The 268,155-nt window shown below is 38.8% G+C and overlaps 4 protein-coding genes across 11 annotated transcripts; 2 read left to right on the top strand and 2 right to left on the bottom strand.

Annotated features, from left to right (window-relative positions):
- Window positions 1–30,354: 30,354 nt before the first annotated feature.
- On the top strand, window positions 30,355–59,094 carry PCF11 (PCF11 cleavage and polyadenylation factor subunit). Its single transcript, XM_027848106.1, has 16 exons — window positions 30,355–30,691; window positions 34,602–34,727; window positions 36,951–37,139; window positions 37,842–38,036; window positions 42,780–43,900; window positions 44,532–44,721; window positions 44,840–45,323; window positions 45,536–47,103; window positions 48,983–49,082; window positions 51,376–51,495; window positions 51,982–52,090; window positions 53,824–54,007; window positions 55,866–56,021; window positions 56,369–56,461; window positions 56,726–56,761; window positions 58,551–59,094. Exons 1-16 carry the CDS (start codon window positions 30,500–30,502, stop codon window positions 58,764–58,766), a joined length of 5,079 nt encoding a protein of 1,692 aa, XP_027703907.1. The 5' UTR covers window positions 30,355–30,499; the 3' UTR covers window positions 58,767–59,094.
- Window positions 59,095–65,131: 6,037 nt separating this feature from the next.
- ANKRD42 (ankyrin repeat domain 42) lies at window positions 65,132–151,425 on the top strand. 5 transcript variants are annotated; one of them, XM_027848345.1, is made up of 13 exons: window positions 65,132–65,334; window positions 70,740–70,854; window positions 72,308–72,471; window positions 81,189–81,296; window positions 100,617–100,736; window positions 106,899–107,034; window positions 112,316–112,516; window positions 116,087–116,212; window positions 125,214–125,319; window positions 130,883–131,058; window positions 133,242–133,368; window positions 143,307–143,451; window positions 151,062–151,425. In XM_027848345.1, the coding sequence occupies exons 2-13, from the start codon at window positions 70,818–70,820 to the stop codon at window positions 151,149–151,151; spliced, it is 1,536 nt and encodes a 511-aa protein (XP_027704146.1). In that variant the 5' UTR covers window positions 65,132–65,334; window positions 70,740–70,817; the 3' UTR covers window positions 151,152–151,425. The 5 variants fall into 5 exon arrangements, with proteins under 5 accessions (XP_027704146.1, XP_027704147.1, XP_027704148.1 ...); XM_027848346.1 differs by lacking the exon at window positions 70,740–70,854; XM_027848347.1 differs by lacking the exon at window positions 112,316–112,516.
- Window positions 151,426–164,170: 12,745 nt separating this feature from the next.
- On the bottom strand, window positions 164,171–189,499 carry LOC114032810 (coiled-coil domain-containing protein 90B, mitochondrial-like). Of its 2 annotated transcripts, XM_027848276.1 has the most exons (9): window positions 189,379–189,499; window positions 176,121–176,240; window positions 175,810–175,931; window positions 171,315–171,416; window positions 170,351–170,392; window positions 170,181–170,252; window positions 170,040–170,093; window positions 166,924–167,038; window positions 164,171–164,226 (listed from the first exon to the last, which is right to left on the bottom strand). In XM_027848276.1, the coding sequence occupies exons 1-9, from the start codon at window positions 189,497–189,499 to the stop codon at window positions 164,171–164,173; spliced, it is 804 nt and encodes a 267-aa protein (XP_027704077.1). The 2 variants fall into 2 exon arrangements, with proteins under 2 accessions (XP_027704077.1, XP_027704079.1); XM_027848278.1 differs by lacking the exons at window positions 175,810–175,931; window positions 189,379–189,499 and having other exon boundaries at window positions 176,121–176,144.
- Window positions 189,500–209,595: 20,096 nt separating this feature from the next.
- On the bottom strand, window positions 209,596–231,487 carry LOC114032656 (coiled-coil domain-containing protein 90B, mitochondrial-like). 3 transcript variants are annotated; one of them, XM_027848029.1, is made up of 10 exons: window positions 231,306–231,486; window positions 225,585–225,704; window positions 225,278–225,381; window positions 221,380–221,481; window positions 220,651–220,692; window positions 220,481–220,552; window positions 219,226–219,279; window positions 214,305–214,419; window positions 213,750–213,822; window positions 209,596–210,122 (listed from the first exon to the last, which is right to left on the bottom strand). In XM_027848029.1, the coding sequence occupies exons 1-10, from the start codon at window positions 231,424–231,426 to the stop codon at window positions 209,990–209,992; spliced, it is 936 nt and encodes a 311-aa protein (XP_027703830.1). In that variant the 5' UTR covers window positions 231,427–231,486; the 3' UTR covers window positions 209,596–209,989. The 3 variants fall into 3 exon arrangements, with proteins under 3 accessions (XP_027703830.1, XP_027703831.1, XP_027703832.1); XM_027848030.1 differs by lacking the exon at window positions 220,651–220,692 and having other exon boundaries at window positions 231,306–231,487; XM_027848031.1 differs by lacking the exon at window positions 213,750–213,822 and having other exon boundaries at window positions 209,977–210,122; window positions 231,306–231,485.
- Window positions 231,488–268,155: the final 36,668 nt, after the last annotated feature.

Genomic DNA, 268,155 nt, shown 5'->3' with positions numbered 1-268,155 from the left:
TTTCTTTCTTTCTTTCTTTCTTTCTTTCTTTCTTTCTTTCTTTCTTTCTTTCTTTCTTTCTTTCTTTCTTTCAGAGACAAGATCTCCTTATCTCATCTAGGCTGAAAATGCACCAGCACTCATAAGTCCAATCCCAATTCTGATCAGCGAGAAGCTTTGACTTGCTTTGTTTTGACCTGCTTTGTTTTTGCAGTCTGGATTTGTCTGACTCCTTAGGCAACCTAGTGGCCTTCTGCCTCTTAGGGGTTCACCATATTGGTGCTACTTAGTGCAGACACCAGACCAGCTTTAGCCCTACTAAAGATCAGAACTCTAGAGTTTAAGCAACCCACCAGCTTCTGCCTCCTCTAGAAGCAAGGATTACAAGTGTACACTACCATGCCTAGCTCCTGGATGTTTCTTCTGCTTTCTGTCCCCAGTTCCTACCTATTCTGATCCTTCATATGTACTATTGAAAGAATGGCCTTTCTTAAACATTTTTTCCCCTCTAAACCAGTCAACATACAAAAAAATGTTTGCTCCACATTTTTCAGGGCCACCCAAAATCCTTTGGCATGCTGCAAGTGGTCCAAGGACCTTAAGTGACCCGATGGCCACAGGTTGTGCAGACCTGTTCTAGAGGAATAGATGATCTCCAAGCTCTCTTCTCAGTCAAAATTCTATAATTCCATGAATAGTAACTGGTTATTTCCTGTCCTATAGTATAATCCTTAGACTCAACAGCCTTTCAAGGCTTTCCAACAACAGACCTCCTGCTCCAATCTAAGTTCTTATGATTGCCTGCCTTACAAAGACCATCTGATTCAGTCAAGAGAATCTATTTGCCTCCCTCCACAAAACAGCTTGCTCTGTTCCTGCCTCTGTGTATTGACATAGGCCATTAATTCTGGACACATCTATCCCCTCTCCGCTCTGCCAGTCCTTTGCCTACTTCAAAAAGCCAATTCAAAACTCATTGCACTCAACAAGGCTGTCTATGGTTCTGTTCACTCCTCTATTAACTCTTTCCCATGCAATTACACTAAATCAGTTAACAAATTATTAAGCACCTACTATGTGTTAATATACTGTGCTGAGTATTGAGGATACAAAGAAAGGCAAAAACTAGTCCCTGTTCTCAAGGAGCTCATAGCCAATGGGGAGACAACATGCAAACAACTTTGTACAAATAAGGTAAATTGGAGATAATATCAGAAGAAACACACTCTTTTACTTAATTAATATAGGACAATGAGCAAGTGACTTCATCCTGAGGAACCTTAATTTCCTCAGTGATAAATTGGAGCTAATAATACTTGTACTGTGGCAAAGCATCCTTGCATAATGGATGGATGCTACTCAGAGTCAGGGAGACCTCAGCTCAAATGCTGACACATTGACTATGTGACCCCTGGGTCTCAGGGAGCCAGGCCATGCTCTAACACTGTGAAACAGCTGCCTATCTGCATTGTTAGGAGTTTTCTCACCAGGAATTGCCTACAATGAATTAAATTACAATAACAGACCAAAAAACAAAACAATTGTGTATCTGCTATTCAATTGTTGGGAGGAAAACACTTAGAGCGAACCTTAAAGCTTTGTGTAGCTGTGAGTTATTATTAGTGTATATTGCACATAAATTACTCTTTCACATATTGCTTTGTAAAAAGTGTACTTTGGTTGCTTCTTAAAAAGTTTTTGGTCATTTCAAAAAGATTGTGAGTTCTTTGAAGCTAGGAACCACATTTGCAGGATTTTAGCAGAAGAAATCATAGAAATGATCTAGTCCAATCTCTTCATTTGACAGAGCAGCAAACAGGCCCAGAGAACTGCAGTAGCTTCCACAGAGCAGCTGAATATCAGAGCAGAGACATAAACAAAAATCTCCTGTTTCTGAATCCAAGGCCCTTTCTACCACTCCTGTTGTAAGTGTCTTTATTAAATAAATATTTATTAAGTACCTACTGTGTTAATAATAACAGCTACATTTATATAACATTTTATTATTTGAAAAAAATTTTACAAATAAATATTAACTCATTTAATCTTCACAACAACTCTGGGAGATAGGTGCTATTACTATCCCCATTTTACAGATGAGGAAATTGAGGCAGGGTGACTTGCCCACAGACACAAAGCTGATAAGTTTCTGGGACTGGATTTGAACTCTACTCTTCTGACTCCAAGTCCAGAGATCTATCTGAGAGCATACCAAGAAGCAAACTAAATAGTGACTATCCTCAAGGGTCTTGTATTCTACTTTAGGGATGGGAAAATATAACATGTACATAAAAAGGCCAGTACAAAATAATATGAAGCATTGTCCAGAGAGAGAGTGCTACTAATGGAAGGGATGAGGAAAGGCCTCGTGTAGAAGGTGGCTCCTACTTTGTGCGTTAGGAGAAGTCAAGGCTTCTGGGAGGAGGAGGGAGGTGAAGATAAGGTGGGAGTACATTCCATTAAAGGCAACGGCTTATTCAAGGCAGGGACATGGGAGTGGAGCTTTGTGTGCAGAAGAATAGCCAGCCAGTAGGTTTGACCTGAAGGCAGAGTAAGTGAAAGGGGGGTATATGGAATGAGATATGAGATGGGAAAGGGAGGTAGGAGCCATAACATGAAGGGCTTTCAATACTTGGCAGAGCAAGTATTTTATATTTTATCCTAGAGGTAATAAGTTAACACTGGCTACTTGGAACCACTGCTTCATTACTGTGACCATTGTGTTGACTTCATTGCATTTATGCTTGTCTTTAAAAGTTCCCTTAGGGTCTTTCACCACCTGACCCCAACCTATTTTGGTCCTATTCCTCCCATTCATTTTATCCCAACACACCTTGTCTTTCTATATTTCAAAATATACCATTTGCCTGTAGCAACTTCATTTGCTCCCTCTGGGAAAACTTGGTCTAAATCTCACATCCTCAAATCAGTTATTTTATCATCCTTACCTGAAGTATTGGAAAAGTAGATGGGGCTTGAAGGTGACCAGTGAAGGATATAATTCCCAGATGTATTTGACTCCAAAATCCACCTCCAGGAATACTCTGATTGGCTCCAGCTGATTCTATTTGCCCAGGTATATTTCTTCTGGTTTGTGTCTGTCACCTTCTTCTATTCCTATGAGCAGGTACCATTTAATTTGAGGTTTCATATGGTGCTTCCTGCATCTTTTGGAGTCATCAGCCTTGTAACTAAGGCTAAGAAATTTATTAGTCAGCAGAATGGTCCTCAGCCTTCTCTCATTGGATATACACATATACATATTATATATATATATATATATGTATTGTGTATATATATAAAATATATAACATAAATATCTACACACATATGGATATATAAAACATGCTGTATATATTGTGGGTATAGATACAGGTACACCTCAGAGATATTGGGGGTTCAGTTCCAGACCACTGTAATAAAGGGAATATCACAATAAAGAGAGTCACATGAATTTGTTTCCCAGTGCATATAAAAATTATGTTTACGCTATGCTGTAGTGGCCTATTAAGTGTGCCGTAATATTATATCTAAAAAACCAATGTACATACCTTAATTTAAAAGTACCTTATTGCTAAAAATGCTAACCATCATCTGAGCCTTCAGGGTGTCATAATCTTTTTGCTTGTGGATAGTCTTGCCTCAATGTTGATGGCTGCTAACTGATCAGGGTGGTGATTGCTGAAGGTTGGGGTGACTGTGACAATTTCTTAAAATAAGAAAACAGAAGTTTACCACATCAATTGACTCTTCACTTGAGCACTTAGAGGCCATTGTAAGGTTATTAATTGGCCTAATTTCAATATTGTTATATTTCAGGAAATAGGGATACCCAAGGAGGAGGATGGAAACAGGGGAATGGCTGGTTGGTGGAAATGTCACAACACACACATTTATAGATTAAGTTCACTGTCTTACATGGGCACAATTTGTGGAACCCTGAAACAATTACAATACTAACACAAAAAAATCACTGAACACAGATCACCATAACAGATACAGCACTAATGAATAAGTTTGAAATATTGTGAGAATTACCAAAATGTGACACAGAGACATGATGTGAGCACATGCTGTTGGAAAAATGGAGCTGGGGCAGCTAGGTGGTGCAGTGGATAGAGCAACGGCCCTGAAGTCAGGAGGACCTGAGTTCAAATTCAGCCTCACCCAAACACTTGACACTTACTAGCTGTGTAACCATGGGCAACTCACTTAACCCCAACTGCTTGAAAAAAAAAAAAGAAAAAAAATGGCACCGATAGACTGGATTGACACAGGTTACACAAATCTTAAGTTTGTAAAAAACCTCAGCATCTGCAAAGCAGAATAAAGTAAAGAGCGATAATATAAGGTATTCCTGTACACATATACACACATATATCTGTGTGTGTATACATATACCATATGGAGATATATCTATACACACATATATTTGTGGTATGCATATATATGTAAATACATGGTATATGTGATCTGCGATATATACCATGTAATACATATATATCACATATACACACTATAAATATACACATATATACACACCACATATATATGTATTTTTTATTTGCACACATACATATCATGAGGAAGTTCCTACTTCCCTGTTTTTGCTCAAGCTGTTCTTCATGCCTTGAATGCCTTTCCCTGAATTGAATTTCTACTCAGTCTTTTGAAACACAAGTGAAATATACCACCTAATCCCTGCTCAGATCTCTCCCATCCTTTCCCCAGTAAGATGTGACCATCCCCTTAGACCTCAAATAGTACTTTGTATGTCTCTAACATACTTATTACAGAGTTCTGGATGTAATGGGTATCAGTATTGGTGAATCTTATCAGCTGCTAGGATGTTAGCTTTATGAAGATAGGAATAGTATCTTACCTAAACCCCTATTTCCCCATTTGCTTGGTACAGAGTTTTGTATACAGTAAGTACTTAATAAATGTTTGTCAAAGGAAGGAGCAAATGCTAATAAAATAAATAAAACCTACACCCATTTCTACTTATTGAGCATAAATTTGGATTTGTTTTTGAAAACTTTCCAAGGTTAGCTCCTAATATTAATACTATTTTTAAAAAATGCATCAACTTAAACATATGCTAGAAGGTTTATAGAAATTTAGAGGAAGAACATTAATAATGTGCAGTCTTTTATGTATGATCATTCTGATACTCACATTTTTATTCACATCCATTCATTCAATAAAAAAACAAAAGATGTAATTCAGTTGTTTCAGAAGAAACACTTAGCTGAATAGAATCAGTTGGAGTCAATCAGGAGATTCCTGGAGGTGAATTTTGAAGTAAAAGACAATAGAGTAGAAGAGGAATCTGGGAGTTATATATCCATCATTGGTCACCTTCAGGCCCAGTCTAGATACGTATAATAATAGCCAACATTTAAACAGGCCTTTAAGATTTACAATATGTATAAATGTTTCATTTGATCCTCATAACAACCCTAAGGGACAGTTGCTATTATGATCCCATTTTACAGATGAGGAAATGGAGGCTCAAAGAGGATGAATGACTTGCCCAGGGTCACAAAGCTAGGAAGCATGTGTGGCAAGTGTTCAAACTGAGGTCTCCTAGCACTCCATTCTCTATGCTGCCTAGCTGCCATGTAAATTAAATTCACAATAGAAACATTAAAATCAATCTACAGAGATATAATGAATACTAACTGCTAATATTTGCATAGTGCTTTGTGGTTTGCAAAGTATTTTATATACATTCTCACTTAATCCTCCCAACAAACTTCTTGGGTCATAACACAACTATTATCTTTATTTTACAAATAAAAAGCCTGAGATAGAAAGGTTCATAGGGTTATATATTAAAGCTGTAAAGGACCTTAGAGTTTTTGTCTCTTTTTTTGTTCGTTCGTTTGTTTGTTTTTTTGTGAGGCAATTGGGGTTAAGTGACTTGCCCAGCATCACACAGCTAGTAAGTGTTATATGTCTGAGCTGCATTTGAACTCAGTGCTCTATCCACTGTGCCACCCAGTTGCCCCCTTAGAGTTCTTGTCAACCCTTTCATTTTAGAGATGAGGAAACAGATTCCCACAGAGGTTAAGTTACTTGCCCAAAGTCACAAAGTGAGTGAGTGACAGAGAAACAATTTGAACCTGTCATTCCAGATCCAGTCCTCTTTCCACCATACATCATTGCTTCTTAAGAGAGCCTAGCTTAAGTCTAAGACAGGATTCAAACCTAAATTTTTCTTAATTCCAAGGCTTATACTCTTTTCACTATACTATATAGCCCATTTAACAGGGATCAAGATAAAGCCCCATACTTACTGTTAAAAAAAAATCCAGTCTAGCCTCAACTTACCTTTTCAGGCCAATCTCACTTCATTCTCATATTCTTATGCTATCGCTTCAACTACTTGCTGCCCCCCAAACACATCCCATACTTTCCCACTTCTTACTTTTGTTCACATTTGTTTCCTATCCCTGTACTGCCTTTTCAACACACCCACCTCCATTTATCCATTATTTAAAGCTGAGCTGAAATATTGAGAATGTTTCCCTGATCTCCCTTGAAGTAAAATTTTCCTTTATCTGATCACATAATGCTTCATTTTCTTATAGACTTGTCACATTCTAATGTGTATTTGGATCTTTTTTTTTTGTTCATATCTTATCTTCTCCTGGATTATGAATTTCTTGAGGATAGAAACTATATTTTGTTGGTTCTTGTATCTGCCCAGTATTTTGCATAGAGCATTGTATATAACAAGTGCTTTGTTATACAAATAGATAAATCTACCTCTTCCCCTCCCGTACACCCTACCTCATCTTGTTATTTCAATAGAAGTGTATTAGTGAAACTGTGGTAGTTGAAACTATCTTTAAGAACAGAAAATCCTCCTCTTTAACACAGCTTAGCAGAGCTATCTTACATGTTGTCAGAGCCAAGGCTGTTATTGTGAACCTGAGTGTACTTTCCGTAGGATGAACTCTTCTTAAATCATATTTGGAAGTACTGTCTGTTCTCCAATCAATGCTGGAAGGGTAACTCAGGAACAAACATCTTCTCCTAAAAGAACATTTAGATGAAGCTTCCAGTACCCAAAGAAGGCAGTATCTCTGATGTGAAGCATGATAAAGATCAGAGCAGAACTGTTTGTGTGAGGCTCCATCCATCTAAATATTGATAACAAAATACCTTTAAGATCCAAAGTGCTATGTAAAGGCTGACTATAAAAAGCCGTCATTATTATTCTTTACTGTTGACACATTAATCTGCTAGGAGACTTTGAAGTGAGTGCCTTTTTAAGATGAAGATGTTGGGAATACAGCTGACTCTCCTGGTTTTGATATCTTTTTTCTTTTTTTTTCTTTTTGGTGAGGCAATCAGGGTTAAGTGACTTGCCCAGGGTCACACAGCTAGTAAGTGTCGAGTGTCTGAGGTTGGATTTGAACTCAGGTCCTCCTGACTCCAAGGCCAGAGCTCTATCTGCTGCACCACCTCACTGCCCCAGTTTTGATACTTCTTAACTAAGCAGCTTGGAGACAGAAAAATGACAGGAAAAAATATAAACTCTAGAAAGCCTGTAGGTTGGTTTTCTCTTCTGTTCTGAGAATGGACTTTGAAGTGAGAATATCACACTGTATTGAAAACATTTGGGAACTTGATGGAGGTGGGGCTGGACTTACAGGAAACTCTAGGTGAGGAAACTTCTTCAACCAAGGAAGACTGACAGTTGTTCTGTAATTTATAGTCATAGAGGATTGCCTGAAACCCTGGAAGGTTAAGTGCCTTGCCCAGAGGCAAGTGTCAGAGGCAGGTGTCAGAGGCAGGAAGGAACTCAGGTCTTCCTGACTTGAAGGTCTGTGTTGTAACCACTCTGTCACATAAATGAAGAAAAAAGACCTTTTTTTCTTTTTGGTAAAAATATTATCCCTCTGGTTCAAGGGTGAAAATAAAAATGCTGAGGTTTTCAGTAGATCCCCTATATCCTCAGTGTGGGGACAGTTCAAAGCCCATGAAAGTCCCTTCAGCTATAAATTTTCTGTAGATGATACACCTAACTTACTGGAGGCCTTTCTCTGGTTCTTTCAATATTAAACAGAAAAATCTTAGCCTAAAAATACAGAGAAATTGGGCTTTGAAAACTCAGGACCTAATCACCAAAAAGTGAGGATAAAGAATTGTTAAACTTAACTATAAAAACACAGTCCACCTTGATGGTTCTTTAAAGAGATGCGACAAGTTGCTGGAGTATATTAGAAAGAGAGTAACTTCTAGCTAAATAATGATAGACCAAAGCCCAGATGACCCTTAAAAAACACTGGAACAGTTCAAAGATCAGTTGAATAAATATAGGTGGAAGCCAGACTCCGAGAGACACCCTGTTTCCAATGAGGTACTCAGAAGACACAGAGAACTGGATAAGAAGAGAACCTGAGAAAACTCTGTGGGAGAAGGAAAGTAAAAACATCAGGTAGGCTAAATAGTGGCCAGGATTTCAGGAGCAGGTTTGTATAGACTTAAAAATAAGCAAAAGGAATGTCCCGATAAATGTAATGTTGCTGAACTTCCCTAACCTATATTAGATGCCCTCGTGGAAGCCTGAGCCTTTTCTTCTGGGTACAGGAAAAATCTATTTACCTTTTTTTTTGTTTGTTTTAAACTTTTACTCTTTGTTTTAAACATTTACCACAGGCATTTGCTAGTTTGGGATTGAAGCAGAGAGTTGAAAATGGACAGGGGAAGCATCCCAAAGAAGATAGGGAGATAAACAGAACACTGCCTTTGGCTGGGGGCTCAGAGATAAAAGATGGAGAGACATATAACCTTTTGTTAAAACTTTCCAGAACTGAGAGAAACTATCTATACTAGGAAACCCATCTAGGCAATGAGTCAATAATAGAGTGGGGATAAGGGCAGCTAGATTGTACAGTGGATAGAGCCACAGGCCCTAGAGTCAGGAAGACCTGAGCTCAAGTCTGGCCTCAGACACTTGACACTTAGTAGCTGTGTGATCCTGGGCAAGTCACTTCATCCCATTGCCTGGCTAAAAAAAAAAATAATAGGGTGGGATGAATGAGCTTGAGTCAATGTCAGAATAAAAGATGAACTTCTTAATAAGCCCCAGTGGTTCCATATTACATTCAGGATCAAATACAAATGTTTTGTAAATGCCTCTGTTTGACATTGATAGCCTTTTACAACCTGGCCCTGGACTACCTCTCTGATCTTATTACACATTATAATATTATTATACATACAATGATACTATTACATATATTATGTTATTACATATTACCATATTATTACACATGTAGTAATATATTCTTGTGTATTACTCCCCTTTACATACTCTACAATCCAGGGACAGCTAGGTGGCATGGTAGATAGAACTTCCTGGAGTGAGAAAGACCTGAGTTCAAATACAGCCTCAGACACTAACTGTGTGACCCTGGGCACTTAACCTGTTTGCCTCAGTTTCCTCATCTGTAAAATGAGCTAAAGAAGGAACTGGCAAACCACTCCAGTATCTTGCCAGGAAAACCCCAAATGGGGTCATGAAGAGTCAGATGCAACTGAAAATAATCTAGCCAAACTCACTTTCTTGCAGTTCTTCCCATATGAGGTTCCAGCTCCTATCTCTATGCTTTTGCATAAAATTATTCCTTAAATTTAGAATTTATTTCTTTCCTATAGCACAATCTTGGAATCCCTGGTTTCCTTTAAGGCTCAGCTCAATTGCCACCTTCTTTAAGAGGCTTTTCCTGATTCTTCCCTTCTTTAACCCCTAAATTCCCTTCATTTGGTTTGGAGTCAAAAAGACCTGTGTTCAAATCCTGACTGACACATATTGGCTATGTAACCCCTGGGCAAGTCATTTAAATTCTCAGTACTCTATGCAACTTTACAAAATGATAAATTGAAGAGAAGGGGTTAACTTGCATTTAGAATTAGGAGGGACCTTACAGAACATCAAGTTCAAACCCCTCATTTTACAGAGAAATGAGGTAACTTGCCCAAGGCCAGGATTGGGACCCAGATCCTCTGACTCTAGGAGCTGGGATATATTTCTGTTTCTTCCACTTACTAGTATGACTTTGAGCAAGTCACATGAGCTCTAAGTTTTACAATCTACTCTCTCACAAAAATCCTTTGAAGTCATGTCTAGAGATGAGGAAACTGACTTATCCAGGATATATAGAGCTAGTAAGTATTAGCTTTCAGAACTTAAACCCAGTAATTCAGCCAGTGCACTTGGCATGACACAATGCTGTCTAGTACATGATGTAAAGAGTCTTGAATATGGAGTCAGAGAATTTTGGTTCAAATCCTGGCTATCACATTATCTGTTTCTCCTCAGGTGAGTCATGCCATTTCTCTGGGTCTTGGTTTTTTCACCTATAAAATTAGAGTATTGTACTAAATGACTTCCAAGGTCTCTTCAAGCTCTAGATCAACTGCTCCCTACTAAAGCTCATAGATTTAACAAACCTTCGTATACCAGGGTGTCTCTTTACCAAGACAGGTTTCCTTTGATAAGTTCCAAAAAAGGATAACAGTATAATCACTGACAGGAATTGTCAAAGTCGTCTCATTCATTCTCCTGCCTCAGGCAAGACCATTCTTAAACTGAGACGAGGATCTTAGATGTTAAAAGACCTCCAGAGAAGAATATTCTACAATTTCCCTTCCTAACTAAGCCATTCTAGTACTTGATAACTCCAAACCTTGGAAAAGTCTTCCCCATACTTAACTAAAGTTACAGTGCTATGGTTTTATTCAGTCTAATTGCTTATTAACTGAGTGCCTACCACAAACAAGACAATGTGCTAGGCACTTTGGGAGATGAAAGGTAAGTAGATATGGTCTCTTCCCTCAAGGAGTTTGCTACAATCATAAAAATATCTAGCCTTTATAGAACACTTTAAGTTTTTTGCAAAGAATTTCACATTTGTTATCTTCCTTCATATTCACAATAACTCTGAGGCAGGTGGTATTGTTATATCTTTATTTTACAGATGAGGAAACTGATAATATAGGTTAAGTGATTTGGCTAGTATCACACAGTTAATAAGTGTTTGAAGCAGGAGTCAGTCTCAGATCTTCTTGAATCCAAATCCCACACTCCTGCCCTAAGTCTGGCAGGATAACTGGTATATGTATAAAAACATTCATAGTACCAAACAGAATATTTGAAATACCATTAGAATGAATTAAAGTGTCATGAGAGCTCAGGAGATAGAGATCACTTCCATCTGAGGAGGATCAGGGAAAGCATGGAATAGGGGGCATTTAGGTGAGTCTTGAAGAAAAGGAAGGATATCACCAGCAAGACTTGGGAAAGAGCACTCTAGGCAAAGTGAATGTTTAATCAATCTATATTAAGTATCTACTATATGCCAGGCACTGTGCTAAATGCTGGGGATAGTTCTTGTTGTTCTGTCTTGTCAGACTCTTCATGACTCCAGATGGGGTTTTCTTGGCAAAGATACTGGAGTGGTTTGGCATTTCCTTCTCTAGATCATTTTACAGATGAAGAGACTGAGGCAAACAGGGTTAAGTAACTTGCCCAGGGTCACATAGCAAGTGTCAGAAGCCACATTTAATTCAGGTCCTTCTGACTCTATCCACTGTACCACCTAGCTGCCCTACAAAAAGAGGTAAAAGATAGTCCCCGCCTTCAAGGAGCTTTAAATCTAATGGGGAGACAACATGCAAACAAATATATACAAAGCAAGCTATATACAGGATAAATAGAAAATAATAGTGGGAAGACACTAGAATTAAGAGAGGTTGGGGAAGGTTTGGGGTAGGATTTTAGTTGGGACTTAAAGGAAGCCAGGGAGTTAATGAGAGTGAAGGAGGGAAAGAATTCCAGGCATGCAGAACTGCCAGACAGAATGCCAGGAGCCAAAAGATAGAATGTCTTGTTCATGGATAGAGCCAGGAGGCCAATGTTATCGAATCAAAGGGTATCTGTTAGAGGAATAAGGTGTAAAAAGACTGGAAAGGCAGGAGGGGTCTAGGTTATGAAGGGCCTTGAATGCAAAATAGAGCATTTTGTATTTGTTCCTGGAGGCAACAGGAAGTCATTCAGATTTATTGAGTGGGGGTGGGTGTACGACATGATCAAACCAGCATTTTAGGAAAATCACTTTAGTGGCTTAATGGGAGATATATTGGAGTGGAGAGTCTTGAGACAGGCAGACCCACCAGCAGACTATTGCAATAATCCAAGTGTGAGGTGATGGAAACTTGCCCTAGAGTAGTGGCAATGTCAGGAGAAAATGGGGGTGTATTGGAGAGATATTGCAAAGGTGAAATTGATAGGCCTTGGCACAACTTTGATATGGGGAATGAGAGGTAATGAAGAATCCAGGATGACTCCTAGGTTGGGAGCCTGACGGATTGGGAAGATAACATTGCCCTCTATAGTAATAAGGAAGGTAGGAAGTGGGGAGGCTTTAGGGGGAAAGGTAATGATTTCCATTTTAGACATATTGAGTTTAAGAAGTCTACTGGACATCCAGTTTGAGATGTTTGAAAGGTAGTTGGAGATGTGAGATTGGAGCTCAGCCGACATTGGGGCAGGATAGATAGATTTGACAATCATTAGTATAGAGGTAATAATTAAATCCATGGGAGCTAATGAGATCATCAAGTGAAATAGTACAGAGGGAGAAGAGGGCTCTGGACAGAACCCTGAGGTGCACCTATGATTAGAGGGCCTGATCTGGATGAGGATTAACAAAGGAGACAGAGGAGTGGTCAGATAGGTTGAAGAAGAACCAGGAGAGAGTGCAGAGAAGATAGTATCAAGGAGGAAAGAATGACCAACAGTGTCAAAGGCTGCAGAAAGATCAAGGAGAATGAGGATTGAGAAAAGGCCATTGGATTTGGCAACTAAGAGATCATTAATAACTTTGGATGAAGTGTAAGGAGATAAGGTGGAGAAACAGGTAGTTCAGTTTAGATACAGTAGAGAATACAAAGAAGCTCAGTAGACACTGAGTGGATACTGATTTCCCGCCCCCCTCCCGCCTTGTTTCCACCTTTTGGAAAAATAAACAACTGTATGAAGATATGTATAATGATTGATGGGGCTGCTAAGTGGTAGGAATGGGGGAAGAAAAGGAAGGGCCAATCTTCCAATAAGGTGGCAGCTGGAGAGAGGAGAACTCTGGAAATGTTGCCTTCATTCTGTACTGGGAGATGACACAGATAGATTGAAGAAGCTTGGGACTTGTTCTTCCTGGACCTGAAAAACTGGTAGGTAGACATGATATTGAGATGGGTAAAGTGGGAGTCCCAACAGAAATGTCATGGAGAGAGAAGGAAAAGAGACAAGAGAGAAAGATTCCACTATCCCCTAATTTTAGGACTGTCAATCAGAGAATGTATATACATTAGGATTGTTTCAAGAATCACATTCTTGAATTTCCTTGAATTTTCCTTTTAATCAATTTCCCTCTATAATATTTTGAATATTATATACTTGCAATGGGGAGTATTAAATATGCCCAGGGAGCATTCTGCATATATTTCCTCAGGTTTCCTGGCTAGCAGTTACAAGTAAGAAATGTACCTGAATTCCCCAAAATGTACCTGAGTCCCCCCCACCCCCTATCCTGCCCTGGCCAAGTGCATCAGCACAGGAAGGGGAACCAGTAAACACCAGCTTGGAAAACCACCATGCGCACCAGCATTTTCCAACAGCCAAACCTCTCAGTGCTTCAGCATAACTCCAAGCTGACAGACATCCTCCAGCAGTCAAACATTTAGATGCTTTAAAGAAGCCTCAGTGAGCAGGCATCCCCCAGGGGCCAGACTCCCTACCCCTACTCCAAGAGCTCTAGTGATGCTGACTCCAGCTTAGCACCAGGTAAACTGCCAGACACCTACAACCTCCAGCTGCCAGCACCTGAGGCTCAAGCACACAAAGCTGGTGACCAGGTCCTAGGCTCCCAGTACAGGATGCTTGGGTCAGTGCCCCCTGCACTCCAGCAGGAGAACTCAACTTTAAAAGCCAGGAAATAGGCAAACACCATGAGCAGAAAGCAGAAACAGACAATGACCATAGATTCTTACCATGGGAATAGGGAAGATCAAGGCACAAATTCAGAAGAGGACAACATTGTCAATATGCTCACACCTGAAACCTCAAAAGGGAATATGAACTGGTCTCAAGCCCAAAAAGCCTTCTTGGAAGAGCTCCATAAGGATTTTAAAAGTCAAATAAGAAAGGTAGAAGAAAAATTGGGAAAGGAAATGAGAGGTATGTAAGAGAGAGTCAATAGCTTGGAAAAAGGACGAAAACTGATTGTAGAAAACAAATCCTTAAAAATACAATTGACCAAATGGAAAGCAAAACTCTAGTGAAGAGGGAGAGGGAGAAAGGAGAGAGAAAAGCATAAACAGGGAGGAAAATAGGATGGAGAGAAAGACAGATGGTTATCGTAACTGTGAATGTGAATGGGATGAACTCTCCCATAAAATGGAAGATGATAGCAGAGTGGATTAAGAACCATAATCCTACAATATGTTGTTTAAAAACCTGGAAAGACTTATATGAACTGATGCTGAGTGAAATGAGCAGAACCAGGAGAACATTGTACACAGTAACAGCCACATTATGAGATGACTTTGATAGACTTAGCTCTTCTCAGCAATGCAAGGATCTTAGACAACTCCAAAAGACTCACAATGGAAAATACTATCCACATCTAGAGAAAGAACTTTGGAGTCTGAATACAGATGGAGGCACACTATTTGCTCTCCTTTTCTTTTGTTGTTTTGTTTTGTTTCTTCTTATGGTTCCTCCCATTAGCCCTAATTCTTCTTTACAACATGACTAATGTGAAAATGTTTAATATGAATGCATAAGTAGAGCCTATATCAAATTGCATGCTGTCTTGGGGAGGGGGGAAAAGAAAAGGGGGGATTTAAAACTCAAAAACTTATGGAAGTGAATGTTGAAAACTAAAAATAAATTAATAGTTTAAAAAAAAGAAAAGAAAAAGAATGTTAAAAAAAAATCTATAACACCTAGAGATATCACAGAAGCAAGGCTGTAAAGGCAGGTTGGGGCCAGATCACAGAGGGTCTGAAATGTCAAAGATTTTTTTTCCTCTTTTCTTTCAACAAACATTTATGGAGTATCTAGAGTGTGCCAAGTACAGTGCTATGTACTGGGAAAGATACATTTACATAAGGTCTTAGTACTAATCCTCTTTTAGCTTACAGTTTGTAAAGGGAATAAGACACACAGGTTAAGTATAGTACCCAATCTGATTTGTCTTAGAGTGTAGCAGAAAGAGAATTAACCCTGGAGTCAGACATCCTGGTTGGAATTCCTGGCTCTTTTACTCACTTGTTTCACCAATATGGGCCTCAGTTTTATCATCTGGAAAATCAGAGTGTTGAACTAGATGATTTTAGGTCCTTTGCAGCTCTAACTCTCTATGAAATCCCAAAGAAATCAAAGAAAGAGTTAAAGACTTATATGTACAAAAATATATCAGCTATTTTCATAGTAGCAAAGAACTAGGAAGCAAGAGGTATACTCTTCACTTGGAGAATGGCTAAATATGAAGAATAAGCCATAATCAGTAAGCACTCAGATCCCTTCTTAAATGAAAAGCCAATATGGTGTAAGAAATAAGGCAGTGTAGTACTGTGTAGGAATTCCTGGCTGTCACTGTCTGTGTGACTCAGAGCAAGTCATTTAAACTTTCTGGGCTTATTTCCTCATCTGAAAAATGAGAGGGTAGAAATGACCTCTGAGGTCCTTCCAGTTCTAAATCTATGATCCTATTATGCTATGTACTCAGTATTTAGCAGAGGTTACACAAGCAGAGGTATGCTGGTGTCAGTCAGACCAAACCAATCTCTAAGCTGTGGATGGATGGTCAGAGCTGAACAGAGTAGGCTAGAGACAGGAGAGTCAGGAATCAAACAGAAGTTTAATTTCAAAGTTTAAAGTTAATTTAAAAGGAAATGGCTTGCAAATAAGAAAGGGATCTAGACTTATATGCTAGGACCCTGTACCTAGTGGAGGGACCTGAGGCAGTGTGGGGAGATCTCAATATTTATACCAATGACTATGCAGTGAACTGTAGCACTGACAATAAGGGATAACAGCAATGAGAGAAGTTTGATTCATAGCAGAGCTTTATGACCAGAACTTGTCCAAGCTTGTCTGGTGCTTATCAGAGGTCAGAGAACACATGACGTTGGTCAAAGCAATGCCATAATTATATGATTTTGCCAGAGGGTGAGATCATCCAGAGGGAGAGCCCAAAGGATTGTTGTTATGCCAAGCTCAGGGCACAGCTTGCTTTGTGGGCCTTGGCTCTGGAAAACAGGGTGTCTCCTAATATCTTGACACTGGTAAATGTTTAACAACCAGCTCTCTGAAAAACATGACATACTTCTAAGTTTAATTTTTATTATTAACATTTTCTCCATCACTTTCTTAAGTCTAGACTCTAGACTTAAGTGAATAGAAAACTGACCCTAGAATCATAAAGACCTGAGATCAAATCTAGTCTCAGACACTAGTTAGGTAAGTGACCCTAGGAAAGTGACTCAATCTCTGCCTTAGTTTCCTCAACTGTAAATTGGGAATAATAACAGTACTTATCTCCCACAGTTGCTATATGAGATATTAGTAAAAAGCACTTAGGACATTTCCTGGTACATAGTAGGTGCTATATAAATGCTTATTCCCTCCCTTCCCCATTTAGACAATCAAAACAATAAATCAAGCCTGGATTTGTAGCATTTGCTAATTTCTGAGGTGTAAATGCTTACACTGAAAATTTAACGATCAGGCTCTGCCATAGATATAAGTTGGTTCCAGCATATCCCTCAAAGACTGGGGGAACACAGACATGCACATGGGATTTTAGTCTTCACTAGTATTAAAGCCAGAGCCACATACAGTAACACTGAAAGAGATGGCAGGAAAAAGCTGTACCATCATGACACCTGAGCCATTAAAGGTTGTGTTTTCTATTCCCTCAGTCTTTTTTTCAATATATTCTTCCTTTCCCCACTCCAAAAAAATGTGACTCTCATTAAAAAACAAAACAAAACAAAACAGTTTGGTCTGATAAGGGCACACCAGCATTATGGACAGTGTAAGCTCAATTCTTGCTTTTCCCCTTTATCAAATACAGATAGAACTTTTCACACATCTTTGCTTCATGGTCTCTACCATGCTTCCTTGTCCCTGTACCTACTTCTAATCAAGAAGGAGAAGAAGGAGAGTCTCAGCCCAGGAGAAAATATGAGGAAAGCTAGGGAGTTAGGGAAATGCAGGGAAATTTCCATGGAATATTCCAGTTTGGCTGACATGACTATATGAAGGGAAGTTGTATGAAGTAAAGCTAGAAAGCTGAGTGGTACCAGATTTTCACAGTTATAGGATAATAGATTTACAGTTGGAAGGGACTTTGAAGGACATTGACATCAATCCTCCAATTTTAAAATGAGGAAACTGAGGTAAGGCTGAAAGAGGTTAAGTGACTTGCTCAAGGTTTTAGAGCTAGTATGTGTCTGAGGAAGACTTTGAATGCTTTTCAACTCCAAGCCCTGCAATCTACCCATTGTTCTATTTTGAAAGACTTTGAATTTCTGATAATGAAATTTGAACTTTACTCCATGGGTAGTAGGGAACCACTGAAGATTTCCTAGTAGAGAGAATTGATGTGATAAGATTTAAGTCTACACTTTAACTCTATTCCTCTTATTCTCAGTAGAGAAAGATATACCTCGCCATAAACTTTTGCCCCCCCTTGCATTTTTTTCAACTTGAAGAACATTAAGTCCCACCTAAGCTTTCTCCTTCGGACTAAAACAAAGTCTCAGTTCCTTTAATAGTTTTACAGCATGGTAAGTTTTCAAGGTTGCTAGAAGTATGTCGAACATACTCAGCGTGGTGTGAAGATAGAACTTTAACACAAAGGACAGCCTTGATAAAGCTGACTTCCAAGTGGTTGCCCTCAGCACTCAAGGTTCTTTTCTTTTTGGTCAACTTCATCTAGGGGTCATAGTTAACACCAAATGCAAAGACTGTGTCATTAAATCTAGGAATGCAATTAGTCTAGCAATGCTGAAACCATGCTTATTACTCCAACCCATTTTCAAAGGGCTAGATACCTTCAGATACTCATGTTGCCCATAGGGAATCTTGTGCCCTGTCAAAGATTTCTTCTGCTATTGGTGCTATTATAGTGAAAGTGATTATGGCTCTATAAGTAGCCTATTCAGCTAGCCAGTCAGTCAGCCAGTAGTGCATTGTGCTGCCACTGAGATAACAAATAAATAAGGGCTTTGCCTTCAATCTAGTTGAAAATGCACACACAAATTATGATTAAAAACTCACATTTTAAGAGCATAAATGCTTTCCTCACAGCAACCTGGTGAGGCAGTAGAATATCATTAATACTTTTTCAGAGATGAGAAAACAGGTTTAGTGACTTACTTAGAGTGACAAAGTTAGTATCAGAGCTGGGCGATAGGAAACAGGCACTATTTAAAACACTGGTGCACTGTTGGTGGAGCTGTGAATTGGTCCAGCCATTCTGGAAAGCAGTTTGGAACTCTGACCCCAAAAGTAATTAAATACTGCACTTGACCTTTGACTCAGTAATAATATTATTATGCTGATGTCCAAAGAGATCTAAGAAAGAGAAAAAGGATTCATATGTACCAAAATATTTATAGCAGCTCTTTTCATAGTAGCTCAAAACTAGAAACTAAGGGAGTATCCTCCTACAGGGGAATGGCTAAATAAATTAGAGTTTATGAATGTAAAGGAGTAGTATTGTGCCTTAAGAAAAGATGAAAATGATAGTTTCAGAAGAAACTGCAAAGACTTTAATGAACTTATGTAAAATAAAGTGAACAAAACTAGGAAAACAATTTATATAATGACATTTTTTCTTATTTGGATGACCAGACCAAACTTTAAAAAAAATTTTTTTGATCAATACAAATGTGCCTTCTTTCCCTACCTTGCCCTCATCCCAATGAGAAAGAAAAACAAACCCCATGCTACAAATATGTATAGTCAAGCAAAACAAATTCCTACAGTGGTCATGTTCCCCATTCACTCTCCCTCAAATAAAAATAATCTCAATCTATATTTTCCTTTCAAGTGTGGGCGGAAAGTTTTATCACAAGTCCTCTGGAATTGTGGTTGGTCAGTTTGCTGTTAAGAGTTCCTAAGTCTTTTAAAGTTTTTTTGTCTTTGCAATCTAGCTGTTATTGTATAACTTGTTCTCTTGGTTCTACCCACTTCAATCTGCATCCTGGTTTCCCTGAAACCAACCCCTTCATCATTTTTTACAGTATTATTCTATCACATTCATATGCCATAACTTGTTCAACAATTCTCCAACTGATGAGCACCTTCTCAGTTTCTAATTCTTTGGCACTACAAAAAGTGCTACTAAAATAATTTTTTGTACATCCATAATTAGAGTTTTGGTTATGACTACTCCCTCACTTAATCTATCATCCCTTTTATTCCTCTATCCCTCCACCCCTCTCCCCCCTGCTTTGCTTCTTCTCTTTACCTCTTATTTCCTGGAATGAAAAGTATTTCTGTACCTCCCTCCCCATTTATCTTGTACCTCCAACTGTGTGTATGTGTATATTCTTCCCTCCTTTGACCAGTTCAGAGGTGAGGTTCAAATGCAATGATAACAACATTGAGAAAAACAACTTTGAAAGACTTTAGATCAGTGTAATGATAAACCATGAATCAGAGGATTCAGTATGAAACATGCTACCCACCTCATGCCAGAGAGGTGATGGAATGAGATGGAGAATAAGACATAAATTTCTGGAAATGGTAAATGTGGAAATATGTTTTGCTGGACTATGGATATTTGTTCTGAAGGTTTTCTATTTTTCTCCTTTTTTTAGTGTTCAGTTAGAAGAAGGTAGTGTGGGGATACTAAATACCTATAAAAATAAATGAAAAATTTTAAAAAGCTGGTTTAAAAACTGTGAGATTCTTAGAATTCTCTGCCACCTTTTCCATTACTATGCCACCAGTGCTGCAGAAACAGATGGGGTGCAAATACGTCTGATGAACATTTTGCATTTTTCTTTGTTTCATGTGTTGTCATGGCTAAGGGATTAATCATTAAGTAGTCAGTGAATTAGTAATTAACGTTTCTGAATTTAGCTAGGATTGTCCTTGGCAAGTAGATAGGGTCTGTTGTCAAGACCATATTCAAAAGCCTTTCCAGCTTGGTAGAATGTAGATGCATTTCACTGCATAGCCTTTGAGAACCCAGAGTCACAGCTATGCCAACATGAAGCAGGGGAACAGGACGTTATGGAAATAACCACCCCACAAATACAATATTAGATACAAACATAACAATGACCAACTTGGAGCTGCTGCATCATCCCAAGGCATAGCATATTATTTATATTATGCCATGATGCCTCCAATTCCACTGGAGATATGGTATAATGGATAAGGCACTGGACTTGCATTTAGGGCAGTCTGAAACTGCCAAATCCTATACTCTGTCTCTTAGTTTTCTCATCTGTAAAATGAGGGGGGTTAGACTTGCAGGCCTTTAGCATCTCTTTCAGCTTTAAATCTATGATCCATGTGCTAGCGTGGGAAAGATCTAATATGCTGGAATGGGCTTTCTCCACTAGAGCTGGAGATGTGCTCTATCTCATTTTTATGAGACATATACATTGGCCTTTTACTGAAAGACATACATTGTAACTTAGGATGACATAAAAATCTTATTGGTGGACGTTCCCCTTTAATTTTCAAATTCTAGTTATAGAAAAAGCATTAATAATACAAAATTGAAACTAGAAACACAGTAGAATGTAAGTTCCTTGAAGGCAGCAGATATTTTTCATTTTGTCTTTTTATCCACAGCTTCTAAAACTGCCTTGCATTATCTAATAAATGCTTGTTAGATTGGATTGGGAAATGTTACTTGCCTAAATTATTCAAGTATTATACAAGTTCCTTCTGAAAATGTGAGGAATATTTAGTATATACTAATTTTAAAGGACTTATTTTAACTATAATGTAGGAAGATATGATTCTATCTTCCTTCAGCTTACATAGTTTTAATATATTAACAAGTAGAACATCCTGTGATCCCTTTGTGAGGTGCTAACACCTCTGTGAGTCAAAAAAGGAACAATAACTTAACTAGTTAACAAATTAGCCATACTGCTGAAGGCTTTAAATAACTAAATCCTGCATGAATTCCCACCCCCTCCAGTATAAATATGTATGTATTTATGAAAGGGGAGCTATTGGATCAATAGGAGACACCGTGATTAGCCTGGAGCAAAGACACATACTCTGGAAAGACATGGATACTGACAGACAGTCCCTTGAGAAAGCAGCTGCAAGGAGAATAACCCCTGGAAGCAAAGAAAAGACTCGAGAGATAACCAACCTTAGAAGATGAGAGTTCAGGAAAATTGGAACACTAATGCATTGTTGATGGAGTTGTGAACTGATCTAACCATTCTGGAGAGCAATTTGGAACTATGCCCAAAGGTTTATAAAACTGTGTATACATACCCTTTGACCCAGCAATACCACTTCTAGGTCTGTATCTCAAAGAGATCATACAAATGGGAAAAGGACCTACATGTACAAAAATATTTATAACAGCTCTTTTTGTGGTGGCAAAGAATTAGAAATTGAGGGGATGCCCATCATTTGAGGAATGGCTGAACAAGTTGTGGTATATGAATGTAATAGAATACTATTGCGCTATAAGAAATGATAAGCAGGCAGACTTCAGAAAAACCTGGAAAGACTTGCATGAACTGATGCTGAGTGAAGTGAGCAGAACCAGGAGTACACAGTACACAGTACACAGTAACAGCCACAATGTGCGATGACTAACATTGATAGACTCATCTCTTCTTAGCAGTGCAAGGATCCAAGACAACTCCAAAGGATTCATGATGGAAAATGCTGTCCACATCCAGAAAAAGAACTATGGAGTCTGAATGCAAATCGAAGCATATTACTTGCTCTCTCTTTTTTTTCTTATTCCTTTTTTTGTTTGCTTCTTCTTTCTCGTGGCTTCTCCCATTGGTTCTAATTCTTCTTTACAACATGACTAATGTGAAAATGTTCAATATGAATGTATATGTAGAGCCTATATCAAATTGCACACCCTCTTGGGGTGGGAGAAGGGGAGAGATGGGAGAAAATTTGGAACTCAAAATCTTATGGAAGTGAATGTTGAGAACTAAAAGTAAATAAATAAATAATTTTTTAAAAAAAGAAGTTGAGAATTCAGCTATAGAGAAATTGGCACTTCAGCTGAGCAACCTGCCCAGTAGAGATATTGCACACAACAGTAATGGCATGAAGATTCTATAAAAAGAAGAAGGAATTCCAGGCCTTGAACAACTGGAAGTTGAGTTGTCTTTGCCGTATATATTTATCTTATACACAGCTTACTACCATTGGTTTCTAAGTTTGGACATTGTACGTATGTGTGGGAGAGCAATTCCCAAATTTATGGAAGGGATGTTTTATAGCAACTTTTCTTACTATTCTACATTAATAAATGCCTTTGTAAGAGCTAATTGTGTATCACAGTTGATTATCAATGGGAAGCATACTTGTGGGGGCTTGTGAGTCAAAGTTTGACCATAGACTACAGGGTTTCCCCTAGAACCTGAGGTAGTTGCTCCTTGGTAATCCAACTTGCAAACCTATGAGTAGGAATTGGGGAGCAGCCCAAAGGAAATACTACACAATACTTTGTAAAACTGAAAAAGGACAGGAGCTCAGTCACTAAAGCCATGATAGTAAAGAAGGCAAAGTTCTGCTAATTCTAATGTCAATTCTGCCTACCTAATTCCGACCCCTCTACTGCTATAGCCACCAAGTTTTCCACTAGTGTCATACGGTGGAAAAGCCCCTGTACTGGTATCTGGAGTCAGATGATCTAATGTAAACTTTGGGCTCTACTGATTACTACCTGTGTGACCTAAGGCAAGTCACTTGCCTTCTTTGGGCCTTAGCATCCTCACAATTTGGGGAAGAAGGGGTTGGACTAAGATTACCTTCCAATTCTATATCTATGTTTCTAGATTACTACTTAAAATAACATAACATATACAACTCTAAAATTGGCTTAACAAGTTATGAAATGCAGACTAAAGGTAGGTATGGCAGTTTTTCTTTTGTCATAATACAGGTGGAGTATAGTTGGGGGACAGAAAGTTATTTATGAATAGAAATTCTGGTGAATTAGGGCCAATAGCTGAAAACATGAGTGAAGACAATTTTGGAGTTAGAGCAGTTGAGATGCTATGTTGACAATGTCTAGAAGCTGGCTGGGAAGATGAAGTAGAGGCCATAGGGTAATCATAAGTATGATTTTCTCATAAATATTATTTAAATGTATTATCTGTATTACACATTTTTATTGCAGGTTGAACAGTGCTCATTTTTTTGGTCAGGGGTCCTCTAAAAGTAACATGCTACAAACCTTAAAGTATTATATAAATTCTAGCTATTATTATCATTATTATTACTATTAATCTACCATGCCATGTTAGCTGTACATCTTTTATGTTAAGTGGACCCAATAACATGAATGTATTTGCAAAAATGGGTCATAAATTAATAGTTTTAAAGGTGAAATATAAGGGATCTCTGAGATGTATAAAATTATACATATATGAAAAAATAAGGTATCCATATCTATATGAAAGCCCTTTTGCAAACTGTAAAATGCTATACAAAAATATCACTACAAATTATTATGGGATGGTTTATTCACTTGGTAATTGCCATTGTGGCTGTCAATGGCATGCAAAGTATAGAAATAAATACATGTTCTAATATATAATTATACTATGCAAATCAACTCATGTTCCTGCTAAGCCACAGTGATTCCCAAGAGGCAAATGTACATAGTTACAAAGAGGAAATGTTGCATACTAGTTAAAGGGATGATTTGTGAGTTCAAGAGTCATGGGTTCTACTCTTGCTTCTGATTCAGATTGACTACCTGGCGACTGGGTAAATATCACTTAGTGAATGAATGAATAACAGAGCATTTATTAAATCACTTACTTTGTGCCAGACACTATACTTAACAATGGAGATATGAAAGCAACACAGTATCTACCCTTAAGGAGCTTACATTCTAATGGAAGACAACATATGAAGAGAAGTGGTAATGACCCCACAAAACTCTCCAATATATATTGGTAGAGGGAATTTCCCCACTAGGAGTTCCATACACAAATAAAATTACAGGAAATAACATCCTGTTGGTATAAATCACTTGGGCCTGGTCTGTGGCTAATCCTACCCAATCTCTTAGGCTCACCACCTAGGAGTCACCCCTAGATTCCTCACTGTCTCTTAACTCTGCCTCCATAACCAATTTATTGCAAAGGCCTATAGATTTCACTTTTGCAACATCTCTCGAATATAATCTCTCTTATCCTCTGACCCTGCCACCATTCTAGGGCAGGCCCTTATCACTTTATACCCAGATTATTGCAATAGCCTACAAATGGGTCTACTTGCCTGAATTCTCTTCCCACTCTAATCCATGCTCCATTTAGTCACTAACGGGATTTTCCTAAAACGTTAGTCTGATCCTGTCCCCCCCACCCTCTGTAGTAAACTACAGTGGTTTCTTATTGCCTTGCAGAGTAAATACAAAATGTTCCACTTGCTATTCAAAGCCCTTCCTAATTTAGCCCCCTCCTACCTTTCTAGCTTTTTTATACTTGACTCTCCAACAGATACTCTTTGATATAGTGACCATGGCTTCTTGGCTGTCTCTCAGCTTGGGGCATTGTCTTTGACCCCCAAACTTGGAATGCTCTCCCTCCTCTGCTCTACTAATCTCCTCAGCTTCCTTTAATTTCCAACTAAAATCCACTTTCTACTGAAAGTCTTATCCAACCCCTCTTAATCCTAGTGCTTTTACTCTATTAATTATTTCCTATATATCCTATATATAGCTTGCTTTATAAATATTCATTTGCATGTAGAATCTCTCATTAGATTGTAAGCTCTTTGAAGGCAGGGACTGTCTTTTGCCTCTTTGTATATCGAACACTTAGCACTATGCCTGGAACATAATAGGCACTTAATATTTATTGATTGATTGATATTAAATATATTTACTGACAAATTATAAATGAGTATTTTAAGAGCAACTGAGTATTGGTGCAACATCAACTGATTATGTTTTTTTTTTTACTTGTAAAGTGAGCCTTTTAAAAATAAATAGGTGGGGCAGCTAGGTGGCCCAGTGGATAGAACACCAGCCCTGAAGTCAGGAGGACCTGAGTTCAAATCCAACCTCAGATGAAACACTTGACACTTACTAGCTGTGTGACCCTGGGCAAGTCACTTAATCCCATTGCCTAGCCAGAAAAAAAAAAAAAGGAAAATAAATAGGCAATTATGTAGTCTTGTTAAATAAAAAACAATCACATTTTATGGAGGTAAAATTCACAGATTTATATGTCAAGTACAGATGGTATCAATATTCTTTTTTTTTTTCCTGACCAGCCAGAATCTCAGAAAAATTGGCTAGGTTCTTTTCAAAGAAGGCCCAGAGTGGGTGTAAATAAATATTTCAACTGAGAGGTTTTTTTTGATGATGATTTATATATGTTGGTTCCTTTGGCAAAAGGACAAAAAGAGTAGCATTACCATTGCAAAGATGGATATATATATATATATATATATGTATATATATACATACACACACCATCTCTTACTTCAATGCAGTAACTCTTTACTAAACACTTACTGCCAAATTTAGCTCCACAATTCAATCTCTGCCTTCTGGGAGCTTATAGTCATACTTCTAAGGCAAGTGTATATTTAAACAATTAGAGATAATACTAGGAAGAATTTAATAAAATAACCAGAAATCAATGTATTTTATACAGAAAGTGAATGACAGTGTAAAGATATACCCCTTTCAAACTTTGGCAAAACTTCAGGATGTAACAGGTGGGGAACACAGACAATGAGATGTAAGAGTGTGTCTCATTCAAACTACATTTGTACCTGTGGGTAAGGGAGTACCATTTATTTTTCAGTGGATCATTTTGTAATTTGGTAGAGGATGAAAAACTTTGAGTAAGTTCATTGCATCTTGTAAACTTGGACTAGGTTTTAAGTAGTTCTTTTGCACATAAAAAGGCCAACAATGATAATGAACCTGACCCAAAGGGTATGGATTGATTTGGTACTTTATCCCTATATACTCATTTGCATGGAACAAGTGGATGGATTTAAGAACTTTTTTTTTCTTAAATGGGGACTCCTACACCCCAGAGCTTATTGGGCATGTGACTTAAAAAAGGCAAAATAAACATTCCTTGAATACAAAATGACGGGATTAGACTACAGGGCTATTGAGATCCCTTCTTGATTTGTATCTATGATCATAATTATGATTGACACTGTGAACCATCTACTACTTTATATTGTTTCTTCCCTTGTTTTCCATGATGTTGAAGCCTCATGATTCTCTCTCTGAACTTTTCTGTCTCTAATGCTGCTTTTTCAAACTCCTTTTACTCCATTAAATTTTGCTGTTCCTTAAAAGGTTTGTCCTAGGCCTTTTTCCTTTATTTCTCTCAGTTCCGTAATACTTGGATGCCATCTATTATCACCATTACGAAGATGACTCCCAAATCTATGTGTCTATATTTCAATTTCCAGAGCTCTGGTTCCATATTCCAACTTCCTCTTGGATATATCCACTTGGATGTCATACTGGTTACTCAAAAATTCAATGTGTCTAAAACTGACGTTATCATCTCCTCCAACTTGTTTCTCCACCTAAGAGTAATAGTTCCCACATATAGTACTTTAAGGTTTATAAAGTCTTTTACATTTAACCCACTTTTGAAATGTAACAACATACCTGTAAGGTAGATGTTATTATTATTACAGATGGAGAAAGTGAAGCTCAGAGGAGAGGGGTTAAGTGACTTAATTTTATATAGCTAACAGTAAGTGTTTGGGGGAGGGGGTAAGAAACAAACTAAGGTTTTTCCTGAGTCTAGTACTTTTTTAGGAATGGAGGAAGTGAAGTGGGTAGAAGCTCTGGATTTAGAGTCAGGAAGACCTTGGATTTGAAGTTGTAGAACTGGGGCTTCTATAGTGATTCTACTGCTTAGAATTGGTGAGCTCCTTGAAGTTGGGGCCTGGTTTGTTTTTTTTTTTTTGTTTCTCTAATGTTTAGTAAGTGAATGTTTGTTGACTTGATTTGACTGATCAGACATAGCCCGTGTAATTCTGGGCTAGACAATGAACCTCTCAGTGACCTTAGTTTCTTCATCTATAAAATGAAAAGTTTGGGTTGGTTAAGATCCCTTTTACCTGTGACATTGTATGATACAGTTACCAAGTGAATTCACAAACAACATTGTTTGGGAGACATAGGAAAACATTTTCAAAAAGAAATATTTACATAAAAGATTTTTTAGATACATTAAACATATTAAGGAAACATTGTTACTGAATTGCCTCTAGGGACACGGTATAAGTTTCATGGGGGGGAGGCGGAAATGTGGCTACACACCAAAACAGCAGTTGGTTTGACCTACAGACCCCTAAACTAAAAGTTTGCTTTGTAAAATACCTGGGTGTTTGGATCAGGTCATCTTTACACAGAACCCATTTCCCAGATTTTCTGAATTGTTAGAATTTTTGGGAATCAACATAATGGATTCTACTTTCCTCTGGCCTTTATAATGATGCCTTTTTTGTTTCTCTGAGCTCCCTTAAACACCCAACTTAACTTTAGTAGAGCCCTGTACCAGGAAGTGACTTAGGAGAAAAGAGTTTATTAATGTGTCAGTGAGTTAAAGTGAGTTTAAGGGAAGTGAATACAGGTAGCAATGTATATGGAAAACAAAAAGATAATCTATAGCTATTCTTAAAAAAAATTTACTTTATCAAAGCTCTTTTCACAAGATGAAAATTAGTAATCCATATTATTTAATGAGTTGAATATATGTAACTATATGAAATTACCTTAAAGTTAAATATATTGAAATAATTATATGAAATGAAATTGTGATTTCTTTGTTTAAATGCAATGATTAACATACATTATGTTGAATCTTGTCAAGAAATGATTTTCATTCTCCCCACCCCCAGCAGGAATTCCAACAATTCCAACTCATTCCAACAATAGGCCTGCAAGGCAGTATAAGCTAGTAGGATCTAGGCTGTACTTAATAATTTAAGGATTTTAAGTCATCTTTACACACCTAAACATAAAGTAGTTTGCTAGGTGCTGGAGATAACAAAGACAAAACAACTCTCACACATTAATAGTTTTTACACTTAAGGAGTTTACATTCTACTTAGACTTCCTGGGGTGGGGGGAAAGGTTATTGTGCTGCTAACTGGTGGAAGCCCTTCTGGTCCTTAGTAGATCCTCTAGAGTTTCTGTAGCTTAAAATAAAACAATACAACCAAACCCATCTCTTGCTGGGTGGCCAATTTTCTAGAGATAACACTCATAGGCCTTTGAAAACTTTGTCTTTTTAGACGTTTGCTTTGCACTTACATGTTTATAAAGGACCACAAAGGATAAACTACAGATGTCAAAATTAAGAAAACATATTCACCTGAAGAATAAGGAGGTGGAATGTAAAGAAACTCTACAGTGGAAATCTGGAATTTCGGTAGACAATTAACTCTGGCCGTACGTTCTGATACTCCAGCAATCTTGACCCAACAACTACAGAGATCAGAGCTTCATTGACTATCCAATCGTATTTTTACCTTCAGTGAGTGACAAGTCGGCTTTCCCTCCCTTTTTCATCCTTTGGTTTCAGTTTCCTATTTCCGAGCCATTATGACAAGGAATGGGGAAATAAAAATGTAGGAAACGCGTATGATAGTGATGAAATGCTTCACTCGCCCTTCTAGAGCTGTTCCCTTTGGGAAACAACAAAGTAACTTTTACTACGCAGAACTGTAGCTTAAGAAGGGAAACAATGAAGCGTGCTGCAGGCAAGTAACCCTGGAGAGGGAATTAACAACGGGAGGGAGACTTTTCCTCCTCGACCAAACTCTGGGTAACATCTCTGTCAAGGAGAAAAAAAAAGATGTTTCCTGGGTTTCCTGTTAGGCAGCATTCCAGGGGCTTGCAAGTTTGGAGGGCTCTGTTCGACTTTCTGTAGCCGACACCCAACAATTAAAGAATCGTAGAGAGGTGGAAACTTGGCCTAGGAGCCACCAAGGTCCGGACACGCGTGAACCAATAAATGAACATTAATTCCCTCCCCCTCCCCCGTACTTTCTACTCTGAGCAGATAGAGAGCCCTTGTGACTCCTCTCCACGCGGGGTAAACTGTGACGAAGCCGTTGGCCCGGGGGCTCGATGCCAACCGCAAGGGGGCCACTGGGCTGCCCTTAGAACTAGACAGACGTCCACCCAGGTTAAGTGGTGCTCTTCCGCTGCCGACCGGCCTCCTAGGACTCAGCAGCGCAGGCCACGTTAGGCGGGTTCTATGCTTTTTTTTTACCCCCCTCTTTTCGGTGGGAGACTACAGGGGAGCGAGAACGGCCTCCAACCGGAGGTGATCCCAGGAGGGCGCGGGGGCGGCACTGCTGCAATGGCTGCAGCCGTCGTTGCAACCTGTTCCTGCGGCCTCCGTGCACCTGAGACGTGAGGCGCGTGGACTGAACCAGCTGCCTGGGCCGAGAAGACACCCGCCTCCTTCCCCCACCCCCCCAACAAGATGTGGCTTTTCCTGAGCTGAAGCGGAGGGTTGGTGGATGAGTCAACTGTTAGTGCCACAGCGGGCTGTGGGAAGGGGAGGGAAAGGGGGCCGGGATTTGGCCACGCAGCTCCTCAAACTGGTTAGGTGAGGCTGCTGGGCTGGCCCCTCGAGGGGCTTAATGGGCCTCTCTGAATGGGTTGTTATGGTAACAAATGACCGAACAGGCTTGTACAAACCGACCAATGAGAAGAGACTTCTCTTACACTCCAACTCGATGGTCGGAGTTGCGAAAGCCCCTGCTAGAGGCTGGAAGCATCGAGGAAGAAGGCGGTGCGACGACGTCTTGCGGGGGGAGGGGCACTTTCTGTCGTTCACGAGGCAGATCCAATCAGAACTAGGCATCCTGCTGGAGCCCGCCCCCTTTCTGAGCGTCTCCCCTCCCCCTCACTCATTTCGCACGACGCAGCGGTTGGGAACAGAGACATTTTCGGAGCTGGAGCCGCCACAGTGGCCGCCATTTTGTGTCTGTGGAGAAAGGAGCAGCGGGCGGCGAGTGAATTAGGCAGGAACCTCCTCCCCCACCCCGTGCGACGGCGGCGGTTGCCACCCGAGGCTCCCTCCCGGTGTCGTCTCCAACCCCCCCCTCCGTGGTCAGCATGTGGTAAAGCCGGAGTCGCGAGTGACTCGTCGAGAGGAGGAAGAGGAGTCGCGAGGGAGGCGGGGTAGCGGGCGGCGGCGGCGACAGCTGCGGCGGATCTCGGAGGGGGGCCGCAGCGCGATGTCGGAGCCGGCGCCGGCCGAGGCCGGTACCGCGGGGGCCCGGGAGGACGCCTGTCGGGATTATCAGTCGTCCCTGGAAGACCTGACCTTCAACAGTAAACCGCACATCAATATGCTGACCATTCTGGCTGAGGAGAACCTGCCTTTCGCCAAGGAGATCGTCTCCCTCATCGAGGCCCAAACCGCCAAGGTTTTTATACACCCCGCAGCCTCCTATTCTTCTAATACCCTAATACTAGTGTCTGCCTCATCCCAGGTCCCACTCTGATCCAAGGGGGACATTCTCTTCCCCTTCCCCCCCACCTCCGCTCAGGCTCATACACGCAGCATGGCGGGGCCTGTCCCTGGGGAAGGGAGGAGGGCGGCGGGAGGGGGAGGGTGGAGCCCCACTTCCGCTTACCAGCACCCCATTCAGACCTCTCCTATTCTATACATCTATCTCTCGGATGGACCTTGGTCGGGGTGGGGTGGGGGGGGGGCAAGTCCACTTCACGCTGGGAAGCTAAGAGCTAAAATGCTACATTTAGCCTTATGCGGTGGTAGTGGGTTCATCTCCCATCCCGCCACACGATCCCCCCCCTTTCTGGTAATGGTGTTTTGGGACCTGGGAGGAGGTGCAAAGGGACTTGGGAGTGAGCTGGTGGGGGAATGGGGGGGTCGTAGGGCAATTGGCCCCGGAGTGGAGCAGCCGCTTGTAAGAGCCCAACATGGCGCCTGAAAGGCACATGATGCGAAGGGGAAGAGAGGAGGATCCACTCCCTGCCAGCCAGGCAGCTGCTCACACCCGTCAACCCCATATTGGGGTGGGGGTGGCTAGAGTATACCTTTTGGCACTCATCTCTCCTATTGGAGAGTTTAAGGTATCCACAGAGTATGAGAAATGAGAAAACAATCTTTCCCCAATTTTTTTGGGATCCTAATTGTAGGGGGGAGGGGAAAGAACAGAACTTAATAGATGCCTTGTTATGTAGTGTTCCTAAAAAAGTGTAGTTCCTGATTCTTTTTCCTCTTCCTTAACTGAAGGTTTACATTTTATTCACCTCTCTATGAAGGTGATTCTTTGTGCCACTTTATATGGCTATAATCTTCCTATTCTGTGGACCTTATTGGTGGGAGTGGGAAGAGTCTGAGCGATGTCATTTAAGTAGTTAACTGTTAAACTTAGATATTACAAAAGTGAGTGATAACATAGCCTCCCAGTGTGAGTTTTAAAAGTAATTTTAAACCCTGTATTTATGGTTTAGTTTTTCCTAGTTAATGTTAGTGAGTACCGTTATACAGGATGAGCTCTCCTCAGTAGAGAGAACTCCTTTAAAAGGCCACTTTAACAACAACCACCAAAATATTGTCTAGAGACGGTTTCTGTCTAGTGTAAATTGAGTGGTCTGACTTTTTTTAAATAAATGGTTTTGAAATGTGTGACTGGTATTATAAAATTTGTGAATAAAACATATAAAATATGTATTTGTCTTTTTTATTTACCATTGTAAGGTGTAGAATCTGTTTTCAAGACTTATTTTTAAATATGTGGTTGTGTGTTTAAAACAAAGTTCTTTAAATTCCGTGACTTGGGGTTCATTCTTCCTTTAGGTTCCAATCTTTACAGCAACTAAGTGTTTGGTGCTACACTTTTTCAGATGGCCCTTTTCAGCCCTTAATTTAGAGGGGACAAGAAAGCAGGGAGCATTTAAAGAAAAAAAAAAAAGCCCCAACATGCTAACAATTTGACAGCTAAATACAAGTATTTCAGAGTCTGATACTTTGTTTTCATGTGGATAGCCTTTGCGCAACAACTTTTTTTTGGCCTTTTTAAAGCACATAATTAAAACAGGAAGGTTTGAAAATACAAAAACATTACAGATAGGTTAAAATTCCCTTAGTTAATGGAATTCCTTTCTTTATCTCTATATCACAGACACCATGGGACTTGAAGACTAAAATATCTTAGCCTTGTTGAAGGCCTAGCTCTTAACTCGAATTTGAATGCTGTTTTTAATTACTGAAACCTTAGCTTGCTTTGTGTTTTTTTTTAAGTGATCTGTCAATTTTACTTTCCAAATAGCCTGATTTTGTAGCTCAAGTTGACACTTAAAGAATTGTTTCGATGGATCCAGAAGACCTTGAAGAACTGGAAAATTAATCCCCCCAAATAGTAACCACATTAAAAACATCTAGTTTGTGGACAAATACACAGTGGTAAAATAGATGAACAGAGAGCTCTTGGGGCTGTGTGCTGATATTGGGAGCCGTGAGTTTGCTACATTTTCCCCAATTAAAGCCAGTTTGAGGAAAAGATATAAGGTCTTCATTCTGCCACAGTTTTGGAATCCATCTTAATGAGGGTTGGGACTGGTGAGGGGAGGGATGGGTGATGTTTCATTTTAGAATCAAAGTGGCTTGGTTTTGCCCTCGGAGTTTTGTATCCTTATTTTGTAGAATCACAGAACTTCAAAATTTGAAATTCAGTTTTCACATATACTTTGACCCCTACCTTGAGACAGCCTTAACTTCAAATGACTGACTGTGTTTTACATAAAGACTCCACCTACTTTATTTATATACTACTTACATACACAACAATAGAAGTAGCATTCTGGACGGATTTTGGTTTTAAAAAGATGCCTCTCCACCACTTTATGAAAACAAGAATTAAAATGGTATAGCAATATCTTTTAAGGGGAAAAGATATCCATAAAGTATTTGACATGTTTGATATTTGGCAATGGTTTACCAAAGTAGTGGCCTTGTGGACCTTAAAAAAAATCCAGTTAGAACTGTAAGTAAACATTCCATGCAAGGTTATTCAGTTTCTTTAGCCAAATTCAGTTGTACAGGCATTAAATATATTTATTATATATATAAAAAAGCAAGAGCACTTCCACACACTTGTATGGGCAGTTGGTTTTGTGAAAGAAAGTGGCATTGTGTTCAAGAGTTGTGACCTCTACCCTAGCTATGCTTAGCTGGGGGAAAGTTGCTGGGGGTTTGAGAAAACTTGGACACTTTGGAGGTGTGGGGTAAGGAGGTGGTGAATGGGAATGACTTAAGGTTTTTAACCATGGGGGAATCCTATGGAAGTGAGGAGTATAATCAACACACAATTTGTACGGTTTGCCTTCCTCTAATGCTCCTCAACAAGTCTGTGTACCTGCTGATGCTTTCTGGAAGTTTGCTGTGCCTTCTGCTACTAAAAAGCCAATGAATGAATGGGTAGGCATTGCAATTGAACTTGGGCAACAGCAATTCTTTTGCATTGGAAGCCTTAACAGTATCAACATCACCACACTGACTGCACAAATTTAGATTCAGTGGTTTGTGCATGTCAAAGAAAAAAAAACAGCTCGACGGAATGTCCATCCCATGAAGAGCATCTTCGGTGCAAATCAAATCGTGGTTGCCAGTGTCAAGTTCAACCTGACTTACATGACTCAACCTGCTGCTTGATCCAGTTTTTCTTGTATCAGTAACAAACCCCCAACTTGCTGCATGTTTCACATGCAGTTTAAAAAGTGGTTTGTCATTATCCTCAGATGTGAAACCTTCCTGAGTCTCCTTGTTCATTAGGACTGTAAAATATTTTTAGTCCTTTCACAGTGTGACTTAATAGAAAACAGGCTACATAGAATTCAACATATAACAAATGTCTACTGAAATTACCTTGGGCTTTCTGCCAGAAATCTGAACTCTGTTATTTCATGAAGCCTAGGCACACTGTTTTGAGTCTGTGTGGGTCATGAAACAACACTTTTGGGTTCCAGCAGAAGAGAATGGTTTTTTTTTTTTGCCACCCTCAACCTCATTTTCTCCCACTTTTAAAACAGTTTACTACCACATGAATACAAAACAACATTGTGTCCAGTACATTACGACTGCACTTATTTCCTTTCCCAGTAATTGAGCTTGTTTTGCTTGCTCCACAAGTGTTAGTGTAAGAGAAGTTAATTGAACATTTGAGCTTCATATAGATTAATGTCAACCCAATGATACTTAGTATCAACCATAAATGGGTCTGTGTTTGTGGGTTTGGAAATACATTTGCAAGCAATTTTAAAATGATATTTCCTTATACTAAACTTCTCAGTTTCTTTTTATTACTTCAGGCTCCTTCTACAGAGAAGCTCCCTGTTATGTATCTTATGGATTCCATTGTGAAGAACGTTGGAAGAGAGTATCTTACTGCCTTTACTAAAAACCTAGTTGCAACATTTATTTGTGTGTTTGAAAAGGTATATATGCATTTAGAAACATTCTGAATTTTTATAAAAAACTGTTCCAGATTAAATAAATACTTGTTTTTGTGTTGGGTTTTCTTGGGTGGATAAATGTTTGGTTCTTTAAAACATTTTTCTTTTATCATTTACTGTTAAAAAGAAAGTGGTTTTGTTAGCTAATTTCTAGGAGTTAACATTGAAGACTGTTTGATCTCAGAATTATTTTCAAGTCCTTATTTTTTATTGATCACTTCATTAATTTCAAATCTGTTGTTTTGTCACTTAGAATATTCACAGGAATGATTTGAAAGAGACTAAAATAAGTTAAATCATATTTGTTAGTGGTGGTGCTGGTAGTTTGTTGAATACCCCTATCCAATGTAAATGTTGGTCCAGAATTTTTCTGAGGCTTTTTTTGATGGTGGTCGGAAATGATTTGTTCATTACTAAGTAGAGGTATCCCAGCTGAGTTATGCTTGAGTTTGAAATGTTAGTTTACCCAACTATAGTATACAGTCCTTTTATCTTAATACTTGAGATAAAGTTTTTGGGGGTGTAGGTTCTTGTGTACTGTGGATATGTAGTCATCTGAAATACTTACTATTTTGTATAAAGTATAGTTTATACAGTATTTAAAATGTTGAGGAAGAATGAGAAAAAGTTTGAATTTGCTTAGGTAATACCCTGACTTTCAAATGAGTCTGTATATCTCACGATTTTGGGAATATTTGAATTTTGGACATACTCTGTGTTTCTTGCAAAGGGAACATTAATTACTTTTTTTTTTATAGGAGTGGTTTTTATCTGGAGAAATACTAATTTGGGATTGGGTTGTAGAATAAAATGGTTTTGAAAAAAAAGTCTTCAGTGTTAGATTTTACATGCATATTATCAGTTAATAACGCTTAAGTGTTAATAGAAAATGTATCTTAGAGACTTAGAGGAAAGAAGTACCAATTGCAGTATGTACTGAAATTGCACTGAAAATGAATATTTTGGACTATAAGTAGCATTTCTGATCATTATTAGTAGTGGCATTTCAGACTCTTGTCAAAGGGACTCATTTCTGGGAGGCTCTGATGAAGGGAAGAGAGACAACTTTGAGTGCTTGGAAGGTCTACATTACTTTTTAGATAATAAGACTCTTTGTTTATCTCTGTTTTCATGTGACATCAACCCTCAGTTTAAATTCGTTTATATTTTAGGCTAAATTCACATGTGTTTTTTATAGTTGATTGTAGTAAGTAGGTTGTCAAATACACTTTTAAATAAATACTGTAATAATATTTGATGTCAGAAGACTCAAGTTACCACTGACTTTTTGACTATTCAGAGGCTGATAATCTGGGTTGTGGAAACGCCAGGATCCATGATGCCTCTTCTAGCTGCTAGATAGTTTTGGCTTTTAACTACTTGCTAGCATTTCCAGAGAGAGGGCAAGTAAAATAAAATGTGAAAGTTAAAGCTAATTAATTTGGCTGTTGGTTAGCACAGTTTTAGAAATTGACTTTTGGAAGGTTTTAGGTTTATATTACAGATTTTCTTTATTCATCATGCTAACTTTTTTATACAAGTAATGGAGAATTTGTTGAGATAATTATTGTCTTAACTTTTATCTCACCATCCTTTTCTAAGAAACCTTATGATAGGAACTGTTCTCTTTGAAAGAAAAAATCAAATTCACACTTGTAAATGCTTACTACTATGTTCAAGGTACTCTATGCTAGGGGTTGGAGTAGTCTAATTCTAACCCATGTCCTCACCATTTAAAAGTTTAAAAAGTGCATTTTGATACACCTCATTCTGATACACCTTTGTCTTGTGACTTTGGACTGCTCTGATTGAAAAACAGTCATTTGAGAACCACAGTAAATTGCTTTCAGAGTATTACATCTAATATGTGGGAAACTTTGTTGTACTGTGAATGAGAAACTTTTATAGTTGCCATTTTGACTTGCAGAGTTATAAAAACAAATTGGTTTTCTAGAATGAGAGCCAGTAGTAGTAACAGCTTCTGCTTTGCCAGTTTGCTTTTCTTAGAGGAGAAAAAACTAATTTTTTAAAACTCAAAGTAAATTAAATATTAATGATGATTCTGTATATTCATAGAAAAAAGGCATAGCTCCATACATAAGATGAAGAAGAGGTAGTTTAGCAATTTAAAAGGATTAACTGCATTTTATGTATAAAACTTTTTATAGTAACTTAACACGCAATAGAATTGTTCTGTTGTTCTAGGTGGATGAAAATACTAGGAAAAGTTTATTTAAATTACGCTCCACATGGGATGACATTTTCCCTTTGAAGAAACTGTATGCCTTGGATGTCAGAGTTAATTCATTAGATCCTGCTTGGCCAATTAAGCCTCTACCCCCCAATGTGAATACTTCTAGCATCCATGTGAATCCTAAATTTTTAAATAAATCGGTAAGTTTTCATGTGAATGCTACATAGTTAACATATTCTTGTCACTGGTTTCATTTTTCTGCTGTAAAGTTACTGAAATAAAACCAGAGTATGGTGCTCTAAATCTATTCATTTGAAAAGGAAATCACTTCATAGTTTTAAGTTGGCATAATAACATTTTTCTTTTTTTTAATTTTATTTTATTTTCACTAAGATTTTTCCCTTCTACTTTCTTCCTTCTCATCATCACCCATCAAGAAAGCAAAAAAACCCAAAACCTATAAACATGTATAGTAAAGGAAAACAAATTGCCACATTGCCTATGTACAAAAAACTCTTGTTCACCTGAGACTTACCACCTCTCATCAGGGGAAGGGAGCATGTTTAATAATAAATTCTTTGGAATTGTGGTTGGTAATGAATAGAGTTTATAAGTCTTGACCTTGTTTCTCTTTACAATGTTGTTAGTGTATAAATTATAACATTTTTTATCTTTCAGTTTTGACAATTCCAATTTGATATGGTTAGAGGTTTATAACATACTTGAAAATATTGTAGGTGTTAAATTTTCTTAAGTGAGATATCGTTTTAAAACTGACAGCTAGCCATTCAATTCAGTTCAAAAGGTGTTGTATGAGAATTTTGATTTAGCATATTTTCGAGCCACCTTTTAAATTCCAGTGTAGCTATAATATATTTTTTTCTTTTCACCCTATTTTATAGCCTGAAGAGCCTCCTACACCTAGCACGGTGGTTAGTTCCCCTGGAATCTCCACTCCTCCAATTGTCCCTGATATCCAAAAGAATTTGACCCAGGAGCAACTGATAAGGCAACAGCTGCTGGCAAAGCAAAAACAGTTGTTAGAACTTCAGCAGAAAAAATTAGAACTGGAGCTGGAACAAACTAAGGCACAACTGGTAAGTGGGACAGGTGTCATATATGCCACAAAGTGTTTTATTCTAAATCTAATCCTTTCTCAAAGGGGAATCCCTTTTGTGTGTGGTGGTGGTGGTGGTGGTTTTTAATCATATACCCTAATTATTTGCATATGGTTTCAGAATGGTTTTTTTGTCTTAAAATAATGGTTTGCAAATTGAATTTTAATGTACATCGTTTAGTTTTCTTCCCTCAAAGAGACAGTTATACTTAATTCCTGTAAGAGCATGCCTAATTATTATTATCTGCTTAATAATTATATTTACAGAATATCTGCTTCCAAAGTGAATTCTGTTATACTTTCAGTATTCTTCCTATTGTTAAGCTAAAACTCAGAAGTGAGCTTAAATGTCAACTTATTCTAACATCATATTGGGAAAAATCCTGCTTTTTTTATAATGATGATAATACCACCTAACATTTATGTAGCACTTATTTTGTACCAGGCACTGTGCTAAGCACTTTGCAGATATCTCATTTGATCTTCACAAACCTGGAAGTTGCTATTATCCCCATTTTGCAGTTGAGGAAATTGAGGCAAACAAGTTAAGTGACTTGGTCAGGGCCATACAGCTAGTTAGTATCTGAGGCTGGAATTGAACCCAGGTCTTCCTGACTCCAGACTTGACTCTCACTCCGACTCCATCCACTGTGCTACCTAGCTGTCTCCTTTAATAACTTAATAAAGCATTTGAGAGAGATCTTTAAAAATGGTTGCTTTGGTAGTGCTGACCTTTAAATAGAATAAGTTTTGATACCCTAGAAGATATGTAAATCACAATTTCCTTGTATATTGTAGAAAATGTTGGCATAGTCTATTGTTTTATAAGCCTAAATATGTTTTTAAGAAATTAGGTCTTATAAACTCTTTACAAAGGAAGCTCTTAACAAGTTTAGAGGAACAAGGAGAATATCTCAGACAAGTTATTTAACCTCTCTTGGCCTTTTACTTTATCAGTAAAAGTGTGAGGGTTGGACCTCTATAGGACCTCTAAGGGCCTTTCTGGTGCTAAATCTATGTTCCTATTCACCTGTGCAAGAAATAGTTTTTTGCTGCTATGTGATATTTTCAGGGATGAAGACTTAAGGATAGGGCCAGCAGTGTGGGGCCATGTACATGTGGGTAATTATTCGTGTGCCTTATTTAGTGTTAGCTTGTTTGAGCATTGAATTTTAGAACCTAGAAACTAGTCACAGAAAACATTCTTGGTGTATAGTCAGGTTAAAAAATGTTGGACTAGTAGAGGAATCATTTTCTCTGCTTTCCATGTCTGGTTATTTGGTGAGGCAGTGGGACTAAAAGGGAAAATTGGGCATAATAATGGTAGCTATGTCCTAGCATAGTATATAGAACTGATTTTGGAATCAGGATAATCTTGGTTTAATTTCCCTTTCTGACACATTTGACTGAGTAACCATGAGCAAGTCTCCTAACTTCTTACTGCCCTGGGCAAATTTCTAAGACTAAAAATTGCTAACAGTTGTTGACTTGTTGATGGAGGATGTTTCACAGAATTCTAGAAACTGACAGTTGGAAGGAAACATAGTGGCTCTCTAGTCCCATACACAAAATGAACCTTTGCTATGTTATACTTGACAAGGGTTGTCCAGCTTCTGCTTGCAGACCTCCAGGGAGGGGAAATCCATCACTTTATCAGTTCTTTGGGCATCCTTCAGCTTTTGGACCTCTCTAATTGTTAGGAAGATTTTTCCAGACATCAAACCTAAACTGTCTTTTTTGCAGCTTGTACCCATTGTTCCTAGTTCCACCTCTCCAGGGCCACACAGAACAAGTATAATCCTTCCTTTATGTGATAGCTCTTCAAATACTTGAAGACAGCTGTCATGTCCCTGAATTATATAGGATTGGGTTCCTTCAATCATTTCTTAAAAGACAGGTACTCAAGGCTCTTTATCACCCTCATTGCTATCTTCTAAATATTCTCTACCTTATCAATAGCCTCCTTCAAGCACAATGATCAGAACTGAAGGTAATACTCCAGATGAAATCTATCAATGAAAGAGTATAGTGGGACCTTCCTATTGTTAAGAGCTATACCTGCCTCTGTGCTCTACCCATGGTTGTATTCACCATTTTGGTTGTCACATCATGTGCCTCATACTGAGTTTGCAGCTCACTGAAACCCCCCTCTTTTTCAGAATTCCATTCCATGTCTTTCTTATTATTGTGAAGTTGGTTTTTTTTTAACCCAGTTCCAAGAGTTTACATATATTCCACTTGAATTCCTTTATGAGATTCAGCCCAATGTTCTACCAGTCTAAATCTTGTTGGATCCTGCCATACAGTATGTTTGCTCTTCTTCCCAGCTTTATGTCATTTACATTTGATGAGCATATCTCTATACCTTTATCCAAGCTGTTGGTAAAAATGCTAAATAGCACAAGACTAGAAATCCCTTAAGATTACTTCTGGAGACTAACATTGTTATTGAGCCATTAACAACTGTTCTTTGAATATTCAACCAGTTTGATTCAACTGATTGTTATTATCTACTCTACCTCTCTTCAATTTGTCCACAAAATAGTATGAGAGACTTTATCAAAAACTTTGCTAAAATTTAGGTACACTATAGCTAAAATATTTTCTTTTTAGTATTATAATCCTGTAAAAAAAAAAAAAGAGGAAATGAGATTAGCAATACTTTTTTGATGAAGACATGTTGGCTTTTTGTCACAGCTTCCCTTTCCTAGTCATTTCTTTAATCTCAGTTTTCCTATGAATGGAAATAAAGCTTATTGGTCTCTGGTTTACAGACCATTCTCTTTTTCTTTCTTTTTTTTCTTTTTTTTAAAAATCAGGACATTTGCCTTTCAAAAAATGAGAATCTCCTTTCTCTGTCACTTAATTACATCCTGGGCACTCCAGGCAAAGGTTCTATCCCTTTGATCCTCCTTTTTCTTCCAGAATAGCTTAAAACAACAACAAAATCCTTTTTGTTGTTGTCCTTTGCTTCCCTCACCAGCCTTTGTTTATTCTGAGCTTTAGCCATCCTGATAATATTTTTATGGAATGATGCCACTGTCTTATATTCATCTTTTGTTAGCTTGTCTTACTTCCATTTTCAGCACATTTTTATTGAATAAATTCCTTGTTTGTCCACATTGGTTACTTCAGACAAATCATATTTTTCGTCACTGGAATTGTTCACCTGTATTATCTTCAGATTTTTTTTTTTTGGACAAGATTATAAAACAAGTAACGGAGATCTGATCATATCAAACCCCTGTTCTCCCAAAATAATAAATTTGAGTGGCTCCTTATTATATCTCCTGAAACAAAAGTAAAATCCTGTTTTGCTTTTTCAAGAGCTTTATAACTTGGTTTCTTCCTGTCTTTCCAGTCTTATTATACTTTATTCTCCTACACGTACTCTGCACTCCAGCAATATTGTCCTTCTTAGTGCTCTTTACATAAGACACTCTTGTCTCATTACTGTTGAGTGTTTTCACTGGCTATCTCCTCCATTCCTATAACTTTCTCTCTTTTTATTTCAGCCACCTGGCTTCCTCAAGTCTTAGCTTAAAGTTATACTTCTTGCAAGAATCCTTTCATGGTCCTTTGTAATATTAGCGCCTTTCTTCTGAGATTTTTGCCAATTTATCCCGTATTTATATTGTTTGCAGGTTGTCTCCTTCATTAGACTGTGAGCTTCTTAAGAGCAAGGACTGTTTTTTTGCCTTCCTTTGTATCCCCAAGTACTTTAAACAGTGCCTGATACATAGTAGATGCTTAATAAATTTTTGTTGACTGGAAGGGAATGTTGCGAATGTAGTTTGCCTAGATTTTAGCAAAGTTTTTTCTAAGGTATCTCATATTGTTTTTGTGGAGAAGATAGAGAGATTATTAAGCATCTCCCATCCTTCCTGGGCTGACTTCCCCCACATCATTTGTCCACATGGGATCCGACCTATTTATTCTGTGAACCCTTTGAAATCTGCTTTTCCACAATGTAGGGTGCATATCAAGTTATTCTTGAATTTCACCTCCTCTCTCACAAACCCTGGAGTGGAGTAGACTTCCCTCTACTGTCCCTATCACTTCCACCCTAGCAAACATTTCTTCCCTGTTTGTGAGAATCAGATCTAGAATAGAATTTCCCCTTGTTGGTTCCTCTTCCTATCTTTTTTTGGGGGGGGGAGGGGTGAGGCAATTGGGGTTAAGTGACTTGCCCAGAGTCACAGAGCTAGTGAGTGTTATGTATCTGAGGTCAGATTTGAACTTAGGTTCTCCTGATTCCAGGGCCAATGCTCTATCTCTTTTCCCATCTTTTGAAGGATTTGATTATCATTGAGGCAAGTCAAGAAGTTATTACCTACTCTGCTTTTGGCAGAGAACTCTACAGCAGATGTTTGGGAAAATCTACATCATGCCTTTGCCAGGCTTGTGATGTTTCCCAAAATTCTCATCTTTCTCCTCTTTCTGTCCGGGTGGTCTGTAGTGTATTCAGTGAAAAATAATTCACAGGGACCTCTCTACATTGAGGAAATCAAGATGGTTCAAAAAATAGGTTGTAAAACACTACTTTCTTTGCATCTTGCTTAACATAATGTTATATGGCATTAGGTGTTCAGTGATTATTGAGTGGATGAATAATTGGACTGGGCTTATTATGGAATATTTATTTTCTCTAGTTTCAGATTTTTTGACAGCTGATTTGCAATTTTACAGTGTTTTTATGGTAAAATTTATTTGTTTTTTTCAGGCGGTTTCTCTTAGTGTTCAGCAAGGGGTATCTAACATAGTTCCTGCATCAGTACCTTCCAAATTACTTGTTTCACAAAATCCACCTATGGCAGTTAAAGCTTCTCATCAGGTACAGCCTGAAAAGAGTCGTACCTCTTCTTCCTCATCTTCACAGCTCCAGGATATGAAAGTAACAAACAGAGATCCTCGTCTTAATCGGATTAGCCAGCATTCTTCTCATAGTAAAGAGCAAAGTCACAGGAAAGACTTTCTAGTAAGTACAATGAATCAATCTGATATCAAGGCAAATAAATCTATACCTACTGATAAACAAAACTCATCAAAGCAAGAAAAAAGTAAATCAAGTGAAAAAATCACAAAGAAAGAACTTGACCAGATAGATACCAAATCCAAATCTAAATCTCCTTCACCTTTGAAAAACAAATTTTCTCATACAAAAGATACAAAAAATCAGGAATCTGAAAGTGGTCGAGGTGTCCCTGAAATGAGCAAAAGAGATCCCCGATTAAAAAAACACCTCCAGGATAAACCTGATGGCAAAGATGATGACTCAAAAGAGAAGAGAAAATCTTCAGAAAAAAAAGATAAAGAAGAGCACGTGAAGTCATCAGAACATAGACTCACTGGAGGTCGAAATAAAATTATAAATGGCATTGTTCAAAAACAGGATGCTGGTACTGAAGAATCAGAAAAACAAGGGACAAAAACAGGAAGATCCAGTACTAGAAAACGATCTCGATCACGATCTCCTAAGTCTCGATCACCAATCACGCATTCTCCAAAAAGGAGAGATAGGCGCTCACCTAAACGAAGGCAAAGGAGCATTTCTCCTTCTACTTCTACACCTAAAACTGGAAAGCTACGCCAATCAGGAGTTAAGCAGTCACATGTAGAAGAATTTACACAAGCTTCTCGTGATGAAAGAAATTCTAATAAGAGAAGTGCTAAGCAGGACACTCGAGATCCTAGACGAGTGAAAAAGACTCCAGAAGAGAGACCACAAGAAACTGTAAATCAGCATTCTACAAAATCAGGATCTGAACCAAAGGAGAATGTAGAAAATTGGCAAAGCTCTAAGTCTACAAAAAGATGGAAATCTGGTTGGGAGGAAAATAAAAGGTAAGTTGTTATATTTTGATTAGAAATATACTAATGTATATGTTTTTAGACTGATAATGTTTTTACTTTTATATACTTTTACTCAATCAACAGGCATTTCTTAATGTGTTCTAGGCACTGGTACCATGTGTTGGGGATGCAGAGATGAAAGTGTAGTCTTTGCCTTTGAAGAGGTTATATTCTAGCCAAAGGAAACATCATGTACATATATAGGCATATATAAAATAGTTTTAAGATAATTTTGGCAGTAAGACTTTGTGGGGAGGGAAGAAGGTCTAGGAAAGACCTCTCTTGCAGAGAAGATATTTGAGCCAAGTCTTGAAGGAAGTCATAAAAGGTGGGAGGGAAGAGTTGAAGAGGGAACTCATGCATTCCAGGAATAGAAGATAGCTAATGCAAAGGTATGGGAAAGGGAGATGGGAGAGTACCGTGCATGATGAACAAGAGTAAGGAGAACTGTTTGGCTCATAGTATGTGTATAATGAGACTGGGCAGGTAGGATGGGGCCAGGTTATGAAAGGCTTTTAAATGTCAAAAAGAAGAGCTTATTTTTATACTTAGATCAAAGGATCTTTAAACATAGGATTTTACTTATTTAAATTTGAGTATTAACATACTGTATTTGTTTCAGCTTACAACAGAGTGAAGAGCATCAAGGACTTGGTAAATCACCTCATCTAAGGCATAGAGAGAGTTGGGGCAGTGCTAAAGGAATTTTATCATCCCGGACCCCCAAACAACAACATCGATTAAGTGTAGATGCCAATCTTCAGATTCCTAAGGAATTAACTTCTGCAAGCAAAAGAGAATTACTTAAAAAGGTAACTATGGTGATTCATTCCATAGTTATTACTCTTATCTTTTGTTTTGAATTTTGTAAATATTTTTCATTGAAACTACTTAATTTCTCCCCCCCTTTTTTTTTTTAATTTTGTGCAGGCAAATGATAGTTTAACATCTGGTGAAATTACACAGGATGAATTCCTTGTTGTTGTTCATCAGATTCGTCAGCTCTTCCAGTATCAAGAAGGAAAACATAGATGCAATGTGTGGGATAGTCCTACAGAAGAAAATAAAGGTGGATTAAAAAAGAAACCTCTTTTATCAGATGCGGAATTAACATATTATGAGCATAAAGCTAAACTCAAAAGGACACAGGTTCAGCATTCATTTCCGAGACTTGATCTCTTAGATCCTGATATTTTTGATTACCATTTGACTGATGCTTTGTTGTCTGGAATAGAATGTGAACCATCCAAAAGTAAACATGGAGGTAGGAGTAGCGGAGCACAGTTTGACAGAAAAGAACAGTTTAGTGAAAGATCAAGGCGTCTTTCTCCAATATCTGGAAGCCGTACTTATGCGGAGAATCTTTCCCCCCATGATGGCCGAAGAAGACATGAAGAGCAAGTCTCTGCTAAAGGTACAAAGTGTAAAATAAATTATGACTTTGAAATTGCTTAGGTGATGATGGATTTTAGTGAAAGAGAAATAATAGTTTGAACATTAATAAATTGAGGCTTTTATTGTTGATAAATATTTACTTAATTTTAGTGTCAACTATAAAGGGGTTTTTCAGGTGATTTGATATGTATGCACATTTGAGGAAATTTAAATTTTCTTTTCTCTCTGAAGGTGTCCGAGAGGAGCAAAGGTCTTCATTCAGTGAGCGTTTTGCACTCAAGAGGCCTAGATATGAAGATTCAGATAAAACATTTGCAGATAGCCCAGCATCGAGATATTCAAGCCTCGATACAACAAATCAGAGACTTACAGCATTAGCTGAAGACAGACCATTATTTGATGGACCTTCTAGGCCATCTGTAGCAAGGGGAGATGGCCCAGCTAAAATGATTTTTGAAGGACCTAATAAGCCAAACCCTAGAATTGATGGACCTCCAACACCAGCTTCTCTTCGGTTTGAAGGGTCACCAGGACAAATAGGGGGAGGGGGACCTATGAGGTTTGAAGGACCACAAGGTCAGCTAGGAGGTGGGTGTCCTTTGAGATTTGAAGGACCTCAGGGACCAGGAGGGACTCCTTTGAGGTTTGAAGGGCCACTTGGACAGCCAGGAGGAGGTGGCTTAAGGTTTGAAGGAGCTGCTGGTTTGCGGTTTGAGGGTCCAGGTAGTTTGAGGTTTGAGGGCCCAGCTAGCCAGTCCGTGGGTGGTCTTAGGTATGAAGGTCCCCGTGGTCAACCTGTGGGTAGTCTTAGGTTTGAGGGACCTCATGGTCAGCCTGTAGGTGCTCTAAGGTTTGAGAATCCCCGAGGTCAACCTGTAGGTGGACTCAGATTTGAGGGGAGCCATGGTGCATCAGGAAGTGGAATTAGATTTGAGGGACCCCATCAGCCAGGTGGTGGAGTCAGATTTGAAGGCCCTTTGCTTCAGCAGGGTGGTGGTATGAGATTTGAGGGTCCCCATGGCCAGTCAGTGGCAGGTCTGAGATTTGAAGGACAACATAATCAGCTTGGTGGAAGCCTTCGATTTGAAGGACCACATGGTCAGCCAGGGGTTGGGGTCAGATTTGAAGGACCCTTAATTCAGCAGGGAAGTGGAATGAGATTTGAGGGTCCTTCTGTACCAGGAGGTAGTATGAGATTTGAAGGACCTCTAAGCCAGGGTGGTCAAAGATTTGAGGGGTGTCATGCTTCAAGATTTGATGGTCAACCAGGTCAACCATCTCTCTTGCCAAGATTTGATGGCTTGCATAGCCAGCCTGGTCCTAGGTTTGAAAGAACTCCTGGTCAACAGGGCCCACAAAGATTTGATGGGCCACCTGGTCAGCAGGTACAACCAAGATTTGATACGGGGCCTCAAAGATTTGATGGTCCACAACACCAGCAAGCATCGAGATTTGATATTCCTCTTGGTCTTCAAGGTGCAAGATTTGACAATCATCCTTCACAGAGACTTGATGCAGTGTCTTTTAGTCAGACTGGCCCATATAATGACCCTCCTAACAGTGCATTTAATGCACCATCACAAGGAATACAGTTCCAAAGACATGAGCAAATGTTTGATACACCTCAGGGACCAAATTTTAATGGACCACATGGTCCTGGACAACAAAGTTTCTCAAATCCACTTAACAGAGCTTCTGGACATTATTTTGATGAAAAGAATCTTCAGGGTCCTCAGTTTGGAAACTTTAGTAACCTGCCCACGCCAGTTGCAGTAGGGAATATTCAGCCGTCTCAACAAGTAAGTGTATTTAATATTGTTTTTCAGTTATGTGGCATACAAGTGAGTTAAAAACATTTATACTTCCTCACAAAATACTAGGAAAGATGAAGGAAGACACCAAGGTAAAAGAAAAATAACCTGAAACTTTGGTGTTGGCTTGAATTTATGGATCCCAAATTAAGGCTATGGTTTGAGGAAACTTTCTTGAGACTAAGTTCATTGTGGTTGCGGCTATTTTAATCTTGATTTTGAACTCCCTTAGTTGAAATCCCTTAAGAAGGGAAGGTTTGTGGGGTAGTAAAGTGGGATTAGTGTTTTTTGAGATTGATAACTTCTGCTTTGACCTGAAGATAAGCTGTTGCTTTTGCATTACCAGAAACTAGGAAACTGGTACTCCTATTTCATTGGTGTTCCGATAAAGTTCCTTACTATTTTGTGGGAACTTTAAATAGACCTCCTAACAAAACAAATTCTGACAAACAGGTATCTTTGGGGCTGATTTCTTAGAATCTTTTATTTTCCAAGGAACTTGTTAATCTGTTAATTTTTAAAAATTGGGACATTAATAATTTTCAGTACTCTTATCTTTCTTCTTGTTAATCCTAACAATCCATTCTAGATAAAGTTAACCCATCAAATTTCTGTTTCTACCCACGGCAATATTGTTTAATCACCCCCAATTTTCCATTGGTTATCTCCTACATCAGTGATACTCCAGAGTATGTACTGAGGGATTTCAGTCTAATTAGTTGAAATAATTCCTTTTAAACTCAGCAGAATTTGTCATTTTGTCAAAATTCTCTAAATAATGAGAACTCCTTATTACGTGGCCTATTATTCATCAGTGATAATTCTGCTATATTTTGGTTAATAATTTGTAAAAAACCCTGTCAGCTAAAAATCCACCTTCTACAAGAAGTCTTTCCCAAGGCTAGTGTTTTCTCTCTTTTGATTATTTACAATTTTTCATGTATATTTTCTATTTAAACATAGTTGTTTTCATGTTCTCTTCCTCTTTTTAGTCTCTGGGCTTGAAAGCAGGGGCACATTTTAGTTTTTCTTTTCTCCCCAGCCCTTACCACAGTGCCTGGCTCATAGAAGGTGCTTAATAATTCTTGTTGATGACTTGAGAGAAGTGAAGTTGTCCTGACAGCTTAAGCCATGTTTAAATTATTTTGAAATAATTTTGAAGGCTGCTTTGCTATTTTTGGCTCCTTATAAAAGAGAAAGATCTTTTCATTTTAATAGGTTTTAATTCTCAGAAGTGATGTCCGTGCCACTTTTCAGTTATTGTTCAGATAAAATGTTACCTAAAATCTAAAATTTTCTTGTATCTTTCTATGTAACGTTTTACATGCCTTAACTTTGAATGTTGGACTGTATATATGATTACGTCCAGTGTAATATACTTTGGTGTTGATTTTACTTATATACTTAGAAACTTAACTATATTCACGTCCAGAGGTCAGACCTATAGAGATTGGTTTAGTGGTAGTCCTACTAGGAAATCCTTTGATTTGAAAAGAAAATTACTGTCAGTCTTAAACTTTTCTTTGGATGGTCTCCAAAATGGATTGTCTTAATACTGAATTATTTTCTGTAGTGAGATACTTTATAATTAGATTTCTGCATAAGAGTAGAAAAAGAATTAAATATTGTTTCATTTGCATTTTATTTCATGGTTATATGCCTTCACTTGCCCCCCAAAGTAAGTCGAGAAGTATTAAAATGAAATTGTCATACTTTATCATTAGAAAAAAACTTTAATAAAAGTTTAGCATGTAACATCTGTGCAAGTTTATAGCAAGCATATTTTTAAAATTTATTGGAATTAAATATTGAAGTTTTTACATAAATATAGAAATGGTACACGTTTACAAAATGTATTCTTTTAAAGGTTCTCTCTGGCGTTACTCAGCCTGTAGCTTTTGGACAAGGACAACAGTTTTTACCAGTTCATCCACAAAATCCTGGTAGTTTTGTTCAGAATCCAGCAGGTATGTTCTTCTAAAAATTGAGTCCTAGTTGCAAATTATAGTATTTGCCTTGCTGATTAGTAAACTTTTTTCGATTTCAGAAAATGGTGGTATTTTTGAGGGAGCATATTTTGTTTTAGGGAATTCTTATTTAATACGTATCCAAGTCATATAAAAGTTTGCTTTTTTGGTTCACACACTCAGCTTGCCCTGTTCATGGCCATTCACACTTTATAGGCAGAAGTGATTAGCAAATAATTGTAATAATCAATCAGTGAACATTTATTAAACACTTACTATGTTCCAGGCACTTTACTAAGTATTAGGATACAACAAGAGGCAAAGGACAATTCCTGCCCTCATGAGTTCACAATCTAATGGGGACAACAAGCAAACAAATAATGTATAAACAAGCCATAGGTTGTATGTATAGCTTATAATAGATATATTGGTTATATTTGCATAGCTATAGTTTAAGATAGCTTGTAGCAGATACATTGTTTTAACAGCCATAAAATAAAGTTCCTAATTTGAGTGCCTTTTGAACTAGGTGCTAAATAGAATATATAAGTGGTATCCCTATCTAGTTGATCTAATAATACATTTATGCTAATTGATCCATAGCTTATCTTATAATTGAATGAAGTTTCCTATAATTTTAAATCTTGATATATAATGAAAGGGAACAAATACAAATTTCCAGAACTAAGAATCAGGCCAACATAGCCAGTTAGTTAGCAAAGCAGTTGTTTTGGTTCTTTGTCATCCATAAAAGAACATCTTCACAAGTATAACATCACACTGTGGTAAGATATTTGAGTTAATTACAAATTATGGGAATGGCTAAACTCTCTGAAGTGACTGAGCATCCTAGCCAAATTCCATTTTGTGCTTCTGGTTCATTTAATGTACTCTCTGAAGCAGTTATTGAAGATACGTAAAATTCAAAAGCATTTTGCCATTTCCACAAATTATCTCACAACAACTTGGTGGGATAGGCTGGGGCATTACTATTACCCTTTTACAGATGAGGAAATTGGAGCTCAGAGGTTAGATGACTTGCCCAAGGTTACACAGTATAAATATCACAGGTCTTCTGGCTTTTAGTTCCATGTTTATAATACATAGAATTGAGTTCTGAGCATTTGATCAGATACAGTATAAACAGGAAGAATAGTTATCCGTGTTGAATGTTTCCTCTTGAAGTTTTAGGAATGAAGAGAACTGTCTTATTGATGAATTTTCTTGGCAAAGGGGTAATGGTGGTGAGATGGGCATGGAGGCTGTAGCTACTGTCAAAAAACCCCAGAAGAACATGGGGTTCTCAACCATTTACAATTAGGTTTTTCATTTTTAAGGGTAACACCAGGTTTTCTCTCTCTCTAGTTCATTTCTGGCAAAGGAGTACAATGTGGCACTCAAGCATTTTTTTAAATTAATTTATTTTGAACTATCAACAATAAGCTTTTGAGTTTTAAGTTTTTCTTCCCCTCTTTCCCATCCTCCCTCCCCAAGACAGCACGCGATCTGATATAGGCTATATATATACACATTCCTGTTAAACATTTTCATATTAGTGATGTTGTAAGTAAGTAAGGCGGAACCACCAGAAAGAGGAAACAAAACACAACAGAAGAAAAAAAAAAGGCAAATAGTATGCTTTGATCTGCATTCAAACTCCATAGTTCTTTCTTTGGATGTGGATAGCATTTTCCATCACGAGGCCGTTGGAGATGTCTTAGATCTTTGTATTGTTTAGAAGGGTTAAGTCTATCAATATTAGTCATTGTACAACGTGGCTTTTATTGTGTAGGACGTTTTCCTGGTTCTGCTCACTTCACTCAGCATCAGACCATACAAGTCTTTCCAGGTTTTTCTGAAGTCAGTCTGTTGTTCATTTCTTAGAGCACAATAGCATTCCATCACATTCATATACCACAACTTGTTCAGTCATTCCCCAATTGATGGCACTCAGGCATTTTTATAGAAGAATAGATTGTAAATCTAGCTTCGTTGTTTTTGGCATTTAGGTCAGTAGTTGGAAGCATGTTTCTTTTGGAGGGGGAAGTAGATCTTTTCTTGTGGATTGTTGGGCAGTATGTCTCACTGATTCATTAACTTCCCACTTCATTGTTCATTGTTAGGAACAGGAGTGGAAAGGCTGAGATGCTGATTGATAGTGGTACTGATATACCCCCTTGGAGAAAAAGTGGGCTGCCCATTCTGCTCATTGTTGGGTATCTTACCAAAAAGAAAGCATTTTAATTTTACCTTTGGAAATTACTTTAAAGTACCCTTTTTTTTTAATTTAAAGGTGCTCTTCCAAGAGCATATCCTGATAATCATCTCAGCCAGGTTGATGTGAATGAACTCTTCTCTAAACTGTTAAAAACAGGAATACTTAAATTATCCCAACCTGATTCCGCAACAACTCGTAAGTACATTTTGGTATTCTGACAACATAAAGCTTCTTTAAATTGTGAATTAAAAGATTTATGTCTCTTGGTTCTTAGATAAATCTTAGCATTTAGGAGCCAAAGTGGATATTAAATTCCATGTGTAATTTTTCATGTTATATGAATTTATTATGATTTTTAAAAATAATAATGCAATTCATTAACTTAATTTTTCAAACTAGATTTTTTTCAAAACTTGAGTTGTTGAGCTTTGTCATCATTTGAAAAAAATAACTAGCAATTTAATAAGCTTCATGGTTAAAGTTTCTTCCTGTACAAATTATGATATACCAGTTCATAGTTTTATTAACATTTGCATACTGAGATATTTGAAATTGGTAGGCTTTTAAAATATTGCTTGTAGTAGCCTTCTTTATGCCTTTGACATTTGAATTCTCTCCTGTAAAGAATCCATTAAAATATTTTCAGAATGCATTAAGAAATGTGTTATGTTCCTTTTAAAGAAGTAAATGAAGTCGCTACACAGCCTCCCCCTGAGGAAGAAGAAGAAGATCAAAGTGAAGATCAAGATGTTCCTGACCTCACTAATTTCACAGTTGAAGAATTGAAACAGTATGTTTCTAATACTAATTGTATTAATATATTATTAATTTGTATTAATAATTGTATGTATACTAATGACACAATCCATATTAGTTGAATGAAGTCTTTTTTTTTTTTTAAAGGCAATTGGGGTTAAGTGACTTGCCCAGGGTCACACAGCTAGTAAGTGTCAAGTGATTGGTCTGAGGCCAGATTTGAACTCAGGTCCTCCTGACTTCAGGGCCAGTGCTCTATCCACTGCACCACCTAGCTGCCCCACCTAGCTGCCCCCAGTGAAGTCTTGGCTTAAAGTTATGTCAAAATATCAATTGCAATGCTTTTATTACAAAATGGCACCACTTTTATTGAATTCCAGAAACAATTATATTTTTAAAGTATTTTAAACCTGTTTTCTTTTTTTTATTATTATGATTACTGTTATCCTGTTTGAAAATTCAGTTGGTAATATGTTCCCTACTATAGATGGCATGATAGGATTAGTTCCTGTTTATATGTGCTGGCACTTAGACCAGTTTCCCCTTTGTATTGCTGGTTTTTTCCTTCCTGGTTTCTAGTCACTTGTGCTTATAGGATTCATGTTTATATAGGGTTGGGGACTGCTGATATGAATGATAGATGTTAGGTACTACTATTTATTTAGTCACTTAATCTCAATAAAAAAAAGTTAGTCTAATATAAAATCAACAGCATTGATCTTGACCTGGGCTCAGTTCCTCTCACATAATACCTATGTGACCATAAGTAAGTCACTGATTCTCGTTGTAATATGTGCCATTAGAAGGAGTTCCTATGTTTACTTAATCACTGTTGATATACTGGCATATAATAGCTCCACCGACATCTAAAATTACGGTTATTTTCATATTTTAGAAATCTTTTAGTAACTTAGAAATGGAGGGAAAAGTGCGAGGGAGTTTAAGTAGCTTCTGGAAACCTGTTAATTTGGATTTCTTGTTCCTGATCTCCTTTTTCATTTGGCCTTCTCAGTTGATCCTCTCATTTACTGTTTTCATATGGTTCATTATAGTGAACCTCTTTCAGGTTGTAGCTTGGTTACTGAAATCTTCAGAAGTTCTGGATAATTTAAGTCATGGCCCTTGGGACCTACTATGTGGTCTACTGGCTTGATTTTGCTCCCAATCTAAGAACAGCCTAGCTGTTGTCTTACTAGCTGGCAGGTGGTTGGGCTATTTTTAATCTGGAGTTTTAGGACAGTGCATGGCCAAAGGAGAGGGGACCTCACAGTAGAATATTTGCCTAAGTTTTTTTTAATCCAACGTGTACTGTGGGAATGATGTATTAAAACTATTGGCAGACTACAGTGGACTATTTGGGAAACAGATGTTACAAGGCTACCATAGTAGAGAGGGCAGATTTAATTTGGGTTCAGATTGTGCTGAGATACTTTCTAGCGGCATTTCCCAGAGGAGTTTCCTAATCTATAAAATTCCCTACCACACAGGGTTTGCAAATTTTAAAGTGTTGTATGAGTGTGAGTTGTTATTTATGTGGATTATTCCAGAATGAAAACCATCCATGCCATTCTAGAAATACTTTTTAGAGAGAATCCACTCATCCTACTAGAGGCCTTCCTCTGAAATGTAATATTTGTGTGTACCAGTGCAGTTGCTGGTTTTTCATTTCTATCCACTGATCTATGACTAGTTAACCTTTTCTGGACTTCTGTATTTTATTTTAAGCACCTCATAAAAACTACAAAGCTGCTTTTTTTTTTTAAATAGGCGTTATGATAGTGTTATAAATCGGCTGTATACTGGTATCCAGTGTTATTCTTGTGGAATGAGGTTTACAACATCACAGACTGATGTCTATGCAGACCATTTGGACTGGCATTACCGACAAAATAGAACTGAAAAGGATGTTAGCAGAAAAGTTACTCATAGGAGGTGGTACTACAGTCTAACAGTAAGTTATCTATACATGCTATAGTATATTTTTTATTTTTATTGTAGCATTCTTTTTTTTTTTTTTTTTTTTGGCTAGGCAGTGGGGTTAAGTGGTTAAGTGACTTGTCCCAGTTCAGACAGCTAGTAAGTGTTACGTGTCTGAGGCCGGATTTGAACTCAGGTCCTCCTGAATCCAGGGCCGGTGCTGTATCCACTGTGTATGTATGTGTGTGTATATATACATATATATTATCCACTGTGTATGTATGTGTATATATACATATACACACACACACACACACACACACACATATATATATATATATATATACACACATATATATATATACACGAAGATGAATAAATAAGCAAACTCCTTAAGGCTGGGAACTATTTTTGATTTTTGTCTATGATTCCATTGCTTATTAATCAAAGTTTATTAAATTGAATAGTTTTCTGAAAAGTCACCTGTATTATTTGTTAATATTCTGAATAGGATTTTGATCCTTTGTAATAAACAGACACTTAGACAGGTAGACTTTAATTCTGGTATTTTGAAATAGATTTTTTAAAAATTGGAGCTGAAAAGATAACTTTGAGATCATCTAGGCCAAGGGTTTTTTTTTTTAACTTTTTTGTGTCAGGCACTCCTTTGGCAATCTGGTGACGCATGTGGTACCCTGAAATACATAGGATTACAAAGGAAACAATCATTGAAATACCTGTATCAGAATACTTTGAAAAGATCAAGACTGGGTTAGAAACTCCTAATTTAGCCTGACTGCCTCATTTCTCAGATAGGAAAATATAATTCAGAGAGATGGAACAACTTGCCTAAAACTAATAGGTTGAGTTAGTGGCAGAGCTGAGACTGGAATTCTGAGTCATTTCATCCTTCCTTTTGGACACTGGACTGAAGAAAGAAGCATGGCATGGTGAAAACAACAGTGTTGGACTGAAGTCAGGAGACTTGAGTTCTGGTTTTAGTTCTGCTGCCACCTGACTATGTACATAATCTTTCTAGGCCACAGTTTCATCATCTTTAAGGAGGCTATAAATGAAATGATCTACATTCTATTCTCTGATTGATTCTATACTTTCAGAATTGTATAATATGACATGACATTGTTTACTATGTAATGGTTCAGCTTTTCTGGTATGCAGCCATTTTGAGAGATCAAGGGTTGACATGATTTTAGAATAGTTTTACTAGCTAAGTTTATATACTTGGTGAACACATTTACAAAGAACAGTTCTCTTTTGGTCAAAGATTTTTTTTTTTGCCATGGTCAAAATTTCTCATCAAATGTGGACAACCATCTTCAGGAGATGAAACTCTCAAAATTTTGCTAGACATGTTCCCAAAACTTTTCCCACTGGTTAAACCTCTTAGAGGAAGGTTCTGTTTGAATAGACTTAGAACACACTGGCTATTCCTCCAATTTGATGCTATAAGGCAGTGGTGTCAAACTTAAATAGAAACACTACACTGTACTTGTGGATCACCTGCAGGCCATATACTGCTGTAGATTTAAAATGTAGTATTACCTGTGTTTTATGGTATCTTTACTAATTTTGGTATATATTTCCTAGTTACATTTTAATCTGGTTCAGACTGCATGGGAGTTATGGCTGCACGTTTGACACCTCTGCTGTAAGACATCAAGACTAAATTCTTTCCTTCTTCCCCTTAGATCGGCTTCTATTGCTTGAGCTTCACACATTCTCCGCTATCCCTGTTCTTCCTTCTAAACTTTTTTTTGGCCAACATTTTATTTTTAAAAGGTGCAAAAACAAACACACATAAAATGTTTAGCACTAAATGGAAAAAAATAGTATTTTAATTAAGAGTTTATGGTAAATATTCTTCTTTTAAGGACTGGATAGAATTTGAAGAAATAGCTGATTTGGAGGAACGTGCAAAGAGCCAGTTCTTTGAAAAGGTACATGAAGAGGTTGTGTTGAAAACCCAAGAAGCTGCTAAAGAAAAGGAGTTTCAGAGTGTCCCTGCTGGACCAGCTGGGGCAGTAGAGGTAAGGAAAGTGTATATGAAAATTTTTACTCTTTTGACTTAACATTGAGTTTTCTAAAGGTAGGAATAATGTAATCTCTGATTAATTCTAACCTTCTCTAACACAAATCTCCTTTTACTTTGTATTTATTAGGAGTTTTTGAACTTTAAAGAAAATTCTTATCTGGTGTATTTCTGCCAAAAGAGAAACAATAACAATTTTATAAAAATTAACATTTAAAATATTATAAATTTTCTTAATGGTATTTATAGAACTTTAAATTCCTTCCTAATTACACTTAATGAAATTTTGACAGTGGTATTAGTAGCACCTAGCATGTTCTTTATTTGATTTGTCTTAATTTCCAGAGCTGTGAAATATGTCAGGAGCAATTTGAACAATACTGGGATGAAGAGGAAGAGGAATGGCATCTTAAAAATGCTATCCGAGTAGACGGAAAGGTAATTTTGGATCCTTTTGATGTTAGATATACTGAAAATGTTTGGAGTCATTTTTTTTTTAAATATAAGGCTTCTAATTAATACTTTAGATTCAATTTTTAGATTACATTATATAACCCATCTTAGTGTTTAAAGTATTGGTGACTTTAAGAGTTTATATTATGAATGGGAAGAAAAGTAATTTAGTTTTTTAGCTGCTTGATAACTGAAAGACTTAAAAAAATAAACATTGTAGCTTAACTCCCTTTTTTTTCCTTGCTTCAGATTTACCATCCATCGTGTTACGAAGATTATCAAAATGTAAGTTCTTTTGATATTTGGTTTGGTTGCGCTTGTGCTTATATAGTAACATCATAAGCCAGATGCATGTTTAATTTTTTCTCTTAAGGAGTTTTTTTCCTAGTGATATATTTTCCCCCTTTTTAAGGCCTGAGGGTGATTGTTTATGAGAGTGATTGGTAGAATTGAATAAGGAAGTTCAGTGGCAAATTAGATATGTAAATTTGGACACTGGTAAAGATTTTCCCCCTAGTTTTTATCTCTGGCATTTTATTGACTTAAATGTTGATGCCATATTATGTCAGAAGGGAGAAGCAAAGGTAGAAATGGACTTGCGATAGATTGATAGGGAACGGGTTGTTATTTAGGATTTTTTAAAAAATTTTTCTTATATTGTTCAAATAATTATGTAGAAGTATGAGACTGACCTTTTGAGTGAAAGTCCTATTTGCCATATGTGGTTTTAAAAAAAGGTGTTCAAGAGACAGACATAAATGAAGCATCCCATAGCTAACTGTTTCTACTGAAGGTCACCATTTTCTTTTCCCAGATCTTCCTATTTCTGACAGCATCTTCTTTTTTCTTAGTCATTAAGTTTGAAACCTGAGTCATTTTTCTCATTCTCTACACCCCCTAAATTCCATTGATTTCACTTCTTGCCTTATGTTATTTTAATTACCAATGCCACCTACCTTTAGACTTTAGAAGCAGGTCTAGTGTAGACCAAGAATAATGTTGAGATTTCAGGAGATCTTGATTTTTTTTGTGCCTATTTTTGGTGTGATCTTGGGCCAACACACAACTTCTGGGCCTTAGTTTCCTCATATTTAAAATGTAAATTTTTTTTCTAGTTCTTAAAAGTTTGAGACTTATGATAGCTTTCAAACCGATCTTTCTACTCTCTAGCCTGTTCCTCATCCACCATTACTACTGCTAGATGCTTAATGCAGTTCCCATCACCATAGAAGCCTCCACTCCCTTCTAGCATTTCAGGCTCACAGGATGATGTGATTGAAAGAATATTGGCTTTGGAGGCATATGACTTGGGTTGAAATCCTAACTCTGCCACTTGTGTGAAGTTGGACTAAATGATCTTTAAGTCCAGTGATAAATCTGCATTTTCATTCTTTGGTTCCCCTACCCCCACCATAGCCTGTGTTCCAGCTTTCTGGTGCTTGATTGAATGTTCTCTTCCTTACTTCTACGTGTTGAAATCTTACCCCTTTCTCCTAGGTCCAACTCAAATGCAACTTTATCCACAAAGCCTAAAATGAATATTTCTAGATTAAGGAATACTTATCTTCCCTACTAAATGAAAATTTTGAGGATATTCTGAACCAGCTTTTTTTTTTCCTGTTCACTCTATAACCATTGCCGTAATTCTTGTTGTTCAGTTGTGTCTGACTCTTGATAACTCCATTTGGTGTTTTCTTGGCAGAGATATTGGAGTGGTTTGCCATTTCCTTCTTCCGCTCACTTATTTTTTAAAGGTGAGGAAACTGAGGCAAACCAGGTTAAGTGACTTGCCCAGGGTCACACAGCTAGTAAATGTCTTGAGGCCAGATTTGAGCTCAAGAAGATGAGACATCCTGGCTTTAGGCCCTATCCACTGCCACCTAGCTGTCCCGCCATAGTTCTTACTGGTTCTTATTGATTTTACTTTTGTGAGGACATGGGCAAGGCATTCCTGCTTGTTTTTTTTTTTTTGTTGTTGTTGTTGTTGCTATCACTACAAATTAGGGATATATAAGATTTAATAGCAGTGAATAGTTATAAACTTTATTAATAGTTGGGTTATGCTCTTTTGTAGACGTCTTCATTTGATTGTACACCATCTCCCAGCAAGACACCTGTTGAAAATCCCTTGAATATTATGTTGAACATTGTCAAAAAAGAATTGCAGGAACCCTGTGACAGTTCCAAAGTTAAAGAAGAACCAGTTGATGTACCACCAGCTTGTACAGATGAGAGCATAGCTACACCTACTGAAATTAAAACAGAACCTGATACAGTTGAGTCAGTTTAAATAAAATGAGGTATGTTTTTCTTAAAAAAAAAAAAAAAAAAGGAACTGCTGTGTTAGTTGAATATAGAAAGTGAAGAATTTTTATATATGTGTGTATATATATAAGTATATATATAAATTACTTAGCTGAGGCAGGGTCCTTAGCTATCATTTGGTTAATAAATACATTTTAGTATTTGCATTTCCTACTGCCTGCACAGTTTCAGGTGCTCGTTGTGTGAAAGTTCTGTAGATGCGTGCAAATTTAACAAAATGAAATTGTATGTGTAAAATATGTACAATTTTCACTTGTGGAACTGTAAATTATAAATAAAAAATATTTTTGCTATCCATGGAGTGTAATGTTTATGCACACCATCAAATAAAGACAATGTTTCTGTACTTTTCATTGGGTGGAATTAAACAGCGACCTCAACATAGACCTTTTTACTAGCAGCCTCCCGAGATTAAAAAAAGAAAAGAACAAAAACCAAACGAACCTGAAGTTAATTTTCATCCTTCAAAAGGGGATATCAGCACTGCAGGACCTTTCTCAAATAGTAAAGTCTAGATTAAAAAAAAAAGTTTTAAACTCAACAGGACAAACTTGCATACATATCCAGATTATTTAAAAAAACAAAAAACAAATGTTAGAAACAAATGAAGCAATTTTTATTCTTAAAAGTGGACACCAGTGCCATCAAACATTTGATTAACAAGTATATTTAGTAGCTGAAGGTGATTTTTAATGACATTTTTCAAACTGTCAGCAACTTAAAGCAGATGAACATAACATTTTTTATTTTAAGTCAAAGGGGGGAATTGTAAGAATGTTCATTTTGAAGCATGGTTAATCTTTTCCTTTGTTGATTTTGACTGGATTAGATGATAAATCAGATGCCGTGAGATGTTAATATTCATACATGTAATAAATAGAATGATGAAGTAACTTTAAGGTTGTATCTCTTTATTTCATGAGTGGTTTTAGAATGTATGGCTAAATTTTAATTTGTGAAATACTTCATACTTTCTTACTATTCTAATCTGAATATGAATGAAAATACTGTATCGTGATTAGTTGGGATTGTTTTAAGGGTGGCTCTTAAAAAGCTACTAACTTCAGTCTTTAACCTTTATAACAAAGGCTCTTAACGTGGGGCCCACGAGATCCATGCAGCTTGGAGGGGAAAAAATTACATTTTTATTTTAGTACAATTGGCTTCCTTTTAAATTTGACATCTATTTCATTTTATGCATTGAAAAACCTTAGAAAGTTCATAGGCTTTACCAGATTGCCAAAAGGATCCATGACACACAAAAAATGTTATAAACCTTTGCCATACATGGATGTCCTTGCCCCAATAAATTCCTATGAAACTTCAAAACCCTTTTGATCTCAAATATTATAAAGAAACCTTACTATAGATCACTTTACTAGAAAAGGACCTTGTTCAAATATTCTAATTTTAACAAAGGTAGAGATTTGTCTGTTATCCATAGTTTTTTTGTCTTTTTAATGAGCAAGACTAGCTAAGCCTGAATGACAGCTAGTTCTTAATTTCTTAGTGTACTGTTATAAACCTGGAATTAAAAAGCCATTATTTATACATTTAACCATCCTTTAAAGTTTGGTTTAAAAACTGGTTTCAAAGGTTTGAGGAAAGTTTTTCCTTTAGGATCACATCTGTGATTTCTTCTGTGAAGAGAGCTGAAAAATTTGCTCTACTAATATAGTTTGGCACATTCTCTGCAATATATAGTCTTAGTTGCCTGGGTTTTGAGAAGTTAGGTGACATAGTCCAATGTCACTGTTGGGACTTTTAAGTTTACAATTTAATGTTGCTGTATTAATTACCCATATTAAGCACTAATCCAAAGCAACTCACAAATTGCTAGCCTATAATTTACAATCTGAAGGGATCTTTCAGGTTATACCTAGTACTCTTAACTGTTCCAGTCTCAGTGGTATGTGGCAACCTTTGCCAACTGACTAATGTGAGGTCAGATCTTAGAATCGTTTTAATTTGTAATGAATATTTTTTCATGTGGTTTTTAATTATTTTTAATTAACTATTTATATCTTTTGACCCTATTAGAAGATGGCTCCCAATTATATGTTTGTGTTAACTTTCTATATATCTTTGTATATAAGACCTCTATCAGATTTCTTCCTCTTCCAAGTGAGGAAACAAGCTCAGAGTTTAATCAAGTTCATAGTTCAAGGTCATACTCCTAATAGCGAAACCTAGACTTACAATACAGGTCTCCTAGTTGTAGTTCAATGTTTTCTGTCATACCAATCTAATCTAGCCCTAGTTGGAAAACTTACTGTACAAAGAAAAAATAGCAATTAAATAGAAAAAGCATACTTGAATACCTAAAATGATCTGTCATTCTGGAGTACCACTTTCACCAACGTGGACTGAATCCTTTCCTCCCTCCCTTCCTAAAAGGGTTTTTAACCGAGGTGAAAAAAAAGAATTGATAATTTTCAGTACAATCAATTTCCTATATAATTGAATGGTATCCATAGCTATCAGACTGCCAAAGGGGGCCATCACACAAAAGTGTTTAAGAACTCCTGCTCCATAAATTAGCAGATGGTTTTAGTTGCAGCACTTGAAAAATTCATTACGTTGTGGTCAAATTGGTACTGGTGCTACTCTGTACTAGCTACTGGGGATACATTCTAGGGAGAGGGATATAATTTAATGTTCATTTAAGTAAATAGATGGTAAGAAAGAACTGTCCATCATTAGGCTAGTACCTGAAGCCCTTCCGGTTTGATAGATCTTGTCAGACCTCTCCTTGCATAGGCTTTTGAGACCTCAATGATACCTTGTGTCATTAGGTGGGTATTTTGTTGGAGGGTTGGGGGGGGTGGTGGAATGTTGAGTGGCAGATATAGAACTAAAAGGAATCTTGGAGGCCATCTAGTCCAACCCTATTTTGTATCTAAGGAAACAGGCTTAAAAAGTTCGTTGCCTTAGAGTCACAGCTATTAAGAGTCCGAAGTATTAACTGGACTTGGGTCTTCCAGACTCTGAGTCAACACTAACCACCATGCCATAAAGCCTCAAAGATTTTTTAATAGCAAAGTGTTAAGTAAATACTAGTTCAGTGACATTGAGAATTTGTTATCTCATGGCTTGCATCAAAATTGACTTGTGTTGAGTGTCAATCTAGACAAACTGGGATGATGTTCAATTAGAACTGCTGAACTATGTATAATTAAGTAACTGCCCTTATTAAAACAGGCTGGTGGTAAAAACTGTTTAAAGAATTTTTCTAATATATGTCAATGCTAAAGTAGGTGAGTTAATATTGCCTGAATTTTCAAGTTAGAAACAAAAGTTGTTTCTTACTCTGCTAATACATTTTTGAATAATGTCTACTTGGTAAGTGATGGGTGTTCAGTTGTTTTTGTGTCCAATTCTGTATGACCCTATTTGAGGCTTTCTTGGCAAAGATACTGGATTTCCTTCTCTGGCCCTTACAGATGAGGAAACTGAGGCAAACAGGGTTAAGTGACTTACCTAGGGTCACGTAGCTAGTAAGTGAGATCACATCTGAACTTGTGCTCCAAGTGTTGGGTAGACAATAGGAAATAGTGTGAGGGTAGGGCAGGAGTGGGGGTACTCAAAATTCCAATTGAAGAGGTAAAAGTTTCACGTGTCACCTTGAAACTTAGGGCCATGTTTGACTTCTCCTTCTTTCTCAAATCGAGTCAGCTACTCAATCATAACATTTTTTTTCTTATCAAATATCTCTTCCACTATATTTCTACTGCTTCTAGGCCCTTTAACCCTTCATATGTGGATTACTATAAGAAAAGCTGTTGCGGCTCTGTGGACTCCTGATTCCACTCCAAACTATTCTGCATACTGTTGTTAGATTCATTTCCTTAAATATTGCTGCCATAATTAATGTCATTCCTGTTAAAGAGTTCTACTGGTTCCCTATTTCTTACTGAAAACAAATCAAAACATCTCTGCCTGGCTTTCTATGCTGCACAGTCTGGTCTCATATCTATCCTTCCGGTAACTCCACACTGCTATCTTCACTTCTATAAAAATGAAGTCCAGTTATACTAATTCCCAACACTCATGTTCTCAGCTCTCCTTCCCCTTTATTCTGCCTACAGCAAATAGAATTTTTAGTTCTGGAAGGGTTATTATAGGTCACCTAGATCCTGCTTTTAAAGAAAGGAAAAACAGGTTTACTGAAGTGACTTGCCAGAATCACCAATAAATGATGGCAAAGCCAAAATCAGAATATCATTATCTTCATAGGTCTACAGTGCCTAATAGTGTTTTTATAACACTTGCAGGTTTTCAAAGCACTTTACAAATATTATCTCATTTTATCATCACAATAAGCCTAGGAGGGAGGTGCTATTATCATTCCCATTTTGCAAACGAGGAAATGGGCAAACAGAGGTTAAATGACTTGGTCACACAACCAAGTAATCTAAGGCCAGATATGAACTGAAGGTCCCCCTGACTAGCTGACTCCTAATAATTCAATTATCTGTTAAGTAGAAACTACTATTTCAAAACCTGCCTCAGACATTTAGTTGTGTGATCCTGGGCAAGTCACTTACTTTTCGGCTCGTTTCCTCATATGCAAAATGGGAATAATATATAATATCTAATCTAGCATAGGATTGTGAGGATCAAATTAGATGACACGTAAAGTGCTTTGCAAATTTTAAAGTGCCACATAAATCCTAGCTATATTATTACTATGTGTCTGGTACTGTGGGAAGTAGGGAATGCAAGAAAAATTTTAGTACAATGAAGGATTTGGTCATCCCTTCCAACTCTAAATTTATGCTCCTATGACATGGTCTCTCCATACAGTGCTTAGGATCTTGTACCAGAAGATCACAAAAGAAGATAACCATATGCATGGCACTGTACAGTTGTTTGTGTCTGATTCTTCCTGACCCCGTGGACCATGCTGTCCATTGGGTTTTCTTGGCAAAGAGGTAGGAGTGGTTTGCCATCTCCTTCTCGGGTGGATTAAGACAGAGATTAAGTGACTCACCCAGGGTCACACAGCTAGTAAGTGTCTGAGGCTAGGTTTGAACTCGGAAGATGAGTCTTCCTGACTCCAGGCATGGCACTCAGACACTTACTAGCTGTGTCTCCCTGGGTGAGTCACTTAACTCTGTTTCCTCAGTTTCACATCTGTAAAAATGAGCTGGAGAATCGAAATGGCAAACCACTCCAGTATCATTGCCAAGAAAATCCCAAATTGGGTCACAGAGAGTTGGATGTGACTGAAATCACTGAATAACTTCCTGGCTCCAAGTCCTGAGCTCTATCCACTGAGCCATCTAGCTGCAGCATACACTATGTATGTAAGGCATACACTAAAATAAATAGCTGTGACCTTGGGCAAGCAACAGCCCTAAATCCTATAATCTCTATCATCTAATGCCACCTCAATTTTGTATAGGCTTCTATTATAAAGGGCTTTTGCCACCATTACCTCATCTGAGCCTCACAACAGGTTTGACAGGTAGGCAGGGCTGGTGATAACAATGGATTATTTAGAGCCAGAAGGACCTTGGTTTGAATCCTGCCTCAGACACTAGCACGTGAAACTCTGGGGGACAAGTCACATAAGCTCTCTAGCACTGAATCAAAGGAAATCAAACATGTAAAGAGCTTTGCAAACTTCTGAGTGCTTTATAAATGCTGGTTGTTACTAAAATTTTGAGCAGAAATGGATTTTGGAGAACATCTAGCCTAATCAACACCTCCCCTTTTCAGATAAGGAAACTGAGGCCCAAAAAAGTGTGAGACTTGCTCAAGTCTGTAAGCCAGGAACAGGGAAGCGATTGTTTTCTGGCTGACTCCAAATTCGGCGGTCAATCCTTTCTTCTTTCCTCCCTCTCTTCTTTTCCACTTTTCTCTCTGTTTCTTCCTTCCTCCCTCCCTCCCCTCCGCGGGGTGTTACAACCACGTTATATCGGGGAGGGCGGCGGCGCCTTGCCCGAGATCACACAGCTACGGAACGGGCCGAGCGCCAGCCCCCGCCACGCCGAGCAGCCCCGGCCAGGCCGGGCACCTACACCGAAGGCAGTCCAGGCCGTCCCAACGTCGGCGCTGTTCACACAACCAGCGTCTCGGGACGAGAGAGGAGCTGTGAAAGGCTGCCCCGCCACGATAATCAGTGCGGATGAAGTGACAGTGTGGAGGCCGAGCGAGCGGCTGCCCGTCGGGGAAAGCTCCTCCTCACTCAGCCTCCCGAAGGAAAGGCCTCTCGGCCCCCGGGGCACGAGGGCGCGGCTGGGCGGGGTGGGTATAAGTGTGAGAGAGCGGGGGAGGGGGTGCAGGAAGAGCTAGCCGAATTCCCGGAAGCGGAAGTGACGCAACCCCACGAAGGTTTACCCGTTCCCGAGGTTACCCGTCCCTACCAGATTCCCGGCTAGGGGGAGTTGGAGACTGAAAGCTGGAAACCAATAGCGAAGAGAGAAACGACAGTGTCGCCGAGGGCGGCTGGGGGTCGTCTCAGTGGTCTCAGGATTACCCCTTGCCTGCGTCCTCCGCCTCCTCCCTGGCGCCCATGACCGTCTCGAGTGAGTCCGCCCAGCTGGCCGCTCTCCTGGGCACGGCTCCTGCTGCCTTTCGGGAGGCAAAGACTTAACCGTTCCCCCCCTCCCCCTCCCCGCGGCGGGCCGCGCCTGGGGCTGGGGAGCGAGCTCCTCCACCCCCCTCCCCAATGGAGCGACCTTCTTCTTCCCCTCTCCCTACTCCAGGTGCTTGCCAGCGTCCCCCTGCACCCGAACACCCCCACCCCAACCTCCGGGCTTTGCTTCTGTGCTTCTCCCTGGGTGTCCCTTCCGCACCTCTTCTCTTTCTCTCCGCCAGGTGGGTTTCTGTGCCCTCCCCGGGAACCCCTCCCCTTCATCTTTTTTTCTAAACCTTTCAATCTCCAGCTCCCCCTAGAGTATCCCATGCCTCTTACTCCCCTTCACCTCCTTCCTGCCTCTGAGATGATATATGTGAAATTTTTAAAAATTAGGGCTCTGTGAACCTTAGCTGCTACTGTTGCTGTTATTGTTATTATAACCCTTCCCCCCCTCCCCACTCCTTTTGTACTTGGTCATCCTCCCCCTTTGAGTTTTTACGGTTGGTCTCTGTCCAGTCTAATTCTTTTTTTTCCCCCCTACCATATTAGTCATACTGTGAAAGAAGACAGAGACCCAAAGGCATAGCTCTAATTCTTGAAAGTCAGTAAGCATTTACTGAGTGCTTCCTATGTACCAGGCGCTCTGCTAAGCACTTTCTTAGCACAAAGAAAGGCAAAAGACAGCCCCCACTCCAAAGGAACTCACAATTTACTGGGGGAGACAACATTAAAAAAAAAAAAACTATTTACAAAGGAGATCTATATAGAATAATTTGGAAATAATCAACAGAGGGATCACGAAAGGCTTCTTGTAGAAGATGGGATTCTAGTTGGGACTTGAAGGAAATCAGGAGACCCAGTAGATAGACATGTGGAGGGAGAACATTCCAAGCATGAGAAACAGTAATGGAAATGTCAGGCAGGCTTGGAAGACAGGGAGTATCTTGTTCAGGAGCAACAAGGAGGCTAGTGTCATATTTAATTAGCCAAATAAGAATTTTCTTTGATATGCAAATGATAAAATCAGAAGTTTTGTCACTCTGTGTGTATATGATAAAGGATCAGCCTTGGAGTTGGGAAGACCTGGATTTAAAACTCTTGACTTTGACACTGACTAGCTGTGTGACCATAGGCAAGTCACTTAATGTCTCAGTGCTCCAGGTAACTGTAAAACTATAAATTATAGATGAGTTACCTATCTATTTGCATTGATAAAGGGAATTTCCACACTAGAGGTTCTCTATATTGATAAAATTACTTGGCTTAATCCAAAAAGATGGTGTGCATGTGTGTGTCCTCTTTCCACCCAAGTCCTTCTCTTTTGTCTTCATTTGCTCTTGTTTCTCTGTCAGGGTGTGGAAGTAACTCTGAGTTCTCCAAGGTTTGACTAGTGGAACACAAAATCTTTTGTACTTCTCACCAAGCTAGAAAAACTTCACATGTGGTCCCATGGACTTACGTGTCTGTGATCCTGTGGACAAGCTAGCAAAGTTTAAAAAAGTTTATTACCAGATTTGTCACCAGGTGATACTTTTTTTTTTGGCCACAGTAACTCCTGATGATGGAGGAATGATTAAGATCTGCATTGATGGGGGCAGCTAGATGGTGTAGTGGATAGAGCTCTGGTCTTGGAGTCAGGAGGACCTGAGTTCAGATTTGGTCTCAGACACATAACATTTACTAGGAGTGTGACCCTGGATAAGTCACATAACCGTGATTGCCTCACCAAAAAGCAAAAAAAAAAAATCTTCCTTGATGAATGTAACACCCACACCAGTGAAATTTCAGATAATAGCTTTACTCCAAAGACTAAAGAAGAACATAGCTTTTACTTGACTACACAACTAGGGGAATATCATAGTTTAATAATAATATGTTTTTAAAAACTCTAACCTCAAAATCAGGAAAATTAGATTCTTGATTTGGCTGTGCTACTGATTAGTTTGGGCAAACCACCTCTCTGCGCTTCATTTTTTCTTGTGTACATTGAAGAGGTTTGACCTGATGATCTCGGAAGAATCTTCCTGGTTCTGAAAATTCTATAACTGTGATTTTATGAACCTTCTTCCCCCTGCTAGAGTTTAACAACATTCCATCAGTCAATTGATAAGCATTTAATAAGTACTTTCTATGTGCCAGGCACTGTGCTAAGTCCTGGGGATACAAAGAAAGGCAAAAGATAGTTCCTGCTCTCAAGGACTTTACAATCTAAGGGGGAGACAAGGTGCAAACCACTATGTACAGATGAGCTATATAGAGGACAAATTGGGGATAATTTACAAAGGGAAGGCACTAGTTAGGGAAGGCTTTTTGTAGACTGCAGGATTTTAGATAGGATTTAAAGGAGACCAGGAAGGTCAGGAAATAGAGATGAGGAGGAAGGGAATTCCAGGTATGAGGATTGGAACAAGTGCAAATGCCCAAAGTCAGGAGATGGAGTGTCTTGTGTGAGCAGTAGCAAGGAGGCCAGCGTAACTGGATCACAGAGTACATGGAGGTAAATGAGGTGTAAGTATACTGGAAGGTAAGAGTGGGCCAGGTTATGAAGGACTGTGAATGTCCAATTAAGGATTTTATATTTTATCCTGAAAGTGATAGAGAGCCAATGGAATTTATTTAAGAGGGGGGTGGTATGGTTAGATTTGTGCTTTAGGAAGATCAAAAGATAGCCAAGAGTGGGGAGAGACTTGTGTTAGGGAAACCAATCACCAGGGTACTATAATAGTTGGTATGAGGCGATAAAATCTGAAACCAGTATAATGGCATTTTCAGAGGAAAGAATGGGACTTATTTTGTGAGTGAACAATGATATAGAAGTAAAATTGATAAGACTTGGCAACACATTTGATATGGGGAGTGAGAGTAAGGATTTGGATGACACCTAAGTTTTAAGCCTGGGTGACTGGGAGGGTGGTGGTGTCTTGGAATGCTGAAGGACTATAATAGGGGAGTTTGGGAAAGGGATAAAAGGTTGGAGGGCAAGATAATGAATTGAGATCTGGACATGTTGAACTGGATGTCTAATGGGCATTTAGAGATGAGAGTTGAGAGATTAGTACCGAATATGTGGATCTGAAAATCATCAGCAGGGAGATGGATAATAATTGACTCCATGGAAGCTGATGAGATCACCAAGTGAAATGGTATAGAAGGATATAAGAAGAGGGCTCAGGAAAGAACTCCATGGGACATACATTTAGTGAGCGTGACTTGGATGAAAATCCAGGAAAGGAGGCTGAGGAGCAGTCAGATAGAAAGAAAACCAGGCAGAGTAGTGTGATGGAAACTTCAAGAGAAGAGAATATAAAGGAAACAAGGGTGATCAACTGTTGCTGAAGAGAGATCAAAAAGAACAAAGATTAAGAAAGGGCATTAGATTTTGCAGTTAAGAGATCATTTGTAACTTTAGGGAGACCTATAAGGTTGGAAGCCAGACTGTAGAGAGGTAAGAAGAAAGTAAGAGGAAAGGAAATGAAGGTGTCATTCAGCCCTTTCAAGAAATTTAATCACAAAAGAGAAGACAAATACCGTACGTTATCAGGGATTGATGGATCAAGTGAGGGTTTTTGAGGATGGAGGTGACGTGGGAAATAGGGAAGCAGCCAGTAGACAGGGAAAGATTGAAGATAAATGAGAGACTGAGGATGATAAAGGGGGCACTCTGGTGGAGGAGATTGGATAGAATGAGATCATTTGTACATGTAAAGGGTTTGCCTTGGCAAGGACAAGGCATTCTCGTGTGAGATAGGAGTGGAAGAGGAGATAGTGATAAAAGGCATCCAGATGATGTGAGAAAAGAAGGTGAAAGGAGGGAGCTCTTGGCAAATGGCCTTCATTTTTTCAATGAAATATGAGGCAAGACTCTTACTTGAGAGGGTAGGGCAGGGGGAGCCATAAGAGGTGTGAGGAGGTTTGGAGAAGTTGTTGTGGTGAATGGAATAGTAAATTAATTAGGGAGGTATAAAAGAATTGCCTTGCTACAGTGAGGGCCCAATTGAGATAATGTAAACTAAATTTGTAGTGGACTCAGTCAACAAGATTTTGTGATTTTTCTCCAGCTCCATTCAGCCTCAAGTGAGCAGGAGTCAATGTCCTGAATAGTGAAAGTAATACAGGGTTTAGGTTTGATAGGGCAAGATTGGTGATAGGAAAAGGGGTCAAAAGGACTTGAGAGATGAGAACAATATAGAATGGGTTCACCAAGGGATCAAGATAGAGAAGGACAAGAGTATAGCTAGTTCAGGTGTGATAGCCTGGGAAAGAAGTGAGGGTTGGAGGGATTGGACGTTATGGAGGCTGAAAAATGGGGTTGGGGTTGTGAGGGAGAGTGAAAGGTGGAATGGCAACAGACAAGGGAATTTCAGAGTTCATGAACATGGAAGAGGTACATTTGTGGGTGATAGCAAGATCAAGGGTATACTAGTTGTGGCCAATTACCCTTGACAAGGCATTCTTACAGATAAGAGAATTAGTTGAGCCACTGAATCTGGAATGTGTAGTTACCACTCTGCTCCCCCATTGTAGTCTATGTCCAGACACTGGAGCAGCACAACAGTAAAATCATAGGTTCATGCAAATACTCACACCCCTTGTCCTTCTGGTCATTTCTCCCAGGGACTGATGACAAACCATGTGCATGTTTGTAGATACTGAAGGGTTAGCTACCTTGGAGACTCAGACTTCTGCAGCCTTAAAGACTTTCATGAGTTCCACCTAATCTCTCCTCCTTGCCTTTCCCCACTAGGTCTCAGCACACTTCTGGACCAGTGTGTTAAATAAGCATTTCCTTCATTATCCCAGAAATACAAAGTTCTCAAGGAACCTAGAATGAAGTTTGGTAGGCAGGTATTGTCGTTCAGTCATGCACAGCTCTTCATGGCAAAGATGCTGGAGTAGTTTGGCATTTCTGTCTCCAGCTCATTTTACAGATGAAGAACTGAGGCAAATGGGGTTAAAGTGATTTGCCCAGGGTCACACAGCTTGGAAATGTCTGAAGCCATATTTGAACTCAGAAAGATTAGTCTTCCTGAAATTGAGACTCAGTACTCTGTCCACCGAGTCACCCAGCTGCCCCATAGGAAAGATATGGGCATAAATTAACTAAATTACAAAGTTGACTCTGCCAAGTAACAAATTAATGGTATAGCTTTTGTCTTCCCCAAAAGATTTTAAGCTCTTTGAGGACAGTGACTGTGTTTTTTTAACATTTTTCTTGTAACCTGACATCTAGTATAATGAAAGATCACTTAGAAGATACTTCATAAATATCTGTTGTCTTCTTCTTTGCCTAGCTTGACATCCTTAACGAGTATTTTCTTTTCAGTGACTTCTCATCATTCTGTTGCTATTTAGATACCCCTACAGTGAGTTCGTCTGGTGCACAAAGCAGTTTGAAATAATTTGCAATGAGATATACCACACAGTTGGTATATGGTATATTGGATGATACAATATGAAAATATGAATGGTAATTTATAGACATACTACTATAATTTGATATTATCCTCTTATTCTTCCATACTCTCAGAACAAGTAGCTTGGGAGCACTTAAAGCTTAAAAAGCACTGAAATTGGAGTTAGGAGTGATTCATTCATTCATTCATTCAGTAAACATTAAGTACCTACTGTGTGCCATGCAGTGTGCTAAATGCTAGGGAATACAGAAGGGTACAAAAGATAGTCTCTGCCCTCGAGGAACTTATGATCTAATAGGGGAGATAATATGCAAACAAAAATATACAAAGCAAGCTATAAATAGGAGATCATTGAAAGAGGGAAGGCACAGGAATTAAAAGGGTTGGGGAAGGCTGCCTGTAGAAGGTGTCATTTTAATTGGAACTTAAAGGAAACCAGAGGTGGAGGACGGAGAACATTTCAGGCATGGCAACAACTAGAGAAAATATCCAGAGCTGAGAGATGAGTGTCTTGTTCATGAAATAGCCAGGAAGCTAGTGTCACTAGATCAAAGAGTATATACATGTCAGAGTCAGGGGTTCAGATCTTTCCTCTGATACTTAGAAGCTCTGGGAGCCTGGGCAAGTCCTTTTACCTCGCTGAGTATTAGTTTACTTATTGGTAAAGTAGGGAAAATAATTACTGTAATACCTACCACCTCATAGGGTAATTATGAGGATCAGATGAGGTCAGCTATGTAAAGCCTGTAAACCTTACAGAATCATATAAGCCCAGCTTAGGACATCATCTAATCTAACTCTTACCCAAAACACGAATCCTATGTACAACATTCCTGACTTTTAAGTAGTTATCCTGCCTCCTTATGACAGGTACATCAGCCTCCCCTTGATGTAGCAAAATTTAAATAAAATTCATCTTAAGTGCTTGCATCAGATTCTAGCTATTTGCCATTTTTTTTTTTTTAGGCAATTGGGGTTAAGTGACTTGCCCAGGGTCACATAGCTAGTGTCAAGTGTTGGTTCTGAGGTCAGATTTGAACTCAGGTCCTCCTGACTTCAGGAGGTGCTCTATCCATTGCACCACCTAGTTGCCCCTACTTGCAATTTTGGTATCATTAATGAAATAGTAGGAGATCGCATAGCATAGTAGATACAAAGCCAACCTTGGAGTTAGGAAAACTTGGGATCAAATCCTGCCAGCTGTGTGATCCCGAGCCCTTTTCTGTACTCTGAGCAATTCTCTAAGATAGAATAGTTGCCAATTTTCATTAGTAGAGGGAATTGCCACACCACAGAGTTCCCTACACTGATGAAATCATTTACATCCAACCAAAAAGTGAAATGTATTTCAGTAATTCTCATCCTATAATAGGTTAATTTTTGTAGACAGTGATTTAAAAAACAAGTAATTTTGCACAGTTTTTTTTTCCATCTGTACATTTAAATCATTGATGTATTCTGTAAACTATAATACTCTATAATCTTTTAAACTTCATGATATTTCAGATGTTAGGAAGAAGGTGCACTTTGTTAGTATACATGATGCAGTGAAAGCTGGTGATGTGAAACAGCTAGAGGAAATTGTAGAGAGTGGAATCAACATTAATGAAGTTGATGTCCTCCATAAATTTACCCCTTTACATTGGGCAGCACATTTTGGAAGTTTGGAGGTAAGAAGCTTTAAAAATTCTTGAACTTATTAAAAGTAAATGATCTAATTATGGAATTTTAGTAACATCATGTGTTCAGTTGAAATTATTTTTTTGGACTGGACCTGTGATTTCATTGGTATAAGAAACTTCTTTTTAACTCCTGATGGAAAATTAACTATGACGAAAAAGAACTATGGAGTCTGAATGCAGACTGAAGCATTACTGTTTTATCATTTTTTGTTTTTCTGCTTTTTCTTTCTCATGGTTTTTCCCTTTTGTTCTGATTCTTCTTTCACAACATGACTAATATGGAAATATGTTTAATATGATCATACATGTATAGTCTATATCAGATTGCTTGCCGTCGTGGGGATAGGGAGAAGGAGAAAAAAATTTGGAACTCAAAAAAAATCTTATAAAAATAAATGTTGGAAAAAAAACAACAGCTTCTTTTTACCAGCAGATCTGTATCCTGCTTGCAGTTTATAGTCTTGGGATAGCTGCGTAGAGCATTGAAATGTCAAATAAATGACCTAAATATTCGCAGTTTACAAAGTTTAAAATAAGTATTTGCATCTGAATTAGGTAAAAATAGGATAATTTGGCCTGCCTTTGATTTTGATCTCCTTGGCCTTCTGCTTATTTTTTCCCTTGTTATCCATAAAATACTTCATTTTTCATATTTAACGTTATTTAATATTAATGATCTCTTCTGGCTCTTCTGAGCTAGCATATGTTCTAAAAGAAAAGACAGCTTAAAGTACTTTAAGGTTTTTTTTTGGTCTGGTCGTGTAATTTGACTGCTTTAAAGGAATTCATGGTGAGGGAACCCCTTCTACCAATTCAGATCAGCAACTGCTTGGAAACTTAGCCTCAGAAAGACTAGCTTGGGAGCTCTGAAAGCTTAAGTCATTTACTCAAACTCATACAGCTAGTGAGTGTCAGAAACATGAAGACCTTGAACCCAGGTCTTCTGACTCCAAGGTCAGCTCTCTATCCATTGTGTCATACTGCTTCTTGCCTAAGATTTATAAACTAACTCACATAAAATTATACTTTTTAATAAAATGGAAAAATAGTTGACTAACAGTTTTGGACTTTGAAGATTTATTTTGGCAATTAAGTAGTACTCTGCCAGTCTTTTCCACCTAATACCCCACCACTTATTTACTCTTGGACTCAACGATACGAGGCTTCAGGTTGTTTCATGAACAAGACACTCTGGGCGTTTTCACTGGCAGTCCTCCATTCAGGGAATATTCTCCCTCCTCATCTCCACATCTTGGCTCTCAAGAAGCTTCTGTAAAGGTTAGTTCAATCCTGGACTAATCAAGCCTGGACTATTCAGTTCAGCTTTGTTGTCTTTTAGGAAAAAAATAAGCCTAACTCTTGTTGGGGGTGGGGGGAGGTGAGAATTCTAGTATGTATAAGTATCAGTTACATACCATCCCATAGTGGCAAGGTCCTAAGGATTCTATCATTTCAATTTAACTTTTATTGGACAGTCCTGGCATAGGCAGTGCTAAGAGAAAAGGAAAAAGAAAAAAAAATGATTAGCTTCTCTCCTTGAGGAAATCACCATAAAGAAAAAGAAGAAAAATATAGTGGAAAACAAAAGCCAGAAAATCTAGGCTTTTCTTCCCCACTTTGGAAGGACCAAATATCAGATCTCAGTAATCTGGTCCATGTGGTGAGTGATGCCAAAACTTTTCAGTTCACAGTTGGTCTCTTGATTCATGTTGGGGCCAGAGAAGCCCCAGGGACATCAGGGACACTGCACAAATGATGACATCTTAGGCACAGTCATAGATTCTTTGTCATAAATCTGGATCATCTGTAGTAAAGTGGATAAGGTATCATAAGCTTCTTGTATGTAACCTGTCCCAGGACCTAAGTTCATACCAACACTTTTCCTATACAGTCATCCACTCAGTATTCCTTGGCCACAGGAACCCCATCAGGGGGATGATTCCAAATCTTTTCCCCTTTAGAAGCCTCTACTGAAGTGATTTCCCTTTTTTCTGCAGGGCCTGGGTAAGGACTGTCTCTTATCTTCTTCAGGGACTCAGGATTACCTTCATGTTGTCTTAGGGATATCCTTTCTTCTGTATAATTTCACAGTAGTCATTAGTAGGCATAGATTTTCACCTCCCTCATGTCATTAGAAAGTAGGGCACCTCCCAAAAATTCCATCTTATGGTGTACCAAAGCCTCTATGGGAAGGAGTGGTTCAAACCATATCCTGAAAAAAGAGACATGTCAACTGGAGGGAACTGAGCTGTTCTCCCAGAGTGTATGGACCCACTGAGGCAGCAGGGTCATTGAGGTCCAGGTGACTCCATTCAGGGAGTGGAACGAGGAAGGACCTGAAAAGATCAGGTGGAGTATGTCCTTATCAAACAAGTTATCCTGGAGGTTGTAACCAAAAAATCACTGAAATGGAGAGCCCTCCTTCTTTCTGGGGTAATGTTAATTTGTTGGGGGCGTGGCTTCTGGGAGGTGGGACAACTAACCATGATAGTTAGGGGTGGAGTGGTAAAGCTGTTGTTTGAGAAGGCCATTCCAGCATCTAGCAGTGTCTGCTGTCTGAGGTGAAAGGGGTGGGAAACCCAACAGATGGGGTGTCGTGGGTCTACTTGTGGCTCTTCCTCAGGTCTTTGGGGCAGGAGGCCCATAAGGAAAAAGGATCTATCCTGTGAGGGCTTGCTTCCCCAGGGGCAGCCTTAACCGGGGGAAGATCTTTTGGTTGTCCAGTTCTGTTCTTTCTAGTTTCCTACCCACTTGGCCACACACGTGACCACTGTCCAGGAATCAGTATAGATAGAGATTTTATCTGCACCATCCCTCAAGGCAAGCCAGCCTGGCTGAAGCAGCAAGGCACCCTGATGGAGAGACAGGACGCTGTAGGTACCAGGCCAGTCAAATCACCACCACCACCTTCACCACCATCTCTCCTCAGATCCTGATGGAGTTAGGCCATACTCTGAGGCCAAGAGCCTGTTCTTCAAGCCCACTGTCTGCAGTCATTATCCTGGATGGTAACCCCTGTGGAGATGTGACCTGCTCTGGAGGTGCTACAGCCACAGCCACTGAAGATACAAATAGGAACATTCTTATCCCAAGTCCTTGACACTGTTTCTTTTTTTTTTTTCTTTTTGGTGAGGGAATCAGGGTTAAGTGACTTGCCCAGGGTCACACAGTAAGTGTCAAGTGTCTGAGGCTGGATTTGAACTCAGGTCCTCTTGACTCCAAGGCTGGAGTTCTGTCTACTGCACCACCTAGCTGTCCCTTGGCACTTTCAAATGGTTCAAAATCAGAAACTGATATGATTTTATTTGTGGAAATGACATTAAAGGAGAGGCATTACCATCTGCTTTGCTGCTGTACCTTAAGGTCCATGGGACTTCATCTGATTTCTTTCTGAAACCTTCCATGTGTTGTCTCCCTTATTAGAATGTGAGCTCCCTGAGAGAGGGACCATCTGACTTTGCTATTTGTATTCCCAGCACAGGGCTTTTCATATAGTTAGTATTTAATAAATCATTAATTAATTAATTAGTTCAAGGCCCTCTCACATGCCAACTCTGCAGCCTGCAGCTCAGCCTTCTGGGAGGAATTACCAGGACCCACATCCCTCAGAGTAGTCTCTGTTATCAAATTATTTGGTGTTGAAGTCCAATTTTGTGTAACTCTTGTAATGAGTAGAACTGTCAGCTAACCAGGTAGAAAGGAGAAGAGAGGGGGAGGGAATGAGCATTTATATAGCGCCACTATGTACTAGGCACTATGCTATGCACTTCATCTTTATCTCATTTGATCCCCATACCAACCTTATGATGTAGGTGCTATTATTATCCTCATCTTATAAGTTGAGGAAACGGAGACAAACAGAGGGTAAATGACTTGCCCAGGATCATGCAGCTAGCTAATAATAGTATTAAACCAGACATGAACTCAGGTCTTCCTGACACCAGGCTCTGTCTACTACACCACCTAGTGGCATCAAAATGTTATTCTTCAGGAGATTGGTCCTCATAGGCAGGGTCTATTGGGCCAGCAGAGAAGGCAGGGTGTTTGGGGCTTAGACACAGCCTCTGGAAGAATTGCACCATGTTTGTGAAGGACATTAGTATTCAAGGGGCCGAGACAGACTTGATCTTAAATGTACCATTTCCACCTAACAGTAAGAGCCTTTTGTGCCTTCCCTATCTTTTTAGAGGGTTCATGTTGCTCACCACGCTCATGATGCACAATGCTGGGTGAAGGGTGATGGAATGACCTCGTGTCATCTGCTCAGTAGCAATTACAGCCCAGGAGCAAGAAAGCAAGTGAATTTCAGAAATGATATAGTGAATGACTGCTTTTGGAAGCTTGTGGTTCCAGAAACCTGATGTTTACTTGGTCTGGCTACCCTTAGAAGCCTGTCAAAAGCTCTGTTTTTCCTGATCTTTGTGGATAGAGACCTCCAAAAACATATGCACCACAGAGGTGTAAGCAATCAGTGAGATATACTACTGGGTAGCCTACTTTAGGTCTTTAAAGGCTTTACCTGTTCAAGACCCCACTCAAAACAGGTAGACTCTGGGTGACTTTTTTTTTTTTTTTGAAGTTACATTTTAAAAATTTTAATTGGTGAAGAAAGAAGGTCAATTTTGAAACCATGCTTTATATACAAAGAAAGAGGAAATTAAATTTTTTCTGCACATTTACATTATATTACATTACAAACACAAGTACATAAATGTATTATTAGCACAGTAGTGGTATGTATAAACATGTCCAATTGTTTTATCTCTCTATATATGGAGAACCTGTGGGTTAATTGTAATTTTGAATGTGTATTTTATGACAATGAATAGAGATCTGGCCTTGAAACAGTGAAGAACTGGATTCAGGTCTCTGGGTGACTTTTTAAATGGGGGCCATCAAGATATGCGAGTGGAGACAGTGTGCATTGTTCAGAATTAGAAAGTCCATTAAGCTTCTAGGCTTTTTAGATTTTGAGGAAGCCTTTTTCAGTAAATTAGAACTCTGTCTGGAATTATCTGGGTTCTTCCTATCCACTATATTTTCCCAAAACTTGACTGAGGACCTTGGATTTTCTGGGGTTAATTTCTTCCCCCTTGTCCTTCATAAACCTTTATCCAATCCAAATAAGCTACTGTGGCCTCATCAGACTGGGTCAACATTACATTGTCATTGTAGTGGTGTACCTCAAGGCCTTCAAGAAATAAAGTCTCTTTCAGATCTCTGCCCACAGGACAGTGGCAATATGAGGTTGACTTTAAGTAGCTCTGGGGAAGTACAGGGAGGGTTTACTGAATTCCTTTCTAGGTGAAAGTGAATTGGTCTTGACTAGTCTTAGTCACAGAAATAGAGAAAAAAAGCATTGACAAAGTTGGTAAACCCATACCACTCACCTGTAGGCCTGCGATACCTAGCCCACCACAAAGATGAGGTCAGGAACAGCTGTGGTGATGGGCATGATGAATTTGTTCAGCTCCCTTGTAATACACTGCCAGGTACCATCTGCCTTTATTGTTGCCATGTGAAGTTATAAGGGGAGTTGGTATGACCTCTTTCATCTCCATCATTAAAGAGGAAGTATCTTCCATTCTCCTATTCCCTCCAGAGACCTCATATTGTTTGATTGTGACTATATGAGATGGATCAGGTAACTTCAAGGGTTTCCATTTGACCCTACTCATAGTGACCAGCATAGAGTATCCTGAAAGGACTCATACTGGTACTCTCCTCCACAAGCTCGTAATGTCCATTTCCACAGTACACTCTCTGATTAGCCACCACTGTGACCTACACATAATGCCTTTCACTTCCACTTGAGCAAAGTGATCTCCCTGAATCTCCTTCTGAAAATCAGGGTTCTTTGTGTCCATGTGTAGTCCCCTGGTATTAGAGCAATTTGGCTACTCTGTCCAATAGCCTTTGTATCCTTGGGGTTCCCTTTCCCCTCCCACACACAGCTCAGGCATATGGCTTCTAGTCCCCTTGAAGTTCAGTAGCTAGGATGATCTAAGCCTTGGTGGAACGTTGGCTTTGACATTGACCTAGATGGAGTCTTCCCCAAAGTCCCTGAAGTTAGGCTACAAAGGCGTGAGTGGCTCAGAACTACCAAGTGGACAGGGAACCTTAGGGGATGCCTTAAACATGAATGTGACTGAAGGGTCTTTTTGGTCATGAGAACAAACCCCAAAATCTGAAATAATTTTAGAAAGAAATTTATTAAGTCATTTGGTAGAGGAGAACAGGCTGGAAAGGAGGTGTGGCTCCCTCTTGTCCATGCTCTGGAAGGTCTACATTGTTATAGAATTTAGACAAGGGTACCCACATACTAATCCCATGTATGCAGTTAAGCAATTTTGCCAAGAGAGAAGCTTGAAAGCAAGGTAGATTGAAGTGGATATGAGTAAATGTAAATATTCAACAAAATTTAGGCAAAGCCAGAACATAAGCTTGGTTGGACCCAGAACAAGACTGGGTGTGGAGACCCAAAACAAGAATGTTTTAGGTAGGGGCAGCTAGTTGGCTCAGTGGATGGAGCACTGGCCCTGAAGTCAGGAGGACCTGAGTTCAAATTTGACCTCAGACCCAACACTTGACACTTAACTAGCTGTGTGACCCTGGGCAAATCACTTAACCCCAATTGCCTTAAAAAAAAAAAGTTTTGGGTGGATCTAGGACCTGGGGGAACCCAAAATTCCTTGTAGCTATCTTCAGCATTCCTAGAGAATTAGTGAGGTTGGGACATCATTCTGGGTTTAAACAATCTCTAATCGTAAAAAGTTGGATTTAAACAGTATGATGATAATTTTCCCAAACAATATAATGATAAATAATAATTCACAATCTTTGCCTGTCCCTGTGCCAGATATCATGAAACAGTTTTATTAACATCCCCATAGGCTGCTGATCAATTGCTTTTTCAACTCCATTTTTCAGAAGCCAAATTCAAAGCTCCATGTAGAAGAAGATGTCATTCCCACTGGGAGGGATCCCACCATCCTTGGATCACCTATTTTCACTCACATCAATATTTTCCCTGATGGCAACTGCTATCCCAATTTTCTATTCAAATTTCACCAGTTGATCTGTCTATTTCTGTTTGAGTGTGTGTTAAGGAAGACTCAGAGCTAAAACCTAGTGCCATTCAGGTGTGGGTTCACCCAGAAGGCTGGATTTAATTGCTCCTGAATTAGGCTGATCATAGGGTGTGTAAACCTTGGTGGTGAGGTGTTGCATAGATCAAATCTATCAAACTTATTTCCTTTAGGAACTTTATTCCCTGCTGGCAGATCCCTATGGGGAGTCAGCTGCAATAGGAATTCATGTTTAGTCACCTAAAAAGGGACAAAGGGAAGTTCTGGTCTGGAGCCTTTAATTGATTTAGATGCCTTTGTCACAGTAAGTCTTCAGAGAGCTCCTCAAGCCCCTGGAACTCTGTTGTAGAAAAAGTTTCTGCATTGGCTTCGTTAGACCACACTCTCAGGAGTCATTGCTCCAATGACTCATCAGGTTTTTATTTGATCTCTTTCAACCTCCTCAGTTTCAGTTGGTAAAGCTGGCTGGCACCCTGATCCTCAGTGGAAGCAATCACATTCTGGGGTATTTAGGGTAAGACTTTTAGCAAATACGTACAATCTAACTTACATTCTTACATTGGCCATGTCCAAAAAAAAATACGTCTCAGTTTATACCCTGAGTCAATCATCTCTGTCTGGAGATGGGCAGCATGCTTTATCATGAAATCCTTATGTTGGTCATTGTGTTGATCAGAATTCTTAAGTATTTCAAGTTATTTGTATACATTTTTCTCCTAGTTCCAGCAGCACTTTTAAATGTACAAACTAGAGATAGCAAGTGTGGTGACTACGAATGCATAGTCTATCATTATAAAAATAAGTGACCGTTATTTAGAGTTGAAGTGTTACATAACTGCTTAGCCCATAATACTCCAATTGAAGCTGACCCAGATTAAAATATAATTTGGAAATATTAAGCAAAATAAATAAAAATATAATAAAACAAATGTTTATCTGTGGTTTTCTAAGTCAATATGCAGCCTACAGGGATCCTTATTCAGGTTAGTGGCCCTTTTCTATTTGAGTTTGATGTCACTGATTTAGAGCAATCAAGTAATATAATTTTATATGAAACTAAATAAAATCTACAAGTGATACATTTACTGTGTTTGAATAAGCTTGTGGAGTTGAAATGTGGTCTCTGTTAAACTTCTTCATTTCCTCATTGGGGTGTGGAGGACAACTTTCTGGAAAGTTATATCAGTGGAATGCACACTCTGGTAGGCCCTGTGAGTTGGAAAGTCTTACTAGTAAGACTAAGTAAGCTAACTGTGTCTGTCATCTGTCATCTTAGCTAAACTCAGAGAGGTTTATTACTAGAGGGTTGGCCACAACAAAATGAGTATTTTTGGCCATTTTAGCACATGAAGACAGTTTGCTAAGGTGTAAAAGGTTGCAATCTCTCTTATAGAGGAATACCCATACAGATGAAATCACACATCTTTTGAAATTTTGAAATGACATGAAAATCAAGGGTTTGGGGGCAGCATAAAAGATTTAGTGAATCAGATAATGAGGATTCATATCCATAAAACAGTACCGAGTGGTGAATCTTTGATATGTTGTTACTGAGGTCCATTAGAATAATCTGTGTGATATAATTGCATTTTAACCTTTTCATTCTCTTTAATTTAGTGTCTTCATTGGTTGCTGTGGCATGGGGCTGACATTACAAATGTAACTCCAGGGGGCTGGACAGCAGCTCACATTGCTGCAATCAGGGGTCAAGATGCTTGTATGCAGGTAAAGAGAAATTCTTGTTAAATGGATTTTTAAAAATATTAATGAACCTGCTCACTTGAGTGGGATCTTATTGAAATGTTTTTGTTATTCTCATTATTTTATTCTAAAGGTGGTGGTTCTTAGGATTTCATTATTTAGGGGTTCTTGTTATCAACTCTTCATTTATTGAACTTGATGTAAGACACAGAACCTGATTTTTGTGGTGTATTTTGACAAATGCCAGAAGCTCATGCTTGCTTACTAAAAAATCTCTATCCTGTGGCTTGTCACTGAATCCTAAACTACTGTCCTTATGTAGCAAGACTCTGGACTCACTCTCCCAGAATAGAGCTACCTACAGCTCCCCCCAGGGTTCTTGGGACACTCCTGAAGGGTCAGAAAAAACTTTCTTTAACGCTGTCTGCTGGAGGCCCCCATTCTATTGTGTTCTCTCCACTGGTTACTGCTAGTGGTTAAGACCTGGTTTCATTTAACTAATTAACGTCAATTAGCTTTTACAGAAGAATATTTAGATATCCTTGTTCAGATAAAGCAAGAACAGAAGCAGAAACATTTTTCCCCCAATATGTGGGAGCACACCATCTGCTCTGCCACCTTAGGTCCTGGGGAGTGTGGGCTCAGACTTAATGCAGCATGGACTTAATTAACATGGAAAGTTTACTTTCAGCTGTGGTACAGCCACTAGATGAGTCTGCTTTCAGCTACTGACAGGCTTAGTCGGGCAGGTTCTTTGGTGCTTTGTTCCTCCGACTCTTGGACCTCTAGTAGTTTGCTGTACCGCTCTTTTGAAATTCACAAGGTCTTAGCTATTGCTACTCTTCCTTTGGCTAAAAGCAGGAAAGGATGATAGATACAGCATGGACTTGCCTCCTTGACTTCCTGTTGACTCCAGGGGAGAGAGGGCCCAGGCTGCTCCCCTCAGAAGCCTCAGTGGTTCCTCACCCTTCGTGAATAACAGGCAAGCCGCAGGGAGCTACAGCCCAGGGACTAGGCTGGTGTGTGCACTTGGAATGCAATATCAATTCTGGCTACATTGCCAATGAATAAGCCCTGTCTTTATCAAGATTTTAGCAGACTGGAACCAGTTATAGAATATATGTGGATACTTCAAATCAGGGAGCAAGGCATTTCCATTATAGGTCATCAGGCCTTTCTGGAAGTAGGCTTCTCAGTTCTCTCATCCCATTCCATCCTCCTTCCCCCCTCCTCCTTAACTGTTAAGTAGCAGGGTATCCACGGAGGGGCAGACTTATTTCTGTTTGGATAGGTCTTGGGCTGATTTCCCCATAGGCAGGGTAAATAAAGATCTAGCTAGGTAGCACAGTGGATAGAAAACCAAGCCTGGAGTCAGGAAGACCTGAGTTCAAATCTGGCTGTATGACCCTGGGGAAATTACTTAACTGCTGTCTGCCTCAGTTTTCTCATCTGTGAAATAGGGATAGTAATGGCACCTACCTCCAGGGATATTGTCGTCGTGATCAAGTGAGATAATATTTGTAAAGGGCTTAACACAGTGCCTGGTACCTATACAAATGTTAGTATTATTATTTTTAGTTAAAAACTTAGCCAGGTATCCTGGGATTTGTAGTTTGAAGTGACAATATTCCCTCTCTGTTCTGAGAGAGACTGGTCTGTTTGAAGGTTTGGGTCTAGCCACCAAAGTTCCACTGGACCAGAAGCTTTTGAATTGTTCTGCAGCAGAGCAGAGGGAACAGATGGAAGAAAGAATGGGCCGGCCAGCCCACCTACCCACAGGACAGAGATGGAGCAGAGTGGAGAAATGGGAAAATAGCAGCAGGGCTTGGGGTCAGGATCTGTGTAGGTGTCTTGCAATGTGAGCTTTGGAAATAGGAAGGGACTAAGTGTAGCAGCTAGGTAGTCCAGTGGATAGAGTTCGGGGCCAGGAATCAGGAAGACCTGAGTTCGAATTCAGCCTCAGATACTTCCTAGCTGTGTGACCCTAGGCAAGTCACTTAATTCTGTTTGTCTCAGTTTCCTTATCTGTAAAATGAGCTGGAGAAGGAAATGGCAAACCACTCCTGCATTTTTGCCCAGAAAACCCAAATGAGGTCACAAAGAATCAGACATGACTGAAATTGTTGAACAACCACAGAGTATAAAAGGCTGGCTGTAGGGCCCACCCTCTGCTAGGTTAGCAAAGGACTGGCTTGAAGACAGTTTTTACTCTCCTCAGGTGCTCTTTCAGGGGCCTATTTGCTCAGAGACATTTCCATATAACTTTTCTGGCTATTTCTTTAAGCTGTTTCTTTATATTGATTTTGTTTTATATAAAATCCATGAATCCTTTGAATAAGGATTTATATAAAATCCAAGAATACTCTGTATTGCATATTTGTCTGAACTGTGCTGGGAAAAGAGGGGAAGAGGAGAAGGCTTGTGATTAGCTGGGGAGTTCACAGCATTAAGAGGATAGGTCAGGGGGCTAGAGGCCTGTCCTGGGGGTCAGAATTAGTTTCTGATCTGAGGGCTTCAGAGCTAAAGTGAGAGAATTTGGTGATTTTATGACGATGTGTATTAATAGCCTTTATAAACTCCTTAAGACCCTAGAGAAAAGGATCCACAGGGACTCTGTGGGCTACTCAGACTTCTGATGCCTTAGGCAAATTCTCAGCCTCTAACACGAAGAGGTAGGACTGAGGTGTGGACCAGAGGGAAGATCTAGTCCACAGGGTTGCCTAGTAGGCAGAAAAAGGTGTGGTCTCGGAGAAATCATTAGCCACTCCCCAAAATTCCTGTGACAGGAGGGAGAACAAGGAGTACCCAGCCAAACTTTGCTCCATTGCAACACTTACTAGTTACAGTTGTTGTTCATTTGATTAATTTGTGTCTCACTCTTTGTGACCCCTTTTGGGGTTTTCTTTTCTTATTTATTTATATTTAGTTTTCAACATTCACTTCCCCATCTCTCCCTTTCCCCCACCCTCTTTCCTGGAAGAAAGAGAAAGGGAGAGATAGAATGGGGTAAATTATCTCACATAAAACAGACAAGAAAAAGCTTTTAAAGTGGAGAAGTGGGAGGAGGTGAGAGGGAAAGAGTGAATCTTACTCTCATTAGATTTGGCTTAAGGAGGGAATAACATACATACTCAATTGGGTATAGAAATCTATCTTACCCCACAGGAAAATAGAGGGGAAAGGAATAAGAGAGCAAGGGGATGATAGAGGGGAGGAAAGATTGAGGGAGGGGATAATCAGAAGCAAACATTTCTGAAGAGGGACAGGGTCAAAAGAGAGAATAGACTAAATGGGGGGTGGGATAGGATGAAGGGAAATATAGTTAGTTTTTCACAACATGACTAGTATGGAAGTGTTTTGCATGACTACACATGTATAATCTTTCTTCCCTTTCTCTTTCCTGTTTACCTTTTCATGCTTCTCTTGAGTCTTGTATTTGATTTAAAAAAAAAATTTTTTTTATTTTTAAATTTTTAGGCATTTGGGGTTAAGTGACTTGCCCAGGGTCACACAGCTAGTAAGTGTCAGGTGTTTAGTCTGAGGCTGGATTTGAACTCAAGTCCTCCTGATTTCAGAGCTGGTGCTCTATCCGCTGTGCCACCTAGCGGCTCCTTGAGTCTTGTATTTGAAAGTCAGTTTTTCTATTTAGCTCTGGCTTCTCAAGAATGCATTAAATTCCTTTACATCATTGAATATCAATTCCCCCCCCCCCCCTTGATTACACTCAGTTTTGCTGGGTAGGTAATTCTTGGTTTTAATCCTACTTCCTTTGACCTCCTGAATATCATATTTCATGCCCTGTAATCCCTTAATGTGGAAGCTGCTAAATCTTATGTTATCCTGATTGTGTTTCTACAGTACTTGAATTGTTTCTTTCTGCTGCTTGCAATATTTTCTCCTTGACCTGGGAACTCTGGAATTTGGCTATAATATTCCTGGGAATTTTCCTTTTGGGATCTTTTTCAGGAGGTGATTGGTGTATCCTTTTAATTTCTGTTTTACTCTCTGGTTCAAGAATATCAGGGTAGTTTTCCTTAATAATTTCTTGAAAGATGATGTTTAGGCTCTTTTTTTGATCATGGCTTTCAGGTAGTCTGATAATTTTTAAGTTATCTCTCCTGAATCTATTTTCCAAGTCAGTTTTTTTTTCCAATGAGATATTTCACATTGTCTTCTAGTTTTTCATTCTTTTGGTTTTGTTTTATAATTTCTTGATTTCTCATAGAGTCATTAGCTTCCATTTGCTCCATTTTAATTTTTAAGGAATTATTTTCTTCAGTGAGCTTTTGGACCTCCTTTTCCATTTGGCCAATTCTGCTTTTTAAGGTATTCTTCTCCTCATTGGCTTTTTGGACCTCTTTTACCATTTGGGTTAGTCTATTTTTTAAGGCGTTATTTTCTTCAGTATTTTTTTGGGTCTCTTTTAGCAAGCTGTTGACTTGTTTTTCATGATTTTCTTGCATCACTCTCATTTCTCTTCCCAATTTTTCCTCTACTTCTCTTCTCAAAATTCTTTTTGAGCTCTTCCACAGCCTGGGACCAATTCATATTTTTCTTGGAGGCTTTGGATGTAGGAGCTTTGACTTTGTTGTCTTCTTCTGGTTGTATGTTTTGATCTTCTTTGTCACCAGAGTAAGATTCTATAGTCCGAAGGTTTTTTTTTGCGCTATTTGCTCATGTTCCCAGCCAATTACTTGACTTTTAAACTCTTTGTTAAGGTAGGGCTCTGCTTCCAATGTGGAGGATGTATTGTCCCAAATTTCAGGGGTTTTGTGCAGCTGTTTTCAGAGGTACTTCTAGGGACCTGTAAATTTTCAGTTTTTCCAAGGTGGTATGATCAAAGGAGAGGTGTTTACTCCTTTCCTGGCCTGTGCTGTGGTCTGTGAGTGACCACAAGCACTCTTTTCTCCCTTTGAACTGTGAGAAGGATTCCCTCTCCACCACCACCACAAGCTCTGTCATGCCAATGCTCCTTCTCCAGGACTGTGACCCAGATCCAAGCAAGAGAATCCTGCCTCACCACCAGCAAAAAGATCCCTGCAATCCCCCTCTGATCAGCTCCACTGCCCCAGGGCTGTGCCAGACCTGGGCTGGACACCGCTCCTCTCTCACGCAGGTCTGACAGACCGTTCCTACTGACCTTCGAAGTTGTCTTTGGCATTTGTGGATTGAGAAGTCTGGAAACCGCTACAACTGCTAGTGATTCAGTCCCCTGAGACCTGCTCTAGGTTTGCTGAGGCCTGGTCTTTGCCTGTGAGGCCCATGCTGAACTGTGCTCCTCTCCTAGCCTGTCCCAATAGACCTTTCCCATCAACTAGCCAGGTTGTCTTGAGCTGGAAATTTGTTTTACTCTGTCCTTTTGTGGGTTCTGCTCCTCTAGAATTTCTTTAGAGCCATATTTTACAGGTATTTGGAGGGGTTTGGGGGAGAGCTAAAGTAAGTCACTGCTTTTACTTCACCATCTTGGCTCTGCCCCCCTTTTGGGGTTTTCTTGGCAAAGATATTGGAATGGTTTGCCATTTCCTTCTCCATCACATTTTACAGATGAGGAAACCTGAGGCAAACAGGGTTAAATGACTGGTCCAGGGTCAAACAGCTAGTAAATATCTGAACAACTCAGATCTTCCTGACTTCTGGCTCTGCACTCTATCTACTGTATCATCCAGCTGCTCTAATTGCTGGTTTTAATTAGATTATTATTTTGGGTTAAGGAATTTGTATCTCTATTTCACTTCAGCTAACATTTACTATTTATCTTCTATGTGAAAGGCACTGTACAAGGTTGGGGACAAGGTAACACATTAATACGTGAAGTAGTTTATCAAATTAACTAGCTATAACCTAATATAGAGCATCTATCCATTCAATATTTATTCATTGAGAACCTAGATGTGCATATGACAAGTTAAGTAACAGTACAGGCAATATATGGTTAAATGCAAATTGAGTGAGTTGTATAAATAATAAATGTTGTTCAGTTATACAGTTCAACAGGCTTGCCTATAATCCTAGAAGGGTGAAAAGAACCTCAGATATTATCCAGTCTAGCTACCAAAGCATGACTCTTGTGTATGACATTCTTGAGGAGCAGATGGTTATGTTAAGGTTTAGGGGTGCTGGGACCCCAAAATATTGAGAGCAAGAGATGTAGGTCCTGCCCAAATTAATTCAACCCAAGCCTTCTTTCAGCCAAAGACAAGGTTTATTAAAGATCTGCCATATTGGCTATACTCTTAAGGAATCTGAACATTTGTGACATTTGTAATGACAAAGGGGCTTGAGCAAGTCTCAGCCATTGACTAGACTCTTAAGGAATCTGAGCATTTATATCGCTAATGCAAGTGGGCCAAATTTTAAAGAATCTGAGCATTGGCTAATTTCTTAAGGAATCTGAGTACCTTAATGGAGGCCAGATGGACCTTATATACAGAAAGACTGTAGGAGAGATCTAGGAGTGGACAAGTAGCTTGGGGTGACTAGAGGAGGGGTCTGGGACAAGGGGTATCTTGATGGGAGTGGTCTATGAACTGGGGTGACTGGAGGAGGGGTCTAGGGAAGATCTTGATGGGAGTGACTGGGAGGTAAAATAAGGTCTAGATAGGATCAAGGGTGGGAAGTGGCTGGGGGCCAGCTTGGGGTAACAGATAATAGAGGGCTGGGTTAGGTTAAGGGTAACAGAAAATTGGGAGACTGGATGTAGGTGGTAATGAAAGGCCAGTTGATAGGATTATAGCCTTAGGCTACATTGGAGACTTCCTTGAGCTAGGGGGAGAGTTCAAGGAGAATCCAAGGTGGAGTTTTCTAGGGCCTGTAGGCAAATGGGACCCAAATTCTTTTTGGGGTAAGGAGGAAAAGTCTCGGCTTGGGCCTGTATCCTGTCACTTCCATTCCACTTGAATAGTCACAGTGATGGAGACGTTACTACTCCATAATTTTCTTATCTTCCCAGACTTTCAGTTTTCTCTTTTCTAAAATCAGGACTATACTACTTGCTTTACCTACCACAATGGCTTATTGATAGACAGTGCTTTTTCAGCCTTCTGGAACAATAGAAATGTGAGTTGCTATTATTCATTATAGTGAAAAGTCCCTTAAAATGTGACTGAACAAGCATATCATAAACATACAATATTTCTGTATATTGGTTTTCTCAAGTTACTTTTTGTAGTACTTATTAATTACAAGTATATCTCCCTTACCTTATTCTAAAAATGGATATTGTTGTTCAGTCCTTTCAGTCATGTCCGACACTTTATGACCTGATTTGGGGTTTTCTTGGCAAAGATATGAGATGGTTTGTCATTTCTTTCTCCAGCTCATTTTACAGATGAAGAAACTGAGGCAAACAGGGTTGAGTGACTTGCCCAAGATCACACAGCTAGTAAGTGTCTGAGGGTGGATTTGTACCCAGGTCTTCCTGATTCCAGGCCCAGTGCTCTATCCATTGGGTTGCCTAACTGCTCCAAAATTCTATTTTTCTAACTTATTTAATACTTTGATCTGTGATCGTTGATGTGGATTACTTCCAACAGTATAGGTTGCGACTCATCCATGGCTTCTCATCCTGTGTGATTGTTCATTTCCTCCCGTAAAACATTCATTGGGGGACTAATCAATGTGGCTTGGAGCCTCTACTTCTTGATATTGAATACATAATAAAGAGCATTTGCTCTGGCTCTCATAGATTGGTCAACAATAGGTCTCCTGCCCGATCCTCATTTGTTTATTGTTTGGGCTGTGATGGCTCAGAGTGAGTGTTAATAGCATTTGTTTTCTGTTTTGGCCAGGAACCCTGAGAATCTTCCCCTCTCGGATTGATTTTTTTTTTTTTGTACTAGGTAAAAGAGGCCTTTCTCTTGTCTCATTTCTTCTCAGCCTGCCTTAATCATTGAATGGGCGTTGCCTCGGACAAACTGAGACCTGGGAAAGACCTTAGCTTAAAAAGGCTAAGGTCTCCCACAGTATCCAAGGCTATCTCCAGTTATCTTGATCTATAGCTTGCCACTGGACCCAGATGGCTCTGGAGGAGAGAGTGAGGCTGGTGACTGTGCATAGCCCTGCCTCACTTAAATCCAATTCACTTGCAAGTCATGATATCACCTTCCTGATGTCATGGTCCTTTTCAAGAACAAAGGACAAACTACAAAGAACATTTGCTCTTGCCATGTGACTGTCCTTCATTTTATATGATTCTCTTCAAAATGCTTCTCTTGTTCATTTCTTGGTTGGTAATTAATATATGGTGGCCTACTCACATCAACCAGCTTTTCATTGCCTTATGGGGGACCCAGAACTTAATTCAGGGATCATAATGTTTCATAACTCACAGCTTATGAGCATTCTTTTTCTTTGTTTTTGTAAATTTTAAAATTTATTTTAAACTTATACAAAAGGAGAAAAGAAAAAACAATTGCTGTGTACCTAGTAGAATATGAGAGGATTCAATATAATACATTTCCATTTCAAGAAAACCTATATAATAAATACTACACATTGTTTTCAAAGATGCCCAGCTTTTCTTTGTTTCCTTGTAGGTTTTCTTTTATTCTCTGTTGTGAACTTTTGCTTTATTTTCTCCCCCCCGACTCTCAGCCCCAAAGAAGGCTACACTTAAGCTCGGGTATATATACATATACATATACATAGATATCTATAAACATACACATATATACACATATATGTAAGAGTGTGCTATGCTTATTTCCACTTGTCATCTATTTCTCTGAAGGTAGATAGCATCTTCCTTCATAAGTCCATGTTTTTCTAAATCACCAGCTCGTCATTTCCTACACCACAGCAATATTCCAACCCAATCACATCCTATCTGAGAGATTGTTTATGAAAGTTTTCCCCCCAGTTTTCTGCATTCCTTCTATTCTTGGCTATGTAGGTTTTATTTATGCAAGAAAATTTTAATTTAAAATAAAGAAAACTATCCATTTTACACTTCAATAATGCTCACACCTTATAATATAGTTTAAGGTCTAATACTGCTGAATCTACTTCCTTTACATCATTTTTCTCTGGTTTCTTTGAAGTTACTGATCTTTTATTCTTCCAAATGAACTTTGTTATTATTTTTTCTAACTAAGTAAGATAATTTTTTAATAATTTAATTGGGATGGCATTGAATGCATAGATTAGTTGGGTAAAAGTGTCATTTTTTATTGTATTGGCTTTACCTATCCATGAATAATATATATTACCTCAATTATTTAGATCTGACTTTATTGGTATAAAAAGTGTTTTATGTGTATGTTCATATAGTTCCTGTGTCTGTTTTGGCAGGTGTACACTCAGGTATTTTATACTGTCTAGTTATTTTAAATGGTCTAAAATAATATTGAATGATATTGCTGACACAATGTAGTTTCCTTATTTTTCTCTTTTGATTAAATCTATTTTAGCTTTAACTTTGTCTGAGATCATGATTACTACCCCTGCTTTTTTTAAATAATAAATTCTACTCTTGCCTTTTATTTTATCTTTCTGTGTATTTCTCATTTTTATCATATTTCCTGAAAGCAACATTTTGTTGAATTCCCATTTTTAATCAGCTGTACATTTCCATTTTATGGGTAAATTCATCCCATTCACATTCTAAGCTATAATTACTTGTGTATTTTCTGCCTTCCTATTTTTTTTCAGCCAAAGACAAGGTTTATTAGAATATTATTATTATTGGGCAGACTCTTAAGGAGTCTGAATATTAGTAAGCTATTGGCTAGATTATAAGAATCTGAGCAGTGGCTAGATTTTAGGAACCTGAGCCTTGCCTTCCTATTTTTCCTCACTATCCTTCTCACCCTATTTACCTTATCCCTCCTCACTCCTCTGCTTTACTTCTACCCAATACTTTGCCTTCCTATTACTTAACCTACTCACCCCTCCAAGAGTCTCTCTTTTATCCTCTCCCCCTGCCCTATCATCCCCTTGACCTCTTATTTCTTTCTGAATTTAGAAGACTTTTGTACCCTTATCTCTCTATCTCTATCTCTATCCATATCTTATCTGTATTGTTCTGTCTTTAAGCCATTCCTGGTGAGAGTAAGGTCCTAGCACTACCCACCCTCCCCCTTACTAGCTTCTTCTGTATCAGTTTTTCCTTTTATGCCTCATTTGTATGAAATAATTACTCCGTTTTATCTCTCCCTACCCAGTTTTATTTTTTTAGAATCACTCCATCATATTCAGCTTAGCTCAAGCCTTTCTTTCCAACTACCCAAATAATGATGACATATAAGAAGTAAACAATTTGCCCTTATTGAGTCCCTTATAATTGGTATTTAATGTTTACCTTATATTTCTCCTGGATGTTCTATGTTGAATTTTCTCTTAAGTTCTCCGGTTTTTGTCACAAAAGCATGAATGTCTTTCAGTTCATTAAATGCCCATTTTTTTTCATTCAGGATTATACTTGATTTTGCTGGGTAAGTTACTCTTGGTAACTTAAAGTGATCTGAAGGAGGTGTAGATCCTAAAGTTATGAAAAACATTTTGGAACTTATTAAGTAGTGACCAAGAGAACTAGAAATGAGAGGGTGCCCATCAACTGGGTAGTGGCTGAACATATTATAGAAAATGAATGTGACAGAATAGTATTTTATTATAGGAAATGGTGAAGGGGAAAGTTTTAGAAAAATTTAGAAAGATTGAATGAGCAGATGCAAAGTGCATCAATAAATACTGACCCATGTATCTAAATAATACCTAATAAATTTATCTAAGTAATACCAATATTTTTCATCGAAATAATTTTTTGAGAATAATTTATACATTCAACAAGGCCATATTTAATCAAGATACTAGAAGTGAAGAGGTAGACTTTCACAAGTAATAGTCTATAAAAGACCTCTTCTTTACTATCATATAACTGAGTGAAGGGTGTAGAGAATACACAAACCCACTATGTATACCAGTTGTTAACTATAAAAAAAGTACTGGGTAGACCAAAATACTGCCTCAAAGGCTCTCCTTCAAAAAAGGTGCCTTCCATTCATATGTCAAAATTATATAAGATTCTATGAAAAGTTTAACTACAGAGACTTGTTTAGTGACATGCTGCTTACTAATATCAAGGGAAACATAAGGTAATGAGAAATGTGCTTACCAAAGAAGTTTGCTGCTGTCATGTAGGAGATCCAATACTGAATCCAGGTTGAAGCATGATTCCATGTGGGATGGTGAGGTCTTCCATATAGTTCTGTTTAGGAATGACATCATACTGGTTTCATTAAGCCTAAAAACATTGTAGAGCCTCTTAAATGAGAACCATAATCATTCAAAAAGAGTTTGTCCTTGCTCTCCTTAAAGGAACAACCAAGTAGATGAAGAATATTTGTTGCCTAGACCATAACATACAGATAAATGTACAACCTGCCAAGATCATCCATCAGTATGTGTATCTTGTGCAGACATTACCAGTGGACAATGAATTTGGTCTAGAATTTAACAGGAGGAAGAGAGTGAATTGCATTGCCTTTGAGAAATTGCCAGGTTATTTTAATGAACCCAAGCTTCTCCTAGAAACAAAAGTCTGTCTTTTTGATACCAGTATTCTGCTTGTATGGATTTGAGTCATGAAACACTACAGGCTCCAAAGAATTGAAACTGAGTATCACCTTACAATGTAGAGGCACATGGTAGATTTGATCAGACTACAGCTCATTATAAGTGAGGAGTTAAAATGGAGAAGCAGTGTAAGTGATACCATCAAAGAAATGTGTGATTGAAAAAGAATATGGCTTGGTTACGGAACCAAAATTAGGGAAAACTGACAGACAGCTGTGAGCTCTTTTGGATTTCTTGATCTGTCAAGAGAACTCAAGGAAGGATCCCCAGTATGTTGGGTGGACCCCTTGTCACAAACTTAGTAGATAACATGGGCAAGAGTTGCACAGGATGGGCAGACATGACTTGGTTTTGATTTGTGTCGTTGCAGAGGGGGCAACTAGGTAGCACAGTGAGGGGCAGCTAGGTAGCACAGTGAGGGGCAGGTAGGTGGATAGCGCACAGGCCCCTGGAGTCAGGAAGACTTGTTCAAATCCAGCCTCAGACACATATAACACTTACTAGCTGTGTGACTCTGGGCAAGTCACTTAATCCCAATTGCCTCACCAAAAAAAAAAAGTGTATCCTTGGAGAGAATACCCACATTGAGGAGATCATAGATCCATTGGAGTTGAATTATTTGATTGCCAAAAAAACTAATATGAGAATACTAACCTCAAAATGATCCTAAAGGAACAACTTATGAAGGGAAGATGAGCCAATTAGAAAGAGGCAGAGCGCTGTTAGAGAGCAATAAGAGAATGTCTGAAAAATAGGCTGGAAAGGGGGTAATCAATCAAAGGTGATAATTGCTTTAGATACAGAGGAAAATGTGAAAATGACAGGATCACAGAATCTCACAATTGGAAAGGACCTCAGAGATTATCTAATCTAACCTAAAGTCAAAAAGAGTTTCCTCTACAAATCTGCCTGACAAGTGGACAAGTAGCCTTTGCTTATAGTCATCTAATGGAGAGGAAGTCACTGCCTTCTGAGGCAGTCTACCTCACTTTTGGATGGCTCAGAATTGTTAGAATTTTTTTCTCTTTGTATCAAGTTTAAATTTATCTTTTTAAAACTTTCACCTGTTTCTCGTAGTTCTGTCCTCTGGATTCAAGCAAAACAAGTCCAATCCTTCTTCTTGTGATAGCTGTGGACAACGAGGTGACGTAGTGGCTGGAGTCCCAAACTTGGAGACGGGCACATGAGCTTGAATCATGCCTCTGACACTTACTGGTTCTGTGACCCTGGACCAATCATTTAACCTCAGTTTCCTCTTATGTAAATTGAGCAGATTGAACTCCATAGCCTCTAAGGTCCCTTCCAGCTCTATATTTATTATTCTATGAATACTCAAAGACAGTTTTTATTCCAGTCCCCTCATACTTCTCTCACCAAGTCTTTTTTTCTCTAGGCTCAACATGCCCGATTTATTCAGCCACTTATTTTTGTTATTAAACAATATGTTTTGTCAGGGTCCATTTAGACCCTAACATTACAGTCCCTGAAGTGTTTGTAGAGGAGGTAGAAATGACACTAATGAGAACAAAGATGGAAAAACTGTTAGATTGGGCCAAGTTTATGTAGAGGAAACACATACTGGAGATTAAACAATTGTGAGGGCATTGAAGAACTTCCATTTAATATATATATAATATACAGATGTAAGGCATCTGAAGGATGGGAAGATACCAAAGGAAAGGAGGAAAAATCTTGTACTTCATTAATATCAAAAACAGGTAATTGAGTAAGCATTAATAATTATCAACCTACTTAATCTATATAAAATCTTCATGAAGGTTATTTATACATGAATTTAGGACATCCTCAGTGAGACTATTACTTGGGAACAAACAGGCTTTCACAAGGGATATTCAACAATGGATCACATCTTTACCTTCTTAAAATTGACTAAAAGAAAGAAAGAATTAATAAATGAAAAAAATTACTAAGAGTTTACTGTATTCAAAAGATTATGCTAGGGATACAAATATAAAAATAAAAGTTCCTGCTCTCAAAGAGTTCATATTCTAATAGGAACAACATAATTGTTGTATCGCTTAATCAGTAAACATTTATTAAGCACCTACTATGTGCTAGGCACTATGCTAAATGCTGAGGATACAAAAAGAGGCAAAAGACAGTCCTTATGCTCAATGAGCTTACAGTATAATGAGGGAGAAAACAGGCAAACAAATATATACAAAGCAAAGTATATATAGGATAAATGGGATATAAATAGGTTAAATAGGAAATAATTAACAAGGAGAATGAACTAGGATTAAGAGGGATTGGGGATGGCTTCCAATGCAAGAATGGATTTTTAAGGAAGCCAGGAAAATCAGTAGGCAGAGCTGAGAAGGAGAAGGTCTTGTCCTTAGGATACAGTGGTAAAGCAGGTAATGATACATCTTCCTTAATGTCTTCTATATTAATAAAACCATATTGGTTTCTGATGCTGAAACAATTGACAGTGCCAAAGACTAGAGAGTGTAAGATCTTATGGTGCATGTTGTTTGTTGATTATGAAAAAAATTTATTCAGTAGAACAAAATGCCATCTTACAGGCTTTTTTCAGCAAAATTTCTACCATTCATGTATCAAGATTATTTGAGATTTCTTGGACGATATAATGAGAAATCAGTGACCCTCTGATAGTAAACATTAGGTGACACATAAAATAGGGAGATATATCCTTATCAGAAATATTTGCCAGTGTGATGAAGAAGATATAACCAGGAGTCCAGTTAGAGAAGGGATTCTCTGTGGATGGTAAGATCTTCAAGATGTTCCTGTTTGTGGACAACATTGAGTGATTACATTTAAGCCAAATACACTTCAGAGCCTCCTCAAAGAAATCCATAATCACTCCAAGTAGTTTGGCCTGTCCATCGACCCAGAAAAGACCAAGTAGATGAAGAATGTCTATTTCCTAAATTTCAACATGTTATTGAATGATCTCTTATAGAGCTTGTCCAATCTTATGTACATTTAGGACAGACATTATAGATAAACAATGAGCTGGATCTAAAGTTAAAGGAAGAAAGGAGCAAGGCAAAAATCACCCCATAGAGTTATAGATAGGAGAAGAGTTTATGATCAAACAAGGGATAGAGAGTATTGCAGAAGATAAAATGGGCAATTTTGGTCTTATAAAGTTAAAAAGATTTTTCCATAACTCAAATAAGTGGATTTAAAATTAGAGGGAAACAGGTTACTGGGGGGACAATCTTTGCAAAAAGTTTCTCTGATAAGGGTTTCATTTCTAAGATATATAAGAAATAGATCAAAATCTATAAGAACAAGATCCATTCCCGTATAGATAAGTGATGAAAGGATATGAATAGGCAATTTTCAGAGGAAGAAACCCAAGCCATTAATAACTATATGAAAAAAATGTTTCAAATCATTAATAATTACAGAAGTGCACATTAAAATAACTTTGAGGTTTTACCTCTCACTCATCGAGTTAGAAATGTTGACAAAAAGAAGAAAATGACAAATGTTGGAGGCACTAAGAAAAAACAGGCACCTTGATGAACTGTCAGTTGGATCAGAATGGTCCAGCTATTCTGGAATGTAATTTGTTTTTTGTTTTTTTTGGTGAGGCAATTGGGGTTAAGTGACTTGCCCAGAGTCACACAGCTAATTAAGTGTTATGTGTCTGAGGCCGGATTTGGACTGAGGTCGTCCTGAGGGCCAGTGCTCTATCCACTTCGCCACCTAGCTGCCCCTCTGGAATGTAATTTAAAACTGCCCAAAAGGTTAATAACCTGTGACCTTTGCCTTAGCAATAATGCTGCTAGGCCTATACCTTAATGAGATCAAAAAAGGAGGAAAAGGATTAAAAATATTTATAGCATCTTATGTGGTTATCTATTCATACAACATATATATACGTGTGCACAAAGAGAATGAGAGAGCATAAGAGAATGTATGCTTTCTTTTTTTTTAGGTTTATTATTTATTTATTTTTAACATCAATTTAAAAAAATATTTTGAGTCCCAAATTCTCGCCCTCCAGGCTTTCCCCTACCCACTGAGAAGACAAACAATATGATATCAATTATACATTGAAATTATTTAAAATATTTCCATACTAAGATGGAAATGCTGCAAAATGATGCCAAAAAAAGCAAAAAAAAAAAAGAAGAAAGGAAAGAAAAGAAGAAATTCTGCTTCACTCTGCACTTTGACTTCACCAGTTATCTCTCTGAATGTGGATAGCATTTTTCATCCAGAGTTCTTTGGAAATGGATCATTGTAGCTGTAGTAGATCAGATCAGAGTAGATGTAGTAGGTCATTGATCAGAGTAGCTGAATCTTTCACAGCTGATCATCATTACAATAATGTAGATCAGATGTAGATCGTTTATCAGAATAGCTAAGTCTTTCACAGCTGATCATCATTACAATACTGCTACTACTGTGTATAATTATTTCTTAGTTTTGCTCACTTCATTCTGCATCAGTTCATGTAAATCTTCCCAGGTTTTTCTGAAAGCATCAGTTCTTATAGCACAATAGTATTCCATCGCAATCATATACCATATCACAATTTGTTTAGCCCATTCCCCAATTGATAGGCATCCCCTCAATTTCCAATTCTTTGCCACCAAAAGAAGAATTGCTGTAAATATTTTTGTACCTATAGGTCATTTTCCTTTTTCTTTAATCTCTCTGGGATACAGATCTAGTGGTGGTATGTGTTGCTGTATCAAAGCGTATGCACAGTTTTATAGCTCTTTGGGCATAGTTCCAAATTGCTTTTCGGAAATTGGGTCAGTTCACAACTCCACTAACAGTGAATTGATGTCCCTCTTTTCCCACGTTCTCTCTAGCATTTTTCATTTTCCTTTTCTTTCATGCTAACCAATCTGAGAAGTATGAAGTGGTACCTCAGAATTATTTTAATTTCTATTTCTCTAATCAATAGTGGTTTAAAGCATTTTTCATATGACTATAGATAGCTTTGATTTCTTCTGAAAATTTATTGTTCATGTTCTTTGACTATTAATTGAGGAATGCTCTTATTTTTATAAATTTAACTCTCTATATGTTTGAAAAATGAGGCCTTTATCAGAGAAACTTACTGTACAATTCTGTTTCCTGCTTTGGCTGCATTGGTTTCGTTTGTGCCTTTAAGAATTTGGATGCTGTGCTATTTGGTACATATATGTTTAGTATTGCTATTACTTCATTGTCTATTATACCTTCTAGCAAAATTTAGTTTCCCTGATTATTTATTTTAATTAGTTGTATTATGGCTTTTGCTTTGTCTGAGATCATGACTGCTACCCTTTTTTTTTTTTTAACCACAATTGGAGCATAATAGATTTTGCTCCAGCCCCTTGTTTTAACTTTGTATATGTTTTTCAAGTGTGTGTCTTGTAAACAACTTATTATTGGATTCTAGTTTCTAATCTATTCTTCTATCCTCTTCTGTTTTATGGTTGATTTCATCCCATTCACATTCATGGTTATGATTATTAACTATATTTTCCTATTTTTTTCTATTTATCCATCTCTCTTTTTACCCTTTTCCTCCTCAAAAGTCTGTTTTGCTTCTGACTATTGCCTCCCCTAATCTACTTTCCGTTTTATCACCAACCTCCCTCCCTCCCACCCCACCCTGAACTTATCCCCTTCCCCACTTGTTTCCCTATTGGGTAATATAGATTTCTGTACCAGACTAAGTTTGTATGTATGTTCTTTCCTCTTTGAACCAATTCTGATGAGAGTGAGATTCAAGCATTACCTAGCATACCCCCCCATTCCCTTCACTATAAAAGCTCTTCCTTGTGTGCCTCTTTTATGTGAGACAATTTTCCCCATTTTCCTTTCCCTTCCTCCTTCTCCCAGTGCATCTCTCTTTCTTATTTCTTCTTTTTTTAAAGAGATCATGCCAATATAATTGACTCACACCTGTACCATCTGTCTATGTAGACTCCTTCTAATTGCTATAGTAATGATGAAGTTCTTAGGAATTACATCATCTTCTGATATAGAAATGTAAACAGTTTAACCTTATTAAGTCCTTCTTTCAGGTTTACCTTTTTATACTTTTCTTAAGTCTTGTGTTTGAATGGCAGATTTTCTATTCAGCTCTATTCTTTTTATTAGAAATGCTTGAAAAGTAGTCTATTTCATTAAATATCATTTTTCCCTGAAGGATTATATTCAGTTTTGCTAAGTAGATTATTCTTGCTTGTAATCCTAGCTTCTTTACCTTTTGGAATGTCATATTCCAAGCTCTCTGCTCCTTTAATGTGGAAGTTGTTAAATCTTGTATGATTCTGACTATGTTTCCATGGTATTTGAATAGTTTCTTTCTGGTTGCTTGCAGTATTTTCTCCTTGACCTTGAGCTTCTGGAATTTGACTATAATATTCCTAAGAGTTTTCATTTTGGGATCTCTTTCAGAAGGTGATTGGTGGATTCTTTCAATTTTTGTTTTACCCTCTGGTTCCAAGATATCAGGGCGGTTTTCCTTGATAACTTCTTTAAATATGATATCTAGTAGGCTTTTTTTTTATCATGGCTTTCAGATAGTCCAATAATACTTAAATTGTTTCTTTTTTAATCCATTTTCCAGGTCAGTTTTTATGATGAGATATTTTACATTTTCTCCTACTTTTTCTTTCTTTTGACTTTGTTTTATTTTTTCTTGATGTCCCATGGAGTCATTAGCTTCCACTTGCCCAATTCTAATTTTTAAGGAATTATTTTTTTTCAGTGAGCTTTTGTACCTCTTTTTCCATATGGCTGATTCTGCTTTTTAAGGAATTCCTCAGTGAAATTTTGTGCCTTTTTAACCATTTGGCCAATTCTGTTTTTTAAGGTGTTATTTCTTTAGTATGTTTTTGTGCCTATTTTACCGTAATCTCTTTTCATAATTTTCTTGTATCACTCATTTATTTTCCCAGATTTTCCTCTACCACTCTTACTGCTTTCTTTAACTCTTCCAGGAATTCTTGTTGGGCTTGTATCCAATACACATTTTTTCCTTTGAGGCATTGTTTGTAGCTGCTTTCATGTTGTTGTCTTCTTCTGGGTGTGTACTTGGTCTTTCCTGTCACTGCAGTGGCTGTTTGTAGTCACGTTCCTTTTTTGTTATAAGCCTGTTTCTTGACTTTGAACTTTATGTTGGGCTCTGCTTACCTGGAGGAGGAAGGGCATGACACTGTCCTAAGTTTCTGGCTTTTTCATGTTGCTGTTTTCAGAGCTAGTTAGGGAGGGCTGTAAGTTATGGAGGTCTGGTGCTTCCAGGATGGGGAGGGGTGTGATCACTGCTCTCCTGGTTTGTGCTCTAGTCATTACTCAGGAAGGGCCTCTGCTCCCCTGTACCTACAAGTGCTAGTGCTCCTCTCTGCCCTGAACATCTTTTAGCTGAGAGTTCCCAAAGCTACTATTGCTGCTGCTGTCACAGTCACCTCCAAGACCTCCCACTGTGCACTGTGGGCTAGCTCTCACCATGGTGTCAGACCTCTCCTTCCAACCTCCTAAGCTGTCTTGGGATGGAAAAGTGAATCACCCTGATCTTTTCTTCGCTATGCTGTGCCAGAATTCAATTTGACATGCCATTTTAAGATTGTTTGGAGGGGAATGTTAGGAGTTTGGCTGGGTTGCTGCCTCTATTTTGCCATCTTGGCTCCCCCATGTGCTAGCTTTCAAACAATATAATAATGCTAGTATTCTCTATGAAAATATCCATTAATACTTTTGGGAAACAAAAAGATAGTATCAACATTGACTATACCTTGTAATCAAAGGTTCTTTTTTGTGTATTTTTAGGCTCTCATAATGAATGGAGCAGACCTTTCCGTTCAGGATGATCGTGGATGCACTCCATCACACCTTGCTGCAACACATGGACATTCTTACACATTACAGGTTATGCTCAGAAGTGGAGTGGTAAGGAATTCATATTAATTTTGGAATATGTAATTGAGTAGTAATAATGATGATGATGATGATGATAGTTCACCTTCTCATATTGCAATGGAGTTTACTAAGTTCTTTCCTCAGAACATCCCTGTGAAGGGGGTACTGCAAGTAGGATTATTATATCCATTTTACAGATAAGGAAACAGAAGCTCAGAGAGGTTAAGAAACATTACTATAGTCACACAGTTGGTAGTTTGAAAAGCTATGATACAAATCCAGATTTTCTTACTCCTTTAGTAGTCTATGCCAGGCTGCCTCTTAGTAAACTGTATAGAATATCAGCCTAGAGTGTAATTTGAGAGTCTTATAATATCTTTCTAACTCTGTCATTGACTTGCTAGGGAACTTGTAGGTGTCAGTGAAAGGTGAACACAACGGTTCTGTTGTGTTCAGACAAGGCAAATAATTCTGGAGTGTTGGTGGGGACTGGAACCACCTCTGATGTGCTTAGAGCACTGGCCCAGGACCACAGGTAATAATCTGGGGTTCAGTGCTTGAGCACCCCGATAATCCAGATTTCTTGTGCAGAATCTTACAAAGAATTAAAGGACAGTGCTGGCTGTGAATCCTCCAACTCATGTGGTTCTAGAAAATTTAAGCTTGGGAGATTCTCCAGTGTCTGAAGAATGGAAAGATAATCCGAGAAAGAAGCTCAGTATAAAATCTGGTTGATTGTCAGAACATGAGTGGGATGTAGAAAGTGCCCAAGGAGCAATGCATCCACTCTGTCGTGGAGACTATTTAACTTTTAGACCTCAGGCACCATTGTCAATAACTGTTAGTTATTGTTATTCCAAAGTTCTGTGGTCTATATGCCTATAGTGCTGATAGCAGAAAATGTAGAAGATTAGGATGTGTATGGAGTGTTGGACTTCAAATAGGAGAATGAAGGTGGATCAGTATACCATACCATAAGTTCAGAATGCTTTAGACTGTCTGCCCGGCAGCTAGTCATTTCAGTGTCGTATCTGTGCAGCTGAGGAAAAGACAACTTTCACATATTCAGTGGTATTTTACCAGTCTCAGCACATTTCCCAGTTGATTTTTTTTAAAAAGGTGGTCAGTTGCACTAACTGTCTGTGTTAGTGTATCTTATTCTCATAGATGAAGAAGGTGATGGGAGAGCATGAGGAAAAACACTGAAGGTATTAGATATGAGATTAATGAGAAACCATTGCTCTAACACTGTCAGTGACAAGTACCAATTCTGTAGAATCTTTTCACAAAGTATATTATCAGGAAGTGAGTACTGACCCTGAGAAAATAAATGTGCTTCCTCATCACTTAATCATGTCTTTGGAAGTTATCAGGAAGTGAAAGTTTTTTCTAGGATTTGATGGCTGTGATCCGAAGTTTGAGAACTATGCTGTCATAGCAAATCCTCTCAATGACCTCTGTGTCCATAACTGTGGTTAAGAAGAACCAAAAGCAGAAAGGTAAGAAGGAGATGATCTGTACCTTCTGCTTAACTACTCTACAAATGTTGGCTTTTGTAAATTCAAACAGTCCTTTTGTGTTATACACTGATTCTAGCTGAGAGTGCTTAGGAACAGTTTTATTCCAGAAGGAGGATGGCCACCAAAAGTCACTGCATTTGTTAGTAGAGGACTTATTGACCATGAGCCTTGGCATTTTACCTACAGATTGGGATTGTTAGCTTTGAAGTAGGCTGTCACCAATAAGTTCCAAAACCTTAGCTATGGCACTTGGTTTCAAGTATGGACAGGAAACAACCAAAGACTTATATTCTGACAAGTGCCAAATTGGATGCTGCCTGCCAGCCATAGACAGTTGTGCTGGCTAGCATTACTGGAGAGGAAAGTGCAATGGGGATGTATATTCCCTGTCACTTAGCTGCAGTGCATTTGCAACTTTGATGGTTCCCATGGAGGGGTGAAAGTAAGACACATAAGGAACAAGAATACTTACATAAGATGGCACCCGCACCCCTAGATAGTGTGAAGTTGTAGCACTGAGCCTTGATTGTTCTTGATAGAGAATGTAAGTTGAGGATGAATGTCTATGAGTAGTGATAAAGGCCAAGAAAAAAGGTCGTGACCCTGGAAAGCTCAAGCTTATATCCTGAGAGACACTCTACTTTTGAAATAATAGCAAATGGTGGCATGCAGTAGGGTATCAGATTATTAATGATCCTCTTTGGGGTTAAAAGGCAGTTGATTCTAACAAAGGCCTGTAATAAAAGTGCTCCATTATGACTTTAGATACTTGGGTCAAGAGAAGACTCTGGAGCTGGTATGGAATAGGTTCTGTGGACTCAGGATAGCAGCAGTTATGTGTAAGAAGTGTGCAACTTATGCTTAATTTGTTTTAAGTAATGTGTCATCATCTGGGACTGCTAATCTGGAAAGCATAAGAAGTAGCACAACTTGGGAGTTAGTATATGTGGACTTCTTGTCTGTGGAAGAGGATAGAAAGGACATAAGCAATATCCTACCCTGAGGGATCTCACATTGTTAGCAACTGATTTATTTGGGAAGTATGAATTGTTTTGATTACTTATCTTTTTTTGGGGAGTGGGTGGCATGGCTATTATTGGAAGACTTCCTTGAAGTCTTTTAGCAAACTTTTTGAGGTCTAATTACTTTTCAGATGTCCATCTCTTGCCTTGAAATAGCATCCTACATTTTGCTGGGTAGAAAATTTTGGTTTATATAAGTTTTATTTCAGTTTCTCCAGTTGCCCTTTATATTTTGGGAGAAGACTGCTCTGATCTTGACTACTATTTCTACGTAGGTAATTTAGGTCTTTCTTCAAATAGGTCCAGGTATTTTTTTCTTATTGTTATTGTTGTGCCCCCTCTATGGCACAATTTTCACTTCCAGGTTGGCTCCCTGGGAGGGAAGGGAGTGCCTGCTTCCAGTCAAGTTGCTTTCTGGGTCTACTTGCCTAAAACTATGGCTCACAAGCCTCTAATATTGTGCTTACCTTTAGTAGTTAACCAATAGACACAGTTAGTTTAAAGCAAAGTCATTGACTAAGATAGTATAATAAGAACAGTAACTACCAAACACCATCCCGCCCCATATTAAGACATTAGCATATTCATCTCCATTATCTGCCCCTTACTTTTTCAGATTGCATCATCTGGGCTGAGGGGTAAAGCGTTTGGTACGGTGTCCTAACGAACTTCTCCCCTCCATCTTCAATCCCTTTCTCTCCCAGTTAAACAGTTGCTATTCTCAACAATCTGTGTTTTTTTGGGGCCTAGTTTTCCATTTTACTAGTTCTAGATAGCACCCTAGGGACTTGGGCAGGCTCTAAAGTCTCTCAACAGAATCCATGGGATCAGATCAGGTCACCAAGCAATGATTAAACACCTAATTTTTAAATAATCCAGAAATTAATAGTCTTCTGTGAGGGCCCAGGCCTATCATAGCTAGAAATCCTAGAGATTTATATTCACCTTCAAATATATTGTTGTATGAGTCAATAAATAAAAATAATTTTACAAAATTGTCATAGCTTGTTGCTTGTCTTGATGCTTGTTAAAGGCCTGCACCAGTCCAAACACAGTAAAAAGAAAATTGATTCTTCCCCCCTTCACAGGGAAGGCCTGGTTCCCACAGAGCTCCCAACAAGCATGGAAAGCCTGGGGTTGACTGGAAATTACCCCTTCACCTTTAGATGAGAAACCAAACTGTTCTGGGTGAAAATTATTTTGCATCCCTGTTGTTTTGAACCCCTGAAATTTCATCAGTGATTCTACACAACACACATGGCATTCCATGTGGAGGTCCAAACTCATCCTTCACTAGGACAAGTAGGTTTTAGCTTAAAAAGAAATTAAACAAACTCAAAAAAGTCCTAGGGAAGTATAGGGCTCCTGAAAAGCGTGTAAGTGCCTTCCCTCTGATATTATCTCCAATTTATCTTTTATATATTATCTTGCTTATACATAGTTGTTTGCATGTTGTCTTCCTCATTAGATTTTGTCCTCCTGGAGGCCAAGGACTGGGTGTGCCTTTCTTTGTATCCTCAGTGTTTAGCACAGTGTTTGGCCAATAGTAGGTGTTGAATAAATGTTTCTTGACTTGACTAAGCATTAAGGGCTGATTACTCAGGGTTTCTGGGCCAATAGGCAAAGTTTATCTTATAGGCGTGTAGTACATAAATATTTCAGACAAGCTATATGAACTCATGTAATAATAATAATAGCTAACATTTATATAACATCTACTATGTACTAGGTACTGTGCTAACTGCTTTGCAAATATTATCTCATTTGATACCCTATAACACCTCTGAGATGTAGGTTCTATTTATTATCCCCATTTTACAGATGGAGAAACTGAGATAAATATAATTCAAATGACTTGCCCAAGATCACACAACTAGTAAGTATCTGAGGCCGGATTTGAACTCAGGTCTTTCTGACTCCAGGTCCATTGATCTATGTGCTGTGCTATCTAGCTGCTCCCAAGTCACAATAAAACAAACAGCCTAATAAATCTGCCTGAAAATTTAAAGAAAAAAATGAACTTAGATGAGTACTCATGGTGTGCTTTAAGAGAATTGATAAATACTAGTATTCAAGCGATGCAATATCAATGACACGTCAGCTACCTTACTTGTAACAGGTACATTAATATAGAAGATATGAGTAGTTAAGTTTTCAGCTATGTAAAAGTTGTCTCAAAGCAAGTGGTTTCACTTAGAAACACACCTGAAAAATGTTTGTCTAATTGTAGTCTGAAAATAAAATGAAGTGAAAGAAACAATACTAATTTCCTCCCCAGTGGATCCATGCCATACTAGGACATCCAAGAAGTAGAGTCCTTGATGGAGAATCTCTCTAATGAGTCTAGGGCATCCCAAATATGTCCCTGACGAAGTCTGACCCACAGGGTAGTGCTCCCTCCAGGAGATATTCCCCAACTTGTACTTGGAGGTTGAGTCCTCCCAGTGGGTAGCTCCCTTAGATTCAGGGTAACCTGTGGGTCTGCTTTCCTGAAACTGTAACTCAAAATCCTTCATCAGTAGTACTTTTAATAGTCTGCCAGTAAATAATTAGTTTATTGGTATTTATTAAGTTGGTGTAATAACAATAATAGCTACAAAACATTTCCCTCATAAACCTGAAATTTCTGCACTAGTACAGTTATCTCATTTTATAGTTGAGAAAATGGAGACCCAGAGATACTCATAGATTTACTTTTCATCAGCCAGCTACTTTAATTCCTAATCAGGACAGTAATTAAGATGTCATAGTTACTAACTTTTTAGACAGCATTCGCTATTAGAACAGTACACGATGTGGAGACAGAAGACGTGTGCTTGGGTCTTGCTCATGTCGCTTAGTAGCTAGGCATCTTGGGCATATAACTTCACTGAGTCTTCATTTCTTCATCCATAGAACTCAAATAATACTACTTGCATTACATATCCTGTAAGATCATTGTGATAAAAGCACATTGTAAACAAACCTCAAATAGCTATATAAATGTGAAAGTAATGGAAAAATGGATGAATATTGGATAGAAGGAGATTGCAGCATATCTTCAGTGATGAACTATATGGGAGAAGTGGTAGAAAAGACATAGATGCTTTGAAAAGGTGGGCCATCCATGTAGTGAGAATGAGGGGTAATCATTATTGCATTAGTATCTACAAAATATCCAAAGAACAAAGGAAGATCTCTGTTCTTTGGAGAGATTTTCTATGGAGGATTTACAGCTTTTGATGAGTGGGATTGGATGGGTCATGGACAGAATACTCACCCTGATAACATCATGGGTCTATTAAAGAACTGAAGTATAATTAAAATTGTTTATAAGTGAATAATTGCTTTGCTTTTGTCCAGGTTCTGCTTTTATTGTCATATATGGTATTTGCTTTTTATTTTTAAAAAAATTTATTTTTTGGAGGCGGTTGGGGTTAAGTAACTAGCCCAGGCTCACACAACTAGTCAATGTCTGATGCCAGATTTGAACTCAGGTCCTCCTGGCTCCAGGTTTGGTACTGTATCCATTGTGCCCCCTAGCTGACCCTGCTTTTTATTTTTTAAAAGGCTACAAGCCATTCTAATTTGTAGAATTAAGGTGTTGGGGACATAAAGTGCCTCCTAAATTATGGGCATAAAAATTTAGTAAATGTGAATGTTGTCTTTAGGATCCCAATGTTTCTGATAAGCGTGACTGGAAGCCTGTGCATTATGCTTCTTTTCATGGGCGCCTAGGCTGTGTGCAACTTCTTGTTAAATGGGGAGCTGCTATAGAAGATGTGGATCAGAATGGAAACCTTCCAGGTACAACTTTAAAAAAGAAGCAAATCTTTGAGTTTTGGTTCTTTAGTAGTGTGAATATTTAATTTCTGACAGTATTTCTGGAGTTTGGACAACAATCATTTGACAACCCATGCAAAATTATGGAAATAAATGGTTTACATTAACATTCACTCAATGATATTTTCCAAACGTTTATTAACCAGTTACCAAATGAGATATGCAAAGATAATTAAGATGTAGTCTTTATCCCACGAAGCTTACAGATGTTGGGGGTGGACAGAAATGGATGGAAGGTATAGGGAAAATAAGACATAGGCACAAGTAAAATACAAGATGGATATGGGTATAAGATTTATAGGCAAGGTGCAAAAGAGAGTTTAGTAGGAGGCAAGACTTTTTGACTGGAGATAATCAGGAAAAACTTTGTTTAGGATGTTGCTTTTGTACCTCCTTTGAGGGAGGTATAAACAGAACCCTGCTAGGGACTGTGTGTGGGCAATTGCCTTTCAACAAAGGCTTGAGTAAGGATGTAGAGATAAAGAAAGTATAGGGTATGACTTTTAAAAATTATGAATTTAATAATATTTTTATTTATTGTTTTAAATTAAATTTTATTTCTTTCAATTAACCAAATTGACCTTCTTTCCCTCCTACCTACCTCACCCTCCAGTTGAAAAAGTTATTTTAATGTGGATACCTTCTGATGCAGCAATACTGCTACCAGGACTATATCCCAAAGAGATCAAAGAAAAAGGAAAAGGACCCATATATACAAAAATATTTATAGCAGCTCTTTTTGTTCATTTGTTTGTTTGTTTTTTTGGTGAGGCAGTTGGGTTTAAGTGACTTGCCTCGGGTCATGCAGCTAGTGTCAAATGTCTAAGGCCAGATTTGAACTCAGGTCCTCCTGACTACAATTTTTGGAACTTGGCCAAGGCAAAAATTTGTTTTGCTTGATTATACATATCTTTTCCAAGAGCTTTGTTTTTCTTTCTTTTGAAATTAGATAATCATTTTTCTGGTGTGTTTCTAAGTCAAACCACTTGCTGTGAGACAATTTTTACATGACTGAAAACTTACCTACTCATATCTTTTATGTTAATGTGCCTGTTACAAGTAAGGTAGCTGACCTGAGTGGCATAGACATTGCATCCCTTGAATACTAGTACTTATCAATTCCCCTGAAACACACCATGAGTACTCATCTAAGTTCATTTTTTCTTTAAATTTTCAGGCAGATTTATTAGACTGTTTGTTTTATTGTGACGTGGGAGCAGCTAGATAGCACAGGACATAGATCAATGGACCTGGAGTCAGAAAGACTTGAGTTCAAATCCGGCCTCAGATACTTACTAGCTGTGTGATCTTGGGCAAGTCATTTGAACTGTATTTATCTCAGTTTCTCCATCTGTAAAATGGGGATAATAATAGCACTTATATCTCAGAGTTGTTATAGGGTATTTAATGAGATAATATTTGTAAAGCAGTTAGCACAATACATAGTACACAGTAGATGCTATATAAATGTTAGCTATTATTATTATTACATGAGCTCATTACCTCTCTATCAAGAGCAGAGAACATAGTTCATCTTGAGTCCTTAGGAATCAATAGTTGGTCATTCATTGTGTTGATCAGAGTTCCTAAGACTCTAAAAGTTGTTTGTCTTTAAATCTTGTTTTTATTTTGTATTATTTTACTGGCTCTGCTCATTTCACCCTGCATCAGTTAATACAAGTCTTCTCAGGCTTTTTTGAAAGCATTTCACTTATTATTTTTTAAAATAATATTTTATTTTTTCCCAATTACATGTAAAGACAAAAAAATTTTGAGGTTCTAAATTTTTTTTCTTCCCTCTCACCTCCTTCCTCCCTAAGAGGGTAAGCAATTTGTCATAAGTTATGTATGTGCAATCATGTAAAACATATTTCCATATTAGTCATGTTGTAAAAGAAGAAATAGACTAAAAGTAAAAAAAAAACAAACCCCAAAAATAAAGTGAAAAATAGTGTGCTTCAATCTGCATTCAGACTCCATCAGTTCTTTCTCTGGAGGTAGATAGCATTTGTCATTACAAGTCTTTTGGAATTGTCTTGGATCATTATATTGCTGAGAAGAGCTACATCATTCACAGTTCTTCATCGAACAATATTGCTGTTACTGGTGTATAATGTTCTCCTGGTTCTGCTCACTTCACTTTTCATCAGTTCATGTAAATCCAGGTTTTTCTGAAATCAACCTGTTTGTAATTTCTCAAAGCATAATAGTACTCCATTACAATCATATACTATAACTTGTTCAGACATTCCCCAGTAGATAGGCATCCCCTTGATATCCAGTTGTTTGCCACCACATAAAGAGCTACCATAAATATTTTTTGCACAAATAGGTCTCTTTGGTATACAGATCTAGTAGTGGTATTGCTGGATCAAAGAGTATGCACAGTTGCATAGCCCTCCCTTTGGGCACAGTTCCTAATTACTCTCCAGAATGGTTGGATCTGTTCACAACTCCATCGACAATGCAGTAATGCCCCAATTTTCCCACGTCTCCTCCAACATTTGTAATTTCCTTTTCTGTCATATTAGCCAATCTGATAGGTATGAGGTGGCACCTCAGAGTTACTTTAATTTGCATTTCTCTAATCAATAGTGATTTAGAGGATTTTTTCATATGACTGTAGATAAATTGGATTTCCTCTTATGAAAACTGCCTCTTCATATTCTTTGACCATTTATCAATCCCCTCATTATTTCTTAAAGAACAATAGTATTCCATTACTTTGTATGCCACAACTTATTTAGCTGTTTTCCAATTGATGGGCATCCCCTCAGTTTCCACTTCTTTGCCACCACAAAAAAGAGCTGCTGGGAGCAGCTAGGTGGTGCAGTGGATAAAGCCCCAGCCCTGGACTTTTAAGAAATTAGTTTTAAACTTCATTTGTACTGGACTAGCTGCCATTCCCTGAATACAGCTGGTGATTTATTTTGTAAAACTTTTGCTGTCTTGATAATACTGTAATTTTTAATAACAGCTTATATTTATATAGCCTGCTATAGTTTACAAAATACTTTTACCTCATAACAACCCTGTGAAGTAGGTAGCATAAAAAGGAATAGTTCTACTTTACAGATGAGGAAAATAGGCTCTCTAATATAGGAAGGAAGGAAAGAATGAAGAAAAGGAGGAAGCCTTTATTAAGTGCCTATTGTATGCCAGGCAAATATTATCTCATTTGGTCCTCATAACAACCCTGGGCACGAGGGTGGGGTGGGGGGAGTGGGAATAGGTACTGTTATTATCTCTGAAGCAGACAGAAGTTAGTGACTTGCCCAAGGTCACATAGCTAGTAGTGTCTGAGGTCAGATTTAAACTCAGGTCTTTCTCACTTGAGGTGCAGTGTTTTATCCACTAAGCTACCTAGCTGCCTTTATGTAGCTATTATAGTATGAAATGAGATTCAAAAGATAGTTTGGAGTCAGATTAATTTGGGTAGAATTGTCATTTTTATTATATTAACTCGTATTTTTCCAGTATTTTTCGTATTTTTTTCTGACTTTGTTTGAAAAGTGTTTCGTAATTATGTTCATATAGTTCCTGAGTTTGGCTTAGCAGGTACACTCCCAAATATTTTATATTGTCTACAGTTATTTTAAATGGAATTTCTAGTTTGATAGAACTTACCCATCAGAGATTGTGCTTTATTCTCATAACTTTAGGGAACATTGGGCCACCTTTGTGCTACCACATGGTGCTGAAATAGGGTGTAAATGAGGGAGATAGAGTCATATTTTTGATTTTTAAAATCACTTGCCCACTGCATATTTCAAGTTTAGCCTAATTTTGCTCAGGTATGAAGAATCATAAAAACTCCATGGTTGTTGTAGCCTCATAAAAAGTTTCTACTCTCAGAACCAGAACAAAAAGGTAGCATTCTGACAACCTACTGAAGAACTAGTTTTTGCCATATAAGCTAACATGGGTGTGGAAAGCTGCAAGGAATTTGATTCAAATTTACTTATACACTTCTTATCTCCACCTATAGTATCACCTGGAGGGATCGAATTGAGAATCCCAGTAGGAATAATATATATTGCCTAAAGAAATACATAAATATTTAATTTAAATAACTACATGTATATATAAATGTATATATACACGCATACATATATGATATTGGAATTTTCCTAATCTGCTCTCTGTGAATGTGGAATGACATTGAAGAGGTATAGAGTTGCATACTCACTGTATCCAGTACAACATAGTCTGAACCCACAAATTAAAATAAGAATTGGTATTTACAGAATACCAAATATGACATTAAAAATTCATCAGCCCACATTATAAATGGAAAGGAAGTAGGTTTCTCTTCACTCCGGGTATTTAAAGGACGTAAAATATAAATAGATTACTGTTGTCCTATTGCTAGTTAGTTAACAAGCATTATGTGTCAGGTACTGAGCCAAGCCCTGGGTATACAGAGAAAGGCAAGCAAGGTCCCTGCCCTCAAGGAGCTCACATTCTTATGGAGGAGACTATGTACAACAAGTATGTGCAAACAAGATCTATATGGAGTAGAGGGAAGGTAATCTCAGAGGGAAGGCACTCGTAGGGTTGGGGAGAGAGGAGGAAAAGCCTTCTGCAGGTGAGATTTGAGCTGAGTCTTGAAGGCAGCCAGGGAAGGTAGGAGGTGGAGATGAAGAGGGAAAGCATTCAATGCATGGGGAACAGTCAGAGAAAAAGACAGAGAGCTGAGAGATGGAGTGTCAGAAGCAAGAAACAGCAAGAGCATCAGTGTATCTGAATCATAGAGTGTGTAGAAAGGAGTGAAAAATGGGAGGACTGGAAAAGTAGGAAGGAGCCAAGTTGTTATGAACCAAACAGAGGATTTTGTATTTGATTCTAGAGGTGATAGGGAGCCACTGGAGTTTATTAAATATGGAGGTGACAGGTCAGCATGTGCTTTAGGAAGATAACTTTGGCATCTGAGTAGAGGATGGATTGAAGTGGGGAGAGATTTGAGGCAGGAAAACCAACCAGCGGGCTGGCTATTGCAGTAGTGGAGGAATGAGGAGCTACTTAGTCAACCATATTATTGCCTGTTGTAAAATGACAGGGGATAGGAAGTGAGGTAGAAGGAAGTTCTATGCCCTCTGTTGCTCAGGATGGCAAAGTTATATATGATGGGAAGACTCAACTCCCATATTTATATAGTCCTTTGAAAGTGAAAACTGGTACCTTGTGACTTTTTTAAAGCAAAAACTTCAGCTTTGATGCTAACTTTGCCCCCTTTATTTGACAGTTCATGTTGCAGCCATGGAAGGTCACCTTTACTGTTTTAAGTTCCTACTCAGTAGAATGAGCAGTATGAAGCAGGCCTTAAAAGTCTTCAATGATAATGGAGAAAATACAATGGACCTAGCACAGAGATTCTTCAAAGATAACATTGTACAATTTATACAGGGGGCTGAATTTGAAGGAGATAATCAAAACAATCAGGAAAGTAAGTAATTAATAAATTTAGAACTTTCTAGCTTATTATACTAGGTTTGGTTGACTTAGATGGATCTTTGGATCTTTGATTTCTTCTGTGGGGATGTTTCCTTTATTAGCATAAGTTCTAAACCCTCTGTACATTTTCAGTCTGCACATTTCTTATCAATATTCTTCTCTAAATCCTCCGTAGAAGATCCAATATGCTGGAGATCTCCCTCTAAGTCATTCAGTCAATAAGCATTTTTAAGTGTTACTCTGTGCCTGGCACTGGGCTAAGCACTGGAGATTAAAAAAGAAGAGGCAAAAGACAGTTCCTGCTCTAAAGAAGCTCATAACCTCATGGGATAGACAACATGCAAACTTTTACGTACAATCAGTATACAGGATAAATGGTAAATAATCAATAGAGGGAAGTCAGTATAATTAAGAAGATTGAGGAAGGGTTTCTGTAGAAGGTAACATTTGAGCTGGGACTTGAAGAAAGCCAGGGAGCCCAAGAGGCTAGAGATGAGGAGGGAGAGCATTCTAGGCATGGGGAATGGCCAGAGAAAAAGCCTGGAGGAGAGATGGAGTGAGTGTCTTTTTTGAGGAACATCCAGGAGGCCAGTGACACTGAATAGAAGAGTAAGTGGGATGGAGGACAGGGTGTGGTGTAACAAGCCTGGAAAGGTATGGGGGGGAGGGTGGCTAGGTTATGAAGAACTTTGAATGCCAAACAGAGCATTTTATTTTTTGTCCTGAAGGTATTACAGAGACACTGAAGTTTTTTGAATGGGCTGGGGGTAACAATGTTGAACCTGTGCTTTAGGAAAATCACTGTGGTGGCTGAATGGAGGATGAATTGCAGTGGGGAGAGACTTGAGGCAGGCAGAGCCACCAGCAGGCTGTTGCAGTAATTGAAGTGTGAGGTAATGAGGACCTGCTAGACTAGAGCGGTGGCAGTGTCAGAGGAGAGAAGGAGGCATATATTGAGAAATATTGCAAAGGTGAAATCAGCAGGCCTTAGCAACAGGTTGGATATGGAGGCAGGGAAGATGAGAGAATGGAGTTGAAGATGGCACTTTGGTTTCAAGCCTGGGGAGCTCAGACAGTAGTGATGTCCTTGACAGTAATAGGGTAGTTTGCAGGGGAAGAGGGCTTGGAGGAAAAATAATGAATTCAGTTTTGGACATGTTGAGTTTAAGGTATTTATATGTTGGACATCGAGTTTAAAGTGACAAATAGGCAGTTGGAGAGAGATGAGAAGTCAACAGAGTTTATAAGTTTATAAGTAGTTAATAAATAGGTTTCATAAGTATAGACATGCCTTGGAGATATTGGGTTTGGTTCCAGACCACTGCAATAAAGTGAATATTGCAATAAAGTGAATCATACTAATTTTTTGGTTTCCCCGTGCATATAAAAGTTATGTTTACACTATACTGTATACACCATACACTGTAGTGGTATACACTAACCACTATACACTATATAAGTCTATTATCTGTGTAATTATTATGTCTAAAAAATGTACATACTTGAATTTAAAAAATACTTTATTTAAAAAAAAAATGCTTCATCTGAGCCTTCATCAAGTTGTAATCTTTTTTGCTGAGTGGAGGGTCTTGCCTCCATACTGATGGCTGCTAACTGATCAGGGTAATAGTTGCTGAAGGTTGGGGTGGCTGTGGCAATTTCTTAAAATAAGACAATAGAAGTTTATCACATCAATTGACTCTTCCTTTCACTTGAACATTTAGAGGCCATTGTAGGGTTATTAATTGGCTTGATTTCAATATTGTTGTATCTCAAGGAATAGGGAGTCCAGAGGAGAGGGAGAGAGACAGGGGAATGGCCTGTTGGTGGAGCAGTCAGAAGACACATAACATTTATTGATTAAGTTTGCCATCTTATATGGGCATGATTCATGGTGCCCCAAAACAATTAAGATAGTGACATCAAAGATCACTGATCACAGACACAGATCACCATAACAGATATAATAATAATAATGAAAAAGTTTGAAACATCGCAAGAATTACCAAAATGTGACATATAGACATAATGTGTCCACATGCTGTTGGAAAAATGGCACTGATAGCCTCAGTTGACACAGAGTTGCCATAAATCTTCAGTTTTTAAAAAATGCAGTATCTGTATTGGCAATAAAGTAAAGCACAATAAAACCAGGTATGCTTGTAGATCTGAGAATCATCAGCATTGGGATGCTAATTAAATCCAGGGAGCTGATGAGATCACCAAGTGAAGTAGTCTAGAGGAAGAAGAGACGAGTCCCAGAGCCCTGTGGGAAACCAATGGTTAGTGAGTCTTTTAATATCTCCTGGGTGCCAGTGTACCACTTGGCTTTCTATATATTTCTTCTCATTCTCACTATGTGAGTGAATGGCCTCCTTTTTTCAGGAATACTTGATATTGAAGATGTCTTCTCTTCCAATTTCTTATGTTTAAATAATCATTGGTAATGTGGTACAGCCTGCTTAAGACATACTCTGTCTATTTCCTTTGCCTTTTAGGTCACATGCAGTTTTATTTTTTCAAGATTCTGGTGTTCTATGATGCACATCCTTATAGAATCCAAAATATTTGTGTTAATAGTGGGCATTTTGGCAGCTTGGGGTCATTGAAAGTAATTTTCCAAATGTGATCCAATTTCTTTTTCAAATGCTCTTATAATGCAGTTTTTCTGAACTAGACAAATATCAACAAATGTGAACATTTCCATATGTAAAGAAGAACAGAAAAATAGGACTGTACATATAGCCAGAAATCTCAATACCTATATCTTCCCAAAACAAGTATATCATTATATATAGTTATTAGTTATTAGTTATAGTTATTACTATAGCACATTAGTTCCCTAGCTGTCTCACTTGCCTGTGTTGTCCAGTGAATCCTCAACAACTTTTCTGTGCCTTTTCTTTAAATGCTTTGTTGACACTTTTTTCTTCATTTTTGGCATTGCCATTACTAGATATACATTTAGGTAGTGTTGTGGGGAAGGGATAATCTGTTTTTTCCCCATTTCTCTCATTTCACATGATCTCAGTTCCCATGTTATCTTGAGTACATACGGCAGAAAGCGGTGCTGATAATATGAATTATCTGAATATGACAGAAATCTTGATTTTGAAGTCTTGGATGGATAATGGTTTGTGTATGGTAAATAATACTCTTACTTTAGGATTCTGCCTTTATTGCTTTTGAGAGGCATTATTTAGCTGGAGAACATTGAAACTTGAAGTCAGAAAACTTGTGTTTGGTCTCAATTTTTTCACTTACTACGACTTTGGATAAGTCACAACCTCTCTGAAACTCAGTTTCCTCACCTGTAAAATGGGATTAATGCTTACCATACCATATTACGTGTATGTATGTGTATGTGTGGACACACATGTAGCCCATAATAAGTTTTTATACATACGTATATAATATGTAGCCCATATATGTATACATATATAGAAAAACTTATTTGCCTTTCTGTGAACACTTTCAAATATATGTAGACTATATGTGTATGCATATATATGCATTGAAATGTTGAACATTTTCTTGACATCTTATGAATTTTTTCCTACAGATTTAACATTTCCAGGTCATGTAGCTGCTTATAAAGGAGACTTGGAGATGCTTAAGAAATTAGTGGAAAATGGAATAATCAATATTAATGAGCGTGATGATAATGAATCTACTCTTTTGCATAGAGGTTAGTAATCATGTTTCTCATTTCTTTTTTTTCTAATTATTTAATACTTTATTTCCCCCTAGTTACATGTAAAAACAATTTTCAGCATTCATTTTTAAAATTTTGAGTTCCAAATTCTCTACCTTCCTTTTTCCTCCCTCATTGAAATGGTAAGCAATTTGATATAGCTTATACGTGTGCAGTCATGCAAAACATATTTTCATATTAGTTAAATTGTGAAAGAAAACACAGACAAAAAAATAAAGTAAAAAAAAAGGTATTCTTTGATCTACATTCAGACTCCATCAGTTCTTTCTCTGGAGATAGATAGCATTTTTCAACATAAGTCCTTTGGCATTGTCTTGGATCATTGTATTACTGAGAATAGCTAAGTCATTCACAAGTTGATCATTGTACAGTATTACTGTTACTGTGTACAGCATTTCCCTGGTTCTGTTCATTACATTTTGCATCAGTTCATTTAAGTCTTTTCAGATTTTTCTGAGAGCACCCTGCTTACCATCTCTTATAACACAATAGTGTTCCCTCACAATCATATATTACAACTTGTTCAGCCATTCCCCAATTGATGGACATCTCTTCAATTTCTAATTCTTTGCCACCACAAAAAGAGTTACTATAAATATTTTTGTACATATAGGCCCTTTCCCCTGCCTTTTTAAAAATTTCTTTGGGATATAGACCTAGTAGTGGTATTGCTGAGTCAAAGGGTTTACGCAGTTTGATAGCCCTTTGGGCATAGTTCCAAATTACTCCCCAGAATAGTTAGATCAGTTCACAACTCCACCAACAATTCATTTATTTCCCAATTTCCCCATATTCCCTCTAATATTTTTCCTTTTCTGTCACATTAGCCAATCTGATAGGTGTAAAGTGGTACCTCAGAGTTGTTTTAATTTGCATTTCTCTAATCAATAATGATTTAGAACATTTTATCCTATTGTTATAGATAGCTTTGATTACTTTGTCTAAAAACTGCCTATTCATATCGTTTGACCATTTATCATTTGGGGAATGGCTCTTATTTTTATAGATTTGACTCAGTTCTCTCTGTATTTGAAAAATGAGACCTTTATCAGAGAAACTTACCATAAAGTTTTTTTCACAGGCATGATTACCAATTGTATTTTCCTCCATCTTATTTTTCCCACTGTTTATTCTACTCTTTCTCTCTCTCTCTCCTTCCACCCTCAAAAGCTTCTGACTACTGCCTCCCCCAATCTGCCCTGTCTTCTATCAGTGCTGTCCTCCTCCCCCCCCCAGCTTCTCCCTGTCCTTCTCATCCCCTTCCTCTCCTACTTTCCTGTAGGGTAAGATAGATTTCTATACTCAACTGAGTGTGCATGTTATTCCCTCTTTGAGTCACTCCACTCTCACCCCAGTACTGTAGACTTTTCCTGCTGACTTTCTAAGTTGTCTTGGACTGAAAAATTGTTTCACCTCATCCTTTTGTGGGTTCTGCTACTCCAGAAATTTGTTTTGAGGCATTATTTAAAGTTGTTTGGAGGGGAATTTGGGAGTGCTCAGGTGAGTCCCTGTCTTTTTCTGCCATCTTGGCTCTGCTCCTGTGGTTCTTATTTCATTTGCAATTGTAAAATTGTTGCTGACTTGGATATTCTTAAATAATTGCCTATTACAAAAATTTAACGAAACTGACAACTGATTTTTCTGAGACGTCTAGAAGACAATAAGAATACATTTTACAGATTACAAAAATGCTTAAATTTCAACTAAAGTACAATTCAGTTCAGTTTCTATTATGAAGAATACCACACTTGGAATTTGAAGGCCTTTTTTCAAATTCTGGCTCTGTTCTTACTTTTGAATCATATTAGCTATATTACCTTGGGCAAGTCCTGTGGCCTCTCTAAACCTCAGATTTCTCATCTGTAAAATGACGATAATAATACTTTCATTCTCTTCCTCACAGAGGATTGTGTAAAGGATTAAGTAGAATAAGGTTTTGGATTATATAATAAAGCTATAGTTTAGCTTACATATAATTTACAATGAGGTTTATATATGTAAATGTTTTTGATTTTTGTATTTATTGAGCACCAACTATGTTCAAAAAGCAATGCTAGGCATTAGAGGGAATGAAATAATGAGTAAGATACAATCTTTGCCCCTAAGGAATTCACATAATTGTGACAAAAAGCACTTTGAAAATCTTACAATGCTCTATAAATGTGAGCCATCACCAGAAAAGGAGGTGTAATGTTAGGTGCCCAGAGAAAAACTTCCAGTGTGTAGATTGTACCCCCATTAGTGACTGGTGAATGGACATGGACAAGAATTGCATGGAACTAGAAGGCATGAATGGATTATGATCTTTTGCATGAAAGGAGTAGATACTTTGGAAAATTGCTAATTCATTGAAGTGTTAAAGTATTTTTATTTATATATATCATCTCATTCTTGTCTTTTTCAGTGGGTTTTCAGATAGAAACAGTACAGGGATAAGTCACTATCCTGCTATATTCTTATATATAATGTTTTATGAGATGGGACTTCTGGGCCACATGACCAACAAGATACAGGACTAGACATTTTCTCTGATCCCCATGACCTCTCAGACCTCTTCAAAGTATAAATTATGTGCTAAAGATAAAACCAATTCAGAAGTCTGCATGGTCTGGGATATCCAGAATCCAAAAGAAGGGAAAAAAACAAAACAAAACCCTAAAACCCATGAACCAACCCTTATTGACCCTGCACTCTCTCAGCTCTCCTGTTCCCCCACCTTGGCCCGTGCTACCAGTAGTGAAGTTATACTAGCAGACCCAAGGATGCAACATAGACTTACAGTAAAACTCACCCATACTCCCCCTTCTCCCTTCCCTCTTTCCAGTGCCATGGAAATCTTGGCTTTGTGATGTTAAAGTTTGCTTGGACCTTGACAGTAAGTTTAGCCACTGCCCTTTAGGAGCAAAAACCTTCCAAGGGCTACAACTGCTGCAGAACTTCCAGTGCTGGGCAAAACAGCCCTGCAGAGCTCTGAACGTCTCGAGCCGGGCCAGAGAACTGAGGAACAGAGGGATAGGAACAAGTCACACTGTGTGTGTGTGCGCGTGCGTGCTCACTCCTGAAGCACTCAACCAAGTCTGAAGGAAAGACGACAGGAGCCAGTTTGAGCAGTGACCTAGGCTAGTGAATAGTGAATTGCTCTGTGTGAGAGGAGATCCATCCTCCAAGGAAACCACAATTATAGAAGAGGAAATAGGAAGTGAGTGATATGGGAAATAAAGGGGGGAAAAGACAGAAATTACCAAGATTTCAGAAAGAAGAAAACTTGAAGACCTTAAGCATAAACAGATAAAGCATCAGGAAAAACAGTAACAACAGAAGGAAATATGACCTCTAGAGCTAGTAAATGAGTTCAGGAATCTATGAATAAATACTGAAAAACAAAGGAAAATGATCTAAAACTTGATGAGACAGAAGACCCTGTGGAATTTGAGAACATGGAACTATAATATGCTTTTCCTGAGTGGTTCAAAAGAGAAATGAGAATTATGAGAGCAGAATTTATGACTTGCACAGCAAAAATAGTAGGCAGAATAGAAAATTTTAATGTGCAATAGCAAGCTTCACCAAAGAAGCAAAAGAGAGAACAATAGATTGGGAATGCAAATAACCAGAAGTGAAGGACAACTAGAAGAAGAGAAGCAAAAACAAACAAACAAACAAAAACCCATTAACAGAAAATCTGCTCACTATGCCAGCAAAATGTGCTATGCTCTTTCAAAATTTGTTTTTATTTATTTTTAGTTTTCAACATTCACTTTTATAAGATTTTGAGTTCCAAATTTTCCCCCTCCCTCCCCTCCCCCCTTCCCAAGACAGCATGCAATCTGATATAGGCTATATATGTACAATCATATTAAACATATTTCCACATTAGTCATGTTGTGAAAGAAGAATCAAAGCAAAAGAGAAAAACCATTTTTAGAAAGAAAAAAAGAGAAAATAGTATATTTCGATCTGTGTTCAGACTCATAGTTCTTTCTCTGGATGTGTTTTCCATCATGAGTCTTTTGGAATTGTCTTAGATCTTTGTATTGCTGAGAAGAGCTAAGTCTGTCAAAGGTGATCCTCATGCAATGTTGCTGTTGCCTTGTACAATGTTCTCTTGGTTCTGCTCACTTCACTGAACATCAGTTCATGTAAGTTTTCCGGTTTGTCTGAAATCTGCCTGCTCATCATTTCTTATAGAACAATAGTGTTTTGTTACATTCACGTACAACTTGTTCATCCATTCCCTAATTGATGGGTACCCCCTCAATTTCCAATTCTTTGCCACTGCAAAAAGCTGCTATAAATATTTTTGTACATATTTTGTACAAATATTTTTGTATTTTCCCTTTTTTATGATCTCTTTTGAATACAGACCTAGTACTGTTGTTGCTGGATCAAAAGGTATGCACAGTTTTATAGCCCTTTGGGTATAGTTCCAAATTGCCCTCACCAATGGTTGGATCAGTTCACAATTCCACCAACAATGCATTAGTGTTCCTATTTTCCCACATCTTCTCCAACATTTATCACTTTCCTTTTTTGTCATATTAGCCAGTCTGATAGGTGTGATGTGGTACCTCAGAGTAAAACATACTAATCTTGAAGACAAAAAGGGTAGATACAAGCGAAGGATCATAGGCCTACCAAAAGAACACAATTGGACATAAAGCCTTAACATCACAATGATGGAAATAATAGAAGAGAACTGCCCAGAACTTCTGAACATAAAAAATGAAATTATAATTGAAAAAATTGACAGATCACCTCCAGGAAAAAACCCTAAGCCACAAACACCAAGACATATAGTGGTTAAATTTAACAATTCATTTCAGAAAGACCTAACTCTGCAAGCCATTAGGAGAAAGACCATCAAATACAAAGGATAGGGCATTCTAATAGTATAAGGCTATTCTTCACCCACTAGAAAAGGAGAAGGGGATGGAATAATATGTTCTGAAGATCATTGAAGCCTAAGATGCAGCCCAAGGTGACCTTTTTTGGAAAATTTGAGCTTAACTATTCAGGACAAAAGATGGATGTTCAATAATAAAGAAGAGTTGGAAACATTTTTAAAAAGAAAAGCACTGATGAGATTATTTGTTGCAGTAGAAGTGAATAAATGCAGTAGTCAGGGACAGTAGTAGCAACAGAATGACAACAAAGAGAGGAGTAAGAGATTTCTTTCTAAATGTACACAAGGATATATGGGTGAAGGCAGAAATCTGGTAGAGGTAACAGTGAAGAGATGGCTAGGAGGCATTATGAACAGAACCTGGTGACATCTTCCCTGCTGGTGAATGCTTCTTTTGTGGGACTATATTACCACATTGAAAAGTATATGAAAGGAGCGAGGGGAGCAGGGAGGTGAGCCAGAGTCAAATCAAGGGCTAGCAGTGAGGGGAAGGTAGCCTCTGTTGTCTCAGAAAGAGCACACCAACAGGAGAGTTGGTGAGGAGGATAGAGGAAAAATTGAAAAGGTAGGGGGAAGGAAGGAAGCCTTACTTTGGAGGTGGGAGAGGGTTCTACCGATGAATGTAGTATGGGTGAAGGACAATGAAGACCTTACATAGGAGGAGGACCAGGGGATTTGGTGCTTGCAAAGTCTACTTGTCCTACATTGGGAGGGGAAGAGTTAGAACCCCTAGGGACAATAGGCACATGGAGAGTGGGAGAACATGGACACAAGGAGGAGATTTCTAGGCAAATATAGAAGAAAAGGTCAACATAGACAAAAAAAAAAAAAAGAAAAACAAGAAAAATAAAATAAAAAAATAGTATGCTTTGATTTGCATTCAAACTACATCAGTTCTTTCTTTGGAGGTGGATAGCATTTCCCTTCACAAGTCCTTCAGAATTGTCTTGGATCTTTGTATTGCTGATAATAGCTGTCATTCACGGTTGATCATTGTACAGTATTTCTGTTACTGTGTACAGTGTTTTATGGTTCTGTTGCAGATGTCTTATGACAAACAGTGTCAGGCATTGGGATTATCCTTCTGCTAGTGGTCACTTTTTCTAAGGTGCTTTGGAGTATCTTTGGTGATATCTGCCCTTGCCATCAGTGAACTCCCAGCAAAGGACACAGGACCACTGAATACTGAAGGTGGCCACCAAGTCTGGACATGTCCATCTTGGGGTCAATACTCAGCCACCTGAGATCAGGAAAGAGCAGCTAAAACCTCAGAATTAGGCAGGACGTTGGCTACCTGCCATGTTCTTGTGGCCACATAATGGTATAAGTGGGGAATAGTGTGAGCTACCCTTCTCATTCTCTATGGAAAGTCCTAGAGCTTCAAGATGCCACCTGGAAGGTTGAAGGAAGAGAGTGCCAGGGGTGGAGTCACTCCTTTTTTTATTTTTTTAAAGACCCACTGAGTCATTGGCTCTTCTGGCTCAGCAACTAATAAGAGTATTGTCAGGGGTGGAGAACCTGGGGCCTCAAGGCCACATGTGGCCCTTGATGTTCTCAAGTATGGCCTTTTAACTGAATCCCAAATTCACAGAACAGATCCCTTTAATAGGGAAGGATTTGTTCTGTAAAACTTGGAATCAGTCAAAAGGCTGCACCCAAGGACGTAGAAGGCCAGACGTGGCCTCAAGGTCGCAGGTTACCTACCCCTGGTATTGTCTTCTCATTTCAAAGTGCCAACCCCACCTCAGCACTGAGTCATATAGCATTTGATCAGCCACAAGTGGGAAGGGAAGCTCTGTGTATGCTTTATTTAACCTCTGTTTAGATTGGTTATTTACAGTATGGTACAAACAAAAAACTCAGAAAAGCTTTATTTTGCTTATTAATGTTGTTAACATAAGAATTATTTCCGTAATATACACACATACACACACACACACACACACATCTCCTCTCTTTTTTCCCTTGAAATCCTCTCTTTGAACAAAAGCCAAAAACACTTATAATATAGTAACCAGGTTGGTTTTGTGTTATGTATTTATCAGCCATAGTCATCTGATCTTTGGGTTCATGATTGATTATCGTATTTATCCAGAGTTCATTTGTATTTTTGTGTTGTTTTTATATATATTATTGTAATAATTGCTTATAATTTTCTTCTAATTCTGCTGATTTTGCTATCAGTTTGTAAAAACTTCCCATATTTATCTGTGTTCTTCATATTTTCATGTTTTTTATGGCATGATATCATTCTATTACATTCTTATGCTACCATTTATTTAACCTTTCCCAACTGAAGGACATTCACTTTGTTTCTGTTTTTTTGCTGTAGCAAAAAAAAAAAGGTGCTACATAGCTAAAGCTTACAGGTAGTTGGCTTTGGAGTTCAGGTTGTGAGCTAACAGTGGAGGAAGAATCCTAGGTCTGGACCTCTCTGCTACTCTCCTTTTAATTGTCACAGGATAATCGTTAAGTCCATGAATGGTTCTCTTTTCTTCTGTCATAGGTCCTACTTTTTGTTTTTTGTTTTTTTTTAAAAGGAAGTTGGGGTTAAGTGACTTGCCCAGGGTCGCATAGCTAGTAAGTGTCAGGTCCTGCTTTTTGAATGTCTGTGTCTGGAGACTTACGTTTCTCCATTACTTTCTGGATGTGGTGTTTCCTATTGGTTGAGTAACTGTGCTTTAAACTGACATGGTCTATGGGGATGGTGGGAGGAAAACAGATCCCTTTTCCCTGCCTGTTGCCTGTAGTATATGTGCAGAAGTCTCCTCCAAAACTACCTGAAACTGACAAACTCTCTACCTTGGTGGGGGAGAGGGTCTCCTGTGTAAGTGTGCCCCATTGTGAGATTCCATGGCTGATGAGAGGGAAGGGGAAGAGAAATCCCTTCCTTTCCTTTTTTGTTGTTGTTCAGTCTCATTTCAGTTGTTTCTGACTCTTTGTGATCTCATTTGGGGTTTTCTTGGCAAAGATACTGGAGTAGTTTGCCAATTTCCTTCTCTAGCTCATTTTAGAGGTGAGCAAACTGAGGCAGAGTTAAGTGGCTTGCCCAGGGTCACACACCTAGTAAGGCCAGATTTGAATTTATGAAGAGGAGTCTTCCTGACTCCAGGCCCAGCACTCTATCCACTGCAGCACCTAGCTGCCCCTCCTCTACTTACCTAGAGCAATGGATTCTTTCTCAGAGCCCAGGTTCTTCTAACTATTGGCTCCTAACCTGCCCTCCCAACCCAATTTGTACTCCCCTGAAAACAGACTGTCTCTAGTGGTTAGCTTTGTATAGCCATGCAGGGATGTGGCAAAATTATTTTTTGCATCCAGTGGCCTTGCTCCATTCCAACTGAATCGGAAGCATTCATGCTTTGCAAAGGGAACACTTGGGGTGTTAACACATTAACATAACATCTATGTTATGATATCCACTGGATAGAGGGGTATCAACTGATCAAAGACTAGATTCCCAGACAAAAGAGAGTAAGTCATTTCAGGTGGCAAAAATAGTATGAGTTAAGTTGCAGAGGTGAAACTAAAATTATGTGAAAAAATGAGGAGGCCATCCTGGCTGGTATGGATGGGTCATTTTGAGGATATAAGGTTGAATAGATAACATGGAACATGCTTTTCCAGAACTTTGAATGCCATGTTCAGTACTTCAAAAACCCCATGATTTTATGGTTGTGGAAGCTACCTCCATTAGTGAAGATTGCAAACCTTCCATGCCTTAGTAGGCATACTTCAATATATTTTGTGTCCAAAACTAATACTGTATGTCATCACCTGGTGGCCAACTTTGCGGTTATCAGCCTTTTCACATTTTTCACACTCTGCTGGATTTTGGAGGACAGACTCACAATCAGGGGCCAGGCATATACCTGAAGCCTTTTCAGTGTAGCAGGATCTGCCAGGGTTTGTATAGCTGGCAAAGCCTTTAAGATCTCAGGGTCATCTTCACAGCACAATGAGGCTTTAGAGGAGGTTCTCACATTTTAGGAGAAAAGAAAGCATAACTGCTTGTTTGTTTGATTCAGTAATCAATAACTGCCTCTCTTTATGTTTTCTGTTTTACTTTAGCTGCTGGTCAAGGTCACATAGAATGTCTGCAGTGGCTGATTGAAATGGGAGCTGATGTTAACATTACCAACAAAGATGGGGAGACTGCAGCTGACACAGCTAAGAAGTAGTCAAGACCACCCATTTTATATAGATTTTTAAAAAATTTTATATTTGTTCTTCTCTGTACTCTTCAAAGCTAACAGATAACTTGTACTAAGAAGAATGAGAGACTATCAAATGAAATAATATATCTAAAGCTCTTTGCCAACCTTACAGCACAATCTTCTCCTCTCCCCCTTCCTCTTCCTCCTCCTCCTCCTCCTTCCCAACTCAGTTATTTTCTAATGTGAAACGGTGTTGGTATCAAAAAGTCATATACACTTATATTTGAAGTATATTTTAATACTTGGATTTGCATATAAGTACATTTGAAGTTTAGAGAATTAATGACACTTAACCAATGAAGTTATACTTTGAATTGTCATATACTAGAGATATCTGGAAAGCTACCTAGATTTCTTTTCTTGCTTCCCTGCTTAACTTTTTACTACTTCATGTTGGAATTGGATAGCATTACCTCTCTGGCAAAAACATTGTACTAGTTTACACAAACTAGTACACCTAATTCCCACCTAATTCCCCCTCCTCCCCTTTCTGTCTAATATCTTCCCTCAGGGAAGGAGAAGTAACTTAATGCTTTGTTATGGAAGGCCTTTCCTTCCATTTTTTATGGAGCTGAAGAAATGATGATAATAAAGGATTTAGAATACAAATTACATAATGGGATCTAAAATTTAAAGGTAAGATTTGCCCTTGTGAACCCCAGGCCCCATGAACCCCATGAACCTCAATTTATTTATCATAAGAGACAAAACAAAATTGGGGTACATGTGTCCATGGTTTAATTTCTCTCAAGCTGGCTTGACATGCATTGCATGGGAGTTCAGCCCAAAACTGGCTCAAAAGGGATTTTGGGGTACAGCATTATATATCCTTTCAACTGGGGCTTATATCAAACCACCATCATTCCAGACCACTCCCAGCCTCTGTCTGTCTGGGCAGTAGTATCTGTCTCCACCCAAGCCTGAGTAGCATAAAATCAATTCTGGTTTGGGTTGAGTTTGACCGGGATAAGAAGATACAATGCAGTCTCGTTATCAGTGATGTCCTTCAGAAGAACTTTGAAGCAGAAGCTTGGCAGGGTGGAGCTCTGAGTCTCCAAGACAAAGATTACCAAGAGAAACCATTTTTAACACCCTCCACAAGTTGCAGTTGTACATAATAAGCCTCCAGGGGATAGGTTAATAGTGACTGCTAGAGCAGTTGGTCTCTTGTCCTACTTCAAAAGCTTTAGATCAAAAAGGGTAAGATGATTAGCACTGGAGTATATTCTTACTCCTTTGCACCTGTACATATATTTTTCTCTTTTTTTCAAAAGAGTTTTCAAAAATAATTGGGAAACTTGGCATCTATTATCTTTGGCCAAGGGGAATTAAATTGAGCTGGTAATCTGGAGGTAGAATATTAAAACATTTAACCTTGGAAGCACCTCCCTTTTCTTATGATTTCTTTTCTGAAGTCAGCCATACCACATTCCCTTTTCAAGGTTAAGGTCAGGGCATAATAGTCATAAAAGTCAAAATCGTAGAGACAGAGAGCAGATGGTGGGTACTCCTAACTACAAATAACAGTCTGCTGTTTAATCTTCATTTCCTTTACAATACAAATAGTTAAATTCTGTACATTTGACCTAAGAGCAAAATTCTCTAAATGCAACTGAGTGAAAAATGAAATAACCACACAACCCAAAAAGTCTTTTAAAACTTAAGTCCCAAAAGTTTATAATACAAAATAGAGGAAATTGAACTGTTAGGAAGAAGTTGAAAAGAAGATCTAAAGTGCACTGGGACAGTGGGGAGTGACTTTTTTGGAGGGTCCTTAGTTAGTTAGGATGTTTACCTGAGGCTGGAGACTGCTTAACTGGTGACTCAGTAATCTTCATTGCTTCTAAGAGTTTGCTTTCCTACGACTTTATCATCGACAGCCTTCCTCTGGTGAGGACTCAACTTGCACGTGTCATTGATCTTTATAGCCACTGGCACAGAAGCTATTGGTTAGTCTCATCAGTGGCTTATTTTGGCTAGTCTGACAAAAACAGGTCCCTGTAATGATGCTAATTTTTATAATTGTCTTAATTTAGTTAAACAACTGAAACTAAGCAACATTATAGTGACTGATTTTCATTTATTAGTTACCCACACATGGGAACTATACCTCCCCTCTCACCACCACCCCCATTATAGAGATATTACAAATAAAGAGCCACATCCTAAATTACTTTTTCCCTATATTCATCCTTCCATTCATTCAATAAACTACATATATAACCAACAGCTAAATATGTAAGAAACTATGTTCCTAAGTCTCTTCTAGCCTAAACATGTTTAGACTCAGCTAATATTCATATGACATGTTTTCAAATCTATTTATTATTATGGTCTCCCTCCTGTGGTAGCACTCCAGCTTGTCTGTGTTAGTCATTAAATGTAGCCCCTACAACTAAATAGAATATTCTAGGATAAAATGTTGGCAAGATGGGATAGGGTTAAGAGGAAGGATAGGGAAATAACAGAATGGAGGAAGGCTGACCTTTCAACCTATTTGACCTTAGGTTAGTCAGTCCAGCTCTTTGGGTCTTAATGTCTTCATATGTAAAATAAAGAGGTTGAACTAGATGACTTAGTTCATTATCTTACAGCCTGGAAGGTCCCTTCTAACTCTTGTAGGGTAAGACGGATTTCCACACCCAATTGAGTATGTATGTTATTCCTTCCTTAAGTCAAATCCTATGATAATAAGATTCACTCATTCCCTCTCACCTTCCCCCGTTCTCCCTCCACTGTAAAAGCCTTTTCTTTTCTGTTTTTTTTTTTTTGTGGGATAATTTACCCTGTTCTACCTCTCCCTTTCTCCTTCTCCTAGTATATTCCTCTCTCACCCCTTAATTTTATTCTCCAGATATGACCCCTTCATTTTCAACTCACCCTGTTCCCTCTATCTATCTATCTATATCTATATATACACATATATATAATTTTTTCCCCTCCAACTACCCTAATACTGACAAAGGTCTCGTGAGTTACAAATATCATCTTTCCATGCAGGAATGTAAACAGTTCAATCTTAATAAGTCTCTTATGATTTCTCTTTCCTGTTTACCTCTTCATTTTCCACTTGAGTCTTGTATTTGAAAATCAGATTTTCTATTCAACTCTGTTCTTTTCATCAAGAATGTTTGCAAGTCCTCTATTTCACTGAATGACCATTTTTTCCCCTGCAGGATTATACTCTGTTTTGCTGGGTAGGTGATTCTTGGTTGTAATCCAATCTCCTTTGCTCTCTGGAATATTATATTCCATGCTCTACAGTCCCTTAATGTAGAAGCAGCTAAATCTTGTGTTATCCTGATTGTGTTTCCACAATACTTGAATTGTTTCTTTCTGGCTGCTTGTAATATTTTCTCCTTGACCTGGGCACTCTGGAATTTGGCTACAATATTCCTAGGAGTTTTCCTTTGGGGATCTCTTTCAGGAGGAGATCGGTGGATTCTTTTAATTTCTATTTTGCCCTCTGGTTCTAAAATATCAGGACAGTTTTCCTTGATAATTTCTTGAAAGATGATGTCTAGGCTCTTTTTTTGATCATGGCTTTCAGATAGTCCAATAATTTTTAAATTCTCTCTCCTGGATCTATTTTCCAGGTCAGTTGTTTTTTCAATGAGATATTTCACATTGTTTTCTAATTTTTTATTCTTTTGGATTTGTTTTACAGTGTCTTGATTTCTCATAAAGTCACTAGCTTCCAATTGCTCTATTCTAATTTTTAAGGAATTATTTTCTTCAGTAATCTTTTGGACTTCCTTTTCCATTTGGCCATTTTTGCTTTTTAGGGCATTCTTCTCCTCATTGGCTTTTTGGACCTCTTTTGTTTTTTGGGTTAGGCTATTTTTTAAGGTGTTATTTTCTTCAGTATTTTTTTGGGTATCGTTTAGCAAGCTGTTGACTTGTTTTTCATGATTTTCTTGCATCAGTCTCAGTTTTTCCTCTACTTCTCTTACTTGCTTCTCAAAATCCTTTTTGAGCTCTTCCAAGGCCTGGGATTGATTCATATTTTTCTTAGATGCTTTGGATGTAGGAGCTTTGGCTTTGTTGTCTTCTTCTGGTTATATGTTTTGATCTTCTTTGTCACCAAAGTAAGATAATATAGTCTGACTCTTTTTGCGCTGCTTACTCACGATCCTGGCCAATTACTTGAGTTTTAAACTCTTTGTTAAGGTAGAAGGCTGCTTCCAATGTGAAGAGAGTACTGTCCCAAGCTTCGGGGGTTTGTACAGCTGTTTTCAGAGGTACTTCTAGGGACCTGTAAATTTTCAGTTCTTCCAAGGTGGTATGATAAGGGGCGAGGTGTTTTCTCTCCACAACCACAACAAGCTCCACTGCACCAGCATTCCTCCTCGTCCCAGGACCGCCCCTCAGAACTGTGACCCAGATCCAAGCACTGGTAAAGCAAGAGATTCCTGCCTCAGCACTGGCAAAGAGATCCCTGCAATCCCCCTCTGATCAGCCACTTGATTCCTCCTCAGTCTGTGGGCTGGAAGCTCAGGAAAAAGCCACAGCCCCAGGCTCGGAACTTGTGGCTGAGACCTAGCTCCTCTCTCACAGCAGTCACAGACTTTTCCCACTGACGTTCTAAGTTGTCTTTGGTGTTCAGGGGTTGAGAAGTCTGGAAACCACCACAGCTGCCTGCGATTCAGTCCTCTGAGACCTGCTCCAGGGTCGCTGCAGCCTGTGCACCCACACTGCATTGCGCTCCTCTCCTCCCCGGGTGCGATATGCCTTTCCGATCAACCATCCAGGCTGTCTTTGGCTGGAAATTTGTTTCACTCTGTCTTTTTGAGGGTTCTGCTGCTTTAGAATTTGTTTAGAGACTTTTTTTAGGTATTTGGGGGGCTTTCTCTAATTCTTAAGTACTATAATCCTGTCGTATTAAGTACATGGAAGTATATTATTCTACTTCCTGTAAGTTTTAAAGTTATGCAAAGTGTTTTGAACTGAATGGGGAAAGAAAATTTGAGGTTTGAAGGAGAGGTCAGTTATAAAAGTGGGGCCAGAGCTACTTGAAGTATTTGAGTTTGGATCAAACCCAAATGTCAGACATGGGTCTGATATCTGGGAAGGCAAAAGGTAGGGAGTAGACAGAATTAATCACTGTCATCCTGGTTTTCTGCTGTGTTGTTCAATTCCTTTTTTCTTTTTCCTACATGCTGAGTGAAGGCATTCTAGAAGTTGATACTTCATATATTTGGGGGGGAGGCAAACTAATATAAACCCTTATTTATATCTTGTGGTTAGATCATTGTGTCTATAAAGCTGTGCAAACAGTGTTTGATCTTAAGTACCCTGTAAGTGTTTATATTTTCTGTTAGCTGATCCACCTCAAATTGTCATTGATTCTTACACTTTATCTTTGTTATTCACTTTTGGTTGGTTTACTGGTGGGCAGAAAGCCTTAAATTTTGTTTAGTTAATTGTATAGTGCAGTTATCAGAGCATGTGAGCAGTTCTTGCGATGATAAGGAAGATCTTGAATCCCATCTGCTTGTGCTTTTTTTTTTTGTGTGTCTCCAGGTTTGCCCATTTGTCAGCAGTGTCCCTTTTAGCAGGGCTGCAAAAATATGAAGTTGAAGAAAATGATGAAATTGATGACCAAGATGTGAAGTTTTTTGAAAGACACGGTGTTGAAGGAAGCACAGATGCAAAGGATGAGTTACGTCAGAGTGAAGCTGAAAAAACAAATGCACGAAGTGAGCCCGCTTTCTTTATCTCCATGTATCTCTTATCATCATCGATGATTATTATGATTAGCCTTGAAGAAGTACCATAACCTAGGGCATTCTTCTCTCTTATGTAAGTGCTTTCTGCAGAGATTTGGATATGATTCTAAGGAAAATCACAGTTCAATCAAATGGAAAAGTCTTTTGCACCAGTTGGGTGTTTGGTGCTCTGGGAATAATACAAAGGTGAATAAAGCAGAGGTACCATCATCTAAGAAGCTTGGAAATACATGAACCTTCATTCATCCTTCCATTCATTCAACAAACTACATATGAGAGGGACTCTGCTCTCAAGTCTTTTCTCCTAAAAGACCAGAAAGTCTAAATTAATGGCTCCAGATTTAACAACGATGGAAGAGTTGTTACAGAGCAGTGTATGATTAATTGCCAAATGAATTGTTATAAAAGTTGAGAGGAGGGAAAAACTTGAGGCTGCATGGCTCAAATCAGGCTTTACAGAGGCAGTGGATTTTAGCTAGACTCAGAAGACTTGCAGGATTTGGATAGATGGGGGAAAGAGTACATTTCACAAGATATGTCATTCATTTATTTTCCCAAATATTTGAGAGCCTGCTGTGTCACACACTTAGGATCATGTCACACAGGTTTAGAGCTGAAAGGAACTTTAGAGGACACCTGGTCCAATCCCCTCATTTTATGGATGAGGAAACTAAGGCATGGGGAGGGGAAGTGATTTGCCTAGAGTCATACAGGTTCTAAGTGACAAGGTCAGGATTCAAACCCAGATTCTCTAATTCCAAATCCAGAGCTTATTTTGAGAGTTCTGTGGGAGCACATTAGGAATAAAACTGTCTAAATTGTAAGTACCTCTTTCTACATACCTGTTTATGTTCCATTGTAAAGTAGTATTTGAAATTATAAAAATTATACTTTATTCTTAATTTATAAACTTTTTTTTACATTATTAAAGTAGTTTTAGTCTTCTGCTTTTTGATTCCCATAGTAACAAACTTAATGATCCCTCTTAGATCTATATAATAAAAATTTCCCGAAATCATTCTACGTGTTTGTATTTTTAATTTTGGTTTTCATTCATTTCATGACTTTTCCTATGTTTTTTTTGTTTTTTTTTTTGGTGAGGCAGTCAGGGTTAAGTGACTTGCCCAGGGTCACATAGCTAGTAAGTGTCAAGTGTCTGAGACCAGATTTGAACTCAGGTCCTGCTGGCTTCAAGGTCTGAGCTCTATCTACTGAGCCATCTAGCTGCCCCCACTTTTCCTATGTTTTAAAAAAGCATATCAGAGATTTTAACTTTTTGTAACAAACTAAAAAAAACAATTTTAAGTTTGAAAATGCAAGTATTCAAAATTAGCATTTGTAATACTAATAATATTTGTATTCAGAAATATTTATACTAAAAATGAGCAGGATATTTAGAGAAACTTGCCATATTAGGTAATGTTGCTGCAAATCTGTTGCTATAAAACATCAAGGGAACCTTCTTTCTCAGTACTATCATCAGACCAATTTTTATAATTTCCATGAAATATTTTCTTCTTGTTCAACTGGCAAATTTTAATTCTCTAGGCAAACACTTGTCAAATGGTCCTTGTCCTCAAGTGATATAGTGGTGGTAGTAGAGGATAATGGGGCTGATAAGAAAGGGAACTAGGTAAATTCACTGGGCTCCAGCAAAAGAATTCTTCAGGAGAAAGATGGCAGCATCCAAATCCCAGTTAGCTAAAGTAAACAGGTCAAGCCAGAGTTCTTAAGGTGGCAAATCCAAGGACGAGGCTGGAGGTGGGCAAATTGTTCATAGTAATTAGTGAGAACTGGGGAAGTCCCATAGAGTCACAGGGAACATTAATAGGAAAGGGATTGATAGGTACTGATGAGATGATACTTTATTTCACACAGTTTATCTGCTTAAGGCAGCAGATAAATTATGGTGGTGATGTGTTAGCCATGGTCCATCTTTAGTCTTAGTATATTATGTAATAATAATACTGATAGCCCACATTTATTACAATACTCTAAGGTTTTCAGAGTACTTTGACCACAGCAACCACATAATGTAAGGATAGGGTTTTTTTTGCTTGTTTATTTGTTTTTTGTTTTATTGGTCTAGCATCCTAAGGAAGAGCATGTAGACCTTACCTAATCAAGATTACAACACCACATTTGTTTTGCAGAAAGAGCTTATGAAAAGGTTGTAGAATTGCGACGACTTCTAGAAATTGCTGAAAGTAACTATAAACAGCTGGGAGGGATATCGGAAGGAGACATAAAACAGAGGAAAGAAGATCAAGAGTCTAGAAGGTAATGTCCCCAGGGATTAATCATTTTAAAAAGTTTTTGGATACCTTTCCGAATACTAGCTGAGGACTTGTTGACTAGCAATTTTCCCCTGGACCTACTAAAATGTCATTAGATTTAATCCTTTCTGGTTCCTCACACTTCTGATGAAGGATAAAATCTGCTATTTTTCAAGAACTAAATTTAACTTTAAGCTGTAATATAGCAGGGCCTTACTACAGTTTGGATGACAAGAATGTAAAGAACCCTTGCATAGTGATGATGGGGTGATTACCTGATAACCAGAGATCTACTCCAGTCTCCCTGGGCTGTTTGTTTCTCTTCCCCATCTCCTATCCCTCCAAGGGTGTAGATGTTGACCATAAAGGATGATGCCAATAGTGGTTTATCTTTGACCTTTCATTTCACCACCATGGTTCTCATTTCTCATTGTTCTTCCCTTATCTGGTTCTTTGTCCTGTGGCTCACTGCCTACCCTTCCTCCCCCATTAATTTATTATGTAAGGTAGTTTCATGCATTGTTCAGGTAGGTGACCTTTTATATCCTGGCAGTTCTAATACCATGATTTTGATTTTTGCTGCTAGAGCATGGGAGGAATGAACTTGTAAGGGTAGCGAGTCTTTCCTCCCACTACCTTTGTTCTAGGAAGAGTGGAGGTAGGAGGAAGGGGTTACAAAGTCCACTGGTTAGCAGCTTCCCAACTCCTGTGGGAGAACATGGTCTCTTTTAATACAGACTTTGGCAAACCAAGCTGAGTTGTTTTGAGGTTTCCTCCTCCCCACCCTACTTTGCTCTTTCTAAATCTTTTCACACCTTAGTGTTACTGGTCTCTCTCCTAGTCTTCTAAAAGCCTCCTAGTTCTTTCTGTTGTCAAATAGGCTTTCAAAAAGGGGGCTGACACACTCATATGAAACTTAAATTACTAATAAGGATTAACCGCGTTCATTCACCAAGAAGTATTTGCATTTTAAAACAAGACAAGGTCTAATGACAAAGATCTGAACTTCACTAATTGTGAAGATTTCAGATCCTTGGAGGCTAGTAGAAGAAATGTTTGGGGGTGGGAGGTAGGGCTACAGGACCTTCCAGATTACTTTGAAGTCATTTCCTGAAGGAGCTTTCTGCCTCCATATAAACTCTGACCACAAAAGTGGGTTTTAGAGAAGCCTCTTTCTATTTGTAAAGTGCACATTATAGCCATTGGTAATGTTTCCAATATGATCCTGATATCAAACAGGAAGCTTTGCAAAGTATTTCACATAGGAGCATACTTTCTTTCTGTCATTCTTTCTTTTTTTTTTTTTAAGGCAGTTGGGGTTAAGTGACTTGCCCAGGGTCACACAGCTAGTAAGTGACAAGTATTTGGTCTGAGGTCGGATTTGAACTTTGGTCGTCCTGACTTCAGGGCCGGTGCTCTATCCATTGTGCCACCTAGCTGCCCCTGGGAGCAGTACTTTCCTAGGTGATGTAGATTTCAGTTTCCCTTGATGTTTTTTGAAAAGCATAAGTCAGCCCTTTATTTTTAGATTCATTAAGTTTTTGATAGACCTTAATGGAATATTAATAGCCTGCATTTATATAGCACTTGAAAGTTCACAATGTGCTTTCTTCAAAGCAATGCTTTGTGGTATATGGTGCAAGTATTATCTCCATTTTCTATAGGATCATACTCAGGTTCATGCACAGGTGAAGTTACCCCGTGGTGCAACTAAGATTTTGGATCTCTGACTCAAAGACCAGTGTTGTAAGCAATAGCGATGTTGTTACAAATGATTATATGTGCGTGCGTGCGTGTGTGTGTGTGTGTGTATAATTTTTCCTCCAATTACATGTTAAAATAATTTTTTAACATTTTTTTTAAGTTTTGAGTTCCAAATTCTATCGTTTTCCTCCCCCTCCCTGAAATGGTAAGATATAAGTTATACATGTGCAATCATGTAAAACATTTTAATATTAGTCATTTTGTACAAGAAGAAAAAGAATGAAAGAAAGAAAGTGAAAAATAGCATGCTTCAGTCTGTATTCAAACAATATCAGTTCTTCTTGTGTAGTTTGCTTCATCATTAGTCCTTTGGGATTGTCTTGGATCGTTGTGTTGCTGAGAATAGCTAAGTTATTTACAGTTCTTCATTGGATGATATTGCTGTTACTATGTACAATGTTCTCCTGATTCTATTCACTTCACTTTGCATCAGTTCATGTAAGTCCAGCTTTTTCTGAAATCATCCTGCTTGTCATTTCTTACAGCACAATAATATTTCGTTACAATTATATACCACAGCTTGTTTAGCCATTCCTCAAGTGATGAGCATCCCTTTGATTTCCAATTCTTAGCCACAACAAAAAGACTTGCTATAAATGTTTTATTACAAATAGGTCCTTCCCTGTGCCTCCTCTCCTTTTTTTATGTCTTTGGGATATAGATCTAGCAGTGACATTGCTGGGTCAAAGGGTCTGTACAGTTTTATAACCTTTGGGCATAGTTAAAATTGCTCTCCAGGATGGTTGGATCTGTTCACAACTACACCAGTAGTGCATGTGTCCCAGTTTTCCCACATCCCCTCCAACATCCATCATTTCCCTTTTTTGTCATATTAGCCAATCTGATAGGTGTGAGGTGGTACCTCAGAGTTGTTTTAATTTGCATTTCTCTAGTCAGTAGTGATTTAGAGCATGATGCAAATAATTTTCAAAGGGATTTTTTTTTATCCATGCAGAGTGTCAATCATTTTTAAGGGTGCTTTGTTTTATGTCAATAATGGGCCCTTGAAAAACTTTGGTTTCTCTCTTGAATTTATTCTGTTCACATTTTTTCCTTATAGTAATGACAACACTCAATTTCTGATTCTGATTCTAATATTTCAGCAAGTATTAAGTGTCTACTATGTAGGCACTGGTGATACAAACACAAAAATGAAACTGTCCCTGCCTTCAAGCAGCTTACATTTTCTGGAGTGGGGGGCCAGGGATGCAACATGTACATAGACAGTAGGTGGCAGTTTGAAGAGGAAGACAACACTAAAATCTGGAGGGATTAAGAAAGACTTTGACGGGGAGGTGATACCTAAGATCAACCTTAAAGGGATCCAGATACCCTTAAAGGTTTCTAGGTAAGAAGAAAGTGAATTTTAGATGTAGGTTACAACCTACCCAAAGGAACAGAAGTGGGAGAGAGAATATGGAGTTAGGAGAAGGCCTGATTTGTTTGGAATGTGGAGAATGTGAACAGAAGCAGAGTGTGATAATTCTGGAAAGGCAGAGGACTTTTTTTTTTTTTTTGGACTGGGCAGTGGGGTTAAGTGATTTGCCCAAGGTCACATAAGAAAGGCAGAGGACTTTAAAAGCTAGGTGGAGGAGTTTGTATTTTATCTTGGGAGAAATAGGGGAGAGAGTGAAGATTTTTGAGTAAGGGAGTGAAACAAATGAGTGCATGGATGAATGAATGAATAAGGCATTTTATTAGGCTCTTACTATGTGCAAAGCACTGGAGTTACAAACAGAAAAGTAAGACAGTCTCTTTTCTCAAGGAGTTCACATTCTAATGGGGGAGAGAACACATCTGGAGGGTTTCATATGCGAGGCAGGTGGAAAAGCCTAGTACGGTGACAAAAGCAGATGTTAATGCTTATTCTTTAATGTCATTTCAGTTGTTAAAAATATCAGTTTCTGATACTGAATCATTTGACAGTGCTGAGGAATTTGGTAGCAAGAACTTTCTTTTCTGTGTCTTCAGGAACAGCACCTGAGGTACCTGCAGGAGCAGGGGCCAGGCTGCGTTTCCCAGGGGGCTACTTCCCAGGATAATGGCTGAAGGCACTGGGCTGGAAGCACTGCTAATTCCCAAGGCTTCAGGGATTCAGGGTCATGGACTGTCTCCACTCGGGACTGAGGGGATGTGGTGGTCAAGGTGGTGGTGGTTTGGCTTGCTTGGAACATGCTGTCTCCTGTCTCTTCCTCAGCGTATCCTGCTGCTTCAGTGAGGCTGGCCTGCCTGCCGTACTTGCCCGTATGGCCAAACTTGCGCCTGAGATAGATTGTTTTGACAGCAAAGTGGACTAGAGAGTGGGAGAACTAGAGGGAAGGGGATCAATTAGTAGGGCTAGAGAGATAGTCTAGATAAGAGGTGATGAATACCTGAATGATGGTGGTGGCTGTGTGATTAAAAAGAGTTGGATGTAAGATGGCATGGAGGTAAAAATGATAAGCCTTGGTAACTAGTTGGATATGTAGGGAGTAGGGAGGATGGATATAGTCGTTCATGGATGAATCAAAGGGTACAAACCTGTGTGACCAGAAGGGTGTGAGGCCCTCAATGGAAATAAAGGAACTTTGGAGGAGAGATCCATTTAAAGAAGAAGGTAATAGGTTCTGGTTTTGACATGTTGAATTTGAATGCCCGTGGAACACTCATGTGGAGATGTCTAGAATAAGGAATAAAGAGGACTCTTGAAACAGCCTTGTATAAATACCAGGGCTTAGCAGCTGGGATATGGATAATCAGCAATGGAGACTAAGAAGGATTTCATTAGTTTAATGAACATATGCAGACCCACTCTGAAACTTAGGTTCTTAGAAACTTCCTTGAGGTACTCTGAGCAATAAGGCACAACTGTAGTTAGTTGATCCAGGAAATTTCATGGTCAGATTTATGCTATAGATGGGATGAAAAAAAGTACGAGTAATATTTTGTGAGAGGCATTAATAGATGTGGAAATCAGAATGGGCCTCATGTAGGAAGTGTTTTTTGAGAAGGAATGAAACAAACATTTATTAATCATCTACTGGCACATATGCCAGGCATTGTGCTAAATGCTTTTCAAATATTATCTTATTTTATCTTCACAATAACCTATCTATCTCCACTGGTATAACCTACCTCATTTTACAGTTTGAGGAAACTGAGCTAGAGATGAAGTGACTTGCTTAGGGTTATGTGGCTAACCAGTTAAGTGTCTGAGGCAGGATAGAGCTAGTGCTCTATCCGTTGTGCCACCCTTGCTGCCTGAGTTATATGAGCTGAGCTTTGAAGGAGGCTGAGGTGAGGTGGGAGTGCATCCCAGGCAGGAGGAAGAAAATTCAAAGAGATGGGAGATGGAAGGTCTTGTGGAGGGGACTTGACTGAACAATTCGTGGAAGGGAATAATGTGCAGGAATGGTTAACAGTGACCAAGCATTTATTAAGCTCTTACCATGTGCCAGGCACTGTTCTGAGTGCTGAGAATACAAAGAAAGGAAAACACACAGCCCTTGTCCTCAAGGAGCAAGCACACATTCTGATGGAGGAGACAGCATGCAAGAAAATATATTTACAAATTATATACAGTGTAAATGGGAGGTAATCTCAGAGGGAAAGCACTGGGGGGAAGGGGTGGGAGAGGAGAAGGCAGACAGACTTGAAACGGCCTCTTGTAGAAGGTGAGTGTTGAAGGGAGCCAGGAGAAGGCTGTAGATAGGTCAGAAGAGAACCGGGAGGGGAGCAGTGACATAGACGCCAAGGAGGAAGGTGGATGACAGTGTCAAGAGCTATAGAGAATTCAAGCAGAACAAAGACTGAGAAAAAGCCAGTGAATTTATTAGTGGAAGGTGGATGACAGTGTCAAGAGCTATAGAGAATTCAAGCAGAACAAAGACTGAGAAAAAGCCAGTGAATTTATTAGTGAGCTGATCACCTTGGAGAGAATAGTTTCAGTCACATATCAAAACTGGCAAATCTGAGGTTCTTTTTTCCTGTTCTTGACCTTTTCTCCTTCAGACCTTTTCTCCCTTGCTTGACGCTGTTGACCATCTCCTCCTGTACTGTGTCCTCTCCAGGTTTTCATGATACGGTTCTCTCTTGGTTCTCTTCCTTTCTGTCTAACTGCACCTTCTCTGTCTGCTTTGCTGAGTCTTCATCCATGTCCAGATCCCTGACTAGAGGTCTTCCCCAAAACTTGGTCTTGGACTCTCGTGGTGACTTCACAGATCTCATGAGTTTAATTATCATCTCTATGCAGATGTTTTGCATAACTATATGTTCTTCCTAAACCCTCTTTTGAACTCCAGACTCACATCACCTTTTAGAGATTTCAAACTTGATGCCCCATAGACACCACAAACTCAGTATGTTCCAAACAGAACTCAATATTTTGCCCACCAAACCGTCTCCTCTTCCCAAGTTCCCTCCTATTGTTGGGGGTATCATGATTCTCCTGGTCACCCGGGTTTGAAATCTCTGTGCATTCCTTGACTTCTCCCTTTCATCCTACATAGTCAGTCTGTTGCTAAATCTTGTCGGATCTTCCTTCACAACCCTCTTGAATGTGTCTCCTCTCCTCTTCACTCACACAACCACCTTTCTATAGTTCAGGCATTCATCACCTCTCACCCAGATTATGGCAGTGACTTCCTATTCACTCTCCCTAACACAAGCTCTCCCAGCAGCAATCAGTCTATCATCTACCCAGCTGTCAAAGTGATTTTCCTTAAGTGCCTCTCTGACTACGTCACTCCCCTACTCAATAAACTGGTGATTCCCTGTTGTCCCTGGGACAGAATCTCTGCTTGGTTTTTAAAGCCCTTAACAACCTGGTCCCAACCCATCTTTTCAACTTCATTACATATTATTCCCTTTTCCACACACTACAGCTCAGCCAAACTGGGCTGCTTTCTGTTCTTCATTCATGACATTGTATCACTTTGTGGAATGAGGCAGCTGGGTGGCACAGTGGACTGAGCTCTGGGCCTGGAGTCAGGAAGACCTGAGTTCAAATCCTGCCTCAGAAACTTACTAGCTGTATGACTGTGGGCAAGTCACTTCACCTCCGTTTGCCTGTTTCCTCATCTATAAAATAGGGATAATAATAGCACTTTATCTCTCAGGGTGGTTGTGAAGATTGAATGAGATAATGTTTGTAAAAGTGCTTAATACAGTGCTTGGCACATAGTAGGCACTTAACAAATGCTTGCTGCCTTCCTCTTTCCTTCTTCCTCATAGAATCCATCTTTTTTTTTTTCGAGATTCAGCTTAAGCACTGCCTTCAACATGAAACCTCTCCTGATCCCCCCATTTATTAGTGCCTTTCCTCCTTAACTACCTTCTGTCTATTCTTTCTCTGTCTCTGTCCTCTTTCTTACTCCCTTCTCTCTTCATATATACATATATGTGCATATTATGTATATATATATACACACACACACATATATACACACACTGTCTGTACCTTTATATTTATATGTAGAATATAAGATCCTTGAGAAATAAGGATTATAGCTTTTTTTTTTTATTGTATCCCTAGCACCTAGAACAGTACCTTGGACATAGCAAGTCCTTAATAAGTGCTTGTTGATAGATGGATTGTTTGATCAAAGTAGTGATCGAGAACATAGATTAAAAGGGGGACAGAGTTTGTGAGTGGGGCAGTGGCAACCCAGGACAAGGAGAATTACACCTTGTTCCAGCAACAGTAGAGTATGGGATTGACGTCCCTTTGTGGGTTGGGGTGAGGTAGAGCGAGAAAAAAAAGTCTTGACAGTTACCAGAGCAAACTTTTTTTCTCAGCCAAATATGGTGAAGCTGTAAATGTGCATTGTTAGGCCCAGAGATATGGCATTCTGACAAAAGAACAGTAACACTTTCCCATTGTACCCCCTGAGTGATAGCTAACACACTCAACAATAAAGACAGGATCCAAAAAGGGTTTGACAGGCTGAAGTATTGGACTCAGTCTGATTCAGTGTCATTCAGTTCTGTTTTCTGAGCTCCAGTCATGAGTCACCTATTGGACATTTCCAACTTGGATTCACATAGGTATCCCAGATTCAACATTTCCAAAACAGAACTCATTCTCTTTACCTAAAAATCATCCATCTTCAAAACTTCCTTATTTTTGTCAGGGGCTCCAACCATCTTTCTAATCACTCAGGGTAACCATTTCAGAATCATTTTACTCATTACTCTCCTTCATCTCACTATTCATTAAAGTTACCAATCTTGTTGATTCTACCTTCAAGATGCTTCTCATGTCTATATTCTTTTCTCTACTAAGATGACCACTGTCCTAGCTCAGGCCTTATCACCTGCCACGTGGACTACTACATATCTCCTAATTGGTTTTCTTGCTTGAGGTCCCTCTCTTACCTAATTCATTTTACACATAGCTGATATTCTTGAAATACAGATCTGATAGAGTGCCTTACTCAGTAAACTACAGTGGTTCCTATTACCTTTGGGGTCAAATATAGATTCCTCTGTTTGTCCTTTAAGGCTTTTCACAACTTGGCACAAACCCACCTTTTCAGCCTTATTATATGTTACTCCATTTCATACATTCTTCAATTAAGTGAAATTGGTCTTCTAGCTATTTACTCTCCTGACTTTGTGCCTTTGCACAGGCTGTCTCCCATGCCAGGTTATGACACTGTGCCTCACTGAGGCCTTGTCCAATTCCTCACTTCCTCCTAAGCTGTATTCAAGTGCCCCTTCTCCTGATTCCCCCAGCTGTTAGTGCCTTCCCTCAAATGACTTTGTATTTATTTTGTGTATGCTTTTAAATATGTACATACTGGCTTCCCTTTCCCCAGTAGGATGTAAATTCAATGAGGGTAGGGACTGTGTGCTTTTGGTTTTTGTATCCCCAGTGCCTGGTGCATAGAGAGTATAAACAAATGTTTATTGATTGATTGACAATGAAATTCAGTGGGGATCCATGTAAAGTTTTTTTTTTTTAAAGGACAAGATGGGGGAGATAGGATCAGGCAGAAGTTTATCTGAAAATGACACAGGGGATTGAGTGTGTTTTCCTTGTGCTCTTCTTGTTAACAGTGTGGCCAAAACAGCCCATACAATATTGGTATGCACTCAGTGACTCAGGCCTCTTGGCTGCCCCTGTACTCTGTCCTTATCATATCTCCTCTGGAATTTTGTGTATAATCTTGGTTTCCAGAGTTTAGGAAGGACATTGATAATTCGGAGAGCATCTGTAGGGCAACAGGATGATGAAAGGCCTTGAGTCCATGCTGTAGAAGGAATGGTTGAAGGAACTGGAATTGTTTAGCCTGGAGAAGTGAACACTTGGGTGGGGCTGGGATATAAAATAGGTATCTTCATATGAAGAATTTTTATGTGCAAGAGGAGTAGACTAGTTCTGTTTGACTGAAAAGGGCAGATCCAGGAGCTGTGGGTGGAATATCAGAGGATCATGGCTGTTAGATGATAAATCTAGATCTAGAATCTACCTCAGAGGCCATTTAGCCCAACCCTTTCATTTTACGGTTGAGAAGACTGAAGCCCAGGGACATTAAGTGATTTGTCCAAGGTCACACACATAGGAAGCAGGATTTCAACTCATATCCCCTGACTTACTTGATGTCAGGAAGAATTTTCTAATCATAAGAGCTATCCAAAAGTGAAATGGACTGCTCAGAGAGGTAGTAAGTTACCTCTCATTGGAGGTCTTCCAAACCAGCCTGGATGATTATTTATTGGGTATTGTTATAGTGGGAATTTCTCTTTCCTAGCTGAATTATAGCAAGTGAATTCCTTTCACCCCTCATTGTACCCTAATCAGCACCTAGGTTATACCAGTTACCTTGAAATTTGGGTGATAAGCATCGAGGCAGGGGTTCTTAATCTATAGGTCTGTAAACTTGTTTTTAAAAATATTTTGATAACTGTATTTCAATATAATTAGTTTCTTTTATGATCCTATATATTTTATTTCAAGCATCCAAAAACACTCTCAGAAGGAGTCTATGGGCTTTGCTGTGCCAAATGGGTGCATGATATAAAAAAGGTGAAGAAACCTGCCTTAAAGAGACTGTTAACAGCACTGGGGGAGAGGAGCAGTTGGCAACCATTGACCTACCTTCCTGCTGCCTCCATTAAAGGGCCCTGTCTTTCTCACACAAATATAGTTGTGTGTTGACTGTAGCCATGAACTTTTTTTGTTTATGTTTTGGACAGGATGATCAAAGAGCTTCAGGTCCAATTGGAAGGTGAACGATTACGTAGAGAGAAACTAGAGTGTCAGCTGGATGAAATCCGAGCAGAGGCCAGTCACTGTCGAACCCCTATGGATCAAATTCACCTCAACAATGTTGTTTCTATGGTGAGCTCATTTTGAACTAATTTACATTTCCCATATCACATCAGGTAAAAATCACTGTCATGAAACGATAATAAGGCTTTGTGGTTTGTTTGTTTTTTAAATATTTCTTCCAATTACATATTAAAATAATTTTTAGCATTTGTTTTTTAAAATTTTTGAGTTCCAAATTCTCTCTATCCCTTGCTTCCTCCCCTGCCTCTTCCTTGAGAAGGCAAGCAATTTGATATAGATTATAAATATGCAGTCATGCAAAACATATTTCCATGTTAGCCTTGTTGTGAAAGAAAACAGAACAAACAAACAAACAAAAAGAAGCCCAAGAAAAATAAAGAAAGTTAAAAAAAAATATGCTTTGATCTTCATTCAGACTCCATTGGTTCTTTCATTTTTCATCACAAATCCTTTGGAATTGTCTTGGGTCATTGTAAAGCTGAGAAACTAAGTCATTCACAGTTGTTCATCTTACAGTATTGCTGTTACTGTGTCCATTGTTCTCCTGATTCTGGTTACTTTACTTTGCATCAGTTCATGTAAGCCTTTCCAGGTTTTTCTGAAAGCATCCTGCTTGTCATTTCTTGTAGGACAATAGTATTCCATCACAATCATATATGACTACTTCTTTAGCTATTCCCCAATTGATGGGCATCCACTCAATTTCTAATTCTTTGCCACTACAAAAAGAGCTGCTATAAATATTTTTGTACAAATAGGTCTTTTCCCTTTTTTTTTTTTTTTAATCTATTTGGGATACAGATCTAGTAGTAGTATTACTGGATCAAAGAGTGTGCACAGTTTGATAGCCCTTTGGGCATAGTTCCAAATAGCTCTCCAGAATAATTGGATCAGTTCACAACTCCACCAGCAGTGCAATAGTGTCCCAATTTTTCCACATCCCCTCCAACATTTGTCATTTTCCTTTTCTGTTATGTTAGGCAGTCTGATAGGTATGGGGTGGTACTTTGGAGATGTTTTAATGTACATTTCTCTAATCAGTAGTGATTTAGAGCATTTTATCATATTACTGTAGATAACTTTGATTTCCTCTTTTGAAAACTGCCTGTTCATATCCTTTGTCCATTTATCAATTGGGGAATGATTTGTATTTTTATAAATTTGACGCGGTTCTCTATATATTTGAGAAATGAGGCCTTTATCAGAGAAACTTGCTGTAAATTTGTTTGCTATTTTCTGCTTTCCTTCTAATATTGACTGCATTGGTTTTGTATGTACAAAAACCTTCTAATTTAATACAATCAAAATTATCCATTTTATATCTCATAATGCTCTCTTATACCTTGTTTGGTTATAAATTCTTTCCTTATTCATACATTTGACAGGTAAACTATTTCATGCTTCTTTAATTTGCTTATGGTATCACCCTTTATATTTAAATCATATGCCCATTTTGATTTTATCTCAGTATATGTTGTGAGATGTTGGTCTGTATCTAGTTTCTACAAAACTGCTTTCCAGTTTTCCCAGCAATTTTTGTTTTATAATGAGTTCTTACCCCCAAAGCTTTGCATTTATCAAACACTAGATTACTATGGTCATTTGCTACTGGGTATTGTGTACCTAATCTGTTACACTGATCTACCACTGTATTTTTAGCCAGCACCAAATTGTTTGGATGATTACCACTTTGTAATTCAGTTTGAGATCTGGTACTGCTACACCAAGCAGCTAGGAGGCTCAGTGGATAAGAGTGTTGAAGACTCCTCTTTGTGAGTTCAAATCTAGCCTTAGATACTTACTATCCATGTGAACCTGGGCAAGTCAGGTTCCTATTCGCCTCCGTTTCCTCATCTGTAAAATAGCTGGAGAAGAAAATGGCAAACCACTCCAATATCTTTCCCAAGAAAACCCCAAATGGGGTCACAAAGAGTCTGACACAACTGAACGACAACACTACTAGGTCACCTTCCTTCATATGTTTTTTCATTGATTCCCTTGATGTTCTTGACCTTTTGTTCTTTCAGATGAATTTTGGTGTTTTTTTTTCTATAATTTTTGGTAGTTTGGTATGGCACTGAATAAGTACATTAACTTAGGTAGAATTGTCATTTTTATTATATTGGCTTGCCCTCCCCATGAGCAATTAATATTTCCCCATTTGTTTAGATCTGATTTTATTTGTGTGAAAAATGTTTGGTAATGGTGTTCATATAGTTTACAGATTTGTCTTGGCTGGTAGAGTCCCAAGTAATTTATACTGTCTACAGTTATTTCAGATGGAATTTTCTCTTTCTGTCTCTTGCTGCTGGGCTTTGTTGGTAATATATAGAAGTGCTGATGATTTGTATGGGTTTATTTTATATCCTTCAACTCTCCTAAAGTTGTTAATTATTTCAAATAGTTTTTCAGTTGATTCTCTAGGATTCTCTAAATATACCATCAAGAGTGATAGTTTTGTTTCTTCATTGCCCATTTTAATTCCTTTAATTTCTTTTTCTTCTGTTATTGCTATAGCTAGCATTTCTAGTACAATATTGAACAATAGTGATGATGATGGGCATCCTTGCTTCACCCCAGTCTTATTGAGAAAGCACCTAGCTTATCCCCATTACAGATAATGCTTGCTGATTGTTTTATTTTTTAATTAATTTTTAGTATTTTATTTTTCTCCAGTTAAATGTAAAAACAATTTTTAACATTTATTTTTAAAGTGTTGATTTCCAAATTCTCTCCCTTCCTCCCTCCCTATCCCCCTTGCCCCCACATTGAGAAAGCAAGCAATTTAATAGGTTATACATGTGTAGTCATGTAAAACATATCCATAAGTCATGTTGTAAAAGAAAACATAGGAAAAAAACTCAAGAAAAATAAAGAAAGTAAAAAAAAAGTATGCTTCAATCTGTACTCAGACACCATCAGTTCTTTCTCTGGGGATGGATACCGTTTTTCAGCATAAGTCCTTCAGAGTTGTCTTGGATCGTTGTATTGCTGAGAACTCTTTAAGTCATTCAAAGCTGATCATCTTACAATATTGCTGTTACATTGTACATGGTACGTTTCACTTTGCATCAGCCCAAGCAAGTCTTTCCAGGTTTTTCTGAGAGCATCTTGCTCACCATTTCTTACAGTACAATAGTATTCCATCATAATCACATACCACAACTTGTTCAACCATTCCCCAAATGATGGGCATCCCTTCAGTTTCTAATTCTTTGTCCCCAGAAAAGAGCTGCTATAAATATTTTTGTGCATATAGATCTTTTTTCCTTTTTTTTAAATCTCTTTTGGGATACAGACCTAATAGTGGTATTGCTAGGTCAAAGGGTGTTGCATAGTTTTATAGCCTGTTGGGGGCAGTTCCAAATTGCTCTACAGAATGGTTAAATCAGTTCACAACTCCAATAGTGCATTAATGTCTCATTTTTCCCACATTCCCTCCAATATTTGTCATGTACCTTTTCTGTCCTATTAGCCAATCTAATAGGTATGAGGTAGTACTTCAGAATTGTTTTAATTTGCATTTCTGCAATCAATAATGAGAGTATTTTTTCATATGGCTATAGATACCTTTAATTACTTCATCTGAAAACTGATCATATCTTTTGATCATTTATCTATTGGGGAATAGCTCTTATTCTTATAAATTTGACTCATTTCTCTGTGTGTTTGAGAAATGAGGCCTTTATAAAAGAAACTTGCTTCACATTTTTTTTCACAGTTACTATTGATAACTGTATTTCCTTCCATCCTGTTCCTCCCTTCCCGTTTATTCTTTTCTCTCTCTCCTTTCACCCTATCCCTCCTCAAAATTGTTTTGCTTCTGACTACCCCTCCCCTCCCCCTCCCCTAATCTACCCTCTCTTCTATCACCCCCCCCATTTCCTTCCCCTCCTATTTTCCTGTAGGAGAAGATAGATTTCTATACCAAATTAAGTGTGTATGTTATTCCTTTTTTGAAACAGTTTTGATGGGAGTAAGGTTCACTCACTCCCCCTCACCTCCCCCTCTTCCCTTCCACTGTACAAGCTTTTTCTTGCCTCTTTTATGTGAGATAATTTTACCCCTTCTACCCCCCCCTTTCTCTTTCTCCCAGTACGTTCCTCTCTCACACCCTTTAATTTCATTTTTTTAGATATCATCCCTTCATATTCAACTCACACCTGTGTCCTCTGTCTACATATACTCCTTCTAACTACCCTAATAATAAGAAAGGTCTTATGAGTTCCAAATATCTTCTTCCAATGTAGAAATGTCAACAGTTTAAACTTAATAAGTCCCTTATGACTCCTCTTTCCTGTTTACTTTTCTATGCTTCTTTTGAGTCTTGCATTTGAAAGTCAAATTTTCTGTTTAGCTCTGGTCTTTTCATCAAGAATGCTTGAAAGTCCTGTATCTCATTGAATGTCCATTTTTTTCCCCTGAAGGATTATACTCAGTTTTGCTGGTTAGATGATTCTTGGTTGTAATCCTAGCGCCTTTGGCCTTTAGAATATCATATTCCAAGCCCTCTGATTCTTCACTGTAGAAATTGCTAAATCTTGTGTTATCCTGACTGTGGCTCCACCATACTTGAATTACAATATTTTGTCCTTGACCTAGGAACTCTGGAATTTGGCTATAATATTCTAGGCAGTTTTCATTTTGAGATCTCTTTTAGGAGGTGATCGGTAGATTCTTTCAATTTCTATTTTACCCTCTGGTTGTAGAATAGCAGGGCAGTTTTCCTTGATAATGACGACTTCTTCTTCTTCTTCCTTTTCTTCCTCTTCTTCTTCCTCTTTTAAGTGACTTGCCCAGGGTCACACAGCTAGTAAGTGTCACTTGTCTGACACTTGTCTAAGGCCAGATTTGAACTTGGGTCCTCCTGACTCCCGGGCCAGTGCTCTGTCCACTTTGCCACCTACCTGTCCCATTAAATTGATAATTTCTTGAAAGATGATGTTGAGGCTCCTTTTTTGATCATGGTTTTCAGGCAGTCCAATAATTTTAAAATTATCTCTCCTGGATCTATTTTCCAGGTCAGTTGTTTTTCCAATGAGATATTTCACATTGTCTTCTATTTTTTCATTCTTTTGGTTTTGTTTTATAATTTCTTGATTTTTTATAAAGTCATTAGCTTCCACTTGCTCCATTCTAATTTTTAAGGACTTATTTTCTTCAGTGAGCCTTTGGACCTCCTTTTCCATTTGACCAATACTGCTTTTTAATGCATTCTTCTCGTTGACTTTTTGGACCTCTTTTATCATTTGGCCTAATCTGTTTTTTAAGGTGTTATTTTCTTCAGTATTTTTTTGTGTCTTCTTTACCAAGCTGTTGACTTGTTTCTCATGATTTTCTTGCATCGCTCTCATTTCTCTTCCTAATTTTTCCTCTACCTCTCTTACTTGATTTTCAAAATCCTTTTTAAGTTCTTCCATGGCCTGAGACCAATTCATATTTTTTTTGGAGGCTTGTATGTAGCAGCTTTGAATTTGTTGTCTTCTTCTGAGAGTATTTTGATCTTCCTTGTCACCACAGTAACTTTCTATAGTCAGAATTTTTCCCCACTATCTGCACATTTTCCTAGCCTATCACTTGATTTTTTTGGGGGGGGAGGGCATCGCTAAGCAATGAGGTTAAGTGACTTGCCCTGGGACACACAGCTAGTAAGTGTCAAGTGCCTGAGGCCACATTTGAACTCAGGTCCTCCTTACTCAAAGTCCAGTGCTCTATCCACTATACCACCTAGCTGCCCCCATTACTTGATTTTTAACTGTTTATAGGGCTCTGCCTCCAGCGTGGAGGGTGCACTGTCCTAAGCTTCAGGGGTTTTGTGTGGCTTTTTTCATAACTACTTCTAGGGACCTCTAAGCTTTTAGTTCTTCCAAGGTGGTATGGTCTAAGGATAGGTGTTTGCTCCTCTCCTAGCCTGAAATGCTCTGGTCTGTGAGTGGCCACAAACACTCTTTTCTGCCCTAGAACTGTGACAAGGCTCCCCCCTCCACTGTGGCTGCAAGCTCTGCTATGCTAGTGCTCTTCCTCACCCTGGGACTGCCACCCAGGACTGCGACTCATATCTGAGTAATGGCAAAGCAAGAGAGTCCTGTCTCAGTGATGACAAAGAGACCCCTGTAATCTCCTCCTGACCAGTTGTTCGACCCCTTTACCATCTCTGGGCTGAGAGCTCCGGAAGCAGCCGTTGCCACCGCTGCTGATTCAGTCACTCCCAAGGCCTGCTCCTAGTTTGCTGGGGCCATGATGTACTGGTGCAGCCTATGCTGGACTGTGCTGCACTCTCACCCAAGTGTGACATACCTTTTCTACTGATCTTCCAGGTTGCCTTTGGTGTCTATGGGCTGAGAGCTCTAGAAACTGCCACTGCTGCCAGTGATTCAGTTGCCCTGGAGACCACTTCCAGGTTTGCTGGGGCCTGGTCTGTGCTGGTGCAGCCTAAGCTGGACTGCACTTCTCTTTCATGCTGGTGCAACAGATCTTTCCTGCTGACCTTCCATGTTGTCTGGGGCTGGAAGTTTGTTTCACTCACTCTTTTTGTGGGTTCTGCTGCTCTAGAATTTGTTTAGAGCCATTTTCAAAAGGTATTAGGAGAGCTCAGGCTGGTACCTGTCTTTATTCTGCCATCTTGGCTCCGTCCCCATAGTCATCTTAAACACAACATATTCAAAACAACTCAATATCTTTTCCCTCAGATCCCCTTCCCATTCAGAACTTTCCTACCACTATTCCCTGTTACACCATCATCTTTCCTAGTCTCAAAAAGAGGCAAAAATTGGCTTGATGTCAGGAAGAGTGTTCTAATAATTCAGGCTATCCAAAAATAAAATGTGCTGTCTCATGAGCTGGTGAGGTTCCCCTTTTTAGAGGTCTTCAAGAAGAGACTGAATGGCCCCTCATTGGGTATGGGTTGGATTCAATGTCTGCCTGAGGTTACTTTCAATTCTCAAATTCTTTGAATTTGATGATTTGCTTTGATGTTTGATGTTTAATGGTAAGCTTCTTGATGGCAGAGACCAATGACTTTTTTGTCTTTATATCTTTCACAATGTAGTAGGTACTTATTAAATATTTTGTTAAATAAATATTACATGCTAACAGAATATATAGTTTAATATATAGTTTAAGTTTAATATATTATTGTTTATATTTATATATTTTATATTAAATATAGTTTAACATATAGTTTAATATGTATTTTAATACTTAAAATTGGTATTTTATTTTGGTTTGCACAGTAATTGAACATTTATTTAGAGGCAAGTAGGTGGTACAATGGAAAAAGTGCTGTATTTAGAGTCAGGAAGACCCAAATCAAAATTCCACCTTAGACACTTACTAGCTGTGTGACTCTCGGCAAGTCACTTAACTTCTTTTTGTCTCATTTTCCTCACCTGTAAAATGGGTATCATAATAGCACCTACTTCCCAGGGTTGTTGTGAAGATTAAATGAGATAATAATTGTAAAGCACTTAGCATAGTGCCTGGTGCATAGGAAGTGCTATATAAATGATATTATTATTATTAAATAAAGATCCTATAAATATTAGATGTTTCTTTTCCTTTTGGTACAGAAAGAATACTTCCTTTGGGGGAAAAGGTGGGAGAGGGAAAGTCTATGCTAAAGTAGGTACTTTATTTAAAATCTTTTCCATTGTTCATAGGAGGATGACTCTTCTGACTCAAACAAAGATAAGAGAAAAGTGAAAAAAAAGATCACATCCTCTGGAGGGATATTTATGAGAAGGTCATAATCAGTGAGTGACACCACTTTCAATGAAGAGACCTGTTTGAATTTTCCCTTTCATGTTTATATTGACATATCTCCCATTGCTCAGTATTCCTCCATAGGGCAGAGATCTGTGTTGTTACTTGATTGCGGAAAGCAAAAATTTAAATGAACTATTGGAAAGAATTTAAAGTATTAGATTAATATAGTGTCATTCCTTCCCTCCACACCCCCATATACTTTTCAGGTATCTTCTTAGGCAATGTCAAAGATTCAGAAACAGATTTGCATATGTTAATAAAATTGGTTTTATAAAGATGTAAATTAAAACTAGTTTTTGTGATTGTTTCTTTTTTAAACAGAATTATTATAACCTTGCAATAGACACTTCTCTTTTTAAAAGAAAGCTTTCTTTAATGAATTTTACTATGTAGATAATTTCATTAACAATGCTGTTATTTATTATAATAACTCAAATTTATAAACTTTAGCTCTGGGAGTGATTAAATCCAGAAATGAAGACTTGAGATATGATTTAAGGCAGTGTCTCTGGACTCCAAATCAAGTGCTCTCTCCACTTTGCCAGGCTGCTTCTTATATGCTATTGATGCCAGTGGCTCACCATTCAGAGGACATCTGCCCTTTACATTTTTAAAAAATAACTTTTATTTTTCTTATTTTAATAAAATAAGAATCTACTAAAACTGGGACTAAGGTGCCAAATGGAGAGCATTTTTACTTTGGAGATGAGTGCAATTTTACACAAACAACCAGCTGTCATATTTCATGAAATTAATGTTAACTTTCCAGGAAATTTAACAAGTAATAATATCTTCTAAAACAAAAAAATGCTGAGAGAATTAAAATAATCTATTTTAGAATCATTAGCTTTTGTATTTTCTTACAATATTTGTGTTTTCTTCTCTTTCTTTGAGTTTCAAAATAAGTTTCCACTTCATGGAACAAGAACCTTTGAAATTTCCATTTGGAAAATTTTTTTAAAGTAAAGGAATTTTGGTTTCTTACTTGCCACAACTTGTTTTACTTGGTGCAGTGGAAAGAACACTGCCCTGGGAATCACCAGGATCTGTGTTGAAGTTAGCTCGGCCACATACTACTTACCTTACTATAGGCAAGTCATCTAACCTTGGTTGAGCCTTTATTGTCTTACTTGTAAAATAATGTTATTGGAACTAAGTACCTCAAGGGGTTGTTGTAGAAGAAAACATTTACTAAATGTTTATTTAATTGAACTGAACATTACAGGAGCTGGTTACTTTTAAAGGAAAATTAGAGTAAATGGGATAATTGCATGAATGATGAACATTGTTTATAACCTACTAATGATGTTGTTGTGATACAGTACTAGTCAGGGCAGCTTTATGTCTGTGACATCTCCGTGATGATAGATTTTTTTTATGACTCATTCACACACTCACCTGGTCCCCCTTGCAGTCTCACTAGATTTGCAAAGTGGTTGGCCAGAATTAGGGATTTAGTGTGTGGCGTTGGAACAAAAGGAAGGTAAACCAGTCTATCAACAAGCATTTATTAAAGACTTATTATGTGCTAAGGCATTACGGTGGGCTTTCAGGATACACAAAGACAAAAATTAAATGGGCCTTGCCCTCAAGGAGTTTACATTCTATCAAGCATAGTTGGCTCTGATGGAGGCTTCACATACTGTTCTAACCAAACTGAGCTAGCCAGCCACAGACAATTCTACTAATAATTAAGATGAGTTTCAGGAGCCTATAATAAATTTTTTTCTACTCCAAGAAAAATCATCCTTAAGGAAGTAGTTGGACTTAAGAATTTCTAAGGTATGTATATAAACACACACACATATATACATATATACACATACATATATGTATATATATTACATGTGTATGTTTATATATAATATACACATATATACATATATATATATATATATAGAGAGAGAGAGAGAGAGAGAGAGAGGGAGAGTATATGTGTAACAGATAGATTTCAGTTGAATCTTGAAGGAGGTCTGGGGGCATTGGAGATAGCTTGTGAAAAGGCATGGAGTTGGGAGATGTGGAGTGTCTTGTGTGAGGAATAGCAAGGAGACCAATGTCACTGGATTCTAGATTATGTGGAGGGGAGTAAATTGTGAGAAGAATGGAAAAGGTTGTGAAGGGCTTTAAATACTAAACATTTGGGAAGTTTGAAAGAGGGGAAGGTTTTGGGGAAAAGATGATGAGTTCTGTTTTTAGCACATTTGAGTTTGAAATACCTGTAGCATATCCAGGTCAATATGCAGTTGAAAGTGTGAAACTGGAGCTCAGGAGAGACACCAGATACAGAATCATCTGTGTAAAAATGATCATTGAAACAGTGGGAGTTGTTGAAACTCCTCAGTTTCTGCTGCAGATCTTCATCTAGGCCAGGCCTCTTCATCCTTAGATTATTTTAATAGTCTTCTGGTTGGTCTCCCTGCCTCAAGTTTCTGCCTACCCTAGCCCATTCTCCACTCAGCTGTTAATATTTCTAAAGCACAGGTCTGACCATGTCATCCCCTTACTCAATAAATTTCAGTGACTCCCTATTACCTCCAGTATCAAATATAAAATCCTTTGGCATTCAAAGCCCTTGATAGCCTATACTTTCCATTCTCGTACTTTATTCCCGTCCTTATGTTCCAAGATCTAGTGACATTGGCTTTCTTAAAAGCACACAAGAAACTGCATTTCCCGCCTCCACACCTTTTCATTGGCTGTCGTGTCTCATGCCTAGAATGTTCCCCTTCCATATTTCTGCTTCCTTTAAGACTTAGCTCAGACACTCTCTTCTGAAAAGGGATTTTCCTGGTTCTCATCCCACCCTACCCCCAAATTTCCATATATCAATATCTACTTTTGTGTGTGCATAATTGTTTGCATAGTGTCTCCCCCGTTAGAATGTGAACTCCTTGAGGGCAGGGTCTATTTTCTGCCTTTCTATCCCAAGTACTTAGCACAGTGCCTGGCACATGGTAAGCAATTAATAAAGGTTTGTTGACTTCTTGAATGATAAAGTCAAAAAGCCAGCTTGCAAGGGATTTGGAAGAGAGTGAAAAGAAGAGTGGAGAAACTGAATACAGTTAGCTTTCTCAGAGAGTTTAACAGAGAAAGGGAGAAAAGATTTAAGGCTGTAGCTGGCAGGAATAGTTAGATCAAGTGAGGGTTTTGTTTTTAAGGATAGAGGAGAATTGGATGTGTTTATAGGAGGCAGGTTAGGATTCAGTAGAAAGGAGAGCTTAAAGATTACTAAGAGTTGGGATGATAGAAAAGGGGTAGTCTACTGGAGAAAATGGGATGGGAGTGGCATCAAGGGTTCATGTAGAAGGGTTTGCTTTGGGAAGAAGGACCACCTCTTCATAAGAGATGGGTGAGGGAGGAAATGTTGGAGGAAGATACCTGAATGAGATGGAATGAAGAGATGAGGAGAAAAAGGATCTCTTCACAAACAGCCTCAATCTTTTCACTGAATTATGAGTTGAGGTCTTCAGATGAGAGGGTTGGGGAGTGGCTCCTGTGGGTAGCTTGAGAAGAGAGAATGTTTGGAAGAGATATTTCCAATGGAATAACAAATTGATTAGGGAGGTATAAAAGTATTGCCTTGGGGCAGTGAGGGATAAATTGAGAATATGTAATAAAATACAATTTAACTTTATTTTTTTTAAATACCAGAGCAAAAAATTAGCATGTCTTGTTCATCTTATTTTGCCAGCAACATAACTCTGCAGCTGTTATTCAGTAGCAAATAGGTTCTCTTACCAGATTTGCCTGTGGAGCATTAGGTTGGGCTTGCTTTCACACCTTGATGTCCTGACATCCCCTACATCCTACTTCCTTTATGGATTTTGCTTTCAATGTGTAAGGGGGACAGGCACTTGATAACTGCTAAGTGGTTTTTTTAATGTGGGTTGTGGATAGAGACCAGCCATTCCCCTAGAGCAGTTCCTGTTGCCTGAGGGCTCCCCAGGATTTGCAGCATATAGATGCTGCTGCCTGAGTGCTCCAGTCAGCCTTGCTTCTTGTCATTCAGAGAGGGAGGGAACCACAGAGGTTAGCACTCTCTTCAGCTTTACAACCATCCCACATTATCACTCATGTTGATTGAAGATGTCTGAAAGCAGCAGCCATGCTTTGTTCTTAGTTTCCATTTGGCTGTATTCTAATGACCAAGAGCCTTTACTGGTCTCTGCTTGTGTTGATTATAGTAGCTTTGCTGGTGACCCAGAGTCTCCTTTGACCTACCCTACTGTCTTCTACACTACTGAAGTCTATCTAGCATTGGTTCTTTCTGGGCTTCCTTATTGCACTTCCTTTCATGCTTCCTGAGACCTATAGCTCATCTTTTTCCTCTCTGTCATGGGCAGTCTCACCGTTGGGCTCCCTTCCCCATGTCAGGCCTGTAGGCAATAGCACCAGCTACTCTTATAATTCCTTCAGCTTTTTGCTACACACTTCACTTTTCCATATGAAGACCATCTAGGTTTATTTTGGCTGCTCGTGATTACTAGGTGACGTCACTTCCATAATTAGAATATTGTGGAATTATATCTTTAGAGCTAGAAGGGACCTCAGAGGTCAGTAAGTGCAAACCCATCATTTTCAGATGACGAATGAAGAGACAGAGAGGTTGTGACTTGTCCAGAGTCACAAAGCCTTTAAATGCATTAGGCAAGATTTGAACTCAGATCTTCCAAACTCTGGGAAGCTAGGTGGCACAGTGGAAAAAGTACTGGGCCTGCAGTCAGGAAGATTCATTTTCCTGAGTTCAAATCTGGTCTCAGACACTTACTAGCTGTGTGACCCTGGGCAAGTCATTTAACCCTGTTTGCCTTAGTTTCCTCATCTATAAAATGAGCTGGAGAAGGAAATGGCAAACTACTCCTGCATCTTTACCAAGAAAACCCCAAATGGGGTCATGAAGAGCTGGATATGACTGAAACAACTGAACAACTTCCTCACTCAAAATCCTGAATCCTATCCACTAAGCTATTATTATTTCTTTAAAAAATTTTTATTACTATCTTTTGTTTACATACCACCTTAATTTCCTAGGATATCCCTCTCATTTACCATAGAGAGCAAACCCTTATAACAGAGAATTAAGGTGAAATTTTAAAAGTTCTGAAATACTAACCAGCCCATTAACTAAGTCTGACCATATTCAGCATCCATAGTTTCCACCTCTGCAAAGACAAATGGAAAGTGGGGCAGGTAGGTGGCACAGTGGATAGAGCCTTGGAGTCAGGAGGTCCTGAGTTCAAATGTGACATCAGACACTTGATGTTTACTAGTTGTGTGACCCTGGGCAAGTCACTTAACCCCAATTGCCTCACCAAGAAGCAAAGAAAAAAAAAAGGTGGGAGGCCTATTGTCTTATCATCTCTTTTTCTGAGCCAAGCCGGATCATTAATAATTTGTTTTCAATTTTAATTTTTTTTGTCTGGACTTTCCATTTATTTGGTTGCAGTAATTGAATATGCTGTTTTCCTTGTTCTGTTTACTTGACTTTGCATCAGTTTATATTTTCTCTTCTATTTCTGAATTCCTTGTATTGTTTCTTATGGTAATAGTCCATTACATTCATTTATCATAATTTGTTTAGCAACTCCCTAATTGATGAGCATCTTTGGTTCCAGTTTTCTGCTATTATACAAAGGGCTACTAAAATATCTTGGTGTATATTGAAACCTTCTACTTTGAACTCCTTGGAGTACATGCCTAATAGTGGGATCACTAGGTCAGAGGGTGACATGAAGGACTGTGCCTTCTCCAGCTTCTTGTAGGAATTCTATTATTTTCATTTTCCTACTTAAGATAAAAGGCAGAAAAAAAAGAAAAGTTCTAGCAGCCTTATTTCTGTCTTGTGGTAACTTTAAGTTTACGAAGTACCATAAACTTACTATATTTATATTTCTCTACCAAAAAAACTAATCTGACAGTCTACCATCTACTTTATTATTCTTAATAATTCAAAGTAGCGTTCCTCAATATTTGCAAAAATGAAATCTGGAGGAAGATAGTAGAGAGTAAGACAGATTACAAATCCTTCTTATATTTCCTGATGTGATAGATCTTCTGGACTTCAAAATGACATGCCCTACTCTAATTCCTACTTCTCCAGTACATAGATACCATTTCTAAATAGCACAGGATTTAAAAATCTTTGCAAAGCATTTTGAGGTAGGCAGGACAGGTGTTATTTCAGAGAAGAAACCAAGTCACAGAGGTTAAGTGACTTGTCTAACTAAAGTAAGATAGTAAATAACAGCTGCGACTGGAATTGATCTCCAGAGACCACATTTCTTTTAACTTTTTTTCTGGCTCTCAAACAGCAAATACCTTCCAATCAGCACATCTTCTGATTTCAAACATTCTAACTCTTCAAAGCCCCCTAAAACTCAGATAAGACCTGAAATAAAACGAATCAAAAAGTATAAGTACAGAGGTGGTGATAGGAAATTATGACATTTCCCTCCCATAACTGCTCCAAGGCACTTTTTATCTGCTGAGTCTTTAGAGTCTGAGTATAAATACGGGCTAATTTCTAATTCAGAATGGAAATGTGATTTCTAATAATGATTTCATTTTTAGCAAACTTCCATGTTAAAACTTAGATGTCTGTTAGTGTTTGTTGCAATGGTTTATGTGCATGTACTAAAGAGAAAAACAGGTTTTACAAGAGAAAACAGGATTATATAACACATTCTCATAAAACAGGGTTATACAACACTGTACTTAGCCTGAACAAGCACAAGTTTTCTATTGTGGCCCTTTTGGCTGATCAAGGGGGCAAGTTGCTTAGTCTTTCTCTACTTGATTTCCTTAGTGGTAATAACATACCAAGTGACCACTAAGTTTATATTGGAAAGATTAATAAAATAGTTGTAGACATAAAATAACAGACTGCTACAGCAGTGTTTATCAGTCCCCTTCTCCCCCCAAAGATACAGCTTGCTACTTCACAACCTAAATACATCTTGGTGGAGCAGCTAGGTGGCACAGTGGATGGAGCACTGGCCCTGGAGTCAGGAGGACTGAGTTTACATCCACCCTCAGACACGTAACACTTACTAGCTGTGTGACTCTGGGCAAGTCACTTAACCCCAATTGGCCGGCCCTCAAAAATCAATCAATCAATAAATAAATAAATACATCTTGCTACTTAATGACATAGATACAACACTGGGCTCGTCAGGCAAAAATGCTGGTAGGTGCTACCAAGGTGGACAGGCTTTAATTATGGGCATGAGGACCAATGCAACTAACTTCAGAAGGGCTCATCTCTAGAATGCTATGTGCCACCAGATGATTAATTTTATCAGTGATAACTGATAGAGACAAGTTTCAATATACTTTTATCAGGTGTGCCCACACCAGTGAAATAATGAATTCTTAAAGTATTATTCTGTACTAAATGTGAAAAGTTAAAGGAAGGTTAAGATTTTTGAAATTTTTATCTTATTCAGGTCTTAAACCTGAAGTTCATGCTGTTGATCTGAGAATAAGTATTTGCAGTCTGCTTAAAATTAACATCTGGTATTAAAGGGAAAAAAGTACTAATTGTAGATTAAAAAGTAATTTTCCATTTATCTATATCTATCTATTAAACTCACAAATATACCTTGCTTTTTTTTTTTAATGTACTAGATAGAAAGCCGGCTTCCAAAAAGGCAAAGTGGTTTATTACCCAAACATTTAAAAATACCTGGAGACCAGGCTAAATAAGCAAAATCTGAACTTTTTTTATGTATTAATTTATCAAACATTTATTAAGCTTCTGTGTATAGGACATTATGCTAGAGAAGGTAAGAAGTTTAGATAACACACTATTCCTATCCTGACTGGGCTTAATAGGGAGATAAGACACAGATGGATCACTGTCACACACAATGTTGTACAAGTACATTGGATGCCAACCAAAGTGCTTGTGGGGTATTTGAGGGAACATCCAAGGATCAGCCATCTGGTATCCCCCCCCCCCCATATTTGTTGTTCAGTCGTTTTTCAGTCATGTCTGACTCTCTGTGACCCCATTTGGCATTTTCATGGCAGAGATACTAGAGTGGTTTGCCATTTCCTTTTCTAGCTCATTTTACAGGTGAGGAAAATGAGGCAAACAGGGCTAAGTGACTCGTCCAGGGTCACACAACTAGTGTCTCAAATCAGATCCAGGCCCAGCACTCTGTCCATTTTGCCACCTAGCGGCCCTGCCCCCTCATATTATAGGATGAACTTCTTAATTAAAAGTGGTACATAAGGAATTCTGGGAAAATAGAAAATTCCAAGCTCTCCAAATTTCCTCCACAAAAATGACAGAACATTACCTCAAAGTGAAAGTAGAGCAGCAGAAATAAACAAAAGTCAAAAGCAGTTGTATTCCTAAGATAACTTGGGAGGACCTCAGGAAAGACCCTAAGGTGGTTTGGCCTGAATGAAGTACAAACACCTCCAGGCAACTCTGCTGAATCAACAAACAAGCCCTCAGGGCAGCTGGGTCTGGCCAGCCTAGGCCTCAGGAACTTTCAATTATGGGCATGGAGTGTGGTGGTTGGAGGGACACCTGAGCAGGAAAAGACTGAAGGATCTTCTGCATTTGCTGGACACTGAGCCAGATGTGCTCATCAGACACAGTCCTGGGCTGTGGCTGTGGGTGAGAAGGAGCAAGCATAAGCCCAGTGAGTGCAGCAGCAGAGAGGCAGAAACCTTGCTGGCTGTGGGTACTTGCAGGATAGTGGAGTCCCTGGTTTGAGTTCCAGGGCAGAGGGGAGAGATCTGTTGTGGGACAGTGTGGCTGGGAGTCGTAGCCATGGCTTAGGTGTGGAGGGGAGTGCCTGAGATTGGGCCCCCCTGGATGGAGCTCAGAAAATAACAGTGTAGGGGCAGCTAGGTGGTGCAGTGGATACAGCACTGGCCCTGGAGTCAGGAGGACCCGAGTTCAAATCCGGCCTCAGACACTTGACTCTTGACACTTACTAGCTGTGTGACCTTGGGCAAGTCACTTAACCCCAACTGCCTCACTAAAAAAAGAAAGAAAGAAAGAAAATAACAACAAGAAGGACCTGAGGCCTGGGCTTCATTCCCCACGCCTCAGAACTAGAACCTGATTATAAAACAAAATAAAAATAAAAATGAGTAAGCAAAGGAGAAAGATCCAACCACAGACATCTACTACGGAGATAGAGAAGATCTGGGTTTATATTCAAAGGAAGATAGTGAAGTTAAAAGCCACTCCTTTTTCAAATGGTCACAAGCCAAAAAAGAGTTCTTGGAAGAACTTAAAAAGGACTATAAAATTCAAACAAGAGATCAAGGAAAAGTTAGGGGAAAAAAAATAAGAACGATTCAAGAAAATCAAGAAAATTATAAAAAGAAAGTCAACCAACTTCAAATAGAGATCCAAAAGTTAAGGAAGAGAATGACTCCTTGAAAACTAGAACTGGGCAAGAGAAGCTAATGGCATTATAAGACACCAAGAAATAATAAAATCAAAAGAATGAAAAAATTGAAGAGAATGTGAAACATCTCATTAGAACAACTAATCTGGAAAACAGAACGAGGAAAGACAATATAAGAATTATTAGACTACCTGAAAGTTATGATCAAAAAAAGAATCTTGATACAATATGAGAAATTATTAAGAAAAATTACTTTGAAGTTCAAGAACAGGCCTGCACAACATATGGCCCGCAGGTAGGCTGCCACAGGATTTCAGGAGGCTGTCATGTGACCCATAGCAACCAAACATTGTCAGTCTGTGTCTAGTCTATCCTGTCTGCGGCCTGAAGAAGGTTAGCCTATTTTAATTTTGGCCTCTACCTACTGCTAAGTTATGCAGGTCTGTTCTACAACCAGAAATAGAAAAAATCCACTGATCTCTACCTAAAACAGATCTAGGAGGAAAACTTAGAGGAATATCATAGCTAAGTTTCAAAGCTTCCAGGTTAAGGAAAAAAATATTACAAGCAACAAGAAAAAGATAATTTAAATTCTGCAGAACTACAATCAAGATCACATAAGACCTAGCATCTTCTACATTAAAAGACCATAGGTCTTGGAACACTACATTTCAAAGAGCAAAAGAGCTGGAGTTGTGACCAAAAACAACTAACCCAGCAAGGTTAAGTACAATCCTGAATGGGGAAAAAAAAAAAGATATTTAATGAACTAAAAGACATTCAGATATTTGTGACAAAAAGACCAGAACTTAATTGAAAATTTGACATATAAGGTATATATGAAAATGTTATCAGTACCCTTATGACTATGTCATTACTTGGGTAGTTTGAAAGGAAGGCTTGGGCTGAGATGAGTATGATGGCATGATTCTAAAAAATGAAACTGGGTAAGGCGAGGTAAAAAAGGGGCAATTATCTCATACAAATGAGGAGTGACAGGAAGAACTGATACAGAAGAAGCAAGTGGGGGTGAAGGACTGGTAGTGCTGGAAACTTACTCTCAACAGAAATGAGTTAAGGAGGGAACAACATCTACATCTAGAAAGGTATAAATGTCTTCTAAATTTATAACGAAATGAGGGTGAGGGGACAGGATAACAGAGGGACTTTTAGGAGGATGTGCAGATTAAGAATTAGGATTTATCAGAGGATATGGGAGGGACTCATAAAAGGGTGAATAGATTAAGGAATAGGAGGGCAAGGTAGTAGTTAGAAGTAAATTATATGGGTGAGGAGGGATAGGGTAAGTAGGGCAAGGAGGATAAATGAAGAAAAATAGCATGGAGGAAAATACACAACTAGTAATTATAACTCCGAATGTGAATGGGATGAATTTACCCATAAAACAAAGGGATAGCAGAATGGATTAAAATTCTTAGTTACAAGAAACACAATAAAAAATGAGAGACACACAGAGTTAAAATAAAGGGCTAAGGCAGAATTTATTATGCTTCAGCTGATGTAAAAAAAGCAGGGGTAGCAATTATGATCTCAGAGTTAAAGCTAAAATAGATTTAATTAAAAGAAATAAACAGGGAAGCTACACTATGTGTCAACAATGTTATTCAAAATTGTTTTAGACCATTTAAAATAACTGTAGACAGTATAAAATACCTGAGAGTGTTCCTGCCAAAACAGACCTAGGAACAACATGAACATGAATTATAAAACACTCTTTATACAAATAAATAGTCAGATTTAAATAATTGAATAAATAATAATTGTTCATGGGTAGGCAAAGCCAATAATAAAAATGCAGTTTTACCTAACTAATCTATTTATTCAATGCAATCCCAACTAAATTATTAAAATGTTATTACTGAGTTAGAAAAAATAGTAAAATTCATTTAGAAAAACAAAAGGTCAAGAATGTCAAAGAAACTAATGAAAAAAAGTAAAAAAAAAACAAGTAAAGGAAGGAGTTTCAGCTGTGCCAGACCTCAAACTACATGATAAGGCATTAATTAAGCAGAAGAAAAGTAGATCAGTGGAACAGAGGAGACATATAATACAGAGAAGTTACAATAACCTTGCGTTTGGCAAATATAAAGATTTAAGTTTTGGGGATAAAAATTCATTATTTGGTAACAAAAAATGTTGAAAAAGCTAGAAAGCAGGCTGGCAGAAATTGGGCATAGACCAATATTTTGATCCATTTATCAAAATGGATATACAACCTAGATATAAAGCAAGATATCACAAGAAAATCAGAAGAACATGGAACATATTAGCTATGAGACTCGTCGATAGAACAATCTGAAGAAACAAGAGATAGAGAGTATTGTGAGGTGTAAAATGGATAATTTTGACTGTATTAAATTAAAAAGTTCTTGTACAAATAAAACCAATGTAGCCAAGATTAGAAGGAAAGTAGAAAATTGGAAAAAAAAACTTACATAGACAGTTTCTCAGATAAAGGTCTCATTTCTCAAATATATAAGGAACTTTGTCAAATTTATAAGCATATGAGTCATTCTCCAATTGATAAATACTCAAATGATATGAACAGGCAGTTTTTTGATGAAGAAATCAAAACTACAGTTATAGTCATATTTACAGTTGAGTTTAGTCATATTAAAATGCTCTAAATCATTACTGATTAGAGAAATGCAAATTAAAACAACTTTGAGATATCATCTCACACCTATCAGATTGGCTAAAATGATAGCTACCTTTCAATTTGGAACAGCTAAACAAGCTGTGGTATCTGATTGTAATGGAATAATACTGTGATGTAAGAAATGATGAGCTGGTTGATTTTAGAAAAAGATGGAAAGACTTGGACCTATAAAAGAAGATGCTATCCACCTCCAGAAAGAGAACTGACAGAGAAATATGCATATTATGGTCTTACATATATGTATATGTGTCCCTATATGTATATATACATATATGCACATATGTGTGTGTATGTGTATATTTGTGTTTAATTGTAGCCTTCTCTAGAATGGAGAAAGGTGGAAAGATTTTTTTAAAAGTGGTACAAACACATATTAATTAGAACATACATTAAAAATTCTTTGGTCACAAAGAGTATATTTTAGATTCAGGTGTTAAGACTTAAAATTCAGTAAATTAAATTATAATAATCTTTTATTTTACTTAAACATATAAACATGAAAATAAGACTTTTTCTTACTGCTTAGTAAAAAAACAAAAATCCCACAAATAGGATCAAGTCATTATGAAACATGAATATAGATATACTGAGTACTTAAGTTTAGAAAGTAGTTTACTTGTATGTAGCCAAAACTGAGCAGTCCAAGATGGATCCATGCCCAAATTTCTTTAATGCACAGGGTATGTAAGGACACAATGAGCAAACTATATGGTTCCAATTCTGTAAACTACCTGCAAGTATAAACGTAAAATACCTTTCCACCACACTTTAATTAGGTTCTAAATGACAGCTTTTTGGCATCAGGGAATAAAGGCAAATAGATTTATTCAGGAACTGAGACAGGCCAAACTGAATCTGTCTCCAGAGTGTTATACAAAAGCAAAGACCTACAAATGTAACAAAAAGCAGCCTTGCTCCTGCTGGTGGTGATACTGAAGAGCTGCTATTATTTCCAGAAGCGGTAAAATCCTAGTGCTATTGCCAGGCAAGTAAAAATAGATGCTGTAAAAAAGAATAAATTATTTTTATAGCATGTAGAGCAGTCATGGCCACTTTTGCAGGGGTACAGCAAAAGCAATTTTATCTTATATCTAAACGGGAAGCAAAAATCCCAAAAGTTAACAAACTAGCCTTCTAATCCATATTCCACATACTCATCTGAGCAGCAGGAAGGACCATGTGGGTGATGTACAAGCCTGACAAGGGTCCTTGTCATCAAGTTGTTGAGATCTGTGTTTGAACACAGGTTGGATATGATGACTTCTGAGGTGCTTTTCAACAATAAGATTCTTTATGGGAAAGCACTTTGAAATATATAAAATGTTTTGCAAAGGTAAGGTATGTTAACATCTCAGTTGTTGTTTTTGATAGTTATTTCTAAAATGTACTATTTTCAAAATGTACAGCTTCTTTTCCTTCTTAAACAGAGCATATAAAGTCTAACTTGGCTTCTTGGAAATGCATAGTTAACATTATTATAATACACAGCAGTTAGTGTTACCTGAATTTTCCATCTCCTTCACCGTTAGCTCTCACACCTGAGGGCCCTCAAGAATGCCTGCTCTGAATACTCCTCCCACCTCTTTTTAATTTGCTATTTCTCATCTTCTATGGGCTAGGAAATGAGTCTTTTAAGATACCATTGTTAAATAAAAACAAATAGGCTCAATCAATGACATTCTAAGAATTCTTCTTCAGAATTAAGCAGATGAGCTTTAGAGTTCATGCTTTTTAACCGATAATTTAGGGTTGTGTTCAGAAGGAATGAAGTTGCTAAGGTATGCCCTCCAAATATGTAAGTGGAAAGAATTACTGTTTAATTATTTCCACCAATCTTAGGAACTCCTGGTCTTACTAAATTCAAAGACTCATTAATAACAACTCTCCTGAGTGTTTGAGGGAAGGATAGGGAAGGAAAGGGGAAAGGAGTAGAGGGTTTTCCCAAGGGATTATGTTACCCTTTCACTATAACTGTCTTTTAAAAAAGCATGTCAGTCTGAGGGATGACAACATTTGGATGGTGAGGAAAGAGAAGAGTCCTTGATACTACTTCAAACAAATCTTCCTAGGCAAAATGAAAGGAAAAAATAGCAAAAGGTGCCCAAAGAAAATATGTAAAGTGTGGAAGAATTATATACACGTAATTCACAAATGTTTATCAATGATGCAAGCTTCTCAATTTTAGACAAGTAAAATATTTCAGAGTCAATGCCAAGGAGTGATCTTCTAAAGTAAAGCTGTCACCTTTAGTCTACACATAGAAATTTAATTAAAAGAAAAATGTACCTATCCCTACAACCCAAGAGCTAGAGCCTGGGTGGCAAGCTGAGGGAAAATAGCTCACTCCTACAAGGGACTGTCACACAATCCAAACACCAAATCACCCCAAAATGTCAAAAACTTATACTACTCCACAGATGTAGAGTTCTGTTCTTATACAAAAATATTCTTGTTCAGAACTCAAGTACAGTACCCTAACATGGATTCTAGTGGCGTTTTTCATTGGGATATCAGTACAGGTAGTAGTACCTATCATTCCTTTGCGTTACGACTCCATTTCTCTTTGGAGGAATGTTCCCTCTCAACTCAGAACTTTGAAACTCCACCATTTATGACTCTAATTCTCAGGGTGAGCCATATACAATATCCTTGGGATGCAGCAAGTAAATAACCCTCTCAGAGGAGAGAACAAACTTAAGAGGGTTTTGATTTTATTAACAGTAATGCTTTTTCCTTTATTTTTTTCCCGGCGAGACAATTGGGGTTAAGTGACTTGCCCAGGGTCACACAGCTAGTAAGTAAATATCAAGTGTCTGAGGCAGCATTTGAACTCACGTCCTCCTGACTCCAGGGCCAGTGCTTTATCCACTGCACCACCTAGCTGCCGCTAAGCAGTAATGCTTTTTAAAAAAGAAAAAGGAGTCACATTACATAGCAAAACTTCAAGAATCCACCTTTATCCTCTCTACCACATGTGTTGTTAAAAATCACATGCAAAGCAGTCATGGCCTATTAACATCACTCTTTGCTTCTACTCTGTTACCTTGACCAATTCTTAACAGAATGTTATACAGACAGTGTAAATGAATGAAACTCTTGTTGAAGGAAAAACTTCCCCAGAAACAGCAGTCCAGGCTGGCAATCTTTTGCATTCGTGAGAAATTGGAGTCACTCTATCCTCCACATTGCCCGTTATATGGTTGGCAATGTGTAATGTAAAAACTACAGAAGCTGCTAGAAAAGGGGAATGTATGAGGAGTCTATAGCTCCTGTCTGTATTTAGTTTCTCTGAACATGGGCTGCAATGGCTGCTGTGAATCTGCCAGCTGCATTAAACATGAATGTGGCAGGGGAGCTACAAGTAAATGTCACATTGTGGCACCTTAGGGCCACATACCCATCACTGGTGATTCTTTTCTGGATCGGCAAGCTGCCTCCTTAAGTGCCACATCTGGACCTTTATGTGCTTTATACAGAGGAAGCACTGCATGGGGAAAGAGAGCTAGGTTGGCACCAGAAGGTATGAAGTCGAATCATGGTTTCACCCCTTATGAGCTAAGATGCCCTGAACAAGTTATCTGACCTCTCTGAGCCTCAGTTTCCTCCTCTATAAAAAAAGGGTATAATAATGTATCTACCACCTACTTAAAAGGGTTGTTGTAATAGAAGCACTCTATAAACCTTAAAAGTAGTACTTACCTGCAAGATAATGAATTGTCTCAAGTTTGTTTGACTCTATCAGTGTTTTTAGGCAAGCACTTTCAATGGCAATCTTATCACTAGTCTCAGAAATAACGTTTTTGATATGGGTATCCTGAAATAGAAAAAAGTTATTAATTCAGTCCCTGTATGCTATTTTAAAACAAATTATGTCATAATCCACAATTAACTCTTTGACACAGAAAAAAAGAATTTTTTTTTTAAGGTTAACTTACATTAAAAGCATAGCCTGGGGGCAGCTAGGTGGTGCAGTGGATAGAGCACTGGCCCTGAAGTCAGGAGGACCTGAGTTCAAATCTGACCTCAGACCAAACACTTGACATTTAACTAGCTGTGTGACCCTCAGCGAGTCACTTAACCCCAATTGCCTTAAGAAAAAAAAAAAAAGCATAGCCTAGGGAAAGCTAAGTACTGTGAAAAGTCAGAGTAACACTAACAAAGAGAACATTTGATAAATACTGTACAAGACACATATTTAGGAAGTGGCTGCTTTGTACAGTTCAGCATGCTAAGTGCTGGGGGAAATGCCAAGATTAGGTAACAGAGTCCTTCCCCTGCCTCAAGGTACTCTGAGTCAGCAGGTATAATGATACAAATCCTCCACTGGAAGTCATGAAACCTGAGTCTTTTTTCTGCCACTGAGCAGCTGTGTGTCTTCTAATGCCACTGAATGTGTCTCCTAAATGCAAAGCAGTGTGATAGGAGAGAAAAAGATTAAATAAGACATAGTACCTACTCTCATGGAACACAAAACCTAGAACATTTGGACAAATCCCTTCACAGAATCACAGAGTTTAAAAATTCAACTCATACCTGACCAAGAACCTGCTCTATGACATGGCTAACAAGGTTGTCCAGCCTTCTCTGGAAAGCCTCCATTGAGGGAAAATTTACTACCTCCTGCAGCAGCCTATTTCAGTTTGGGGACAGTTCTGACCTGTGAAGAACTTCTGCCTCATTGCTACTTCTGCCTATTAAGCCTATTCCTGCCCTTTGAGGCTACACAGAAGAATATAAAACCTCAAATACTTGAAGACTGCAATCAAGTCTCTCATTCTTTCACCATAAGTCTGTTCTTTTTTGGTTAAAATCCCTAGTTCTCAATTTGAACCATTTTCTTTTGGAATGTTCTCCAGTCCCCTTGCCAGCCTTGTTCACTAGTCCTGGATGTGCTTCAGATTGTCAATGTCCTCCTAAAAACGTGGCAGCAGGAGCAATACAGCATTCCAGATGTGGTGTGAGCGGGGCAGAATAGAGTAGGAGCAGCACCTCACTCAGCCCTGCACCCTGGCTCTCCAGGAGATGGTCAGCAGACAGCTGATAAGCAAGAGCTGGGATTCAGGAAAGAGATTAGGGCTCCATGCTGATTTCAGAGTTATCTATGTAGAGATGGCCCTTGAACCCTGGAGAGGGGAAGAGATCCTCAAGAAACAAATACTCTAAGGCAAGAGATGGATGATGATTCAGCAAAGGAGAATGAGAAGGAATGATCAGACAAATGGAAAGAGAATCAGAAGAGGTCAATGGTATTAAAAGTTACAGAGACGTCAAGGAAAATGAGGAGTGAGAAAAGAACAAAAGACTAGTAGTAGCAATTTCCTTAGTGAAGTAGGAGGCTCAGCCACCTGCTGCAAGGGTGTACACACTGTGGAGCTGAAGGAAAGAGGAGAAAGTTTTTTGCAGACCAGTAGCAACTCTTTGTCATTAAATGCACCAAGAAGCTGGCTGGGAAAAGAGAACTCAGAAGGGCAAATGAGACCTTTCTCCTGATGAGTCACAAGGAAGAGGCAGTCAGGTCTTTCTTGCTGGAGTGAAAATGAAAAGGTAAAAGAAAAAAGTGTAAAAAATACCTGAATAATAGCCTAAAAGGGTAAAAATACCAAAATACTGGAGGCATGAATACTGTCAAGGGCTTTTGTTTCTTAAGGTTCAGGGTGAGTTCAAATGTACTCCAATCAAAGAAAGACGAAAAGGACCCATATGTACAAAAGTATTCATAGCAGCTGTCTTTGTGGTGGCAAAGAATTGGAAAGTGAAGGATGCCCATCAATTGGGGAATGGCTAAATCAACCAACCAACCAATCAAGAAACATTCATTAAGCACCTACTCTGTGCCAAGCACTGTGCTAAGTGCTGGAGGTTCAAAATGAGGCAAAAGAGAGTCCCTGCCCTCAGTGAGCTTACAGTCTAACGGGAGAGACAACATACAAACAAATATACACAAAGCAAGCTATATATAGGATAAATAGGAAATAATAAGGGGAAGGCACTGGAATTAAGAGGGGTTGTAGAAGGTGGAATTTTAGTTAGGATGTAAAGGAAGCCATGGAGGTGAATAGTTACAGTAGAGGAGGGAGAGTGTTTCAAACATGGAGGACAGCCAGAGAAAATGCCTGGAACTGAGAGATGGGTCTTATTTGCAGAACAGCCAGGAGGCCAGTGTCACTGGACTGAAGAGTCCATGTTGGGTATAAGGTGTATGAAGATTGGAAAGGTAGGAGAGGCCTAGGTTATAAAGGGCTCTGAATGCTAAACAGAGCATTTTGTATTTTCTCCTGGAAGTAATAGGAAGTCACTGGAGTTTACTGAGTAGGAGGTGACATGATTGGACCTGTGCCTTTTGTAAAATCACTTTAGTGGCTGAATGGAGGATAGACTGGAGTGGGGAAAGACTTGAGGCAGGCAGACCCACCAGTGGCCTATTGGAATAGTCCAGGCACAGGGTAATGAGGGCCTGCACCAGAATGATGGCAGTGTCAGAGGAGAGAAGGGGATATATTGGAGAGATGTCGCAACAGTGAAATCAACAGATCTTGGTGACAGTTTGGAGTAGGGGTTTGAGAGATAGTGAGAAATCCAGGATAACTCCTGGGTTTTAAGCCTGAGGAACTGGGAGGATGATGTTGCCCTCTGCAGTAACAGGAATGGTAGTAGTGGGGGGAGGGTTTAGGAGGAAAGATAATGAATCCCGTTTTGGACAAAGAGTTTTAGATAATTAAGTTTAAGGAATCCTAATCCCAGAAGGGAACAACAAATAGTTAATGGATCCAAGAAAGCTATACTCATAATTAATAAGGAAATATACCCTAACTTACCCTTTTGCTCAATTCCGTGGTTGCTTCTCTAAGTTTCTTTTTTTGATGTGTAAACTGAAAATTTTAAGGCAGAAAGTGATTAAAAACTGAAGAAATGAAAAAGAACAAGTAACTAAGAAAGAAATCTTAAATGAATATTACCAGATCTGTCACTCTGCTCCTCTCTAGGTTTATATCCAATTTATTATTTGCTCTGATTCGAATAGTTTCATTCTGTTAAGAAAATGAAAAATATATTTTAAAATGACATCTTGCTCCTTTTGGAATTTAGAATTTGTTCTTGTATGGCAAAAAGAAAATGCTTGACTTACTATTAGCTCGTGTTTAAGTTGGTCCAATTCAATTTTCAATTTCTAGGTATAAAAGGGACCAGTGAATGTTAGTAATAATCAAAAGACTATCTTCCAACTGACCTAGAAATTCTGAAACATAAGATTACTACAAATCTGTGCAATCTGTGGATTTGTACAATAGATTTGCCCTATGATGAAAATAGAAACCATAGAAATTTTGTGAAGATCACAGTTGTGGTTTGTCCTTTGTTCTCAAAGAGGACCATGACGTCAGGGAGGTGATGTCATGACTTGCAATTGAATTGGATTTAAGTGAGGGAGGGCTGTGCAAAGTCACCAGCCTCACTTTCTCCTCCGGAGCCATCTGGGTCCAGTGGCCATATACAGATCAGGATAACTAGGGATGGCCCAGCTCTCTGAAGATAGCTCATTCTTAGAATCCCAAATTAGATTTACCTTAAAAGCTAGATTTATATCTGAACACTTAATCTATTTAAATTACTGTGATCTTTTTTTAAATGAGAGACAATTTGTATTATTTTATTTGAAATGAAATTCTCAAGCTGCTAAGTAAAAGAAATCCTTTTCCTCTTTTGGGAACAGAGACAATTAATGGAAAACTAAAATGTCTCAGGCATAAAATTCAAATGAATTTGGAACAGGATCTTGACAGATTTTTTTGGTATTGGTTTAGTAAGAAATGTACACAGGGCAGGAGAAACTTCATTCATTGTAACTACAGACATATGTATGTGTATGTGTGTGTATGTGTATGTATATATGTATGTATCTCTCCCAACAACTATGAATTAAACATAAAAGTTCAGGTGTTCTTATAAAATATTCTTGTGAAATTTTTAAAATAATTTTAAAGCATCAAATATAATTTTGCCATCTATTTTGTTAAAACATTTTAAAACAGCAAATTTTGTGATATAATGTATTCAGTATAATGCATTCATTATTTAAAAGCTTATGTTACCTCATTCTCTGCTCTCAGATGTGCAAATTCACTTTTCTCTAGGATGACCATATCTTTCCGGATTGAGTCCAAATGTGTCATTACTTGCTGGACAGTAATTTCCTAAGAAATAATACAGTATTTACATACTGAATGAAGAAATGCTAGGCCTTATGGTATTCATGGAAATGAAAGTAATGTATCAACATATATTAAAGTCACAATGTTGTTTCACTAGTCTGGAAAACAGTAACAAATATGAAAATTGTTGTATATTTGGGGAACAAATGCCAAAGGTAAGAATATTTCCCAGAAACTGAGAAAAATGGCTAGGTTTTCCAGAGTATGAGAGAAAAATTTTGAAATTCCTTTCTTTACCTTTAAGTACAATCCTTTCAGAGGTGAGAAAGGCAATAAAAGTAAAGCTTACTGGACTTGGATTCAGGAGCCCTAGATTTGAATCCATATTCAGATACTTAGTAGCTGACCATACACAAGTCACAAACTCTCTAAACCTGAGTTTCCTTATCCATAAAATAATAATAGAAATGCTTGTACTGCCTACTTTTCACAGGGTTGTGAGGTTAAGCACTTTGTCCAGCTTAAAGTACTACAGAAAGAGTTATTATCTATAGGTGTTAAGGGGCTGCATGAACTTGTCTTCTTGAGTAGCCATATTTTCCAGACACACTGGACTCTGAGAATGCAGGAGGCTTTAAACATGTCAAGAAGAAAGACCCCACTGAACTGACATAATTTGTTGTTTACATGCCAGGGTGGACTCCCTGTGTGTCCATGGAGTCAAGGGAGGTGCCAGTCAGGTTACACCAGACTGAAAAACTGTGCAGCTGAGACCCTTGTAGATATGCAGACCATCAAATCTTCATAGTTTAGCAGTTCCCAAGGGTGGCTTTTGCCCTAAGTTCCCCCTCCCTTTCTTTGCTCTTTCTCCTCCCCTTCAGGAGGGGATTAATCCTTTCCCCCCCCCTACTGCTCTATTCTTCCTCCCATGCCACTCCTATTTGGGAGTCCACTGCTGTCCACTGCTACCCTCTTTGTTGCATTTTCATAAATATGCAAGCTTCTGTTTGGCTTGTGAACTCCTTGCACCTGTATAGAGTTGCACATGCACATTAATTTCTCTGGTAATAAATCCAGTTGCAACCCATGGCTCATGAATTTGTGATATTTTTTCAGTTAACATAATAGGAAATCCCAAGGCTGGTAATTAAACAAAACTGGTTGGAATGTGTTTGCCTAATCAACTTGGGCATCATTTCAGCAGGATAATTTATGGGTCATTTATTAGGCATCCTTATACTATGCTTTGTAGTGGAGAGAACATATTTTAAAAGGTGGTTCCAAATCCACTTTCAAGGAAGTCACATGGCATTTATAAGGTTTCACCTAGCTAGAGATACCACTTAAAAAGAGTAGTAGAAAAAGTAATAGTTTAAAATAAAATATAAAAGTGGTATAAAGAAGCTTTGCTAATAAAAACATGACCATTCTCCTACTACTCAACTTTCTTAAAATTCAGCAGTCTGGTAGCCTATTACAAAAACCCACTCATTTTTCTCAATCGAAAGAAAAGCAGGTGGTGACATAACTTCGAAAAGAGACAGCTAGAGGAGGATTCTATTAAGTATTATTATTGTTAAGCATTGTGAAGGAATGTTAAGAATATTCTTACATATCCTCAGTATAAAGGAACTGTCTGTCATTCATTCAACAAACAGAGAGGAAAGCAACTATCAGCAGCCCTAATCCTTTAGGAAAAGGCTGTGGTCACTGTTTAAAGTCAGGAAAGTAATATTTGATGGCTGCTTTGTTAGGCACAGGGACTAAGCAATCCTAACGGAACTACTTCAAACATGCCACAGCTCATGAGAGCTAGGCTTATGCAACAGTTCCAGAGAGTAATCATAAAACGTCTCTGACAGTTCTGGATTTGGACTGCTCATCTTACTCCTTCCTCTACTTTTTTTTTTTTTTTGAAGGCGGTTGGGGTTAAGTGACTTGCCCAGGGTCACACAGCTAGTATGTGTCAAGTGTTTGGTCTGAGTCCGGATTTGAACTCAGGTACTCCTGACTTCAGGGTCAGTGCTCTATCCACTGCGCCACCCAGCTGTTCTGATCTACATGCTTATGGGGGAGGGAGAGAAGGGAGAAAAGGTGCAACTTTTTAGAACTAAACCACTTGAAAGATTCAAATTGTGCCTAGCACAACTACCATTAAACCCCAGAAGCAGCATCCTCTTAGTATAGAATAGTGTCTTCTGCACATAGAAGGTTAAGGGAATTTTCATTCATTTAACAACATTTGAGTGTCCCCTGTGCATGAGCTCTTTATGAAGTTGTTTTAAGTCCCTGTTGGTGTTGTAAGGAGGTTTCTAGAAGACAGCAATAGCTCGTCAAAGTTCCTCCAAAACTTCTCAGCACTGTAGGGAGCTAAGTTTCCTCTATAATGATTATTAATAATGATGATGATGATTTTCTCAATTGATTTCAGACTCTCATAGCTGGAAAGGCCCTCAGAGATTATAGTTGAACCAGAATCTCCTCAACAATATGAGACACATGGCCACACCACCTTTTCCTGAAGAAAGGTCTGTAGTGGGGGAGAGCATACTTCCCACAGAGGCAGCCAGCCCATTCTACTTCTGGGGCACTCTGTTAGTAAATGTTTATTCTATCAGACCTCAGTCTACCTTTTTGTGGCTTCTACCCACGACTCCTCCCAGTTCTGGTCTCTGAGCCAAGCATCACCACTCTAAGCCCTTTCCCATTTTAATTTCCCATTTTAATCTTTGAAGATAGATCTCATGACTCTCCTGAGCTTCCCTCTCCTCTCCCAGGCAAACTACCTCAGTTCCTTATTGATCCTGATGACATCTCTGTGAGACAGGTACTATCAGTGTTCCCTTCATTCTCCAGGTGAGTAAACTGAGGTTTAGAGGTGGGGACATGCCCATAATCACACAGGTCATGTCTGAGGGAGGAGTCAGACCTTCATGTCTTTCTTATTCTAAGGTCAGTACTATTCCCATTATATCACATTTCCTCATGCAGTGGAAAATTGTGGAAAAAAATTTGTTAAACTAAAATAATACATTTATAAATTCAAAAGCAACTTAAATCCAGGGTCTGAAGGCTTTCAATTCTGAGTCTCTTTAGCCAGAAAAGTAAAATGAAAACTTCCCAAAGCAGGGTACTCTTATGGTCCATTAAAGTACTGAAATGTCATTTAGTTTGAAACTGCATGCTATAGAGGCATCTAGGTGGTGCAGCAGATAGAGCACGGGCCCTGCAGTAAGGAGGACCCGAGTTCAAATCCAGCCTCAGGCACTTAACACTTACTAGCTGTTTGACCATGGCCAAGTTACTTAACCCTGATTGCCTTGCCAAAAAAAAGAAAAAAAGAGAGAGAGAGAAACTGCATGCTATAGCATAAAACTTCACTATTTCTGGTATGGATTAATGCTCTGAGGAGGTAAGAATTCATTTTAAAATGATCTTCGAAATATAACTATAAGTGAAGATAGATTCTATTATTGAGTCAGAACAAATTAAGTCACAGCTAACAGAACAAATCATGCCATAGATGATATCATCAGTTAGTTCAGTGATTAGTTTAGCTAATCAACCTGTATAAAATTTACTGCTACTGGGTCAAGTGCCTATTTTAATTTGGATATATCAATGGGCATTTGTTATGATGAGTACTTATAAAGTAATTAAATCAGATGTATATGCTATTTACCTTAACTTAGCCTCTAGACATTTGAATTAGATGATATCTAAGTTTCCTTCCAGCTCTAAAATTCTATGAAAAGCAGGTGGAAAGATTTAACTGATGGGAAACATGTACAGGGAAAGATCTCTTAAAATATGAAAGACTTCCTGGGTAGAGAGATTAGCTGTGTGATCTTTGAAAGAACAAAAAAGTGAAGTGATCATTTACTAAGTGCCCTCCTCTATTCAGCAAGCCAGTCCTTCTAACTAAGAATCAAAGAGAGAAAAAAAGGCAGTTGAACAAATCAACTAAAATATTAACCAAGTCCAACCTCTAGTCTACCACTTTTTATAAGAACTGCAAGGAAGTAGATTTTCTCACCCCTTTTTGGGGGCTAGACTTGGTCGTTGTAATTACAGCAGTTAGGTGATATTAAGCAAGCCATTTAACCTCTTTGGCCTTTACTGTTGACAAATATAAAATGGGGGTGCTGTAGGGGTTCAGTATTATATGATTTGCAAAATCTCTTTCAATTCAAATTATAATTTTGTCCCCAGACAAATTTCTATATGTCATCTGAACCACTTCTGAAATTGAAGAACCACTGAAAATCTATAGGTCTGTTTTACTGCCTTAACCACCTGGATGAATGATTTGCATTTTCCAGGAAGAAAAAGTACCTGAGGCCTTATAGGAAAGACCCAAAAACAAGCAGATGTGATCCGTTTTGTTTTTTTTTTTTTAAACTTAACATATTATAAACAATACATAACCAATTACCTGTTGAGCTCGAGTGACCATCTCCTTATAGATTGTGTCCAGGCTGACATTTGACAGAATTATTAATGCTAATACAATGGTTTCTGCTTGGGCTTTTTCAAATCCCTTAGGCAGAGAATAGGCTTTAGTATTTTTAAATCTATCAATCCTTATCAGAATAGAACTTTATAAGAAAAAATAAGACTTTGTGCCATACTATAACTTTTTGCAGCTTATAAATGACACTCTAAATCGTAATCAGTGTGATAAGATAAATAAAATAATACTGCTATTTCACCTTTGAAGGATGTATTCAATAATTGGTTTCTCACCATGATTTTCCAAGTCCTGAACCACTGAATGGGTATCAAAAGTCAACTTTCTTTGTTCTAAAGGAGTTATGTCTACCCTCCTCCTGTCATAATTTTTCTTGAGGCTGGTGGTCAGCCAACCTGAAAAGAGAAAGTAAGGGTCAGACTTTTTGTTATGAAACTGATTTATTAAATGTCAAAAAATAATTTAGAAGCTTGTCTTTCACTTTTTAACCTGATAATTTTTTGTTGAAAGTCAAGATGTTTGTTATTGTTACCTGTGCTGCTATCTTATATCCAAAGAACAGTGAAAGACTGTGAGAGAGATAAAGTACATAGAGTTGGCCTCAGAACCAGGCAGACCTAGGTTTAAATTCCATCTCTTGACACATAATGGCTGTTAGAGCCTGGCCAAGTCAGTGCTCTAGGTAGCTCTCTAAGGTTCTATGTTGAGGAGCAGGCAATGATCTCTATTGGTAGAGAGAATTCCCTCATCTGAGAGTACCCTGTATCAAAGAAATCAGAGGTGCGGTCTTTTTACTATCCCTATTCAATGAAATCAAATCTATTTTGACCTATTTAGCCAAATTACTGATGGCAAAAAATGACATATGGATAGAAGTGCAGATATCAACTAAAATAATTTTATCCATAAGTTTAATGTAAATTACTTGCCCTAACAAGGAAGAAAAGACGCTAAATAGTGGCTTATTAAATAAAAACTTGACTTGCCAATAGGAGAGCTATGGAAGCTAAAGGCAGTACCACTTTAGAATAGAAACCTGTTGGTAAAATGATGGAAAAGAATTTAGAAGATTATAAGCACTATCATCTACCAAAACAGAGAGAGGCAGTGGAGGGTGAAGTCAGTTTAAAGAAAACTGGAGAGAGAGAACTAAGCAATGTCAACCTGAGGGCATTGAAGGATGAAAATGGAATGTTGGATGGCAAACAGAAGAAAAATGGATAAAATCTGCAAAGATTTTTAACAACTTATTTCAGCTGAAAGAAAGAAAGCAGAGCTGCAACACTTAAGACTCAAACATTACTGTCCTAAATATGCTTAAATTGGAGATAGAAACTAAAGAGAACACAGACAGGAAAATCAGCTGTTTAGACCACATCTTTATTATCACACAATTGACTAAAGAATACAAAATCTCACTATACTTAACATTTGTTGATTATTTTAAAAAATTGAATTTAGAGGGCAAACCAATGCCTTAAAAGAATTTTCCAAGTATACATCAAAATTATTCAATTCCTTTTTTCAAAAAATTATTTATCTGTTCCATTTTACGTTCTGTATTGTCTCTCTCCTTCACCACCCTACACTAGATGCCTGTATTATACCCTATACTACAATCTACACCACAACCTACACCATTTAACGCACACACACACTCTCTCTCTCTATATATATATGTTAATATATGTAGTGCCATTCTATTTATACTCCTCTTTATAAGTTCTTTCTCTGGAAATGGTTTGCATTTTCCTTCAGAATTCCACTATAGTATTTATAGAGTATGTATAGAGTTTTTATAATGCTCAGAATAACTTAGTTTTTCAGTTATTCTTGGAACAATAATGCTGTTATCGTATAAAACATTCCCTTAGGTCTGCTCATTTCATTCCTTATTTCATGCAAGTCTTTCAGTGTTTTTCTAAAGTCTATCTGCTGATCATTTCTTACAGCAGAGTGGTATTCCATCACAATCATATACTACAATTGTTTAGCCATTGATGGGCATCCCCTCAACTTCCAGTTCTTTTCTACCACAAAGAGAGCTGCTAGAAATATTTTAGAATATATAGGTTCTTTTCCTTTTTCCCTGATCACCTTGGGAAACAGACCAAATAGTGGTATTGCTCAGTCAAAGGGTACAAAAATAGCTTTATAACTCTTTGGGTATAATTCCAGATTGCTTTTCAAGATGGTTCAATTTAGACAGATGGACAGGATTTGGAAAGGTGAAAAGCAGGCTTTCTAGGGCTGCTGGAATCAGATTCCATTTTTCAATAATATGGTCAAATATGCACATGACTCAAAGAGAAATAGTAATTCACTAGATGAGAGGATTCAAAAAATGAAAGCTAACATTATAGACTGATGAGAATAAGATGATATTTAACAGGGATAAATAAATTAATAGCATTAAAATCAACTTCACTACTATGGGACTTAGGACATGTTGCTAAAGAACAGTTCATGTAAAAGAGGTCTGAGGGTCCTGCTGGTTGGTCTCCCTATTTTCAGTCTCAGCTATCAAACCGATCTTCCTCAAACTGATCACTCAGGTCTGACCATATCATCCTTCTTCCCCTTCAGTAAACTTTAGTGGCTTCCTATTGCCCCCAGGATCAAATATAAAATCCTGCTTGGCTTTCAAAGCCTTTCATAACCTGCCCCTTCTCAGCTTTCTAGTCTTCTTACCCCTGAATTCCTCCAGGATACTCTGTGGTACAGTGACACTAGCCTCCTTGCTGTTCCTTGAATATGACATTTCATCTCCCAACACGTTTTCACTGGCTCCTCTCCTCCCCAAGCCTCCATTACCAGAATGTTTTCCTGCCTCATCTCCACCTCCCCATTTCCCTGGCTTTCTTCAAGTCTCAGCTAAAGCCCACCTTCTGCAAAAAGCCCTTCCCAGTGTTCAATCTTAATGCCTTCCTTCTGAGACTGTCCACATGACCTGTCCTGTATAAATCTTGTTTGTACAGAGTTGTTTGCTGTTTTCCCATTAGACTCTAAGCTCCTTGAGAGAAGAGACTTTTTAAAAATTTTTTTTGTATCCCCAGTGCTAAGCACAGTGCCTAGCATAAAGTAGGCACTTAATAAATGTATTCTGACTGCAAGATCAGTATGTCACCAGTTTGACAGAGATGAGAAAATGTCTAATGCAATTTAGGCTATGTTCCTAGATATGATGTACAGCTTGAGGGAGGTGACTGTCTCAGTGTACCCTGCTCTTTTTAGTTTTCATAGGAAGTTATCATGTTTACTTTTAGGTGCCACATCTTAGTTGTTGACAAACTGGAGCATATGAAAGGAAAGGAGTTCAGGATTATAAGAGGATCAAAGATCACACCATATAAACATAAATCAAAGGAACTTTGGGCATGGTTAGACTAGAGAAGCCTTAGGGGTAATCTAAATAAGTCTTCAGGTAATTGAAGGGCTGTGATCCATAAGAGGGATTACACGTGTTCACCTTGTCCCCAGACGGAAGATAAAAGTAGAAATTAACATGTAGAGAAAGGTAGATTTTAGCTCCTAACACAGAACAACCTGCTAATCTTTAGAGCTCAACAAAAATGTAAATGGCTTCCCCAGAAGGAGCTTTCTCCATCAATGGGCACATTTAAATAAACTTTAAAAAAAAAAAAAACAAAAACCAGATAACCATTTGTTGATTATTTTTGTAGAGGAGATTCTTGCTTAGGTGTACATTGGAATTACAGAATCTCTGAGGTCAAGATAATGTTAGTGTAAATGCACGATTGGCATCTCATTGCAATTTGAGCTGAATTTACCTTTTGTAATTGTTGCACAGCCTATGATCTGCTTATCCATGCTTTTCATATCCAAATCTTCATTTAGTCCTGATTTCCATCCCTATCTCCCAACAATTAGAAAATACTCTAGGACAGGGGCTACCATTTTTATGCCATGAATCCCTCTATAAATATGGTTAAGCCATGAACTCCTCTGAAAAACACTTTAAATTCAGGAAGTACAGAAGATAAATACTTTTAAAAAAGTTGATGCATGCCAAGTTAAGAACCTCTGCTCTAGGAATAGTCTCTCTTTTCAATTACAGGTTGTATCTTCACCAGCAGAATATAAGCTCAAACTCTTTGACCCAGCAATAGCACTTCTAGGCTATATCTCAAAGAGATCATACAAATGGGAAAAGGACCCACATGTACAAAAATATTTATAGCAGCTCTTTTTGTGGTGGCAAAGAATTGGAAACTGAGAGGATGCCCATCAATTGGGGAATGGCTGAAGAAGTTGTGGTATATGAATGTAATGGAATACTATTATGCTATAAGAAATGATGAACAGGCTGGCTTTAGAAAAACCTGGAAAGACTTTTATGGTCTGATGCTGAGTGAAGTAAGCAGAACCAGGAGAATGTTGTACACAATAACAGCCACGTTGTGTGATGACTAATATTGATAAACTTAACCCTTCCCCGAAATACAAGGATCTAAGACATCTCCAACGGCCTCGTGATGGAAAATGGCATCCTCATCAAAAGAAAGAACTATGGAGTTTGAATGCAGATTGAAGCATACTATTTGCTATTTTTTTTCTTCTACTGAGTTTTGTTTCCTCTTTCTGGTGGTTCCTCCTATTGGTTCTAATTCTTACTTACAACATCACTAATGTGAAAATATATTTAAATAGGAATGTATATGGATAGCCTATATCAGAATGCGTGCCGTCTTGGGGAGGGAGATAGGAAGGGGGAGAAAAATTTTAAACTCAAAAGCATGTGGAAGTGATTGTTGATAAATCAAAATAAATTAATTTAAAAAAAAGAATATAAGTTCAAGAGCAAGTACTGTTTTGTCTTTATCTTCCCACTTAGCAAGCATGTAATAAATGCTGAATAGAATACTTCTCTCCCTTAGGAACTAAAAATGAATTGTTTCGAGTTGTGCTTTATTTAAACCAATAAATGCTTTTTAACTAAAAATTTCACATTTCAGACATTGTGGTTTGCCTAGTAAAATCCAGACTTATTTCTTTTTTTTTTTTTTAGGCTGTTGGGGTTAAGTGACTTGCCCAGGGTCACAATGCTATTAAGTGTCAAGTGTTTGGTCTGAGGCTGGATTTGAACTCAGGTCCTCTTGACTTCAGGGTTGGTCCTTTATCCACTGCACCACCTAGCTGCCCCAAAATCCAGACTTATAAACTCAGCATTTAAGACCCTCCACAATCTGGCCCAAATCTACCTTCCCCCAACTTTGTTCTAGCTAAATTTCCCTACTTTTGTGCTTTTCTACCACCTCTATATTTTTGTTCATTCCACTTTTCCCTGCTGGGATGGCCTCCACTTGTTTTTATCTATCCAAATCCTCCTCCCCCTCTAAAATCCAGCTAAAATGTTTCTGCCTTCATAAAGGTTTTTCCTCATAACTGAATGTGATAATAATTATTAATTGTTGTCTCATTGGTATAGCTCTTTAAGGTTTGCAAATAGCTTTATATGCCATATTGCTTGATACTCACTACAATCTTGAGAAGAAGTGCTATTCTCCCCATTTTTGCAGAGGAAACTGAAGCTCTATGTTATCCTGTTTTTTCAGGGTCACAGAGCACTGTGTCAGGTAAGATTTGAATCCAAGTCTTCCTGACTTCAAATTCAGCAGTCTATCTGCTCTACAATGTTGCCTTAATTTCACTGATTACTGGTACCCCACAGATCCCTCAGCCAGTCAAATTGAGGTGGTTTGAGAGTTTCAGGGATCTCCCAAGGACAGGACAGGGTAGTCTAGAATGAATTCTTGGACTCAAGCATTTTTTAAGTCAAGTTCACAAAGGTTTATTATAACCCTAATATGGTGGGCAGAGCTCCTTATGGAACTTGCAACCTAAGAAGAATGATGTGAAAGCTTATATAGGAAAAGTAGTGGATTATGTACCAAGTATGCTAATTGGGTGATAATATACACCCTTACTCATGGGTTTTATTTACTACTGGGAACTGGGGAAGGGAGTTTCTAAGGGGTGTATTTTTAGTCTGTTATGTCTGTGACAAGATGACTTTGGGAGTTGATGTCTATAACTTGACCTCTGGATTGTACACGATAACTGTGGGAATCAGTACATGATAATTTTGTTAGATAGTCTCCTTCATAACAAGGGCAATTCTACAGAGGGCAGCTTGTTCTTGTAATAGGGAAGATAGTGAGATAGTTTGCCTCACTGGGCCCATTCCTGAGTTATTGCCAGAGATAGGGTCTTTGGGCAGGGGAGAAAATTGTCAGGCATAGTGTTTTGAAGCTACGGAGAAATATGATTTTGGAATTGGGGTCAGAGTACAGGCACCCAAACACCCCATCAAAATTACTTATTCATCTCTGCTGGATGAACATATCCATCTGGCAACCATTATGCTGTATCTGCCTGTCACTTTCTCATGCTACAGTTAAACATACATGGAAACCATAAATCTGAGTAACAGACATCCTGAGTCAGGGTTTAAATGTCCTCCTAAAATTGCTTGATTCAGAGTTAAAGCTCTGGCTCTATGTACATGTCACTAGCTTAAGGGAATAAACAATATGAATTTACTTATCACCTAGCTTGTTGCCTCTTTAACCAACTTTCAGGTCAAAAGTAACGGTGCTATGACTCAGAACTGAAGGAGTAGGTGAAAACAACATCCCACCTTGGCAACACTAGTGGCTTGGGTGCCTCAGGATCCATTTTTTTTTCCTGGAGTTCTAACCTTGACGGGGTAGGATAGGTTCTACCATTCCCAGCTTCCATGGACCTCCCATTAGTTTGAAGTCCAAAAGAAAATTCCCTTTAAGCTAAGTGTGGGGTTGGGGATCAAATCAAAGTTCATTCGCTCAGTATCCATTGGATCCCCTTTGGTAAGGATAGATGTAGGGAAATTGGCTATAGGTCAGTCAGAAACTAAAACTAGAAATTCAGCTAACAAGATCACTGCCTCTAATATGTCAAGCCATTGCCAATCTGGTGATCACAAATATTGCCTGAGCTGATGTCAGTTAACTAAGGATAGCCCCAAATTATGTTGGCCACAATGGGGTGCTTTTGACCAAAGTTACTTTACCTTAAAGCCAAATTAACTTTAAATGCCAACAAAACATCTAGCCAGGAGTAGGAATATTTTCATCGTTGGGTTACTGAGATGACTGAGGGAGAAGCAAAGGCAGAAGCCTCTTCCCTTAAGGCAAAGCCGCTTCAGCACTCTTTCCCAGGCTCTGAATAATCCCTTCCCTGGCCTCCCCTTTCCCTTAAAGGCTATGGTCCTTACTCAGATCCCCAAACTTAACTTTACTGGGACTTGCCCCTTTAAATGTGCAACCTCAGGGGCACTCTGAGGAAGGCTCACAAGATCCAGTTACACCATCAGGTCTTGGATCTTTGCAAATTCCCCAACGCCCTTCCTCAGAATAATAATAGCCAATTTGTGTTGGGAGTTTCTAACAAGCCTCTAATTCCCCCTCTCCCTATCGTTAATTGTGTTCTTTGTGTGTATTTGTCCTGTCAATTTGACTGTGTGTGTCTCTGTGTCTGTATCATGTGTGCAATGAATCTATTACAGCCAGCCAGAGACTTCTAAGGGCTTCAGCTAGGAAAACCAACCAACCAACCTGTAAGATTCTTTTCTTTGTGGATCCAGGCCTGGCCAGCCTAGACCTACAGTGAAAAGTTATATACAGCCAAAGACATCTTAGCAGATTCTGGAGGTTTTGAGAGTAATCATTAAGAAGTTTGTAAACTGATCATTTTGGGATTATTGGAGAAAACTCCTGAGACTGTAGGTAATTCCAGTAGCTCACCTTCTGCGAAAACATTTTCTCCCAATCCTGATTCCTCAGCATTCCCCAGAGATCAGTATCTCAATATAGGGATTGTAGAAGACAAGAGAATGCTAAAGAATTGTAGGGTAAACTTAAATCAGCCTTCCCCATCTGGACAAAAGGAGGGGAGGGGCAGGTATCATAGACTAGCAGTGGCCCTAATGGCTGTGTGCCCCTGGGCATCTTGCAGCCCACCTCTCTGGGCAAGGCCTGGGAGTATCATCCAGGTCCAATACATTCTGCCCACCCTGCCCCTGCAGCTGCAAACAGCACCAGCCTCAATAAATTCTGCTGCTGTGGGAGGGGAGAGGTGGACAGGTTAGACCTATGATGAGATTCCCTAAGCCCTGCCACCAAGAATTATCACCACTGGGAAGGCCCTGGCATCAGCCACCCAAGCCCCTGGAAGGCCTGGCAATAGCTCTTGGTAAGCCCCATACTTCACTGTTCCAGTTGCAGAATTGTGTCAACTTTGTGATTTATGGCAAGCTATTTTTATCTCTATTTGCCCTGTTTCCAGATTTGTAAAGAAAAAATAATAATGGTTGTTGTTACAGGATCAAAATGATATAATGATTGTATTGTGCTTAACACAATGACTGGCATATGTTAGACAACATTATTATCATCTTCCTAATTTAATGTAATTATTCCATGCCTGATAACTTTTAAGTGGTTTTTAAATACCAAGAATAATAAGATCAATAATTTCTATATGTGATAATCTGGAAATGCAGCTGATGTCATCTGAAGTGTATTGTTTGTGTTATTACTATATTTCTAAATTGTATTGTATTTCTAAAACTCTCTTAGTTTGTAAAATTTGAGAGACCATCATTGTGAAGTTGAAATGGTGCAGATGAATTGGTTTTTTAAAAAGATGTAATAAAAATGAGATAATTTGAAAACTGTTAAATTTAATGAGATATATTTGGTTATAAGCAGGTAATAATAATACTGATATTTACTATGATAGCAAATTTTTCATTTGAAATCTTTACTACTATAAAATATAATGTGGTTTAAAGTTATAGTTTCAATATATTAATGATTAGATGAATGATTCTCTGTGCAAAGTGATTTGGAAGTGCATTCATCTAATGGGTTGTTTCAAAGTTTATTATTACTGTGGAAATAATACTTGTTTATAACGTGTGTCCTGTGGTACAAACATGTTTTATTGTAAACAACTTATTGATATGCACTGTTTTTGGAATTAATTAGGTATCCTCCCAAGTCTTTTATGTTAGTTGAAGTATGGTTAGTCCCTTATAAGCAAATTCATTTGTTTAACTATTGAACTCAAAGGTGGAAAAGCTTCTACCTGGTAAATTGTCATGTATAGGGTTGGATCTTCAACAGCATCTAATCTTCCTAAAAGAAAGGTTTGAGCGAAAATGTGAAGGGTAGAGAGAAAAAAAAACGGTTTGGGGATAGATGGAGGTGGGGGAGGCAGCAGAAAGACCATGTGCTCTAAGCCCCACCCATCCTCAGATGGTTGTTCTGGGTGCCTTTGTGCCAGTGTCAGATGGTTTAAGCATGCTGAGAAGGTGTGAGGAAGTTTGATTTTGTTTCTGTAGCTTGATTTGAAAATTGATAAAGTTATAGAGGAATTATGTCCACCCGCCTTTCAAAATAAACCTATAGGAAGGCCTTATTAAATCTAACCTGATTGGTAATTAACTGGTTCTGTTTCAAGTTTTATATAATTGCTTATGGTATGGTGATATTTCTGAATTTTCTTATATGGTGTAATCTGGTAAACAAATTGTATCAGCTATGTTGTTGAAAAAGCAATTTCTTAGGATCTAGAGATGTTAGATCAAGACTTGTACCCCCCCCCCCCCCCCCCCCCGGGAGAATGAATGTCTTACAATAAAGTTCCAAGTTTTGTCTATGTGTAAGAGGATGTTTCACCTAAAATTCTTATCAACTCTGTGCAAAAGTTTCCTGTGTTGTGGAATTCCTGAGTAAATGAGAATCCCTGGGAAAAATATAGGGGTATGATTTTCAGGTCTGCTTCACCTAAAGATATATATTTATTATATATGTTAATTTGGAGATTTATGGACTACCACATTCACTATGTGAGATTCCAAAATGTAATTATTTTCCAGTAATATATTTAAAGACAAAGGAAAGAAAAGATACTGAGTAAATTTTTAAAAGGCTTGATAATATTTGTTATTGTGATAAGGTTAATTTAATTGGCTACATTTTTCTTGGCCTATAAAAACTGAATTTCTTCTCCACTACAAACACCTTTTTGACTAAGGAACTGTGTGATATCTAGGAATTCTGAAATAACTAGGAATCTAGTTTGTTACAATACATTGGGAATTTATTTACATTACTTAAGCATGTTTTACACCAACTTAATTTTAATGAATTCCAATTTTAAAGGTTTATCTTTGCCTTCAAGGTGGAAAAGAGAGATATCATTTTAAAAGTTTCCAACTAATTTTCCTCCACAAAAGTTTAGTGATTATTCTTCTTAATCTCAGTATAAATTTTAAACTGTTTTTAAAGAAGGGAAATACTTTTAGAAGAAATGTTTTGAAAAAAATCTCATTTGAATTTTTTTGAAGGCCTATTAAATTTTCATTTGCAAGAAAATTTATTGCTAAATTACTGTAATGAGTTGTAAAGCAGAAGAGATCTTGCTATTTTAATCTGAATTTGTAATCATTTCATGGCCTACACAAGAATTAAATTAGTGTTTGAACTTATATGTATAAGATTCCAATCCTGATGTGTCACATTCTTCCACAGTGAATATACTTAGAGAAGAACAAACAAGCTGGTGAAACAAAGACATAAAGGTTAGTCAGGAACCTCTTCGCTTTGTTTAAACTGAGATAGGATTCCAGTACAGACAGTTTAGTGAAGTGTAGTAACTTATGAGCTCCTCTGGGTTATCTTAATGGGAAATCTAATATTATTTTTAATCTGGAACTAGAACGTGTGCAGAAATTTATGCAAACTACTTAACATTCACTTTAAGATGTTTCCATTGTTTAAAAGGGATTCTGAGAGCAGTGGTATTTTTCTGTGATCAGTCTCTTACTGTTACCAATGTGAGATTAAATACTTGTCATCTAGGATACGTAATGCTTGGGAGTTAAACTCACCTAAAGCATTGATTATTGGAACTCACTATTCATGACTTTTGGGACTGCAATCTGCTATTGTTTTTGAGCTTTGATTACAGGGACAGTTTTCTGAGTTGTCATGAAGCCAATACTAAGTAGATGGCATGTGCTGCAGGCTAAGAACTGCTAAAGGTGGATGTCTGTGCCTGGGAAGAGTTTTGAAGACAATCTTGGACGCAGCCTAAGTAGGATCTTCCTGACTCTATTTCCCAATTGTGCTGTTTCCTTTCTGAAAAGGAAAATTCCCCATCTGATTAATCCTGAGCCCTGCTTTTAATATTAAGTGACTACATGATTGGCTACAGATAGGCCTCATGTCTGGAATCGAACAGAGCTAAGAAAGCTCTTTTCTTCTTATATGATATAGGATATTGTCCCTCTTTTTCTTTTAGAGCAAATTTCTATAATCAAGAAGTTCTGTAAGTACAATACTAAATTTATTAAATAATAGATGGATACTGGAACATCTCTGAGTTACTATAATAGTATGCAAGTATGAATAGCTTACAAGTTTAACTTACATTCATGGCCTAATAATATAGGGATAATATCCTCTTAAAGGAAATGATTAAAGTAATAAGACAAAGATGTAATTTGATAGATGTCTTAATTAAAAAGGATAGCAATTTTGAGAAAAGCAACAGGATTAGACTGATTCCTCTAAGAATTATATACAGATGCATATGACTGGCTTCCAAAATTTATCTCTCATGGAAATTCAAGCTTTAAGCATGTTTTGGTAATAAGATCTCAAATTTGGAATTTTTTTTTCCTCACAAAAATTGCATAGGATAGTGGTAAAAGTAAGTGAAACTATTTTTCCTTTATTAAAGTATCTGTCTGGTAATTTAAAAAGGCAGGAGAGCTCATTTTAGGATTGGACCTTCACATTTTAAAAGGTTCTTATACCAGGTACAGGATTTAGGTAAGAAAAGAAGCAGTATACTTAAGTTTCAAAAATGGAGAACCAAATTTTAGTGACTGTACTAATGTATACTAAGTCAGAATTATTTGGGAACTTCTAGATCTAAACCAGATAATCAGAACTCCCTTTTAGAACTGTCCTAAGAATAAAATTGTCCAAGAAATGATATCTAGGGGCCAGATAACTACATGAGACATCTGGGATTCAAAAGGTGCTGTTTAAATAGACATTGGGAATAGGTTATTGGGATACAAGGAACTTAATGTTAGTTAACATTGGTAATAACGCTTGTATTGATTTGTATGGTTCATGTTTAAGTTTTCTTGGTTATCTTGGTGACATGTAAATCTCCCTTCTCAAAACTAGTCCATTGTGAGCCCTCTAAGTAGTTTAATCTGTACCTGACCTGATGTACTTACGGAATTTTGTGAATTATGAGAAAACTTTGTTGTACTGTTTGAACCTAGCCCTTCACAGCTGGGAAACCTGAACCATCTCTGTGTGCCTTTAACTAAGGACCTGTGTTATGCTGTTTTCTCTCAATTATCAACTCCTATGTCTTCTAAGAGCCCCTATCAGGTCTATCTGACTACTCCCACAGCTGCCAACTTCTGGATGTGGACTCCGAGTTCATCTGAAGACGCCTGCTCTAAGTGGACATCTCTTCCCATCCCCTGAGGAAGAGGAAGGTTTTTCCCATACCTTCCTTGGTCTACAGGTGGCCTTTGGCTCACCTTTGACCAAAAGGAGGAAATAATAATCATTTAAGACCATTTGAACCCCAATAAGGGCCAAAGCCTGAACTAATCAACCACAAGCAGCTTTGTTCTCTCAGTGAATTCAAAATGCCCCTTCCTCTGTCAGCAACTACAGGACAAGAAGAAGCTGATCAGCATTCTTCTGTTCATGGGACTTTTCTTATGTTGGTATTTTATGGACATATGTTAAACACAGATATCCTGGATCTACAATTTCAATTGACACTTTGACATTCTCCTATCTTATTGTATTTACAACCTATTCAATTAAGAAAATTCCTTTCTCATGCTATGGTTAAACATACACGGAGACCATAAATCTGAGTAACACAGACATCCTGAGTCAGGGTTTAAATGTCCTCCTAAAATCGCTTGAGTCAGTCAGAGTTAAAGCTCCGGGTCCATGTACATGCCACTAACTTAAGAGAATAAACAATATGAATTTACTTATCGCCTAGCTTGCTGCCTCTTTATCCAACTTTCAGGTCGACAAGACCTAAGCTTTGCCAAGGTGGAGCTCACGACCCGCCCCAGGGCTGGAGGTCGCCACTCGGCTAAGCTAGTTTTCCCTTACGTCAAGTAGAACTTCAGCTCTGGGGACCCGCGGGTCACTCGGCAATGGTAACTAGTATCCCCCCCGGGTTGGGGCTCGGCGGGGGATGGAGAGATACAGAGCAGGCTCAAACGGGGGGGGTTGGGGCGCGACGGAGGGAGGACGGCAGCCGATGAGGTTCAAGAAGGTGGGCGCCCCAGAGAGGGGGAGAGGGGCGAGGATGGCGCGCGTGCACGCCCTGGCATGGCTTCCCGTCACCCCTAACGGGCTCAGTAGCCCCGGTCTGACCAAATGAAGGGAGCTGAAAGGCTCCTCTCACCTCTCCACTGGGCCAATGGGCCGCCTGCTACATCGACGGGCCTCCCGTGAAGGGAAAAAGCCCCTGAGAGGCTCCCGCTTCCGCCGGGGCGAAGAAGCCACAAAGGCCAAAGATCCCTCATGTTTTCCTAAGCCTTATGCTTCGGGGGGGGGGGGGGGGGGGGGGGGGGGGGGGGGGCGCGGAAGGGGGCGGGGCCCGGAAGGTATGTCTGTCACACAAGGGTTTCTGGGAAAAGTAGGCTTATTGTCTGCATAGCTTCCTGGGAAATGTAGTCTCCGATCTGTTAATAGCCTGCCACAGGAAATGTCGTTTGGCAGCTACCTCCGGGTACCAGAGATGCATACCAGTGAAATTTGCCCGCTTTATGCAAGGCCCGTTCATGGACTGGCACACTTTTTCTTCTTCTCCCCTCCATCCTTTCCATTCCCACTTTCCCCATCTATGCGCGCCGGCAGCCGACCCTAATATATCAGGGATCTTTCAGGAGGAAAGACTTGATCCTTCGGGCGGTTTCTTGGTGATGATTTTTCCGTTTGATACTAATTCTTCCTCTTCATGATGTATGTGGGCCTCTGGGATCGTGGTCCTTGCTTAGTCGTGGTGCATTCCAGGAGGGTGTGGAGGCCCCATAAGCCTCGAGCCCTATGGGAAATGTAGTCCATCCGATCCGTAGATCTTCCCGTATCTTTTTCATTCTAGTCCCAATTGATCTTTATAATGTTGTTACATTTATTTTTGATATTTTGGTATGTTGTTCTTTCCATTTCCATTGTTGTTACTATGTATATTGTTGTATTGGCTCTACTTACTTCAGTCTGCATCAATTTATATAGATCTTTTCATGCTTCTTCAATATACCCCAATTTGTTTAGACATTGCCCGATTGATAGGCATCTACTTTGTTTCCAATTCTTAGTGTATCACCAAAAAAAAAAGAAAAAAGGTTCCTATATTTTGGAATATATGAAGACTTTTATTTCTTATAGATGGCTTCCTTGGGGTATAATCCCACTAATAGAGTCTCTGGTGCAAAAGGCATGGCTATTTTAGTCACTTTATTTGCACAGTTTCAAATTGCTTTCCAAAATGGTCATACCATTTCACAAATTCCAACAATGTATATTAGTGTGCCAATCTTCTGGTGACCCCTCAGACATTGACTGTTTCCATTTTTTTAGGTCATTTTTTACCAATTTGCAGGATGTGAGGTGAAACTTCAGGGTTGTTTTGATTTGCATTTCAATTATTTGATCATTTTTTCATGTGGATTTGAATACTTTGCAATTCTTTTGAGGATTGTTTGTTCATATCCTCTGGCCATTTATTTTTGGGAGAATGTCTATTAGTTTTATATTTGTCCAGAGATGTTTAACCTTTTGGTGTCATGGACCATTTGGACAGTCTGGGGAAGGCTCTGGTCCCCTTCTCAGTCTCCTGGTTTTTTGTTTGTTTTATCCCCTTCACAAATTTCAGTTCAAGGAAGGTACAAATAAAGATGGAATTATTTTTCCATCCAAGTTCATAAACCCCCTAGAATCTATCCATGGATACCCAATGGGTTTGTAGACGGAAGGTTCAGAACTCCTGAGGTAGTTCAAACTTCTTATCTTATAGATGAGGAAACTGAGTTTTGGAGAGGTGAATAGATTTGCCCAGCACAGCCAATTCTCAAACATAGATCCTCTGACTCTAAATTCATTCTTCATTCTCCCACAGTAGAATATGAACTTCTTGATCCAAGTGTTTCCTCTTGATGTACCTGTGAGAATTGTAAAAAACAAAACCAAACTAAATGATGCAGTCTGGGGTGGTGAGAACCCTGATATGTCAGGGTAGAGGGAGGCATCAGCCTGAAATGAATTCACACACTCAAAAACCTTCTTCCAGTCAAATGTCGAGGTTTATTGTAACTGCAATAGAAGCAGGCAAGATTCTTAGGGGAGCTACAACTTAATGGGGGTGAGACTGATGATTATATACGAAAAGGACAGTGAGAGGACCTGGCTGGGATTAAGGAGTGCTAAGTAACCTGGGGAGGGCCAGGTGCAATAGTGAAAGTGATGGGGCTATGGGACCTGGTCCCCTAAAAGCCTAAAAATCCGCCTAAACTTTCCCACATACAGCCCAGTCCCTAAACTTTCCCATACTGGCTTTCACCTGAGGTATCTGGTCTATCCCAGCTCACCTAGATACTCACCACTCTTTCACAGGTGGCTCTCCTAACTCCTTTTCTTTTCTGCACCTGGACCACTCCTGGCTATTTACCACTCCTTAATCCCATAAACCCCTTTCTCTGTTGTCCCTGGGCCACCTCAGGATATTTACCACTCCTTAATCCCATCTAGATCTTCTCATTGTCTTTTCTTACCCCAATTAAATTGTGAAGATTCACTAGGAATCTGCCCTCCACAATGGTGTTACAATAAACTGCCCCTTGACTGAAAGAAGGCTTGAGTGGTTGAGTTCTTTTGAGACAGACTCACCCTAAAACCTTACATTTTGGGGTTCCCAGGACCCCAAATCACAACAAAAGGAGTATTAAGTAGTCTGAGGTGGGCCAAGAGTGACAGTGAAAGGAATGTCAAGTAAAGCTAATTAAGTCTAGTAAAGTCTAGTCAAGTAAAGCGAATTAAATCTAGGTGGGCTGGGGTAGGCCAGTCGCCTTGGGCAGAGGACAATGATCTGGCCTGCTGAAATGTATGGGAAAATTCAGGGACTGGATTGTTTTCAAAGACATGGTCTTTTCCTTTCAGGTGTCCAGGTCCCATCACTCCATCACTAAACAGCCAGCATTTTTATTTTTCTTCTTTGATATTTTAGATTAGGAAAAAGGCAGCAAATGCAACTGGTTTTCTTGCTGATAAACTGTTTGCAGTAGTTTGTTAATTGGGCTACAGTGAGACCATTATATCACTACATGGCTCAGAATATGTAGGCCTATAGTAGCTTCACAATTCAGAGGATCTATTTTGTCAGAACTGAATATTCGTATTGTATTTCAGTCTAATGGCTATATACTCATTAAATGGGTATTTTCCCGCCTCTCCTTTTATCTTTTAAATAAATTTATTGAATATACATGGAACTTATGGGGAAGAGGAGAGTAAGGAAACAGGAAAGCATGTCTATGTCTACTGGAATGTTCTATGCACATAATGTCAGAACACACATTTTACTAGGCTTTCTTTTTTCCCCCCACAATAGTAACAAATTATTTATTTATTTGCTTGTTTTGGCTAGGTATTTGGAGTTAAGTGACTTGCCCAGGGTCACACTGTTGAGGTTTAGAGGTGCTGGGACCCCAAAATCACAATACATGGGTACTGCCTGAATGAATTCCACCCAAGCCTTCTTTCATCCAAAGACAAGGTTTATTAAAGATCCCCCATATTGGCCAGACTCTTAAGGAATCTAAGTATCTGTATTGCTAATGCAATCAGCCAGATCTTAAGAATCTGAGCACCTTAATGGAGGCCAGATGGACCTTATATGCAGAAAGACAATGGGAGGTATCTAGGAGTGGCCAAGTAGTCTGGGGTGACTGGAGGAGGGGTCTAAGGAGGATCTGGATGGGAGTGGCCATTCAGCTGGGGTGACTGTGAGGTAACAGAATACCTGGACCACATGTCCAAGGGAGAATGGAACCTAGATAGGATTAAGGGTGGGAAGTGGTGGGGAGCCATAGGGAGGTAAGACAATAGAGGGCTAGGCTAGATTAAGGGTAACAGAGAATTGGGAGATTGGATGTAGGTGATAATGAAAGGCCAGTTGATAGGATCATAGTCTCAAGTGAAGGTCAGAGATTTGGCTATGTGGGAAACTTCAGTGCTTTTCATTTTTGGGGTCCAGATCCCAAAGACATGGTCTTTTCCTTTTAGGGGTTCAGATCCCATCCCCATCATTCCCCCCTCAAACAAATGGGACCTAAATTCTTTTGGGGTAAGGAGCAAAGGTCTTGGCTTCTGCAACTGCTTCTTGCTGGCAAGGGATGTAGAGCTGTCCCTGCCTTGAGGGGGTCCCAAAAAGGAGGTTGACTGGAACCAAGCACAGGCTGTATCCAGGGGACAATGGGGGGACATTGGCTGGTACCTGCTGTTTGCTACCAACTGTAGGTGAATGGCCTGTAGTCTGGAAGACACAAATCTGACAAAAAAGACTGCAGGGCCCAGATATAGGGAGAAGTAAAAGTATAAGAGCCCCATTAAAATCACTTACATTTGACCTGCAGGATTGTCTGATCTCATTACTTTTTCAAAAGTTTAAGTATTGCAGGCAGAAGTTTTCCATCCCTGGGTTTAATAGTTACACAAATGAATTTGTTAAGAGACTGACTTTTGCTTCAACTATCACTAAAATTTTCCTCTCCAAACCAAACTGAAGATGTTTCTGACTTAATTTCAGGTGTTTGGGGGTATTGAATGACTGCATATTCAGATCAAAATAGCAAGATCTCAGACACTTGCTTTGTGCTTATATCTTTTGTTGTATATTTGACTATAGAAATTTGCTGTAAAAGATTTAGGGCCCAAATATTTCAGGATAAAACATCCTTAGCTATGCTTGAATTCAGATAATTCAAAGTTTTCCAACCATGCAGTATCAAATCCACTTCATAACCAGACTCAGGAATAGCCAGGTGGGTGGCATTCCTTTTCAAAGGAACATAATGGGGAAAATGAGCCAGGAGGATCCTATTTTAGACTGAGGCTAAAATTGTCCTCTCAGCTTTTCCCAATGCAGACTTCCCACCTGTATCACATTATTTCTGAGTAGCTTGTGGCATTTCTCTCAGATGGTAGATTATTGATTATTGATGGATTATTGTGATCCATCAGATAACTCAAAATAAAATAATTTATGGCCCCATGAACTTTTACCTTAAATAGCAAGTTTCATTAATCACAACTTAGGAAAAACTTTTCCTGGACTTGTAAATTCTCAGCTAGCCATAACCCAAACAAGCTTTTTAGCAAGTTTACGCATTAAAGCAATAACCAAGGATAGCCAAATTGTTTTAGCTGTAACCAAATTATGAGAAATTGCATGGCATAACTGATACAAAAAGTTTACCAATTTGGGACTTGAAACAAACTCATTACCAATCAGGTTTTTGTTAAATGCATTTCCAAATTACTTTACAGAGAGAATCAACATCTCATCATTAATAGTTAAAACTACAACTTTAAAAGATCAGGCTTACCCAAGTTCCAAGACTGGCTAGCTTCTTTACCTTGACCCATCCCCCTTCCCTCTCTCCCATGGCTGCTGAGGGTTGAGGTGGAGGTGGGGTGGGGTGAACAGGATGTGCTGAACCTGGTGATGCTTCCAGGCAAAGGTTGCCTCAGGGCCCAAGGCCATTGCCAGTGGGGCCTATGCAGTAGCTGCTGCCTTTCCCCCCTCCTTCCTTTTGCCAGATAGGGGAGGGTTAATTTGAAGGTGAGGGGGGAAGGGTGAAACTCTCTTCAACTATGAGAGGGGTTAACAAAGATACCCCCTTGACTCAAGAGAAGGGAGTGAACCAGGGTTGTAAGGAGGTGTTTCAAAAATCCTTAAAGATCAATCACAAAACCTCAAGAATCTGCTAAGATGTTTTTAGCTGTTCTAACTTTTCCCTGTAGTCTCCATGAAGGAGGATCCAGGGGTGTAGAGGGAAAGGAGTAGGCCTCAGGGAACCAAAAAGCACCCGCAGTTTTCCCAATTCCCTAGCACCCAGAGAATTGACAGAATTGGGCATATGCTTCTGGATATCTTTGTCCTCTGTGCTGTGGAAGGTGTACCCAGGTCCATGGCCTCAAACCAAACTGATGGACCGAGATCCTGAGACCATTAGAATGAGTTCGAGACAGCCTAGTAACTGACCAAAAAGCATTTCCAAGGCTTCTTGGGTGCTTGGAGAGCGACCTCAACTGCAGGGCGGGAAAGAGTAGGGGAGGCTTACAGACCTTACAGTCTTGGCTGGGGAAGAGCTTGGGATTAGGCAGCTTCCCCAGACGGGCCACCAAAATGTTGAAGTTTAGAGGTTTAGGGGTGCTGGGACCTCAAAATCTTGACATGTGGGTCCTGCCTGAATAAATTCTACCAAAGTCTTCTTTCAGCCAAAGACAAGGTTTAATAAAGATCCACTACACTGGCCAGACTTAAGGAATCTAAACATTTGTGACACTTATAAAGACAAGCCAGCTTGAGCAAGTCTCAGCCCCTGGCTAGATTATAAGAATTTGAGCATTAGTGAGTTGTTGGCCAGATTTTAAGAATCTGAGCCTTGGCTAGACTTTAAGAATCTTAGCCAGCTGATTTTAATGAATATTTGGAGCATGTGAAATTTAGAGATCTCTTGGTACTGGAATCTGAATATTACTGGTAACAAAGCTCAGGACATTAGTACCACCTCCCCATTTCCCCCCTTGCCCCCCAATATCCTGATTAAATTACAATGTAAGGAATCACTAGATTAGCACAGCAGAATAAAACCAATAGAAAATGAAAATGAAGTAGCAAGTCTGGAGATACTACAAGTAAGATATTCAGGAATATATGTGTATGTGTGTATGTATATCTGTGTCAATATAGATGTATACACATATATCCATACACACATACACACACACACATACATACATATATACATACATACTCTAAGAGCTATATTTCAAGAAATCAGAAATGAAAATCACACAGGACAAAAAGTAAATTGTCCCAGCTTTTTTAAATAGAGGAGAAGGGGGAGGGTATCTTAGAGTACCTTGCTCGTTTTTTTGTCTTGATATTTTAAGACAAGGAAAGTGCAAATGTTCTAGAGAATATTAATGAAATTTCTTTTTAAAAATTTTTTTTATTAATTTATTTTAATTTATCAACAATCACTTCCATAAGCTTTTGAGTTTTAAATTTTTCTCCCCTCTTTCCCTACCTCCCTCCCCAAGATGGCACGCAATCTGATATAGGTTATACATATACATTCCTATTAAACATTTTCACATTAGTGATGTTGTAAGGAAGAATTAGAACCAATAGGAGGAACTGAAGAGGGTTTCATTCAGTTTCAGAAGCCGAGACCTTTGCCACTAATAGTTTTATTGTCAAGCCCTTTTGTGAGATTCCCCTTACCTCCCTTCCAAAACTTCAGCTTATTCAAATGCGCTTTCCTTACTGGCCCCAAAAAGAACCTGGCTTCAGTTTGTCTACTGGTCCCAGGAAAACCTTAAAGTTTTAGAAACTGCCTTATCTCCATTTGAAAGCAAACTTCCCCCCTTCCAGTTCCCTTCATTATCTATTCTCATTGTCTGTTCAAATCTCTCAGACCTTCCAAACACCTGGACCCTCTTTTTCTCAACTACCTCCCCCCTTCAACTGGCCTTTCGCATTGTTTCACCTTCCTGTGGCCCCTGGTCATTTCTTACCCTTAATCCTAGCTAGGCACCATGAGGTCCAGGACCCAGGAGTTCTGTTCACCCCAGCTTACTAGCCACTCCCATCCAGATCTCCTTAGACCCCTCCTCCTGTCACTCCAAACTGCTTGGCCACTCCTAAATCCCTCCCACAGTCTTTCTGTACTTAAGTTTCACCTTTGCCCCATTCTGAGGCTAGGAATTTCTTATGCCCCTAGAGGCTGATACTCTCATGCCCGCCTGTCTTTACAGACATCACATGGCTTGGGATTCACCTGGCCTCCCCCATTCAGACGCTGAGCTTTCCTCACGCCCAAAAGGCTGAGACTGCCTCAAGCCTGCTCGTCCTTAGGAGCATTACCTGACCACCTTAGCCCCTATTTAGATCACTGATGTTTGGGTTCCTTGGGAGTCTGGCCTATATGCTTTATCTTCAATAAACTTTTTCTGGCTGGAAGAAGATTTGGGTTGAATTCATTCAGGCAGATCTGTGCTGCGATTTGGGGCTTTTCCCAGCACCCCAAAACCTCCCGTGATCTTGGGGTGCCTCTGTGCATCTAGGGGCACCCCAAGACCCCTCCCCCTCTTCAGAACCACAAGAAATAGAAAACAAAACAGAAGGAAAAAATAGATTCGATCTGCATTCAAACTCTATAGTTCTTTCTTTGGATATGGATAGCATTTTCCATCATGAGACCTTTGGAGATGTCTTAGATCTTTGCATTGCTGAGAAGGGTTAAATCTATCAACATTAGTCATCACACAACGTGGCTGTTGCTGAAGCTGTTGGTTGAGATTAAAACAAAGATCTCATTATTCAGATTAGCCTTTTGGGTTAGTTCAAAGCATTATGTTATCCTTTTTCTGTGTGTTGATGTCTATCTCTTTTTCCTTTTATGATGTAGACCCTGACTTGTAAGGTTATTTTTTTTTTAAATTCTATTCACTCTTCTGTCCCAGGCCAAGATATAGGCATTTTTAGAGCCTCCCTTTTGTTCTTTGGAGAAGTAAGATTTCTTTATGTTTGGGTCTACCCCTTTAGGCTTCTGGTTGTCACTGTCATCATCAGTCTCTTCCCTCCCTAATCTGGTTCCCCCTTAGCTCTGCCCTTGGAAAAAGGCTGTATTAGCCAGCTGTGTCCCAAATTCCTGCACCTTGGACAATTTCATTTTGGATGTTCTGGATTCCTCTTCACTCTGTGCAGTTATCTTTAAAAGTCATGATTATAATGACAATTCACATTTTTATAATACTTTAAGATTTACAAATCACTTTCCTCAACAACAACACTATGAGGTAGGTAATATGAGTATTAGATTAGAACACTGAGGCTCCAAGAGACTGACTTGTCTTTGGTCATGATGGGGATGGGATTCGCACTGAACCCCTAAAAGGACTCCAAAGCCCCTGAACCAAGTCTCTGGCATTTGCCTGAGGCACCTGGCCCATCCCAGTATAATCCTTGTAACTGCTCTTTCATTGTGGCCCTCATAGTTTGCACCTGGACCCACTCTAGGTTACTTGGCCACTTCTTGATTCCATCCACGTCACAGTCGAAAGACTGTATAACAGGTCCATCCTGCCTCCATTAAATTGTGCAGATTCCTTAAGAATCTGGCCTGCTTGTCAATACAAACATCACAAATGCTCAGATTCTTAAAATTTGGCCAGTAGTGCACACTTACTAGGAATCTCACCCATCCCAACCGGTGTTTTAATAAATCTTGTCTCTGACTGAAAGAAGGCTTGAGTCAAATTCTTTCAAGGCAGGATAGGTGCTTTTTGCCCTTGAGTTTCAGGGTTCCTAGCACCCCTAAATGGCAACAGTTACAGGCCTACTAAGTGGCACTGTGGGATGTCAGCCCAGGTCTTCTGATTCCAAGCCCAGCACTGTGGATTTGAACCTTTTGATTCCAAGCTCATTGCCATTACCATTTTCCTTTTAAAGTAACCCCATTTAGAAACTAATAATCTACTTTTGGCATGTGGGAGTGGTGGTGGGTGGTTGCTCCCTTGTCTCTCATGTCTGCATTCAAAATAACCTTTAATGAGCAGCTAGGTGGTGAAGTGGGTAGAGCACTGGCCCTGGAGTCAGGAGGACCTGAGTTCAAATCCAGTCTTAGACACTTGACATTAGCTATATGACCCCAGGCAAGTCACTTAACCTCAATTGCCACAACAAAAATTTTATTTACATTTTCAAAGGAAATTTTCTCCCCCCCCTCTTTTTTTTGTTTTTGAGCATGGGTCTCCCTATCTCATCTAGGCTAGAAGTGCAGCATCTATTCAGGTCCAATCACATTGGCATGGGAGCTTTGATGTGCTTCATTTATGATCTGGGCTGGTTTGCCCTTCCCTAGGCAACCTGATGCCTCTTTGGAATTGAGTGTGTGACATGGGAGACACTGGCACACCCACATTGGAGAAGGTGCTGTGCTTTGTGAGCAAAGCAGAGTTGAAACGGCTCAAAGGAAATGCAGGATGTGCAAATGTAGAGAATCCACCCCAGATGTTCAGACAGACTATTTGTGCCTGACCTGTGGTAGAGCATTCTGAGCTCATATTGGTCTGATCAGCCGCAATTGGACACTCTGAAACTTGACTGTAGCACAGTGATGACATTTTGGTCCCCTTCAAGAACAAAGGACAACAACAAACCTTCCCTTTATAGCAACTGTTTCCCTCTCAGAGCTATTTTGTTTAGCATCTCATTTATGTAATATTATATATTATAATTATCTGTATTAGTGGTTTATATTTCTTTTTTGAACTATAAGCTTCATGGGAGTTGGGACCTAGACTTTGTATTTCCCTCATTGCCTAATGCTGCTTGCCTAAGTGGCTTACTAAATGTTTGTTGAATGAATATGTGAGGATTTAAGGCTGTGAAGTTGTTGATCCTTCAAGAACCTTTACTAAATTCTCCTTTTACTGGCATCTTTCGGTCAGGTCTGAAGAACAGCATATACTAAAGGCTTCAACACTCATACCCTTTCCCCCTTAAAAAACAGGCACCATTTATTAATTAATATATTCAAAAAGACAGAAATTAAGAACTTTTGTGTATATACATACACACACACACACACATATAGAGAGAAAGAGAGACAGAGAGACAGAGAGAGACAGAGACAGATTCAGAGAGTCAAAGAGAAAGTGAGTGTAGTGTGTGTTTGTGAGAATATTTTTACAAACTCTCCCTGGTCCCACCCTCCCTATATTATAGCCAACTAGATGGCACAGCGTATAGAGCTATGGGCCTGGCATTAGAAAAGTTCAAATGCAGTCTCAGACACTTATTACTATGTGACCTTGGGCAAGTTATCTAACCTGTCTGCTTCCGGTTCCTTATCTGTAACATTAGATTAGTAACAGCACATACTTTCCAGGGTCGTTATAAGCACGAAATGAGATAGGTATAGAGTGCTTAGCATAGTGCCTGGTACCTAGTAAGCAATAATAAATGCTTCTTCCTTTCCTTTCTCCCATCCAGTGAATCTGAACTCCTAGAGATTCAAACTCATTTCCTGTTCTCTACTGCCTGAATCCTTGTTCTCATTCTTTTCTCCACTCTAAAGCTATCTCCCTCTTCCACTGTGTTCTCTAGAATGCCTGCTCTATAGGCAAAAACTTGTTTCATCTTAAATTTATTTCTCTTTCCATCTTTTGCTTCTCACTGAGACTTGCCTTGAGATACAGACTGCATGGTCAGTGTTTCCAGAACTGGCTGCACTTTTCCTCATTCTCCCTATCTCACTGGTTAAGTTGAGGGAATTGGAATGCTCTTTGTTCCCCATTGCCACTTTCAAATTTTTTTTTTACTACCATCACTTCTCTCCTTTGAGGTTCACTTAATTCCTATCTACCACCCAATCAAAATTTTGGTAACTGTTCCCTGCCAACCTCCAAAATACTCTCCTTTCCTCAGTGAGTTCAGTGCTTGACTCACAGTCTTTCCTACACAACTCCTGTCCTTCATCCTAGGGTACTTCAGTATACATATTGATACTCCTTTAAATACCCTTACCTCCCAGTTCCTCAATTTACTTATTTCCTGTGGCCCACGCTTCCACCACAGTCCCCAGCTACTGTAAAGATGGTCATACCCTTGATCTTGCCATCATAAATACTCCATTTCCACGTTTATGAATTCTGAAATTCCTTCTATTGATCACAATCTACTGTCATTTCACTTCTCCCTCTGTCTTGCAACTCGATCTCCTGTTCTTCATCTGTACCATTATCTCTAATCCCTTGACTCCTTAGTTCTCTCCCAGGCCATCAGCCTTTGCTAGCTACACTCACCTCTGTTCCCATCTTGACTCCTTGGGGAACTAGTTCAACTCTGCATTCTTCTCTTGAGTTCCTTCCCCCCTAATCATATCACTGATCTTGCCTTGCCAAGGCTCCACTTTAGATTTCTTCCACTATATGCCTTTATACCTACACACGTGCTGCTGAACAAAGGTGGAATAATTCATTACACTGTGCTGAGTCCACTACACATGTCTGTTCAATATACTCAAATAGGCCTCTATTTAACTCAGCATCCCACTCACCTCAGCAGCTCTTCTAAACCTTGTCAATCCTCATCAAACCTCTATTGGTTCTCCCTTCCCTCACACTCTCAGCTGATAGCTTTCCCTCATATTTTAATGAAAAAAGTTAAGGCTATTTGCCAAAAGCTCCCTTTCTCTCTTTCTCCTCATCTCCTATCTCCCATATACCTTCTTATCACCCTCCTTCACCCTTTCCTCCAATGAAGAAGGGGTCCTTCTTCTTGCCAAGACAAACTTCTCTACATGCCCAGTGATCCCATTCTGTACAGTCTTCTGGAGAGGTTTCCCTGTCATCCCCACTTTCTCATTTATCTGGGCTCCTTCCCTGTTTACTGGCTGCTTCCCTAATGCTTACAGATTTGTCTGTGTCTACTCCATCTCAAAAAACCCTCACTCAAACCATTCATCTCTGATATCTATTATCTCATATCTCTCCTCTCTTTCATGGCTAAACTGCTTGAGATGACTGTCTATAATAGGTGTCTCCTCCACTTCCTCCCCTCTCACTCTCTTTTTAATTCTCTGAAGTCTAGCTTCTCAACCTCTTCATTCAATCAAAACTGCCCTATCCAAAGTTACTGTCGATCTCTTAATTGCCAAATCTAACTGGCCTTTTATCAGTCCTCATCCCTCTTGACCTCTCTGCCTCCTTTGACATTATTGATGATTCTCTTCTCCTTGATAACTGTCTTCTGTCTAGGTTTTTCTGATCTCTCTGTCTCTCTTTGTCTGTCTGTCTGTCTCTTTCCCCACCCCCCCATCTGACTGTTCTTTCTCAGTCTCCTTTGCTAGATTTTCATCCAGGTCATGCCCACTAACTGTTAGTGCCCTACAGGACTTTGCCCTGGGCTCTCTTCTCTTCCCCCTCTATACTATGTCACATGTTGATTTCATCAACTCCCATAGATTCAGATATCATTTCTATGCTGATAGTTCTCAGATTCATTTATACAACCCTAATTTCTACTGACTTCCAGTCTCACAACTAGGCAGGCTCAAACTTCTTGTTTTGAACTGGATATCCCATAGTCATCTTAAAACTCAACATGTTCAAAACAACCCAGTATCTTTCCCCTCAGATCTTCTCCCATTCAGAACTTCCCTATTACATCATCATCCTTTCCCATATCCCAGGCTCAAAAAGAGGCAAAAATTGGTTTGATGTCAGGAAGAGTGCTCTGATAATTTAAGCTATCCAAAAGTGAAATGTGCTGTCTCATGAGCTGGTGAGGTTCCCTTTTTTAGAGGTCTTCAAGAAGAGACTGATTGACCCCTAGTTGGGTATCGGTTGGATTCAATGTCTGCCTAATTCTCAAATTCTTTGAAGTTCCCTATGTTTGATGATAAGCTTTTTGAGGGCAGGGACCATGTCTTTATTGTCTTTATATCTTTCACAATATAGTAGGGTATTTATTAAATGTTTTGTTGAATAAATATTGTATGCTAACATTTGGTTATTGTCCTTCATTCTCTGAAGAGGATCAAAATGACATCACTATGTTACATATCTGACTGTTGCTAATCAAACCAATAAGAGCTGGGAATGCTCTACCACAGGTCGGGCACAAATAGTGTGAACATTTGGAGTGGATTCTCTAAACTTGCACATCTTATGTCTTCAATTCTACTTTGTTCATAGAGCATAGAGCATAGCACCTTCACTGATGTGGGCATGCCATGCCACTGGTCCTGTGCCAGTGTCTCCCATGTCACACAATCAATTCTAAAGTTCTTAAGAGAAACCTTGAGAGCTTATATCACTTCTTCTCACCACCATGTGAACTTGCTCATACAAGTCAAGTGCCCACATATGCTAACAGAATATTTAGTTTAAGCACTATGTGTGTTAATACTTAAAAAAATTTTTTTTTTGGTTTGCAAAGGAATTAAACATTTATTTAGAGGCAACTAGGTGGCATAGTGGAGAGAGTGCTTTGCTTGGAGTCAGAAGACCTGAGTTCAAATCCCACCTCCAACACTTAGTAGCTGTGTGACCCTGGGCAAGTCACTTAATCTCTGCCTCATTTTCCTCATCTGTAAAATGAAGATAATAATAGTACCTGTCCCCAGGTTTGTTGTGAGAATCAAATGAAATAATAATTGTAAAGCACTTAGTATAATACTTAATACATAGTAAATGCTATATATAATATATATTTATTATTATTATTATTAAAGATCCTATAAATATTAAATGTTTCTTTTCCTTTTGGTACAGAAGGAATATTTCCTTTGGTAGAAAAGGTCAGAGTGGGAAAGTCGATGCTAAAACAATAACTTTATTTGAAAACCTTTTCCATTGTCCATAAGAGGGAGGATGAATCTTTTGGCTCAAAGAAAGATGAGAAAAGTGAAAAAAATTAAAAAAAGATCACATCCTCTGGAGAGATATTTATGAGGTCATAATCAGTAAGTGGCACCACTTCTACTGAAAAAACCTATTTGATTTTTCCCTTTCATGTTTATATTGACATATCCGAGCCCTCCCCCTTCCTCTCCACCCCCATTTCCCTCTTCCCAGTTTCTCTATTACTGTCAAGGGCACCATCGTTCCCAATAACCCAGGATCACAACCTAGGTGTCATCCTCAACTCCCCAGTCACTCCACATATCCAATCTGTTGCCAATTCCTGTCCTTTTTAACCTTTGCAACGTTTTTTGTACATCCTCTTCTCACCTCTGACATAGCCTCCACCTTGCTGCAGGCTCTCATCACTCATTCTTAGATTATTATAATTGTTGTATGTAATTTGGTTGGTCCCCTGTCCCAGGTCTCTGCCTATGCCAGTCCATTCTCCATTCAGCTATTAAATTAATCTTTCTAAAGCACAGGTCTGACTATGTGGTTCCCCTATTCAATACATTTTGGTGACTCTTTATTACCTCCATGATTGGCATTTAAGCCTAGTCCCTATTTACTTTCCATTCTTATACTTTTTTCCCTTCCTCATGTTCCATGCACAAGAACCTGCATTTCCCACCTCCACACCTTTTCATTGGCTGTTGTGCCTCATGCCTAGAATGCTCTCCTTCCTTATCTCTCCCTCCTTTAAGACTCAGCTCAGATCCTCTCTTCTGAAAAGGGATTTTCCTGGTTCTCATCCCATCCTACTCCCAAATTTCTATATATCAGTATGTATGCATATATGTATTTATCTATCTTTTGTGTGTGCATAGTGTCTCCCCCATTAGAATGTGAACTCCTTGAGGGCAGGGTCTATCTTCTGCCTTTCTATCCCAAGTACTTAGCACAGTGCCTGGCATATGATAAGCACTTAATAAAGGTTTGTTGACTTCTTGAATGATAAAGTCAAAAAGCCAGATTGCAAGAGGTTTGGAAGACAGTGAAAGGAGAAGTGGAGAAACTGAGTGTAGTTAGCTTTCTCAAAGAGTTTAACGGAGAAAGGGAGAAAACATGTAGGGCTGTAGCTGGCAGGAATAGTTAGATCAAGTGAAATCCAACACTGCACATCCCAGAGGAGAGATATTCAAACACTCAAATGGACCTGTGATCTCATTCATTTAGTTGTTTCTACCAATGAAGCATACTGCAACCTATCCATGCTTGGCCATCTGGTGTGACTGTTGGCTATGGCCTCCCCGACTCCCATAAATTTGCTGGAAGCCTTTCCCATTTTCTCTTGACACCACAGAGATAGCTGTGGGGCCTTGGGCTATTATCCCTCACCCTTTCCAGATGATCAGCTGTGATGATAGGCTATGGCTAGGCTTGCCACATTACCAATGTTTGAGCAGATAGATAGAATTTGAAAGGGAGATCGTGGGGTAGTCCCTGGGTTGTGACACAGCTGGAAATTCAAGCCACAAGAAAAGTAGAGATTTAATGGACAATAGGCCTTGCCTTACAGTTAGGTAGAATACAAACATTTCTTTGATTTAAGTACACTATATTGGAAGGCTTTATGTACCAGTGACCCAGCACTTAGCAGGCACCCCAGAATCGGAAAGCTCCTAGCATAGGGGGTTCAGGCCCTCCTCAGACCTGGCAGGTTCCTCACCCTGTATAAAAATCACTATGAGAGTATATCCCAAAAGGTAAAATGGGAGCCATAGGAGACCTGGTGCTCACCACAACCAGAATTATCCTTGTGTCTGACAATTGCATCCTTGCATACTTGATAATCTTTATGTCAGGTCATTCATTTGTGCCAGGGTATAGGTTCTTGGAAACCATCTGTGTGGGCAAGGTCATCAGCCCTGGGAAAAAAGAGTTTGTTTGGGTTATAAAGTTCCTAAACAATGAAACTGGCAGTTTGTGTATAATATAGAAATGATTCCTAATGATGGGTCTTTATACCAGAACAAATTTAAACTTGAGAAGAAAAGAAAAACAAGTAAAAGATGTTAAGTGAAATCTCTTGTATATGTTCGAGTCCTGGTAAACTTTTTTTGCTCATTGTAACTCCATGAAAGGAAAAATAATTGTATCTAACCCTAAGCTGTGATTAGTGAAATTTGCTGTTTGAGGTAAAAGCTTGTGGGACTGTAACTGATTTTTTTTTGAGGTCTGATTTCAGGTATGGTTATCTGATGGATCATTAAGTCAGTAATCCACCATTCAAGAGAAATGTCACAAACTACTCAGAGGGAATGTGATCCTGAGCTGTTATAGGTGGTTTGTATCTGAGAGAAAGCTGAGAGGACAATCTTGGCATTAGCCTAAGGTAGGATCCTCCTGACTCTGTTTCCCCATTGTGTTCCTTTGAATAGGAATGTTTCCCACCTGCCTATTCCTGAATCTGGCTATGAGATGGAATTGTTACTGTATGGTTGGCTGTCAAACTGTGACTCATACTGGAAATCAAACAGAGCTAAAGATCCTTTATAGATCCTTTATCCAGTTGTATATGTGTTGAGTTGTCAAGGACCAGTTTGATGCTGTTATAATCACGTCCCTGCTTTTTCCTTTCAAAGTGGATTTCTATAATCTAAGCAAATGGTCAGTAGAAGACATGGGTACAATGCAAGTAAATAAGTTCTTGCTATTTTCAATCTGAATGTGTAGTCATTCCATATCCCAAACAACTACGTAAATTAGCACTTGGGCTTGTTATCTGCCTGCTAATGTTTGTGCCTGTAAGATTAAATCCCTGAAATAGCTTGTCCTTTCTGAATAATATAGAAATTAGACAAAGATAAAGGTTGTGAAACAAAGATGCAAGCATGGTGTTATATCATTATCTCATTGACTAAGCCTGGGATACATCTGAGCTACCATAATGGTGTGTAAGATCTGAGCTATTCAACCTAGAATTAAGTCCTTTCTATATCCTAAACAACTTTTACTGAGTTAGGCTTAGTTATCTGCCCGTTGTGTGTGTGTATGTATATGTATGTGTGTATGTATATTCATACAATGTGTGTGTGTATATATGTGTATATATATATATATGTATATATATGTATATCTATCTATATGAAATAAGGTCCTTCAATGTTTCAAAGTGATGTACGAATGATTGGGTATTGATACTACTGGTTGTGAGACCTAGCTGTTATTCTATTAATTATTGAAACTAAGTTAGAAACATCTTCAGTTGGGATTGGTAGGAGAATTTTAGTGTAGTCAGTTTCTTAGAGAGATGTAACTCATGGAATATGTGTTACATTAGTGGAAAAGTCAATTTCATTCAAGTTTATGACTAATATGGAAATAACACTTGTTTGTACTATGTGTTCTGTAGTACAAACATATTTAATTATAAACAACTTATTTCACATGCACTGTTTTGGAATTAATTACTTGAGTATCCTCCCAAGTCCTCTTATTATAACTGGAGTAAAGTCAGCCTCTTATAAGTAAATTCCTTTGTGTAACCATTGAACCTAAGGGGTGAAAAGTTTCTACCTGCAAGAGTGTTGTTACTTATGTTTTCACATATAGGATTGAATCTTTAATAGTGTCTGATCCTCCTAAAGGAATTGGAATTAGAAAAGGAAAATCTGAGAAGCTGTGCCAACTTGTATTGAGATCTGTTTTGTAAAAGATTTTTTAGCAGAAACAGCTGAGGAATCTCTCCAAGTAACTTGGAACCAGAAAAACAATTCTACTGAAGAGTTGCCTTTGAGGAGAAGGCATTTTCCAGATTGCCCCAAGAAAAGATGTTCCAGAAACCAGACAACTATATAGGACATCTGAATTCCAAGATGAAATTTGATGATTAAATGGATATTGGGAGTGGGTTGATGATTATTATTGTACTGCTTTTTGTTGTTGTTTTTCTTTATTTCACTATATCTGAGTACTGAGTTCACTCAGTTGGCTTGATGTGATAGAAACTTTCCTGGGTTCAAATCTGGTCTCAGACACTTACTAGCTGTATGACCCTGGACAAGTCATTTAGCCGTGTTTGCCTCAGTTTCCTTAACTGTAAAATGAGCTGGAGAAGGAAATGGCAAACTATTCCAGCATCTTTACCAAGAAAACCCCAAATGGGGTCATGACCAGCTGGATATGACTGAAATGACTGAACCACTTCCTGACTCAAAATCTTGAATTCTATCCACTAAGCTATTATTTCTTTAAAAATTTTTACTACTTTCTTTTGTTTTTACATTACCTTCATTTCCCAGGCTATCCCTCTCATTTCCCTTAGAGAGCCATCCCTTATAACAGAGAATAAAAATGAAATTTTAAAAGTTTTGAAATACTAACCAGCCCATTAACTAATAAGCCTGACTGTTTTCAGCATCCATAGTTTCTACCTCTCCAAAGAAAGGTGGGTGGCCCATTTTCTTATCTCTTTTTCTGGGCCAAGCTGGGTTATTAATAATTAATGTTCAGTTTTGATTTCTTTTGTCTGGATTTTCTATTTGCATAGTTGTAGTCATTGCATATGCTGTTTCCTGGTTCTATTTATTTCACTTTGCATCAGTTCATATCTTTTCATCCTTCTTTGAATTCCTTGTATTATTTCTTATGTTAATAGCCCATTACATTCATCTATCATAATTTGTTTGGCAACTCCCTAATTGATGAACATCTTTGGTTCTAGTTTTCTGCTATTACACAAAGGGCTACTAAAAATATACTGAAACCTTTCTACTTTGTACTTCTTTAAGTGTATGCCTAATAGTGGGATCACTAGGTCTGAAGGTGACATGAAGGACTGTACCTTCTCCAACTTCTTGCAGGAATTCTATTATTTTAATTTTCCTACTTAAGATAAAAGGCAGAAAATAGAAAAGTTCTAGCAGCCTTATTACTATCTTGTGGTAACTTTAAGTTTACAAAGTACCAAAAACTTACTACGTTTATATTTCTCTACAAAACAAACTCTAATCTGGCATTCTACCATCAGAACTTTATTATTCTTAAAAACTGAAAGTAGCATTCAATTTTTTTGCATATTTGCAAATTGAATATTTGCAATATTTGCAAATATGAAATCTGGGGGAAAATGGTACAGAGTAAAATAGATTACAAATCCTTCTTATATTTCCTGATGTGGTAGATCTGAATTTCAAAATGGCATGCCCTACCATAATTCCTACTTCTGAAATACATAGATACCATTTCTAAACAGCACAGGATTTAAAAATCTTTGCAAAGCATTTTGACAACAGGTATTATTTTAGAGAAGAAGAAACCAAGTCACAGAGGTTAATTGACTTGCCTAACTAAAGTAAAACGGTAAATAACAGCTGTGACTGGAATTGGTCTCCAGATTCCCCCTTGTGTTTCCCTGAGACTACATTTAACATTTTTCTGGCTCCAAACAGCAAATACCTTTCAATTTTCATACCTCCTGACTTTAAAAATCTTAGCTCTTCAACATCCACTAAAATTCAAACAAGCTCTGAAATAAAATAAATCAAAAAGTACAAGTACAGGGCTGGTGATGGGGAAATTATGGCATTTCTCTCCATTTAATGTTTCAAGGCATGTTTCATCAATATGGGCTAATTTTGAATTACTTCGGGCTGGAAATGTGATTTCTAACAATGAATTCAATTTTAGCAAAATTCCATGACAACAAAACTTAGGTGTCCGTTAGTGCTTGTTTATAATGGCTTACATGCATATACTAAATGGAGAAAACAGGGTTATATAACAAAGCCTGAAGAAGCACAAGTTTTCCATTATGGCTCTGCCGGCTATTCAAGGGGGCAAGTTGCTTGGTCTTTCTCTGCCTTGTTTCCTTAGTTGTAGTAACTTATACCAACGGACACATATCAATTAGAACATATGTTAAAAATCACTGGTTTTGGTCACAAAGTAAGTAAATTTCAGATTCAGATATTAAGACTTAAAATTCAATGAATGAAGTTATCTTTTATTTTACTTAAATATGTAAATATGAATATAAGAATTTTTCTTACTACTTAGTAAAAAAACAAAACCCCACAAATAGGATCAAGTCATGATGAAAAATGAATATAGATACACTGAGTACTTAAGTTTGGGGAGCAGCTTAGTCATACGTAGCCAAAACTGTCCAAACGGCATAGGTTAGGTTATGGAAGGGCACAATGCGCAAACTGTTTCCAACTCTGTAAACTATCTGCAAGTATAAATCATAAAATACCTTTCTACCACACTTTAATTAGGTTCTAAATGACAGCTTTTTGGCATCAGGGAATAAAGGCAAATAGATTTATTCAGGAACCGAGACAGGCCAAACTGAATCTGTCCCCAAAGTGTTATACAAAAGCAAAAATCTTCAAATGTATCAAAAAGCAGCCTTGCTCCTGCTGGTGGTGATACTGAAGAGCTGCTATTATTTCCAGAAGCGGTAAAATCCCAGTGCTATTGCCAGGCAAGTAAAAACAGATGCTGTAATAAAAACAAAAAAACCCCAAATTATTACTACATTATGTACAGCACTCATGGCCACTTTTGCAAGTGTGTACCAAAAACAATTTTATCCTATATCGAAATGGGAAGCAAAAACCTAAGAAGTCAACAAAGCTAGCCTTCTAGTCCATGTTCCACATACTTGTTTGAGTAGCATTAAGGACCATGTGGATGAAGTGCAGGCCTGACAATGGTCCGCATATGACAATTTACAGACTTTTCAGCTCTAGTCATTTAGATTGTAGGTATGTTACAAAAAATATATAATTGACAGGGAAACAACATTTTAAAGAACAAGATTATACAATTATACATTGTGGCAGATTAAAAGAAAACTGTTGTATGGCTAGTAGAACAGAAGCCAAGATAAGTTGAGAGGAGAAAATTTGATTTGCCTTTAAAATGGAATTTACAGATGAAATTTATTCTATTTTAATGGACAGGAAATATCTAATTACTGATGTGGGCATCACTGCCGAATCAATCAACTACCTATATAGCCAGACCACTGACTTGTTAAAAAAAAAACCAAAAGACAAAAGTTAATACAAAGCTAATACAAAGCTAGAAGAATAAAAGACGAGACAGAGATATAGCATACAATTAAACCAACTCAAACCTGACCTATTTAGACAAATTATTATTGCTGAAACATGGTATATGGATGGAAGAAAGCTCATCAGCACAATTAAAGTAATGTCTAACTGATGTAAATCAATTGCTATACACAGGAGACCAAAAAAGCCTAAAAACACCTTAGTCAGCAAACACCTGACTTCCTTGTCAAATAGAGAGATATGGTAAGCAAGATGAATCCTATTTAATTATATAAATTTATCTGTATGACAGCAAAAGATTGAGAGGATTAATGTGTCCTAAGAGTGAGGCAGTGGAGGAAAAACACAGTCTTCAGAAAACCTGGTTAAGAGACCTATTAAATAAAGTCATTCTTAAGGTCATTTAAGGATGAACCTGAAAGTATAACACAGAACTCAAGAGATTGTAAAGAATTTTATGACAAACTCTTTTCATCATAAATCTTTCTATTATAAAACTTCCAATGGAAAAGTACATAGTGAGTGTAAGCTAGCTGCAACACATTAAAAACAAATAACTTATATTGAGAATTATATGTCGAGAATTCCATATAAAAAACCTAGGAGTAAAAAATGTGGGCTAGTCACATGGCAAAGTGTGTGGGATGATCAATGGGTCCCAAAGCACAATGGGAAGATCCTTTGTAGTGAACTTAAGGAAGAAAATGGCAAAGAAATGTGCCAGGTGGGCAGCCTGGATTGGTTGTGATCTCTGCTGACAAGAGGTCCTTAGATCAATGAGATCATAGACCTATTCTGAGTATCCTGTGTTATACAAGTGAAGAAGGCTGCAAACTACCAAATGAGATGAAGTGTAATGAATAATGTTGGTCCCAGATGTCAAAACTTTGAGACCTGGGTGAAAAGTTGCAGAGTCCTATTTAGGCTGGATGTAACAAAAAACCTCCTAACAATTAGAGCTGTCCAAAACTGGACTTGGCTACTTCAGGGGGTCATGTGATTCCCCATCATCAGAAGCTGCCAAGCAGTGGATGACCCCTGTCATCAACTTGTTGAAAAGATTTGTGTTTGAGCACAGGTTGGAAAAGATGACTTCTGAGGTACAGGAAAGCACTTTGAAACATATAAAATGTTATGCAAATGTAAGGTATATTAACATCTTATTTAGGGTAGTTGTTTTTGATAGTTATTTCTATTACGATTTGTACTGAAATACACAGTTCCTTTCCTTGTTAAACAGAGGATATAAAATCTAACTTGGCTTCTTGGTAATGCATAGTTACCATTGTTATAATACGGAGCAGTTAGTGTTACCGGAATTTTCTATCTCCTTCACCATTAGCTCTCACATCTGAGGGCCCTCAAGAATGCCTGCTCTGAACACTCCTCCCACCTCCCCTTTAATTTGCTATTTCTCATCCTCTAGGCTCAGTGACATTCTAAGAACTCTTCTTCAGAATTAAGTAGATGGAGGGCAGTTAGGTGGCACAGTGGATAAAGCACCAGCCCTGGAGTCAGGAGGACCCGAGTTCAAATCCAGCTTCAGACACAGAACACTCACTAGCTGTATGACTCTGGGCAAGTCACGTAACCCCAATTGCCTCACATATAAAAAAAAATTCACAGAATTAAGTAGATGAGCTTTTAGAGTTTATGCTTTTTAAAAGATAATTTAGGGCTGTGTTCAGAAGGAGTGAAGTTGCTAAGGTATGCCCTCCAAATAAGTAAGTAGAAAGAATTACTGTTTAATTATTGGCACCAATCCTAGGAACTCCTGGTCTTACTAAATTCAAAAGACTCATCCATAACAACTCTCCTTCAGAGTACCTGAGGGAAGGGAAAGGGAAGGGAGTGGAAGGTATTACCAAGAGATTATGTTATCCTTTAACTGTAATAGTCTTTTAAAAAAGCATGTCAATCTGAGGGATGACAACATTTGGATGGTGAGGAAAGAGAAGAGTCCTTGATACTGCTTCAAACAAATCTTCCTAGGCAAAATGAAAGGAGAAAATAGCAAAAGGTGCCCAAAGAAAATATGTAAAGTGTGGAAGAATTATATACATGTAATTCACAAATGTTTATCAATGATTCAAGCTTCTCAAATTTAGACAAGTAAAATATTTCAGAGTCAATGCCAAGGAGTGATCTTCTAAAGTAAAGCTGTCACCTTTAGTCTACACATAGAAATTTAATTAAAAGAAAAATGGTACCTAACTCTACAACCCAAGAGCTAGAGCCTGGTGGCAAGCTGAGGGAAAACAGCTCACTCTTACAAGGGATTGTCACACAATCCAAACACCAAATCACCCCAAAATGTCAAAAACTTATACTACTCCACAGATGTAGAGTTCTGTTCTTATACAAAAATATTCTTGTTCAGAACTCAAGTACAGTACTCTAACATGCATATTCTAGTGGCATTTTTCATTGGGATATCAGTACAGGTAGTAGTACTTATCATTCCTTTGAGTTACGACTCCATTTCTCTTTGGAGGAAATGTTCCCTCTCAACTCAGAACTTTGAAACTCCACCATTTATGACTTTAATTCTCAGGGTGAGGCATATACAATATCCTTGGGATGCAGCAAGTAAATAACCCTCTCAGAGGAGAGAAGAAACTTATATTGGTTTTATAAGCAGTAATGCTTTTTAAAAAAAGAAAAAAGTCACATTACATAGCAAAACTTAAAGAATCCACCTTTGTCCTCTCTGCCAAATGTGTTGTTAAAAATCACATGTCCCCTCCATTAACATCCCTCTTTGCTTCTACCTTGTTATCTCGAATAATTCTTATCATAATGTTATGGGGAGAGTCTCAATGGAAGACACTCTTTTGTCCAAGAAAAAACCTCTCCAGAAACAGTAGTCCAGGCTAGCAGTCATTTGAATTAGTGAGAAATTGGGAGTCATTCTATCCTCCACATTGCCAGTTATACAGCTGGCAATATGTAATGTAAGAACTACAGGAGCTACTGTAAAAAGGGAATGTATGAGGACAGCACCAGCTTTCCAAGTGTGACTGAGTCTGTAGCTCCAATCTGTACTTACGTTTCTCTGAACATGGGCTGTAATGGTTGGTGTGAATTTGCTAGCTGCATTAAGCATGAACGTGCCAGGGGAGCTACAAGAAAGTGTCAGATTGTTGCATGTTAGGGCCATATACACATCACTGGTGATTCTTTTCTGGATTGAAAAGCTCCCCCCTCATGTGCTACATCTGGACCTTTATGTGCTTTATACAGAGGAAGCACTTCATGGGGAAAGAGAACTAGGCTTGGCATCAGTAAGTATGAAGTCGAATCCTGGTTCCACCTCTTCTGAGCTTAAATACCCTGAACAAGGCATCTGACCTCTCTGAGCAACAGTTTCCTCCTGTACTTGAAAAAAAAAAAGGGCATAATAATATTTCCACTAATTACTTAAAAGGGTTGTTGTGATAAAATCACTCTATAAACCTTCAAAGTATTTTAGAAATGTAACCTAAAATGTGAGTTCTTACATCCTATCAAAACCTATACATTGCAGCAGTTCTTGGATTAAGTCTTGAATTGTACAAATCTGAAAAAACACACTGTCAAATTCCCTTCCTCCAATAGTACTTACCTGCAAGATAACGAATTGTCTCAAGTTTGTTTGACTCCATCAGTGTTTTCAGTGAAGCAATTTCAATGTCAATTTTATTACTGGTCTGTGAAATAATGTTTTTGATATGGGTATCCTGAAAAAAGAAAACACAATTTTTATTAATTCAGTCTCTATACTATTTTAAAACAAATTATGTCATAATCCACACTTAGCTCTTTGACAAAGAAAAAAAAGATTTTTTTTTTTTAAGGTTAACTTACATTAAAAGCATAGCCTGGGGAAAGCTAAGTACTGGGAAAAAAGTCTGAGTAACACTAACGAAGAGAACATTTGATAAATACTGCACAAGACACATATTTAGGAAGTGGCTGCTTTGTACAGTTCAGCATGCTAAGTGCTGGGGGAAATGCCAAGATTAGGTAACAGAGTCCTTCCCCTGCCTCAAGGTACTCTGAGTCAGCAGGTATAATGATACAAATCCTCCACTGGAAGTCATGAAACCTGAGTCTTTTTTCTGCCACTAAGCAGCTGTGTGTCTTCTAATGCCACTGAATGTGTCTCCTAAATGCAAAGCAGTGTGATAGGAGAGAAAAAGATTAAATAAGACATAGTACCTACTCTCATGGAACACAAAACCTAGAACATTTGGACAAATCCCTTCACAGAATCACAGAGTTTAAAAATTCAACTCATACCTGACCAAGAACCTGCTCTATGACATGGCTAACAAGGTTGTCCAGCCTTCTCTGGAAAGCCTCCATTGAGGGAAAATTTACTACCTCCTGCAGCAGCCTATTTCAGTTTGGGGACAGTTCTGACCTGTGAAGAACTTCTGCCTCATTGCTACTTCTGCCTATTAAGCCTATTCCTGCCCTTTGAGGCTACACAGAAGAATATAAAACCTCAAATACTTGAAGACTGCAATCAAGTCTCTCATTCTTTCACCATAAGTCTGTTCTTTTCTTGGTTAAAATCCCTAGTTCTCAATTTGAACCATTTTCTTTTGGAATGTTCTCCAGTCCCCTTGCCAGCCTTGTTCACTAGTCCTGGATGTGCTTCAGATTGTCAATGTCCTCCTAAAAACGTGGCAGCAGGAGCAATACAGCATTCCAGATGTGGTGTGAGCGGGGCAGAATAGAGTAGGAGCAGCACCTCACTCAGCCCTGCACCCTGGCTCTCCAGGAGATGGTCAGCAGACAGCTGATAAGCAAGAGCTGGGATTCAGGAAAGAGATTAGGGCTCCATGCTGATTTCAGAGTTATCTATGTAGAGATGGCCCTTGAACCCTGGAGAGGGGAAGAGATCCTCAAGAAACAAATACTCTAAGGCAAGAGATGGATGATGATTCAGCAAAGGAGAATGAGAAGGAATGATCAGACAAATGGAAAGAGAATCAGAAGAGGTCAATGGTATTAAAAGTTACAGAGACATCAAGGAAAATGAGGAGTGAGAAAAGAACAAAAGACTAGTAGTAGCAATTTCCTTAGTGAAGTAGGAGGCTCAGCCACCTGCTGCAAGGGTGTACACACTGTGGAGCTGAAGGAAAGAGGAGAAAGTTTTTTGCAGACCAGTAGCAACTCTTTGTCATTAAATGCACCAAGAAGCTGGCTGGGAAAAGAGAACTCAGAAGGGCAAATGAGACCTTTCTCCTGATGAGTCACAAGGAAGAGGCAGTCAGGTCTTTCTTGCTGGAGTGAAAATGAAAAGGTAAAAGAAAAAAGTGTAAAAAATACCTGAATAATAGCCTAAAAGGGTAAAAATACCAAAATACTGGAGGCATGAATACTGTCAAGGGCTTTTGTTTCTTAAGGTTCAGGGTGAGTTCAAATGTACTCCAATCAAAGAAAGACGAAAAGGACCCATATGTACAAAAGTATTCATAGCAGCTGTCTTTGTGGTGGCAAAGAATTGGAAAGTGAAGGATGCCCATCAATTGGGGAATGGCTAAATCAACCAACCAACCAATCAAGAAACATTCATTAAGCACCTACTCTGTGCCAAGCACTGTGCTAAGTGCTGGAGGTACAAAATGAGGCAAAAGAGAGTCCCTGCCCTCAATGAGCTTACAGTCTAACGGGAGAGACAACATACAAACAAATATACACAAAGCAAGCTATATATAGGATAAATAGGAAATAATAAGGGGAAGGCACTGGAATTAAGAGGGATTGTAGAAGGTGGAATTTTAGTTAGGATGTAAAGGAAGCCATGGAGGTGAATAGTCACAGCAGAGGAGGGAGAGTGTTCCAGACGTGGAGGACAGCCAGAGAAAATGCCTGGAACTGAGAGATGGAGGGTCTTGTTTGCAGAAAAACCAGGAGGCCTTTGTCACTGGACTGAAGAATTCGTGTTGGGTATAAAGTGAATGAAGACTGGAAAGGTAGGAGAGGCCTAGGTTATAAAGGGCTCTGAATGCTAAACAGAGTATTTTGTATTTTCTCCTGGAAGTAATAGGAAGTCACTGGAGTTTACTGAGTAGGAGGTGACATGATTGGACCTGTGCCCTTTGTAAAATCACTTTAGTGGCTGAATGGAGGATAGACTGGAGTGGGGAAAGACTTGAGGCAGGCAGACCCACCAGTGGCCTATTGGAATAGTCCAGGCACAGGGTAACGAGGGCCTGCACCAGAATGATGGCAGTGTCAGAGGAGAGAAGGGGACATATTGGAGAGATGTTGCAACAGTGAAATCAATAGATCTTGGTGACAGTTTGGAGTAGGGGTTTGAGAGACAGTGAGAAATCCAGGATGACTCCTGGGTTTTAAGCCTGAGGAACTGGGAGGATGATGTTGCCCTTTGCAGTAATAAGGATGGTAGTGGGGAGGGAGGATTTAGGGGGAAAGATAATGAATTCCATTTTGGACATAATGAGTTTAAGATGTCTACTGGACATTCAGTTTGAGAGTTCTGAAAGGCAGGTGGATACGTGAGATTGGAGATCAGCAAAGAGACTGGGGCAGGACAAGTAGATTTGAGAATCATCAGCATAAAGATGGAGTTAAATCCATGGGAATTAATACGATTACCAAGTGAAGTAGTCTAATTTTTTTTTTTTAATTTTTAGGCAGTTGGGGTTAAGTGACTTGCCCAGGGTCACATAGCTAGTAAGTGTCAAGTGTTTGGTCTGAAGACGGGTTTGAACTCAGGTCCTTCTGACTTCAGGGCCAGTGCTCTATCCACTGTGCCACCTAGCTGTCCCCCCAAGTGAAGTAGTCTAGAGGAAGAAATGAAGGCCCAGGAGAGAACCCTGAGGGACACCTATGGTTAGAGGAAATGATCTTGAGAAGGATCCAGCAAAAGAGACAGAGAAAGAGAGGTCTGATAGGTAGGATGAAAACCAGGAGAGAATGGTGTTCATAAAACCTACAGAAAAGTGAATATTCAAGGTATACAGAGAGGACATGGAGAATGAGGACTGAGGAAGGGCCACTGAACTTGACAACTAAGAGATCATTAGTGACTTTGGAGAAAGCAGTTTCAGTGTAATGGTAAGGTTATAAGCCAAATTGTAAGGGGGAGAGGGAAAGAGTAGGAGAGAGGGGGAGAGAGGGAGAGGGAGGAAGAGGGAGGGAAAGGAAGAGAAGAAGAGAGAGAGGGAGGGAAAGGGAGAGAGAGAGAGGTGAGAAGGTAGAGGCACCTATTGTAGAAGGTCTTTTTGAGAAGTTTAGGTATAAAGGGCAGAATAGATAAAGGACAATAGTGTTGATGGAAGGATCGAGTGAGGTTTTTTTGTGTTGTTTTGTTTTTAGGATGGGAGAGACATGGGCATGTTTGTAGGCAGTAGGATATGAGCCAGTAGACAGGGAGAGATTGAAAATCACTGAAAGTGTGGAGATGAGAGATGGGGCAATCTGGTGGAAGAGACTGGATGGAAGGGGACCACTTGAACAAGCAGCTTTAGTAACGAGTGAGTCCACTTTATCATGTGAGACAGTAGTAAAGAAGACAGTGGCAGAGAAGGTACCTTAGTGATTGATGAGGAAGAGGAGAAACGAGAGAGTTCAGGTCAGTGGCTTCAATGTCTTTTTTTTTTTTTTTCAGTAAGATATGAGGCAAGGTTCTCAGGCAGGGGGAGCCATGCAAAGTTTGAGGAGGGATCAAAAGTTTTGGAAGAGCTGTTGTGGACAGTGGGATAGTGAATTAATAAGGGAGATATACTTGGACTGCCTAGCAGCAGTGAGGGCCCAGGTGAGGTTGTGTGACATAAATTTGTAGAGGACCCAATCAGAACTGTTGTATAATTTTCTCCACCTTTGTTCTGCATGTGTAGGAGCAAAGGAAATAAATAGCGGGAGTAATTCAAGGCTGAAGCTTGGCTAGGCTTAATGGACAATATAAGTGGGTGAGAGATTTAAGAAAGGAGGAAAATGTAGAGTTGAATGGGTTTGCCAAGGAGTCAGGATGGGGAGAAGACAGTGGCAAGCACATGGGAGTTGGCTTGGGAGAGAAATGATAGGTCAAAAGATTAGAGGTCACAGTGAGGATGAAGAGTAGGGTTATATAAGGGAAGGCAAAGGAGAGGTGAAAAGCCAATATATTATGATTGGATAAGATTGTAGATTGAAGCATATTTCTTCTACTTCTTTTTCTTACTTTTTTCCCTGAGAACATGGCTAATATGGAAATTTGTTTTGAATGACTATGCATATTTGTAATGAGTTTCATTTTTCTAGCCTTCTCAACACAGTGGAGAGTGGAGGAGGGGAGGGAGAGAATTTGAAACTAAAAATAAAGTTTAAAAAGCAACAACAAATGCTGTACTCAAGCCTTGTAGTAAAACTTAAAGTAGCAATAAGTTGCAAGGTAAGTAGCAAAAAATAAAAAGCAGTTTCTAGAGTGTTAAGCCTTATAAATCCTAACCCCAGACGAGAACAACAAATAGTTAATGGATCCAAGAAAGCTTTACTCATAATTAATAAAGAAACATATCCTAACTTACTTTTTTGTTAAATTCAGTGGTTGCTTCCATAAGTTTCTTTTCTTGATCTGTAAACTGAAAATTTTAAGGCAGAAAGTGATTAAAAACTGAATAAATGAAAAAGAACAAATAACTAAGAAAGAAATCTTTTTTTCTTTGTACCTTTTTCTTTTTTTATTTTTATATTAATTTATTTTGATTTATCAATAATCACTTCCATATGCTTTTGAGTTTAAAATTTTTCTCCCCATTCCTCCCCACCACCCTCCCCAAGACGACACACAATGTAATATAGGCTATATATTTACATTCATATTAAACATATTTTCACATTAGTGATGTTGTAAGTAAAAATTAAAACCAATAGGAGGAACCATCAGAAAGAGGAAACAAAACTCAACAGAAGAGAAAAAAAAATAGCAATTCAACTTCCATAGTTCTTTCTTTGGATGTGGACAGCATTTTCCATCATAAGGCCTCTGGAGATGTCTTAGAACCTTGTATTGCCAGAAAGGGTTAAGTTTATCAATATTAGTCATCACACAATGTGGCTGTTATTGTGTACAACGTTCTCTTGGTTCTGCTCACTTCACTCAGTATCAGACAAACAAGTCTTTCCAGATTTTTGTGAAATCAGCCTGTTCATCATTGCTTATAGCACAATAGTATTTCATTACATTCATATACCACAACTTGCTCAGCCATTCCCCAACTGATGGGCATCCTCTCAATTTCCAATTCTTTGCCACCACAAAAAGAGCTGCTATGAATATTTTTGTACAGGTGGGTCCTTTTCCCATTTGTATGATCTCTTTGGGATATAGCCCTAGAAGTGCTATTGCTGGGTCAAAGGGTATGTACATTTTTATAGCCCTTTGGGCATAGTTCCAAATTGCTCTCCAAAATGGCTGGATCATTTCACAACTCCACCAACAATGCATTAGTGTTCTAATTTTCCCACATCTTCTCCAACATTTATCATTTTCCTGTTTTGTCATGTTGGCCAATTTGATAGGTGTGATGTGGTACCTCAGAGATGTTCTGATTTGCATTTCTCTAATCAATAGTGATTTAGAGCGTTTTTTCATATGACTATAGATGGCTTTAATTTCTTCATCTGAGAACTGTCTGTTCATATCCTTTGACCATTTATCAATTGGGGAATGGCTTGTTTTCTTATAAATTTGACTTAATTCTCTACATATTTTAGAAATGAGGCCCTTATCAAACACATTGGTTGTAAAAATTCTTGAAAGAAATCGTAAATGAATATTACCAGATCTGTCACTCTGCTCCTCTCCAGGTTTATATCCAGTTTATTATTTGCTCTGCTTCGAGTAGTTTCCAGCTATAAAAAAAAAGAAAAGTATATTTTGAAATGACATCTTGCTCTTTGTGGAATTTAGAATTTGTCCTCATATGGAAAAAAGAAAATGCTTTACTTACTATTAGTTGTTGTTTAATTTGGTCTAATTCAATTTTCATTTTCTAGGTATAAAAGGGACCACTGAACATTAGTAATAATCAAAAGACCATCTTCCAACTGACCTAGAAATTCTGAAACATAAGATTACTAAAAATTTGTACAATCTGTGGATTTCTACAATAGATTTATTCCATATAAAACAGAAACCACAGAAATTTATGAAGATATCTCATTCTTAGACCTTCAAATTAGATTTACCTCAAAAATAAGATTTACATCTCTTTAAATTACTGTGACTTTTCTTTTAAATGAGAAAGAATCTGTATTACCTTTTATTTGAAATGAAATTCTCAAGCTGGTAAGTAAAAGAAATCCTTTCTCTTTTACAGTGTCAGAGAAAATTAATGGAAAACTAAAATGTCTCGTTATGCATAAAATTCAAATGAATTTGAAACAGGATCTTGATGAGGTTTTTTTTTTTGGTATTGGTTAAGTAAAAAATGTACACAGCGCAGGAGAAACTTCATTAATTGCAACTATAGATGTACCTATGAATGTGTGTATGTATGTATTTCTCCGAACAACTATGATTTAAACATAAAGGTCCAGGTGTTGTTATGGAATGTTCTTATAAAAAAATTTAATAATTGTGAAGTATCAAATATAATTTTGCCATCTGTCTTGTCAAAATATTTTAAAACAGCAAATTTTGTGATATAATGTATTCATTATTTAAAAGTTTATATTACCTCATTCTCTGCTCTCAGATTTGCAAATTCACTTTTCTCTAGGATGACCATATCTTTCCGGATCGAATCCAAATGTGCCATTATTTGCTGAACAGTAATTTCCTAAGATATAATACAGTATTTAAACACTGAATTAAGAAATGGTAGACCTTACAGTATTCATGGAAATTAAGACAATGGATAATTAAGATAACATATAATAAAGTCACAATGTTTTTTTGGTAGTCTGAAGAACAGTAATAAATAGGAAAATTGTTGTATATTTGGGGAATAAATGCCAAAGTATGTTAGAATATCTCCCAGGAACTGAGAAAAAATGGCTAGGTTTTATGAGAGAAAAATTTTGAAAATCACTTCCTTAGCTTTAAATACAATTCTATCATAGAAGAGAAAAACAATAAAAGTAAAGATCACTGGACTTGGATTCAGAAGTCCTGGATATGAATCCTGATTCAGATATTTACTAGCTGACCATACACAAGTCACAAATTCTCTGAGTCTCCTTATCAATAAAATAAGGATAGGAATACTTGTATGGCCTACTTTCCACAGGGTTGTGAAGTTAAGCACTTTGTTAAGCTTAAAGCACTACAGAAATATGAGTAATTATGTAATAGGAAATCCCAAGGTGCTACATGGGCATCAGAAGCTGGTTATTAAACAAAATTGGTTGGAATGTGTTTGCCTAATCACCCTGGGCATTATTTCAGTAGGATAATTTATGGGTCATTTGTTAGGCATCCTTATACTATGCTTTGTATTGGAGAGAACATATTTTAAAAGGTGGTTCCAAATCCACTTTCAAGGAAGTCACATGGCATTTATAAGGTTTCACCTAGCTAGAGATAGCACTTACAAAGAGTAGTAGAAAAAATAATAGTTTAAAATATAAAAGTGGCATAAAGAAGCTTTGCTAATAAAAACATGACCATTCTCCTACTACTCAACTTTCTTAAAATTCAGCAGTCTGGTAGCCTATTACAAAAACACACTCATTTTTCTCAATCAAAAGAAAAGCAGGTGGTGACATAACTTTGAAAAGAGACAGCTAGAGGAGGATTCTATTAAGTATTATTATTGTTAAGCATTGTGAAGGAATGTTAAGAATATTCTTACATATCCTCAGTATAAAGGAACTGTCTGTCATTCATTCAACAAACAGAGAGGAAAGCAACTATCAGCAGCCCTAATCCTTTAGGAAAAGGCTGTGGTCACTGTTTAAAGTCAGGAAAGTAATATTTGATGGCTGCTTTGTTAGGCACAGGGACTAAGCAATCCTAACGGAACTACTTCAAACATGCCACAGCTCATGAGAGCTAGGCTTATGCAACAGTTCCAGAGAGTAATCATAAAACGTCTCTGACAGTTCTGGATTTGGACTGCTCATCTTACTCCTTCCTCTACTTTTTTTTTTTTTTAAGGCAGTTGGGGTTAAGTGACTTGCCCAGGGTCACACAGCTAGTATGTGTCAAGTGTTTGGTCTGAGGCCGGATTTGAACTCAGGTACTCCTGACTTCAGGGTCAGTGCTCTATCCACTGCGCCACCCAGCTGCCCTCTTCCTCTACTTCTGATCTATATGCTTATGGGGGAGGGAGAGAAGGGAGAAAAGGTACAACTTTTTGGAACTAAACCACTTGAAAGATTCAAATTGTGCCTAGCACAACTACCATTAAACCCCAGAAGCAGCATCCTCTTAGTATAGAATAGTGTCTTCTGCACATAGAAGGTTAAGGGAATTTTCATTCATTTAACAACATTTGAGTGTCCCCTGTGCATGAGCTCTTTATGTAGTTGTTTTAAGTCCCTGTTGATGTTGTAAGGAAGTTTCTAGAAGACAGCAATAGCTCGTCAAAGTTCCTCCAAAACTTCTCAGCACTGTAGGGAGCTAAGTTTCCTCTACAATGATTATTATTAATGATGATGATGATTTTCTCAATTGATTTCAGACTCTCATAGCTGGAAAGGCCCTCAGAGATTATAGTTGAACCAGAATCTCCTCAACAATATGAGACACATGGCCACACCACCTTTTCCTGAAGAAAGATCTGTAGTGGGGGAGAGCATACTTCCCACAGAGGCAGCCAGCCCATTCTACTTCTGGGGCACTCTGTTAGTAAATGTTTATTCTATCAGACCTCAGTCTACCTTTTTGTGGCTTCTACCCACGACTCCTCCCAGTTCTGGTCTCTGAGCCAAGCATCACCACTCTAAGCCCTTTCCCATTTTAATTTCCCATTTTAATCTTTGAAGATAGATCTCATGACTCTCCTGAGCTTCCCTCTCCTCTCCCAGGCAAACTACCTCAGTTCCTTATTGATCCTGATGACATCTCTGTGAGACAGGTACTATCAGTGTTCCCTTCATTCTCCAGGTGAGTAAACTGAGGTTTAGAGGTGGGGACATGCCCATAATCACACAGGTCATGTCTGAGGGAGGAGTCAGACCTTCATGTCTTTCTTATTCTAAGGTCAGTACTATTCCCATTATATCACATTTCCTCATGCAGTGGAAAATTGTGGAAATTTGTTATAACTAAAATAATACATTTATAAATTCAAAAGCAACTTAAATCCAGGGTTTGAAGGCTTTCAATTCTGAGTCTCTTTAGCCAGAAAAGCAAAATGAAAACTTCCCAAAGCAGGGTACTCTTATGGTCCATTAAAGTACTGAAATGTCACTTAGTTTGAAACTGCATGCTATAGAGGCATCTAGGTGGCGCAGCAGACACAGCACAGGCCCTGAAGTCAGGAGGATATGAGTTCAAATTCAGTCTCAGGCACTTAACACTTACTAGCTGTTTGATCCTGGCCAAGTCACTTAACCCTGATTGCCTTGCCAAAAAAAGAAAAAAAGAGAGAGAGAGAAACTGCATGCTATAGCATAAAACTTCACTTGGATTAATGCTCTGAGGAGGTAAGAATTAATTTTAAAATGACCTTTGAAATATAACTATAAGTGAAGATAGATTCTATTATTGAGTCAGAACAAATCGTGCCATAGATGACATCATCAGTTAGCTAATCAACCTGTATAAAATTTACTGCTACTGGGTCAAGTGCCTATTTTAATTTGGATATATCAATGGGCATTTGTTATGATGAATACTTATAAAGCAATTAAATCAGATATGTATGCTATTTACCTTAACTTAGCCTCTAGACATTTGAACTAGATGATATCTAAGTTTCCTTCCAGCTCTAAAATTCTATGAAAAGCAGGTAGAAAGATTTAACTGATGGGAAACATGTACAGGGAAAGATCTCTTAAAATATGAAAGACTTCCTGGGTAGAGAGATTAGCTGTGTGATCTTTAAAAGAACAAAAAAGTGAAGTGATCATTTACTAAGTGCCCTCCTCTATTCAGCAAGCCATTCCTTCTAACTAAGAATCAAAGAGAGAAAAAAAGGCAGTTGAACAAATCAACTAAAATATTAACCAAGTCCAACCTCTAGTCTACCACTTTTTATAAGAACTGCAAGGAAGTAGATTTTCTCACCCCTTTTTGGGGGCTAGACTTGGTCATTGTAATTACAGCAGTTAAGTGATATTAAGCAAGCCATTTAACCTCTTTGGGCCTTTACTGTTGACAAATATAAAATGGGGGTGCTGTAGGGGTTCAGTATTATATGATTTGCAAAATCTCTTTCAATTCAAATTATAATTTTGTCCCCAGACAAATTTCTATATGTCATCTGAACCACTTCTGAAATTGAAGAACCACTGAAAATCTATAGGTCTGTTTTACTGCCTTAACCACTTGGATGAATGATTTGCATTTTCCAGGAAGAAAAAGTACCTGAGGCCTTATAGGAAAGACCCAAAAACAAGCAGATGTGATCCGTTTTTTTTTTTTTTTTTTTAAACTTAACATATTATAAATAATACATAACCAATTACCTGTTGAGCTCGAGTGACCATCTCCTTATAGATTGTGTCCAGGCTGACATTTGACAGAATTATTAATGCTAATACAATGGTTTCTGCTTGGGCTTTTTCAAATCCTGTAGGCAGAGAATAGGCATTAGTTTTTTTTTTTAAAGCTATCAATCCCTATCAGAATAGAACTTTATAAAAATACAATACTATACTATACTATAACTTTCAGCAGCTTGTGACACTCTAAATTGTAATTAATGTGATGAGATAAATAAAACAATAATACTATTTCACTTTTGAAGGATGTATTCAATAATTGGTTTCTCACCATGACTTTCCAAGTCCTGAACCACTGAATGGGTATCAAAAGTCAACTTTCTTTGTTCTAAAGGAGTTATGTCTACCCTCCTCATGTCATAATTTTTCTTGGATCTGGTGGTCAGCAAACCTGAAAGAGAAAGTGAGGGTCAGACTTTTTCTTATGAAACTGATTTATCAAATGTCAAAAAGTAATTTAGAGGCTTGTCTTTCACTTTTTAACCTGATAATTTTTTGTTGAAAGTCAAGATGTTTGTTATTTTTACCTGTGCTGCTATGTTATATCCAAAGAACAGTGAAAGACTGTGAGAGAGATAAAGTACATAGAGTTGGCCTCAGAACCAGGCAGACCTAGGTTTAAATTCCATCTCTTGACACATAATGGCTGTTGGAGCCTGGCCAAGTCAGTGCTCTAGGTAGCTCTCTAAGGTTCTATGTTGAGGAGCAGGTAATGATCTCTACTGGTAGAGAGAATTCCCTCATCTGAGAGTACCCTGTATCAAAGAAATCAGAGGTGCAGTCTGTTTTACTATCCCTATTCAATGAAATCAAATCTATTTTGACCTATTTAGCCAAATTATTGATGGCAAAAAATGACATATGGATAGAAGTGCAGATATCAACTAAAATAATTTTATCTGTAAGTTTAATGTAAATCACTTGCCCTAACAAGGAAGAAAAGACGCTACAGTGGCTTACTGAACAAAAACTTGACTTGCCAACAGAAGAGCTATGGAAGCTAAAGGCAATACCACTTTAGAATAGAAACTTGTTGGTAAAATGATGAAAAAGAATTTAGAAGATTATAAGCACTATCATCTACCAAAACAGAGAGAGGCAGTGGAGGGTGAAGTCAGTTTAAAGAAAACTGGAGAGAGAGAACTAAGCAATGTCAATCTGAGGGCACTGAAGGATGAAAATGGAATGTTGGATGGCAAACAGAAGAAAAATGGATAAAATCTGCAAAGATTTTTAACAACTTATTTCAGCTGAAAGAAAGAAAGCAGAGCTGCAACACTTAAGACTCAAACATTACTATCCTAAATATGCTTAGATTGGAGACAGAAACTAAAGAGAACAGATAGGAAAATCAGCTAGTTTAGACCACATCTTTATTATCACATGATTGACTAAAGAACACAAAATCTCACTATACTTAACATTTGCTGATTATTAAAAAAAAACATTGAATTTAGAGGGCAAACCAATGCCTTAAAAGAATTTTCCAAGTATACATCAAAATTATTCAAGATTCCTTTTTTCAAAATATTATGTTTCATTTTATGTTGTGTATTGTCTCCCTCCTTCTCCACCCTACACTAGAAGTCACCCTACATTACACCCTATACTACAACCTACACTATTTAAGAAGTGCTGATGCGTGTGTGCGCGCACGCATACACACACACACACACATATATATGGTGTGTGTGTGTCAATATATGTGGTACCATCCTATGTATACTCCTATTTATCAGTTCTTTCTCTGGAAATGTATAGCATTTTCCTTCAGCGTTCCATTATAGTACTTACAGAGTATGTACAGAGTATTTATAATGCTCAAAATAAATTAGTTTTTCAGTTATTCTTGGAACAATAATGCTGTTACCATATAAAATGTTCTCTTAGGTCTGCTCATTTCATTCCTTATTTCATCCAAGTCTTTCCATGTTTTTCTAAAGTCTACCTGCTGATCATCTCTTACAGCAGAGTGGTATTCCATTACAATCATATGCCACAATTCCATCACAATCTGCTGGAATCCAGATTCCATTTTTCTATCAGTTGGTCAAATATGCACATGACACAAAGAGAAATAGGGAATTCACTGGATGAGAGGATTCAAAAAATCAAAGCTAACATTATAGACTGATGAGAATAAGATGATATTTAACAGGGATAAATAAATTAATAGCATTAAAATCAACTTCACTACTATGGGACTTAGGACATGTTGCTAAAGAACAGTTCATGTAAAAGAGGTCTGAGGGTCCTGCTGGTTGGTCTCCCTATTTTCAGTCTCAGCTATCAAACCGATCTTCCTCAAACTGATCACTCAGGTCTGACCATATCATCCTTCTTCCCCTTCAGTAAACTTTAGTGGCTTCCTATTGCCCCCAGGATCAAATATAAAATCCTGCTTGGCTTTCAAAGCCTTTCATAACCTGCCCCTTCTCAGCTTTCTAGTCTTCTTACCCCTGAATTCCTCCAGGATACTCTGTGGTACAGTGACACTAGACTCCTTGCTGTTCCTTGAATATGACATTCCATCTCTCAACACGTTTTCACTGGCTCCTCTCCTCCCCAAGCCTCCATTACCAGAATGTTTTCCTGCCTCATCTCCACCTCCCCATTTCCCTGGCTTTCTTCAAGTCTCAGCTAAAGCCCACCTTCTGCAAAAAGCCTTTCCCAGTGTTCAATCTTAATGCCTTCCTTCTGAGACTGTCCTGCATAAATCTTGTTGGTACAGAGTTGTTTGCTGTTTTCCCATTAGACTCTAAGCTCCTTGAGAGAAGAGACTTTTATCTTTTTTTGTATCCCCAGTGCTAAGCACAGTGCCTAGCATAAAGTAGGCACTTAATAAATGTTTGTTGACTGCAAGATCAGTATGTCACCAGTTTGACAGAGATGCCAAAATGTCTAATGCAATTTAGGCTATGTTCCTAGACATGATGTACAACTTGAGGGAGGTGACTGTCTCAGTGTACCCTGCTCTTTTTAGTTTTCATAGGAAGTTATCATGTTTACTTTTAGGTGCCACATCTTAGTTGTTGACAAACTGGAGCATATGAAAGGAAAGGAGTTCAGGATTATAAGAGGATCAAAGATCACACCATATAAACATAAATCAAAGGAACTTTGGGCATGGTTAGGCTAGAGAAGCCTTAGGGGTAATCTAAATAAGTCTTCAGGTAATTGAAGGGCTGTGATCCATAAGAAGGATTACACGTGTTCACCTTGTCCCCAGACAGAAGATAAAAGTAGAAATTAACAGGTAGAAAAAGTTACATTTTGGCTCACAACACATTATCTAATCATTAGAGTGGAACAAAAGTGTAAATGACTTCCACAGAATGAGGTTTCTTTATCAACGGGCACCTTCAAATAAACCTAAAAAAACCCTTTTTTTAAAAAAATTTTTTTTCCCTTTCCTGGTTTCTTCTCCTTGTAAACTTTACCGACCCCCCACATACTTGCCTAAAGTTCAAGCTTTAGTGTTATAATTTTAATTATATAATTATAATATAAATTATACATATATAATATAAAAACAATACAAATATATAAATATAATATAAATGTAATCCTTTTCCTTTATAGGGTGGCTTTAGTGAGGAAGACCTCAGTTTAAATCTGAACTCATACATTTACTAGCTGAGTGACCCAGGGCAAGTCATTTATCCCTCTTTTCCTCAGTTTCCTCTCCACAGACTCCTGACTTTTCCAGACAGGTGCTTAACCAGTCAAGGCTGGCTGTCTTTAAATAACTGTACTCTTTAATATTTCAAATGATTTGTGATCAACCTGTCCTTCAGAGACCTTAGAATTGAATTAATTGAATTCATATATTTCGTTTCAACATTTTAAAAGTCAATTTTCCAAAACTGTGAGGATGAGAGCCAAGTAATGGTCAAAATTATTGGATATTTTAGAGTAAACTCCCAAGTAAATACGTCTACTTATTTCTTTTTTTTTTTTCAGCCAAGGACAAGTTTTATTAAGGATTCGCCATATTGGCCAGACTCTTAAGGAATCTGAACATTTGTGATGCTTGTGTTGACAAACAGGCTAGAGTCAATCTCAGCCATTGGCTAGATTTTAAGCATATGAGCTAAAAAAAATCTTTTAAAAAATGGATAACAATTTGTTGATTATTTTTGTAGAGGAGACTCCTGTTTTGGTAGACATTGAAATACAGAATCTCTGAGGTCAAGACAACGTTATATTGTATAAATGCTAGGTTGGTGTCTCCTTGCAATTTGAGACCATGTTCTTTTCAAATGAATCTACCTTTTGTTATTTTTGCACAGCATATGATCTGCTTACCAATGTTTTTCATATCCAAATCTTCATTTAGCCCTGAGTTCCATCCTCATCTCCCAACAATAATAAAATACTCGAGGACAGGGGCTATCTTTTTTATGCCATGCATGTAAATCTGGTGAAGTCATGAACTCCTCAGAAAAACATTTTAAATGCAGGAAGTACAGAAGATAAATACTTTTAAAAAGCTCATGCATACTAAGTTAAGAACTTCTGTTCTAGGAATAGTTTTTCTTTTCAATTATACAGGTTGTATTTTCATCAGCAGAATATAAGCTCAAGAGCAAGTACTGTTTTGTCTTTGTCTTCCCACTTATCAAGACTGTAAAAAATGTTGAAGAGAATACTTCTCTCCCTTCAAAGTTTTTATAAACTTAGCATTTAAGATCCTTCACAGTGTGGCCCAAACCTACCTTTCCCCAACTTTGTTCTAGCCAAATTTACCTACTTTTGTGCTTGTCCACCACTTCTACACTTTGGTTCATGCTACTTCTCCCTGCTAGGATGGCCTCCGCTTGTCTTTCTATCCATATCTTCCTCCCCCTCTAAAATCCAGCTAAAATGTTTCTGCCTTCATAAAGGTTTTTCCTCATAACTGAATGTGATAATAATTAATTGTTGTTCCATTTGTATAGCTCATTTCCGCCTTCATAAAGGTTTTTCCTCATAACTGAATGTGATGATAATTATTAATTGTTGTTCCATTTGTATAGCTCATTAAGTTTGCAAATAGCTTTGTATGCCATACTGCCTGATCCTCATTACAACGGTGAGAAGGGCTATTCTCCCCATTTTGCAGAGACCTAAGCTCTGTTATCTTGTTTTCTCAGGGTCGCAATGCACTGTATTAGATAAGATTTGAACTCAGGTATTCTTGACGTCAAATTCAGCAGTCTATCTGCTCTATCTTGTTGCCTTCATTTCACTGACTACTGGTACCCCAAAGATCCCTCAGTCAGTCAAATTACTTATTCATCTCTGCCGGATGAACACACCCACCTGGCAACATTAGGCTGTTTCTGCCTGTCACTGTGGATATGTACAGTATTATATTTATCTCAGAACTGGAAAAGAACCTCAGATGTCATCTGGTCTAACCTGTAACTGAACCGAAATCCTCAGGTCAAGTCACCAAGAATTTAAGTGCTCAGAAGGTGCCAGGCAAGATGCTAAGTGCTGGGGATACAAAGAAAGAAAAAACCCAACCCCCAAACTAATCTAACCAGAAAACCCCCCAAACAAACAAAACCCCCAGCTCTCTAGGAGGTCCCAGCTGAATGGACCCACTTGGGTCCAGACTTAGCTTTGCCAAGGTGGAGCTCACGGCCCGCCCCAGGGCTGGAGATCGCCACCTGCTAAGCTAGTTTTCCCTTACGTCGAGCACAACTTCAGCTCTGGGGACCCGCGGGTCACTCGGCGATGGTAACTAGTATCCCCCCTGGGTTGGGGGCTCGCCGGAGATGACGCGGGGGATGGAGAGGTGCAGAGCACTCTCAAACGGGGGTGGGGAAGGGTGCGCGGCGGATGGAGGACAGCAGCCGATGAGGTTCAAGAAGGTGGGCGCCCCAGGGAGGGAGAGGGTGGCGGGATGGCGCGCGTGCACGGCTTCCCGTCACCCGTAACGGGCTCAGTAGCCTCGGTCTAACCAAATGAGGGGAGCTGGAAAGGACGGGAAGGCTCCTCTCACCTCTCCACTGGGCCAATGGGCCGCCTGCTACACCGACCGGCCTCCCGTGAAGGGAGAGAGCCCCCGACAGTCTCCCGCTTCCGCCGGGGCGAAGAACCCGCAAAGGCCAAAGGGCCCTCATGTTTTCCAAGACACCTAGCTTCAGGCAGGAGGGGAGCTGGCCGGGAAGGCTAGTTCGGTCACGCAAGGGTTTCTGGGAAGAGTAGGCTCATTAGCCGCATAGCCTTCTGGGAAATGTAGTCTCCGATCTGTTAAAACCAACCACTGGAAATGTGGTTTGGCAGCTACCTGAGCCCCAGTGAAATTTGCCCGTTTTATGTAAGGTCCTTTCATGGACTGAAGCACCTGCCCCTTTTTCCCCCCCGCCCTTCCCATTCCCGCTTTCCCGACATGTTGGTGCTGGCAGCCGCCCCTAGGCAACAGGAATCTTCCTTGAGGGAAGATCTGCCCCTTAGGGCAGTTTCTTGGCAATGGTCTTTAGTGTAGATACTCTTCCTCTTCGTGGCGCAGAAGGGCCTCTGGGAAACGTAGTTCTTGCTTGGTCGTGGTGCATCTCGGGAGCTGGAACCCCTGTTCCTCCCCTCCTATGGGAAATGTAGTCCGGGAGAACCGAAGATTGTTTCCGCTTGAGGGGCGTTGTGCTCCTGCCGCCTCCTGCCGTCGTGGAGGCCAAGCTCTAGGATCCCGCGGAAACGTTCGTGGGTGCAGTAGAGACCTGCGCCTAAAGTCAGAAAGGCACGAATTCAAATTCGACCTTAAACACTGGCAAGTTGTGTGACCCTGAGGATGTCACTTAACCTTTGTTTGCTTCAGTTTCCTCATCTGTAAAATGGGGATGATAATAACAACACTTACCTCCCGGAGTTGTGGTGAGAATCAAATGAAACAGTGTTTATAAAGTACCTGACATATATAAATATGTCAAATGAGATAATGATTTAAAAGTACCTGAGCTTAATGAATGCTTATTTCATCAAAAGTTTTGGGACATCTTGGATTTCATAGAATGGAAGAAGCTTCTCCATCCTATAAGAGAACAAACATCTCCCCTCACATGTCTGTAACAAGTGACCACCCAGGTTTTTGGTGACGACCCCCAGAATGGGGGACCCTACTATCTGTCTTCCTTAACAGCCCATTCCCTCCAGGACAGCTCTCAGGAGGAAGTTTTTCCTTTTTTCTATGCCCCAATTTGCCTTTTTTGCTCTTCCCTCCTGTTGTTCCTTGTTATGCCTTCAAGGCCAACCTGTCTTCTAGGTGCTTGGCCTTTCAAAGACTTGGAAAGAAGTCCTTGCCCCTAGTCTTCTCCAAGTTCACCATCCTCAATTCCTTGGACTGACTTTAATCTGGCGTCATCTTGAGGTCCCTCACCATCCTGGTGGTCCTACCCTGGACACCCTCCATCTATCTTCTGTTTGGTTCCTAAAATGTGGTGCCCAGCATGAAAAAACGCCTGACGATGGGGAGGATTGCTATACCACAAGGGCAGTCATGATAATTGCCAGCTTTTATATGGTTCTTTAAAGTTTGCAAAGCACTCTACACATATTACAGTTTATCGAATAACAACCCTGAGAGCCTAGGTACTAATATTATGCCCTCTTTATAGATAAGGAAATTGAGGCAGACAAAAATTAAGTGACTTATTTAGGGTCAGACAACTAGTAAGTGTCCGAAGTCACATTTGAACTCAGCTCTTTCCTCAGTAGTGCTGTGGCTAGAGCTGGAGGCTTGTAGTCAGGAAGTTCTGAGTTTAAATGTGACCTCAGACACTTACTAACTGTGTGACTTTGAGCAAATCACTTAACCTTGTTTGCCTCGGTTGCCTCATCCGTAAAATGAACTGGAGAAGGAGGTGGCAAACTGCTCTAGTATCTTGCCAAGAAATCCCCAACTGGGGTTACGAAGAGTTAGACATGACTGAAACAATAACTTCCTAATTCCAGGTTCTGTACTCTACCATCTAGCTGCCTTTCGATCTGAGGATCCAAACAATTAGCTTTACACAGGATTTGACATCTGAAAACAAATGTAGCATGTTTATCCATATACTGCTGTGCTTTTTAATATGTAAATTAAAGTATTTTTATTAAAACAACTAGATATGAACATCAACCAACATTGCATCACTATATCTAAATAGGACAGGCGATTCATGGATAATTTAAATATAGAAACTGCTTCCCTGAAGCTAGTGCTTTATGGCCACAAAGCACTTTTTACATATTTTTGTTTGATTCTTATTGCAAAGCCATGGCATAGGCAGCCCAAATATTATTATGCAAATTTTATAGATGACTCAACCCAGGCCTAGACAGTCTGTGACTTGTCCTAGATCATATACTAAGCAAGCGTTGGCCGGACAGTAGGGCAGGAGGGTGTGGAAGACAGAGAAGACAAATGGGACTGACTCTCAGAATTGGCGGATAACTGAGAGGTCAATAATTTAGTCCTACTGTCAGACCAGTACGTGTATCCCCTCTATAAATGAAAGCCTCTAATGACAGGGAGCTTGCTACCTCATAAAGCAATCCATCTCATGTTTGGACAATCTTCATTGTTAGGAAGTTATTCCTTTTATTGAACTGAAATAGGTTTCTTTATGACTTTCTATCTACCCAATTCCTAATTCTACCCACTGGGGCTGCATACAACAAACCTAGTCCTTCCTCCATGTGACAGTCCTTTCCCATCCCATCCAGCCATCTTTCCTGGGCCTCTTGCCATCTGCCCTAATGCTAACCCTATTCTCCCCATTTGGAAGAAGTACCCTATGGATCAAAATTCTGGCAGGTGATCACGCCCAGCTTCCTGGTGAGTGTGTGTGTGTGTGTGTGTGTGTGTGTGTGTCTACTCTGCTTTGGAACTTTGACTAGAGATTGAACTGATTGGACAGTGAGTGAACCATCCCCTAACACACTATGCCTTCTCACCACAGACCAGTAAGAAATGTAAGAAGGAGGGAGCCAGGTTGGGAAGGGCTTTAAATGTCAAGCAGAGCATTTTATATTTGATTTTGCAGATAATAAGGAATCATTGGAAATAATGGAGTAGGAGGTGATAAGGTCAGACCTGAACTTTAGGAAGATCCCTATGGCAGCTCAGTGGAGGCAGGGAGATCAATTAGAAGACCCATCCATAGTGCAGGAGTGAGACCAGGAGAGTGGAACCAGTAAGTGGCTGTGTAAGAGGAGAGAAGTGGAGGTACACAAGGGATGTGAAGGTAGAAAGGACAATACTTGACAACAGACTGGGGCGAGTGTGAGCGAGGAGCCGAGGATGGTACTGAGGCTGCCAGTCTGCGTGACTGACTAGCACACAGTAGGCACTTTCACTCTTTCATGCAGCTGCCACATTTCCATTCCTAAAGCACAATTCTGACCATATCACTTCCCTCCTAAATAAAATACAAACTCTTTTGTTTGGCATTTAAAGCCTTTCACACTTTGGTTCCAACTTGCCTTTCCAGGCTGATTTCATTTTACACCCCCAGCCTCCAACTCCATGTTCTAGCCATCCTGGCCTACTTGCCTGCTCCCGTAGCTGGATGTGACGTGCCATCTCACCTCTGTGTCTTTGGGTAGGCAGTTCCTCTGACCCAGGATGTGCTTTTCCCTCACCTGGGCTTCTTGGAATCCTTAGCTCTCTCCTAGACTTAGCTCCAGAGTCACACCCTACCCAAAGCCTTTCAAGATTCCCCTTGTTCATGCTCCCTCCCTAATTAATTTGCAATTTATAAGACTTCACCGAGAACTTGTTATTTCCTTTTAGTAGAAGGTAAGTTCCTCGAGGGCTGGTATGATTTCATTGTTGTCTTTGTTTCACCAGCACATAGCACGTTGCCTGGCACACAAGTGGCATCTGATAAGTGCATCGAATTTGATATATCATCCTATGCCTTCAAAGTCTTTTCTTTTCTTTCTTTCTTTTTAGTTTTTTTAAAAAAAAATTTAATGCTTTTTCCAATTACATGTAAAAATCTTTAACATCTGTTTTTTAAAATTTTGAGTTCCAAATTCTCTCCCTCCCTCCCTCTAAAGTCTTCTCTGTTCTATGATCGATGTCTCTATTTTTTGGAAATAATCCCCAGATAACATTGTTTCAAGCCCTCCCACCATCCTGTTCACTTCCCTTTGGATTTACTTCAGCTTGTCTTTGTCCTTCCTATACTATGTAGAACGGTTCCAAAGGATGCTAACACTGGATGTGACTTTACAGTGACCTAGGCTAACTTCCTCTTTTTACCAAAAGGGAAAAGAGTCCCAGAGAGGGGAAATGATTTATTTGCCTGAGGGTACCAAGTATGGAGGCAATGGCAGAGCGGAGTCTCAGAAACTGGTCTCCTGATTCTTAACTCAATGGGCTGGGTATTCCCCCCCCCACTATAAAATATTTCCTCTTGAGGAGGCCTGTGTGCTGAACATTGTGCTAAAGAAAGGTGTAACATGAATAACAGCACAGAACAGTGGAAAGAGAACTATCTTTGGGGTAGAATACCTGGCATTGAATCCTCAATACAAAAACTGTTAGTTGTGTGACCCTGAGCAAATGCTGTAGCATCTCTGAAACTCAGTTTTTTTATCTGCAAAATGGGACAATAATACTTGCTCTCCCCACCTCATAGGGTTATTGAGAAGGCATGTTGTAAACTAAGTCACTAGAAAAAATGTGAATTTTTATTGTTGTAGCTAGTATGAATTTAGTATAATAAGGAGAGGCAGCCTTGTAGAGGGGACAGTGGGTGTGGAATCAGAAAGACCTGAGTACAAATCCTGTCTCTGACACCAACTGTGTCACTGTTGGCATAACTTAAACTCTCTGAGCCTCAGGCAGTTCTCCTAAGACTTACCTACCTAGTTATAGATGGGCTGGGATATGTTAGTCTTTCGCAAACAAAATTATGCCAGGGGTTCTTAACCTGTTTTGTGTCATGGACCCCTTTGGCAGGCAGACTGGTGAAGACTATGGGCCCCTTCTCAGAATCATGGTATATGATAAATGTATAATGTATAATGTATAATGTATAATGTATAAAACAAAATAGGATTATGAAGGAAATCAATTACGGTTATCCCTTCCATGTTGAGAGAGGAGTGTGGTATCCATGCGATCTGGAAAATCTGAGCAAAATTTTTTGGCCCTCCTTCCCTACCAGAGAAGTCTGAATTTTTTCTTTTTCTTTTATGGGGTGTTTACAATACCTTATTGTAAAATTTGGGTATATTTATGGTATTAAAAGATAAGATATGTTGATATTATACAATACCATGCAGATATTTTATGCATTTCTGAATTTCTAAACTTTTTCTGTGTTGTCTGCAGCTTCCACAAAACTCCCCCCAAATTCCCATTTAATTTTTATGCAGATCCGCAATATATTGAAATCACGATGGGGAAAGTTGTGATGTGGAAGAGGTAACTGTACATAGAGATACAGTTATTATAATATTAAGAAGAATACCTTGGGGGGAGCTAGGTGGTACAGTAGATAGAGCAATGGGCCTGAAGTTAGGAGGACCTGAGTTCAAATCTGGCCTCAGATCAGACATTTAATACTTACTGTGTGACCCTAGGCAAGTCACTTAACCCCAATTGCCTCACCAAAAAAAAAAAATCTTCACAGACCCCAAGAACCCCTGATTTAAGTAGAGAGAGGGGATAAACTCAAACCTAGGTCTTGTGAGTCCTTTTGTGGTTGTTTGGTCATTTTCATTCATGTCTTATTCTTTATGATCCCTTTTGGGGTTTTCTTGGCAAAAATAGTGGGGTGGTTTGCTATGTCTTTCTCCCCCTTGTTTTATAGATGAGGAAACTGAGGCAATCAGGAGAAAGTAAATTGCTAGGATAACATAGCTAGTAAATATCTGAGGCTGGATTTGGACCCAAGTCTTCTTTGACTCCAGGCCTAGTGCTCTATCCACTGCACTACCCAGCTGCTATTCCTTACCCTGATTACTACCAATACAAGGATTACAGGCTTTGCCAGTCTCAGAAAGCATTTCCTTGTATGAATGTACCATCAACTTGGCTCTAGGCCCTAGCCAGTGCTTTCCTTATAATGAGCATTCTTTTCCAACCCATCTGCACAGGAGGGTTGTGATTGACACACTTGTTGCTGGGTGATGAGAACGTGGGACGGCAAAATTTTGTGGAGGTGGTGGCATTGCAAATTGAAATCAGGAATAGTGGAGTAAAAGGAATTGGTTTTCTTTATCAGGAGAAAACAATGGGTGTTCTACTCACCTGTAGAGGGCAGCTGGGTAATTTCATATTGGGGAAATAATATATCTCAATATCTTTTTTGAGCAGATGCTAGTTCCATAAAGCCTATTGCAATCTGTGTTTTCCCTCTAAAGCTGGGACCACTGGGGTCCTTATTTGTTTTCTCACTGACTTAGGGTATTTAAGTGGTGCAGTGGGATAGAGTGCTGGGCCTAAAGTCAGGAAGTTCTGAGTTCAAGCCCAGCCTCAAACACTTATTAGCTATGTGACTTTTGGGCAAGTCATTTAATGTATGTTTGCTTTGGTTTCCTCAGCTACAAAATGAGGATAAGAATAGCACTTATTTCCTGGAGAGATATTATTTGTAAAGCACTTAGCATAGTACCTGGCACATAGTAGGTTCTTCATAAAATTCTAGGCTATCATCATTATTATTATTATTACAACACTTCTCTTCTTGGCCCAAATTTCTCACTACCCAAGTTTACCCCTTTCTTTCTCTTCCTACTTGCTGGGGAAAATATATATTTCTTTAGGTATGCTTGTTTTTTTATTTTTGGTTTCCTTCTGTTTAAGGATTGTATTGCTGAGCTGGAGGAGAACATGCTGGGGATTAGAATGAAAAAAAAAGCAAAAAACCAGGAAAGTTTACAAGTTTTAGAGGAGCTTATCAATTCATATTAGTCCTACAAAGAAATGTTTAAGAAAATAGGTTTTAACATTTCTTAGTTCATCTTTTCATGCTTGACTGAAGAATCTCTGACTTCAGGTCTTGTCTCTGGAGGCAGCCAGCCCCGTCCTATCTGGCCTGGAGACTGGATCAGGCTTTTGTTGGTAGCAGAGATGATTTGGGTTTGGTAATGCTTCTAAGGAAGAGTTCCAGTCTCTTTGAATCTGTTTTCCTGCCTCAGTCCTAGTTGTGGGGATCATTAAGCTTGTGGCAGTTTTCTGCCTTATATGACCACCCAAATGAGCTGTCCAGTGAGAATCCCCTTGGGTTAGAAGCTCCTTGCAATTGCCTCCCTTATACTTGGTCTTTATGGTTGTGGACTTGGGGGTCCTGTCCTTATCTTTTGACTCACTGGAGGAGAGAGACTCTTGTCTCTCTGCCTTTCACAAATTGCTGTCCTTGGGCTTAAGTGTTCTGTCCGGACATGAAAATCCTCCTCACTTCACTGAAGATCTTGATGGCTCCTGGCTATAGAAATTATTTCTCAACTTTGACTGGTCCTCTGTTAGCTGATTTACCTAAAACAAATTCTGTAACAGGATATTATAGTTGCCCAAAAAGATCATAAAAAATGGAAAAGCATTCACATGTACGAAAATATTTATAGCAGCTCCTTTTGTGGTGGCAAAGAATTAGAAATTGAGGGAATGCCCATTAATTGGGGAATGGCTGAACAAGTTGTGGTATGTGAATGTAATGGAATAGTATTGTTCCATAAGAAATGATGAGCTGGCAGATTTCAGAAAAACCTGGAAAGACTTACACGAACTGATGTTGAGTGAAGTGAGCAGAACCAGGAGAGCATTGTACACGGTAAGAGCAAAATGGTGTGATGATCAACTTTGATAGCCTTAGCTCTTCTCAGAAATACAATCATCCAAGACAACTCCAAAAGACTCATGATGGAAAATGCTATCCACATCCAGAGAAAAAACTGTGGAGTCTGAATGCAGATTGAAGCACACTCTTTTCTCTTTTTTTTCCCTTTCCCATAGTTTTTCCCTTTTGTTCTGCTTCTTCTTTCACAACATGACTAAGGTGGAAAGATGTTCAATATGATTGTACATGTAGAGCCTATATCAGATTGTTTCCCATTTTGTGTGTGTGTGTGTGTGGAGGGGGAGAGGTAGGAGAGAGGGAGAAAAAAATTTGGAACTCAAAATCTTATAAAAGTGAATGTTGAAAACTATCTTTACATGTAATTGGAAAAAGCAAAATACTATTAAGTGGTGAAAAATATATTATGGTTTCTTGTGTCCTTTGTGGTACAATTAGCTTCTTTGTTAAAATACCTTGATTGGTATCTAGGTCCCCTCCTTTCTGGAAGTTGTGAGGGAAAGGCCATGTGACTCCCTACAGGTTTTCTTGACATGAGTGATTTCATCTTTGAAACTATCTTCCATTGCATTCAAAATGAGAAGACATGAGAGTGTTTTGACATGTACATGAAATGAAAAGATATTCTTTTTCTTTGTTCTTAAAAAACCTTTCCCCCCTCATTTTTTCTACGAGGTTAATATAACAGACAGTTTTTGTTTTAATCTATATAATGACAAAATTCTGCAACAAGGCTGAAATGCAGAGGAAGCTCGTTTGAAAGGCCAATGCAAATAGACAGTAGCTATTGTTCCTTAGAAGAATAAATTCTTCAAGCCCAGTTAAAGGGAAGCTGTTTTCTTAAAGGAATCATGCCAACGCCATGTGTTTATATTTTCTAAAAATAAAGAAGACTTCTATTGACCTGTCTTTGAGAGTGTGAGCTGTGATTTTTTTTTAATCACAAGAAAGTTATATGGCCCTGGACCGCATGTCCTTTGCTGTGGAGATTCCTTTTCCAGAATTTGGCACTCCCAGATGCAATTAAGGACCTCTCCACATGTTGACTCCCACTTTTTGGGTTCAAGTGGGCACCCTATGCAGTTCTTTCTGAGACTTTCCTGGTTCATTGACAGAACTTGGATCGGAAACACACCCTGGGGCCCATGACATAACTGGCAACTTTGCCCAGTTTCTTGTACCACCCATCTCTCTATATTCAGGTTAGTGAATCTCTCCTTCCCTTCCTTGGGGAATGGCCCTCTAAGAATCCCTTGAGTAAAGGCTTTATTCAAAAGTTCCTAGTAATTGGAGCAGGAAGAGCCCCTGCGGTTCTTTTAGTTCACTCCCTTTGTTTTATAGATGAGCTAAATGAAGCCCAGAAAGTAAAAATGATCACAGAGCTAGGATTCAAGCCCATGTTTCCTGACTCCAAATCCAAATCTAGTACTATTTCCATGAAACCATGCAGGATTGATCAGAGTGTTCAGGGGGTTTAGAGCCAGAAGAAATCTTATTGTAAATAACAACAGACAATTCCCTCTATCAATGAGGGTGGTATCATTGGGTCACTGAGGATAGCAATGGAAGTAGTCATGCCTGATCCATTCCATATAAAGATGAGCAGAAGGAATGAACTTTTCCACAATTTTTTATGTTGGCTTGTTGAGGCAATTATTTTTAAAAATCATAGAATCGTAGAACTGGAAAAGATCTCTGAAGGTCATCTCATCTGATATATAACTGAACAAAAGTCTCCTCTACAGCATGCCTGACAACTACCGCCTACAGTGATAAGAAGAGGCCTATTCCTGCCCAAAGTAGCCCATTCCACTCTGGGATAGCCCTACTTGGGAATTTTTTCTCTCCACTAAGCCCATTGTCTGCATTTCTCAACTTCTTCCTTTTGTATCTGGGATCTTAGGGAAGGGGAGTACAAATGCAGTAGGTTTCTCATTACTGAAGGTCTTTAGGTGGAAGCTCGAGGATTCCTTGTTAGCAATTTTGTAGAAGGGAATGATTTGGGGAAGACTTGGATTCAGTGATTTCTAAGGTCCCATTCCATGATATAATTTTATGATTCTTTCATTCTAAGGGCATATCAGTGGCTATATCCCTATTTAGTTTCAGAACATATTAACTCACTCATATCCTTCCTTAGGTCAATGTCCAAACTCTGGCTAGAGTTGAGATATGACCATTTGTGGAGTTAATGTGACTTCAACCCATTTGACTCCATTAGTGGAGAGAGAGGGAGGTGGTTCTCTTATCAGGTGCTAATAAAACCCCAGAGGTCATATAGAAACCCCTCAATCCCTGAGATAGACCCTCTTCCCCTACTCCTAAAATACAGGGTCTAGGACTGTCCTTCCTGTATTCCTCATACAGTTAGTCTTCAGGATTTTGTGACTTATTTTCTCTATCAAGGTAGCCCATGGTATTCCTATGAACGTGATTTTTAACTGGATGATAATGTTGTGTGTGTGTGTATGTGTGTGTGTATGTATGTGTGTCTATGTGTGTGTTCAGGACACCTATAGTGACAATTAGCTGACAGAAGTACTCCAGATGTTCCTGACTGTAGGTGACATTGCTTTGATTTCATCTATTACAAAGCTTCTTCAGGGACCTCCATGGCCATTGTGAAGAGATCCACACAGGAAAAAGACAAGTAGATGAGGAGTGCATATTGCTTAAATTATGATGAAGTTACATGAGCATAGAAGGTAGGGGAGGAGGAACCATGGAGGTAGAAATCGCTGATGTTCCCGATAGACCAGGGGTTCTTGTTAACCCCTGGGGTCCATGAATTTGTTGTTGTTGTTATTGCTTTTAAATTTTGATAACTGTGTTTCAATATACTTGGTTTCTTCTGTAATCAGACGTATTTTATTCTATGCATTTCAAAAACTATCCTGAGAAGGAATCTAGACTGCCGAAGGGGTCTATGATGGAAAATATGGTTAAGAACCCTTTCATAGAGTCTATCAGCCAAGTTGTTTAACCTCTCAGTGCTCAAAGTAACTTTCTAGGAATAGAAATTGTTGAGAAGATGCTGATCTGCAGTGGTGAAGGGTGATTCCTCACTAAGAGTTCACTGTACCAATGAAAACACAACAAGTAGAAACCCCCTCCCCCAAACCTCATTCACTAAATTTAACCTATTGTTCTAGACATTTAGAACCCTGATTTGGTTATTCAGTGTGTTAGTTATCACTCCAAGCTTAATGTCATCTGCAGATTTGATTAGCATGCTAACCATGCCTTTATTGAGGTCAATGAGAAAAATACAGGGTGTCTCCAATATTTTGGTACAGTTTTTTATGTTAATAGTATTTTATTTTTTCTAATTATATGTGAAGATAGTTTTCAACATTCATTTTTTATAAGATTTTGAGTTCTATATTTTTTTCCCTCCCTGCCTCCCCTTCTTCCTCCCCAAGACAGCAAGCAATCTGATAGAGGTTATACATGTGCAATCACATTAAACATATTTCCACATTAGTCATGTGAAAAAAAAAAGCAGAACAAAAAGAAAACACACACGCACACACAGAGAAAACAAAGAAAGTGAAAATAGTATGCTTTGATCTGCATTCAGATTGCATTAGTTTATTCTCTGGATGTGGATAGCATTTTCCGTCATGAGTCTTTTGGAATTGTCTTAGATCATTGTTTTGCTGAGAAGAGCTAAGTCAATCATAGTTGATGATCACACAATGTTGCTGTTACTGTGTACAATGTTCTCCTGGTTCTTCTCACTTCACTCAGCATCAGTTCATATAAGTCTTTCCAGGTTTTTCTGAAATTTGCCTGCTCATCATTTCTTATAGCACAGTAGTATTCCATCACAATCACATGCTACAACTTGTTCAGTTATTCCCCAATCATCCCCTCAATTTCCAATTCTTTGCCACCACAAAAAGAGCTGCTATAAATATTTTTGTACATATAGGTCCTTTCCCTTTTTTTATGATCTCGTTGGGATATAATTGGTGCTAAATGAGCAAAGCTTAAAACTACACCAAGACTTTGGGGATACCCCATATTAAACCACATAGAACCTAGTACAGAGTACTAAAGCTTAAGTGAGCTTTAAAGGCAGTTAGGTACTCTCTTACTCTCTCTTTCCTTTTCTATTAGACATTTTTGTACTGTCCTTTTTATCCCAAAGGTCATTCTCATTGACAAAGAGAACAGAAGTGAAATAAGAGTTGAGCATTTCTACTTTCCTTCAGTTGTTAGTTACCATCTTTCCATCTGCACTAAGCAGCAGTCCTATCCCTTCTTTGATCTTTCTCTTTCTGCTTGTAAAAACAAAAATGAAAACATTTTGCTGTTCTTACCTTCCTTGCCAAACTCGGCTCATTCTAAGTGTTAGCACTTCTGACACTAATTTTATAAGAATGCAACATGTTGTTATATCCACCCTCTCTTACCTCCCCGCTGACTTCATCTTCTGTTTATATCTTTTAAAAAAAAAACTTAAGGCAGTTGGTGAGCTCCCTGTGTACTTTCTCTGCTTTCTTTAGATGACTTCTATTTTTCTCCTTAATGGAATAGCTCTCTTTTGTATCTTCAGAGTTTTACTCTTGGCATCTATTCATCCTTTCTGGGCTGATTTCCCCTATAGAATTTTAGGTTTTTGGACTTTACCTCTTTTTCCTCTGAATCCATTGAAACCAGATCTCTCAAAATCTAGGGTACATGTCAGGCTCTAACTGACTTTCCTCTCCTTTATTACTAATTCAAATCTCAGTGATACATATGAGTTCAAATTTGCCCCTTTACTTTAGTTCTACTTGCTGGTTGCCTAAACTTTGGGCTTTTACATATGGACTTTTTACTTTGTGTGTTTTACTACTGGCTCATTATTTGGACTTAGTGTTCTGTAAACCTCTCAGCTTCTTAGCTGTTATTTTTTTCTTCCTTCTTTTTCTTATTCTTTGTGGTATCTAGGTTGGTCAAAAATACCTAGACAATTTTCTCCCTCTCCCCACCTCCTTTTTATTTTAAAGCCCTTTTCATTAGATTTGGAAGATGCCAGATAAATATTTTCTTGCCAGCCTTTGGTAAGCACTCTCTTTCCCTGGTCAGGACCCTGTCATTTCTATATTTTAAGGTTCAAATCCTGAGCCATTTACTACCTGTGTGACTTATGTCAGGTTCCTTAACCTCTCTAGGCCTCAATTTCCTCACCTGTAAAATGAAAAGGTTGGATTAGATAACCTTCTAATATCCCTTCCAGCTCTTAAGCCTAAAATCCTATGATTATTGGCTATCCCCCAAGATATGAACAATGCCTTTGCTCATGCTTAGGTCATTCATAACATTACAGCATTTTAAAATGAAAAGGGCATACTGGAGAATATCTAATCCAATCTTCATTTTGCAGAAAAGATCTCTGAGGCCCAGAGAAGCTAAGTGATTTTCTTCTTACTCTTGCCTGGAATGCTTTAATCATACTCAGACCTGGGTATACTGGGTGTATCTTTTTGTTATTGTTAAAAAATGCAACTTTACTGTTGTAGCTAACTCCCTATATAGAAACTATCTTTTCCAATATAGATCAGCTGCTAGGTTGTGTGATGGAGCGCTGGCCTTGGAGTCAGGAAGACTTGAGTTCAAATCCCGATGCAGACACTGAGTAGCTGTGTGACCTTGGACAGCTCACTGAACTTGACTCAGCTTCAGTTTCCTCGTGTGTGAAATGGGGATAATAATAGTAACAACCTTACAGTGTTGATATGAGGATCAAGTGAGATAACTTATGGGAAGTGCTTTGCAAAGCAACCAAACTAGGAGGTGCTATATAATAAAAGTGATATATAAATATTACTAATCGTTGTTGTTGTTGTTATTAGTAGTTTGTCCTAACTTAGAATCTAAGAAAGAGTGTGGGGAAGCTGAGATCGTAAGGGCTTACTTGCCCATGGTGATACAGCTCATACGTATCAGAAGCAGGAACTTTCAGAGAATAATCCGAGACAGGTCTTTTAGACTCCAAGGCCAGTCCTTAACCAAACATCCCATGCTGCCTTTCCACACCTGCTATAGACATTCTGGACATTTTAAAGACTTTTATACTGAGAGGGACTGTACATGACTAAATGAACGCAGTTTTCTTCCTTAGGCAATGTGAAGAGCTCAACACCAGAGGAAGCATGATGAAAGACGCTGTCTAACCTGCAGCATCCGTTTCCACCACTGATTTTGTATCTTGTCATTCAGCCACACTCCAGTAACCATTCCCTTCAGCTAGTTTGGAAGAGAATGTCCTCAATAAGCAAACCATTAGATAGGATCTGGAGTCAGGCTGACAGCACCTTCACAGAGGGTGGCCTTCTCTGGGAGTGGCAAAATCCACAGACCTCGAATCATCAGTATCGGAGGCAGAGAGCTCTACTGGAAAGAGAACTGAGTTTGATGCTCCAATCTGCAACTGACTGAGTATTTTACTTCTTTGAGTCTCAGTTTTCCCATCTGTAAAATGGGAATTGTAATCCTTGCCCTATTTACCTTACAAGTTTGTTGTCAATCAGTCAATAAGTTAACTAGCATTTATTAAATGCCTCTGTGCCAGGCATTGTGCTAAATGCTGGGGATACAAAGAAAGGCAAAAAATGGTCCCTGCTCTTAAGGAAGTTCCTCTAATGGAGGAGACAACTTGTAGACAACTATGCATAGGCACCAAGATGAAAGAGAACAGAGAAAGCCTTATTTGCAGAAGGTGAAATGGTAGCTAAGACTTGAAGGAAGCCAGGGAAGGAGGAGATATGGATGAAGAAGGAGGGAGAGCCTTCAAGGCATGGAGGTAAACTGGTGAGAATATTTGAGTTGGTAGATGGAGTGTCCCATTCTGTGAACAGTAAGGAAGCCAGTGTCTCTGGATTGCAGAGAGGTGTAAGATATGAGAAGACTGGAAAGGGAGGAAGGGGCCGGGTTATAAACGGCTTTAAAAGCCAAACAGAGGATCTTATAGGATAATAGGGAGCCAATGGAGTTTATTGAATAGGGGGATGATATGGTCAGACTTGTGCTTTAGGAAGATCAATTTGACGACTGAGTGGAGAATGAACTGGAGTGAGGAGAGACCAACCAACAATCTATTGTACTAGTCAAGGCATGAGGTGATGAAGGCCTGGACCAGGGGCATGGTAATGTCAGATTAGAGAAGGGGGCGTATATAAGAGATGAGATGTTATGAAAGTAGAAATAACAGCACTTTACCACTGATTGGATATGCGGTGGAGGGAGGGGGTGAGACTGGGAGGCAGTATACTAGTAGGACACCAGAGTTGTGAGCCTGGGTGACTGGGAGGATCGTGGTATCCTCCACAGTAATTCAGAAGTTAGAAATAGGATAGAGATTTTTTTTTTTGGGAAAGATAACAAATTCAGCTTTGGATATGTTATATTGAAGATGTCTATGGGATATTTCATTCAAGATATTCAATAGGCAGTCAGAGATAGGAAACAGGAGATCAGGAGAGAGAACAGGCCTAGGCAAGTAGATCTTAAGAGTCATCTGCATAGAGATTATTTAAATCACGGGAGCTGATGAGATCACCAAGTGAAATAGTAGAGAGGGAGTAGATAGAGAAGAAGGCCCAGGGTAAAGGTGGGGACATCTGAGGTTTTCAGGTATGACCTAATTGAAGATTCAGCAGATAGGTGGGAGGAGAACCAGGAGAGAACAGTGTACTGAAAACCTATGGAGAAGAGAGAGGAAGGAAAAGAGGGTGGTCAACAATGTCAAAGGCTACACAGAGGTCAAGAAGGGTGAGGATTGAGAAAGGGCCATTACATTAGGTTTGGCAATTAAGACCATTAGTAACTTCAGAGAGGAAAGTTTTGATTGAATTATGAGGTCAGGAGACAGATTGCAAAAGGTTAAGAAGAGAGTAAGAGGAAAAGAAGTGGAGACAGCTTTCTCAAGGAGTTTAGCACAAAAGGAAAGGATGTTGGTTGATAGCCAGAGAGGATAGACAGATCAAGTGAGGGTTTTTTGAGGATAGAGGAGAGAGACATAAGTATGTTTGTAAACAGTAGGGAAGCAGCTAGTAGATAACGGAGCAAATGAAGATTAGTGAGAGAGTGGAGATATCAGAGGGTGACAATCTGCAAGAGAAGATGGGATGAAATGGGCAATGTAGAGTTCAGTTCAATTGACAAACATTTATTAGGCACCTACTTGTTTTCAATAAATGTGCCAGCCACTTGTGCCAGGTGTTGGGGATACAAGACAAAAAAAAATAGTCCTTACCTTCAAGGAGCTTACATTCTATCAGAAAATATTTTGTAAAATGTAAAATCCCTTGGAAACAAGAATATAATATTATTACCTTTTTCTCCTGGGATGCCAGCAGCCTCTTATGCTAGCCTCTCCCCAGTTTACTGCCTTAGTCCTGAAGTTTGCCCCTTCCAGATGCCTTCCTCTTCCTTATCAAGACTGACCTGGGCACGGCTCACTTAGGACAATAAATCTCTGAGAACCCATTTAGAACTTAGAGCACATATTTTACATTAACATAGTTTACTCGTTAAAGCGTTTTAAAGTGTTTCCACCTCAATTCTCTCATGACAGCCTCACAATAAACCTGGGAAGGAAGGCAAACATTGTGGTCTCCATTTTATAGGGGAGGAAATTGTAGATACTGGCAGATTAAATGCCAGTCCAACAGCTTGTCCAAGGTCCCACAGCTAGTTACTGAGAGAATTAGGACTAGAGCCAGGGATGTGCTGGTAAATGTTTAATCTGCATTATTTTGTAAGTCTGGACAATCAAGAAAACAAAACAAAACAAAGCAATCAAACCCTGATTTATAGCGTTTGTGGTTTTCTTAGGTGTAAGGTGGTTTGAATGGCACACTGCAGTCTAAAACCCAAGTCTCCAGACTCCTCTTTAGCCCAGGACCCACTGAACTATACTAGAGGTGCTTAACTCAAAGTTTCCAAGGGGTCTGTGAATCTGGATGTGAGAAAAAAAATGACATCTTTCACTAACCTCCAACTGAAAGTTAGCATTTCCTTCAGTTATTTAAGAACATTATTCTGAGGAGTCCAAGGCTTTCCCAGACTGTTAAAGGGGCTTGTGAGACAAAATGTGTTGTTGACAACCACTGGTCTACACCACAGACCATCTTGATTCCCCCCCTCCACTCCCCATCCCTGTCTCAAGATGCACATTCCTCATAAACCATCCTCAGCAACTCATTTTTAGTAACACTTTTTTCTATTGAGGATTATGTCATGCCTGGTCTAACCTCAACATCCTTATGTTGCTTTCAGTTAGGAAGTTCTTAATGTCTAACCTAATTCACCTGTATTTTAAGTCCCCTCCAGTTGGCACCAAGTGGAAGTGAGAAACAGATAGTTAACGCTTACTATATCACAAACTTAATGAGGATACACCTGTGATTTCATTAGTATAAGGACCTCCCTGAAGAGCAAACTCTCTCTACTAATACAAGGCAGCACCTCTGTAACTTTGAGAGTGGCCTGAGGTACTGAAAGGCTCGAGGTTACACAGCCAAATCGGGAGCAAGATTTGAACTGATGTCTTCCCATCTCTCTAAGGCTGGTTCTCTATCCACTATGCAATACTGCTTCTGTTGATGCTGATGATAATGGCTCATATTTATATAGATTTACAAAGTACATCTCTGCTTCTTACAACAGCTCTGTTAGGTAAGTGTTATTATTACCCTCATTTTGCAGATGAGGAAACTGAGGCAGATAGAGGTTAAGTGATTTGCTCAGTGAGTGTCTGAGCAAAGATTTGAACTTGGGTCTCCTTGATTCCAGGCCCAGTGCTCTGTGCACTATGGCACCATCTAGCTACTGTATGATGATGGAGTTACTTCTTCAACTTTCTTAGTTCATGACTTTTTGTTTTTCAGCTGTTTCAGTCGTGTCTAACTCTTCATGACTCCATTTGGAGTTTTCTTGGCAAAGATACTGGAGTGATTTGCTATTTCCTTCTCTAATTCATTTTACAGATGAGGAAACTGAGGCAAACAGGGTTAAGTGACTTGCCTAGGGTCACACAACTAGTAAATATCTGATATCACATTTGAACTCAGGTCTTCCTTACTTCAGGCCTGGCACTCTACCACCTAGCCACCCCTGCTCATGACTATATTTAACTTAAAATTCTCATTTGTCAATCTTCGCATTAAAACTACACATGGCCCAGCCTTCTCTTTGGTGACAGTTGGTATGCACAGAGGGTTAAATTTAGAGGCAGAAGGCCCAGGATTATGCCTGGGTTCCAAAGTCTGCTTCAACTCTGCACCTTTCAGTTTTCAAAATGAGGATAGGTGGTGCATTGGATAGAATAAACAACAAAAACACTTGGTGCATATGTTATAGCAGGGAAATACTCTAGTGTGAAGGCTGGACTAGAGGGCTGTTGAAATTCCTTCCAACCTTCAAATTCTGTGATTCCATGATAATGTTTCTCCAATCAACTCTTTCCAAGGGTTGTTGTGAGGAAAGATGTTTACAAACCTTGTAGACTTTTACCTACTCACCTCACACAGTTGTTATGTCTTCAGTTCAATAAGCACTTAATATGTGACGCATCCAGTCTCTCATACCATGTGATGTTTAAAATACTATCGATGCAGGAATTATTATTACTATTATTATATTATGATCTTCTTGAGGACAGGGACTGTTTTTGCTTTTCTTTGTATCGCTAGTACCAGCATAGAGCATAGTAGGTGCTTAATAAGAGCTTATTGACTTGACTTAATTTATTGCCATTAGCCCCTGGAAGTCCAGATCATAAGGCTTTAATGAGCAACAAAGGTCTGTTTGCAATTAGAAATGTTAGAATATTAGTGCTAATCATGGGAAATAACAGTCCTGCCATCTTGGTTAAGCAAGTATCCCCCTTGATAGTTTTGCAAGATCCTATTCCTTAGCCGAGTTAGGATCTAGGTGCACAGCTTTAGAGGGGAACCCTAATATTTTTGGAAGGAAAATTGACAGAAAGTCTTTTCAGAACTCTGGGGTTCCTTTTCAGAAAGGCTCGGGGTGGGGGTGGGGGAGTCAATCCAGCCAAAGGATCGCAGTGTTTTCGTTGTTCAGTCGTGTTTCAGTCACGTCCGACTCTGTGACCCCGGAGTACTTTTGCTCACTTGAGGAGCAAGTGTTCTAACTCTAACGGGGTAGGGGGCTGGGCATCCCTTCCTTCTGCTGACCCAAATACAATCCCTTTGATGGTAGAATGGGGAATTCTGTCAATTGTCTATTCTTTTAATAGCAAATTTAGGCCTGGGGAAAGGAGGCTCCTTGACACAAGCCCTGGTTGCCCTTCTCCACTGGCTTGTAAGCTTCTGGAAAGCTGACCTGAGACTCTGTGGCCCCATTTTCTTGAACCTTTCATAACCTCTATGGCCAGCAGATGCCAGTGAGTCAAGTGTGGGGTGTGGTCTGAGGAGTTACCATAAATGTAAAAAGTGAGATAGTCACCAGCCTCAAGTAGGTGAGTATATGAAGAAACAGAAGCTAAGGTATTAAGTACAGGTATTTCCCTTTCACATTAATAACGTCACCTCCTATCCATATCCTAGTTCCTTGTAGCTTATAGAGCACCTTCTAGAGCCTGCCCTCATTTGAGATTAAGCAAGTCACTTTACCCGCTGCCTGCCTCAGTTTCCTCAGCTATAAAATGGGAATAATAATAGCACCTACTTTACAAGGTTGTTGCAAGAATCAAATGAGATAATATTTGTAAAGCACTTAGAGTACCTGACACATAGCAGGTGATTAATAAATTCTTGTTTCTTTCCATGATATTCTAAAAGCAGTCCATGATTATATCATTTTTTTGGAAGGGGCTACTGATTCGTATTGTGCTTGCAGTCCACTGAAATCCCCAGATCTTTTCAGAACTACTATTGTCTATACCTCTCTCTCCTATCTTATATTTGTGAAATTAATTTTTTTAATCCAAGCATATGACTTTACATTTATTCCTATTGAATTTCACTTATTAGATTTAGTGCAATGCTCTAACTTGTCAACTTTTTTTTTTTTTGGATCCTGCCTCAGTTATTCAGTGTGTTAGCTATCCTTCCCAACTTTTCGTCGTCTGTGAATTTATGAGCATACTATATGTGTCTCTATCCAAGTCATTGATATAGATGCTTAACAACACAAGGCCAAGCATAGATCTCTGATGTTCTCCACTGGAGAACTCCTACCATGTTGACACTAAACCAGGAAGCACTACATTTAGTCAATTCTGAATCCATTTGAATCCATGCTTTTTAGCTGTTGTAACTGTGGGCAAAGCATGGGTCATTTCTCCATTTGTAAAATGCAGAGGTTGGTATATTAGTGCTAATGATGACCTCTATTGTTCCCTCCAGCTTTAAGACCTATGTTTCTACCATCCCAGTATGCATGTTTTTTACTTTCTTTTTTTTTAATAAAATAAAATAAAACAAGCATTTCCATAACATAGTATAATAAAAAAGATGATTGCTCATGAAACTACAAATCTATTATGTACAACTTGCTATTCCTTTCAAATATATAATAAAGTTATCATGTAAATTTCTTTTTTTTCTTCCCTGCCTTCCCCTTCCCTAGAAATGGCTACCATTAGACACAAATAAGTATTATATATGTGTGTGTGTGTGTGTGTGTGTGTGTGTGTGTGTGTGTAGGTGGCACAGTGGATAGAGCTCCAGTCGTAGAGTCAGGAGGTTCTGAGTTCAAAACTAGCCTCAGACACATAACACTTACTAGCTGTGTGACCCTGGGCAAGTCACTTAACCCTGTTGCCTAACCAAAAAAAAAAAACCCAAAAAACATATGTCCTTTATAGTTAATTTGGGTATTTATAATAGTCAGAATGACTTATTTGATCAAAGTCATTCTTAAAACAATATTGCTGTTACTATATACAATATTCTCTTGGTTCTACTCATTTCACTCTTCATTATTTTGTGCAAGTCTTTCTGCGTTTTTCTAAGATCATTGAGCTCATCCTTTCTTATAGCACAGTAGTATATCATCATTTACTGCCTTTCCAACATTTAGAGGATGTAGCGTTAAGAAAATTGCTCTTGATACAATTGATTTTGAAACAAATACTGGATTGTGGGGCGTGGGGGGTGGGAGGAGATTTACCTTGTTAAAATCCCTTGGTGTCAAAAACTTAACTGTGTCTTCATTGTAGACTACAGGAGAGTTTCAAGAGGTTAACTGTCTGTACAATCATTCTGTGCTCCCCAATCAGTCTATTTATTTTGACTAAGAACAGAGTCAGCAAATGGCAGAGCTGATATTTAATAACAATAACTCTTATTTACATAGTACTTTGAGGCTCGTAAATGTACCATTTTCTCATTTTAATCCTCCAACAGCCCTGTGAATCAGGTATCAGGATCATAGAACCATCAAGTTAGAGCTGGAAGGGACCTTTGAGATTATCTACTCCAACTCCCTCATTTTACAGATGAAGAAACTGAGGCAGAGAGCAGGGAAGTGATTTGTCTAAGAATGTATACATAGTAAACGACAGAGTTGGAATCCAAACCCAGTCCGAATCCATCATTCTTTCCATTGCACTGTACTACTTAAGTGATAGGTATTATTACCCCAAATTTAGTCAATCAACAAGTATTTATTAAGCATTTCTTATGTGCCAGGTACTATGCTAAATGCTGTTGATACAAAGAAGGGCAAACACACAGTCCTTGCTTTTAAGGAGCTCACATTTTAATGGGGTACACAACATACAAATAACTATGTAAATATAAGATATATACAGGACAAGTGTAAATTGACTATTTTACTGTTAAAACTGAGACTTTGAGAGGTTAAGGGACTTTCTCATGGTTATACAGGTAGTATTTGTCAGAGGCAAGATTTGAACTCAGCACTGTAACACTCCATCCTGAATGTTGTAACCCCAGGTCATCACACCACAATATTTCCACCGAAGGCCACACTTTTGGCCCTGGAGTAGATTGTAAAGCAGACTCTGTAGGGGTTACTATCATTTAGGGGCAGGACTGATGGTCATTATGGCTTGATCTGGACTCAACTGGTTTCCTGATTTCTGGAGGAAATGTAAATGGAAGCTAACAATAAGAGTAACAGGTCACAGTTCCATAGTACTATATGGTTCATTAAGGGTTTCCCTCCATAACGACACTGAGGGAACAGGTAGTATGAATATTATTATTTCTATTTTACAGATGGGAAACAAATCCAGAGAGGTTGCGATTTATACTCAAGGGCACACAGCTACCAAAGGTCTCTTTAGATTTCTTATATTCCCATGAATAGAACATTTCCTAGGGCAAGGTGAATTGGGGAATTAGGGAGCCCTGAACCCCTTAGCAACTGCTACTTGAGTGGGATGGTTCTGGGGCCCTGCTGAAGAAGCACATGTACATAGGCGCAATCTTCCCATTCCTGGTCTCTCCCAGCATCTTCGAGGCAGTGGGCGGACTCTTGTTCTTCAGGCTACACGTTTCCTCACTGTGAAACCTCCGACCCCGAGCTAACTTTGAGGTTCATTTTAAATTGGTTTCATCTGGATAACATTTTGGGCTCATTACCCACACAGCGTGATTTTGGCTCGGGTCTGTCCTGTCCACTGAAACAAATTATCCTTTGTAAGAACGCTTCCTGCATTCGAGGTGATTCAGGGCTGCATCCCCACCAGGAGTCAGAACAAGCGAGATTAGACATATCAGAGAAGGTTTTGTGGGAAAGTTCACAAATGCTGTCTTCCGATGTTAGAAGGATTATTTTATGAAATAAGGATTAGACTCATTATGCTTAAGCGAAGAGTCTAGAACTAGAAGCAATGGGCATGAGGTGAAGAAGGGAAGATTTTGGCATGACTTAAGACATTGCTAACAATTAGAGCTGTCCTCCCACCAGAGGTCGAGAATCCCTTAATCACTGGTGGCTTTAAAACAGAGCCCCACTGGTCACTTCTTTAGTGGAATCTGGTAGAAGACAATTGCCATTTCAGTTAGGGGTTGGACTGGATTATTTCTGATATCATCCCTGCCAACTCAAGTTGGTGCAGTGCGTACAGCAGTGGACTGAGAGTCAGGAAGATCTGAGTTTAAATCTAGCTGCAGACACTAGTTGATTGACCCTAGGCAAGTTACTTATACTCTGTTTGCCTTAGTTTTCTCAACTGTAAAATGGGAGTAATAACAGTACCTATTTCCCAAGGTTGTTGTGAGGATTCGAGGAGATGATACTTTTAAAGCACAGCACAGTCCTCAGCATATAGTAGGCACTTAAAAATGCTTGTTTCCTTTGGTGATTTTGTGATTTTATACCTTGCAGGGCTGAGATGGGCATGGGGAACATCCTGGCTTAGACTCTCTTTCTGCCTTGAGCTCATTTTCCAGGATTTCAAATCTACCAGGTCAACTATTAGGAAACTATTATTCTCTATCCCTAAGGCAATTTACATAACCACTGCTTTCCCCTGGAGGAACATAAACCAAGTTAGCTGGAAATGCTTTTCCTCCTCAGGATGACTTGTATTATGGGCAGTGGGGAAGGATGGGACCAGTGGCCACCAAGTAGCTAGACCTTCGTTTATCTTAATGATCTGAGGCATTGAGGTATGGTAACAAGAGGTCTGGATAAGCTGGGTTTGAATCCTGGATATTTCTACTTGTGTGACAATGGGCAAGTTACTTAATCTTTCTCTGCCTCAGTTTCCTCAACTGCAAAAATGAGGGGTTGCACTCAATACTTCCTAAATATGATCCTGGTGGATCTTTTTTTTTTGGCTAGGCAATGGGGTTAAGTGATTTACCCAGGGTCACACAGCTAGTAAATGTTATGTGTCTGAGGCTAGATTTGAACTCAGGTCCTCCTGAATCCAGGGCTGGTGCTCTGTCCACTGTACCACCTAGCTGCCTCTGATCCTGGTGGATCTTAATCTAGGTGGCTGGCCCCACATATTGCTTTTGGGGATCAGTTGTGGACTAGTGGTTACTGTCATGGTGACTTACTCCCTCGGGAGCACAGTATTATGAAATTCACAGATTTGGAATTAGAAGGAATCTTAGAAGTAATTTAGTCTAACTCTCCTTGATTTTGCAGATGAGGAAAATGAAGTTGACAGAAAAGAGGTCACTTTTCCAAGGTCATACAGCTGTAAGTGATGAAGTGAGATGCATTGATTCTATTTAATCCTGTGCTCTTTTCCTAGTGTCTTGGGAGATATGAAAACGGGATTATATCATAGCAAAGTAGATTGGGGATTAGTTGAATATGACACAGAGCATAGTCATTAATGGACGGATAAAAACTTAGAAGGAAATTGTTAGTGGAGTGAGTTAGGCATCTGTCTTGGGCTTTTTCGCATATTTATCAATCCGTGGACTGGGGCACAGGGGACAAAAGCTAAGAGAAATATTGTTGTTTGTCCTTCATGCTTGAAGAGGACCAAAATGACGTCATGATGTTGGGGTCAATGTACAGTGTGTCCAGTTGTGACCGATCAGACTAATGTGAGCTCAGAAGGTCAGGCACAAATAGTCCATCTGAACATTTTGGATGGTGATGTCTCTAAATTTGTGCATTGCATGTTTCCTTTGAGCTACTACAATTCTGGTTTGGTGTTAGAGCACAGCACCTTCTTTGATGTGGGCACACCATGCTGGGTGGTCCTGTGCCAGTGTCTCCCATGTCTCACAATCAATAGCAAAATTCTTCAGAGAGACATTGAAATTGTCCCTGTATCGCCTTCACACCTGGGGCAAGCAGCATAACAGTCCTATGTGCATTTATTTTATTCTCACTTCCAGATGCTCCTAACCCATATGTCCTCTTGAATATCTCATTAGATTAGCCCTCAAACTCATCAAAAAAATAAATATTTGTTAAATTAAAAAAATTAAGTTCCTTAAGTGAGGTTCTGTCTCTTTTTCATCTTTGTATAATATCACCACCCCCTCCCCGGTTACTTACATGGAAGGGACTTAGGTCGAATTATCAGAATATAAATCACCAACACCAGACCATAATGCTTAGGCTTACACTACTGCTCATTTCATAGTCATTGTTCTTTCAGGATCCATACTTGTATCATATGTATTCCTTGTATTTTGAGGAATAGTTGTCAAGTTGGATGACAAATTCTAAGAGGCCATGATGATAGAAATCTATTAGAGAGAAATGTAAAATCCATACTTAGGTTAAAAAAAATCCATTGTAGAATGAGATCTCAAAGATCACTTCTGTCAGATGCCTCAATGGTAAAGTATGTCAATGGCAACACAAGAATTTCAACTCGGGAGATGGGTAAGTGGTTCTGTAAATGATAGAAGCAAGGAAATCTTAAAGAGAAGAGGTTTTGGGGAAAGGATAATCAGCTTAGATTTGGTCATGTGGAATTTAAGGTGCTAGTAATTAGATATCCAGGCAGAAATGTCTACTAGGCAGTTGGAGATACCTATTATTTAATATTTTCTATGAAAAAGCAAGGCATTAAATCCAGGTTATATCCATGGCATTTTTCTCCTACCCACATTCTTCTCACTGTCTCTGCAGCTGCTCGGTTAAGCTTGTCTTTCCATTATCTTTCCTTTCCCATTCCAGTGTCCTTAGATCAGCCAGTTAAGACTCCAGTGAAGCCATTATGTTATGAAGTTGTTTTCATAATCAAGATTGCCTATTTGGGAGATCTTAACTGTGCCAAAAGGGACTGTGTTAACTTTGCTTTTTAATAGAGAAGCCAGCTGGCTCTGGGAACTAACTCAGGGAATTAAAGGCATTAAAAACAAATAAATAACAATAACACCTATTAAAGTAACACATGACTCCAAGCATTGAAAAAGGATGGAGACTGACTCGGGGTTGTGACTTTTCATCTGAACTCATCCCCCAGCTAACTTTAGCACCTGCTGAGCTGTTTCAATCAATCAGCCTAGTCTAGGACAGGTCTTAACCTCTTCTGTGTCATGGACTCCTTGGGCAATCTAGTGAGGTTTAGGGATCACTTCTCAGACTCCTATTTTTAAGTGCAGAAAATGAAACCAATTATGTTGAGACAGTTATAAAAATATTAAAAAAAAAGCAAGTTCAAGACCTTAGGTTAAGCGTTTCTATTTTAGAATATACCTGGAGTACTGTATTCAGTTTTGGGTACTGATTTTAAGTGGATGTTGATCAACCAGAACCTGACCAAAGAGAAGCTTAGCCCAGAGGGGGAGGAGGAAGGGTGTGTGTGTGTGTGTGTGTGTGTGTGTGTGTGTGTGTGTGTGTACACCACCTGTCAGGGAAATTATAGGTCCATGCTTTTGATAGAGATTAGACTATGTGACATCTGATGTTTTTTTCAACTCTAAGATTCTTTGATGCTACTATAGGCCTATTGCTGCTCTAGGCACTGTGGCTGGGGACCATCTCCAGTTGTCCTGATCTATATCTTGCCACTGGATCCAGATGGCTCCAGAGAAGAAAGTGAGGCTGGGAACCTTGCACAGCCCTCCCTCCCTTAAATACAATTCACTTGCAAGTCATGGCATCATATTCCTAATGGCATGGTCCTCTTTGAGAATGAAGGGCAAACAACAAGGCATTGTGGCCATTTCAGAAGTAGTGTGAGATAGCGCATCTGTCTGCCCTTCAGGGGCAAGTTTAGCTGGTTATGGTTTAGGTGGAATGAGAAAAATTAACATATGTGCTATAATTTGAAAGCAAAAAAAGCAATAAAAAATGGTAAATGGACCTGTCCTTACAGAATCATCCTGAAAGAACAATGACTATGAAATGAGCAGTAGTGTACGCCTCAGCATTGTGGTCTGGTGTTGGTGATTGATATTCCCATCATTCCACCCATCCCAGTAAGTAACTGGGAAGGGGGCGGTGATATTATACAAAGATGAAAAAGAGACAGACCCTCACTTAAGGAACTTAATTTTTTAAATTAACAAATATTTTTTTTTTGATGAGTTTGAGGGCTAATCTAATGAGACATTCAAGAGGACACACAGGTTGGGAGCATCTGGAGGTGAGAATAAAACAAATAAATGTATGACTGTTGTGCTGCTTGCCCCAGGTGTGAAAATTCTTAATTATGCTCCTGTGTCTAGCACTATGAGACCTGTTAAGGACCTTAGCTTAAAAAGGTCAAGATCTCCCACTGCATTCAGGGCCATCTCCAGTCGTCCTGTTGTGTATCTGGCCGCTGGACCCAGATGACTCTAGAGGAGAAAGTGAGGCTAGTAACTTTGTACAGCCCTCTCTCACTTAAATCCAATTCACTTGCAAGTCATGGCATCACTTCTCCGATGTTATGATCCAGAGGAAGGAACAATTGGTCTCAATCAATTGGGGGATATTCAATTGGTAGAAGTGGTGGTAATGGGGGTAGTCCTTGTCAGAGGAAGATGATGGTCTTTCCTGAGCTTCCTAATGAATCCTAGAATCAATGTCTCTGAGTTAGCTGTATATTTCTTTTTTCCCTAGGGGATTGAAAAGAGGCACCCAGAGTCAAAATGTTCTGAATTCCCTTAGCTGACAGGTCCTCCTGCTCCCCTGGTAATGAGGACCAAGACAGGGTGGGTAGTGGTGTTATGATTTTTAGTTTAAATGAGCAGCATCTCTTTTCTTAAAATAAAACCTGAATGTTACCTTTGACTATTCACAGGCATCTCATAACTACAGGCTGCACCTCTAAAACAAATTCTGAAGGGGAAGAAATTTGTCTATCCGTATGTGTATTTAGATATACATTGAAAAATTACACAGAATTTGCTGTGACCTTTTAAATACTTAAATTTTTATTAAATTTAAATGAACATTCAAATTTTATATATTTATTTTAATTGGAATAAAAACATCCTATTTGTATTCCATCCAATCATCATTTTTCTCTTTCTCTTCATCACTTTTATTGTCATCTCTTTTTCCTGATTTTTTCACAAGTGGGTAATCTCTGAAGAGTCTACAATCTAGATGGCAAGGGAAGACTAACACAAATGAAAAATGGGGAGAACAATACAAGAACAGCAGCAGGCACTCTGATTTGCCATTATAGGTTTTGTATTCAAGCCAGAATTTGTAATATATATATGTATGTATACATACACACATACACATGTACATATACATATATATACACATATGTACATACACAATACATACATATACATATATACATAAGCTAGATTCTGACCAGCATGATAATACTAAGTTTTTTTCTTTTATATGAATAGCTCACCATTTAGGTTTAATTTCTACCTAGACCAAGAATGATTATACACATCATATATGCCAGATTATCTTTGTTCTAAGGCTTATTTGATTATAACACTAAGGTCTCCTTATGCGTGTTAAATCTTCATAGTTTATTGCCCATGTGGGCTGTCTGCCAACAATTTAAAAAAATTAGAGGAGTATTGGTTTCAAGGTTAAGGTTCAGTCACAAGAGGTTAAACCCAAAGGAAAAGTTCAGACTAATGTGTCTCCAAGACAACATCAGAGACTGGAATCAATGAGCTAATTCTACAGACCCTTCCTGAGGCTATGCTTTTTAGCAGCTAGTTAGGAAGGCATGAGTCTCAGTTCCTTAATCAGCTTGAGGAAGTCATCTTGCCTTTTCAGCTAGAATTTCTCAGGCCCACCTGCTCAGATTTACCTTTCCTGAGTAGCCTCCCTGGATTTAAGGGGTCTCACTGACCTCTGAGAAAGCTTCCCTGTTTGTCAGCTCCCTCTTTGTCAGAAGCACTTTTTCTGCCTAAGTCTGGGGTACCCAAGTCAGTTTCAGACTCCTAGTCATTATTCTCATCCTCTGAGAATTGAGTGGGGGCCCAATGGAAGGCCTCTCAATACTTTGGCTTCTGGTGGTGGTACAGTAGATAGCGCTGAACTTGTACTCAGGAGTTCAAATTCTGTCTCCAAAACTTACTAGCTGTGTGAGCTTGGGTAAGTCACTTAGCCTCTGTCTGCCTCAGTTTCCTCATCTATAAAATGGGGATTATATTAGTACCTACCTATCTGCGTTGTTATGAGGATAAAATGAGATGTTTTAAAGTACTTTACAAGCCTTTAATTAAATCACTATACAAATGCTAGTTATTATTATTTCCCCCATCAAGTATCCTTATGGTGCTATCATTATTGGTCTCCCTGATTCCACTTATTTCAGTATTTCCAGGCTCTGTGATGTCATAAATGTGGGAGCTTTTTCCATCAATGAAGATCAAAACACACTCCCTTCATCATGACACCATTTTCATGAGCTTCTGTGGCTGAAAAAATAGTCATACTTGGTAGTCAAACTTCTGGTGATGAGCTAGTCCACACTTAGGTAGGTTGGTTTATGGACCAGTCCATTATGGAGCCCATACTCAAAGCCTTTTGAGTTTGGTGGGACTGGCCAGAGTTTCTGCTCTGCAGGGAGAACCTTCTTCAAGGATCCAGGACCACTTCCTTATCTCGACGAGACAAAGAGAATTTTTAACGGGGTGGTCTTAACATTTTTGTGTCATGGACCCCTTTGAAAGTCCATTGAAGCCTATAGTGTCCTTCTCATGTTTTTAAATGCACAAAATAGAGAGGATAAAGGAAGTCAATTATATTAAAATACCTTTTCAAAATGTAGAACAAATAAATGAATCCATGGACTCTAGGTTAAGAATCCCTGTTGAAGGGAGCTCAGAGAATCTAGTCCAACCCTATCTTAGGACTCCATCTGAATTCTGGTAAAATAACTGAGCATCAATTCTTTGTGCATGTAGGACACAAGAATGGAGCTGATTCTTCCTGCTTTCTCTCCTTCCAAGCACTCTGTCCTCTACAATCTTTTTCTCATTTAAGCACACTCCTCTGAGACCCCTGTTCTGCTTCTTGCTGCCCCTCAGTGAACTATGAAGCTTGGACGAGAAAGATCAGCCTCTTGCTATCTGACTTCCCCTGGGATGAACAAATGAAAATGAATGCTGTGGTGATGAGGATGCAGTCAGGAAATGTTGCTTCATTCGTGCGGCAGACCACTGGGATGCGAAATGTGGCTTGCTGATCCTCCATCAGAGGAACCATATTTCTCTTAATGATGTTCAGTTGCAAAGACGAATGACAGAGATTCTTCTTTGTGGCGACATTTGTTATTCTTTTTGATGTCTTCCTTCTCTTCTTCAGACCAATGGAAATAATAGGATTTAGGAAGGGATCTTTTCCTTAAGTACAGATCTGACCATATGAATGAATCCCCTACTCAATCAACCCTGGTGGCTTTCTATTGCCTCCAGGGTCATATAAACATCTCTGCTTTAGTGTTTAAAGCCCTATTGAACCTGCCACTGACATATTCTTTAGTCTCATTGAACATTACTCCTTCTCTGGCATGCGACAATCCATGCAAACTGGTATTCTCTCTGGTCCTAGCTCAGAAGCTCCAGCTCCCATCTTCATTCTTTGGCCATCTCCAGTGTCTGGAATACACTTGTTCCTCACCCCTGCCTCAAAGAATCCCTTTCTTCTTTTAAGTGCAGCTCAGGAGCCAACTTTTGCTTTGACTTTCCTCTTCCCTCTAACTACTAGTGCCTTTCCTACCAAACTAGCTTGCATTTAACTACTTTATGTATACGTGCATTTTGAAAAATGATGTAATATTTCCCCCAATTACATGTAAAAACAATTAACATTTGCTTTTTTTTTAAATTTTGAGTCCCAAATTCCCTCCCTTCCTCCCTCCCTACCTCCCCTCCCATTGAGAAGGCAAGCAATTTAATATAGGTTATACATGTGCAGTCATATTTGCAAACCTCTGTGCCTGACTTCATATTTGTACTGCATATGTTTTTATATGTACTTGTTGTGTCCTCCCTTAGAATATAAGCTCCTTGCAAGTAGGGATTGTTTCATTCTTTGTATTTGCCTCCTCAGTACCTGGTGCTTAATAGGGGCACTTTAATTGGTACATCCTTATCTAGTCTGAAAGGGAAATGACCTGTCCAAAGTCACACAGATAGCTCAAGGCAGAATTTAGATGAAGCACTGGAGCTCATCTGGTCACCTCATATAATAGCCAGCCTTTTATATAACACTTTTCAGGTTTGCAAAGCACTTAACACGTATTATCTCCTTTGATTCTCACAACACTCCTGTGAGGTAGGTGCATAATTATCCTGACACATTTTGCAGATGTGTTAGGCAGTTAATAAATGCTTGTTTCCTTACTTCCTCAGTTTCCTTACCTGTAAAATGGGGCTTTCTCTCCTTATTCCCTATAAGGTAGGAAAATACTTTGCAAGCCATAAGGCATCATAGAAACTGGAATAATGATCACTGATGCATCATATAATGAGAAACCTGGGGTGTGAATCATTGTGGTGTAAATTCTCCCAAACATTCTTTAAGTGCTCCCCTCCAAAGAGGAAAAAAAATTAGGTCTTCCTAAAATTCGTTGAAATCCACTTATTGTTTTTATTTCTTTCCCTTTTGAAGTTTTAAATTGAATTTAAATTTAAATTTAAAATTGAAGTTTTAAAAAAAAGTTTCCTCCCCATTTTCTGAAAAACAGTGCCCAGACAGATCAGCTGGTTAGTTTGGAGAGCTCTGTCCCTGGGGCCAAGCCTCCCCATATGTGGCATTTGGCAATCTCATAGAAGGAAAGGTGGGAAAAGATCTAGTTCTAGGAACTAGAGTTTAGGCTTGACTTGCTATCATGGCCTGACAAGGTAACCTTAAAGGGAGAAGCAGATGCAGCTGAGGTGATGGCAGCATATCCTCCCCCATCTAGACCTGCCTGTCACTGACAAGGCAGAGGAGGTGGGGTGATGAGCAGCTGGAACAGGGAGAAATTGCTAACTAAGCCTCCCTTGTTTCTGAAGGCAAAGGGGAAAAAATCAGGTTAGAACAGCCCGCCAGGCCTTCTCTTCCAAAGATGAGAGTCCCGAATTGTTAGAATTTGAAGGGACCTTAGGAGTCCTCTAGTCAATTTAGCCTGGTTTAGGGCAGAAAGCTTGAGAATCAAAGGACCTGGGTTCTAGTCCCATTTCTACTTTTTTCCCCTAGCCACATAATCTTGGGCAAATCAGTTCATTTCTTGGGTACAGAGGGTGTTAAGGATGAAACTGCCCTGAATGGTGGCATGGAGTCACTATCACCCCACCCTTTGGTGTACTTTGTGCCCAAGGTCCAAGGCAACAACTTAGGGGAACACAGAAGCACCTACGAATAAGAAAAAACCACAACCCAACCCAATCTCAAAGAGGCCTCATCTGACTCTACTTCTCACCCTGCTTCAAGGGCAACTGATTCTGTAGACTCTGGCTGAATCTAGCAACACTAGCAAATTTGGAGGTTTCCCAGAGAGGGTGAAGTCCTCTGCCACAGACACGTTTTGCCTCATTTTCTCCCTCCTATGAAGACATTGACTTTGGCAGGCCCAGGCTACGGAGCAGCTTAGGGGGCACCAGCCCCAAAGCCTACTTTCATCTACTGACTGTGGGTACAGCCTGAGAGTGGGAGAGAGGCTGGTGCCCTCATCAGGGCTATTGGCAGCAGCTGGTGCCTTTCTGGTGCCCACACAGCTTCACCATCTTGCCTCTCTGGCTGTGGTAAGAGCTGGTCAGATTTGTCTTATGGGAAGCAGCTGGTTATTTCCATTTGAGGACTAATGAAACACTGTATTATTATATTTAAGACCCTTTCTCCCAGTGGAGGGATTCTTTACTAAATGAAAATGTCTTTGGGAGAGAGGAAGAAGAATTGTTTGACTTGGCACTACTTCAGACTTCTGTCTCAGGCATCATAAGTTCAAAAGGCTTCTGTATTCCGAGTCTTTTCTTCTCTATCTCTTCTATTCCTCCCTAACATTCCCTCCCCCCTCCCCCAGCTGATGCTTGGAAGATGCATAGCAATTCTAACAATTCTACAATATAAAGTACACATTTGGCACACCTTTATCACTCTGAGCAGGGCCCTTGAGGGAGGGGGTCAGTGCACGCTTCCAAACCCAATTCCATCCCATGCTTGGCTGGAGAAACATTATATACTGCTAGAGAGCTCCCCAAAGCTTTTATAGACACCCATTTCCCTTTCTCTCCTTTCTGTCCTCTTCTGTAGCTCAGTTGACTTTGGCCAGAAACCATTCTCCAGCCCAGGGTTGTAGGTTCACACTTCTCTACAGATAGCTGGCTTCCTAGACAGTTGGGGCAACTCGGTAATATGTCTGATGTACTCCAAGCTTCTCTTTGGGAGGGCAGCCTTCAAACTGAGACTTCCTAAGAGCAGCGAAGACTGGGCAGAGCAGTACAAAGTGATTATTTATTTACTGCCTTTGCTCCCACGTGCCTTCCTTGAAAATACAAGCACACACAGATCTGAACCCATGAAGGCTTATCCTATGTATTCTATCCTAATACCAAAATCTGTACAAACCAAGGTGTTCCTACCCTATTCCAACATTCTAAGCTATGAAAAGGCTTTTAGGGGAATTGATTATGTTTTTTTCCATTGTAAGTGAGATCAGTCAGTTAGCATTCATTAAACCACCTGCTCTGTACAGGGTATTGGTCTAACCTCCAGGAATACAAAAAAAGGCAAAAAGCAATCTCAGCTCTCCTATACAGTTCCTCAGGTAAAGAATCCTTTAAATCAGGGGTTCTTAACCTTTTTTGTACAAAGTACCTCTTTAGAAGTTGAGTGAAACCTATAGACCCCTTTGGAGAACAATATTTTTAAACGCATAAAGTAAAATACATAGGGTTTCCAAGGAAACCAATTATATTTAAATATAATTATTAAAATACTTAAAAAAATAAGTTCACAGACCCCAGGTTAAGAACCCCTGCTGCTTAGAGTCAGTGAGCTTGGACCATTTCTTCAACCAGGTGTAGGGAGTACAAAGCTCATTCAAAACAATTTGCCAGTTGTGATTTCATGACCCACCCCTGTTTTCTATTGTCCGACCCTTGGGGTCCTACCCCTACTGGTTTTTATGCAGGTTTTGGAACCTTCCTTGACTTATCCGTTCTTTGCTTTGTCTTGGACTTCCTTAACCAGGAACCTGACCCTATGCTACTTTGCTATCCCTCTCAGCCGTCTTTCACCTGGACTTTGCTTCCTTCTTCTGCATTATGACTTTGGATTCCACAAACTGGATCCTAACCTGAACTCCTCTACTTTAAAGGAAACTTTTCAGGTGTCCTCTATCCTGACAACAGGCTCTGTATCACCATTCAACTGCCAATAATTTGTCCCTAGCCTTCAGAATCCTTCCACTGAAGCTTTGTAGCACAATTTTACCTGTAACTCAGGTAAGCCCTTTGTGTGTTGGAAAAGGTTGTCCTGAATAAAAAGATATGGAGTAATTGGTGAGTATTACCATAATTAGGCAGGCAGCATCCATCAATTTGTGAGAATAGAAAGATAGCACCAGCTGCCGATAGTGTAAGTAGGGCATTGGCCTACACCGCATTCTGAGGCTGCCTGTATGCAGGATATAAAAGCAGGGAGAGCTCAGGTCTCTGGGCTGACATATCTAAACTGGCCCTTATGCTGTGGTTATAGGACTGTGTGGACAGAAGGAAGTGCAAGAGAGTCAGCTGAGAGCTCCATGATAGAGGACCTCAGTGAATTCTGATCACTTAGACGGCTTTCCCTGTATCTGTATATTTGTGTTCCCTGTGTTATTTCCCTGGGGAAAAAGTCTTCTGCATTGGACTGTGCTGTGTACTGTATAAAGTCTCAGGCAAAGAATGCACCAGAAGACTAGGTGGTAATGACTCCAGCATCACAAGATTAGTGACAATATCTAAATTCTCTGTGAAGTGTGCATTTGTGACATTTGGTGTTTGTGAGACCCTGACAAAGAGTTTCTGAGCGAAGCAACCAAAAATATGTAGGAGTTGGGAAACAGCCTAGAAGAAAAAGGTAGAGCATTTGTCAATAACCTCTGCCTTTTGTGGCAAAGGCTGCATGCAAGATGTTTTGAGGCGGAACACTGACCCTTGGCAGAACTGTGAAGTAGGTAAAATTTGTTTTTTGTATCTTTCTCCCCTCTTTTTTTTTTTTTAACCCTCTCCTTCTCAGGATAGACCTTTCCCAGCCACCATCCAGATCTTCATTCTTTCCCAGCTAGATGTCAACAAACCTTTATTGGAGTAGGGCAGAGTATGTTAATACTCATTAACATATTAGCTGTTAATTGCTTGTGATACAAACCCTTTCAGGGGCCTTTACATTTGAAAAATGTGTGAGGAAAGGACTTGCTGCCCTTTCTTTCTGCTTCTGGGACCTCAGTTGATGGATTAACCTGGATCCCTTAAGTTCCACATCTTCTTGGTGGTGGCACCCTGAGGGTTGCTGCCATTCCATCCCCTCACTTGGCAGCCATCTCTGGAGGCTTGATGGCCTCTGGTCTAAAGAAAGTGTTATTTCAGGTGATGCTTTTATAGCCTCTCAAGGTTTTGGGAAGCCTTTACACCCATCATCTCACTCGATTCCTACTGTATGGAAGGTAATGCAATTATCTTAATTTCACAGATGAAGATTTCATTTCACAAATGGAGATTTGTTTTTTGCACAAGGTTAAACAGCTTTTAAGTGGTAGTGCCAGGATCTGAACCCAAGGTCCCCTGCCTTCTCCAGTGCATTTTCCATGACACCACAGTTGCCTTTGTAAATATCATGTAGAGGGTCAGTGTTTAGATAAGGATGGAATGTAATGTGACAGAGTGTTGACTATATAACAGGGGCCAGGAGTTCTCTGTGCTTCCTGAATATAGGAAAAGAGGGGTGGTTGTTGCCTACACCAGGGAGGATTTAGTTTAGACATTAAGAGGAACCTCCTGACAATTCATTCATTTAATAAACATCTGGAAAGCTAGGTGGCCTAGTAGATAGAATGCCATACTTGGAGTGTGGAAGAGCTGAGTTTGAATCTTGGACTTGAACATTAACTTGGACATTTTCTAGCTGTGTGACCCTGGGCAAATCACTTAACCTCTATTAAAATCACTTTTTACTTATTTGTAAAATGGGAATAATGGCGGCTATCTCAAAGTTTTTTTCTGACTGTATGTATAAAGTTATTGTGCAGCCAGGTGGCTCAGTGCCAGGCCTGGAGTCAGGAAGACTCCTCTTCCTGAGTTCAAATCTGGCCTCAGATGCCTACTAGCTGTGTTACCCTGGGCAAGTCACTTAATGCTGTTTGTTTGATCTGTAAAATGAGTTGGAGAAGGAAATGGCAAACCACTCTAGTATCTTTGTCTAGAACCCCAAATGATGTCACAAAAAGTTTGACGCAACTGAAATGACTGAACAACAACAAAATATATAAAGTGATTTGTAAACCTTTAAACAATATAAAGATAGGTTATTAAATCTTTTAAAAACAGTTACTATGTGCTTACAAAACATGCTAGATAGATCTACACTTCCAGCAGGCCTTTTACAAAAGGTAAATAAGACTTTGTTCCTGCTCTCAAGGAGTTTATATGGGAGAAAAGACCTACATGAAATGAGTAGAATACAAAGTAAAGCCTGATGAGAGCTTACAAGAGGTACAAAAAAGACTAGGAGAGGCAGTGTAGCCAACAGAGCACTTGAAGTCAGGAAGACCTGGTTTCAAATTGTGATTTAAACATTCACTAGCGGTGTAACTCTGGGCAAGTCACTTAACCTCTCTGCACCTCAGTTGCCTCATTTTTAAAAGGAAGAGGTTGGACTCTTTGGCTTCTAGGGTCCCTTTCAGCTCTAAATCTATGATCCTATAAATTCACAGTAGAGATAAATCACTGAGTATAAAGTCTAGGTGATAGAGGGACATTTTGTTAAGAAGACTGTATACCTTTCTTTTCTGAACATTTCAAGGGAAAGATGAAAGAGCTCAATTGGGGGAAAATTATTAAGTGGAGTTGTGCTTAAAGGCAAGGGATGGGCTGGATGACTATTTGAGATTGCTGAGTTACTAGGAATAGTTTATGTATGCTCCAGGCATCTCAGACCAATTACACTTTCATAGATGAGTTGGTTTCCCAAGAACTAGGCTGGATACCTATCTTCCTCATGGCTCTAGAGATACCTTTGTGAGTCAGTGATGTGACTTTCTCTAACGTAACT

This window comes from Vombatus ursinus, unplaced genomic scaffold, assembly GCF_900497805.2.
Source record: "Vombatus ursinus unplaced genomic scaffold, bare-nosed wombat genome assembly UNPS02005659.1, whole genome shotgun sequence".
Lineage (NCBI taxonomy): Eukaryota > Metazoa > Chordata > Mammalia > Diprotodontia > Vombatidae > Vombatus > Vombatus ursinus.
The sequence above is the reverse complement of the archived record's forward strand: the minus strand, read 5'-3'. Positions and strand labels throughout refer to the sequence as shown.

Bases quoted from the DNA above. Each gene is read 5' to 3' on its own strand.
- PCF11 (XM_027848106.1), top strand. From the start codon at position 30,500: ATGTCGGAGCCGGCGCCGGCCGAGGCCGGTACCGCGGGGGCCCGGGAG. The intron at 51,496-51,981 runs GTAAGTACATTT...TTCCTTTTAAAG, and splicing joins ACCTGATTCCGCAACAACTC to AAGTAAATGAAGTCGCTACA. The intron at 52,091-53,823 runs GTATGTTTCTAA...TTTTTTAAATAG, and splicing joins ACAGTTGAAGAATTGAAACA to GCGTTATGATAGTGTTATAA.
- ANKRD42 (XM_027848345.1), top strand. From the start codon at position 70,818: ATGGTATATTGGATGATACAATATGAAAATATGAATG. The intron at 81,297-100,616 runs GTAAAGAGAAAT...GTGTATTTTTAG, and splicing joins GTCAAGATGCTTGTATGCAG to GCTCTCATAATGAATGGAGC. The intron at 100,737-106,898 runs GTAAGGAATTCA...TGTTGTCTTTAG, and splicing joins TTATGCTCAGAAGTGGAGTG to GATCCCAATGTTTCTGATAA.
- LOC114032810 (XM_027848276.1), bottom strand. From the start codon at position 189,499: ATGAGGGATCTTTGGCCTTTGTGGCTTCTTCGCCCCGGCGGAAGCGGG. The intron at 170,094-170,180 runs GTAATATTCATT...TAAAATTTTCAG, and splicing joins GGAGCAGAGTGACAGATCTG to TTTACACATCAAAAAAAGAA. The intron at 167,039-170,039 runs GTAAGTTAGGGT...TTTCTATTTCAG, and splicing joins CCACGGAATTGAGCAAAAGG to GATACCCATATCAAAAACGT.
- LOC114032656 (XM_027848029.1), bottom strand. From the start codon at position 231,426: ATGAGGGCCCTTTGGCCTTTGCGGGTTCTTCGCCCCGGCGGAAGCGGG. The intron at 220,553-220,650 runs GTAAGTAAAGCA...TTTTTTTTATAG, and splicing joins AAATTAAACAACAACTAATA to CTGGAAACTACTCGAAGCAG. The intron at 214,420-219,225 runs GTAAGTTAGGAT...TTCTTTTTTCAG, and splicing joins CCACTGAATTTAACAAAAAA to GATACCCATATCAAAAACAT.